General features: G+C 37.7%; 2 protein-coding genes across 2 annotated transcripts; both read left to right on the forward strand.

Moving 5' to 3' along the window:
- The first annotated feature begins 10,907 nt into the window (after positions 1-10,907).
- Positions 10,908-11,870, forward strand: LOC102187850 (melanoma-associated antigen B16-like). The gene has a single exon (XM_005700951.1). The coding sequence runs from the start codon at positions 10,908-10,910 to the stop codon at positions 11,868-11,870; it is 963 nt and encodes a 320-aa protein (XP_005701008.1).
- A 92,883-nt stretch (positions 11,871-104,753) lies between these two features.
- Positions 104,754-237,178, forward strand: LOC108634685 (cilia- and flagella-associated protein 47-like). The gene is made up of 26 exons (XM_018044760.1): positions 104,754-104,945; positions 110,413-110,564; positions 114,345-114,460; positions 120,648-120,786; positions 122,953-123,181; positions 123,624-123,784; positions 125,969-126,090; positions 128,299-128,534; positions 142,135-142,324; positions 143,033-143,246; positions 148,473-148,625; positions 149,164-149,350; positions 149,451-149,547; positions 153,780-153,996; positions 154,289-154,530; positions 159,309-159,439; positions 163,677-163,799; positions 165,111-165,242; positions 168,937-169,014; positions 173,183-173,327; positions 179,013-179,107; positions 206,393-206,534; positions 218,567-218,661; positions 222,925-223,084; positions 228,915-229,110; positions 236,965-237,178. Exons 1-26 carry the CDS (start codon positions 104,754-104,756, stop codon positions 237,176-237,178), a joined length of 4,158 nt encoding a protein of 1,385 aa, XP_017900249.1.
- Positions 237,179-243,066: the final 5,888 nt, after the last annotated feature.

The following is a 243,066-nucleotide window of genomic DNA, read 5'->3' on the forward strand; positions in this document are numbered from 1 at the left end:
ATTGAGCACATTCTGTATGAGATGGAGCTCTGATGGAGAATGACACTGAGAGTCCCTGTGCATGCGGTGTTTAGAATGAGTAAGTGCAGGACTCCACTAAGTTTTGACAGACGTGGCCCCCCCCATAGTCACAGTGCTCAGGGAGTCGTTAAAGGATTCAAGGTTGGAGTGTCAAAGGCTAGGAGCTTCTGGCCACATCATTCTTCAATCTATTTGATGAGTCACACCTTTTGACGGTAGTGGCAAGATCTGACCATTATTCCTGTCTCCCCTCCAGGGCAGTTGGCAGGTGGTCTGTCTCTACCATGCCCCAATCGTCGTAGTCCCTTTTCGAAATAGTGGTCACTGAATCCAGTCCTAAGTTATCCCTTGGCTTTTCTTGCTATCTTTCTCAGCTGGCGGTTCATCGGGGTTACCTATCACAAAGTCAAAGTCTCTGCCAGGTGGTTGTACCAGATTCCCATGCTGAAACAATTGACATTGGAGGGCGAGAACAGCAAGTAAGGCTGGGCTTTATCTCCAGGCCTTTTTATCCTCTAACTTTTTATCCTTTATATCTCAGTTATTGAATACCCAGTAGGCAACCTCAACCAGGCTAAGTGAAGTTTCCAAGAAATAAAATGTCATATGATATCACTTATATGTAGAATCTAAAGAAATTATACAAGTGAACTTATTTACAAAACAGAAGTAGACACACAGACATAAAAAACAAACTTCATTGGTGGCTCAAATGGTAAAGAGTTCACCTGCAATGCAGGAGACCTGGGTTCTATCCCTGGGCCAGAAGATCCCCTGGAGAAGGGAATGGCAACCCACTCTAGTATTCTTGTCTAGAGAATTCCATGGACACAGGAGCCTGGTGGGCTACAGTTCATGGGGTTGTATAGAGTTGGACACGACTGAGTGACTAACACTTTCACTTTTGTGGTTGCCAAAGGGGATGGGGAAAGGGGATAATTGGAAATATGTGTTTAACAGATAAACACTGCTATATATAAAGGTCAGGTGGTCTGGTATTCCCATCTCTCAGAATTTTCTACAGTTTATTGTGGTCCACACAGGCAAAGGCTTTGGCATAGTCAGTAAAGCAGAGATAGATGTTTTTCTGGAACTCTCGTGCTTTTTCCATGATCCAGCGGATGTTGGCAATTTCATCTCTGGTTGCTCTGCCTTTTCTAAAACCAGCTTGAACATCTGGAAGCTCACGGTTCACATATTGCTAAAGCCTGGCTTGGAGAATTTTGAGCATTATTTCACTAGCGTGTGCTGCTGCTGCTGCTGCTGCTGCTAAGTCGCTTCAGTCATGCCGATTCTGTGCGACCCCATAGACGGCAGCCCACTAGGCTCCTCTGTCTCTGGGATTCTCCAGTGAGATGAGTGCAATTGTGCGGTAGTTTGGAATGATTTGTTGGCATGTAAATACCACAAGATTTGACCCAAATAAGATTTCATATTCAGGAAATATGGAACTAGTATCAAACTGTTAGTGGATTCCTCAAAAGACCAAAATAGGAGGCATCCAAATGTCATAGACTATGATGTATTAATAACTGAGGGTTCCACTTAAATCTGTAATGGACTGTGCTTGAGATAGTCCTCCTTGGTCAGAGTATCCCAGAGGAGTTTGGACAGGGGGTGCCTCCAGGCTAGAGCAGCTTAGCCACCTTAGTTCCTGACCAGCTTGGCCCTTAGGGAGTTGCACAGCTGTTGAAAGCAAATGTCTTCTCTTTCCTTTCAGCTAAAAAGGAAGAGTTTTCAAAATTCCCACCAGTTGGGATCTAAAAGCATGAGAGATTCCCATGGGGTACTCACCAGGTCATTGGAGTAGCTGGTATTCTGTGCTAATACCCAACAGGACAGCCTAGAGAACCTCAGTCAGTAAAGAATCACTCAAGGTTCACCTCACAAGCAGAGGGGGAGAGGAGAAGTCAGGTATAGGGTGTTTCCCACTCTTGCGAGCAGCTCACAGGGCTCTCTAGCCCAGTTCAGAGAAACTAGCACTGACTGGAAGAAGTCAAGTCCCTGGTTGCATATCTACCTTGGGACTATTCACATTTGGGCATCCCTGGTGCCTTTTCCTAAACTCAGATTAAGCATCCTCATTCCCTTTAGTCAAATATTTTTTATTACATGGGCCTTTTCCCAGTTTCACCCCTTGGCTCATGAGAGTGGCCACTTGCCTTTACCAAACTGAGTGTGACTATACAGAGTGCTACTTTTGACCCCTGGGGGTTGGCAAGGAGGACAAAAAGCCTAAGTGTGGTCCCTACTGCCTTCTACTGGGCTCAAGAGGACAGAGTTACTGGCAGACAGCAGGCAAGACTGCTGTAGCTTCTTGTCAACCGGTCTCCACCATCCCTGGGTGTCCAGTACCTCAGGAAGGCCAGCCAGGCAGATATGTATGAGTTTTAGTTTCTGACCCCCATTGATGCCATGGTATGACTTCTTCAAATGGGTCACAGTCCACATTAACCTGGGACTACACTATGTGCACCTCACACCTGGGTATGGAGTTGCTGGGCACAGTTGCTCTGAATTCAACCAAAGGTTGCTGACATCCTACCCCATCAGAGGGTAGGCAAAGATTAGAATCAGTCATCCTCATGTGAACCTCCCAAAGCCTCCATCATCCTCCCACTGGAGCCAAGGTGAGCCCAGAGCCTAGTGAATAGGTGCAGGCAAAAAGGCCATGGTCCATCACATCTTGGTTGCCAAAATTTGTTAGCAACGCTTTTGAGTCAGGCCTCAGTAAGGGTCCTCCTGCCCAGTGTTACTCATTCCAATAGAAGGAATCTGCATCTGGTTGAGAAGCAAAGGAAAGCCTTATATTGTGATCAAAGAATGGAGAGGTGTGAGCTCTTGCTCCAGGGTGCATGCTCTCCTGAAAGATCATCAGCAGGGCTGCTTTATAGGGTTCTTGTCAGCAGGATAAATTCAGGCTGATTATTTTTAAGACACAAAAAACTCACAAAATATTTCTTTTTATCTCCCTCCTTACTGCCTAAAGAATTTAGATAAAGGGCCTGTTTCTGGAATAGAGCTATTGCTGGAAGTATCTGCAAAGACCATGGGCTAGATGTAAAGGGAGAAACTCAACAGGGCCTAGAGATCAGAGTTGACTCTGTGTTGCATTGTCTCTGCATGGTCCATCAAACATTTACTTATCAAATATATGTTTTCCATCTCCATGTGACTTGCATTCCTTTACTGTGAAGTTCCAAACCACTGCCCTGAAAATTCTCAAGAAGCTAAAGATGGCACTTAATGTGAGAGTTTCAATCATTTTAGGAAGTGATTCTATTTTCCTGTGTCTATCCCATGTATACATATTATTGAATGTTGATTTTCTTTTATTAATCTGTCTCATGTCTATTTAATTCTTAGACCAGACTGAAAAACTTTTAAGAGTAGAGGAATTTTTTTTTCTCCTTAACATAAGGCAATAGTTCAAGGGAGAACAGTCACCTATAAATGTCTCAAGCCATGATGTTTTGTGGATTCAGTAAGTTCCTTGTTCTTCAGTGAGAATGAAGTTTGAATTTAGCTTTGGGATGGACAAATCATATGTGTTTAAGTGTTCAACAGAGAACAGATCCCTCAGATATTGTCTCACAGTTGTGAGACTAAAGCCTGAGGTGCAAAATGGGACCTGGCATTTACTTTTGAATCCTAAATAAACTAGAGAGGACCTGTTAGCTGACAGAAATAAAGTAGATGTTTTGGACCCTTGTCTTGTTGCATTTGATTGCAGTTTGCAAAGTTATTGTTTTGCATACTCAGTTGTAAACACATGTTATCTTTCATAATAAAGGAAAGGTGACTCCAAAAGAGAAACAAGAACCCCTAGAGTGGCCTTTGAAAAATTATATGAAGACTGTCAGAGAGGGAGAAACTTTCTTCTACCTTTCTAGGTTCTCTGGCTGGTCTTAAGAATGAAACTGGTGCAAGACAGATTAAAAAGAGGAACGTTTATTAACAATGAAACTGGTGCAAGACAGATTAAAAAGAGGAACGTTTATTAACATGTTCCAAAATAGACACAAGAGAATTAAGTAGCTCCCCAATATGGCTGAAACACATACCTTAAATTCCATCTTTAACCAAAGACAAAATCGGATGTTAGAGGTAACAGTTAGTCTCTAAAAAGGAAGAAGGCAATTCATATGGATATGCAATAGCAAATATTTGTTAAGCAAATATTTGCTGGTCCATGAAGAGGCATTTAGACACAGAGTTGACTCTGATCTCTAGGGTCTGCTGGGTTTAACCCATCACATCTAGCCCATAGTCTTTACAGATACTCTAGTGATAGCTGTATTCTGGGAGCAAGTCCTTTAGCTGAATTTTAGGCAGCTAAAGGGGAGACAAAAAGGAACACTTCCTGACTCTTCTGCCTCTTAAAAATAATCTACCTAGATTAATTCTCATGCCCAAAAGAAACATTTTAGGGTGGCAAATTTTGCTCCCCTACAATGCCTTAAAATCTAATCAAGTAATTCATATTTGTCAAATAGGATTTCACAATATTATGGGACAGGAAATGTTTTACACTTGCCATTTTTCCTATTTTTGAACAGAAATGCTTATAGCTATTGTCTTATGCCTTTCCCAGTATTGTATATTGGGTGTCTTAGGGCCACATAATTTGTTCCTTTTATTTCAGGGGTCCACAAAGAGAGAAGTATTTGCCTCATTTGGTATACGTAACTATGTACTTTCTAAGAGTCTTATCGGCACATGAGTCTTATTTTGATAATAAGATTTAGATTTTAAATTACTGTTATAGTAGATTCAGATTTGGGGGGATCTTGGGAAAGGGTGAATGTATTTGACATGAGGAAGAGATTTGGGTGTTTGAGTTCAGAGTATAAGTTGTGGTAGACAGAGTGTAAAGGAGTCACAACAATCCTAATTTTTTGGTGTTCATACCTCTGTATATTACTTCTCTCGAGTGTGGGCAAGGCCTGTGACTTGCTTCTAACTGATAGAATATGGCATTAATAGATACATCATGCCCATGATTACATTTGATGTCCAAGAAGCTGGAATGTTATTCATTTGATTACAGACAGCCTGACTCCATTTTGCTGAAAGACTTGCTTACACTCTCCTGCTGGCGCTGAAGAAGAAATATGCTATGTCAAAAATAAAGCTGTGAAAAGGGTCACATGACCTGGAAATGCAGGTTACCTTTCAGTTCAGTTCAGTTCAGTTCATTCGCTCAGTTGTGTCTGACTCTTTGCAACCCCATGAATCGCAGCAGGCCAGGCCTCCCTGTCCATCACCAACTCCCGGAGTTCACTCAGACTCAACGTCCATCGAGTCCGTGATGCCATCCAGCCATCTCATCCTCAGTCATCCCCTTCTCCTCCTGCCCCCAATCCCTCCCAGCATCAGAGTCTTTTCCAATGAGTCAACTCTTCGCATGAGGTGGCCAAAGTACTGGAGTTTCAGCTTTAACATCATTCCTTTCAAAGAAATCCCAGGGCTGATCTCCTTCAGAATGGACTGGTTGGATATCCTTGCAGTCCAAGGGACTCTCAAGAGTCTTCTCCAACCCCACAGTTCAAAAGCATCAATTCTTCAGTGCTCAGCCTTCTTCACAGTCCAACTCTCACATCCATGCATGACCACTGGAAAAACCATAGCCTTGACTAGACGGACCTTTGTTGGCAAAGTAATGTCTCTGCTTTTGAATATGCTCTCTAGGTTGGTCATAACTTTCCTTCCAAGGAGTAAGCATCTTTTAATTTCATGGCTGCAGTCACCAACTGCAGTGATTTTGGAATAGAAACCATTAAAACTGATTTATAGAATTAGAAAAAAAATAAGCTCTTAGTTGTACAGGTAAAAAGAAGTGAACTGTGACACCAAACTGAATGAGTTTGGCAGTTGATTTTTCTCCAGTCAAGCCTTCCTATTAGAACACAGCTCTGTTTAACATCATAATTTCAACCAGGAAACAACCTGAAGCAGAAAGGGCAGTTGAGCTATGCTTCGATTACTGATACTATGAGATAATAAATTTGCATTGTTTTTTTACTGTTATGTTTGCAGTAATTTGTCACATAACAAAACTAAAGCATGATAAATAGTTTACAGTATATTCCCAGAAATAAACTCTTCATTTTTCTCTTTTTTCATATGTTTCTAATCTAAAGTGGTTACCTTATGACAAGCAGTAATAGGTTCATATAACTTTTAAAACAAAATTTCTGTATTTATTTGGCTTGGTTGGGTCTTAGTTGCTGCATGCAGGCTCTTTTTTTATTATGGCAAGCCAGCTCTAGAGTGCATACTCAGTAGTTGCAGAGTGCTGTCTTAGTTGTCCCGCAGGATGGGAAATCTTCCCAGACCAGGATCAAACCTGTGTCCCTTGCACTGGAAGTTAGATTCTTACCCACTGGACCACCAGGGAAGTCCCAGGTTCATATAACTTTTGAGTAAGTAGTTGCTGTTCCTTGACTGTAAAGGATGAGTGCAGCTGGAATGAAGTATGTGAAGCAGACAAGGATGGTTGCATGACTTGCTCTGGGCTAGTAAATATCCGTGACTGACATGGTGACCAACATTGTACTGATTCTCTTCAAGTTCTTCCTCAGTTTAGGGCTGTGTGGACCTATTTCTTGGTCGTCTTCCTGCAGTTATTATTGTTCAGTCCCTCAGTCTGGTCTGATTCTTTGCGACCCCATGGACTGTATCACAACAGGCATCCTTGTCCTTCACTATCTCCTGGAGTTTGCTCAAACTCATGTCCTTTGAGTCAATGATGCTGTCAAACCATCTCATCCTCTGTCACCCACTTCTCCCCTGCCTTCAGTCTTTCCCAGCATCAAGGTCTTTTCCAGTGAGTCAGCTCTTTGATATCAGGGGATCAAAGTAGTAGAGCTTCAGCTTCAGCATCAGTCCTTCCAATGAATATTTGGATTGATTTCTTTTAGGATTGACTGGTTTGATCTCCTTGCAGCCCAAAGGACTCTCAAGAGCCTTCTCCAGCACCACAGTTCGAAAGCATTGATTCTTCAGTGCTCAGCATTTTTTATGGCCCAACTCTCACATCCATACATGACTACTGGAAAAACCCATATATTTGACAATATGGGCCTTTGTCAGCAGAGTGATATATGTGTTTTTAATATGCTGTCTAGGATTGCCATAGCTTTTCTTCCAAGGAGCAAGCATCTTTTAATTTCGTGGGTGCTGTCACCTGCAGTCACAGTGCCTTTGGAGCCCAAGAAAATAAAGTCTGTCACTGTTTCCATTGTTTCTCCATCTGTTTGCCATGAAGTGATGGGACTGGATGCCATGATCTCAGTTTTCTGAATGTTAAGTTTTAAGCCAGCTTTTCCACTCTCTTTCATTTTCAGCAAGAGGTCCTTTAGTTTCTCTTTGCTTTCTGCCATGAGGGTGGTATTATATGAGGTTGTTGATATTTCTCCTGGCTTGATTGCAGCTTGTACTTCATCCAGCCTGGAATTTTGCATGATATACTCTGCATAGAAGTTAAATAAGCAGGGTGACAGTATACAGCCTTGACATACTCCTTTTCCAATTTTGAACCAGTCTGTTGTTCCATGTGCAGTTTTAATTGTTGCTTCTTGACCTGCATATAGGTTTCTCAGGAGGCAGATATGGTGGTCTGATATTCCAGTCTTTTTAGAAATGCTCTACAGTTTGTTGTGATCCACACAGTCAAAGGCTTTAGCATAGTCAATGAAGCAGAAGTAGGTATTTTTTTCTGGACTTTCTTGCCTTTTCTATATCTGCTGGATGTTGGCAATTTGATCCTTGTTGGTTCCTCTGCCTTTTCTAAATCTAGCTTATATATCTACAAGTTCTCGATTCACATACTGCTGAAGCCTATCTTGAAGGATTTTGAGCATTATCTTGTTAGCAAGTGAAATGAGTGTGATTATGCAGTAGTCTGAGCATTCTTTGGCATTGCCCTTCTTTGGGATTGGAATGAAAACTGACCTTTTCCATTCCTGTGGCCACTGCTGGCTTTTCCAAATTGGGCAGCATATTTAGTGTAGCACTTTAACTGCATCATCTTTAATATTTGAAATAGCTTCACTGGAATTCCATCGCCTCCACTAGCTTTGTTTGCAGTACTTTTTCCAAAGGCCCACTTGACTTCACACTGCAAGATGTCTTCTTCCTGCAGAGTATGGTGATAATTTATCTTCTGAAGAGGTCCTTTTTCTTGATTCACTAAATCTGCCTGCCCACTGTTCCCATCACATTTAGACACCCTGGCATGGCACTGCATCTAAGTCATGTAAGTCATATATATTACTTTGCCAACAAAGGTCCATCTAGTCAAGGCTATGGTTTTTCCAGTGGTCATGTATGGATGTGAGAGCTGGACTATGAAGAAAGCTGAGCACTGAAGAATTGATGCTTTTGAACTGTGGGGTTGGAGCAGACTCTTGAGAGTCCCTTGGACTGCAAGGAGATTCAACCAGTCCATTCTGAAGGAGATCAGCCCTGGGATTTCTTTGGAAGGAATGATGCTAAAGCTGAACCTCCAGTACTTTGGCCACCTCATGAGAAGAGTTGACTCATTGGAAAAGATCCTGATGCTGGGAGGGATTGGGGGCAGGAGGAGAAGGGGACGACCGAGGATGAGATGGCTGGATGGCATCACTGACTCAGTGGACATGAGTTTGGGTAAACTCCAGGAGTTGGTGATGGACAGGGAGGCCTGGTGTGCAGTGATTCATGGGGTCGCAGAGAGTCAGACACGACTGAATGACTGAACTGAACTGATACCATATAATCAGGGTTTCCCTGGTGGCTCAGACGGTAAAGCATCTGCCTACAATGCGGGAGACTTGGGTTAGATCCCTGGGTGGGGAAGATCCCCTGGAGAAGGAAATGGCAATCCATTGCAGTATTCTTGCCTGGAGAATCCCATGCACAGAAGAGCCTGGTGGGCCACAGTCTATGAGGTTGCAAAGAGTCAGACACGAGTGAATGAGTAACACAGACACACACACTACCATATAATCAGAGAAAACCTAATCAGCATGTTATGTAAACTTTTTTTAATTACAAGAAAAACTGAAATTACTCCACATATAGCAAACAGGTGCTCTTTGATACAAAAACAAGATATATAAGGAAACCCCCCTGAAAGAGTGTTTGACCCAAGTCCACTCCATTGTTCCAGAGTGCACTAGAAAACATAAGCAGAGCAATAGCAAAATAAGAAGTAAGAAAAATTCAAACAGAAAGAAAATATTTATCATCTGCATATGATTTCTGATATGCAATGTCCAATAACCTCAAAAAATCAGGCACTTTCCAAATCATTCATTTCAGTCCCTTCGTAAGAAAGTAAACTTTGTAGAACAGAATGTGTATGGGAGGCTATGGCAGCCTGGTGAAGAGAAGGAAGACTGTGATTTGTCTCTGACAGCCCAACACCTGACCTGGTCCCTGACTGCCTCATGCTCCAACTTCCCCGTTTCCCATTGATGTTGGAACATGACTCATTCCAAGCAGTGCAGGACTGTGGCAAGCGAACTCATCAAGATTTTGCTGGCATTTCCCAGGAGGCCTTAAGTCATGAAAAACAAGCCAAAAAAGAGAACCACATGAATGGGAACACAGAAGAATGACAGAGAATGAAGCGGGATCACAGGCAAACAGGCTAGTGGCTGGTTTTCATACTAAAAGCTCCAGGCAAGGCTGGCTGGCTGGCTGAGACACGCCCTCAGTTACTCTAAAGGGTTCTTGGGTAGGACGACCTTGGTATGAGGGTGACGTCAGCTCAACAGAGGGAGGCATCCGGGGCTTGGCAGAACCCAATGTGAGGACTACATACAAGACTCGCAGCCACCTCCAATCAGAAACTGAGCGCTGGGCGTGTGCCCGCCCCTTGCTGGTTGCCCTGGGTTACTTCAGGGAAGGGGTCACTGGAAGCCACGCCCCCTGACTTCCGCCTCCAGAGAGCGAGGCTGTGAGCGTTTTGATGTGAGGAGCGGACTCCAGTCCGCAGCCGGAGGAGCCACAGGTGCCGTCTGGTATCAGGTAAGCCTCTAAGTGAGGATTTAGGGGACCCCCTGTCCCAGAAAGGAGGGCACCCACCTGTTGAGAGATCCATCCCAACCACAGTAAGCATAGGCAAGTTCAGGCTGAGTTACCACACACTTCCTGTTTAGCAGTCTGATTGAGGTGGCCGCTTGTATGTGTGGGGCTCGGGGTCCAAAAGCAAAGGCTTCTGAGTGAATGTTGAGGAGATCCACCCCTCACAGAATAGCAGTGACTAACTGAACCTCAGCCGGGCGATCAGCCCTGTGAGACCCCTGACAGGGGCGGCCAGAAGTGCTGCTGATTTGCTTGGCCATTGTAGTCTGAGGGAGTGGAAGCCTTAGTCTGGGGCAGGCAGTGTAATATCGCCACAGGAAGGCATCTCAGGCCACACAAGAATTCTGATGAGGACCCCAAGTGAGTTCTTAGGGATCCCTCTGACCCCAAGACAGAGGGTGTGCACAGCGTCTACTCCTCTTGTCAGCTCTCCGTGTCCTGTCGTGAAGTTCCCCTCGCTTCCATTTTGGAGTCTCACGGAGATGAAGCCTTGATTGGAGGCCTCAAGCAGTAAATAAAGTGGGCATATAACCAACCAGAATTCAGTTTGAGAAACAGATGTGAGGATTGTTGGGCTAATCAACCCAAGGCCAGGGGGCTTCCTAGAGCCCTTGCCCTGTTGTCAGCCCTGAGAGGCTCAGGGAACTAGGCAGGCAGCCCCTCTTCCCTCTCCCAGCCCGTGTCTCGGGAAGTAAAAAGCCACCATAGTTAAGTTTAGCATCTGAGGCCACTCATATACGCCCTGTTTATCTTAGGTGGTGAATCTCATTGTCCATCCTCCTGTCTACCTACTGCCATCCACAAGAGTCGTCATGGCTTGGCATCAGATGCGTGGTCAACACTGTAACACCTTCAATAAGTCCCTCGGTTGGGAGGTTGCACAGGTCTCCAGGGCACTGAAGGAGACCAATATACCCTCCCAATTTCTAATGCCTGGTGATTTCCCCAGTACTCCTGAGAGTTGTCAGAATTTTTACTCCTCTGTTGCCACCACCGCCACCTTATTGATCAAATCAGATGAGTTTTTCACTAGGCAAAATGTAGATTATAGTCTAAGCACCTCACAGGCTATGTCATACCCTGTGAGTATGCCCAGACATCCTCTAAATGAAGAAGTGGCTTTGTTGGTGAATTTCTTGCTGCTCAAGTATCAAATGAAACAGCCAGTAACAAAAGCTGATATGATGAAGGTTTTCATCTACAAGTGTGAAGTCCATTTCCCTGAGATCCTCCAGAGAGCCTCTGAGTGCATAGAAGTGCTCTTTGGCCTTGATCTGAAGGAAGTGGATCCCTTCAACCACTGCTATGTCCTTTTCATTAAATTGGGCCTCACCTATGATGGCATGATGCACGGTGAAGCAGGCGTGCCCAAGACCGGCATCCTGATACTTATCCTGGGTGTGATCTTCATGAAGGGCAACTGTGCCACCGAAGAAGAAGTCTTGGAGGTTCTGAATGTGACCAGGATATGTTCTGGAAGGAAGTACTTCTTCTTTGGGGAGCTCAAGCAGCTCATCAAAGATTTCGTGAGGGAAGGATACCTAGAGTTCCAGAAGGTGATCAACGCTGATCATTGGCAATCTGAGTTCCTGTGGGGCCCCAGAGCTTATGCTGAAACCACGAAGATGAAGATCCTGGAGTTTCTGGCCAAGGTTAATGGGACTGACCCAAGTTCTTTCCCATCTCAGTATGAGGAGGCTTTGCAAGATGAAAAAGAGAAAGCTCAGGCCAGAATTTCAGCCAATTGTCTCTGCCGCTACAGATTCTTGTATTGAGACTGGCAGCTTCTTCCTCAACTAGGGGAGTCAGGGATAGTTTCTTCATGCATTGTTCAAAGAGGCAGTTAGTGTTCATAGAATTTAGGTCTGAGGTGGGACTGAAAAGAAGATAGTATGCATGCCTATGTGTCACCATTTTGTATATGTAACTCAAGAATTTTTTCTGTGTATTATTCAAATATTGTTTCTTTTAATATATATTTAGCTGTCTTTAAAATCGTCAAGTTTGTGAATAATGTTGGTTACAGACTTAATCTTACAATGAGATTTAATAGTAAGAATTTTATAAAACATTGTAAAACCATCTGTCATCTGGAACAATATAACATGGCATTACTATAGGCATTTACTGGAAATGTGAAGGAAATCAGTATTAAAATAGTTGAGTTCAAGAAACAGAACATGTAAAAGAATTTCAGTCCATGGCCCTCATATCTTTTATTAAATGAAAAATGCTTGAATTTGCTAACATGCTTATGAAATTATAAGAAATAAAGTTCAATCAATTAGATCCCATTCTCACTGTTTGTTTTTATTTCTTAACTTTTATTGAACGTTTGCTCTTTGGAAATCACCATGTTAATACTGGAGATAGTAGGATAAATAAGATCTAAAACTTGCTCTTATAATTTTTACTTCTAAGATTGACAGTCCAATAATAATAATGGTGGAATGTCTCATAATATCTAACAGGCGAGCAAAAGGAGTTAGCAGGAGTTTGAAGTATTCCATGTGAGGCTGTCAAGTGTAAATGCTCTGGGACAAGGAAATTTAGGGTTTGGGGAAGATGGAATTCATTCTATGAGAGTTCATTTTAAGTTAAAATTGGATATGTAGGAAGATGGACTGATAGAGTTGTAATCAGTGATCAGACCTCCAGATGGTGTGTCTCAGGGTTGAGACTCAAAAGGCAGGAGTGGAAAACTGTTCCTTGCAGTTACTGTGGGGTCATGGTAGAAAGAGAAATCTTTACTGGGGTAGGAATGGAAGTTTTTTCTAATCTTGTCCCTGTGCCAGTTAACATAATTCACAAAGTAAGTCTTATACATATTGTCTTAAAGGGATTTTTAAGAGATAGCAATGAAGCTTTCTCTAGGTGAGAAACCACTGGGTTGGCAAATGTTGCCCTGGACTGGGAGAGCCAGAGACTACTCCGTTTAAGGGATATTTAAATAGATTATTTTCAGTGTAAGTTTGCATAGTCTGAAAAATGCTTATGTTTTGATAAATGTGAAATTAATGAAGATAAGGGTGATTTGAATGGGGGGGGGAAAAAACTAAGGGGATCCACCCTCTGTCTCTTGATTCATTTCTGTTCTCACTGCTTCCTAATGCCTCTTGGGATAAAAAGGGCCTGGAATCCAAAGTACTAAAAGCACATGTAAAGAAGAAAGGTGAAAATGATAATGAAATGCAATTTGGAGATTGTCTAAGGGCATCATTTACCTAGAATATTGCTAGCACTAACCCTGGGGTTCCTTGAGAGCTGACTTTGCCCAGGGGATAGCATTTCCATCTTTTGTGTGTAGGGTTCAGAATATATCACCCCAGAATATGCCACTTTGGAATATGAATTATTTTGAATTAAAGGTACTTGAGAAACTGTGCAAGAGGGACACTGTGACCCTCCTTTGTCCCTCTGAAAGTAGGAGATAGGTCTCCACTGTGAGAGGTACTCTCCCTGTACCAGGAAGGTAGAAGGCATTTTTATAAGAAGAAAAAAGGAATTGAGAGCCAAGGAGATGATGTAAAGAAATCTTGTTACTCCTTCACCATTTATTGCCTCTAGCCCAAACCCTTCTGCCTTGTCAATTCTTTACAAATTTATTGTTTGTGTAAAATTTAACCAAAGTTTCCTGATTTGATCACTCCTTTGAGTCTCAAGTCTTTGTGGGGCCCCTGTAACTACATATACATGTAATTAAATTTGTTTTCTCCCTATTAATCTGTCTTTTTAGTACAAAGGATTCTCAGCCAAGAACCTAGAAGGGTAGACGGAAGATTATTTTTATTCCCCTACATGTGCATTATAGCACCCTTCCCCTGGGTCTACTGTAGTGTGCCCTCATGTCCAAATTGGAGCCTTAACCTGCTTACCAGCTCTTCTCTGTATCCTCCTCTGTAGCCTGCACCTTCTCCCAGTACAACAGCCCAGAATCACCTGCCCTTCCTTTGACTTAAGAGTATTCCAATTCCCTGGCAGTCCCATTCCTCACCATGGAATCCCTGTTAGCAGTATACTATTCCATGTGTAAGGTCATTTTGACAGTGAAATTTAGACCTGATCATCACCACTGGGCATCTTCATCACATTCTCAAAATGGTTTCCAGATAATCTGGTGAGTAAAGACTGATTTGTGGGCTTCCCTGGTGGCTCAATGTCAAAAAATCTGCCTGCCAATGCAGGAGACACAAGCTTGTATTCCTGGGTCAGGAAGATCCCCTGGAGAGCGAAATGGCAACCCACTCCAGTATTCTTGCCTGGGGAATCCCATGGACAGAGGAGCCTGGTGGGCTACATTTCATGGGGTCGCAAAGGTTCAGACAAGACCTAGTGATTAAACAAACGACAAAGTCTAATTTGGCAAAGAATCCACTAGTTTTGGTACTATATCTCTAAGAGATGAGATTTTGGTACTTTCAGTAGAATTTTAATGGTATCTCTTATTTGAGAATAGGGGGAAAACCCCATTTCTTTGATGAGAGTTAATTTTAAGTTAAATGTGGATGTAAGACAAAATGGGGCTAAGGGAGTAAGAGGGTTATAAGGCTATTGGACATATAAATTGATATATGAGCTTACCTTGGTGGTTAAAAACCAAAACCTTTCCTATAAGTGATAAATGGGGAAAGACTCAGAAATAAGTAAGCAAACATCTACAGTATCTAAATTTCTGTAAACTCTGGACTCCTCCTGGGAGGTAGAATATGGTTCCTTAGTATTACATTTGGATGATAGATAAATACATATATTATGTATTTCTATTATATAGAAGATGAATAGATAATATAGATAGTGGGAGAGAGTCTTGGTTTTCAATATGTATAACTGCACCTGTGCAGTTGTCCAGGTATTTTCAGTCACATAGCAAATTGTAGAGAATCACAAGTTAAAGTTTGGTCAGTGCATCAGTAGGAAGGAGAAAATTCTCAGTATACTATGATCATGGTGAAAGAAAGTGAAAGTGAAGTCGCTCAGTCGTGTCCGACTCTTTGCAACCCCATGGACTGTATCCTACCAGGCTCTTCTGTCCATGGGATTTTCCAGGCAATAGTACTGGAGTGGATTGCCATTTCCTTCTCCAGGGGATCTTCCCAACCCAGGGATTGAACCCTGGTCTCCCGCGTTGTAGACAGATGCTTTACTGTCTGAGCCACCAGGGAAGGATCATAGTGGTTATTGAAAAAAACAGTGCAGAACAATACTTTTGAGTGAAGTATAGGAAGCCCTTCCTGCAGAGATTTACAAAGTCTTTTTGAAACGTGTATGTGACCCTTTATTGGAAAGCACCTGTTACATAGAAAGATCACATATAATTGGAGAACTGCAATGGACATTTGGCTTCCTCAGAAACTTCATCAGCAAATGAAGAGGATCGTTGACATAAATTCTAGTAGTTGCTCTCTACTGCTGCTGCTGCTGCTAAGTTGCTTCAGTCGTGTCTGACTCTGTGTGACCCCATAGACAGCAGCCCACCAGACTCCCCCGTCCCTGGGATTCTCCAGGCAAGAGTACTGGAGTGGGGTGCCATTGCCTTCTCCACTACTACTGCTACTGGGCACCTACTGTGTAACAGCATATGAAATAGGCTACAAGTGCTCATCCATAACTTGACTTCTTTCCTGGCTTCATGGGAAGACTACATTGCCCAGTTTGCTTGTTCTTAGAAAGGATCACGTGACTAGCCCCTCTAGTTCTCAAAACATTTGAGAACCAGTATACCACTAAAATGATTCCTCGTCCATCCACTAGTAAACATGGGGACCTTATGTTAAGATGTGGAAATACGAGATGGAGGCAGCCTAAATCTCTGGGTTACCTGATAGCGAAAATTCCTTACCAAATCAATCAGGTTTTATATGCATAAGAAATAAACTCATTATATTAAGATATTCAGATTTCAGCAGTTGCCTATTTCATCAGCTAGCAGAAATTTTATCTGATCGTGCACAACTACTATTTCTGTTGTTAGACTTAAATATTTTAATAATAAAACTAATCATGTATTCTTGGTGCAAAAATTCTAGATATAGGCAAATAAATCATAATCTCTATCTTTATAATATTCCTTCATAATGCAGCCACATTCTTAGAGGTAGCTACAATTAATAATCTAATATATTATTTCAAAGCTAATTCTAAGCTTTCTCATATATAAATGTATTATAAAAATATTTTGCTATTTTAAAACATAATGGATAGTGATACACATAATATTCTGCTATATATCTTTCCCACTTAACATGAATACAGGATTTCTTCATGACAACACATATAGATTGTCTTAACTTTTATAACTGTCCCCATAGCATGTATTGAGGAGGCCATGGCAACCCACTTCGGTATTCTTGTGTGGAGAATTCCATGGACAGAGGATCCTGGTGGGTTACAATCCATAGGGTTGCACAGAGTCAGACAAGACTGAGTGACTAAACACAAGCACCATAGCATGTACTGGCATATTTTACCATCTCCCCGGACAGACATATTATTTGTTTCCCATTTGTTACTGTGACTTATAGAACTGGAAGATTTAGAACATGACTTCTTGAGCTAAAGTCTACTGTTCTGATAGCAAGGTAGAAATTGGGTTACAGTGGATAGTGTGTGGAGATTGTAAATTTTTATAAATATTGCAGAAATTTCTTCCTCCAAATAATCTAGCAACAGATTAATGTATGTGATTACCATAAACACTATACTTAAATTACTTTATAAGTCAAAAGTGCTTAATTTGAAAAGCAAAGATTTGATCAAAATAACCAGTTGACAGGGGATAGGGACAGACAGGACATTTACACTTAGTGAAGGATGATTCAGGGAAAGAGCAATGAAAGAGACAACATATAGATCCAAGTCCAGAGAGCCCAGAGCAGGCCGATAGTCAAAGTTCTGAATACAGGTGTAGACTGGAGAAAGAACCAGGAGAGGAAGTTGTGAATCTGGGTGGAGAGTCCAAGAGAACTCACATGAATAGACTGGGAAAAAATCTCTGAATCACCACTAGTGGCTGGAAATTATATGACTGAATGGGGAGTTCTACTGATGAAAGTATCAGAATTATCTACCATCCTGTGAAATTCCCCCACCTTCTGTTGTGTCAAACATAGCTGTCTTTCCTGCATCATCTAACAGGGTTACAGGTGGATTCTGGGAAAGCTACCTGTCTTGACTACTTTGGTGATCCACTGCACCTTTGCCAGTGTATCAAGCTGACATCTGTCTTGATTCCTGCTGGCAATAGGTATTTTGTTTTCTGTGTACAGTGAACCCTCTCCACTGAGGTTGGGGCTACATAAATGTTAATGAATGATGACGGACAGTTGAGTTAGGCCAGAAGTACCAGTGAGCAGTGGAAGGCACCATGCAACTGCAAGGAGGAGGAAATTTGGAGGGAGACATCCTAGTACTTGTTTCCTCAGTTTCGCTTCAGATAAAGCACAGGTGTGGACATGTCTCCTGAAATAATCCAGATGGTGTCCCTAACACAGACTGCTTCTTATTTTTCTGAGTTTGTGGCACACCAGAGAGTGGGTATCTTCTGACTATAGTCAGTGGTCATATTACCAACAGGTACTGCCTAGGGGACAGGGTTAACCTGAGGTTCAGAGATTTGCAGATTGGATTCAGAGCCTGTGTGTTGGGGATTATGAGTGAAATGACACAGAACAAGACACACGAGACAGACCATACACACACACACACACACTCCGGCCAGAGGAACAGAACTGGGCAGAAAAGTAATTGCCGTTTATTATAAAAGCCCCCTAGGCAGAATTCCAGACTGCATGAATAAGCCTTTTCAGCACAGCACAGGTGCATACATGTTATCGTATAGCAAAGGGGAGTGAAATCCCTGTCTACTGCAGAGTCTGCCCAAAGCCCTCATCTCCTTCTTATCTCAAGAAGGGAATGCTCCCTCGTTTGCAAGGGACCATTAAACTCAAGGCTGTGTCCAGACTCTGGCTGAACGCCTCGTTTGCAAGGACGCTCAGCCTGAGCAGAGAGACCTGTTTGCAGGCACATCTCTGCTACCCTATTAACCCTTCATCTCCCCCTTTTTTATTTGCTTTTATAAATTGTAGCATGGTCTGGGTCTTCTCTGCTTCGTGCTTTAGTTGTTTCCCTTTCCGCCATCGCCGGAAGACTAGAAAAGCAACACAACATAAAAGTAATATAAACACAGTGTTCCCAAAAGTAGTCCCAATTAGTGAGGATACATGCCCTAATGGATTTAAGTTATTCATTCCCTCTTGAAGACTTTTCAGCAAATCAGACCCCGTAATGTCAGGTAAAGTCCTGCTAAAAGTAGACAAAATTTGTCGTTCCAGATCCATAATCTCCATAGTGAGATTTTGATGCCCAGTCAAGGATCATTTTACTTTATCCCATCCTTCACTCATGTTAAATGGTACAGGTGTTATACAAAACTGAGAAGAATTCCAATCATATTTCAACACACTTCATGTAGATAAAACAGCCAATTGATCCCCAAGCCAGGAAATGGTGTGTTGAAGATTGAGCACGTCGGTAGCAAGTTGGGCATCCAAATCTTGCTGTTGTTGCCATAACAAATGAGAGTCTTTATGCCAGTCCCGAATAAAATCAGCTGTTTGAATTCCTTGGTGTAACGCAAGACCTGCCACTGCTGCTGACCGCAGTTACTGACACGACTGCTAGAATCAAAGCAATGACCATACCAAGCATACGTCAAGATTGGTGTAGCAAAGTCTGTACAGCGGTTACTAGATGAGAAACAGCAAAAGAATCTGACCACGGGCAAGTCAGATTTATAGGTAACCATACTTCTGTCCGAGCCTTAACAATTACTAGCGAGAAATTGGAGTTATAGGCTCGTCTTTCAAATTCTTCCCACCAAGACTGATTTACACATTGAGTTAGATTACAGTAGTCACGTGACACAGACCCCACAGTATCATTCCAGGTCCAATTCCCATATAACAATGCAAAAGGATATTTTACACATGCCATTGCAGAATAAGATTTATTAACATGTAAATTAACATGGAATGGACCCGAAGAGTCACCACTGTCCAAAGTATAGTTTCCTGACCAGATAGTGAGATTATCAGAAACTGCCCATAGTTTCCAAATATCTCCTTGAATGTGCGGATATCCTTGCAATTGTAATTGAGGAGGGACAAGTGCAAATCGCTGCCATTTAACTGTTTCATTACTATTGCCCATCAAAGTGCTATTTGCATGATGCCACCTAAGAGATTTATTTGACCATTTTTCTAAGAATTGCCCATGATCTGGACTCCAATCTACAATGATGGCCCCAGAATAATTCATGACTTTAAAGGGTCGATGACCTTGGCAAAGTTCCCACTCCAGAGATTCTAGAGAAGGAACAAAAAAGTTAACAGGACATAGTGACATGTGTTTTCCATTATGAATGTCTATCAGTTCTGTGGAGGTGCTAAATCCCCTGATGGAAACAAGCACAGTAAAAGTAGCAAAATGGTAATTATTATATTTTACCCCCATGTATTATAAGAATGATGAGGATGTTCCTTGGTGGACAGACAAAAGGGGTGTCCCCCTATACATGAAGGAATACCTTCCACTGCAACGGTCAAATTACTAATATTATATTGTTGTTTATGATGAGATAGTTGTTCTATTCCCCCGCAAGCTGGCGGGGGAAAAAAGGCAGTCTCATTAGTGCATACCTGCACTTCTGGTTCCCCCCAGGAAACTGCTCTTACTAATGGGGGATTCGGTACATATGCCCAATATGTATGATTACTTGCCAATACACCGATTACCTGACATGTCACCACCGCCATCATGGCAGTCAAAAGATTGGTAGGATTCAGAGGTTGCCCCACCTTCATTAACGTTTTCTCTGCTTCCTGGGTTAACCTCTTCATTTGACCCCATGTAGGAGGTGTTGCTTCCCTTGTACAGGAAGTAAGGCTTCTCTGTATAGTAAGCTCTTTGAATTTTTGAACAAAGGGATCAGCCATTGTTGATTTTGATCAATCTTGCTGGGGTCCAAAACCTGTAATTATCAACAGAAATGAAAGCATACCCTCGTCCCAAATATATTAATGATGCTGGGATCCAACCTTTCTCTTTATACCAAATAGGCATATTCAAGATCTTCTTATCCTCTTCTTTCCCTTGAAAATGCAACTCTGCTGCTGATAGATTTCCCTTGCTCCAAACATTCAAAAAATTTAGGGTAAGTAAGGTTTTATTCAGAGTGTCTTTAGGTTTCATAAATCTCTCTTGTTCCCCCTTTTTTATTTTTTCAAGATAATCACGCAAGGTACGATTAGCTCTTTCAATGATAGCTTGCCCTTGACTATTATAAGGAATACCAAAAGTATGAGTTATATGGTATTGAGATAAAAAGTGAGCTAATTTTGCGGATTGGTAAGCCGGTGCATTATCAGTTTTCAATTCAATTGGTAATCCCATAACTGCAAAACAAGATAACAAATGAGTAATAACAGCGTCAGCCTTTTCAGAATGTAATGCAGTGGCCCATTGAAAATGTGTGCAAGTATCTATAGTATGATGCACACATTTTTGTTGTCTGAAGGAAGAAATGTAAATTGCATCCATTTGCCATATCTGATTTGCTTGTAGTCCTCTTACGTTGACACATGGTGGGGTAAATGGCATAGCAAACGGTGCACATATGGAACAAGAATGAACAATATTTTGAGCTTGTTTTCGAGTAGTAGCATGAGGTTTTTGTAACCCTTTGGAGTTGGTATGTTGTAAGAGATGTTCTTGCCTTGCTGCTTCTATAGGATAAAGTAAGGCATCAATTGTAGCATTTCCAAATGATAAGGGTCCAGGAAGGGCAGAATGTGCACCGATGTGAGTAAAGAAAATTAACTCTGAACGCTGCAGGAGCAATTGTTGTACTTGGTAAAACAATTTATCAATAACTGTTTTAAGAGTCAATGGAAGGGAGACATGGGGAAGCTGTAGGCAAGAGAGAACAGCCTATCGAGAATCTGAAACAATGTTAACAGGAAGTTGGGGAAAATCTTGCAAAACTAAATAGATAGCCCACAATTCAGCAGGCTGTACAGAAGGAAATGAGTGGGGGAGAACCTTGGAATTTTCTGGGGTCCAATATCCAGCAGTATTTTTATTTGCATCTGTAAAAATAATGGGTCCCTTAACTGGAACATCTGAAATTGGGGAATGAGATATCATAGTGTTAGTCCGGAGAAAATCAATTTAGATGATGGATAATGATTAGAAAACGAACCAGGATATGAGGCAAGAGAAATTTGCCAGTTTTCATTAAATTGAAAACATCGAGATATTTGAGTAGTTGTTAACTGAATAACAATCTGGTGTGGTTCATATCCTGATAATTGTAAAATACGATGGCGACCCTTCTGTATAAGGAAGGCTAATTTATCCATATATATAGTCAATTTTTTTGAAAAACTGTTAGTTAAGAAAACCCATTCTATTAATCCTTTTTCTTGAGCAATTACACCAGATGGGGAATAGAGGGTATGAAATATTATGAAAGAAATAGGTTGAGATGCATGTAAGTAAGTCAAAAAGCCATCAGTTAGTTGTTGCTCATCAAATTGAAGTTCCTGTAAAGCCAATGGGGTTAAGGTCCAGGGGCTATCCAGAGCTGTATCTCCTTCTAAAGTAGAAAACAAATGTCGTAATTGATAAGTAGGAATCCCAAGTACCAGGCGTAGCCAATTAATATCTCCCAATAACTTTTGAAAATCATTTAAGGTTTTGAGATGGTCTCTTCTAATTTGCAACTTTTGGGGCCTAATTCTATGTTGTTCCAATATTGTCCCTAAATATGAAATAGGAAAGTCCTTTTGAATTTTTTCTGGGGCTATTTGCAAATTGTATAGTCTTAAAGCCTCCTGTACTTTTAAAAAGAATTCATCACGTTTAGCAATACTAGGAGCTGCCAATAGGAGATCATCCATATAATGATATAGAATATAATTGGGGTATTCTTGACGGAGGGATTGTAAAGAGCGAGCTACAAATTCTTGGCATAAGGTAGGACTATTTATCATTCCTTGTGGTAAGACTGTCCATTGATAACGCTTAAGAGGCTGAGCATGATTAAGAACAGGAACTGTAAAAGCAAATTTATCTCTGTCTTGCAATTGTAGGGGAATGGTAAAAAAAAAACCAGTCTTTAAGATCTAACACTATTAAGGACCAATTCTGAGGAATAAGAGCTGGAGAGGGGAGTCCCAATTGCAAGGCTCCCATAGATTCAATACATTTATTAACTTCTCATAAATCAGTTAACATTCTCCATTTTCCAGATTTCTTTTTTTTATAACAAAAACAGAAGAATTCCAGGGAGAGGTAGAGGGCTCTATATGACCAAGTTGGAGTTGTTCTTGTATTAATTGTTCTAATGCTTCAAACTTCATTTGTGGTAATGGCCACTGCTCAACCCATTTTGGAGTATTAGTTAACCATTTTAATGGGAGTGCTCAAGGAATTTGAGCAGTGGCTACTAGTTTTCCGATGGAATGGTTACAGAAGCCCCCAAAGGAGAGAGAAGGTCTCTTCCCCGTATATTAATAGGTATATTTACAATATAAAAGGTAACAAACACTGATCTTCCATTATGGAATTGACATTGTAAGGAATGGGTACTCTTCCAGACATCTGCAGTGGAGCCCAATCACATCAGCATTAAAGGGCTTTTTCCTTTTTCCCAATCTTGGGGCCATTGTTGAGAAGAAATGACTGAAACATCCGCCCCTGTGTCTACTAGTCCCTCAAAGTTGTTTCCCTGTATAATCAAGGAGAGAACAGGGTGGGAATCTTTGATAAGCATTTCCCAAAATATATGTCGCCCAGTACTTCCAAATCCTCCTGTTTGTTCATTAGGAAGAGCCAAAAAGGGGTGATAAGGTAGGAGAAGTATTTGAGCAATACGTTCCCCAGCTAACAATGAAAGTGTGGTAGAAGTAGAGACCATAATTAAAATTTCCCCAATATAGTCAGAGTCTATTACCCCAGGAATTATGGTTAAACCTCTCAAAGCTGCACTGCTATGGCCTAATATCAAGCCAAAAGTGCCTTTAGGCAGTGGTCCAAATACATTTGTTTTTAATTTACAAATACCTCCCCCTGGTGACAAAAGAACATTATCAACTAGTGGCAAATCAGCAGCAGCACTCCCTGAAGTAGCAGACTGCAAGTCCGAAATCATCATCTGAGGTCCTTTTAACGAAGCATCGACTTGTAACGGTTGTTGGGAGGGAATAGGGTTGGGGCAGATGGGATGGGAGGAGGGCAAGGAGGAGAAGTCCCCGGTATTGTTCCTGGGCCCCAAGGACTTAGGCCCGCAGGATAGTTTCCCGGTATCGGGTTGCCCATTTTGTCTGTTTTAGATCTGCATTCATTAGTCCAATGAAACCCCTTCCCGCACCGACGGCAAAGTCCAGGAGGAGTCTTATTCTTCCCAGCAAGAGATCTGTCTTTAGGAATTGCACCTTGATCAGCTTTTAATTTCCGACACTCTCTTTTCATATGACCAGGTTTTCCACAATGAAAGCAGTTACCTCCCTTCGGTGGTCTCATAACTTTGGCCAAGGCTGTAGCAAAGACATTAGCCTGATGCTCAGTCCCTCCTATTCCTGAGCAGGCTCTGATATATTCAGCTATAGATGCACCCTGTCCCTTTAAAGGTCCCAATATACACTTGCATTCAGGATTTGCATTTTCAAATGCTAAAGTTTGTAATAATATCTCTGAAATCTCATCCCTCCCTACAGCCCGTTCCACAGCTACCCTCAATCTTGCTAGAAAATCAGTATAAGGCTCATTGGGGCCTTGCATTGTTTTAACAAAGGAGGGCTGGGCGTGGCCAGTAGGCACCACATGGAGCCATGCTTGTAAAAAGACCTGGCAGAATTGTTGTAAGTCCTGATCAGAGTATTGAGCCTATTCTCTTAAAGCCTGATATTGGCCCTCTCCCATTAGCTTGTCCTCGAGAGGACCAGGGGGATTCTTTCCCTCATTAATCCGAGCCTGCTTTCTAGCTTCTTCTTCCCACCAGCTACGAAGTTGCAACCATTGAGAGCCCTCCAAGACAGTTTGGGCAATAGATTCCCAATCTAACGGAATGATTAATTTGCCTTTTCCCAGTGATTCCAGCATAACCAAAACAAAGGGAGATTGATTACCGTACTGCGCTACTTCAGCTTTAAGATCTTTAAAAAATTTATATTCCAAAGGAGCATATTGAACATTTATCACATTGCCATCCTGCTGTCTCTGGATGGGAAACAATTGTGGAGGATCGATAAACCCACCAGGGGGAGCAGGCAAGTTATCATCATGAAGCATAGACAAAGGAAAGGAGAACTGACAATGTTCCCTGCCCACATCGGGCCGATTAACCGCAGTGGGGAAAAGAGAAGCACAAGGAGGAGCAGAGGGTGGAGATTTTTTCTCCTCCTTACAGGATTTCCACCACTCCTGGAATAGATGGGTCATTTCTTTAATCTCTTTGCCCTCCTATGACAAAACCGAAGAAGCCTCCGAATCTGATTCTGAACTATCAGATGTTTCACCATTTACAGGAAGAGGCTCATTTGTATCCTTGCCTTCAGGCGATGCAGAAGCCCCACCAATGTCTGATACATCCTCATAAATTATTTCTCCCCTCCTTGAAGCATTAGATTTCGTTTCATTATCAGTAGAGAGCAAGGTCAAAGCCTGTGTTATAGCACTACACAAAGTCCATAACTTCAAAGGGATCACATTACCCTTCTGATGTTGCTTTCTCAATTCCTTTTGAATTATTTTCCATTCCTTCAAGTTTAACTGTAACTTAGTGTGATATTGAAACCAATGACACTATTGCTCCACCAAGCAAAAGAGCTCACTCAACCGACGAGTCGAGGCTTTAACGCCTATGGAGTGAAGAAGTCCTTGGACTAACTCCATGTATTGTGCCTGTAATGATGATGAGGAATTCCCCATGATTTTTTTAAAAGCTCCCCTCTGCTAGGGTGAGGAATTCCCCATAATTTTCCCAAAAGTTCCCCTGCTATGGATTTAAAATCCCCCCGGGGTTATTCACCCTTTCGGTTTCACTCGAGCCCCACGTTGGGTGCCAGATGTTGGAGATTACAAGTGAAATGACACAGAACAAGACACACGAGACAGACCACACACACACACACTCCGGCCGGAGGAACAGAACTGGGCAAAAAACTAATTGCCGTTTATTATAAAAGCCCCCTAGGCAGAATTCCAGACTGCATGAATAAGCCTTTTCAGCACAGCACAGGTGCATACATGTTATCGTATAGCAAAGGGGAGTGAAATCCCTGTCTACTGCAGAGTCTGCCCAAAGCCCTCATCTCCTTCTTATCTCAAGAAGGGAATGCTCCCTCATTTGCAAGGGACCATTAAATTCAAGGCTGTGTCCAGACTCTTTGGCAGAACGCCTCGTTTGCAAGGACGCTCAGCTTGAGCAGAGAGACCTGTTTGCAGGCACATCTCTGCTACCCTATTAACCCTTCACCTGTGGAAATTGTACTCTTCTATTTTGAACTGACTGTGGGTGATGGGAATGTGAAGAGTCTCATACAAGAAGCATCATACATACTGTTGTAAGCATTCCCAACTCCAAGACAGCATTTGAACCTACAGCCATAATAGACTGTTCAAATAACTATAAATATCATTTATAATGGGAAAATTTTTTTAGTTAGTTTATTTCTAGTGTTCATTTTAGATAGCAGATAATATTTATCTGCAACATGATTTAAGTTGCTAATTTCCATTTTTAGGAAGAAAATTTTAAAAATCATAGTAGACTCAGAGTGAACTATTATTAGTTGATAGCCTTGGAAAAACCATAACCAGCCCTGAGAACTTAAGGAAGTCACCCAGTCTAATTATGTCTAATGGCACAATGGCATGAAGACATTAAATCCATCTGTTCCATCAAATTTAATATTTCATGCAGTGATAGAGGTGGATGAAAAAAAGGAAAACTTTTCATGAGAAGGAGAAAAAAATTTGGAGCCTCAATTTCTCTTTGACAATGAAAGACATTTTTAACAACTGGGCTTCTATGTAAATTTTGATTTAAAGAGAAAAAATTATAATTGTTCAGTGTTTCGAAAAACAGTATCAGAAAAACACTGTACAACACAATCACTATTTTTTTAGGGGGCAGCATTTTGTATTTCCATTAGTGGCAAATACTTACTGAAATATTTTCTCATTTATAATAACTATTTTTTGATGTGTTTCTATATTCTAGAGGGTTGAATGAGTTGGTAAGAATGACATGCTGTGACTTAGGCACTATCATTTCATGGTGTTGGTTCACAGGGGCAAACTTTGCCAAATATATCAGTTGGCAATTTCCAATTAAGTTATTTTTAATAGAATTTGAAATAAATTGATGTTTTATATCACATTTATTTTTATTTATTTTTTAAAAAATTTATTGTAGTTGGTTTACAATGTTGTATTACTGTCTTCTGTATATCAAAGTGATTCAGTTTTATATTTATATATAAGATATATTTTTTCCAATATGGGTTGTCACAATATAGTTCCTTGTTCTATACAGTAGAACCTTGTGGTTTATGCATCCTATGTATAATAGTTGGCCTCTGCTAATCCCAAACTCCCAGTCCTTTCTTCCCTTACCCCTCCACCCCCACTCCTTGGCATCAGCAGTCTGTTCTCTATATCCGTGAGTCTGTTTTGTAGATATGTTGATTTGTATCACATTTTAGTTCCATGTATAAGTGAAATCCGGAGAAGGCAATGGCACCCCACTCCAGTACTCTTGCCTGGAAAATCCCATGGACGGAGGAGCCTGTTGGGCTGCAGTTCATGGGGTCGCTAAGAGCCGGACACTGACTGAGAGACTTCACTTTCACTTTTCACTTTCATGCATTGGAGAAGGAAATGGCAACCCACTCCAGTGTTCTTGCCTGGAGAATCCCAGGGATGGGGGAGCCTAGTGGGCTGCCATCTATGGGGTTGCACAGAGTCAGACATGACTGAAGCAACTTAGCAGCAGCAGCAGCAGATTTTTTGATGATAGCCATTCTGACTGGTATGAGATAAAACCTCATTGTAGTTTTGATCTGCATATCTCTATCTGTATTCTTTGGACAAATGTCTATCTATTAAATTTATTTAAAAAATTTAATTTTTCCTTCAGAGAAACTCACCCTATATTTATGAAAAATAAAAGCCATATCTAATTTTATCTATAGTCTTAAAGTCTAAACATTATTTCTAGTAAAAAGGTAAATGGGAAAAGAAAGCATGTTTCCATTTAAATATGCTTTAATTTTATTTTAATATCACAGTTGATGTTTAAACATTAGCATTAATATTACTTTTTAAATGATAAAAATTAAATATTAAGAAATACAAATGTATAGATAGCAATAGAGAAGTTATAATATATAACTTAACTGTAATAATACTTAACAGTCTTCTCTAGTCACCCATAAACTTGAACAGAATACTTTTAACTCTTCTGAAGAATTATCTTGAAGTCAAAGCTCTCTGCAATATAATTGCAGGTTTAGGCCAGTTACCCTAAGGATGTGAAGTCTTTAAATGGGATTGAATTTAAAGAATTATCCTAGGAAATGCTGCTGAAAAAAATTTCTAGTAAAGTTTACATGTTTTATTCTAATTAAAATGAAAAAACTCAGGATAAGAAACACATCTTAATATTTGCTAGCAAAAAATCAAATGTTTGCTTTCTTCTCTTAAACAGATGTTTCCATATGTTTCAAAACTCATTAAAGTTTCTTTCACTCTTCTAAACTTTTCACCTAGAAGTAGCAACATATAAGTACTTGTAGTGAACTTGGGCTTATGAAAAAATCTAAAACCCTACTTAAAAATCTAAAACCCTTCCCCTTGGAGAAATATGTGGGCAAACTTTTATATATGGAGACAAAAGCATGAACATCAGGATTGGATTTGGGTTACAGATATCAATATCTTAGTTTCAAAGATGAAAAATATAAACTAAAAGGATATACAAATGAATTAAAATATATTTCAAGAGTTAAACATAATATAGTGATCCCTGTATTACTTTTAAAATGTCACTAATTGACCGTGACTGAAATATAGACATAGCAAACAGTATATTGAGATGAATCACAAGATCTAAGCTTAAGTGTTACAGAGTAAATTAGAAGAGTTAAAACATGAATTAGAGTATTCTAAAATAACACTGACCTCAGAGTCTCCAAGACCTCATAAATGCCAGTCAGATATCAGAGTGACTCAGACACCATCCCTTGCTTTAAAGAAATCTGTAATTTAAAAAAAAAAGAGCAATGGCAAGTAGACAGACTATTGTATTGCCGAGTAAAAAATGACAAGGTATTCAAGCAGAAGCCCAGAGGAGGAAGTGGCATTTGAGATGGACAATGGAGAATACTAAAATTTTGAATATATTGTGTTTGGGGCAAGGCAGAAGATACATTCTTTCAGAATGGAAAGGTGGTATAAGGTGAGAGGTAAGCACAGTGTTTGTTCAGGAAAGAAGTACCAATTGGGTCATGCATAGGAATAGAGGAGACAAGAAGTGGGTGATGAGACTAAGGGATGCAATGGTCCACAAGCGAAGCCCAAGAATACTGAAGTGGGTAGCCTATCCCTTCTCCAGCGGATCTTCCCGACCCAGAAATTGAACCGAGGTCTCCTGCATTGCAGATGGATTCTTTACCAGCTGAGCTATCAGGGAAGCCCTGTAAATAGTGCTGCAATGAACATTAAGGTACATGTGTCTTTTCAAATTATGGTTTTCTCCAGATATATGCCTAACTAGAAATCAGATTGCTAGATCATATGGTAGCTCTATTTTTAGTTTTTTAAGTAACCTCCATACTGTTCTCCATAGCAGCTGTACCAATTTATATTCCTACCAATAGTGTAAGAGGGTTCCCTTTTCTCCATACTCTCTCCAGCACTTACTGTTTGTAGACATTTTGATGATGGCCATTCTGACCAGTGTGATATGATACATCACTATAGTTTTGATTTGCATGTTGGAGAAGATTCTTGAGAGTCCCTTGGACTTCAAGGAGGTCCAACCAGTCCATGCTAAAGGAGATCAGCCCTGGGTGTTCTTTGGAAGGACTGATGCTAAAGCTGAAACTCCAATACTTTGGCCACCTCATGCGAAGAGTTGACTCATTGGAAAAGACCCTGATGCTGGGAGGGATTGGGGGCAGGAGGAGAAGTGGATGACAGAGGATGAGATGGCTGGATGGCATCACTGACTCGATGGACCTGAGTTTGGGTAAACTCCAGGAGATGGTGATGGACAGGGAGGCCTGGTGTGCTGCTATTCATGGGGTCACAAAGAGTCAGACACGACTGAGCGACTGAACTGAATTGAATAATTAGTGATGTTGAACATGTTTTTATATGCTTTTTGGCCATCTGTATACTTCTTGAGAGAAATGTCTATTTAGATCTTCTCATTTTTTGATTGGGTTGTTTTCTTTCTTGATATGGAGCTGCATGAACTATTTCTATATTTTGGAGATTAATCCCTTGTTGGTCATTTCATTTGCAAATATGTCCTCCCATTCTGTGGGCTGTCTTTTCATGTTGTTTATGGTTTCCTTTGCTGTATAAAAACTTTTATGTTTAATTAGGTTCAATTTTAATTTTTTTTAATTTTCATCACTCTAGAAGGTGGATCCAAAAAGATATTGCTGTAATTTATGTCAAAGAATGTTCTGCCTCTTTTCCTCTAATAATTTTATAATTTCCAGCCTTACATTTAGGTCTTTAATCCATTTTGAGTTTATTTTTTGAGAATGTTATAATTTCATTCTTTTTACACATACCTATCCAGTTTTTCCAGCACTGCTGATTGAAGAGATTCTCTTGTCTCCATTGTCAAAGGCTTTAGCATTGTCAGCAAAGCAGAAGTAGATGTTTTTCCAGAATTTTCTTGCTTTTTCTATGATCCAACTGATGTTGGCAATATGATCTCTGGTTCCTTTGCCTTTTCTAAATCCAGCTTGTGCATCTGGAAGTTCTCGGTTCATGTACTATTGAAGCCTAGCTTGAAGGATTTTGAGCATTACCTTGCTAGCATGTGCAATGAGTGCAGTTGTGAAGTAGTTTGAACATTCTTTGGCATTGCTTTTCTTTGGTATTGGAATGAAAACTGACTTCTCCAGTCCTGTGGCCATTGCTGAGTTTTTCAAATTTGGCCACCTATTGAGAGCAACACTTTAGCAGCATTGTCTTTTAGGATTTGAAATAGCTCAGCTGGAGTTCCATCACTTCCACTAGCTTTGTTCGTACTAATGCTCCCTAAGGCCCACTTGACTTCACACCCCAGGATTTCTGGCTCTTAAGTGAGTGATCACACCATCATGGTTATCCGGGTCATTAAGATCTCTTTTGTATAGTTCCTCTGTGTATGCTTGCCACCTCTTCTTATTATCTTCTGCTTCTATTAGGTCCATACTGTTTCTGTCCTTTATTTTGCCCATGTTTGCATGAAGTGTTCCCTTGGTATCTCTAATTTCCTTGAAGAGATCTCTATTCTTTCCCATTCTGTTGTTTCCCTCTATTTTTTGCATTGATCACTGAGGAAGGCTTTCTTATCTCTCCCTGCTATTCTTTAGAACTCTGAATTCAAATGGGTATATCTTTTCCTTTTCTCCTTTGCCTTCCACTTCTCTTCTCATCTCAGGTATTTGTAAGGCCTCCTCAGACAACCATTTTGCCTTTTTGGATTTCTTTTTCTTGGGGATGATCTTGATCACTGCCTCCTATACAATGTCACAAACCTCCATCTGTAATTCTTCAGGCACTCTGTCTATCAGATCTAATCCCTTGAATCTATTTGTCACTTCCACTGTGTAATCATAAGGAGGTATACCTGGATTGCCTAGTAGTTTTGCAAACATTGGTTTAGCAAATATTTATTTTTCCATCTCCATGTGAATTTCCTGCTACCTTTTTGAAGGGACCCCTACTTCTCCTTCCATCAGATAGCACATAAAACCGCAATTGCCTAACTTGTGTCGCATTTTTCTGATGCGGTCCCTATATATATGTGATTCAATTTTTATTTTTTCCTGTTAATCTGTCTGATGTCAATTTAATTCTTAGAGTAGCCAAAATAGCTAATGGACTTCCCTGGTGGCTCAGATGGTAAAGAATCTGCCTGCAATTCGGGAGACCCAAGTTTGATCCCTGGGTCAGGAAAATCCCCTGGAGAAGGGCATGACAACCCACTCTAGTATCCTTGCTGGGAGAATTCTATAGACAGAGGAGCCTGGCAGGCCACAGTCCATGTTTGCAAAGAGTCGGACATGACTGAGCAACTAACACAAACAACCAAAATAACCTAGAAAAGGTAGAGGGACATTTGTTCCTCCCCTAATGAACTGAACTGAACTAATACTTTTTCAGGCAGTTCTCTAGGGAGGGATCCAAACAGTATCACACTAGCTTCCTTCTACATTTCCCATATCTAATGAATACTCAGGCATCCTGGCCTTATCATCAGTGAAATGTTGTTGGCTCTCCAAGTAACCCTTTTTCTCTCTGTTTATTATATCCTTTCAGACCCTGATAGCTCAGTTGGTAAAGAATCTACCTGCAATGCAGGAGACCCTCGTTTGACTCCTGGGTCGGGAAGATCCACTGGAGAAGGGATAGACTACCCACTCCAGTATTCTTGGGCTTCCCTTGTGGCTCAGCTGGTAAAGAATCCACCTGCAATGTGGGAGACCTGGGTTCAGTCCCTGGGTTGGGAAGATCCCCTGGAGAAGGGCATGGCAACCCACTCTAGTATTCTGGCTTGGAGAATTCCATGGACTCTATAGTCCATGAGATCACAAAAAGTCAGAGATGACTGAATGACTTTCACTTTCAGACCTTCTAGCTGTTGTTTCTAATATCGGGATTTATGACCCCCAGATTCTGGGGAATGTCATATGTAAAGTTCCCTAAATAGTTTATTAAAGCCCCTTCTCTCACTTGGCTTCATGAGAGATGGGCACAGACAACAGCACACAAATAACTCTCTAAAGGAAACAGTCTCCTCCCCTCTTCAGCTACTACCTTTGTATACCTTTGAATTATATGGTACGGTTGTTTAGTTCTTGACTTTTGAGCCCTTAAACAAAGGGTCAGAGAGCATCCCATTTCAATGCCTGGCTATGTTATCATTATTTTACTATTCCTATCCCCCACACTGTCCATGGATAAAGAGTTAAGATACAAGTATAATTATTGGCAAAGTTTAATGTGGCTCATTTAATCTTAATAAATAATGCTCATAATGGTTTTTAATAGTAACAGAAGCTCTCATCTATTTCATTTTTTTCCAGACAGTTCAAGGTTCACAGAAAAATTAAGAGGAAGATACAGAGATTTCCCATAAATATCTTGCCATCTCATTTATTTAAAACATTTTAGTATTTATTGATGCAGTTCCTTGTTATTATTTACACATCCCAATGATTCAGACAGATATAGTCATAGTTAAGATAGAGTCTTTGATTCACTCTATTTGGTGATTATAGGCAGTGTGAATATTAGATAATGAAGTCTGATAGTTGGTCTACTTTTACATCCTCCATTTTCCAAGACCCATGATTATTGCCTTGTTAATCAAGGCTTATTGAACCATGCTACTAGTCCACTGGAGGTATTTGGCCCTTTTGTTCTCACATTCATTTTGTCTCCTTGGCACATCTCTGAATTTAGTGCTGAGCTTTCTACTAATCACACCATCCAGCTATTGACTAATGGTCACACTACTGAAATAAAAGTATAAATATAATGTAACAATGTCAGATTAACCTCTTTCTATTGTCTATGTGCCTTCAAATCTTGCAACATCAATGATAAATATTGAATGCTGAAATTTAAAGAAATAATTTATAATGTCTGGAAGAATTACAAACTTCTTTGTAAGTAATGATTACTTTTTGGTTCAATGAAATTGAAATTAGACACATTGAAAGAGGACGATGCATACAGATTTAAGACTTCAGCACCACCTTAATTTTAAGAATATATAAAATAACTGAAAGACTAGTGTCACAAACATTGATTGAATATTCTTTGCTTGAGCAAACTGTTTAAAAATGAAAACATATTTCATTCAGAAAGTGTGGGGGCATCTTCAGATGGTACATACAATTAAACATTGTTTTTTGCTGTTCAGTAGCTAAGTCATGTCTGAGTCTTTGTGACCCTGTGGACTGCTGCACACTTCCCTGTCCTTCACTACCTCCCAGAGTTTGCTCAAACTCTTGTCCATCGAGTCAATGATGCCATCCAACCATCTCATACTCTGTCACCTGCTTCTCCTTCTGCCCTCAATCTTTCCCAGCATCAGGGTCTTTCCAATGAGTTATTACCAAATATACCTAACTTTGCTCCTCTAAAGAAAATAGCAAAGCAGCAGTATTGTTCATTCATAAGAACTACAGCTATTAGGTTGGTGCAAATGTAATTTTGGTTTCAGACTGTGAATTTTAAATCATTATAACTAGGCTCAAACACATCTTTATTAATCAAAATAGGAACCATTGCAACTAACACATTTTTGTCAATGAGAATTAAGTTTGTTTATGTCTATAGTGTAAAACTCTGGGCTTTAGGATTCAATGAACTCTTGGAAAAGAATTTTCTGCCCCCTCCTAGTTGTGGAAGTGTTTTCCCTGCAGAAAGTTGTCAGATGCTTGAAGAAGTAGTAGTCAGTTGGCGAGAGGTCAAGTGAATATAGTGGATGAGACAAAACTTCATAGCCCAATTCATTCAACTTTTGAAGCATTGGTTGTATGACATGTGGTCACGTGATGTTGTGGAGAAAAATTGGGCCCTTTCTGTTACCACTGCTGGCTGCGGGTGTTGCAGTTTTTGGTGCATCCCATCGATTTGCTGAGCCTACTTCTCAGATGTAATGGTTTTGCTGAAATTCAGAAATCTGTAGAGGATCTGTAGAGGATGGGCAATGGACCACCAAACAGTGACCATGATTGCTTTTTGGTGCAATTTTGGCTTTGGGAAGTTCTTTGGAGCTTCTTCTTGGTCCAGCCACTGAGTTGGTCAATGTTGGTTGTCGTATAAAACCCACTTTTTGTTGCACATCACAATCTGATCAAGAAACAGTTCATTGTTGCATAGAATAAGAGAAGATGACTCTTCAAAATGACAATTTTTCTTTTGATTTTCGGTCGGCTCATGAGGCACCCGCTTATTGAGCTTTTTTACCTATTCAATTTGTTTCAAGTGTCGGATGACGGTAGACACTGAGTTCTTCGGCAACTTCTCATGTAGTTGTAAGGGATCCACTTCAATGATCCTCTCAGTTGGTCATTGTCAACTTCCGATGGCCAGCCACTCTGCTTCTCATCTTCAAGGGTCTCATCTCCTTTGCAAAACTTCTTGAACCACCACTGCACTGTACGTTCATTATCAGTTGTTGCTGTTGTGAGTTGTCTCTGCTTCTTTACAACCCATTTTGAAGTGGAGTAAGAAAATCAATTGAATTTGCTTTTTGTCTAACATCATTTCCCTAATCCAAAATAAATATAAACTAAACAGCAAGTAATGTCATTAGCAGAAAAAACAAAGTGAGAAATGTACATTAAAGTGACGTATAATATAACCACATTTATTTATGAATGTACTCCAATATCAAATGGCTAATTTCAACTATGCAAAACTACAGTTACTTTTCACTAACCTAATATTATTTCATTAAAAATATTGAAGTAGCATAAGGTCAGAAGAGGGAATGGCACCGTACTCCAGTACTCTTGCCTGGAAAATTCCATGGACAGAGGAGCCTGTTGGGCTGCAGTCCATGGGGTCGCGAAGAGTCAGACATGACTGAGCGACTTCACTTTCACTTTTCACTTTCATACATTGGAGAAGGAAGTGGCAACCCACTCCAGTGTTCTTGCCTGGAGAATCCCAGGGGCAGAGCCTGGTAGGCTGCCATTTACGGGGTCGCACAGAGTCGAACATGACTGAAGTGACTTAGCAGCAGCAGCAGCAACAGCATAAGGTAAATAGTAATACTTTCTTTTGGAACAGTAGTTCTTTGAAAAAACAGTTCAAAATGCCCCAAATGCCAGATTTTGCTAAGACTGTAGTCAAATGAATGTACTTAGTCTTGTTAGAAATTCCACTTAATGTTACAAAATGGTCCATTGTTGCTTTCAGAACCACTAAAAGATTATGTTCATCTCCAAGGCAAACCATTCAATATCACAGTTATCCAAGTCTATGCCCCAAACAGTAACGCTGGAGAAACTGAAGTTGAACGGTTTTATGAAGACCTACAAGACCTTTTAGAACTAACATCCCAAAAAGATGTCCTTTTCATTATAGGGGACTGGAATGCAAAAGTAGGAAGTCAAGAAACACCCAGAATAACAGGCAAATTTGGCCTTGGAATGCGGAATGAAGCAGGGCAAAGACTAATAGAGTTTTGCCAAGAAAATGCACTGATCATAGCAAACACCCTCTTCCAACAACACAAGAGAAGACTCTACACATGGACATCACCAGATGGTCAACACCGAAATCAGATTGATTATATTCTTTGCAGCCAAAGATGGAGAAGCTCTATACAGTCAGCAAAAACAAGACTGGGAGCTGACTGTGGCTCAGACCATGAACTCCTTATTACCAAATTCAGACTCAAATTGAAGAAAATAGGGAAAACCGCTAGACCATTTAGGTATGACCTAAATCAAATCCCTTATGATTATACAGTGGAAGTGAGAAATAGATTTAAGGGACTAGATCTGATAGATAGAGTGCCTGATGAACTATGGAATGAGGTTCGTGCCATTGTACAGGAGAAAGGGATCAAGACCATCCCCATGGAAAAGAAGTGCAAAAAAGCAAAATGCCTGTTTGGGGAGGCCTTACAAATAGCTGTGAAAAGAAGAGAAACAAAAAGCAAAGGAGAAAAGGAAAGATATAAGCATCTGAATGCAGAGTTCCAAAGAATAGCAAGAAGAGATAAGAAAGCCTTCTTCAGTGATCAATGCAAAGAAATAGAGGAAGAGAACAGAATGGGAAAGACTAGAGATCTCTTCAAGAAAATTAGAGATACCAAGGGAACATTTTAAGCAAAGATGGGCTCGATAAAGGACAGAAATGGTATGGACCTAACAGAAGCAGAAGATATTAAGAAGAGGTGGCAAGAATACATGGAAGAACTGTACAAAAAATTCTTCACTACCCAGATAATCATGATGATGTAATCACTAATCTAGAGCCAGACATCTTGGGATGTGAAGTCAAGTGGGCCTTAGAAAGCATCAGTATGAACAAAGCTAGTGGAGGTGATGGAATTCCAGTTGGGCTGTTTCAAATCCTGAAAGATGATGGTGTGAAAGTGCTGCATTCAATATGCCAGCAAATTTGGGAAACTCAGCAGTGGCCACAGGACAGGAAAAGGTCAGTTTTCATTCTAATTCCAAAGAAAGGCAATGCAAAAGAATGCTCAAACTACCGCACAATTGCACTCATCGCACATGCTAGTAAAGTAATGCTCAAAATTCTCCAAGCCAGGCTTCAGCAATATGTGAACCATGAACTCCCTGATGTTCAAGCTGGTTTTAGAAAAGGCAGAGCAACCAGAGATCAAATTGCCAACATCCGCTGGATCATGGAAAAAGCAAGAGAGTTCCAGAAAAACATCGATTTCTGCTTTATTGACTATGCCAAAGCCTTTGACTGTGTGGATCACAATCAACTGTGGAAAATTCTGAGAGAGATGGGAATACCAGACCACTTGACCTGCCTCTTGAGAAATCTGTATGCAGGTCAGGAAGCAACAGTTAGCACTGGACATGGAACAACAGACTGATTCCAAATAGGAAAAGGAGTACGTCAAGGCTGTATATTGTCACCCTGCTTATTTAACTTCTGTGCAGAGTACATCATAGGGAACGCTGGACTGGAAGAAACACAAGCTGGAATCAAGATTGCCAGAAGAAATGTCAATAACCTCAGATATGCGGATGACACCACCCTTATGGCAGAAAGTGAAGAGGAACTAAAGAGCCTCTTGATGAAAGTGAAAGAGGAGAGTGAAAAAGTTGGCTTAAAGCTCAACATTCAGAAAATGAAGATCATGGCATCTGGTCCCATCACTTCATGGCAAATAGATGGGGAAACAGTGGAAACAGTGGCAGACTTTATTTTTTGGGTCTCCAAAATCACTGCAGATGGTGACTGCAGCCATGAAATTAAAAAACGCTTACTCCTTGGAAGAAAAGTTGTGACCAACCTAGACTGTATATTCAAAAGCAGAGACATCACTTTGCCGACTAAGGTCCATCTAGTCAAGGCTATGGTTTTTCCTGTGGTCATGTATGGATGTGAGAGTTGGACTATGAAGAAGGCTGAGTGCCGAAGAATTGATGCTTTTGAACTGTGGTGTTGGAGAAGACTCTTGAGAGTCCCTTGGACTGCAAGGAGATCCAACCAGTCCATTCTGAAGGAGATCAACCCTGGGATTTCTTTGGAAGGAATGATGCTAAAGCTGAAGCTCCAGTACTGGCCACCTCATGTGAAGAGTTGACTCATTGGAAAAGAATCTGATGCTGGGAGGGATTGAGGGCAGGAGGAGAATGGGACGACCGAGGATAAGATGGCTGGATGGCATCACTGACTCGATGGACATGAGTCTGAGTGAACTCCGGGAGTTGGTGATGGACAGGGAGGCCTGGCATGCTGCGATTCATGGGGTTGCAAAGAGTCAGACATGACTGAGTGACTGAACTGTACTGAACTGAACAAGGTTACAGGGTGACAAAATTTCCATTAGCAATCCAGTGTAGTAACTGAAGCAAAGGGTCCCAAGAGGACATTATCATAGCCATGATCTATTGAAGAAGACTCTGTTATTAAGATATGATAAAATGTTAATCAGTGAAAAATGTTAATTATAGTTTTAAAAAGCTTTATGCATATACACAAAAATGAGCTATTGGAAACAGAAGGATTAGGATGTAAGCAAGGACTGGCAAGCATTCCAAAGGCCCCTTATTCACATGAGAAGGGGTCTCTTTATTAAAAAGAACATATATATTTTTTTCTTTTGCCACAGTTAAATCACCACGTTATGAATTTTCAAACACAGACTAGATCTCTCGTGTTTTTTCTTATTGTTATTTTTAATGTGGCTTCCAACAACCATCTTTGTTAGGAACGGAAATTTCTCCAAACAATAATTGACTATCTGGTACCTTGTGTTTTGGGGCAAGTCCACAGAAGGCTCAGGCCTAAGACATTTTGGTTGATTTTCAGTTCTGCTGCCAGCTCGAACTTTGGTTTTATCAGTCACCAGCTCATTCATCTTCTATGACTTTTCACTGCTGGTATTTTGAGAATTGGTTTTCTTTATTTACAAGTAAATGGTCTGCTTAAACTAACTGTAGGTCTATGAGTTATTCTTTTGACATAGGAACACAACGGTAAGTTTGTTAAAAAGGAGATTGTTGTTGCTGTCTAGTCACTCAGTCATGTCTGACTCAGATTCCATGGACTGTAGCCCGCCAGGCTCCTCTGTCTACGGAATTTTCCAAGCAAGAGTACTGAAGTGGGTAGCCTTTCAGGAGGCTCTTCCCAACCAAAGGATTGAACCCAGGTCTCCCACATTGCAGAGTCTTTACTGTCTGAGCTATCAGGGAGCCACCAGGGAAGTCCCCAAAAGGAAGTTATCAGATGATAAACTCTGAATTTCTAATTTAGGCCATCTTGGGTAAAGCCTCAGTATTACATCTTAATAAGCATTCTCAAATAATTCTATGCCTGAAATCCGTGGTGTATATTTTAAGTTAAATTGTTAAATTACTTCAGGTTCTGGTCCTGCGCTAATCCCCACATCAGTACCTCCTAAGTTCTAGAGGCATAGTTCAATAACAGAAACCATTTCCTTTACATGAAGATATATCATAGGTTTCATTTTTTAACCTGGACTCCACTGAATATACTGACAAATTTATTTAAAAAGTTCCTCTATTTGTGTGCTCTAAATCTCCTTCAGTAATTTTACTCTAAAATGAGCAAGAGGTACAGCTGGTGTTGTCCACAGACCTGATTTGGGACTTTTCACTTTATGACATAGGAACTATATTTGGTTTTTGGCCATGGAGAAACATTCAGAAAGAACCAATTTTAATATCATTCCATAACATTTTAAAATAGCCAGTGAACAAAAATTCTGAACCATCTAATATTTTATTTTGTAGTGCAGTCCATGGTATCTACACTGTCCTCTATCCAACACACCTGGGCTCTTTAATTAGTACATAGTTAAATGTATTTTAATGGCATATATATTGAAACTGTTATTATAAAATATAACTGCAATAATTCTGTTTGTAAACAAATATTCCCTAATATATACTACATGGCCTATGTCAAAATAAAGTGACAATGGAGAAGAGAAAAGAGAGAAGAAAGAGAGAGGTTGACTGAGATTTGTTCTGATTCTAGAGAAGAAGTCAGAGAGTTATTTGATCTTGGTCTCCAGATGGGAAACTGCAGATTTATATCTTATTACTTGTACTTATTTTTCTGCAGAATCTGTGATGAATGAATCTTTGTGTGGGCAGTCACATTTTAAGTGCATAAGAATGCTATCAATGGCTTCAGTAAAGATAATAATTATATTAATTTTATATCTGTTAGCCCTTTTATATATTAATCCACATTTTAACCATAAACTTTTTTTTATAGCTAAACTTGTTTGTAACTTTATTCTCTATTTCCTGCCATTTGTAGATATTCTTGACAATGATAAGCCATAATTTAACCATGACAATGCTACCTTCCAAATTTGCCTGTCTGTATATAACATGTCAAATTTTACCCCAGTACCCCCTCATCAAAGATACTATGCTGTTGCCATACTTCACCAAGTAAGATTGACTTATTTAATGTTTATTATCCTCATAGTATTTTTTTGAAAGGAGAGACACCCAGAAGATATATTATTCTTTGACATTTTTGATCATTTAACTGAGCTAAAATTCACCTCACCTACAGTTCACTATTTTAACTATTTTAAAGTATACAGTCCAGTGGCTTTGGGTACATTCAAAATATTGTATAACCATCATCACCATCCAATTCAAGAATATTTTCATCAGCCTGAAAAGATAACCAGCTCAGACAGTAAAGAATCTGCCTGCAATGCAGGAGACCTGGGTTCGATCCCTGGGTCAGGAAGACTCCTGCAGAAGGAAATGGCAACCTGCTCCAGTATTCTTGCCTGGAGAATTCCATGGACAGAGGAACCTGGAGGGCTGCAGTCCATGGGATCACAAAGAGTTGGACATGACTGAGTGATTCACACTTTCACTTTCATACTCAATAAATGGTCACTCACTATTCTTCCCCTCCCCTCAGCTACTTGTGACCAGTAATCTGTATTCTACATCTGTGAATTTGCCCCTTAGAGAAATTTCATATAAACAGAAACATAAATTATGTGTCATTTGATGTTCTGGATTCTTTTACTTAGCACACTATTTGCAAAGTTTAATCATGCTATAACATGTATCCGTACTTCTTTCCTTGTTACGATTGAATAATATTCCACTGTGGGAATATACCACATTTGTTTATTCATTTACCAGTTGAGTTGTTTTTACTTTTTGACTGTTATACATAATGCTGCTATGAACATTTTTATTTGAGCTTCTGTTCTCAATTCTCTTGGGTATATACCTAGGAGTGGACTTTCTGAGTCATATGGAAATTCTCCAGTTAACTTTTTTGAGGAAATCCCAAAATTTGCCAAGCACTTAACCATTTTACATTCCCATCAGCAGTGTATTAGTTTTGCAGTTTATCTGCATCTTCACCAACACCCATTATTTTCCTTCTGTGTTTTTAATTATTGTAGCCAGTCAAATGGGTGTGGAGTGGGATCTCATTGTGCTTTCTCCTCAATGACAAGTACTATTGAGCATTTTTTGTATTTTGGGGGGCAATTTGTTCATCTTCTTTGGAGAAATATCTCAAGTCCTTTGTTCATGTTTAATTAGCATTTTTGTCTTTTAAAATCAAAAATATTTTATTGGAGTATGGTTGATTTACGATGTTAGTTTCTGCTAATGTAACATTCACATTGTACAGCAACGTGAATCAGTTATACATATACATATACCCACTCTTTTTTTAGATTGTTTTCCCATATAGGTCATTACAGAGTATTGAGAAGAGTTTTATGTGCTATACAGTAGGTCCTTATTAGTTATCTATTTTATATATAGTACTGTGTACATGTCAATCCCAGTCTCCCAATTTATCCCTCTCCTTGTCTTAAATGGCAACCCACTCCAGTACTCTTGCCTGGAAAATCCCATTGACAGAGGAGCCTGTTAGGCTACAGTCCATGGGGTCGCAAAGAGTCAGACACGACTGAGTGACTTCACTCACTCACTCACTTGTCTTATCCCCTGGTAACCATAAGATTGTTTTCTACATCTGTAACTCTGTCTTTTTAAAAAATAAATAAAATTTAATTGATATTTTTGTCATTTTAAAATTTGAGGTATAACTAATATACAAAAAACTGCACATATTTAATGTATACAATTTTATGAGTTTGGATATATGCATACACTTGTGAAACCACCACCACAATCAAGGTAATAGACATACATATCACCTCCAAAAGTTTCCTTGTGTCTCTTTGAATTTTTTTATCATAAGAATATTTAACATGAAATCTACCCTTTTAACAAAATGTTAAGTGCACAATGCAGTACTGTTGACTATAGCACTATGCCATAGAGAGGATTTCTAGAACAAATTTAACTGAAATTTTATACAAATTGAAAAACAGCTCCCCATTTCCCTCTTAACAATTTTAGATACCTCATAGAAGTGGAACCAAGCAATATAGCAATATTTGTCTTTCTGTGACTGGATTTTGTTGAATTCGGAGTGTTTTTCTTTAATATATCCTGGATGCTAGATCATTATCAAATATATGATTTGCAAATATTTCCTCCCATCCCATGGGTTGTTTTTTCACTCTCTTGATAGTATCCCTTAATGCACAAAAATGTGTTATTTCGATTAAATCAGTAGATCCATCTTTATGTAGTTTTCTTTAAGCAGCTTGTGTTTTTTTGTTTGTTTGTTCGTTTGTTTGTTTTTAGTTCTACCAGTTTATTGCTACCAACTCTTTTCCCTTCACCCTCATGCACGCATGCTCAGTCATGTAACCCCATGGACTGCAGCCCCTCAGGCTCCTCTGCCCATGGACTTTTCCCGGCAAGAATGCTGAAATGGGTTGCCATTTCCTTCTCCAAGTAGCTTGAGCTTTTAGTGTCATATCTAAGAATCCATTGTCAAATCCATTGGCTTAAATGTTAACTTTTTTTTTCTAAGAATTTTATACTTTTAGATATTACCTTAGATTTTTATCTCTTTTGAGTTAATTTTTTATATGTGTAATGAATGAAGTATATTCACATACTTTTCCATGTGAATATCAGTTATCTATCTCAACAACATTGGTTAAAAAGACTATTCTTTCCCCATTGAATTGTCTTGTCACTCTTGTGGAAGAACAACCAGCCATAGATGTATGCTTTATTTGTGGACTCCTAATTCTGTTCCATTGATCTACATGTTTACTCTATGCCAATAATACATAGTTTTGAAATGAGAAATATGTGTCACCTAATGTCATCTTCTTTTCAAGATTATTTTAGCTATTTGGGGTCCCTGATAATTCCACATAAATTTTAAGATCAGCTTGTCCATTTCTGATAAAGAGGCAGTTGGATTTTTGGCACAGATTACATAGAATCTACAGATCAGTTTTGGAGCATTTACCATTTTAACAATATTAATTGATGAATATGAGATGTCTTTCTGTTCATTTAGTTCTTTCATTTTTTTCAACGCTGCTTGGTTGTACCAGTACAACCAAAGTGTAGAATCTGTACACCAAGACTGGGTGTACCAGTCTTGCACATTCATTGTAAATTTATTCTCAAGTATTTTGTGATTTTTCTTATAAATAGAATAATTTTCTTCTGTTTCCTTTCAGATTGTTAATTATTATAGAAATAAAATTTATTTTTGTATGTTGATCTTACATACTGCAACTATGTTGAATTCATCTATCATCTTTGACAGTTTTTTGGTAAACTCTTTAGGATTCCTCTATATGATATTATGGGCTTCCCTGGTGACTCAGACAGTAAAGAATCTGCCTGCAATGAAGGAGACCTGGGTTCGATCCCTGGCTTGCTTGGGAATATCTTCTGGAGAAGGGAAGGACTACCCATTCCAATATTCTTGCCTGAAGAATTCCATGAACGGAGGAGCCTAGTGGGCTACATCAAGTCATTTGTGTATAGAAATAGTTTCACTTACTACTTTCCAGTTTGCTAATGACTTCCTTTTGATTGCCTCATTTACCTGCCTGAAATTTCCAGTCCAGTGTTGAATAGAAATAACCAGATGAGCATCCTTATTTTCATTGTGATATGGGAGGGTGGGGGGAATGGAACTTTCCATCTTTCTCCATTTAATATATTGTTAGCTGTGGATTCTTCAGAGATGCCTTTTACCGATTGAGGACATTGCATCCTATTCCTGTTTTATTGGATTATCAATAAAGGGTGTTGGACTTTGTCAAATGTTTCTTCTGCAGCAATTAAATGACTTTTTTCTCTTTCATTTTTATTAATAAGGTATATTAAATTGATTTTCTTATTAAATCCACCCTTCTATTCCAGGGATAAATTTTACTTGATCATGGTGTATAATCCTTTCAATATGCTGTTAGATTCAGTTTACTAGTATTATGTTGAGGATTTTTGTATCATATACTTAGGGGACTTTGGTTTGTAGTTGTTCGCTTCTAATAATATCTTTGTCTGATTTTTGTACCAGAGTAGTGCTGATCTCATAAAATGAGTTAAAAGTAATCATTCCACTATTTTGGGGGAGAATTTGAGAAGCATTAATGTTAGTTCATCTATTTTGTCCTGGGATTTTCCTTGTTGGAAATTATTTGAATGCTGATATAATCTCTTTACTTGTTATAGGTTTACTTATGTTCAGTTAATTTATATCTGTTTTGTGAATGGGCAACTGATGGGGTTCAGGGCAGTCTGCCCTAGAATATGCTACTTTGGTATGTAGATTATTTCGAGCTGAAGACTATCAGGGCCCAATAGACTTAAGAAAACCTTTTTAACCTTTCCGTTGACTGCCTAAAAAAAATTCAGAAAAGGAGCTAATACCAGGAAAAAATCTATAAACAGAGGTAACTTTTTACTTTACAAAGACTTATCTGCATCTGTTCTTCTGATCTTTCTGTAAATTGCATTCCTCCCCTTTGAAGTTCCAGATCATTACCCACCTCTCCTTAGCTCAGGATGGTATATACGCCTCAAGTGCCTGTCAGAGAGTTTTATATTTTGGGGGCTCCTTTACACACAAAATTTATTTTCTTTCTCTCCTTTTAATCTGTCTTATGTTGATTTAATTATTAGGCCAGCCAAAAATCCTAGAAGGAAAGAAGGGGAAAGTTTTCCTCCCCTACCCAAAGAAAAAATATGATGATTTAAATCTTTGAATTGTCAATAAAAACCTCTACTTTTACTTAGATTATTTAATAGTTGACTTGACTTTATCTTGAATAGTCTTATTCTGACCAGAAGGAAATGACTAATAGCCAGTTTGTGACCTTTCTTTTAGATTTGGGAATGCCTGAGGGCTTGACCTTTAGTTGGCATCTCTTTATACCATTAACTCCAGGAACTTAGAGGAGTATGCCAGATCTAAGTTATTGAGAACTCAGTTGAGGATTGTGTACTGGGCCAACCACCCATACCTCATTGTCAAGATTGTTTATTGAGTAATGGATAATTATTTTTCACTCCAAGGCTGATGCTTGACTATAAAGAATAAAAACTGAAAGGATCACAGACTTGAAGGCATTCCTGAGTTGAAATGCCCCATGCCCCATCTCTTGTGATCATTTGTTACTTGAGAGTAGAGTGAATAAGACACTGGAAGCTATGCCTTGAGTCAAGCACACTCCACTTTTCAGTTGTGCATTTTGTGTGATTTCCAAATAGTATTACCATAGGTCACTTAATAGAGCTTCCCAGTTGGTGCTAGTGGTAAAGAACCTGCTTGCCAAAGCAGCAGACCTTAGAGATGTGGGTTCGATCCCCAGGTTGGGAAGATCCCCTAGAGGAGGGTGTGGCAACCCACTCCAGTATTCTAGCCTGGAGATTCCCATGGGCAGAGGAGCCTGGCAGGGTACAGTCCGTGGTTTTGCAAAGAATCAGACACAACTGAAGCGACTTAGCACAGCATAGGACAGGTCACTTAATATGTATTCATCAACCACAAAGATTGTTGGATTTTGGTAAAACAAGATTCAATATAATTTTAGATAGTAGGAAAAAGCATTATTACAAAAGTAGTATTAACAATAATAATGGTTTCATATCAGTGAGAGGAGTAATATTGTTAGAGTCTCCAAAAAAATAAAATGCACCTCAGTGGTGGATGCCTTGAGCTTGTAGATCATTCTACATAGTCTATTTTTGCTAAGTATGGAAAAACATTGTCTCACAATTATGGGTTAATAAGAATGGTGGTTCTGGAAGATAGTTCTAGATAGTCAAATGAAACCTGAAGTGAGGCATTCTATAGAAGTATCTCATGGAAATCTACTATCCAGATTCCATTAGATGCTGAGCTGTGATGATAAGCTCAATAACAGAAGGTAAAATAGATCAGGATAGATAAAATAGAGTGGTAAAGATAAGAATAATTTTCAGTGTTATTCAACGTTTATTCAGATTCTGTTACCAGAACTTTATTAATCTGTACAAAACCTTTGTATAAAATTTTTAAATGTGGCCCAGTCCTCTCAGAAAGGACATAGTCCTGTATTTACAGTTGAAGCTTGAATAACACAAGTTTGAACTGATGGTTCCATTTATATGTGGATATTTTTCAATAAATACATACTGTGGTACTACAGGATTCACTGTTGGTTGAATCTGCAGATGTGGAACCAGGGATATATAAAGGGCAAATGGTAAAGTAATGTGCAGATTTTCCATTGTGCAGAGGGACAGTGTTGCTCAAGGGTCTGTTATGCATAGTTTGACCTAATGGTATTTTTGTGGATGCTTTTGAACTGTGGTGTTGGAGAAGACCCTTGAGAGTCCCTTGGACTTCAAGGAGATCAAACCAGTCAATCCTAAAGGAGATCAGTCCTGAATATTCATTGGAAGGACTGCTGCTGAAGCGCCAATACTTTGGCCACCTGATGCGAAGAACTGACTCATTGGAAAAGACCCTGATGCTGGGAAAGATTGCAGCTGGGAGGAGAAGGGGATGACAGAGGATGAGATGGTTGGATGGCATCACCAAATTGATGGACATGAGTTTGAGTAGGCTCTGGGAATTGGTGATGGACAGGAAAGCCTGGCATGCTGCAATCCATGGGGTCACAAAGAATCAGACACAACTGAGTGACTGAACTGAGCTGAACTGATCTTTGTGGAAAGATTCATCTGTTCTAAGTCAGGCACATTTTTAAATATGTTTATTGACTTAGCAAGTAGTATGTAGGCTAGATATCAACATTTATAACCTCAGTTGTGACTGAATGACGTACTGATCAATAAGTTATGCCCATTAAGTATTTAGAGTTTATAACCTATGTTTTCACAGAGCAGATGAAAATATGTAACTCTATTCACAACTTCACTATTTCATTAACACTGAATACAGAGAATAAAACTGGTTGCCAACTTTTCCCTGTGAATAAGGTTTCAATTGCAGCCTTCCTTATTCACATAAACACCCTTTTCCTTCCTATGCTCATGGCTCATGCTCTAGCGTACTTATCCCAAAGTCTCTTTTCTGTATTGTGAGTTCATTTTTAACTTAATGACAAAAATTCCTCTTCCTATATCATGGACTTTCAATGAGAAATAAAATGTCGTCAAATAATTCTCTCACATATGTGTACCACACACATACAAACAGGTGTCAATATATTTCCACTGGTTTCATCCAGTGAAAATATGACTGGTAGCATATGTGAGTAGTTGTTCTCCTACATTGTATGTTAATAATATTGTGAGACATCTTACAAAGACATTTAAGAAAATGCTTTAACCAATTTCATCTTCTCCAGAATCATATTTTGGAATTGATATTGCAATATGAGGTCCATATGTTATCATCTTTATTTTATTTTTCCTGCATTTTTATAAACCTCATTATGGCCCTGTAGTTTTTGTCTCATCTCCCTATATTCAGCAACAGAACACTTCAGTTGAATTCTATAAGGCATAATTTAATACAGGTTCTGAGGAAATTCCATTGATTTACCAGAGGAATCCCTTTCGTTTGTTTGAAAGTATCTAACTTTATGATGGAACTGTGCCACTGTTTGACAAAACTGTAACAGACAATACTTGGAAACAGTCAGTCAACAATCTACTTAAACCTGCCTTTCAGATATTTATTGCTATATTCCCTGTCATATTTTTCTTTTCTAACTCCTGTAAAATCACTGTATGTACAGATGCTTTTCTTTAATCATGTGCAGATGTTCCTTTCTATTCATGTTGAAGGTCTATTTACATTTATAGTCTGAATTAGAGTGTTTCTATTATCCTTTTTTCATCTCTCTTTTGCTTCAGTGAACAATTTTTCAGTTATCAGTGTGTGTGTGTTGTTGTTGATGTTGTTTTTTGGTGAATTTTAGAATATAATGTAAGACAATAGCTGCAATTGAACAAGCAAATTTAATAAGCAAAACCAGCCAAATAACACAAAGTCAAATTGGGTGAGACAAGCTATATCCTGTTATCTAAACTATTAGTCAAGGAGAACTGCAAAGGCAGTCCTAAAGGGCATGCATGACCACTAGGAAAGAGACAATTAGAAGCTAAAATGATTTGTGTGAAAATCACAGTATTGCATAGCTTCTTCTTAAAATTATGCAAAAACTTGGATATATTTAAGGTTTACAGCTTGATCCATGAAATTGTCAGTGCAGTCTATGCCATAAACATATCCAACATCTCTAAGAGTTTTCTCCCATCCTCTTTATTTGTAATTATTTTTGTGTGTGATAAGAAAATGTAAGTTCTAACCTCTAGCAAAATTTTAAGTATGCAGTACAATATAGTTAACTACAGGCACTATTTTGTACACAGAATAAGTTTGGTAGAATTTATTCCTCTTGTGTAGCAAATTTTGTACTCTTTGACTGATACCTCCCCATTTCCCCTTTCTCCCAGGCTCTAGCAACCACCATACTCTCTGCTTCTATGAGTTTGACTCTTTTAGATTCCTCCTATAAGTTCCTCATGTTGTATTTATTTGTCCTTCTGTATCTGGCTTATTTTGTTTAGTATAATGTTTTTAAGATTCATCCATGTTGCCACAAATGTCAGGATATCCTTTTTAATGACTGAATAGTATTCTTGTGTGTGTGTAGCACATCCTCTATCCATTTGTCTGCTGATGGACACTAGGTTGTTTCTGTGTCTTGGCTATTGTAAATAGTGCTACAAAGAACATGGGGTGCGGATATCTTTTCAAAATAGTGATTTCATTTCCCTTGGATAACTACCTGTAAGTGAGATTGTTTGATCATATGGTAGTTCAATTTTTAGTTTATTGAGAAACCAACATACTGTTTTTCATAATGACTGTACTACTTCACATTCCCACCAACAGTGCCTAAGAGTTCCTTTTTCTCCACATTTTTACCAACACTTAATGTCTCTTATCTTTTTGATGATACTCATTTTAACAGGTGTGAGGTGATGTCTTATGATTCTAATTGAGTATTTTATATGATTCACTTTTTTCCCTCCTTTCTTAATGTATCAGCTAAACTTTTTTTCTTTAACTTTTTTACTGTTTGCCTTGAATTAACAATCAGTTCAGTTCAGTTCAGTCACTCAGTTGTGTCTGACTCTTTGCGACCCCATGAATCGCAGCACGCCAGGGCTCCTTGTCCATCACCATCTCCCGGAGTTCACCCAGACTCACATCCATCAAGTCAGTGATGCCATCCAGTCATCTCATCCTCTGTCGTCCCCTTCTCCTCTTGCCCTCAATCTTTCCCAGCATCAGGGTCTTTTCCATTGAGTCAGCTCTTTGCATCAGGTGGAGTTTCAGCTTCAACATCAGTCCTTCCAATGAACACCCAGGACTGATCTCCTTTAGGACGGATGGGTTGGATCTCCTTGCAGTCCAAGGGACTCTCAAGAGTCTTCTCCAACAACACAGTTTAAAAGCATCAATTCTTCGGTGCTCAGCTTTCTTCATTGTCCAACTTTCACATCCATACATGACCACTGGAAAAACCATAGCCTTGACTAGATGGACTTTTGTTGACAAAGTAATGTCTCTGCTTTTCAATATGCTATCTAGGTTGGTCATAATTTTCCTTCCAAGGAGTAAGTGTCTTTTAATTTCATGGCTGCAGTCACCATCTGCAGTGATTTTGCAGCCCAGAAAATAAAGTCAGCCACTGTTTCCCCATCTATTTGCTATGAAGTGATGGGACCAGATGCCATGATCTTAGTTTTCTGAATGTTGAGCTTTAAGTTAGCTTTTTCACTCTCCTCTTTCACTTTCATCAAGTGGCTTTTTAGTTCCTCTTCACTTTCTGCCATAAGGGTGGTGTCATCTGCATATCTGAGGTTATTGATATTTCTCCTGGCAATCTTGATTCCAGCTTGTGCTTCTTCCAGCCCAGCATTTCTCATGATGTACACTGCATATAAGTTAAATAAGCAGGGTGACAATATACAGCCTTGATGTACTCCTTTCCCTATTTGGAACCAGTCTTTTGTCCCATGTCCAGTTCTAATTGTTGCTTCCTGACCTGCATACAGCTGAGCTAAATATAGTGTCAAAAAGGAGATAATATCCCACGAAATGACTGGTCCCTATTCATTGATACTACTATGCATCTATTTTGACCATATGATAGATTTAAGATTGGTATTTTACTTATATAGAAATGTATAGCTTCTAAAATTTATAGGTTTAAATGGACTTTACTTGCTCTAGTTCAACTTTCTTTTTTACAAATGAGAAAACTGAAACTCAGTTTTTCATTGCTTGCCTAAGTCACAAGATGTTCAGAATAAATGAAAAGTACATGAGTATTAAACAATTTATATTTGCAAATTTTTGCTTTTCTTAACAACTCCTTGATAATTTATAGTTCATCACAGAATAAATATGGAGTAGAATAATACAAATTAAAGAAATATTTAATATATGTAAAAGATGATTCCAAATGATACACTATATTTTATTATATGACACAAAATAAGGTTTTTTGAATATAGTAAAATATTCTGAGTTGTTACTACTTGAATGTGAGAAATAAACCCCATTATACTTATTTTATTTTTTCTAAGAAGAAATTCTAATTCAATTGTCTGTTAAAAAGAATGTGTCTCTTTTCAAAGATCTAACAGAAATGTCCAGTAAACAGGTTAATTTTAACAAACCATTTATTTTTTCTCATCATCAAAATAGTATATACAAACATCTCCTTCAAAATGTTCTTGTATATTCAACTACTAAATATCTTGAAACTTCCTAGCATTCCTAATTAGCCCAAATAAGACTTTGGCTGCAGACATGATAGAGGAAAAAGCAGCTTCAGTTTCAAAATAACTTTGTGCATGAGTGCTAAGTCACTTCAGTCATGTCCGATTCTTTACGATCCTATGGACTGTAGCCCTCCAGGCTCCTTGGTCCATGGGATTCTTCAGGCAAGAATACTGGAGTGGGTTGCCATTTCCTTCTCCAGGGGATCTTCCCGACCCAGGGATCAAACCTGGGTCTCTTATGTGTCCTGCATTGGCAGCGGGTTCTTTACCACTGCTGCTGCTGCTGCTGCTGCTGCTAAGTCGCTTCAGTCGTGTCTGACTCTGTGCGACCCTGTAGATGGCAGCCCACCAGGCTCCCCTGTCCTTGGGATTCTCCAGGCAAGAACACTGGAGTGGGTTGCCATTTCCTTCTCCAATGCATGAAAGTGAAAAGTGAAAGGGAAGTTGCTCAGTCTTGTCTGACTCTTCATGACCCCATGGACTGCAGCCTACTAGCCTCCTCCTTCCATGGGAGTTTCCAGGCAAGAGTACTGGAGAGGGGTGCCATTGCCTTCTCCATCTTTACCACTAGCACCTCCTTTATATCCAAATAAAATAATTGAGACAGAATATTTCTCAGTTAACATTTTCTAGCCAAAATATGATTTAATCACAATGTACATGCATACACAGACACACACATATGTCCATCTCTTCATAAGACAAGCAATCGCCTAGCTAGCTAAATCATAGTCACTATAAACATAAGCTTCTCAATCTCTCTAGGATTCAGTTTCTTAGTCTGTAAAATGGGATCAATAAGGTTATCTAATTTAAAGTTGTTGGGATGGCTAAGTGAATCAATGAATGTAAGGTGTATAGCAGAGCACCTCATGCCAGGAAAACACTAAATATATTAATATATTAGTGATTATTATTACATGTATTTCTAAAGTTCTTCTAAAATATTTAAGACTCATGATGTCCATCTTCAGAAGTATTTCTCCAAACAGATGCATTATTTGGAGAATTTTTCCCCATTAATCAAAGGAAAACAAAGATTTTATTTATATAAGAATGTTATTTATTGTATAGTAATACCTCATTGGTTTTTGTGGAGGAATTTTATAAAAAAATAAAACAATAAAAACAATAATAATAACAGTTATAACAGCAATAATAATAAAATTATAGTAATAACACTTTCCAACATTTTACAGTCTATGATTCCTCACAAAAGCCTTCAAATATATAAAACAAACATTACAAATATCCTGTTACCCTTACTACCAATGCACACATTTTGTTTTAATAACAGATGAGAAATTTGAGGCTCTAAGAGATAAAAATGAAATCACATGGCAAATTGATAAGGTTAGCACATAAAATAGAATTTCCCTCCAGATTCTGTAACAGTGCTCTTTCACTGTTATCTGAAATCTTCCTTCTAATATATTAGAATACAACATTAGGATTAGTCAGAAAATCCTTTTAATTTTGACAATGTTTATAAAATTATATGTATAGATATATAGATATAGATAAAGGTCCCAACCTGCTAGCAGGATTATGAATAAATTACTTCAAAATCAATTTCTTATCACTCATAACACACTATTCCACATAAAACCCACTCCCTTATGAAACAGCATTGCTAATATGTGTCTTCCTAGTAGTCCATAATTCAGACTATCCATTCTATAGTATTGATTGAATACTTTTTATATGCTGAACACTGTGCTAAGTACTATGGATGCAAGGATGAAAGGGGGAGATATGGTTTCTGTTCTCATTATTTAGAATGGATATGGATAATAGGATGGTTAAGTCACAGGGTGGTCAAGGGCCATGACAGAATAACTACAGAGCTGTTTCCCTGGTATTGCAGAGCTACAGCAGGGAAACATAAAATCCCTACATGCAAAGGCATGAATCTTCTGTATATGTATAGATTGTGGTAGGGGAAAATACCTCAGTTATAAGAAAGACCATCAGCAAAAATATAGATGCTAGAAGAACTCAGTGGAGTATAATGTGGCCTCAGCACAGAGGGAAAGAGAACCAGAAACGAGAATGAAGCCATTGGCTGCGGCCATGACACTGGGGCCTTGTAAACTTCATCCTCTTAGCAGTGGGGTTCTGCAGACAGAGTTTAAGCCTGGTAATGACAAGACTGGATTTCATTTTAGAAATGCCACTGTGTCCAGAGTGTGAAGGATGGTGTGGGAAACGTGGGGAACATTGTAGATGGAAAAAAAAAAAAAAAACCAGTTTGGAGACTTAGCAGTAATCCTGGAAAGATATCATGGCTGCCTGAATATGGGGAGTTGCAATGGAGAGGGAGAGAAATGAATGCATTTGACAGAGATTTAGGAGACAAAAGGGATGGGAGTTGTGGACTAGAAGTACAGTGTGAGCGAGAAGACACTGTTTAGGATGGCACTCAGGCTTCTGGACTGAATACCAGGATGGATAGTACATAGAAACACAGAGTTGGAGTGTTTGAAAGAAGATGATTTTGGAATGGGGAGTTCAGTTTGCACCATGTTCTTGAAATGCCTATGGGAATCCAAGGAAAGATATCCAGAGGCAGTTGATTATAGATTCCTGAATCTCTGGACTGGGATCTAGGTTGGAGATATAGCCCAGAAATTATAGCTGAAATCATGGCAGGGAGAAGAGAAAAGGAGCTAGGAGACAATACACATTGACACAAAGAATTTAACAGGACAGGTAGAGGATGTGCATCCCGTGAGGGATGCTCAGAAAGACTAGTCAGAGGAATGAGAGGAGACCCAAGGCAGTAAGATATGTGGAAGCCTGGAGAGCTTTTGAAGCAAGAATAGTCACAGTATCAAATGCTGCTTAGAAGTCCAATTACTAAAGCATATACTCTAACTGCCTCTTTCCTCTGCTACTTTCCTCTTTTTTCCTAGGAAATAGAGTGGTTTGTTTGATTGATAAATTTGGAAAGAGTAAATTGGGCATCTATGGCCTGAATTGGCCCCCTTTCCTGTCTGGGAATGAGTCTGTCTACTGAAAGAATTTAAAGGCACTTCTCTCCTTCCTGCTACCATATCTGGACACTCTCCCAAAAAAAGCCTAGACAGAGGCAGAAGTTGAAGGTTAAGAGTAAGCAAGGATTATTGAAATGAGGCCTTTGGGTAAAGTGATTCATTCTATTAGGGGAAGGATTGGCCTAAGGCAACAGACAGTTCAGCTCCCTGGTTTGTGACAGGAGCCAAAGGACAGATGTTGGGCTTGTATTAGTATTTGGTAGTTAGAAATTCAGAGTATTCCTACCTTGGTCTTTAAAGTGAAAGTGAAGTCACTCAGTCGTGTCTGACTCTTTGCTACCCCATGGACTGTAGCCTACCAGGCTCCTCTGTCCATGGGATTTTCCAGGCGAGAACACTGGAGTGAGTTGCCATTTCCTTCAGTGGTCTTTATTTGTTCTAAAATTTAGAGAAAAAGGCATCCTGAGATTGAGGCAGAAGGGTGAAATAAATTTCATAAGAGTGGTAAGCATTTGAAGAAACAAGTCTAGACAATCAGAGAAAACTGGAAAGAATACAGAGACCTTCTAATCCACACTGAACATAAAGGCCTAGACAATCTACATTCTCAGCAGCTGGGAGACAGTCTGGATTTTCAAAGATCCGTGGGTGGAGTTTTGCCAGAAAATTGTGAATACAAACTGAATCAAGGAGATTCAGGTCCATCAAGAGAAATAGTAAAGTGATAGTGGCATCTAACTTGACATGAATAGGGTTAGAAACAAGGGACTCATAGGTAAGAGAGCTGGAAAAATAGGAATTGCTCAATGAGAGTGAGAGAACAAGAGTTGGAGTTACAGGTATGAAGTATCAATGTATGATGTCAGAAGTAGAGCAGTTCTAGGGGGAGATGTGGTCTATGATATAGCCATGGAGTTGGTGGTGAAGTAGAACATATATAAAAGACATTGACAGTTAAAAAAATGAGGAAATGTGTTTAGAGTCCTGAAAGTTGCAGTCATCGAGAACACAGCAGAAATCAGCATAAAGACACAGAGAACAAATGTGCAGTTAATCCTTCGATGAATGGAGTGAAGAGACTGAGTTGAATCCATGAATGAAATTTGTAGAGGCCAGTAGAGTCAGATGGCTTAAGAGAAAATGTAATAGGAGACTTTAGATAACAGTAGAGGTGTGATAGTCTGAAAGTGGCAATGGGGTTTAAAGGGGAAGCTATAACTTCATGATATAAGGTATCTGAAGTTTGGGAGAAAAAATGCTCACCTCATGAGGAGATGGCATGTGTCTGAGGAGCTAGGGAAGGGAGGTGAAAGGGGCTTTCTGTAAAAATTTGAGGAATGAGATGGTTTGCACACACATGTGTATTTCTAAGTTGAATAGCTGTGTGTGCCCATAGGTACTGTATAGATAGGTAAGTGTGTACAGATAGGCAGAGATAATCCAAAATACTAAAGTATTAACCATGGGTATCTTAGAAAGGTAGTGTTATGGTCACTTTACCTCTATAATTTTCTGTAACTTCCAAATTGTTTACAGAGTATATACTACTTTTATACCCAGAAAGAAATGCCAATTTTTTATTTTTCTAGTTTATATATTTTTTGAGTTTCTATAGTGATATCATGCGGAAAAGGCAATGGCACCCCACTCCAGTACTCTTGCCTGGAAAATCCCATGGGCGGAGGAGCCTGGTAGGCTGCAGTCCATGGAGTCACGAAGAGTCGGACACGACTGAGCGACTTCACTTTCACTTTTCACTTTCATACATTGGAGAAGGAAATTTCAGCCCACTCCAGTGTTCTTGCCTGGAGAAGCCCAGAGACGGGGGAGCCTGGTGGGCTGCCATCTCTGGGGTCGCACAGAGTCGGACACGACTGAAGTGACTTAGCAGTAGCAGCAGTGATATCATGAACAAGACTGGTTACTTTACCTTCATTCTAAGTAAATCAGAAGTATTTGATTCAGCTGTGGTTTATAAGAGTGAAAGTGAAAGTTGCTCAGTCACATCCGACTCTGTGACCCCATGAACTATACAGTCCATGGAATTCTCCAGGCCAGAATGCTGGAGTGTGTAGCCTTTCCCTTCTCCAGGGGATCTTCCCAACCCAGGGATCAAACCCAGGTTTCCCACATTGGAGGCAGATTCTTTACCAGCTGAGCCACAGGGGAAGATTTTGGTTTACAAGAGGGTATATATGATAAAGGGCTTCCCTGGTGACTGGAGAATTCCATGGACTGTACAGTCAGTCCATGGGGTCACAAGAAGTAGGACATGAGTGAGAGACTTTCACTTTCACTTTGGGGCTTCCCAGGTGGCACTAGTGGTAAAGAACCCGCCTGCCAATGTAGGAGATTTAGGAGACCTAAATCTGGAGTGGGTAGCCTTTCCCTTCTTCAGGGGATCTTCCCAATCCAGGGATCAAACCCAGGTTTCCTGCATTGTAAGCACATTTTTTACCAGCTGAGCCACCAGAGGTTCGATACCCAATAATCTGGTAAGTAAGAAAAGACTACAATTTCTTCAAAACATTTGAGAAATTGGAAAAATCTCTGTTAGGGCCTACTTTTACTATTTCAAACTAATTACCTACGATTAATACCTATCAGTATATATTTTCTTTCCAAGGAACTATATCTATGAAAAAACTTTGTAATCTAGTGTTAACAAAAGTTTAAAATGTTTCCAGGAATGAATTGTGGCAAAAATAATTTAAAAATTTATCATTTCTTAAACATACTTAAGTTTGAGCCAAATCTTATACATGTGTATATGTATACTCTAAATTTATAATGTTTTGGGCTGAATATATATAAACAAATATGATTGCAAAAAATATACAAGGGCAAAACATAAATATTCACTTCAAACAGTAAATAGCATTGCTTTAGCTCCCAAAGAGTAGAACTTCTGTATATGGTAGATTGCTCTGATAATGCAATCAACCTTATAATACCCAATAAAGCTGAGTTGAAAAGTTATTTGTAAACCATAGGAACCATTAGCTGTTCTGCTGTTTATATCTTTAATGGTTATTTCCAAAGAATTCTGAGCAGAGGCAACAGCCTTTAAACATATTATGTGAATCAACATCCATACCCTGCTGATAACCAAAAGCTAAAACTTCCACTCTTATGGCATATATCCACATAAACACAGCAAGCTCATTTTCATTAAGCTATTTTTTAGAAATATGTAATGCACTTATTTCAGAAGACAGCCTTGAACTAGCTAAAACATAGACTAGATACTTTTTATAGGTTATTTTCATCTTATCTCTTAGAAAATTTCAGAATGTTTTCAATGAGCACAAAAGAAGGGATAGTTAAGTTTTGAAATACCTGGAATCGATTGTCATTTCCTACTCCAGGGATCTTCCTAGCCCAGGGATTGAACCTGCGTCCCTTACATCTCTTGCATTGGCAGGCAAATTCTTTACCATAGTGCCACCTGAGAGGCTCTGTAACCATCAGTAAGGACCCCAAAAGTATAACATTTAATCCCTAATTGTCACTAATTGAGTTTAGTATAAGCAGAGAGAGTCTGGGGTGTAAGAGGTTTAGAGATCAAATTAGAGATCAATTTCTGTGTAAGGAATGGAGAGGAAGGAGATTGGGGCAGATGAAGTAATATAGCTACACAGACCTCATAAGGCCTTGACCAATATGACAGGGAGCTTTGGATTGCCATGCAGAATATTTGGCACTGATCTGAACTGTCTGAGCTTCTAAACTCTGACTCAGTCAAGCAGAGGATGCAGGCTTGTGTGGTGGGGTGTAACCTAGGGCCAGGTGGCTGAGACACCCACTCTTGACAAATGGAGGCAGTCACCTGAAGACATCCCACATGGGCAGCATGTCCTACCTTGAAGGAGCACTAGAAGGTTTAGCTCCATGTCTTCCATACTAATAAACCAATTTTTATCTTGATTTCCAAGTCAGAAAAATCTAACAGGTGAGATGATCATCTACTGTATTATTTTTCCTCTACATAAGTCAACCCCAGTGATTAGGTCACATATCACTCAGCTGTGCTGTGCTTAGTCACTCAGTCATGTCCAACTCTTTGTGACCCCATGGACTGTAGTCTGCCAGGCTCCTCTGTGCCAGGCTCCTCTGTCAATGGGGATTCTCCAGGCAAGAATACAGGAGTGGGTTGCCATGCCCTCCTCCAAGAGATCTTCCCAACCCAGGGATCAAACCCATGTCTCCTTCATTGCAGGCAGATTCTTTACCGTCTAAGTTACAAGGGAAGCCCAAGAATACTGGAGTGAGTAGCCTCTCCCTTCTCCAGAGGAACTTCATGACCATCTGAGCTACCCAGGGAGCCCTATCACTCAGCTACAACAGTATTACTTGAATGCTTAGTGATTGAGATGGTGTAGCATGGTATTTTAAACGCAGAGTTTAAGAGGAGGGAGGAAAAAAAAAAGGAAATAGAGAATACTTTTATTCTGAAAGTGAGGGCATGAATAAGTCCTCTGAGTTTCTTCAAATTGACATTCATCTTTGAGTAAAATCCAAGAATTTAAATAATGAAATGTATGTAGTCTGATGGAATTCTGAAACACTTATTGAAGCATTTTTGTATTGATTTCTCTTCGATTGGAATGCTGAAAATGTTCACACTATAGGTAAATGTCAAACTAAATTAAAATATTGCTATTAAATAAAATTAAAGATATTAAAATAAGATAGTTCAATATCCTTAATAAAAGTAATTAAATGAAAAATACATTTAGTTTTATATTAAATACTTAAAATAGAGCCAAATATTTCTTTCAGTTATATCATATTCTATTTTTATTTTTAATCTGAGAGAATTAGAAAATTTTCTATTTTCTATAATACAACCCTTAAAAAAAACAAAACTGAAGTGTTGTTGATTTACAATATTGTGTTACTTTCCTGTACTTCAAAATGATTCAGTTAGGTTGGTGCAAAAGTAATTGTGGTTTCAGACCATGAATTTTAAATCATTATAATTAGGCTTAGACACATCTTTGTTAATCAAAATAGAAACCATTACAATGAGCACATTTTTGCCAATGAGAAGTTAATTCCTGTAGTGTAAAATATCTGTGCTTTGGGATTCCATGAATTCTTGGAAAGCATTTTCTGCCTCCTGCTGGTTGTAGAAGTGTTTTCCCTGCAAAAAGTTGTTGAGATGCTTGAAGAAGTGGAAATTGGTTGGCGAGAGGTCAGGTGAATTTGGCAGATGAGGCAAAACTTCACAGCCCACTTTGCTCAACATTTGAAGCACTGGTTATGTGATGTACGCTCTAGGGAAAGCATAGGGCCCTTTCTGTTGACTAATACTGGCTGCAAATGTTGCAGTTTTTAGTGGATCTCATCGATTTGCTGAGCATACTTCTCAGATGTGATGGTTTTACTGGGCTTCAGAAAGCTGTAGTGGATCACATGGGCAGCAGACAACCAAGCAGTGATCTGTTTTGGTGCAAATTTGGCTTTGTAAAGTGCTTTGGAGTTTCTTCTTGGTCCAGCCACTGAGCTGGTCATCACTAGTTGTCATATATAATACACTTTTTGTCACACATCACAATCCAATTGAGAAATGGTTCACTGTTGCATAGAATAAGAAAAGATGACTCTTCAAAATGCCAATTTTTTTTTAAATTTCCAGTCAGCTCATGAGGCACCCACTTATCAAGTTTTTTCACCTTTCCAATTTGCTTCAAATGCCAAACAACCATAGGATAGTTGACATTGAATTCTTGGGCAACTTCTTGTGTAGTTGTAAGAAGATCAGCTTCAGTGATTGCTCTCCATTGGTTGTTGTCACCTTCTGATGGCCAGCCACTATACTCATCTTCAAGGCTCTCATCTCCTTTGCAAAACTTGAACCACCACTGCACTATACGTTCATTAGCAGTTCCTGGGCCAAATGTGTTGTTGATATTGTGAGTGGTCTCTGCTGTTTTACAACCCATTTTGAAGTCAAACAAGAAAATTGCTCAAATTTGCTTTTTGTCTAACAGCTTTTCCATGGTCTAAAATACATGTAAAAAAAAAGTCATTAGCAAAAGATGTAAAGTAAGAGATGTACTTTATTTTTTTTAATTATTGTTTTAATTTTTTTTAATTTTAAAATCTTTAATTCTTACATGCGTTCCCAAACATGAACCCCCCTCCCACCTCCCTCCCCATAACATCTCTCTGGGTCATCCCCATGCACCAGCCCCAAGCATGCTGTATCCTGCATCAGACATAGACTGGCGATTCGATTCTACATGATAGTATACATGTTAGAATGCCATTCTCCCAAATCATCCCACCCTCTCCCTCTCCCTCTGAGTCCAAAAGTCCGTTATACACATCGGTGTCTTTTTTGCTGTCTTGCATACAGGGTCGTCATTGCCATCTTTCTAAATTCCATATATATGTGTTAGTATACTGTATTGGTGTTTTTCTTTCTGGCTTACTTCACTCTGTATAATCGGCTCCAGTTTCATCCATCTCATCAGAACTGATTCAAATGAATTCTTTTTAACAGCTGAGTAATACTCCATTGTGTATATGTACCACAGCTTTCTTATCCATTCGTCTGCTGATGGACATCTAGGTTGTTTCCATGTCCTGGATATTATAAACAGTGCTGCGATGAACATTGGGGTACAAGTGTCTCTTTCAATTCTGGTTTCCTCAGTGTGTATGCCCAGCAGTGGGATTGCTGGGTCATAAGGTAGCTCTATTTGCAATTTTTTAAGGAATCTCCACACTGTTCTTGTAAAAGAATGAAACTAGATCACTTTCTAACACCGCACACAAAAATAAACTCAAAATGGATTAAAGATCTAAATGTAAGACCAGAAACTATAAAACTCCTAGAGGAGAACATAGGCAAAACACTCTCAGACATAAATCACAGCAGGATCCTCTCTGATCCACCTCCCAGAATTCTGGAAATAAAAGCAAAAATAAACAAATGGGATCTAATTAAAATTAAAAGATTCTGCAAAACAAAGGAAAAATATAAGCAAGGTGAAAAGACAGCCTTCTGAATGGGAGAAAATAATAGCAAATGAAGCAACTGACAAACAACTAATCTCAAAAATATACAAGCAACTTATGCAGCTCAATTCCAGAAAAATAAATGACCCAATCAAAAAATGGGCCAGAGATGTACTTTAAAATGATGTATAACATAGCCACATTTATTTAAGAATGTATTCCAATATCAAATGGTGAATTTAAACAATGTAAAAACCACAGTTACTTTTGCACCAACCTAAAATATATTTTTTCAGTTTCTTTTCCATTACAGATTATTGCAAAATATTGAATATAGTTACCTGTGCTATATAGCAGGTCCTTGGTGGTTATCTATTTTATATATAGCAATGTGAGTCTGTTCCTGTTTTGTAAATAAATTCATTTGTCTTATTTTTTAGATTCCACATATAAGTGATATCATATATTTGTCTTATTTCACTCAGTATGATAATCTTTAGGTCTATCCATGTTGCTGCAAATGACATTATTTCATTTTCTTTATGACCAAGTGATGTTTTATTGTGTGTGTGTACACACATATATTTCATGTCTTCTTTATCTCTTTATCTGTTGACAGACACTTAGGTTGCTTCCATGTCTTGACTATTGAAAGTAGTGCTGCTGTGAAAATTGAAGTGCATATATATTTTTTAATTAGGGTTTTTGTGTTTTCCAGATATATGTCCAGGGGTGGGAGTGCTGGGTCATACTTCTTTTCCATAGTTTCTGCTCCAGTTTACATTTCCATCAATTCCTTTCTTTACACATCCTTTCCAGCATTTATTATTTGCAGACTTTTTGATGACGGCCATTCTGATGGGTGTGAAATGATACCTCTTTATAGTTTTTATTTGCATTTCTCTAATAATTAATGTTGAGCATATTTCTTGTGCCTATTGACCGTCTGTATGTCTTTTCTGGAGAAATGTCTGTTGAGGTCTTCTGTCCATTTCTTGATTGGGTTGTTTTGTTTTTTGGTATTGAGTTGTATGAGTTGTTTGTATATTTTAGAAATTAACCCCTTCTTGGTAGCATTATTTGCAAATATTTTCTCCCAGTCTGTAAGCTGTCTTTTTGTTTTGTTTATAGTTTCCTTTGCCTTGCAAAAGCTTATCTGTTTGATTAAATCACATTTGTTTATTTTTGCTTTTATTTCTTTTGCATTGCAGAACTCACCTAAGAAAATATTGCTGTGATTTATGTTTAAGAATGTTTTGCCTATGTTTTCTAGAAGTCTTATGCTGTCCTGTCTTATATTTAAGTCTTCAAACTGTTTTATTTTTTTTAATAAGCATAAAACTTTAGGAGGGATAATTTTTCCTTTACACTTCTAGGTTCTTGGCTGAGCATGCCCCCACCCCAAGACATATTAACAAGAGAAAGACAAACAGAATTTTAATAACATGTCTACCTCCTATATGCATGGGAGATATCCAGACAAGTTGAGTAACTCCCTGAACAGCCCAATTCACCACCTTAAATACCATTTCCAGCTAAAGACAAAGGAAAATGGAAGGAGATAGGGAGACCAGTTATGGGAGGTTACAAAGCAATGCACAGTAAACTAGGGTAAGGTTGTTGAGCAGATCTAAGTTGGTACTTTTTCCACTGGTAAGACTTTCTAGAGATAAACTTACCCTCTTCCTGGTGTAGAACGGGAGTCACTCTTACAAAAGACAATTTGCCTTGTAAATGTAAATGTCCCTTACAAAAGGGTAGCTCCTACTTGGTTTTCAGAGCTCCTCCTTTATCTGCTGTTTCTCAAAACAATCAGCTCAAGATAATCCTATGCCAAAGAGACATATTTGGGGTGGGATAGTCTACCATCCTTCAGATTTTAAAAGACCAATAATGGAAGCATGATGGGTTCAAAGAGCATATGTAAGATATAATAGTGTTCCAAATATTACATCATAAGTAAGCCCAACTATGAAGAATAACAAGTTATTTTACGACTCTTTCATATAGAAAAAATAGTGTGAAAGGGCTTTTAATATCCTTATTCTGATATAGGCTATAAACTGTTAAGGGACTAAGGAAGATTCTTTAAATAAAAGATACGTATCAGTATCAGTTCAGTTCAGTCACTCAGTTGTGTCCAACTCTTTGCAACCCCATGAGTCACAGCACACCAGGCCTCCCTGTCCATCACCAACTCCCGGAATTCACTCAGACTCACGTCCATCGAGTCAGTGATGCCACCCAGCCATCTCATCCTCTGTCATCCCCTTCTCCCCCTGCCCCCAATCCCTCCCAGCATCAGGGTCTTTTCCAATGAGTCAACTCTTCGCATGAGGTGGCCAAAGTACTGGAGTTTCAGCTTTAGCATCATTCCCTCCAAAGAAATCCCAGGGCTGATCTCCCTTCCTCAAAAAGAGAAAGAAAGAAAGAAAAAAAAAAACACGTAGTGCTTTTCTCAGCTATTTCCTGCTGTCTTACCAGAGCAAAAGAGCAGGAGGAAATAGCTGGGAAAAGCATTGAGGAGAGTCTTTTTAGGAGCCTGGAGGGCTATAGTCCATGAGGTTGTAAGAGTTAGACACCACTGAGTTACTAAACAGTAACAACAAAAAAGTAGCTAGTTGTCAATGTTCTCAGTGTCTGAGGCTTATTACAGGAGACATTTTGTTTCTTTATGTAGCAGGGTTTCTTAGCTTGAGAATTTTCCAAGCTATATACACCCTAGGTGTTTGGCTTCTGAAACATTGGAGCTATTTAAAAGAGAAATAAGAAGCTCTGCAAACAAGCTTTCCAAGGGGAGTGAAAGTCTATCCACACAAATGTGATTCAAGAACAGTATCTCAGCAATGGAAGAGGTTGGCGTTTTGGAAAAAACTCGAGATGGGTCATGTGGGGGCTCATAACAAGTCTCCCCAAAATGTGCTACTTTTGCATGGGGGCTATTTTGAGCTAAGGGCTTCCCTGGTGGCTAAGACGGTAAAGAATCTGCCTCCAATGAAGGAGACCCAGGTTAGATCCCTGGGTCAGGAAGATCCCCTGGAGAAAGGAATGGCAACCCACTCCAGTATTCTTGTCTGGAGAATCCCATGGACAGAGGAGCCTGGCAGGCTACAGTCCCTGGGGTCGCAAAGAGACAGACATGACTGAGTGACTAATGTAGACACATTTTGAGCTAAAGGCAATTGAGACCTTGTGGGTTCATGAGAAACTACTACCCCTCCCTTAACTACCTAGAGTTTAAATTGTGAATATCTTCCAGAAAAGAGTTTTTACCTGAGATTAATTTCATCTAAGTGACCTCATCTATATGGCCAGATAGATGTCTAATTACCAAACATCTGGTCTGCTTATCACCCTGTAAATGACCCTCCTGTCCTTGGAAGCCCCACCCAGGCCCCTATCCCTTTTCTTAGCTCAGAGTGGTGTATACCTTGTTTTAGCTTTCTGTCTCTGAACTTCTTGTGTATGTATTCCCATACTGCAAGATTAAATTTGACTTTCCCTTGTTACTTGTTGTCATGTCAACTTGATTCTTTGACCAGCCAGAAGAACATAGAAGGGGAGAGGAAAGTTTTTTTCCTTCCTGACAGTCATAGCATTCTAGTCCCTGTGGGAATCCAATGAAGGGGCAAGAAAGAAGTAATGAAAAATAAAACCTACCATGGTTAAACTCTTAAAAGCCCTGCTTGGTGGCCAGTATAATAGTTTAGTCAAAGTGGAGATGAAATATATCAGATCCCTTTTAAGGTAGTATTAATAGCAAAATTTGCATCTATTAATACAATGAAAAGAAAATGGAACATTTCTGTTGAAAGGGACATCAAGGCTTTGATCATGGCATGAGACAGGAGGTTCACATCACAGCCAGATTAGGAGAGGAGATAATGCCAGAACAGAAGTGTAATCAGTCATCAATGCATGCCAGAGGGAAATGGCATATGCTATGTGATAGCTTGAAGAACAAGGATAAGACTCCATCCACCATGTGTAACTGGAAGGAATTTTGAATCAGTTAGAGATCCACAGTTCTCAGTCACAAGGGAAAAGGAGAAAACACTTTGCTGTGCTATTTATGACATTATTTTTACCCCCAGGCTCTTATGATCTGGGAGTGAAAAGACAAAGTTCTATTCATAATATTGTTGAAATCATGGTTTGAACACAGGCGGGATGTCATGTAAAAGGATTGGGAATGGATACGATTTAGAGAAACTAGAAAACTGAATTTTAATTTTCAGAAGCAAAATGGTGCTACTGAATGTTGTTAGGTAGAGAATTGTTCTAGTATAAGAGCTTTGGTTCTATTTCCCAAAACAAACATTTGAAAGAATTATGCTTCATCTAAAGTGTACAGATACACAGAAATATTTCTGGTTTCTATGCTTTTTAGAAGAAAATGAATGCTGCAATTTGTAACATGAAAGATAAGGATCCATTGTTCCAAACTCCTAAAGTGAGTAATAGTTATATGTTAAATAAGAAAGAAAGAATGTTCAGGATGTTCATCTATGGCAACAGAACAGAGTTTGGTGAGAAAAGGCAACATACGGGTTACTCTATCCTGAATCTAGTATATATCCTTGCCTTGCCATCACCATGGTAACCAAGATAGTTCATTATAACAGCTTCTCCCAGTGTCTCTGCTATCCTATCCTTTGTCCTATTTCTCTAGGACTTCAGCTACCAGACTACTTTTCTGGAAACATACCATAAATCTTTCAGTCTCTTGCTCAAGAACTTGAAACGGTTCCTTAGTGCTTACTAACCAATTTTGGCAAATAAATGACTCAATAATTCCTAATTAATTGTATTCCTCATTTCCTAGCCCCTTCCTTATCTTTATTTCCACCAAATCCATTGCAAAGTTGCTTCCACCTATTCCACTTTTAGGACTGTTTAAAAACTTGCCCAAACTTTTCCCTCCACCTTCCAAATCTTATCCATACCTCCTGTTTTCATCAAGCCATCTCTGATAAGCTGTGCTCTTGACAATGTAGGGAAGTAAAGTTTGCTATCTCCAAATACAGATTATTTTGAGCTGAAAAGAAATCAAGGCCCAAAAGTTGCAGAAAGAACCTTTGACCATCCCCCTACTTGCCTAAAAGAATTTATATAATGGGCCTGTTTCCAGAAAAGAGCTATCTTCAGAGTATCTGCAAAGAACGTGAGTAAGGTGTGGTGGGGAAAGTCAACAGAGCCTAGAGATCAGGGTCCAGTCTGTGTCCCGTGGTCTCTTCATGGCCCAGCAGAGATTTGTTTACCAAATATTTGCTTTTCCACCTCCATGTGAATTGCCTTTCTCCTCTTTGAATCCCCAAACTACTACTCTCCAACAGCCTCTTAGTTAAAGATGATATTAAAGGTAAGGATTTCAGCCGTTTTGTAGAGTTATTCAGTTTTCCTGGGTCTCTCCTACGAAAAGCAGATATACATGTTATTCAAGTTGTTTACTTTTCTTCCTTTAATCTGTCTTTTATTGCAAGGTGCTCTCAGCCAAAAATCTAGAAGGGTAGAGGGAAAATTATTTTCTCCTCTGGTACAAGATACACGTAGGAAATAATCATTTTTCTGGGCTTTAGTCCTCACAGGTCTGGCACTTGACTTTAGCTTCTTCTGTCTTAGTGGTGTTGTGTCTCCAAGGTATAGCTTCCTCATAATTAAAATGAGCATAAGAGCTATTCTCATCTGAGTACATAATGTGACACTGTATGCCTGACAAGGAGTGGTCAATAAATGTGCTATTAGTAGCCTATAAATACACAATTGAAAGCATAGTTTTTAAAAGCCTGTTCCAGTAGTTCCTGTCATTGTTAAGGACTCATGGTCAGATAGTGGTGGCCCTAGGATTCAAACCCTGTCAGACCATCACTAAACCTGTACTCTAATACATAGGACCAAAAAATTATCTTGCCAGTATTTTATTTTATTTTTTTGTAGTTTTTAAAATTGAATTTTGCCTTGTTAATTTCAGTCCATTATTCCAATCTATCAAGATTTGAATCTTGATTCTCTCATTCATCTATTACGTTAGGTAACCTGCCAAGTTCTCCAGCACCTGCAATTTGAGGTTTAAATTGCAGTTTTTTTCTTAGCTTTATTGAGATATAATTGACAATTAAAATTGTATATATTTAGCATATACAACATGATATCTTTTTGTGTGCTCTTTATTTTTTATTTTTTTTACTTTACTATGCTGTATTGGTTTTGCCATACATTGACATGAATCCGCCACAGGTGTACATGAGTTCCCAATCCTGAACCCCCCTCCCACCACCCTCCCAATATCATCTCTCTGGGTCATCCCAGTGCACCAGCCCCAAGCATCCTGTATCCTGTATCGAACATAGACTGGCGATTCATTTCTTACATGATAGTATACATGTTTCAATGCCATTCTCCCAAATCATCCCACCCTCTCCCTCTCCCACAGAGTCCAAAAGTCTTTTCTATACATCTGTGTCTTTTTGCTGTCTCGCATACAGGGTTATCATTACCATATTTCTATATTCCATATATATGTGTTAGTATACTGTACTGGTGTTTTTCTTTCTGGCTTACTTCACTCTGTATAGTCAGCTCCAGTTTCATCCACCTCATTAGAACTGATTCAAATGTATTCTTTTTAATGGCTGAGTAATACTCCATTGTGTATATGTACCACAGCTTTCTTATCCATTCACCTGCTGATGGACATCTAGGTTGCTTCCATGTCCTGACTATTATAAACAGTGCTGCGATGAACATTTGGGTACATGTGTCTCTTCCAATTCTGGCTGGTCAACCACTTGTAAAAGAATGAAACTAGAACACTTTCTAACACCATACACAAAAATAAACTCAAAATGGATTAAAGATCTAAACGTAAGACCAGAAACTATAAAACTCGTAGAGGAGAACATAGGCAAAACACTCTCCGACATAAATCACAGCAGGTTCCTCTATGATCCACCTCCCAGATTACTGGAAATAAAAGCAAAAATAAACAAATGGGATCTAATTAAAATTAAAAGCTTCTGCACAACAAAGGAAACTATAAGCAAGGTGAAAAGACAGCCTTCAGAATGGGAGAAAATAATAGCAAATGAAGCAACTGACAAACAACTAATCTCAAAAATATACCAACATGATATTTTAAAATACATGTTTTGTATTGTGAAGTACTACCACAATCAAGCTATTTGACACATCCATCACCTCACATAGTTACCATTTTTGTCTGTGTGTGAATTTAGTAAGAACACTTAAGATAAATTCTCTTAGCAAATGTCAAGTATGCAATAGGTATACAAGTATACAGTTCAAGTATACAGTTAGGTATAGTCATCATAGAACCCCAGAACTCATTCATCTTATCACTGAAAGTTTGTGCCTTTGACCAACATCTCTCCATTTTCCCCACTCCACCAGCAGCCACCATTCTCGTCTCTGGTTCTATGAGTTTAACTTCTTTAGATTCTGCATAGAATACTGAACTGAACTGGCTTATTTCAGTTACCATAATGTCTTCCAGGTTCATTCATGTTGTCACAATGGCAGGATTTCTTTTTATGGCTGAATAATATTCCATCATATATCACATTTTCTTTATTCAGTCACTCATCAATAGACACTTAGCTTGACTTGCATTTACTCTGCTTAGCAACAGAATTAAATTATGAACATTAATAAAACTCCAATAAAATTCTCTTTCTCTCTCTCCAAACACAGAGACCCCATACTTAGGCACCTATACACATGCGCACAACAAACTAATCACTGAACAATATATGGTATAAGTGACTAAATCTTGGATAATTTATCATTCACAATAATCACAAATTAATTTTATTCTATATTCATGTCTGACAAAATTCTGTTTTAGAATCTAATGGACTGAGTTGCTAATAAGTTCCAAAATTATTCAGATATACAGCTACCACAACATCTCATTTCCTAAGACTAAGTACATGTACTTTATACTTGACTTTTCAGACTTAATGTTTCTTCATTGCATTTCCATATATATCCTTAGGTTATTTGTAATATCTCTGTGATTTAGGCATTTGTTTAAGTATCTTAAGATACATGGTAGTGTTTACTTTTGAACATACAGTGATGTTCAAATGACAATTGCTATGGCCTGAATACATGAACAAGCAATACACTTTCATTTTTTTAATTTTTATTTGGAAATAATTATAGACACATAAGAAGTTGCAAGAGTACTACAGAGGCCTATGTACCCTTCCTCCCTCCAGCTTCCCACAATGATACTATCTTACATAATTATAAAACAGTATCAAAATCACAAAATTGACATTTGTACAATGCAATTAATGACATTACAGGTTTGTTCAGATTTCACTAAGTTTTCCATGAGTAGATTTGTGGTGTGTATATGCATGTGTGTATGTATATTTTCAGTTCTATGCATTTTTTCAAATGTGTAGATTCATGTAACTACTATTATATTCATGGTACAGAAAAACCCATCATGACAAAGAAATTCCCTTTTACCACCCCATTATAGTCATATTCTTGCCTACATCACTATCCTCTGGCAACCACTAATCAAGTCTTCATCTGTAAAATTCTATCATTTGAAGAATGTTATATAACTGTAATCACAAGCAGTATTTAACTTTTTCTCTATACCTGTCAGCTTTCCTGGGCTGTGAACTTCTCCAGTATGCTGTCTGGGGCATACAGGAGGCAAAATGAAAATGAAAACCCAGGAGCTCACTTCTGTACTGTTCTTCAAGTCCCAAGGACTCTAACAAATTTGCCTCAGTTTCCCCAACATTTTGGAAGGTCTTTCTGTGTTTGTTTTATGTATTATGCATAGTGGTTTTGGCTATAGGAAGAACAGAGAGAAGTAAGTCCAGCATTTGAAGTCCAAGCATGCTTTTAAAAACAAAATTATATGCTGTTTGATTATAGCTCACACACACACAGAATGCATGAAAGGAGAGCTGTTAACAGTGGTTGTATCAGAGTACTAAGATTATTCCTCTCTTTTACCAATATTTTACCATGGCACTTATATTACTTCAAAGAAGACAGAATTAAGTTCCTTTTTTTAAAACCACTTTATTTAAGTATAACTGATGTATAGAAAACTGCACGTATTTTAGTGTATGTAGTTTGACGAGTCTGGAATGTTTATAATATGTTTCAAAACTGTGCTTTATGATTGATACTGTTTAGTTAGATTCAGTTTTGCTTACTGTCCTTACTACCTGTGTCAACTTCCCTATTTAGCAGCTCATAGCTGATTTTTCTTTTGAGAATGTAGTTATATTTAAAGAAGTAAAATATTCCATCTTTTCTGGAATGTATCAGTCAAGGTCAGATCAGAGAGGCAGGACCAATAGTAATTAATGTTAAGAGATTTATTGCAAGGAATTTGCTTACACAGTTGTGGAAGTTGGCTTGGCAAGTTTGAGATCTAAAGGACTGATGTTAGAAAAGGAAGACTGAAACTCTGGAGCCTGAACTGAAGCTGTTGATGCAGGCAGAATCTATTCTTCAAGGAAGCACCAGCTCTGCGTTCAGATGATTAAATGAGTGTCATCCCAATTATCTTTGATAATCTACCTTATTTACAAATCACCTGATTATGGACTTAAATCATGTCTACAAACTACCTTTATAACAATACCTAGATTAATGTTTAGATAAATGGGGACATTAGCCTAGCCAACTTGATGCATCCAAAAGACAACACACTAAATAATCTAATATAAAATTTGCTAATAAATATTTTATTTCAAATATTTCAAAGCCAAGTGTCAAAACTATCAGAGAATAGATCAAGTTGAAAATGTTAGTTTAAAATGAAGAATGTTATTTAATCATTATGAGTGTACAAGATGGAGCAGAAATTGAATTCTGGGATAGCATGTTCTGGTTTTGAGATTTAAAAAAAAAACAAAACTGGAAAATGATACTGTGAAAAGTGCCTGCAAAATTTTCTTTGTAATCAGTAATATTATCTTAGCTATCTTTTTATCAAAATTAGTTAATGCAGTATATTATGTAATTTTTGAAATTTATTATTTTTTAAAATTACTTTTAAAACAACTAAATGAAACATGAATACATTTAGGAAATTTTTAAAATAATAACATGGTCTTCAGTTAAAAATATAAGATGCAAAATTTTATGCATATGTTATAAACTCAATGCTAATAATAATAATGTTGACTATTACTAAAACTCAGCAATATATTTAAAAATTGTATGTTATTTATGCACAATGTATCTAATCCCCATAACAACCCTATTAGGTATTATCATCTCCGTATTGGAGATGAGAAAATTGAAATTCCAGGAGCTTCACTAGATTTCTGGGATTAAATCTAAACCTTTTCATGTTATATGTTCTGGTGCTGACTATCAATTTATTATTCCAAACGCACCATGTTTGGAAAATGATTGTGGGCTCTTCAGATATTTTTCCTTTGCTGATACAGAATCTTTGTCAACAGAGGGCGCTAGAGATACATTGCCAAGGAACGTTTTACTTCTGGGTTCTAGTGTGCTGAATCCTCTGGCTCCTACAACTGACATGGTGTTCTCCATCATCAGGCTCCTATAGCACAAACACTTTCTCCAGCACCCAGCTCTTGCAGTAGGAGGTGGGCAGCGGCAGCAGCCACCAGTAACTTCCCCAGCACCCTCCTTAAAGCAGTTTTGTACCAAGTGTTTCTCATGAGACACTTAACTCTGAACTACTTTTCTCCTCAAGAGGGAAGATTTCCAATAAGTTTCTGCTAGTGTCCTACCACAGCAAATTCTCTGCCATTCAGTGACCCATGCCTGCACCCTCTGATTCCCAGCCCTACAAGGAGTGGCAACTTCCTGGTGTGCTGTATCTTAGTCTTAGCATTGTGGCTGCTCCTTGTACCTACTATTTCAATATTTTTTAGTTATCTTTCCTTCTTGCCAATGTATCAACATGCCAATCCCACTATAGTAAATGATTCTTCATATTAATCTTTCCCTGTTCAAATTAGTCTCTTGTTTCCTTCTCTGGGTTGAATCTAGATTGATACGCATTTGGTGCTTGGTAGGATTTCCCTTGTGGCTCAGATGGTAAAGAGTCTGCTTGCAATGTGGGAGACCCAGGTTTGATCCCTGGGTCAGGAAGATCCCTGAAGAAGGAAATGACAACACAGTCCAGTATTCTTGCCTGAGTGCCAAAGAATTGATCCTTTTGAACTGTGGTGTTGGAGAAGACTCTTGAGGGTCCCTTGCACTGCAAGGAGGTATAACCAGTCCATCCTAAAGGAGATCAGCCCTGAATATTCATTGGAAGGACTGATGGTGAAGCTGAAACTCCGATACTTTGGCCACCTGATGTGAAGAACTGACTCATTTGAAAAGACCCTGATGCTGGGAAAGATTTAAGGTGAGAGGAGAAGGGGATGACAGAGGATGAGATGGTTGGATGGCATCACCAACTTGATGGACATGAGTTTGAGTAAGCTCCAGGAGTTGGTGATGGACAGGGAAGCCTGGTGTGCTACAGTCCATGGGGTTGCAAAGAGTCAGACACGACTGAGCGACTGAACTGACTGATTCTTGCCTGGAGAATTCCACGCACAGAGGAGCATGGAGGGCTACAGTCCATAGGGATACAAAGGGTCGGACATGACTGAGTGACTAACACACACAGTGATCCCAGGAGACAGATCCTCAAAGATAGTTTAGTTTGATCATGCCTTTGGCCTTGGGTACAATGCTGAGCTCCTTGCCAGTGGGAAACAGGATAATAGTAAAACAGCAAGTGCTGACTTCACAGTTTGTCCAGCTTTCACTTGTGTTTGATTGTGATGAAATGCCAAATGAAATTTGTGCTTTCAGGGCCCAGGTGGCTGCTGTATTTGATTATAATGGCAGTAATGACAACTGAAGGGGCAATGATATGAGATAGATTCTTTTGAGTTCACTTGAGGGCTCACAAAGAGAAAATGATCAGAGTTTCCTTGTTAGTCTTAGAGGAGCTTTAACTTCTGTGATCACAGGGCTGATACTGCTGAAAATCAAGTGCACAATTTCACTGTGTGGTTTGCTGAATCACACTGACCATTAAAGTCAGAGGCTTACAAAGTTTCTCATGTGAAAGTTTGGGCACTGATTGACAAAAACTGAGATTCTGAAACTTGGAGTGAGAACAGTTGGCTGGATCTACTTGAAACTGACCCAGCCTTGGACTTTTTCTAAAGCATTCATCACAAAACCTTGGAAGAAAAGCTATGAAAAACCTAGACAGCATATTAAAAAGCAGAGACATTACTTTGCCAACAAAGGTCCATCTAGTCAAGGCTATGGTTTTTCCAGTAGTCTTGTATGGATGTGAGAGTTAGACCATATAGAAAGCTGAGCACTGAAGAATTGATGCTTTTGAACTGTGGTGTTGGAGAAGACTCTTGAGAGGTCCTTGAACTGCAAGGAGATCAAACCAGTCCATCCTAAAGGAGATCAGTCCTGAATATTCATTGGAAGGACTGATGCTGAAGTTCCATTATTTTGGCCACCTGATGAGAAGAATAGACTCATTGGAAAAGACCCTGAAGATGGGCAAGATTGAAGGCAGGAGGTGAAGGGGACGACAGAAGATGAGATGGTTGGATGGCATCACTGACTCGATGGACATGAGTTTGAGCAAGCTCTGGGAGTTGGTTATGGATAGGGAAACCTGGCATGCTATATTTCATGGGGTCACAACTGAACTGATGGGCAAGAGCCAACAGGCCAGGCTTGGGGGTGTGTATGATAAAAGGGACCACAGGCTCAGACTTTACCTGTAGTGCTCCTGAACATTTTCAGAGATGGAAGGTATCATCTTACAGGGTCAATTCCAGAAATTTGTCCCTGGACTGGAAAACTCTGAGAGCATCTCTCATGAAGAGAAAAGAGATCTGTCCTCTATAGGACATTTGGAGGAAGGGCCCTGAGGTGAGCAGAGAAACAGAGTTAATAAGGAAAAAGGGGTCTTGAGGAAGCCCAGATAGGAGGGTATTTAAAAACCACAGAAGAGATCAGTGGTATCAAATACCACAGTATATTCATTAGCAAAGCAGACTGAAAATGATCCCGTGGATTTGCCCTTGGTGACTTTTGCAAGAGTAGTTTGAGAAGAGTAGAGTAGAGGGTAGAATGAAAGATGAGGAGATAGGGATCCAGACTGCAGTGAATTAACCCGCTGTGATAAATTACTCCCTTTGAGTTTGCCACATGTTTCTTAAACTGGCATCAGTTCAGTTCAGTCGCTCAGTCGTGTCTGACTCTTTGCGACCCCATGAATCGCAGCACTCCAGGCCTCCCTGTCCATCACCATCTCCCGGAGTTCACTCAGACTCACATCCATCGAGTCCATGATGCCATCCAGCCATCTCATCCTCGGTCGTCCCCTTCTCCTCCTGCCCCCAATCCCTCCCAGCATCAGAGTCTTTTCCAATGAGTCAGCTCTTCGCATCAGGTGGCAAAAGTACTGGAGTTTCAGCTTTAGCATCATTCCTTCCAAAGAAATCCCAGGGTTGACCTCCTTCAGAATGGACTGGTTGGATCTCCTTGCAGTCCAAGGGACTCTCAAGAGTCTTCTCCAACACCACATTTCAAAAGCATCAATTCTTCAGCGCTCAGCTTTCTTCACAGTCCAACTCTCACATTGATACATGACCACAGGAAAAACCATAGCCTTGACTAGATGGACCTTAGTCGGCAAAGTAATGTCTCTGCTTTTGAATATACTATCTAGGTTGGTCATCACTTTTCTTCCAAGGAGTAAGCGTCTTTTAATTTCATGGCTACAGTTACCATCTGCAGTGATTTTGGGGCTCCCCCCCCAAAAAAAAAGGCTGCCACAGTTTCCACTGTTTCCCCATCTATTTCCCATGAAGTGATGGGACCAGATGCCATGATCTTCGTTTTCTGAATGTTGAGCTTTAAGCCAACTTTTTCGCTCTCCTCTTTCACTTTCATCAAGAGGCTTTTGAGTTCTTTTTCACTTTCTGCTATAAGGGTAGTATCATCTGCATATCTGAGGTTATTGATATTTCTCCCGGCAATCTTGATTCCAGCTAATGTTTCTTCCAGTCCAGCGTTTCTCATGATGTACTCTGCATATAAGTTAAATAATCAGGGTGACAATATACAGCCTTGACGTACTCCTTTTCCAAACTGGCATAGTAATTCTGAAACACTATTAAGTATTCCCTTCCAGGAGGGAACAAGGTCAGGATGCCTAACATTAACACAAAAATTTGACATAATTCTAAATATTCTAACCATAAAGAAGAAGAGGGGAAAAAAGAGGAAGAAGAAACAGAAGAGGCAGAATGAGAAGAAGAAACATAAGTTTCCATTATATGAGATCAGTAAACTGTTTACTTAGAAAATCTTGAAGAATAACTGAAAATATGCTAGAACTAATCACTGAAATTCAGTAAGAGAACCAGATGCAAGATGAAATAGAAATAAATCAAGCTGTCTTTGGACTAGGAACAACTAATTAAGAAGAATAATGGAAAATTATTTTCATAACACTTATGGATATAATGTGCATGCTTAATCGCTCAGTTGTGTCCAGCTTTTTGCGACCCTTTGGACTCTAGCCTGCCAGTCTCCTCTGTCCATGGGATTTTTCAGGCAAGAATACTGGCGTGGGTTGCCATTTTCTCCTCCAGGGGAATCTTTCCAACACAGGAATTGAACCTGTGTCTCCTATGTCTCCTGCATTGTGGGTGGATTCTTTACCCTCTGAGCCATAAAGATAAATTTAATGGATGAACATGCTTTCTTGAATGGAAAACTCACTATTTTAAATGTATGTTTTCCCAAACTTACACATACATAAGGTCATCCCAATTCAGTACCTTAAAGAGCCTTTTTTTTCTTGAAATAAAAAAAAATTCTATTGTTTATGTTTCATCCAGACAAGTAAATGGGTGAGAACAGTCAATAAATCTGTACAATGGATTTCTTTGAGGTAAGAATTTTTGTACCAAGGAGAAAGAAAAGTCTATAATTGCTGTAATTCAAGACAAAAAAAAAAAAAAATGCCAGAATTTAAATGGACTGATAGATCAAAAGCATATAATTAATTCATATTCTATAAACAGATCTAAGTATATAAAATAATTTAGTATATCATAAAGGAGTCATTTTAAATCACTGTAAACACTGAATGTCATTTAATAAATAGTGCTGGGATATCAGAAAAAAATAAAGGAACAAATATTACTAGATATCCACCCTCACAGCCTCTGTAAGAATAGATTTTAGTATTTCTCACCATTATAAATGTGTATGCATATGAGTTTCCTCTAAGGAATTAATCATAAGAAAAACATATGGATAAGTATGAAAACAAATGTCAATAAAAAGCAATAGATTGTAGTAATAGTATAACACTAAATAGATGGAAACAGCTTAAATGTCCAAAGAAAGAATTGGTAAAATATATTAGGGTATATCTATAAAATTGAGTACTATAGAGCCATCAAAGCAATTAGTTAGTTATGTATATGTAATCCAAAGATAACCTCTATATAGGTAAAGAAAAAAATTAAAACAGTATTAGAATATATACATATTTTTATAAAAATGTGTAGATTTTTATACATATATACAAACATACAAGTGTATGTTTGGAAAAAATTCAGAATGCTGAGAGTGATTACACTTAGGTATGATATATAGTACCTGTGATATTTGTGTGATTTCTCCCTTATAATTTTTGACATAGATTCCCTGGTAGCTCAGAGGGTAAAGCATCTGCCTGCAATGTGGGAGACCCAGGTTCGATCCCTGGGTCGGGAAGAACCCCTGGAGAAGGAAATGGCAACCCATTCCAGTACTCTTGCCTAGAAAATTCCATGGATGGAGGATCCTGGTGGGCTACAGTTCATGGGGTCACAAAGAGTCGGACACAACTGAGCAACTTCACTTGTTCACTTTCATTTATATGAGGTAACAAATTTATTTTATAAATGACAGTAATATTTATATAGAAACCATTTTTGTCCATTAACAGAAGCTGGATTTCAGATTATCTGTAATTAAAATAATTAGTTAGATACTGCTGCATAACAAATTATACCAAAACAGACAATTCTATCGATCATAGTTACTATGAATCAGAGATTTGGGAGCAGCCTAGAACATCAGTTATGGGTTTGGGTCCCCTATGTGGTCTCTATCAGGACTCAGATTGCAGAGCTTCAATCATGTGAAGGCTTGACCTGAACTGAAAGACCAGATTCCAAGGTGACTCATTCACATGGCTGGGAAGAAGGTGCTGGCTCCTGGAAAAAGACTTTAGTTTCTCTTCTCATGGGCTTTTCCACAGGGCTGCTTGTGTGTCCTCAGTATATACTTGCCAGCTTTTCCCACAATGAGTGATACAAGAGCACAAGGAAGAAGATGCAATAACATGTATGATCTAGCTTGGAAATTACAGCATTGTATCCATAGTATCCCCTAGATCACAGGTTTGCCCTAGTCAGTATTGGAAGGGATTACATAAAGGTATGAATATTAGGAAATGAGGATCATTGGGGGCCATCTTGGAAGCTAACATAATTATATTAATAAAAATAAAATACATTTCTAAAAATCATGAGATATAGAATATTTATGTTTTACTAGCATAGCAAACTGATGGACCTTGTGTATCAACTGAAATATTAAAAGTGATAATTATAGAGAAATTTTTGAAAAATTAGTATTAGGTAAATAAACATACTTACAAATAAATACATAGGCTATTAACTACTATTTCAAGTGATCTGTTGGCAAAGATTAGGTAATATGAAGAAATTCAAATGATTATAGCAGAGGATAGGATTGTTGTTGTTCAGTCACCCATTTGTGTCCAACTCTTTGCGACCCCATGGACTGCAGCACTCCAGGCCTCTCTGTCCCTCACCATCTCCCCAAGTTTGCCCAAGTTCATGTCCATTACATCAGTGATGCCATCCAGCCATCTTCTGATGCCCTCTTCTCCTTCTGCCCTCAATCTTTCCCAGCATCAGGGACTTTTCCATTGAGTCAGTTGTTTGCATCTGGTGACCAAAATGCTGGAGCTTCAGCCTCATCATCAGTCCTTCCAATGAGTATTTAAGGTTGCTCTCCTTCGAGATTGACTGGTTTGATCTCCTTGCAATACAAGGGACTCTCAGGAGTATTCTCCAGCACCACAGTTCAAAGACATCAAGTTTTTGGTGCTTTGCCTTCCTAATGGTCCAGCTTTCACAACTGTACGTGACCACTGGGAAGACCATAGCTTTGACTATACAGAGCTTTGTCGCAAGAGTAATGTCTCTGCTTTTCGACATACTGTCTAGGTTTGTCATAGCTTTCCTGCCAAGAAGCAAATGTCTTCTGATTTCATGGCTGCTATCACCATCCACAGTGATTTTAGAGCCCAAGAAGAGGAACTCTGTCACTATTTCCACCTTTTCCCCTTCTATTTGCCATGAAGTAAAGGGGCTGGATACCATGATCTTAGTTTTTTTAATATTTAGTTTTAAGCCAGCTTTTTCATTTTCCTCCTTCACCCTCATCAAGAGGCTCTTTAGTTCCTCTTCACTTTATGCCATAAGAGTGGCATCATCTGCATATCTGAGGTTGTTGATGTTTCTCCCTCCTATCTTGATTCCAGCTTGTAACTCATCCAGCCCAGAATTTCTCACAATGTGCTCAGCATATAAGTTAAATAAACAAGGTGACAACAGACAGCCCCATCATATTCCTTTCTCAATCCTGAACCAATCAGTTATTCCATACAGGGTTCTACTTGTTACTTCTCCCACATACAGCTTTTTCAGGAGAGAGGTAAGATGGTCTGGGATTCCCATCTCTTTAAGAGCTTTCCACATTTTATTATGATCTACACAGTCAAAGACTTTAGCATAGTCAGTGAAACAGAGGTAGATATTTTTTCTGGAATTCCCTTGTTTTCTCTATAATCCAATGAATGATGGCTATTTGATCTGTGGTTTCTCTACCTGAGGGTAGAATTATGGGTAGATGAAAATTTTTCTATTTTTTTAATGGTGTACTATGTTTTTTAGTAAGACATATTTAAAACAAAGAAAATTAGTATTACATAAGAGTTTAAGTCATTGAAAATTAATTCTGTTACTCTATAGTTGAAGTAATAAATTAGTAATTTAAAAAATACATTAAAATATTTTAAAATGCAATATCCTAGAAATCAATGACATATATAGTTTACAAAAAAATCTTACAAACATCAAAGAGCAAACATAACCGAATGAATGATACATATTTAAAAAAAACAATATTGAATATGCTTCTACAAAATTTAAGGATTCATTTCTAACAGACTAATAGCTATTTAAAATATGAGTTGGTCTCAATCCCAAAATTCTAGCTGGAAATTTCTTCCCTCACTCAAGGCTCCTTAGAGGAGAATTAATAGTTGAGGAATTAGGCAGTCAGAAGAACAAAGAACTATTAGTCTGCCTTGACTCTGGGGGAAGCAAGAAGGTGATTATTCTTTCTCTTTCTGTTTTTCTGTGTGAGGACTAGAGAGGAATTTCATTCCCAAATCTCAGCTTTGGAAAGTTATTATCATTTACTAGACCAAGTGTTCTAGTGACTGACTTAATTTTCTTATGCATGTGCTAATTTTATTTAAACCTAACACAGATTATGTTAAAATTAAGTTTTAAAATAACACAGATTATGTTAAAATTAAGTTTTAAAAAATCAACTCTATAACTCTTCCTTCATGGTTTCTTGGGCAAAGTCTAAAAGTAGGAGGAGGAAAATGAGAAAGAATGACACATATTTCAAAAGTGGGAAAAAGAAGAAGAATACAGCTGACACACCTAAGCCTTAAAGTTCATAACAAGCTTTTATGGTTTCAGGGATACATATACCTAGTGTTGTGCTATACTCATAAATCCCATGCTAACAGCCTGAAAAGTTTTTTTTTTTTCCCTAATAAAATGAAGAGCTAAGTAATATAAAGGAAATACTTTCAGCTCCAGTCGAATGTATTGCCTACTGGGCAAAACACTTGAGTTTTCATTTTTGTTTTTATTTAACATGAACTGGTCAATTCCTTCTCTTGTCATATAATTTTTTGGAAATAGTTTGTTCTCCTAACAGCTATAGAAACAAAATATCAGAACACTTATTACTAGTTACACAGCTCTTAAAATATGACTGTTGCAATGGAGGAACTACATTTTTATTTCACTCAGTTGTAATTAATTTAAGCATTCATTTACATCATCACATATGACTAGTGGCTACCATATAAGGAAACACAACTCTATATACTGGCCCAGAAGACATGTGAATGGCCCATAAGGAAAGGAGGGGCTTGAGTGACTTAAACAAGCCAGTCCAGGCAAGATACCAAATACAATTGCAGTTGTCCACTGCTCGTTTTGATTGTACCCAAACCTGATGCAGCGTAGGAAAGGAAGGGTTACAACAAGAAATAAATCAAGTCCTTTATTGCTGATTTCACATTTTTCTGCTATTCAGGTCAATGGAGGGAGCACCTACTGGCTATTTGCATTTCCACAAGAAAACAACAGACAACTTACAGCTATCTATAAATATAGTGAAGGACATCTGAAATGACTAGAAACCAGGTAATCAATCTGCCTCACTGGCACAAATTTAGTGAGCAAATTCTCACAAGGTGTGCTGTCTCTGCAGGATTTTATATGTTCTTCTCACTGTCTGGCTGAATTACACTCCTATACAAGAAGTAAATCTCCCTTTAAATGCACAACAAAAATCAAATGATTTAGAATTTTGAGTAAAAGTGTGACACTTGCCATACAAAGTATTGTGAACAAACACATTGAGTTTATTTTGTTTTTAGATTTCATATATACTATATCCAGATAGCCCAATGGTAACATTTAGATGTGGGTTAGGGAATTCCATAAAACTTACTTATCTGCATTTATTTAAAATTCTGTTTTATTTAAATTTTCCTTAAAATTTAAATTTTGTATTAAGATAATTGTAGAGTCACATGCAATTGTGAGAAATAATACAGAGGTGTCTCCTGTAATATTGTCCTGGTTTTCATCAGTGGTAACATTTTGTAAAACTATAACCAGGATTTTGACATTGATATAATGCATTGATATTATTCAGATTGCCAGTTTTATCCATATTCATGTGCGTGTGTATTCAGTTCTATATAATTCTATTACCTGTTTAGGTTCACGTATCTACCACTACAGTCAAGATATTGAACTTTTCCAACATCACAAGGATCCCTCCTCTTGCTTTTTTAGAACCACCTTCAGCTCTCTTCTGCTTTATCTCATATCTAACCACTGATATGCCCTCCATTTCTAAAATGTTATCACTTTGTTGTTGTTCAGTCGCTAAGTCATGTCCACCTCTTTGTGACCCCACGGACACAGGCACCCCAAGCACGCCAGGCTTCCCTGTCCATCACTAGCTCCTGGAGCTTACTCAAACTCATGTCCATCGTGTTGGTTATGCTATCCAACCATCTCATCCTCTGTCTCCCTCTTCTCCTTTTGTCTTCAATCTTTCCCAGCCGTAGGGTCTTTTCCAGGGAGTGGGCTCTTTGCATCAGGTGACCAAAGTATTGTAGCTTCCAATGAGTATTCAGGGTTGATCTCCTTTAGGATTGACTGGTTTGATCTTGCTGTTCAAGGGACTCTCAAGACTCCTCCAGCAACACGATTCGAAAGCATCAATTCTTTGGCACTCAGACTTCCTTATGGTCCAGCTCTCACATCTGTACATGACTACTGGAAAGACCATAGTTTTGCCTATATGGACCTTTGTCAGCAAAGTGATGTCTTTGCTTTTTAGTTTGCTGTCTAGGTTTGCCATAGCTTTCCTTCCAAGAAACAATCGTCTTCTAATTTCATGGCTGCAGTCACCATCTGTCACTGCTTCCTCTTTTTCCCCTTCTATTTGCCATGAAGTGATGGGACTGGATGCCATGATCTTAGTTTTTTGACTATTGAGTTTCGAGCCTGCTTTTTCACTCTCCTCTTTCACCCTTATCAAGAGGTTCTTTATCTTTAGTTCTTCGCTTTCTGCCATTAGAGTAGTATCATCTGTGTATCTGAGGTTGTTGATATTTCTCCTGGCAATCTTGATTACTGCCTGTGACTCGTCACTTTAAAACATATTATAAAAAGGAATCATATGCTATGTAACCATTTGGGATGGACTTATTTCACTCACTGCAGGCTTCTGAAGATTTTTCCCAAGTTTGTTGGTATATCAATAGGTTTCCCCCCCCACCCCCCGCCACTGCTGAGTAGCATCCCAGTATATGGATATATCAGAGTTTATTTGTCTGTTGAAGGCATATAGACTGGTTTTAGTTTTTAATTATTATGAATAATGCTAGTATGAATACTCAGTTATTGTGTGAGCATAGTTTGCATTTCTCTAGGATGAATGCCTTGGAGAAGGCAATGGCACCCCACTCCAGTACTCTTGCCTGGAAAATCCCATGGATGGAGGAGCCTGGTGCTGCAGTCCCTGGGGTTGCTGCGAGTTGGACACGACTGAGCAGCTTTGCTTTCACTTTCACTATCATCATCGGAGAAGGAAAAGGCAACCTACTCCAGTACTCTTGTCTGGAGAATCCCACGGTTGGGGGAGCTTGGTGGGCTGCCGTCTATGGGGTCGCACAGAGTCGGACACGACTGAAGTGACTTAGCAGCAGTAGCAGCAGCAGGATGAATGCCTATGAATACAATTGGTTGGTCATATTCAGACATGACTGAAGTGACTTAGCATGCCTGCATGCATGGTAGTTACATGTTGAGTTAGTAAGAAAATGCCAAACTGCTCTCCAGAGTAGCTGTGCTATTTTGCATTCCCACCAGAAATCTATAATTCAGATGATTCATTTGAATGATTCATTTTTTTCAAATGATGCAATGATTACTTTGCTCTACATTTTCACCAGCATTTTTGTGTTGCTGTTATTTTTATTTTAGAAGATAATCTCTTATCAACCAGCCCACCAGCATATACATATACCTTCTTTCTGATACAGTTATATTATAATTTTATTTGGATCAGTATTCTGCTTTTATTATTATTATATCTCAATAAATAGCAATCACATTTAAGCCAAGTAACATTTTGATTTTCATGCAGAGCTTTACATTTTTGCAAGTAATTGAACTTTTAATGTTTTTATTTTGCTTCTATTTGTTCTTCACTAATAATGTATCCCCCCACACTTCCTTCAGTTGTTTAAATAATTTCTCAACACATTCAAATTCGTCAAACACTCCATTTATTCAGTCTTCTTGGAGACATCTGTTGCCTTCTGGCCTTCAATCTTCATTGGTTGCTTACTAGGTCTGTTGCATAGCTATCATCTCCCTGAGGTGTTCCATAACCACTCTCTTAAATTGGAAGCTCTGTTTCCTGAACACTGTTTTTTATTTTTTCCCTTGGCCTCATTTGAGTACAACATTTATTAGTTTCCTGGGGAAATGGCCTGTGAGGTAAAGTTTTAAGGCCTCAATTATCAGAAAATACTATCAGTTTACCCATGCATTTAATCAGTAGTTTAATTTCAGATATAATACCCCTTATATCTTGAAGCAGCATTTTCTAGTAGCCAGTATTCTGCTGAAGAAGACCAAAGCCATTTTGATTTCTTGTTCTTTGCATGGGTATCCTTCATCCACCCCTTTGGAAACTGTTGGAATGTTCTCCTTACTCCTTTTCTTTGAAAATTCCACATTTTTACCTAGTCATAGATGTGTTTGGATCCAAGGTAGTGAGAAATAATGAGACCTTTCAGTTGATTTTCAATATGATTATATCCTTAAATTCCAGAAAACTGTGTTGAATATGCTTTTGATTATGGACTTTTTTTTAAATTTTGCTTTTCCTCTTTTTGGAATACCTATTATGTGGCTATTGGACATATTAAAAGTGAAAGTGAAAGTCACTCAGTCGTGTCCGACTCTTTGTGACCCGATGACCTATACGGTCCATGGAATTCTCCAGGCCAGAATACTGGAGTGGGTAGCCTATCCCTTCTCCAGGGGATCTTCCTGACCCAGGAATCAAACCAGGGTCTCCTGCATTGCAGGTGGATTCTTTACCAACTGAGCTATCAAGGATGTCTTCTAATCTTTTATGTGTGTTTTTTTTTCTCCTTTTTCCATCCCTTAGGCTTCTAAAAGTATGTTCTAGATAAAGATTAAATAATTAAAGATTAGCAAACTCTAAAGTTTTATGGGAACCCAGACACATCCATGGGATTCCCTCGTAGTTCAGTCGGTAAAGAATTTGCCTGCAATGTAGGTAGACCTGGGTTCAGTTCCTGGGTCGGGAAGATCCCCTGGAGAAGGAAATAGCAACCCACTCCAGTATTCTTGCCTGGGAAATCCCATGGACAGAGGAGCCTGGTGGGCTACAGTCCATAGGGTCTCAAAGAGTTGGATACAACTTAGTGACTAAACCACCAGCCAAATCCATTCTGTTATAACTGCATAGTTGAGTTGCAACAGAGACAATATACCTCACAGGCTTAAAATATGTAATATCTGATCATTTAATGCAAAGTTTATTGACATCTTTTATAAGAGATTAATTTTTTCAATTTTGTCTTCCAAATTTTCTATTGAATTTCTCATATATATGTTCATATTTTCAACTTCCATTAATTCTATTTATAACATCCTGTCCTTAATCCATGGCTATAATGTTTTCTGTTATCTTTCTAAAGATATTAATATTCTTTTCTCTGTTCTTAAGATTTTATCATCCAGTATGGCCTCTCTTTCCTTTAAGTTGTTTATGCCTTATGTCTTTGGTGTTTGTAATGTCAGCATTTTAAAAATTATGATAGGAGAGTCTTGACCACTTGCTCATATTTAAGAGTGAGACGTTAAAGTGCAATTTCTGTACACATAGATGAATTTTGTAAATTGTTGGCTTTCCAGAACCACAAGCTAGTAAGATCATTTTCTTAGGGAAATGCTGTATGCAAAGGTAATGCACAATGGCAGTATTTTCCTTTGGAGTAGTCGGATTCGTTCCATCTTTTATAAGCTTGCGGATGCTATATCCAAATGAAGTAAGAGGGCTGAGAGATTATAACTGTCTTTTTAGTACAGTACTCTGCCCTCAGCAGTGTCTGGTGTCTCTCAGTTGGAAAGTCTCTGTTTTATACTCCTCTGGAAATAAATATGCAATCTTATGCCTGAATAGGGGTCAGGGTCAATAGATCTAAGACTTGTAAATCCCTAGATTTAGACAAGTTCATAGATAATATTTTGTTGGCCTGTTTTATTTTACCAAATTTTTTGTTAAATAATTTTTCTACAATGTTAACGTTTTTCAAAGTATGTTATCCAGGTTTTAAAATTATAGTTTGTTAAATCAGAGTGATGCTACTACCATTACCCTTTTAAACCAGGACACATTCAATTCTAAGTATCAGAAAATTCAATGCAAGCAAAATTAAACAAATGACGTTATTGACTAAAGTAACTTAAAGTCCAGCTAGAACATAGACCTAATTTTTATTTGATTCAGTAGATCATAGATTGCAATAAATATGTGTAACTTATTTCAGTCCCAACTTTATGATGCCAAATGCATCTTTAAAATGCCTTTCTTCTTAGTGGCAAAATAGCTAGAGCAGTCATCACATCCATCCACCACACCATCCAAAAGGGACGAGCGGTGACCCCTTCTGGTAATCCTTTCAAAAATAGCACAGACATTTTATTTTAAGAGGCCTTCAGCAAACCACTGACTGAAACAATGACTCAAATAGAGCGCTGAACCAATCTTGTCAACTAGGAGAGTATCACAGATTAATTGTCTTTCCTTGGGATACCTGAATCAGTCACTTTGGCAAGGAAGCGGGATAATCCTGACCAACTTTCACCCATCATTGCTTGCTCCTAGAGCTTTGGATATGTTCAATCCCTTCCAAACCATGTGATTTTTACACCATGGCACAGTGGGGTAGAAGGAAATGTGGATTTGGGAGAAATGACAGTATTCACTTCCCTCCCCATCTTTCTCCAAATCAACAATTATAGATGAACATTTTAATACCTCTTAGTCAATAATTGATAGGCTAAGTAGTTAGAAAGTTGGTAGGAATAAAGAAGCCCTGAGGAATACTATCAGCCAATTTGTACTAATTGACATTTATAGAACTCTCTACCCAACAATGGCAAACTGCTCATTTTTTTTCATGTGCACATGATATGTTTACCAAGATAGGTCATAGCAAGAGTTATAAACCAAGTTTTATTAAATTTAAAGGATTCTCTTCATATAAAGTATGTTCTCTGATCACAATGAAATTAAATTAGAAATCAAAAACAAAAGCATGAAAAATCTCAAAATATTTGAAAACTAATATACATAATCCATGTATCAAAAAAGAAATTAGAAAGTATTTTGATCTTTATGGAAATTTAAAAAAATACATTATACTTGTGTGATGCAGTTAAAGCCATGTTTAGTGAGAAAATTATATAAAATATTAAATTCCTATATTAGAAAATGTTTCAAAGCATTGTCTTTCAGTTTCCTTTTTAAGAAACTAGATAAACAAAAGCTAATAATCATAAAGAAAGCAGAAGAAAGGAAATAATGTCAGAACAGAAATCAATGATATTTAAAACAAACAAACAAAAAAATCAGTGGAACTAAAAGCTGGTTATTTGAGATGCTCAATAAAAATAATAAATTTGTATTCAGGCTGATCACAAAAATAGAAAAGACACAAATTTCCAGTGTCAAGAATGAGAGAGGTGGCACCACTATAATCTTTTCAGATATTAAATTGATAAGGAGTTATGATAAATAACTTTATGTTAATAAACCCAATAACTTATATAAGTATGTATGTTGCTGAAAGACAGAAACTACCAAAGTTCACATAAGAAAAACATCACCTTAATAACCCTATATCTAGTAAATTAATGGAATTTATAAAGTTTTCCACAATGAAAACCACAGGCTAACTTTACTTTCCTGGTGAATTCTCAGACATTTAAAGAAGAAATAAAACCAATATCAATAATACCAATTATGCAAAATCTCTTTCTACAAATTGAAGAGGAGGGAATACTTCTCAATTCATTGTACATGGTCAGCATTAATCTGATACCAAAAATTAGAGAAAGGCACCATAAGAAAGAAATTTATAGGCCAGTATCTCTTATGAACTTACTTATTCATTCTTCAGCTTTCAGGAAAACATTAATTATCTCTTCAGGGCAGCCTTTGTGATTTCTTTGACTAGTTAAATCTCAATTTATATTCTTGTAGCAAAATATATCTCTTCTTCATTAGACTTATATCAAATATATTTATTTTATGATAACATGTAATTAGAATCTTTCTCCCACACTAGACTATAAAATTTTGTTAGGATGAGAATGTTCCTAGCCTGCTTTTGAACATTTTTTTTTCACAACTCTTTAGCAGAATATCAGGCACAGAGAAAGTGTTCAGTAACATTAAATATTCATTTTTTTTAAGTAATGAATGACACGTTGTTAATGAGATACTGTCACACTCTGTTATGCATAGTGGTGATCTTGGGCTGTGTGTAGAATGGGATGAAGGTAGTGAATTAACTAGGGACATAGCTGGTTGGTTACCGTTTTATTAGTTGGGTAATTAAATTCAGTATATTAAGTGCCTGGGATCTCTTTGGTGATATTGATTGGATACGTTTTCTGATACAAGTAACAGAAATCCATACAAACAGGGACTTAAACAAGTGTGAGTTTTCTCACATAGCATGAACTCTGGAGGTAGTTCTTCTGCTATTTCTATTCATGCAGTTTCTTTCTGTTCTCCATACTTAGTGTATTCATCTTTTTTTTTAATACTTGTTGATTCATGGCTGAAAGATAACTATTCCATCTTCAATCACTGTACCTCATCTTAAAGCAGTAGGATAAGGAAGGGTGGCACCACTCAAATTTGGCCCTATCATAAGCAAAACTTTCTCAGAGGCCTCTATTCTTCTTCCAGAATTTTTCTTAAATGGTATTAACAGAAAGTGGTCTCATTAATGAAGCCTAAATACAAGGTAGACTGGAAAATGGATGATCTAAAGAATATGCTTGTCATAGTTGCATAGTCTATGACCAGTCATCATTTATTTATTAGGGAACTTTATCCAAGCACCTCTTCATCTAATTTTTTTCTTTCTTTCAGCAAAAATTTAGCAATGAATAAGTTTTTTATCAATTAATAACTATTGGGTAAGCAAATAACAATGTTAGCTACTTTTGCTCAGGTACTGAGTGGGGTTAAATTCCAAAAGGTTTCATGACTTTCACATGGTTGGGTCATGGTAAGGGCAGACAAATATTTTATTCAAAAGTGGTAAGAAAAGGGAAGATGAATTCTTAACTGGATTTGTGTGTATAAAATAAATGGCTTAGGTTACTGATGTTAAAAAATCATTTAGTAAGTATACGGTATATGCATACCTTTACTATAATATATTATCTTAGCCAATATCAAGTAAGCCTATTGTACATCATAAACACTGGTCAAAAATTGCTTGTATTACATTTTATGACCTCTATCTGACACAATAAGACATGACATATGTAACATGTAATTCAAGACAGAAAAATGTAGAAAAAGGTCAATGAGATTTGAGCACTATTTCTCACCATAGTTTGGTGGGCCTGAGCTAAAATATCTGACCTTAAAATATCTTAGGAACAAAGGCTATTACAATCATATTGTGTGTGAGTGCACTCAGTCATGTCCAACTCTTTGCGACCTCATGGACCCTAGCCTACCAGGCTCCTCTGTCCATAGGATTCTCCAGGCAAGAATACTGGAATGGGTTGCCATTCCCTACTCTAGGGAATTTTCCCAACCCAGGGATCGAACCCACATTTCCTATATCTCCTGCACTGCAGGTAGATTCTTTACCTGCTGAGCCATTGTGTTAAGTGATTGAATAGTATAATATATATTTTAATGCATAAGAGTATGTATTAAGACCATATGTTGATATATGTATTAATAATATACTTTCCTGGTGGCTCAGACGGTAAAAGCATCTGCCTGCAACACGGGAGACCCGGGTTTGATCCCCAGGTCAGGAAGATCCCCTGGAGAAGGAAATGGCAACCCACTCCAGTACTCTTGCCTAGAAAATTCAATGGATGGAGGAGCCTGGTGAGCTACAGTCCATGGGGTTGCAAAGAGTCGGACACAACTGAGCAACTTCACTTTCTTTCCTGGTGGCTCAGCTGGTAAAGAATCTACCTGTAATGTGGGAGACCTGAGTTCAATCCCTGGGTTGGAAAAGTCCCCTAGAGAAGGGAAGGGCTACCCCCTCCAGTATTCTGGCCTTGAGAATTCCGCAGACTGTATAATACATGGGGTCAAAGAGTCGGACACAACTGAGTGACTTACACTTCACTTCACTTAAGAACATATAATACATGCATATTATAGTGTATCTCTTTATAATGTATAAGAATATATTGATCTCTCCAACTGGTTTTATTCATAGGCTAAGTGGCTAGCTACCTACATAGCATGATTTATGAGATTTTAATAGAATGCTCCTTTTCTACTCTGGCATAGTGGTTATCCTATAGCAAGCAGCATAATGTAATGATTATGGAGAACAAACTCTAGAGCCATACTATCCAGCTACAAATCCTGGCTTTGCTACTTACTAGCATTGTGACCTGGAACAATGTGTTTAACCATTTCGTGCCTCAGTTTCTTCTACTGTAATGTAGGGAAAATAACAGTACTTCCATGGGGTTTTATGGGAGAATAAAATAATTATTTTTCATAAAGCCCTTAAATAAATGTCTGATACCCAGTACCAAATAAGTATTTCTTGAATAAAATTTAAAATATCATTAAATAAATGATGGCAATTATTAAGGTATACTGTCAATTATTTGGACCTCTTGGTTGAGTGCTTATTCAATTACCTACAAATTGGGGTCAAATTCCAATTGAAAGAGCTGGCTTTCATAGGGTGCTAGCTTTAGAAAGAGATATTATTTCTTTCCCATTTATGTAGACTGCATCTGGAATATATTTATAAGTGACTTCTCAAGAACACTAATTTCCTGAACTGATTGCATCCATCTGCAGTATCTCATTAAATAAGAATTAAAAGAATGTAGTGAACTGTTGTCTATGCCCTCCCAGTACAATGGACATTTAAGTGGAATAACTCTTTCAGTCCACTGAAATCAAACTTACTAAAATGTTGTGGATAATCATCCTGCTTATTCCTTAGAGTGAATTTAGGGTCTGAGAAGACCCAACTCTGTAGACCTTTAAGTTTATGTCTATGGCTGAAAAATTCCATAATGAGACAGAGGAGGTGAAGGGAGGGAGATCTGGGAATCTCAAGAGAATCATAAGCCAAAGACATATGACATGACATACATACTGTTTTTAAAGAATAATGGAACCAATGAAATCAATGAAAATTTATACCTAAATTATTTTAGTGCATGTGCATGCATACAGACACACACACACACGAAGGGCCCCTGGAGTCTGACCTGTTCTTTTTTCCCCCTCACATGTTGTTCTTGTACTTTATTAATTTTATTCCCAAGGAATTCTGAGCATAAGAATGGAGCCACTTTTATGAAAAAAAGACGATATTGGTGTATACTGATTCCATCAGGCTTTCACATAGGGTGCTGGCTCAGTTTTCACACATGGAATTCTCTAGTCAGCCTTACCCATATGGGAGTAGAAGTCTATCTGTTCTTTGGCCCTACAGAAAGGTGTAAACTTCCCTCTTTGCTGTCAGAACTTACCTCTTCCTCTGTATTAGGATTATAAATGTTTAAGGACATCGCACTCTTCCATGGGATACGGCTTGGCCCATTTATGAGTTGACCAGTTTAGTCACACCGATCAAAAACTCATTTCCCAAAATCTGGCTTATTCAGTTTTAAATGAAACCATGTGTGGAATATCAGCAGTTCAGAACATAATGTCCTATGGCAAATGCAGTGAAACAACTTGTCAGAAGATTTCCTTCATCATAAGAGAGAGAACATAAGGTCTGACAATATCAAATTGCTATTAATGTATCTAAACTCTCCCTTTCAATTTCTGTACTCATCATGGACCAGAAACAAAATGTTCATTGACTGAGGCCCTTCCATGGACCATGCTTTAAAATGCACTACTCAAATATCTTTAATCAGACACTTAGCTAAGAGCACACACACACACACACACACTTCCCAAGAATGAGCACAGTATTTTAGGTAAAGGACTGATTATAGGTGAAAAATTCCATTTTAGGAAGAGGCAGATCCATCTAATTCCCATCACTAAGTACATAAATTAACATCTCATCTTGAAAAAGGACTATTTCACTGGTTCAGAAATTCCCTGAAAAGAGGCTCTCTAATCTGTTTTCATGTTGTGGCACACATAGAAAATACTATCTATAAGTTACTTGAAGATGTGATACATATATATTTCTGTTGAACACTGGAGATTGAGTGAGAACTAGATTTTAAAGTTTCTGAACTCAGAGACTTTTTCCAGCAACTTTTTTCTTTCTTATCAGAAATTTTTAAATTATTCTACTTAACATGTATCATAGCATCCCTTCATATTACATCAAGAAAGTCTTGGTATCCTAATTTTCTTTTTTATTGTATTAATATAAAAGAAATGTCTGTCATGTGTGAAAATTGCATGCAAATTTGGTTGCAAGAGAGATTATTGAAGGTTAAGCTTGAAAACAAAGAAGAATAAGGAGGAGAAGGGAGAGTGGGATGGTTGGGGACATGGGGAAGAAGACACAAAGTAGGAAAATTTAGAAAAGCTCCTTCATGGAGGAGGGCAGAGGAGAGTTTCAGCTCTGTGCTTATAAGGTTCAGAAAGATAGTTTATCCAACATTTATCCATATGTTGGAATTGGATACACTATAAGTTATATTTCTTCCAACTATTTAACAGGAACAAAACTTCCTTATCTCATCCCCATCATCCCATGCCTGTCCCAAAGTTGTAATTGCTGGAATTCCTGGTATACTTTAGTCTCAAAAGTGTCCTTTTAAAGACTCACTCTTTATTATGAAAAATCAGCTGTTTATAAATTTATGACAGCTTATGGTGATCGGTGTCAGATTTGTGATCTCTGAAGAAGAGACTTTAGCTTCAGGACCAAAGATGAGGCTTGATCACTCAGAGCTTTTGTGTAGCAGAGTTTTATAAAACTCTGTATAAAAATAAAGTATAAAAAGGGACAGAGAAGGCTTATGTCAGACATCAGAAGGGGGCAGAGAGTGCCCCACTGGTTAGTCTTATGAAGGCCTTATATACTTTTTCAGCTGGTTACTAACAAGAGAAAGGTCTTACCACACTCACACCCACAACATAACAAGATAACAAGATTAGTTATAAGATTAGTTCTAACAATGGCAACCCACTGCAGTACTCTTGCCTGGAAAATCCCATGGACAAAGGAGCCTGGTAGGCTGCAGTCCATGCGGTCGCTAGGAGTTGGGCACAACTGAGCGACTTCACTTTCACTTTTCACTTTCATGCATTGGAGAAGGAAATGGCAACCCACTCCAGTGTTCTTGCCTGGAGAATCCCAGGGACGGGGGACCCTGGTGGGCTGCCATCTATGGAGTCGCACAGAGTTGGAAATGACTGAAGTGACTTAGCAGCAGCAGATTAGTTCTAACTAGATGAGAAGATTAGTTCTTCCGGTTAAGAAGGAAAAACATGTCCTGGAGCAAGATATATTGTTATATAATCATTAGTACAGAGCTTACTAATTAATGTCCACTGGAGAAGGGAATGGCAAACCACTTCAGTATTCTTGCATTGAGAACCCCATGAACAGTATGAAAAGGCAAAATCATAGAATACTGAAAGAGGAATTCCCCAGGTCAGTAGGTACCCAATATGCTACTGGAGATCAGTGGAGAAATAACTCCAGAAAGAATGAAGGGATGGAGCCAAAGCAAAAACAATACCCAGTTCTGGATGTGACTGGTGATAGAAGCAAGGTCCGATGCTGTAAAGAGCAATATTGCATAGGAACCTGGAATGTCAAGTCCATGAATCAAGGCAAATTGGAAGTGGTCAAACAAGAGATGGCAAGGGTGAACGTCGACATTCTAGGAATCAGCAAACTAAAATGGACTGGAATGGATGAATTTAACTCAGATGACCATTATATCTACTACTGCGGGCAGGAATCCCTCAGAAGAAATGGAGTAGCCATCACGGTCAACAAAAGAGCCAGAAATGCAGTACTTGGATGCAATCTCAAAAACGACAGAATGATCTCTGTTTGTTTCCAAGGCAAACCATTCAATATCACAGTAATCCAGTCTATTCCCCAACCAGTAACACTGAAGAAGCTGAATTTGAATGGTTCTATGAAGACATATAAGACCTTTTAGAACTAACACCCAAAGAAGATGTCCTTTTCATTATAGGGGACTGGAATGCAAAAGTAGGAAGTCAAGAAACACCTGGAGTAACAGGCGAATTTGGCCTTGGAATGCGGAATGAAGCAGGGCAAAGACTAATAGAGTTTTGCCAAGAAAACGCACTGGTCATAGCAAACACCCTCTTCCAACAACACAAGAGAAGACTCTACACATGGACATCACCAGATGGTCAACACCAAAATCAGATTGATTATATTCTATGCAGCCAAAGATGGAGAAGCTCTATACAGTCAACAAAAGCAAGACCAGGAGCTGACTGTGGCTCAGATTATGAACTCCTTATTGCCAAATTCAGACTTAAATTGAAGAAAGTAGGGAAAATGACTAGACCATTCAGGTATGACCTAAATCAAATCCCTTATGATTATACAGTGGAAGAGAGAATAGATTTAAGGGACTAGATCTGATAGATAAAGTGCCTGATGAACTATGGACTGAGGTTCGTGACATTGTACAGGAGACATGGATTAAGACCATCCCCATGGAAAAGAAATGCAAAAAAGCAAAATGGCTGTCTGGGGAGGCCTTACAAATAGCTGTGAAAAGAAGAGAAGTGAAAAGCAAAGGAGAAAAGGAAAGATATAAGTATCTGAATGCAGAGTTCCAAAGAATAGCAAGGAGAGATAAGAACGCCTTCTTCAGCGATCAATGAAAAGTATAGAGGAAGAGAACAGAATGGGAAAGGCTAGAGATCTCTTCAAGAAAATTAGAGATACCAAGGGAACATTTCATGCAAAGATGGGCTCGATAAAGGACAGAAATGGTATGGACCTAACAGAAGCAGAAGATATTAAGAAGAGGTGGCAAGAATACACAGAAGAACTGTACAAAAAAGAGTTTCACAACCCAGATAATCACGATGGTGTGATCGATCACTCACCTAGAGCCAGACATGCTGGAATATGAAGTCAAGTGGGCCTTAGGAAGCATCATTCCGAACAAAGCTAGTGGAGGTGATGGAATTCCAGTTGAGCTATTTCAAATCCTGAAAGATGATGCTGTGAAAGTGCTGCACTCAATATGCCAGCAAATTTGGGAAACTCAGCAGTGGCCACAGGACTGGAAAAGGTCCGTTTTCATTCCAATCCCAAAGAAAGGCAATGCCAAAGAATGCTCAAACTACTGTACAATTGCACTCATCTCACACACTAGTAAAGTAATGCTCAAAATTCTGCAAGCCAGGCTTCAGCAATATGTGAACCATGAACTTCCAGATGTTCAAGCTGGTTTTAGAAAAGGCAGAGGAACCAGAGATCAAATTGCCAACATCCGCTGGATCATGGAAAAAGCAAGAGAGTTCCAGAAAAACATCTATTTCTGCTTTATTGACTATGCCAAAGCCTTTGACTGTGTGGATCACAATAAGCTGTGAAAATTTCTGAAAGAGATGGGAATACCAGACCACCTAACCTGCCTCTTGAGAAACCTATATGCAGGTCAGGAAGCAATAGTTAGTACTGGACATGGAACTACAGACTGGTTCCAAATAGGAAAAGGAGTACGTCAAGGCTGTATATTGTCACCCTGCTTATTTAACTTCTACGCAGAGTACATCATGAGAAACGCTGGGCTGGAAGAAGCACAAGCTGGAATCAAGATTGCTGGGAGAAATATCAATAACCTCAGATATGCAGATGACACCACCCTTATGGCAGAAAGCGAAGAAGAACTAAAGAGCCTCTTGATGAAAGTGAAAGAGGAGAGTGAAAAAGTTGGCTTAAAGCTCAACATTCAGAAAACGAAGATCATGGCATCTGGTCCCATCACTTCATGGGAAATAGATGGGGAAACAATTTTGGGGGCTCCAAAATCACTGCAGATGGTGATTGCAGCCATGAAATTAAAAGACACTTACTCCTTGGAAGAAAAGTTATGACCAACCAAGATAGCATATTGAAAAGCAGAGACATTACTTTGCCAAAAAGGTCCATCTAGGCAAGGCTATGGTTTTTCCAGTGGTCATGAATGGATGTGAGAGTTGGACTGTGAAGAAACCTGAGCACCAAAGAATGAATGCTTTTGAACTGTGGTGTTAGAGAAGACTCTTGAGAGTCCCTTGGACTGCAAGCAGATCCAGCCAGTCCATTCTAAAGGAGATCAGTCCTGGGTGTTCATTGGAAGGAATGATGCTGAGGCTGATGCTCCAATACTTTGGCCACTCTTGCGAAGAGTTGACTCATTGGAAAAGACCCTGATGCTGGGAGCGATTGGGGGCAGGAGGAGAAGGGGACAACAGAGGATGTGATGGCTGGATTGCATCACCGAGTTGATGCACATGAGTTTGGGTCAACTCCAGGTGTTGGTGATGGTCAAGGAGGCCTGGCGTGCTGCGATTCATGGGGTTGCAAAGAGTTGGACACGACTGAGCGACTGAACTGAACTGACAGAGCTTAAAGAAAAACATACCATTCAGCAAGATGAGTTGTTTTGTCCTGTAGTTATTAGCTCTGAGCCTAAAGAAAATTTTTCTTAAAGATTGTTGTCTTACCATTTCAGACTTTAAGACAAAATGTCTTAACTAAGATGGAGTGTAGAAAAACAAAAAGGTTCCTCCCTTTCTCCTCCTCAAGAGCCCCAGACTCCTTTTCAACTTACCTAAGAATATGCTCTCTGATTTATAGATAAGGAAAGCATACTGAAAATGAATATATCAAATTATATATACATTGACACATATTTCTTGTTGAACCAGTAATTGAAATGATTTTTTTCATTACCTGTTTTACAGGTTTTTCCTCCCCTTTGGTTACAGAATGGATTTTTAAATTGTCTCATTCATTTTACCAGTCTCACAAGCCCTTTGGTAACAGATTTTTAAATTGTATTTGAAATAAGTAATACCAAAGGGGTTTTGGGGTTCACTGGGGTCAAACAGGAAATAAAGTATATATAAAGATATAAATGAGTTGAGGAATGAAGGTATCTTAAATCATTTGATGAACAATACCTTTCATAATCACCACTTGGAGACTTTTTTTACATTGATTTCACTCATCAACTAGTCACATTTATCAAGTCCTGATTGGATGGTGGTTGCATTTTATAGTTCAATAAACATCAGTTTCTTATTGCCCAATAAAATTTGATTCAAAGCCTATACTATGAGACTAGCCCTGTCAAAAGCCCTGGTGTTATGTGGTTCACCAATCAAATACTGAACTCAAATAAAAGGACAGAAAGAAATGGCAATTTTTACTTCAGCAAAAGCATAAACTTAAAGGAAGAAATGTGGAAAATGGAATTGAATATGTCGGACAAAGGGAAAGGGCAAAAATGCAGGGTATGTTGAAACTGTGAAAAAGAGTGAAAGATAATTAAAATAATTATTATTAATAAAAAATTTCAAGCAGTTTCCTAGATGTATTAAACAATAATAGAGAAATGCAATTATGAATACAAATGGAAGAGAAAAAATAGGTAAGTCAGTGTATCAAACTGATAATGTCTTTGACAGAAATATTGAATCCCAACAAGAAATTCCCAGGGAAAAAATAAGGGAAAGTGCTATCGAGAGAATTTATGTCCAATTGCTAAGTGCAGCTAATGCAGCACTAAATAAAACTTTTGAGGGACTGTATTTTGTAATTATTATTGGTAATTATTCATTAAATGATGTAGAGGTTTTCTGGATCAATATATCACTTTTATACCAGGGTACATTTCAGCATCAGGACTGATGCTGAAGCTGAAGATCCAATACTTTGGATGCCTGATATGAACAGCTGACTCATTGGAAAAGACCCTGATGCTGGGAAAGATAGAGGGCAAAAGGAGAAGAGGGTAGCAGAGTGAGATGGTTGGATAGCATCACAGATTCAATGGACATGAACTTGGGTGAACTCTGGGAGATGGTGAGGGACAGGGAGGCATGGTGTGCTACAGTCCATGGGGTTGCAATGAGTCAGATACAACTTAGCAACTGAACAACAACAACAACAGTGAACAGTGTTGTATATCTTTCAGTGTGTGTATTTGTCATTATATCTTCTTTAACGAAGGGAGCACACTACTTGTTGTTCAGTTGTCAGGCTTCCCTGTCCTTCACTATCTTCTGGAGTTTGCTCAAATTCATGTCCATTGAGTCAGTGGACCATCTCATCCTCTCATCCTCTGCTATCTGTTTTCTCCTCCTGCCTTCAATCTTTCCCAGCATCAGAGTCTTTTCCAATGAATCAGCTCTTTGCATCAGGTGGCCAAAGTATTGGAGCTTCAGCATTAGTCCTTCCAATGAATATTCAGGGTTGATTATATAAGGTTTGACTGCTTTGGTCTCCTTGCAGTCCAAGGGACTCTCAAGAGCCTTCTCCAGCACCACAGTTTTAAAGCATCGATTCTTCAGCTCTCAGCCTTCTTTATGGTCCAACTCACATCTGTACATGACTACTGGAAAAAACATACCGATCTTCGATTTCACAGACGTTTGTCAGGAAAGTGATGTCTCTGCTTTTTAATACACTGTCCAGGTTTATGCAGAATACATCATGCAAAATGCCAGGCTGGGAGAAATATCAACAACCTCAGATATTTAGCTTTCTTTCCAAGGAGCAAGCATCTTTTAATTTCAGGCTGCAGTCACCATCTGCAGTGATTTTGGAACCTAAGGAAATACTGTCACTGTCTCCACATTTTCCCCATCTATTTGCCATGAAGTTATGGGACCAGATGCCGTGATCTTAATTTTTTAATGTTGAGTTTTACGCCAGCCTTTTCACTTTCCTCTTTCACCCTCATTAAGAGGCTCTTTAGTTCCTCTTCACTTTCTGTCATTAGAGTGGTATCATCTGCATATCTGAGGTTGTTGATATTTCTCCCAGCTGTATTGATTCCAGCTTGTGATTCATCCAGCCTGGCATTTTGCATGATGTATTCTGCATATAAGTTAAATAAGCAGGGTGACAATATATAGCCTTGTCATATTCTTTTCCCAATTTGGAACCAGTCCATTGTTTCATGTCTAGTTGTAACTATTGCTTCTTGACCTGCATACAGGTTTCTCAGGAGACAGGTAAGGTGGTCTTGCATTCCCATCTCTTTAAGAATTTCCCACAGTAAATGGAAAATTTAAGCAAATGGAAAATGTATATAAATGAATACTGAGGCACAATTAGCAATCTCTGCAATGACATCTGGGTATAGTAAGACACACTTGCTTTTAGTGACAGAGAAACTTGTATCCTTTGACCTGGGTTGGTTAGTTGCTTTCTGTCATTCACTATATACTTTGTGAAAATGGTAATTTTTCTGTTTGTTTCTGCCAAGTAATTAATGCTATTCTACTCTGTTCAGACATTAGTCTGGTCAATCTATTCTTACTAGCATGGCTTTTGATTATCTTGAAGAACTTTTTATATGTAACTTTAGTGAATCTCATTGTATACTATCGACTTTTAAATCATTTTATAAACATGATGGTTACCACACTTGAGGGCAGACACACTGAAACCATACTCACAGAAAACTAGTCAATCTAATCACACTAGGACCACAGCCTTGTCTAACTCAATAAAACCAAGCCATGCCCGCAGGGCAACCCAAGACGGGTCATGGCATGGAGAGGTCTGACAGAATGTGGTCCACTGGAGAAGGGAATGGCAAGCCACTTCAGTATTCTTGCCTTGAGAACCCCATGAACAGTATGAAAAGGCAAAATGATAGGATACCAAAAGAGGAACTCCCCAGGTCATTAGGTGCCCAATATGCTACTGGAGATCAGTGGAGAAATAACTCCAGAAAGAATGAAGGGATGGAGCCAAAGCAAAAACAATACCCAGTTCTGGATGTGACTGGTGACAGAAGCAAGGTCTGATGCTGTAAAGAGCAATATTGCATAGGAACCTGGAATGTCAAGTCCATGAATCAAGGCAAATTGGAAGTGGTCAAACAAGAGATGGCAAGGGTGAACGTCGACATTCTAGGAATCTGTGAACTAAAATGGACTGGAATGGACGAATTTAACTCAGATGACCATTATATCTACTACTGCGGGCAGGAATCCCTCAGAAGAAATGGAGTAGCCATCACGGTCAACAAAAGAGCCAGAAATGCAGTACTTGGATGCAATCTCAAAAACGACAGAATGATCTCTGTTCGTTTCCAAGGCAAACCACTCAGTATCACAGTTATCCAAGACTATGCCCCAACCAGTAACGCTGAAGAAACTGAAGTTGAACGGTTTTATGAAGACCTACAGGACCTTTTAGAACTAACACCCCAAAAAGATGTCCTTTTCATTATAGGGGACTGGAATGCAAAAGTAGGAAGTCAAGAAACACCTGGAGTAACAGGCGAATTTGGCCTTGGAATGCGGAATGAAGCAGGGCAAAGACTAATAGAGTTTCACCAAGAAAATGCACTGGTAATAGCAAACACCCTCTTCCAACAACACAAGAGAAGACTCTACACATGGACATCACCAGATGGTCAACACTGAAATCAGATTGATTATATTCTATGCAGCCAAAGATGGAAAAGCTCTATACAGTCAACAAAAGCAAGACCAGGAGCTGACTGTGGCTCAGATAATGAGATCCTTATTGCCAAATTCAGACTTAAATTGAAGAAAGTAGGGAAAACAACTAGACCATTCAGGTATGACCTAAATTATATCCCTTATGACTCCACAGTGGAAGTGAGAAATAGATTTAAGGGACTAGATCTGATAGATAGAGTGCCTGATGAACTATGGAATGAGGTTCGTGACATTGTACAGGAGACATGGATTAAGACCATCCCCATGGAAAAGAAATGCAAAAAAAGCAAAATGGCTGTCTGGGGAGGCCTTACAAATAGCTGTGAAAAGAAGAGAGGCAAAAAGCAAAGGAGAAAAGGAAAGATATAAGCATCTAAATGCAGAGTTCCAAAGAATAGCAAGAAGAGATAAGAAAACCTTCTTCAGAGATCCATGCAAAGAAATAGAGGAAAACAACAGAATGGGAAAGACTAGAGATCTCTTCAAGAAAATTAGAGATACCAAGGGAACATTTCATGCAAAGATGGGCTCAATAAAGGACAGAAATGGTGTGGACCTAAGAGAAGCAGAAGATATTAAGAAGAGGTGGCAGAATACACAGAAGAACTGTACAAAAAATTCTTCACGACGCAGATAATCATGATGGTGTGATCACTAATCTAGAGCCAGACATCTTGGGATGTGAAGTCAAGTGGGCCTTAGGAAGCATCACTACGAACAAAGCTAGTGGAGGTGATGGAATTCCAGTTGAGCTGTTTCAAATCCTGAAAGATGATGCTGGGAAAGTGTTGCACTCAATATGCCAGCATATTTGGAAAACTCAGCAGTGGCCACAGGACTGGAAAAGGTCAGTTTTCATTCCAATTCCAAAGAAAGGCAATGCCAAAGAATGCTCAAACTACTGTACAATTGCACTCATCTCACACGCTAGTAAAGTAATGCTCAAAATTCTCCAAGCCAGGCTTCAGCAATATGTGAACCATGAACTCCCAGATGTTCAAGCTGGTGTTAGAAAAGGCAGAGGAACCAGAGATCAAATTGCCAACATCCGCTGGATCATGGAAAAAGCAAGAGAGTTCCAGAAAAACATCTATCTCTGCTTTATTGACTATGCTAAAGCCTTTGACTGTGTGGATCACAATAAACTGTGGAAAAGTCTGAGAGAGATGGGATACCAGACCACCTAACCTGCCTCTTGAGAAACCTATATGCAGGTCAGGAAGCAACAGTTCAAACTGGACATGGAATAACAGACTGGTTCCAAATAGGAAAAGGAGTACGTCAAGGCTGTATATTGTCACCCTGCTTATTGAACTTCTATGCAAAGTACATCATGAGAAACGCTGGACTGGAAGAAACACTAGCTGGAATCAAGATTGCCAGGAGAAATATCAATAACCTCAGATATGCAGATGACACCACCCTTATGGCAGAAAGTGAAGAGGAACTAAAAAGCCTCTTGATGAAAGTGAAAGAGGAGAGTGAAAAAGTTGGCTTAAAGCTCAACATTCAGAAAATGAAGATCATGGCATCTGGTCCCATCACTTCATGGCAAATAGATGGGGAAACAGTGGAAACAGTGTCAGACTTTATTTTTTGGGGCTCCAAAATCACTGCAGATGGTGACTGCAGTCATGAAATTAAAAGATGCTTACTCCTTGGAAGAAAAGTTACGACCAACCTAGATAGCATATTCAAGAGCAGAGACATTCTAAGGTCCATCTAGTCAAGGCTATGGTTTTTCCTGTGGTCATGTATGGATGTGAGAGTTGGACTGTGAAGAAGGCTGAGCGCTGAAGAATTGATGCTTTTGAACTGTGGTGTTGGAGAAGACTCTTGAGAGTCCCTTGGACTGCAAGGAGATCCAACCAGTCCATTCTGAAGGAGATCAACCCTTGGGTTTCTTTGGAAGAAATGATGCTAAAGCTGAAACTCCAGTACTTCGGCCACCTCATGCAAAGAGTTGACTCATTGGAAAAGACTCTGATGCTGGGAGGGATTGGGGGCAGGAGGAGAAGGGGACGACCGAGGATGAGATGGCTGGATGGCATAATGGACTCGATGGACATGAGTCTGAGTGAACTCCGGGTGATGGTGATGGGCAGGGATGTCTGGCGTGCTGCGATTCATGGGGTCGCAAACAGTCGGACACGACTGAGCGACTGAACTGAATACTCTTGTACTTAGAGAGTTCTGTTTGCCCTCTCTCAATAAATCCTGTTTCTTAGTATTCTGACCACTGTAATATATTTTCCTAGATTTCATTCAGACTCTTTTCAAAAAATGATATGGAACTTTTGAAGATTTTAAATTACCAAAATAATATCCAGTGTTTTCCCTTTTTCCCTTTGTCATCAACTTTTTTCAGTCCCTTAAAAATGTATAGACAGAAACATACAAAAATGTTACTAGAGATCATTTCACTTACTTCCTCTTGTTATCCCTTTCTTGGTGTTCAGAGATTCTACCCACCATTAGGGGCTTCCCTGGTGGCTCAATGGTAAAGAATCCATCTGCAATGCAGGAGACCCTAGTTTGATCACTGGGTCAGGAAAATCCCCTGGAGGAAGGCATGACAACCCACTTCAGTATTCTTGCCTGGAGAATCCCATGGACAGAGGAGTCTGGAGGGCTACAGTCCACGGGGTCACAAAGAGATGGACACGACTGAGAAACTAACACACACACTCACCATTAGAGTTTCCACTAGTTAAGTATGAAGTAGGACTTCTGATATCTGTTTCACATGGCAAAATTTATAGTTAATTGATAGGAGTTACATTTTTTTCTCTTAAACTAATTCAGAGTAGAAGAATGGCAAGTCTTCAGTGGACATTCAGCATGTCCACTTAATCTTCAAGTCCTCATTTTAGTTAGTTCATCCTTAGTATAATGAGGAATAAAATTAACCTTATTTATAATATATAAAGTATTCCAGTCAGAGTGCCTACTTTGATTTTTATATAAAAGTCCTGCCAACCATGCTGCCTTGGAAATCTGGCAAAGATGAACACACACATTTCATCCATGATATACAATGAAAATTATTCTCCATGAAGCCTCCATATTAGAAAATTATACACACACACACAGAAAAGGTACTGTTTATATTTTTATCACTGTTATGTAAAAATCTCTTGTTATGTTATTTGTCCAGCCTTAAAGTAACTATATAATCATGAATAGTTTAAAATTTTGACTAAAAACAGCCTACAATTCACCCAACTATGCCTTCATATGTCCATTATTTGATAATAGAATTTGGAGAAGATACTTTGGAGTTAAACACATGATGCAAGTATTTAGAGTACTTTATCTAAAGTTTACATTTAGGGTAGGTTAAAAAAAAGGTAAAAAATCAAGAAGGCTTAATTATAGTTACTAAGGGCAACAGATTGAGCTCTATGCTTGGGGAAGTTGGAGAGAGCTATGTGACATTGTTGATGAGAGTTTGAACAGAACAGGGAAACTTTGTTCTGCATTTGATTTACATCACTGTATCTTCAGGATCTATACAGAAGTCTAGACTTGAGACAGTCTGCTTGAGAATGGGCAGTAGGCAATTTTGAGACCTCTTTGGAATTTCCAGTTTTGGCAGAAGTTGATGAGAGGGCTTTGTATGGACTGTGGTCTTGATTCAGTCAAGTTCCTTGGGCCACTGTTGTCCTCTCTGTGCTGTAAAGGTGTCCTGCATAGGGGCTACAAGATACACACTGGATTTGTACTGTGATATCATAGTAGTGATTAGCACAAAAATCCAGGTGTGACTCACATCTCCTACTTGTAAAGTCATAATATAGAGAAATCTGAAAAATTATGCAGGTGCTTTTATTCAGTTCATAAGAATCTGTAAATCACAATGTCCACCACCACTACTTCCACTATTTTCAACTACTGACAATTCCAAGAAATTTTAAAAATTGTCTTTATAGTTTATAGTGAAGTAATAACTTACTGATCATCTTAGAACTGTGAGAATCTTGTAAAACAATTGTGGGAAAGTTTTCTACAAAGATATTTAGGTCTTGAAGGATGAGTAACTGTTTGACCAGGAGATGGAAAGGCTAGTCCATTCAGAGTGAAGGTTATGTGCCATGGCAGTGAGGAAATGAAAGCACCTAATTATAAATAAATTTTTATGTGAGTGGGAAATTCTATATGGTTTTTAAAACAAGAGGTGGAGGGGGGAGCCATTTCTGCACTGCTTGGCTGCAAATTAATAAAGGTCTGTGGAAGAAACTGTTGTGAAGTTATCAGAGGCAATTAAGGCAGGGAAATAGCATTCACCTAATGTTTTGAAACCAAGGACTACCATAGCAGATGAAAGATGAGGAGAGATTATGGATTGGGCAGTGTGAATTTAGACCTGTTGGAAAGGTGCTCATCTAAATAGCCATGGAGATGTTTGATCTGAATCTTCTGAGCAGCACCTTCTTTCACAAATGAAGAAATCTAACCCTAGACGACTTAAAATTTTTATAGCCTCTCTTCAGTGTGTGGTCCTTGAACCTGCACCATTGGAATCACCTGGGACTGTGTTAGGCCCTGCCCCAGATCTACTGAAAACAGATTATGAACTTTAACAAAAACCCAGAGGATTCCTAGTAGATTTTTAGAAACACTAGCCTAAAGGCAACTGAGCCGGAGTCAGGGGGATCTGGCTGTGTTTCCATTGCATTCCTCCTCCGTTACTGTTACATCTTGTTTCTTACTTGGGTACATACTTTCACTGCTCTTTAAGCTTAATCTTAAAAGAGAGGTCTAGGAAAATGCCCACCCCGCCAGTGGCCTCTTAAAATCCTGCCAGGCTGGGATTTGGGTGACCAAGGCACGTTTTACAGTTACTCTGATGACACCTGGGATACTGGGTACTTTCACCAGAAGCTTGCAGCCTCTGTGAGGTTGCCAATTCGGCAGCTTGGGTGGCGCCAAAACCGGCCGGGCTGGAGGAGATCGCGTGGCGTCGGGCGGTTGCCTAGCGACGGCGTCCACGCTAGTCCGTGTTCAAGTCCGCGACGGTTTGCCGGCTACATAGAGCACGGCCATGGAGACCGAGAGGAGCTCCCTTGTGGCCCGGGACTTGGAGACCGCAAAGGACATGCAGCTGCGGGTGACCCCGTCGGAAATGAAATTTCTGGACGCGCTGGCAGGGAGGGTTTACCGCCTCCCACTTACCGTACACAATCTCGGCCGAAGCATCCAGAAAATCCGTTTTCAGGAGCCTGTCAAGCCACAGGTAACACACCCAGGGGTGTTCAGAGCAGGGCCTCAGGAGGACCTGGGGAGGGTGCGGGCAGAATTGAGCTTCCTGTGAAGCGGTGATTTGCTGGGCTGGCCTTTTTGTTTGTTTCTTTTTCTTTCCCCCCGCCCCCCTTTTTGCTTGGGGCTGGGAGTCAGGGGAGAAAAGTTGATCTGGAATCTCGCAGTTCATTTGGAGTTTGGGGAAAAAAGGGAAGAGGATTTTATGTGTCTCTCCTCTTTAACAGCCAAGAATCTATGCTTCATGATGTTGTAGAATTATGACAACTTATTCTCTATTAACTCCCCTTTGGGTCATAAAGTGTCTGATTACTCCAGCTACTGTAGGATAGCGGGAAGGTTTATTAATTCATACTGTAACAAACATTTGTTTAGCACCTGCTACAAAAGAGAAAGTAGGTGTGAGGCATGTAAAATGGAGACAGTTCTGCCCTCAAAAAACTTAGAAATTAATGAGGGAGGGGACTTCCCTGGTGGTCCAGTAGTTAAGACTCCATGCTTCTACTACAGGGGTCACAAGTTTGATCCCTGGTGAGATGGCAGCGACCAAAAACAAAACAAAACAAAAACTAATGAGGGAGTTAGTACAAGTTGAATAATCAGCAAAATTAATATTCTAAGAGGCTATCCCTATCTTTTCACCTTTCTTTTGATTTAAAAGTTGACAGAACTTCATCTCTGTCACTGTTATTTTAGACTGTGTGGATAAATGGATATTAATTTATTATGATCACATGTTCTCAGGGAGACTTGATATAGGACAGGTGAAAATAATTTTTGATATGTAAGTGATGCATAACTGCATTTTCTCCTGAAATAGTCCTAATAATGGTACTGAATGCAGCTGGACTTCTATATGCAGATGTGGAAAGGTTCACTTAAAATTACATATGTTTCTAACTATTGTGGGTTGCTATTAGAAAATGAATACATAGTCCTGTCTTCAGTGTTTTTTTGACTCGTGTGGCCTATGGTTCAGTCAAGCCAGTCTTTTGCTCTACTTTTTACACTTAAAAAACTGATGTACTATTTACCTACCCTAAAGTGCACAGAAACTGAAAGTAAAGCTTGATGAATTTTTATATGCATTTATTTCCATGTAGCTACCACTTAGATCAAATCATAGAATATTTCCAACACTACAGAAGTTTCTCTGTAGTACCTGGAGTAATCACCCTATGGAGGTAGGTGACCACTATACTGACTTGTAATGAACCAGATTAATAGTCAGTTCTTGAGTTTCATGTAAATGGTATCATTCTTTATGGATTTTTGTATTTACATGTTTTGACAGTAGTAATGTGTTTATTTTGTAATAAAATCATACAGAGCCTAATGCTTTAAATCAGGAAGTACCTGATTGATACAAACACTGTAAGATTAGAGAAATCATTTATTATTTCACTAATTCACTACATATTTATTAAACATTTGAATGTTCATCTGAATATATTTTCTTTTAAAAGTCAAGTTGGCAGTAAATCCCAGATGTGGGCAAACACTATTTTATGGATGTCTAGGAGACGCTTGTATGAGCGGTTTTTGTGCAGTCAGAAGAAAAATAATATATTTCATTTTAGTGTGATTTTTATTTAGAACACGGGTCTTGACATTAGCAAGAGAATGGCCAGACAGGTTTACTAGTTAGAGGCCAAAGCCATGATCTCGATATCAGTGTGAACTTATATTTGTTGCTACATCATGATGTGTATTCCTGGTCCTTCCTAGGTGTAAAGGGAATTAAGGAAGCGATAGATTAGTAAAAAATATATTCGCTGTCTTGGAGGAAACAAAAAACAGGGTGCTATGTAAAGAGCATTGCTGTCATCACTATTGTAGTTACTTAGGAAACAATTCGCTTAACACACATCAGTGCTTGTTTTCCACCTTATTTTCCAAAGTCCCGCATTACCTATTGTTTGCCATATGCAGTGGTGTATGCCACCTACTGTGGGCTGCTGTTAGAAAACTAAGACCCAGTCCTATCTTCAGTGTTCTGCTGACTCGTGTGGCCTCTGGTTCTGTCAGGCCAGTCTTTCTTGTCATTGTCCTCTTACCCATGTTGGCTCAGACTTCCTTTTCTTTTGACCCGTGTTTTTATTCTACCCTTGTGTAAGAATCACCGCCTTCCAAATCCTGTCCATCTCCAAGCGTCAAAAGTGAGTTTTCATTTTTCTCAAACAAATCTTCTCTTATCTCCAAAATCTTTCTCCCCGCTGCTGCTGCTGCCGCTAAGTTGCATCAGTCATGTCTGACTGCTGTGTGACCCCCATAGACGGCAGCCCACCAGGCTCTTCCATCCCTGGGATTCTCCAAGCAAGAATACTGGAGTGGGTTGCCATTTCCTTCTCCAATGCATGCATGCATGCATGCTAAGTCGCTTCAGTCGTGTCTCTTTCTCCCCTACTGGATACTAATTGCATATACAGACATTCATTAGAGTTTGGACTTGTGTCTGGTAAGTGTTACTTTCACCTCATTGGTCACATCATAAGTGCCTAAGAGTAGGGTTGGTGCCTTTGACACCTTTGCAGACCACCCAGAGTGTTCAGAAACTTGTAGTTTGAGTATATGCTGCTGAACCACTCCTTGTCCTTTTTTAAAGGAAGATGATCAAACCTGCTCTGTGGACTTTCAGCACCCAAAGACCTATATTTATCCCTTTTTCTTTCTTTCTTTCTTTTTTTTTTTTTAGTAATTGATGAGGGTTGAAATTTGGGCTGTGGTAGTTATGAGGTCTCAGAGTCATTGTTTGCTGGAAGGATGACACTTTCAGACCAATTGTATCAACACATCTTTCCAGTACTCTATTACCCTCATTGCTGGAAAGCACTGCTTGTACTCAGTCTGGCATTAAAAGCCCTGAATAGTTAATTTCAACTTGACCTCCATTGTTACTCACTGAAGCTCTTTGCCCAGCTAGGCTAGCTTATTAGCTGCCTGCTGAAAGATTATTTTGCTTATTCTTTTCTCTGCATGTGCCTGAGATATTCCTGCCTCCATAGGGAGCATCTTTCTTGCTTCTTCTCTACCCTAAACATCCATCCTCTAAACCTGCATTGAATGTACTCATTCCTAGCCCACAGTTATCATGTTTTCTCTTGGATTTTCATGATATTTAGGTCTGCATCACTCATATGACACCTGATTAGTCCCTGGCTTAAACATTATGTAATTTTCAAGGGATATATAATACAAGAGATTATATATTCAGTAGTTTCTAGTTGTGGGGAAAGAGCTTAAGTTTTAGAGTCAGATAGATGTATGTTTTAAGTCCTCACTGACACTCTTGAACCTACAGGCCCTAGTTTCTCATCTCTACACTGGGAGCCTTCATATCAGCCTTACAGGGCTGTAGAAGTATATTAAGTGAGCTGATAGTTGTCGAATGCTTTACCTACCAGAAGTACTTAATACATAGAAGTTCTTCTCTTTCCCTCTTCAGTTCTTCCTGGAGTCTAGCAAATGTTTTTCAAGAATAAAAGTTCTTTTTCCTCGGTCTATTCCTTTTTATATTTCCTCCACGTTCTGAAGTCCAAGTTCTCATGCAGAAAGTATATAAAATGCTATATGTATTTATGAATGTTTGTGTGCTTATACATGTATGTTATATATGTATTTGGATTGAATAATATTTTTATTAGATTAGTATTCCCTTTTCCTGTATTTTAGTACCTCATACTTCTAAAGGTGTATGTTGAGTGACTCAGACGGTAAAGAATCTGCCTGCAATGTGGGAGAACTGGGTTTGATCCCTGGGTTACAAAGGTACCCTGGAGGAGGGCATGGCAAACCACTCCAGTATTCTTGCCTGGAGTGCCGGGAGCCAGTGTGAGGAATCCCGTCCGTGACAAGGTCATGAGGAAGGAAGCTGACATACGCAAGGCGTGCTCAGACTTCAGGGGCCCCTCTGGAAATTCCTAAGCATGTACCCCAACAAAAATCGGCCAGTTTTTGTGCTCTGCTTTTCCACTCTTCTGACATTCTCTGGAAAAAGTCAATTCAGGGTTTTAGTCTTCTGCATTTGAAAGAGTGTTTCAATCCAAAAACCTCTCTGATGGCTTTCTAGCCTGCCTGCAGGACTCGTACAGCTGTGCATGTGATTGTTTGAGGCCTCCTGGCTGCAGGAGGCACAGGAAGCTTAAAACGTCCTAGGAATGTAGGGGCTTCCGAGGAGTCAAAATCTTTAGAATAGGACTGATTGAAAGTTTCATTTGTTGAGTCAATGTTTGCTGCCAAATTTTCATATCCTTTATTTTTAGATATAGTTGGTATATAGAGAAACAAGTAGTAGACCTGGTATTAGCAACATTAGATCTTTGAGTGGAGTACCTTCTTTGTTATAACCCACTGCGCCTTTGTTCTATAGAGATGTAACTTTAGCACTTTAAGGAAATGCAGATTAAAGAAAAACAGTTAGGGGAAACGAGATTAACATTCATTAAGAAAGAGAGCCAAAAAAGTGTTAACAAGGCTCCTGGCCAGAAGATAATGTAAATCACCTGAGACCTTTTGCATACAAAAAATATACAGAAAGAGTGGGCTGCGAATGCTACATAATTTTGTGTTACCCATTGATCTCCATGTTTTATCAAAAGTATAAATGGCCTTCTGAACGATAAAGGGTGGGACCAGTTTCTCGAACTAGTCTCTCGGCCTGGTTTCTTGGGAATCTGGCTCCCCCGTGTCTCTCTCTCTCTCTTCTTCTCTCCCTTTCCCTCCCTCTGCTCTTTACTTTAATTTCAGGCTGAACTTCCATCTGGGGCACGGAGGCTCGCCAGGTCTACTTACTTGCCCTGGCTGTTAAGACCCACGCGAAAGGGAGCTTAAGGCGAGGCACCCTTAGATATACAAGCGGGCACCGGTGGCCCAACGTAGATGGTGCAAATTCCTTGTCTGGAATTTTATTGGTCTTCCGCGTAAACCAAGCTATTCAGCCCTCTTCCTCCACTTAATTCTCCTACTACACTATTTCTTCCTAATCCAATCTAATATTAATCAATAAATAAGTTTTTCTCACACCAACGCCGTCCACCCTTCGAATTCCCTGGATCCACCAGGGCTGGACCCCGGCACTGGATAATCCCCATGAACAGAGGAGCCTGGCAGGCTACAGTGCATGGGGTCTCAAAGAGTCGGACATGACTGAGTGACTCAGCACAACTCTCTTCCCCCACCCCTTTTTTTTTTCTGTTTTTTAGTACCTCATACTTCTAAAGGAGCCCTTGAACATTTACATATTTCTCAACTGACTGCATTTTCAGTTTCAGTTCATTTACCATTAAAAGTATATCTGAAGCATGTAGAATCATTAGAGCAGGACTATTGCCTGTATCTTAATATATCTCTTGAAATAATGTACACTCCTTACTACAGTTGCTCATATTATTTTCTTATTATGAGTTAAGATGTGTAATTATTATTATTTTTTTCTTCCACTGAAGTTCAAACTGATTTTGACCAATCTGGATAAATCACTTGCTTCTGGCCTTCAGACAACAGCTATGGTGGAATATCATCCTGATAAGAATGAAGACGTGTGTGACCAACTTCTTATTTCGATAGGAAATAAAACAATAGAGATCCCTCTAATTGGGTATGTATTCATAATTGAGGCTAACATTTTGAGTATCTTTCAGATGAAAATAAGAGTCATAGTAATATTTTCTATTTTCTCTAATAGGGCTTTTTGTATCTATAGTATCTTTAAAAAAAAAAAGATAAACTGAACTTCAAGAACAATTTCTTTTAGCAAATTGTAGTGTTCAAAACAAATGAGAGACTAGTTTTCTGTTTTTTATTAAAATCACTTAGAAATATTCAACAATTGCTTGTATTCTTTTATTTCCCTTGAATTCACATCCTATTTTATTTCTGTCATATTTTCTGTACCTTTTGATGGCAAGATTTATTTTTAAAATGCTATTTTTACTGTCTCTACAATCATACTTTTCATTCTCACTCCCATAAAATCCATCTGACTATCTTCCCCAGCTTTCCAGTAAAGTAGCTCTTGCATATTGCCAGTCTGTTGGTGCCTCCTTTGGCTTTTACTTGATTTCTCAGCAGCATTGACACAGTTAATCATTACTGCTTCTGTGGGCCACTTTATTCTCTTGACTTACTTGCTACCATACTTAATTGATTATTCCTTCTATTTTACTTTTTTTAAAAAATTGAAATGCAATACCATTGTATAAGTTGACAGTGTACATGTTGATATGATACATTTGTACATTGTAACATATTACCATCATAGGATTGGCTGACATTTGTATCACATTTACTTGGTCATCATTTCTTTCCTGTGGTGGCAACAATTAAGATCTTGTCTGTTAGCAACATTGAAGTTTATAATGTATTATTGTTGCCTGTGATCACTATGTTTTATGTTAGCTCTCTGGAACATATTTATCTACTAGTTCCCAAATTGTACTCTTAAACAAAATCTCCCTAATTCTCCTACTTTCCAGTCTCTGGTAACCAACATTCTACTTTCTATTCTTATGTTGTATGTATTCCTAAATGGATTATTGTTACCCCATAGTCACATTTTAATTTTAAATTATTGCTGTATTTGCTTCACAGAATTTTAAATAATGCAGATGTTTGGCCAGTCTAGGTTCAATGCAGGATACAGGATGCTTGGGGCTGGTGTGCTGGGATGACCCAGAAGGATGGCATGGGGAGGGAGGTGGGAGAGGGGTTCAGGATTGAGAACACGTGTACACCCGTGGTGGATTCATGTTGATGTATGGCAAAACAAATACAATACTGTAAAGTAAAAATAAAATAATAAAATAATAAAATAAAATAAAATCTGAAAAAAAAGAAAGTCAAAATGGTGCTCTTCTGAGATTGGCTAAAGAATATGGATTACTATAATGAATATAATATAGAATTAAATAACTGATTTGGAGATTAACTTTAATACAAATAATTTATTTGACCAAGACATTGTGCTTTTCATTTTACACTGAAAAAAGTTCTGTTTATTATAAAATTACCTGTTAAAGCTATTGTAGAATTTTTAGGTATTTTTAATATATATACATGGACAATCCTTCTTTTTACAGCAAAATATGATTCTATAAGTATTTTTTTGTTTCTATTTGTCCACCACTAGCATAATCAATATTGAAATATTAATATTAGTATTAGATATAAGCCTTTTAATAGTTTTCCTTGTGTGTTTTTTTTCATGAACTAAATTTAAATGTGCAGTTATTTGGGTTCTCCATGTTGAGAAATTCTGCTTTAGCACAGCATCCCATTTTGCATAGGAATCAAACAGTTGACACATTTTAGGCAAGGAATAAGCTATTCCTTTGTACCATTGGAAGGTATTTATTTAGCTTTGAGAGCATTTCCAAGTTTGGGGATAACTGGTACTTGTTATTAGTGTGTTGGTCATTCATTCCCTTCTCCAGAATTTCCTTCAATTGTGACCCTTAGATAGGATTCAACTGGTAACTCATTTTGTAGAGAGCATTTGGAGTCAAGAGGCACTTCTCCTGATAGGTGGCTTGATTCTTTTCGTTCTCAGAGGTCAAATGTCTTGACATGTTGTGGTACATATGGGCCAGAGAATTTTTTTTATACAAGAGGAAGACTAACCAGTAGGAAAGCCAGAGAAACTATTAAATATTACCATATCACCACACCCTTACTCCTTAAACCATATATATGTGTATGCATGTATGTACATTTATATGTATGTGTGAAAGATTTTCAAGAAATTATTAAGATTCTTTTCCACACCTAGCTAGAGAAAAAGCTTGAAAAAGTGTTCAGCTTTTCATTTTATATTGCTTGCATTATTATTCTTCTTTTAGATCTTATAAACTCTTTATGAACACAATTAATATATACATATAAGTATATTATAAAGAGATGTACAAGGTCATTGATCTTTTTCTGTCACGAAATTACAGTCTCTTTATGAGAAGAACATGGGTGTTTCTTAGAATATGCAGCATAAACAGGACAGTCCTAGCTGATTTCTGGAATGTCTGTACCTATCCAATAATACAAAAACACATATAAACACAGATCCCAGAAAGAAGGCCCAGACCATCAATGAGTAACACAGTATTTGTGAATGTTTTCTTCATGTATTTTTATTTGTGAATTTTGGTATGTCTGTATGTATATATGATTATATGCATGCATGTATATATTTATATTTTGGAGGTTGTATCCTAAGTGGAGTGAATTAATTCATGTGTCTGGCATATAACCTAAAGATTCAGTAAAGATCTGTCATTTCTACATTTATTATTGATGTTGTTATCATCATTGTTAGGTTTCTAAGGTAATGTACATGAAATCTAACAAAATGGATTCAACGTTAAGTTCCTCAGTGTTATATCTAGATAATTCCTTGGATAAATAATTTAGGCTTTTTAAGTCTCTTGTTTTGCATCTGTAACATAGGAGCCATAGTATTTACCTATCTTTCAGAAAATTTGTTAATATCAAACAGGATAATATTCTTAATGATGCCTTATAAACTAAATTAGTATCCAGATTAAAAACATATATGTCCATATATATCCTTATGAAACATGTATATAGGATTAGAATGGATTTTTTAAATGCTAATGAAAACATGTGCTACAGATATACACATGGAAAATCAATTGTATCCTTTTGTTCTTAGACCTTTTCTTAGTCTCCAAGTGATATTTTATAGTATCCCACCTTCTTTTATTTCATCAGATATGGCATATATCCAAATGACTGACTTTGTTAAGATAACTGGTACCCTTTTGAAGCAGGGGGCAAAAGAATGTATGGTGTATGTATGCCCCCTCCCCTTCTGAGGTGGGTGGGCAAAATAATGTATGGTTTAGGTGGAGATTTCAAGACAGAGTTCCAAGTATGTTTTGAGCTGCAAAAAAAAAAAAAAAATAGCGATACATGGGTAACCTTTCAAGGTGAGTACTTGGGAGGGTATGCCATGTATTTATGCACAAAATCTGATTTTTAAATTTAAATGTCTCTCATTATCTTTTTTTGTGTCTTCATTTCACAATTTTGTTTACTGACAAATGTCCCACCAGCAGACCTGTAAGGAAACTAAAATCTCTTTTAAGGAGTTAAGATAAAAGGTGCATGGGGATGACCCAGAGAGACGTAATGGGGAGGGAGGTGGGAGGGGGGTTCATGTTTGGGAACACATGTAAGAATTAAAGATTTTAAAATTAAAAAAATAAAAAACTAAAAAAAAAAGTGAAAGAGGAAAGTGAGATAATTGGCTTAAAACTCAACATTCAAAACACTAAAAAAAAAAAAAAAAAAGGTCCCTGTGGATTTAACCATGAGGTTATAGTTGTTAAAATTCATCATATGGTCCTCTTTTCTCCTCTTCTAGGTTGATTCCATCATGTCAATTGGCAATTGAGCCAGAAGTTAATTTTGGGACATTGGTTGCCAGTAGTAAAGTGTATTGTAAAGAGATTAGTATCATTAACCATGGCAGTGTGCCAGGTAAGTGCTTTCTATTCTATAAATTAACTTACACATTTGGAAGAAAATTGGTAATGTTTGAAATATATTGTTGTTCTCTCACTCAGTAATGTCCGACTCTTTGTGACCCCAGGGACTGCAGCACGCCAGGCTTCCCTGTCCACTATCTCCTGGAGCTTGCTCAACTCATGTCCATTGAGTTGGTGATGCCATCCAACCATCTCATGCTCTGTCGTCCCCTTCTCCCCCTGCCTTTAATCTTTATTGTGCAATTAATGTATTCTCTGATTTACCCTGCCCCTCAAAAATTAGGTCTGTCATTTGGAAAAGCTCAAAACTGAAGGTCCTTAAGTAGGATTACTATTTTAGAAACTGATAGGTAATATCAGGAAAAATGAATCTACATCCTTATGATTCTTATTAATATAACTTGACTCAGATGACTGATGACCTCCTTGAGGACAGACAGAATGGTGTCATAGAAGTGACACAGTCCTTAGAGCTTTCCAGAAATAGAATCGGGGCCCAGTGCCTTCCAAGCTGTGTGATCTGGAATGAGTATCTTTAAGAACATTGAACTTCAGATTCCTCATTTATAAACTGACTAATAAAATATATTGTGGTTAATTATGTATGTACCGAAGGCTGTAATATGGTACTTGACTTATCACAAGTACTCAGGAAAGATTTGTTTTTTCTCTATCATATTCAACTTTGAATTCACATACTGATCCCTAGCAGGCTCTTACTAATATTTTATTGAAAGAAAAAGTGCTTCTCTCTTCTCCATGAGGTTATTTCTAGAGATTCTTACTGTTTGCATAACGCTAACAGTTTGCATAAAGGCATGGGGTGTGTGTGTGTGTGTGCGCATGCACACATGTACTTGTGTCTGCATGACCACACACTCGTCATTGATATATAGTAGGCATACAATCACTTATCCTTTCGTTCTCTTGATTGAATCACTTATCCTTTCATTCTCTTGATTCATTCTCTCAGCATCTGGGATAACACTAACATTTTTCTCAAGCTGAGATGAGGACAAGCTCTAGACAGGCAGGACATTTCTCTCTTGAGATTGCTTGTTGGGTACATGAAACAGGTCTTATATCTAAACCTGTCTTATACTAAGTGAGGGCATTCTCTGGGGCTGCTTGAATGAACAGTGGAAATTATTACGACAAAGGAAGTCTGATACTTCACTGATTTCTTCCTGGGATATAAACAAATAAAACTGATAATTGTTACTCATTGAATGTTAGTTATTTCACTTTCCATACTTTTTTAAATTATTGAATTTCTGAATTCTGTGAGATTGTGAAATATTAGGCTCATTTGTGCCTGACTCCCAGTGTTAAGGATAACTCTCTTATGGTGAGTTACTCTGGTCTAAATAGTCCTTTAGATCTGATTATGGAGCAGTGATATGTAATTGATAGAATTTTATTTGTATTATTTTACTTTGCAAAATTTTTCATAACTGTTGTCCATTACAAATTCTTTAACGCTTTGATCATATCCTCTCTTTATTTTAAATTGATTCTAAATTCTAGATTTTATTCTAAAATCTTACCAAATTGTACATTTTTATTACATATAAAAACTCTCTATAAGTAAAAAATATATGTTTGAATTTTAATTGACTAATATTACTTATTTAATAAAAGTACACATATGGACCTGAGTCCATACATTTTAGGAAGAATAATTCACATTAAGTTTTACTATGTGTGCATGATATTGTCGTTAATACTATTCTGGGTAAATTATAATTGAGTATTATGAAGTATTAATTGCCATTACCTTACAAACTGAAACAAATTGTTATCAGTGAAACACATTTTCTTTCTGCTGCCTTTGTCCCTCATTTTTGGAGATGAATATTTTTTTCTACCCTTACCAAAATTGATAGTATGTTTTATATTCACAGTAGCAAGTGCCCATAAAGTGTCATAAAGTCCTCATTACCCATAAGCACAGTATATAAATATTCATGAGAATTATGTATTTTCATGAAGAAAAACACTTAAGCAGAAAATAGATTCAGCAACCAAAGATGATTTTAATAAAATTTTCCAAAAGGATTTTATGTGACAAATATTTTATAGTTTTAGAGTCAAAGAATAAGTGTTTACAAATATTCAGTGAAAGTGTTAGTTGCTCAGTCTGTCCTGCTCTTTGTGACCCCTTTGACTGTAGCCAGCCAAGCTCCTCTGTCCATGGAATTCTTCAGGTAAGAATACTGGAGTGGGTTGTCATTCCCTTCTCCAGAGGATCTTCCTGTCCCAGGGATTGAACCTGGGAGTCCCGCATTGCAGGCAGATTCTTTACCATTCAAACCACTGGCGAAGCCCTTATATATACTTAAGAGAACATCAAAAAGCCACACTCGGTAAGTTCATGATTTATATAGCTGTGTTTTCTCTCTGTGGTACTCTCACTGAGATAGATACTAGAGTTTATCTATGTAACAACTTCATGATGTCTTATATTAATAATCTATTGCTGCTGCTGCTGCTAAGTTGCTTCAGTCTTGTCTGACTCTGTGCAACCCCATAGACGGCAGCCCACCAGGCTCCCCCGTCCCTGGGATTCTCCAGGCAAGAACACTGGAGTGGGTTGCCATTGCCTTCTCCAATGCATGAAAGTGAAAACTGAAAGGGAAGTTGCTCAGTCGTCCGACTCTTAATGACTCCATGGACTACAGCCCACCAGGCTTCTCCGTCCATGGGATTTTCCAGGCAGGAGTACTGGAGTGGGGTGCCATTGCTTTCTCTTTAATAATATATTATGGAGTAACTATCCATGGATTTAGCTACATGTTGTCAAATACATTTTGTTGTATTGCCCCTTGTAAGAATGTTTGCATAACTTACCAAGTAGTGCTTATCTTTTCACTTTGAAAAAACATGGTTTAGTCTTTAAGATGTTTCTAATATTAGTGTTTTTGCTCTGGTAAACTCAATTTCCTCGTTTATGTTTTTATTGTTTCTTAGTTTTTAATCATTGAGGATTGATAAAAAATCTTAGCATTTTTTGAATTGCAAACATTTCCTTCTTCTTCTCTTGAATCTTTGGGTACTTTTTCTACTACCATGTTATTATGTGGAATAGTCTTAAAAGTCCATAGAGTGATCTTTATACCGTTCCTGGATTTCAACGGCTACCTTAGGACTCCTTTAGGTTTATTTTACCCCGAATATATGACCTTTCTCTTGCTCTTAATGCCCACTGCCTCTCTTCCCCTGATCATCAGCATCCTCTCTCTACATCACTGTCTAGAAAAGCCTAGCATCATCTCTAAAGCAGGAAATTTGCCAAACTGGATCAGACCCAGAAGTGGTCCTAAGAATCCTCTCTTACCCAGAGAAGCACGCACTGCTTATTCTCAGTGTATTTTTTGTCTGTTTTCTTGGAAATCAATGCCATGAAATCTCAACATACTTTTCATGTGTGACACAGCATTGGGCATATACTAGGCATTCAGTGAGCATTCATTTAATTGATTTGACCCTGAGTGAGGTCTTCCAGAGTCCAAATCTTGGTTACAGTATTAACTGGCTGGGAGGTCCTGGTCAAATAATTTATACTTCCCGAATATTCATTACCTCACTTATACATTAGGGATAAACATAATACCTTCCTTGTATAATTGTGATGATGATTAATAAAATGCTTAACACACTCTCTGATGTATACTAAATGTTCAATAAATACAGTTGATGTTAGAATTATTCTTTTTCTCTATCTTCTTTAATTCTCTTGTGGACCGCTGCTCCTTTTCTCAGTACGTTAGAAGTGAGTGTTCCTTAGCATTTGTCATGAACCTTCACGTTTTCTCAGCCACTCTGCTCTCCCTGGGCAATCGCTTCCATTCCTGTTACTTAACTGACATCTATACAAGACTTTGTGTTTATTTCAGGTTTTTCAGACTTAACACGTCGAAAACTAAACTACTCAAATTCTCCCCCAAAGTTCTCCTTTTCTATTTTTCATTGAATGTCACCACCATATAGATGGCCAAGTCAAACATTTGGCAAAATCCTTGACACCTTCCTCCTTTTCACCCTCTACCCCCTTACTGGGTCAATTATTAAATCATGTCTATCCACATCCTTATGTCAGTAATCTTATTTTTCTTTGTCCCATTGTCACTTTTTTTTTCTTACAACAAGTCATCATCTTTTTTTGCCTTATAGTTATATCAACCTAAATTACCTCTCTGGAGTCTCTTCTTATCTGCTTGTAGTTCATTCTCCACACACTGACCAATTTCATATCTTTAAAAAAATGAAAATTTGGTGACAAAAATTCTATCTGTAACATCTTTCCTTCAATGACACCCTTCTCCTAGGATGATGTCCTTGCTCCTGCTGTTAACATTAAAAAATAAAACAGTCAAATATTTCATTATTACTGATGGCATTAAAGTTACATAAGACACAGTAATGTTTGTGTACTCACTATTTTAATATATTTAAAATATTCAACAATGTTCTTTGGTAAGGGCTGTTCCTGGATAAGCTTTTGGACCGTTGACTTTAGACTCAGCCTTAACTGAACTCATATAGTTTTATTTTCTTGGAGAACTGAGTCAATGATACTTGTTTATTTGTAGTGGATTTAATTTTACAGATTTTTGCTTTATGACAGAAAAAATAAATATTTATGTCCTTACCATGTCTCTAAAAATGATTGGATTAACACATTTTGTTACTGTGAGTTTGTTTACCTTTTTTCATCAGGTCATTTCTGGACTTAAAGTTTTATTATCTTTTTACATTTTCAATATTTTTATTATGTTAATATTTTCATTCTCCTAAGTTAAATGAATAATTTTGGAAAATGTCATCAAATGTGATTTAAAACTGGTAAGTTAGGAATCTTCAAAGTTGTTTATGTGGGCAGCATGCTTATTTGTGTTAATATTGTATAGTGATATCAAAGACACTCATGACTGGCTGCTTCCCATCTGCTGGACATTTTGACCACTGCTTGGTGCTAGGCACTGTGTGGGGTGCCAGGACTACAGAGATGAAAAGGAGATAGTATCTGATATAGACTGCATGCTCTAATATAGGCACCAGACATTGCCATAAACTATGGACCATTTCTGCTTTTAGAATAAAAAATATTTATGCCCTTCTTCTCATATGCTTTTTTATTCTAGAAATTCATTCCTTTCACCCTTTTCCTCTATGAACTACATTAACTACATAATGACAGAAAAAATAATGAGTAGTAGTGGTGGCTATAAGTATAAGCCCTGTGGTCAGAAACATCCAGGTGAAAATCCCAGCTCTATTAGTTATTAGCTGTAGTAGTCAACTATTGACGTGGAAGGAGCCATACCATAATTCTGTAGCTTAAAAAAGCAATATTCTTGCCTGGAGAACTCCATGGACAGAAGACCCTGGCAGTCTACACGCCATGGGGTTGCAAACAGTTGGACTAATGCTTTTATGCAGATTAGCAGGAACTTGACTAAACTGGGTGACTCTGCTTCAGGTTGAGGCAGCCAGGCTGATCTGTTACTCATTGCAGGTCTGTGAGTCAGTTGGGTGGCTCTCTGTGCTCCACATTTGCTCTTTATGGGCATAGGCCAAAGGGACAGCAGTTTCTCAAAAGAAACACTTTCAGTGGTAGGAGAGTAGGAGAACATTTGGGGTTGGAGCTGACATGTCACTTCTAGCTCCATGCTATTGGCCAAAGTGAATCACATGATCAGGCCCAGTCAAGGGGTAGGAAAACATACTTAATCCATGGGAGTGTAACAGTAAGCATGCAGAGAAGATTGAAGAATTGGAGTTGATCATCTAATCTATCATAATAATTGTGTATTTTTGGACAAGTAACTTGACCTATCTAAGTATCTATTTCCTTATTTATAAAATGGAGGTAATGCTTGAGCCTGTATCATAGATTTCATTTTGAGGACTAAGTAGAATAATATATGCATAGCTCTTAGCATGAGTGTCTGAGCAAAGTAAGCAGACAGTATATTTTAGCTGTTGGTGAGGGTTGAGTCTTAACACTAGGCTCAAATTTATTGGATGACCCTAGAGACTGGACTTACAATCAAAGGTGTGATTCTTGGTCCACAGTAGACCACATACTCTGTAATGTGTGTCTGTCCCCTACTAAGTGAATGAATGTTAACATTAAAAGGATGCAAATGTAAACCATCTGCTCTCATTCTCCTTAGGTATCTTTAAAATAGAATACCAGGGCCAACTACCCATTGTCATTTTTCCAGCCAGTGGTGTTGTGCAGCCCAAGTCATCAGTGGTTATTAAAGTGGATTTCTGTGCAGACCAGCCCATGGTTGTAAATGAATTGGCAAAGTGAGTGTATACTATGGTTCTCAATTCTAGTAGTGCTTGATAGTTTCCTGTTTCTCTTTTCATATATGCCTGTTGTCTTTGAATGTATGTTAGCTTCTTTGTTCTTTGAGTCAGCATTCATTCATTGAGTATCTGCTGTTTGCCAAGTACTGGAGACTGAAAAAATGTGAAGAACTGGAGAATGGCATATGGGTACACCTAGTAGGAGCTCAGTTTGAATTTTGTGGGCGTGAGGGAATGGATGAAGAAAGAGCTCCACTAAGGAGATAGTAGTTGAACGAAACACCTGTTGTTGAGTAGAAATTGGCCAGCAAAGAGCAGTGGTGTGATTTGGGCTGAGTGTGTGTGTGTGTTTGTGTGTGTGTGTGTAGGAGAGGTGGATGTTGGTGATGGGAGTAGATTAGAGGAATGATTTCAGGCAGAGCAAGTAGAAGATGACTTCCTAGAGGTTAATAGACAGTGTTACACATCTTGAGATCTGAGGCAAAGAGATGGAGGTGAGGAGTGATGAAACCAGAAAAACAGAATGGTGCAGGGTCCAGTTAAGGACCTTATAGGAAAGCTTTTTTTTTTTTGCTATACTTCTCAGTTCATTAGCAGGATATGCAGTCAGTATAATGAGTCACCACTAGTATTAAAACAATGAAATAGAAAACATCGGAATGCATCTCACATACTAAGTTCAAATGTAATTTTGTAAAATTTGTTTCATGTGTTTGTGTGTCTGTGTGTGTGTGTGTATTTTGCATTGCAGTGTAAAATGCATTTCTCACTGAAGGCTACAGTTCAAAAAAAAATGTTTGAGAAATAGTTGTGAGCCCTGATACAAACTTAGGTTTTATTGTAAAGGCCGTGGAATCTCAGGAAAGTTTTAGGATGGGGTGCCTTAATTAGTTTTCATTTTAGAAAGCTCACATTAATAGCAGTGTACAAAATCAAGGAGCACAGATGTGGAGTGGATAGTCTGACTAGCAACTATAATAGTAAGGCAGAAGAGAAATAATGAAGGCCTCAGCTAAGGTACAGATTGGGAATATGGAGAGAAGTGTGCAGAATGGAGGTATGTTACGGAGGTAGATTTGACTATATTTAGTAACTGGTTATAGAAAGATAAAGTAAGAGGAAGTTCAGGTCTGTGGTAGAAGATCTTGATTCCAGTTGTAATGTTGGAATTGATTTGCTTTGCAGAATCCTTTGGAGCCTATTAGATTTATTTATATTGAGTCCCATAAAAAAGTTTGGTTTAGGTATATTGCTTTGAGAGTTGTCAGTTCATAAGTTGTAGATGAAGCATGAAGTGTTAAAAATAACTTTGAGAAAGAGAGTAGAGTATAAAAGAATAGGAGAGAAACAGCATTATTCATGGAATTTACAAAATACCCAAGTCTTAGGAGAATAAAAAGGTAGAGTGTAAATAAGTTGAAGGAAAACCATGAAGTATGGTGTCAAGAAAGCTAAGTGAGGGGAGATGTGTAAAGAGATGATATTAACCATGCCCAATGTGACAGAGATAGAGTGTAAGTTAAGGACTTTGGTGATGGTTGTGGTTTGGTCATTGATTTGTGCTATCTGATGGGGCAAGATTCAAAAGGATTGCATTTATGTCAGAGAGGGATAAATGTAAGGTAAAGGAAGTTTCAACAGTAAATTCAGATTAGTCTGAAAAATGAAGTTTTATGAGGGGAGATATTCATTTCAGCAAATAAGTGGAGTTTTGCCAAGATACTTTGCTTCATAGAGAATTGGGTTATTAGGATAAAGATGAAGTTGGTGAGTGGCCTTGTGGAAATGGGATGATTAGAAAAGAATCTCAGAATTCTAGGACTAGAGGTGGCCATATAAATCTTCCTATCTAACTCTAGTATTTACAGAATAATTGGAGAAATGGAAATATCCATAAATTTTTTTTAGGTCAATTCACGCAGTTATTTTCCATCTTTGTTGTTTCCTGGAGACAATAAATTAGGTTGCACATATGCCATTCTACTCTGCAGGTTCAGACAGAAGGAGATGACAGTCTCTGTCACACATATGAAAGGAACTTCTCTTAGGTCTTCGAATTTTAATTATAATGTGATTTTATAAAATTTCTGTTTATATAAACATTTAGGAGAAAGTGTATAGAATTCTAGTTAAAATATATACGTATTATTCATTATCTTGTAGAGTGAGTTTGCAAGATCGTCCAGACATATTCTTGAATATCAGAGCTCATGTGGTTGAGCAGATTATTGAATTGTTAAACATAAATAATGATAAAAAGTTGGAATGCATAAGCTTTGGTTCTGTTTTCTTTGGAACGTCAAAGATTGAACGTGCACTTCTGTACAATAATAGCCCAGAACCTGTAAACTGGGTAGCCATAATGCAAGATGATTCCATTGGAGAAGAATTGGTAAGTAAATAATGGGATGGAGGAAGATCAGGTATTATGTTTTGAAACAGAATGTTTTGAACTTGCTAATAACCAACAAGCTGTTTAATTACTCTAAAAATGTTTTAACGTGAAGATATGATTTCATTTCACGTGTTTCCAAGGGTGACCTCAAAAAGTTTAGTAAATCAAGCTGACCTTGAAGTAATCTATATCTGAAATAAACTGATGGGTATTAATATATCTTAGTGGCTAATTGTGGGGGTGTATGTTCTCATCAATTTTTCAATAGTTCTTTAAGTTTTATGAGGTGCCTTGATCAAATTTATGTATGTTAATTTAGAGACATATATTTTCTCTGTATCTAGCCTCTGGAATTTCAATAATTATTTTATGACCACATTTTAAAATACTTTTTGTATATTTGCCTTAATACTCTTTTATTTCTGATTTTATATTACAGGGTACAAATATTAAACAAAGAACAGATGTTGCTTTAAATAATCTCACCTACTTAAGGAAAATAAAGAGCATAGATATTACCACAATTATCTCCTGTGTTCCTAATGAAGGGAGGTTACTACCTTATCAAAAGAGTTTAATTACATTTTGTTTCAGCCCAAAGTAAGCAAAAATTAATTTCATTATGGTGTTATTGATTAATGGAAAGTATATTAATGGTACATTCATCAGATTTATTTTAATAGTAAAACTTGGCAGAAGGCACAAATTGGATTTTTCTTATTATGGTTCTAAATATTTCTAACACAGTTAACATTATTTCCAATATTTAAAAATGTTTGTAAAGACTTTCAGTTCAGTTCAGTTCAGTCTCTCAGTTGTGTCTGACTCTTTGCAACCCCATGAATTGCAGCACGCCAGGCCTCCCTGTCCATCACCAACTCCCGGAGTTCACCCAGATTCACGTCCATCGAGTCAGTGATGCCATCCAGCCATCTCATCCTCTGTCGTCCCCTTCTCCTCCTGCCCCCAATCCCTCCCAGCATCAGGGTCTTTTTCAATGAGTCAACTCTTCGCATGAGGTGGCCAAAGTAAACACTTTATTTTAAATTAAAAATCTCTCCAGACCTTGTGGAAATGAGATGGTGAAAGTTTGGGGTTGCTTTGAATTGTGGCCACAGACCAGTCTGTTCGACCAAGACCTTATTGTCCTTCCAGAAATAGTCACGCAGTGGCTAGGAGCATGGAATTTGTTGTAGATGCCTTCAAAGAGGACGCAGTGCTCCTGCCAGGGCCAAATACTTAGACTGAATATCAGAAATATTAAGCCTTTAGTACTGCTGGGATCAACCACGCTTGGTTGCAGAAATTCATACAAAATTTAGGACTTTTGCCAATGTGTAGTTTTCCCTGTGCTTGGTTTGGTTATTTAGTTTGAAAATATAATTGGCAATACTGTTTTAAATATACAGTAGCAATTTCAGGTACACTTGAGAGGTTGTAATGTATGATAATAACTGATCCAGTTGTCAGTATGTTGACCTTTGTAAGAAGGCAATGTTTAATGTATTTCTCTCTGTGGCAGCTGGGTCACTTGGTGATACCAATTGTCTGATGAAGACTGAGTTGTGGTTTAATTTAAGGAGGGTAATAAATCAAGTAATTGTTCTATTTGTACAATCTATAATTGCCTTATTAATCATCCCTTCATGCAGGAAATTTCTTTGGTGAGTCTGTGAGATTCTGTTTAATACACGATCTTTGAAATTCTAAATGTTCTTTTCACGGCAATATGTTCATTTTATTTGAGAGTCTAGCATAAACTCAGAAATAAATATGATTTGTAGTCTTAAAGGTATTCTCGATATGCTGCTTGAATTCCTATGTAATATTTCACATCAACCTTTTGTGTATATATTTGTGTATCCAGTGCTAAAAAGCTGAGCTCTAGGTAAGGCAATGGAGAAGGCAATGGCACCCCACTCCAGTACTCTTGCCTGGAAAATGCCATGGATGGAGGAGCCTGGTAGGCTGCAGTCCATGGGGTCACGAAGAGTTCAACATGACTGAGCGACTTCACTTTCACTTTTCACTTTCATGCATTGGAGAAGGAAATGGCATCCCACTCCAGTGGTCTTGCCTGGAGAATCCCAGGGACGGGGGAGCCTGATGGGCTGCCATCTATGGGGTTGCACAGAGTCGGACATGACTGAAGTGACTTAGCAGCAGCAGAAGCAGCAGGTAAGGCAAGTAAAGTTTGTCAGGGCATAAGCCTGTGATATAACCCATCTGTGTCTTTGGTCCTATTTCCTTTCTTCTCATCTTTCCTTTGCTTTTCTCCTCTGCCAATATTTGGCTGTTACCAATTCCTATTCTCCAAATTGCCTTTTCTCCTCTAACAAGAATGTGGTTAGAAATATATGCTTAGTTCATGGGAGGACACAGATATGTACCAGAGATTTGCAGTTACACCTGGGGGTAGGAGGAACCACTATAGAGACTTGAACAGAGACCTTAGTTAGCAATGAAGTTTGCCTGGAAAGAAAATCCTTTACACAGAAAGTGACATTGGAGGCAAGAGTTTGACAACTTAGTATATTTGAATCCCACTTATCTTGCAAATATCATTATGAACTCAATCTTTTTTGACTTCACATATATGAGTGTGGCCTTCTTTTGCAAGTTTTAGTATCTTGTGTGGTAATTTTGGGAAATGGATCACAGTTATCTTTTTATTGCTGAATTCCATCTGTGTAGATTTAGGTATTGGGTTGATATTCCCTTTTGAGAGATTAATAAAATGTGTCATCTTTGCTTTAGACATAATTGATTGTAATTTTTTCACAGGCTAATCATTGATGGTCAAAAGAATGATCCTTCACATAGGCAAGACTATGCTGTTTATTTGAGATTTGAGTCTGTAGGAAGTAAAGATGGGTTTTTGAGAGATGATAATCAAATCATCAAAAGTAAGTGTGAAATGAACATTATCATCAAATATATAGCTGTTTAAATTCTTTGAAAGTTTAGACAGCAATATATGTAGAGGCAATTTAATGAAATGTATGATTATTGATTAGAATGAAAATGCAAACATTTGAGAGACCTTAACATGTCTTCTGTGGAACATTGATAAAAGTCATCCTCAGAATCATTTATATAATAATTTTCCAATTTAAAAGTTAAATGACTTAGTTATTTTAAGAGGACAGTAGATAAACATGGTGATGTAGAGTTAAATAAAATAAAAACAAAGCAACCTTGTTTCTTTTCTTCGTAAGCCTAGATTTTCTCTTAGAGATTAATATGGGAATAAATGATCTATTTCATCTTTACCAGACCTTTAGCTCTCTTAGAATCTACATAAAGTAACAGTCAAAGAATAAGACCTAAAGTTCTAGTATCAAAAGATAGGATGCAGTATCTTGTTATAGAATATGCATAAGTGCATGTGCTTCGTAGGTCACATATAAAAATGCAGTGGACTCTGTACATTTCAGGTAATGTTGGATGAATTGCAGTGAGGAAAATGGAGCTGAAGTTCAGTTTAGCAAGAAAGATCAAAGAGAAAATAAAAATATAGGCAGATGAGAGATGAAATCCAGAAAGATGACCATGGCAAGATAAGAGTCTAGAAGACTTGCATGTTGGTATGAGTGCTGTCATTGAGCAGAGTTGAACAGTGTTCCTAGGACAGAAATTGATTGCTCTGTTACTATTTATGCCATAGTTGGTGATACTGAGCTCTGTCTGCTGATCATAGACAGAACATTTATTCTAGACTTTCAAGTTAATCTAGTTTTTAATGGCTAGAGATAGAGATGCTAGGTTTGCCTTAGAATCTTGGATTGGCTAGTAAGAGCATGAGTGAAGAAATATAAACCCTATTTTGGGGATTCTAGTTGTAATACTTTCTCTGCAAAACTATTCTTTCACTCAATCAGAGCCCTCATTTCATAGTGACTACCTTCTTTTCTAGTACTGTATCTCCAAAACTTCATATTTACATTGTTGCTCAGCTTATATTCCATTGTTCATAATTTTAATCACTTTCTCCCAAGTGTATGTAAACCTCTTGGCTCAACTCCCACTGTGGCTGAGTGGAAAACCTCTAATCTGATTCAATTCAACTCTCAGCCTACTCCAGGGCTGCACCTCAGAAGCTAATTGGGCCAGTGAAAAGCACAAAACCATTAATCCCAACTGAGTCCTGGTATTTGCCATTACTACTACATTCCTCCACTCCTTCACTTTCTCCTGATCTGAGATTAGTATTCACCCAGCTTCTCTTCTTCCCTGAAAACCCCAGTCCTTCCTTCTTCATCTTCACTCTAAGCTGACAAATACAATAAGTGACCTAATAAGACATTTCCACTTGGATTTCTACCAGATGTCTCAAAATTAACATGTCCAAAAAGAACTATTGGTTCCCCATAGCCTGTCCCTCCTGAAGTCTTTCCTGCTTCAAGAAATGACTTCATTTCTTCCATCACTTCATTCCATTTCATTCCATCACTTCAGTTGCTTATGTCAAAAACCTTAGCATCATCATTTATTGTGCTCAACCTCCAATTCTACTGCAATCAGTCCGCAAATTTTGTTATCTCTACTGTCAAAAGTATATCTTATGTCGGATCTTTTCTTACCATTCTTCTACTACTCTTCTGCAGCCATACTTCATTCCTGAGGGTCCCCCTGCCTTTTTTTTTTGAGCATGCCAAGTCATTCCTATGTTAGAGTCTTTGTATTTGCTGTTTTCTATATTTAGAATACACTTAAAAATTTTTTTTTCCCTATGATTTTCTTCCAGGGTCCTTTATATCTTTGCTCATGTCTCCCTATCAATTGTTTTTGGAGTTCCCCATATAAATGAGCAGCTCCAAGACATTGTACTCTGTCTCACCTTACTTTACCTATTTATTTTATTGTCAGTGTCACTTCACTAGAATGTAAAATCCATGAGAGCAAGGACATCACCTGTTTTATTCACTACTGTACTCCCAAGGTTAAGAAAAATACCAACACTGAGAAGGCATTCAGTAACTTTGTTGAATGAAAGATTGAATTAGATACCCATATCTCATCAAGTCTTTCAGATGACACTGTTTGGACTGAGCAAATATATTCTGGGTTCCCAAAACACTTTTAATATTAACAAACTATTATTGCTTTTACAGGTGACTCATTTCACAAAGTGGAATTAGCCCTGACAGGCTCAGGACTTCCAGTCTTACTACAGTTTGATCCTGGAAGGATTCTTAATTTTGCACCTTGTTTCATGGGTGGACATTCAGAGATTCATTGTGTTATGCAAAATCGATCCAAATCCCTTCCTCTGATGTACCACTTTAAAAAAATTGCACATTTTAAAATTGATCCTCAAAAGGGCAAGATTGATGAAGGATGTATGCAGGTAAGATTATCATTCTATGTTTCATATGCTTTAAATAGTTTAAGGTTGACTAAAAAGCCAGGCAGATTATTAAACCTACATTTGTTGTACCAGTGTTTAGAAATTTAATCTCTTTTGGGGCCTAGTTATGAATACTTTTGTATCAGTGAAAGTGAAAGTGAAGTCACTCAGTCGTGTCCAACTCTTTGTGACCCCATGGACTGTAGCCTATCAGGCTCCTCCATCCGTGGGATTTTCCAGGCAAGTGCAGGAGTGGATTGCCATTTCCTTCTCCAGGGGATCTTCCCAACCCAGGGATCGAACCCAGGTCTCCCGCATTGCAGGCAGACGCTTTACCGTCTGAGCCACCAGAGAAGCCTGTATCGGTTTGTATCGGTACCTGTACAATATTCGTAATTATTTCTTATGTGCCTTTCATGTGCCAAAAAAAAAAAAAAAAAAAAACAACGCTGTAGAGAAAGCAAAGAAGCGCAAAACATAGTTACTACTTCTATGGATTTTTTTTTTTTCCTGAGAGAGTATTTATTTATGTGCCCAGGATGTTGACCCCTAAACTTAAATATCCAGCACGGAGCTTTGACCCTCTCTCACGAGGGTGGATCCAGGGATGGTCCTGGAACCCGTGTCTAGGGCAGTGGAACCCAGGGACCAGAGGCGGGAAGCCTCTGAGCCAGCAGCTGCTGATAGCAGCAAATGGTGAAACGGCGATGGGAACCAGGCCCTCTTCCCCATCCCAAGAGCTGAGGATGGTTGGCCAAGCTTGGGTGCACACATGTGGGGGAAGTGGAAGTCTAGTGCCATGTGCAGAGGCTGCAGCCTGGTTTCCGGCCCCAGTGCCAAGAGAGAGGTGGTGGCAGCAGTTTTGCCACCAAGAGGCCCAGGTCTATGCACTCCTGTGAGGCGAGGTGGTAGGGGGAAAGCAGGCACTAGTCTGAGGACTTGCTGAGGGATGCATCCTCCCAGGTCAGCTCTTAAGAGGCTGGTGTGGAAAGTGCCCTGCAACTGCCAGTCATGGGCACGTGCATCGGGGGCACAGTGAGGGGTGGGGGGTCGAGGCTGGTGTCAGGAGGCTCGCAGTCATCAGCTGAGTGCAGGGAGAAGGCTTGGCACTGGTGCTGGTAGTTCAGGATTGAGTCGTACAGCACCTCCCGGTGGCACGGCAGGGACGCATCCGGCCACCGATGCCAGGTCGCCACCTGCGGCCCATCCAGGTGGGCGGTGTATCGGGGCTGCTCCCTGACGTCGGCGGCTTGGGTCCAGCTGGCTGCGGCTGCGTGGGCAGTAGATGCGCCCCAGCTCTGGCCACGAGCCCCGGGCGATGAGCGGACCCACAGGGTCGCACGGTAGCAGCGGGAGCCCGGCGCGGACCCAGCCCGCACTGCTCAGTGCCTGGCTTGGAACAGCCCGGGGGATTGAACCTGGGATGCCGCCTTCTTCCCTCCAACGCTCTGCTGGGTAAGAAATTTTTTAATGCATTACGGAAGCTTAAGACATACACACAAACAGGTAGGGTTCAAGAAGAATGCCAAATGTCTTCAAACAGATCTGTAACAAGGTGATACAGAACCTCCAGCCAGATAGAAAGGTCTGCCAAGATGGCAACATATTAACCAGACCATGAAGGTTGAGTTGAATTTTAAAATTGAAAACAAAATGCTTAATTGGCGGAGGCCTTGTAGAGGTATCGGTGCAGAGCACAGAAGTTGAACGCCAAGACGTACCTGTGAGCGCTAAGGACAGCATGTGAATGTCGGGTTTGCTTTTTCTCACTACTCAGACAGTTCTTTTCCCAGATCCTCTGCCACTTGTTTTTTTGTTTGTTTTGTTTTAAGTAAACTGTTATTGGAATGTAGCTGCTCTTATTTGTTGCCTATTGTCTATAGCTTCTTTCATGCTACAAGGGCAAATTAAATGGTTGTGAGTTGTATGGTTCATAAAGCCTAAATAGTTACTGTCTGGTAATTAACAGAAAAAGTTTGCTAAGTCTTGTTCTAAACACCATTAGACAGGAGTGGTTTGTTTCACCTCGGGTTCTTACCTTATCATCTTTCCTCCGATGCATAGTGGTATGGTTCATAAAGTTATTGATGGAAGCTTTCTCCCAGTGGCAATCAAGAGCTATTGTATACATGTTTAAATGCATGCAGTTCATATGTGTAACTCTTCCTGCTTCATTAGAATGACACTCCCTCCCCCCATTTTCAATAGAGCTAATTAGTCTTCAGAGAATAACACATGCTAACCACCTTATGCAAAACATTTTCTTTCCTTTTTTTTTAAACATTTTCTTTTTAATGGCTTCTTAGACTAAGCACAGCACAGCACATAGACTTCCTTTAGTCTGTCTCTTGACCTTACCAGCATAATTCATTTTCTCCAGTAACCTGCATATCTTTCAAAACATAGCTGATTTTCTCGGATCAGAGAAATTGACAAGGATCACAGGAATCTGGTCAATTTCTCTTAGCAGCCAGCTCCAAGTGTTAAAGAGTTTGAAGCTGAAAGACCAATTATCACTTTCCTACAGAAGTGCTTTACACGAGGAAGAGAGAATGGAGATGGAAGTTGAGAAAGACTGTAGTGAGAGGAACAAAATGAGTAAAAGATTTAAAAATAGCAGTGTTTTAGAAAAGATAGAAAATAATAGCCCAAAGAAAATAAAGGCTCTGGTGAATATATAATGTGGAAGGATATATCCTACATCCTTTTGATACTTTACTTTTGCTAGTTGAAATAAGATGTTTCAGAGCTTATCATGGCATCCAAATTCAATTTTGATTAGCATTACCTTACAAATGGGCCAAGTACCCAGGAAACAAGAGAAATATTACAGCATGAAATATATAGAGGGAAATGGTAGTAATTGGCTATATTTAAATTTGTGTGTATGTGTGTGTGTGTAAGTCGCTTCAGTAGTGTCTGACTCTCTGCAACCTCAAGGACTGCAGGACGCCAGGCTTCTCTGTCCATCACCAACACCTGGAGTTTTCTCAAACTCATGTCCATCAAGTCGGTGATGCCATCCAACCATCTCATCCTCTGCCATCCGCTTCTCCTCCTGCCCTCAATCTTTCACAGCATCAGGGTCTTTTCAAATGAGTTAGCTCTTTGCATCAGGTGGCCAAAGTATTGGAGTTTCAGCTTCAACATCATCCCTTCTAATGAATATTCAGGATTGATTTCCTTTAGGAGTGACTGGTTGGATCCCCTTGCAGTACAAGGGACTCTCAAGAGTCTTCTCCAATACCACAGTTCAAAAACATCAATTTTTCCACACTCAGTATGCTTTATAGTCCAGCTCTCACATCTATACATGACTACTGGAAAAACCATAGCCTTGACTAGACGGACCTTAGTTGGCAAAGTAATGTCTTTGCTTTTGAATATGCTGTGTAGTTTGGTCATCACTTTACTTCCAAGGAGTAAATGTCTTTTAATTTCATGGCTACAGTTACCATCTGCAGTGATTTTGGAGCCCCCCCCCCTTAAAATGGCTGCCACTGTTTCCGCTGTTTCCCCATCGATTTGCCATGAAGTGATGGGACCGGATGCCATGATCTTAGTTTTCTGAATGTTGAGCTGTAAGCCAACTTTTTTACTCTCCTCTTTGACTTTCATCAAGAGGATCTTTAGTTCTTCACTTTCTGCCATAAGGGTGGTGTCATCTGCATATCTGAGGTTATGTTGATATCTCTCCCAGCAATCTTGATTCCAGCTTGTGCTTCATCTAGCCAAGCATTTCTCATGATGTACTCTGCATATAAGTTAAATAAGGAGGGTGACAATATATAGCCTTGACATACTCCTTTTCCTATTTGGACCAGTCTGTTGTTCCATGTCCAGTTCTAAACTGTTGCTTCCTGACCTGCATACATATTTCTCAAGAGGCAGGTCAGGTGGTCTGGTATTCCCATCTCTTGAAGAATTTCCCACAGTTTGTGGTGATCCACACAGTCCAGGGCTTTGGCATAGTCAATAAAGCAGAAATAGGTGATTTTCTGGAACTCTCTTGCTTTTTTGATGATCCAACAGATGTTGGCAATTTGATCTCTGGTTCCTCTGCCATTTCTAAAACCAGCTTAAACATCTGGAAATTCACAGTTCACATATTGCTGAAGCCTGGCTTGGAGAATTTTGAGCATTACTTTACTAACGTGTGAGATGAGTGCAGTTGTACAGTAGTTTGAGCATTCTTTGGCATTTCCTTTCTTTGGAATTGGAATGAAAACTGACCTTTTTCAGTCCTGTGGCCATTGCTACATTTTCCAAATTTGCTGGCATATTGAGTGCAGCACTTTCATAGCATCATCTTTCAGGATTTGAAATAGCTCAACTGGAATTCCATCATCTCCACTAGCTTTGTTCATAGTGATACTTCCTAAGGCCCACTTGTCTTCTCATTCCAGGATATCTGGCTCTAGGTGAATGATTACGCCACTGTGCTTATCTGGCTTATGAAGATCTTTTTTGGATAGTTACTCTGTATTCTTGCCACCTCTTCTTAATATCTTCTGGTTCTTTTAGGTCCATACCATTTGTGTCTGTTATTGAGACCATCTTTGCATGAAATGTTTCCTTGGTATCTCTAATTTTCTTGAAGAGATCTCTAGTCTTTCCCATTCTATTGTTTTCCTCTATTTCTTTGCATTGATCACTGAGGAAGGCTTTCTTATCTCTCCTTGCTATTCTTTGGAACTCTGCATTCAAATGGGTATATCTTGTCTTTTCTCCTTTGCTTTTGGCTTCTCATCTTTTCACAGCTATTTGTAAGGCCTCCTCAGACAGCCATTTTTCTTTTTTGCATTTCTTTTTCTTGGGATGGTCTTGATCCATGTCTCCTGATTTCTGACTTCTACTGTATAATCATAAGGGATTTGAATTAGGTCATACCTGAATGGTCTAGTGGTTTTCCCTAGTTTCTTCAATTTAAGTCTGAATTTGGTAATAAGGAGTTCATGATCTAAGCCACAGTCTGCTCCTGGTCTTCTCTTTGCTGACTGTATAGAGCTTCTCCACCTTTGGCTGCAAAGAATATAATCGGTCTGATTTTGGTGTTGACCATCTGGTGATGTCCATGTGTAGAGTCTTCTCTTGTGTTGTTGGAAGAGAGTGTTTGCTATGACCAGTGCATTCTCTTGGCAAAACTCTATTAGCCTTTGCCCTGCTTCATTCTGTACTCCAAGGCCAAATTTGCCTGTTACTCCAGATGTTTCTTGACTTCCTACTTTTGCATTCCAGTCCCCTACAATGAAAAGGACATCTTTTTGGGGTGTTAGTTCTAGAAGGTCTTGTTGGTCTTCGTAGAACCATTCAACTTCAGCTTTTTCAGCATTAGTGGTTGGGGTATAGACTTGGATTACCTTGACATTGAATGGTTTGCCTTGGAGACCAACAGAGATCATTATGTCATTTTTGGGATTGCATCCAAGTGCTGAGTTCAGACTCTTGTTTACTATGATGGCTACTCCATTTCTTCTAAGGGATTCTTGCACATAGTAGTAGATATAATGGTCATCTGAGTTAAATTCACCCATTCCAGTCCATTTTAGTTCACTGATTCCTAAAATGTTGACGTTCACTGTTGCCATCTCCTGTTTGACCACTTTCAATTTGCTTTGATTCATGGACCTGACATTCCAGGTTCCTATGCAATATTGCTCTTTACAGCTTCGGACCTTGCTTCCATCACCAGTCACATCCACAACTGGTGTTGTTTGCTTTGGCTTGGTTTCTTCATTCTTTCTCAGAGAAGGCAATGGCACCCCACTCTAGTACTCTTGCCTGGAAAATCCCATGGACAGTGGAGCCTGGTGGGCTGTTGTCTATGGGGTCGCACAGAGTCGGACACAACTGAAGCGATTTAACAGCAGCAGCAGCTTTATTCTTTCTGGAGTTATTTCTCCACTGATATCCAGTAGCATATTGGGTACCTAGCAACCTGGGGAGTTCATCTATCAGTGTCCTATCTTTTTGCATTTTCATACTGCTCATGGAGTTCTCAAGGGAAGAATACTGAAGTGGTTTGCCATTCTCTTCTTCAGTGGACCACATTTTTTCAGAACTTTCTACCATGATTCGTCCATCTTGGGTGGCCCTACATGGCATGGCTCATAGTTTCATTGAGTTAGACAAGGCTGTGGTCCATGTGATTATATTGGTTAGTTTTCTGTGATTGTGGTTTTCAGTCTATCTGCGCTCTGATGGAGAAGGATAAGAGGCTTATGGAAGCTTCCTAATGGGAGAGACTGACTGAGGTGGAAACTGAGTCTTGTTCTGATGGGCGGGGCCATGCTCAGTAAATTTTTAATCCAATTTTCTGTTGATGGGTGGAACTGTGTTTCCTCCCTGCTATTTACCTGGGGGAAGACCTGGGTTCGATCCCTGGGTCTGCCCGCAATGTGGGAGACCTGGGTTCGATCCCTGGGTTGGGAAGATCCTCTGGAGAAGGAAATGGCAACTCACTCCAGTGTTCTTGCCTGGAGAATCCCATGGACGGAGAAGCCTGGTGGGCTACAGTCCACGGGGTCACAAAAGGTCGGATATGACTGAGCGACTTCAGTTTCAGTTTCAGTTTCAAACTATGGTGGGAGGTAATGAAGATAACGGTGACCTCCTTCAAAAGGTCCCCTGCACGCACTGCTACACTCAGTGCCCCCATCCCTGCAGCAGGCCACTGCCAACCCATGCCTGCACTAGAGACTCCTGGACACTCACAGGCAAGTCTAGGTCAGTCTCTTTTGGGGTCACTGGTCCTTTCCCTGGGTCCTGCTGCACATAAGGTTCTCTTTGTGCCCTCCCAGTTTATTTCCCAGTCCTGTGTAAGTTCTGGTAGCTCTATGGTGGGGTTAATGGCAGCCTCCTTGAAGAAGGCTTATGCCATACCCAAGTCCGCTGCACCCAGAGCTCCTGCCCCTGTGGCAGTCTACTGCTGACCCGTACTTCTACAGGAGATGCTCAGACACAGTTCTGTCTCAGTCTCTGTGGGGTCCCTGGGTCCTGGTGCACACAAGGTTTGTTTTGAGCCCTCTGAGTGTCTCTGGCAGGAATGGGGTTTGATTCCAAATGCAAATTCACCCCTCCTTCCATCTTGCTGGGGCTTCTCCTTTGCCCTTGTGCGTGGGGTATCTCCTCACAGCTGTTCCAGCAAAGCACAGCCACCTGGGAAGGCTTTTAATTTATGGTAGGAATAAAATTAGTTACAGTTGATTAGGGATGGGCTGTCCCTAGGGGTTATGTTGAGAAAATATATAGGATGGCCAACAATTTAAGTGGACGCCATATGAATATGTTAATTCAGTTTGAGTGTAGAGGGCATATCTGAGTGTTTAGAGAAGATACATGGGTGAGAGTTGATAAATATGTGGGTGAAAAGATAATGAATCACTGTTGAGAAAGGAACATTTAAAGAGGGTATAGTAAAGGGTCTTTCCTTTCATATTATGTGAATTTTTTTCTGTTCACATAGGTTTTTAATTTCTGTAATGCAAGACAGACCTGAAGTATATTTGCCACTTAAATTTTGGTCAGCATATAATCTTCTGGGCATAAAAATGAATATATACTTGTGAACATCTCTGAAACCAATTTAGAAATTTCACATTGAGTGGGACTCCTGGGAACTCACTATGCTATATAAAATTTTCAAACTCAAAAAATCCCATAGCTGATAGTTCATTTCCTAACATAATTTTTGGGGCTTCCCTGGTAGCTCAGAGGTTAAAGCGTCTGCCTGCAATGTGGGAGACCTGGGTTTGATCCCTGGGTCAGCCCTCTACATTTCTAGATTTCTTGAGCAGTTATAAGTTTCAAATTAATGAAAAATGAATGTAAGAAATGTAGGGGACACTGGAGAACTATGACTTCCACAGACTGGTCAACTAGCCTCTAAGTATTTGGAAGTGTGGTAAAATCATTATTTTCCTTTAATACCAACTTTATTGAAGCATCATTCACATACCATAAAATTTACACACTTAAAGTATACAATTCAGTGGTAATTAGTGTATTCACAGAATTGCATGACTATTAGCACTGTGTAATTTCACAATGTTCGCATCACCCCAAAGAGAAACACAGTGTCCTTTAGTGGTCACTCCCCCTGCTCCCCATTCCTCAGCCCCTGGTAACCACTAATCTCATCTATCCCTATAAATTTTTCCTGTTCTTGACATGTCATATAAATATAGTCATATAGTATGTAGGCTTGTTTCTGGTTTCTTTGATTTAGCATAATATCTTCAAGATTCATCAATGTTGAAGTATCAGTACCCCATTGCTTTTTATGGCCAAATCATATCCCATGGTATGGCTATACTACCATTTGTTTATCCATTCATCAGTTGATGGCCATTTGAATTGTTTCTACCTTTTGGCTGGGGTGAAGAATGCTGATATAAACATTCATATGGAAGTTTTTATATGGATAAGTTGTCTTATGTATGTAGTTTTTACTATAGAAACAAAGTGTAATAAAACAAAGGGGGAACTTTAAAACTTTGAATACAGATCAAGGTGCTCTGAGGGATGTAGTGATAAATATACAGTTTATAATTGCCCCATACATTCCTAGTTTTATGCTCAATGTTATTTGTCCTCAGCTTTATTGAGGTATAATTGACAAATAGGAATACGATGCACATGGGTTGGGAAGCTCCGCTGGAAGAGGGCATGGCAACCTGCTCCGGTATTCTTGCCTACAGAAACCCCGTGGACGCAGAAGCCTGGTGGGCTGCAGTCCATAGAGTCGCAGAGACAACTGGAGTGACTTAGCATGCATACATGCAAGGTGCACAATTGTTCTGATAAATGTGTACATTATGAAATGATCAGCACAGTTAATCTAATTAACATATTCATCACCTCAAATTTTAAATCTTGTTTTATGGTGAGAACATATAAGATTTACCCTCTTTGTAAACTGCAGGTATAGTATTGTTCCCTTTAGTCATCAATATAGTAGTCAACAATATAGTATTGTTCACTATAGTCATCATGCTGTACATTAGATCTCCAGAATTTACCCATCTTGAGCAACTGAAACTTTGTACTCTTTTGACCAACATCTCCCTATTTCCACCACTGCCCACCCCCGACTCCCCACTGCCGCCGGCCCCAGGCAGCCACCCTTCTACTCTGTCCTCTCAAGAGTTTGACTATTTTAAACTCACATACATTTCACATGTAAAATTCATGTAATATTTGTCTTTCTGTGTCTGGCTTGTTTCATTCAGAATAATGTCCTTCGAGTTCATCCATGTTGTCAGCAATGGCAGTATTTCCTTCTTTTTTAAGGCCGAATGACATTCCACTGTGTGTGTACTACATCTTCTTTATTCATTCATTGATGAACATTGAGGTTGTTTTTGATTCTTGGCTATTGCAAATAATGCTGCAATGAACATGGGAAAGCAGATATTTCTTGGAGATACGGATATCATTTCCTTTGGATATATGCTTAGAAGGGGGATTCCTGGATCATATGGTAGTTCTATTTCTAATCTTTTTGAGATGTCCTCATACTATTTTTCCTAATTGCTGTCTAATTGCTCTATCAGTTTACATCCCCACCAACAGCAAACTCCAAAATGGTTCCTTTTTCTTCATAACCTCAGCAACCTTTGTTATCTGATTTTTTTTATAAATGACCATTTCAACAGGTGGGATGTAATAGTTCTTTGAGGTTTTGATTTGCATTTCCCTGATGATTAGTGATGTTGAGCACCTTCTCATATACCTTTTGCCACTCATATGTCTTCTTTGGAGAAATGTGTATTCAAGTGTTCTGCCCGTTTTTTTTTTTTTCATTATAAAGTGTTCCATATTTTATTCATTTAATCTCTTTTGATATTTGTGTGGCTTTCAGCATTTTGATATAACCAGAGCTCTAAACATACATCTTTTCACATTTTTGCTAGTAATATATTAAATTCTTTTCTAGGTCCCATTTTTTCCTTTTTCTTTTTTTTAAATTTATTTTTTAATATAAATTTATTTATTTTAATTGTAGGATAATTACTTTACAATGGTGTATTGGTTTTGCCATACATCAACATGAATCTGCCGCAGGTGTACATGTGTTCCCCATCCTGAACTCCCCTCCCACCTCCCTCCCTGTACCATCCCTCTGGGTCATCCCAGTGCACCAGCCCCAAGCATCCTATATCATTCTGCCCGTTTTTTAACTGGGTTATTAGTTTGCTTTTGATTTGTAAGTGTTCCTTATATATTCTCCATATTAACCCTTTATCACATATATGGTTCACAAGTATTTTTTTTCCCATTCTGTAGGATGTTTCTTCACTATGTGGACTGCTTCTTTTGCTGTGGAAAAGCTTTTTAGTTTGATGTAGCCTTGTCTATTTTTCAGTTTTGTTGCCTGTGCTTTGGAAGTCTTATCCAAAAAATTGTTCTCAAGACCAAATATCTGATGTTTCATGGCAAAGAAGTTGTGCATAGTTGGACATGGTGATTGATCCTTTGTGTGTGTTGCTGCTGCTGCTGCTAAGTCACTTCAGTCGTGTCTGACTCTGTGCAGCCCCATAGACGGCAGCCCACCAGGCTCCCCTGTCCCTGGGATTCTCCAGGCAAGAACACTGGAGTGGGTTGCCATTTCCTTCTCCAATGCATGAAAGTGAAAAGTGAAAGGGAAGTGGCTCAGTTGTGTCCGACTCTTTGCGACCCCATGGACTGTAGCCCACCAGGCTCCTCCGTCCATAGGATTTTCCAGGCAAGAGTACTGGAGTGGGGTGCCATCACCTTCTCCTTGTGTGTGTTACTGAATTCAATTTGATAGTATTTGGTAGAGTTTTGCACATACATTCATAAAGGACATTGGTCTGTAGTTTTCTTGAATGCCTTTTTACATTAGAGTGAAACTGGTATCATGGAAGGAGTTAGAAAATGTTATCTTTAATTTTTGGAATACTTTGTGAAGAATTGGTTCTCATTCTTTAAATGTCCAGTAAAAGTCGCCATCAAATCCATCTGATTCTGGACTTCTCTTTGTCAGAAATTTTCAGATTTCTGTTTCAACCTCTAGTTATCTTATGGCTATTCAGATTTTCTGTTTCTTCTAGAACCATGTTCAGAAGTTTGTGTCTTAGGATTTGTCCATGTCATCTAGGTTATCTAATTGGTTGGCACATGATTATTTATTGTTTTATTATTCTGTCATACTCCTTTTTATTGATGTAGAGTGGTAGTGATATTCTTTCTTTTATTCCTGATTTTAAGAAATTGAGTTTTTGCTGTTGTTGATTTTGGCTTGATGAGTCTAGCTCAAGTTTTTTTCAATATCATTAATCATTACAAAGACATAGTTTCAGGTTTGTTGATTTTCTCCATTGCTTTCTGTTCTCTGTTTCATGGTTATTCCTTTCCTTTTGTTTGCTTTGTTTACTTCCTTTTGCTCTTCTTTTTTTCTATTTCCAAAGATGGAGGTTAGGTTATTGATGAAAGGCCTTTATCTTTTTTTAATATTGATGCTTACTGCTATAAATTTACTTCTAATCATTTCTTTTGCTGCATCCCATAAGTTTTGGTATGTTGAGTTTTAGTTTTTCTTTATTTCAAAGTTTTCTCTAATATCTCTTAAAATTTCTTCTTTGACCTATTGGTTACTTAGAAGTGTATTATTTAATTTCCACGTATTTGTGAGTTTCTTGCATTCTCTTATCTTTATTTGTTCTTTTAAACAATTTCTGTATTGATATGCTCTAGTTTGTGAGATGTTCTCATACTGCCTTTAAGTTTTTAGACATGTTTTTCTTCAGTTTTTTGAACATATTTATAATAGTTGACTTACTGTCTTTGTTTCATAACTCTAACAGTTGTGTTTCCTCAGGGACAGTTGCTATTTATTCAGTTCAGTTCAGTCGATCAGTCATGCCCAACTCTTTGCAACCCCATGAATTGCAGCACACCAGGCCTCACTGTCCATCACCAACTCCTGGAGTTCACTCAGACTCACGTCCATCGAGTCAGTGATGCCATCCAGCCATCTCATCCTCGGTCATCCCCTTCTCCTCCTGCCCCCAATCCCTCCCAGCACCAAGGTCTTTTCCAATGATTCAACACTTCACATGAGGTGGCCAAAGTACTGGAGTTTCAGCTTTAGCATCATTCCTTCCAAAGAACACCCAGGACTGATCTCCTTTAGAATGGACTGGTTGGATCTCCTTGCAGTCCAAGGGACTCTCAAGAGTCTTCTCCAGCACCACAGTTCAAAAGCATCAATTCATCGGCGCTCAGCTTTCTTCACAGTCCAACTCTCACATCCATACATGACCAATGGAAAAACCATAGCCTTGACTAGACGGACCTTTGTTGGCAAAGTAATGTCTCTGCTTTTGAATATGCTATCTAGGTTTAGGTTGGTACAAAAGTAACTGTGGTTTCAGACCATGAATTTTAAATCATTTTAACTAGGCTGAAATACATCTTTATAAATCAAAATAGAAACCACTGTGATCAACACATTTTGCCAACGAGAAATAAGTTTGTTTATTCCTGTAGCATAAAAATCCATGCTATGAAATTTGACGAACTCTTGGAAAGCATTTTCTGCCTCCTGCTGGTTGTGGAAGTGTTTTCCCTGCAAAAAGTTTTCAAGATGCTTGAAGAAGTGGTAAGTTGGTTGGCAAGAGATAAAGTGAATGTGGCAAATGAGGCTAAACTTTGTAGCCTGATTCATTCAGCTTTTGAAGTGTTCATTGTGTAATATTTAAGGTAATTTTCAAATAGCTGAGAAGTTAATTTTGACAATTTTCCCAGTGTTCTCTTTCTGTTTGTGAAGGAGTAACTTTTTGGAGGCCTTTATTCTGCCATTCTGGAAGTATTTCAGTGCCATTAATCTTAATTTTTTTTTCTTAGATCGTTTTCTAATAATGTGCATCTTAAAGATTTGTCAGAGCTGTATATGATGTTTCTAAAGACTTTCATTTCACCATCAATAAACTAGCTTGCCTTAAAATTTTGTAAGCAACATTTTTTATTTGCTTTTTATTTTATCCCAACAGTTTTCTGTTTTCTTAATCCATTTCAGCTGCTGTAAGAGTATACCATAGACTGCACAGTTTATAAGCAACTGAAATTTATTTCTAATCGTTCTGGAGGCTGGAAATCCCAGATCAGAGTGCTCACATGGTCAGATGTGGGCCCTCTTCCTGGGCACAGACTTCTTCTGATATCCTCACATGGTGGAAGGCTTAAGGAGCTCTGTGGACCCTCTTTTATAAGGACACTAATCCCACTCAGGCTTTAATTGCCTAATTCTATCTTGTAGAGCATTAGAATTTAACATAAGAGTTTCAGAACTTCCCTGGTGGTTCAGTGGTTACGACTCCTTACTTCCACTTCAGGGACATGAGTTCAGTCCCTGGTTGTGGAACTAAGATCATGTATGTTGTGTGACATGGCAAAAAAAAAAAAAGAAAAAAAAAAGAACAACAACCCAAAACATGAGTTTTAGGGGTTCGCAAGTATTACCCAGGGATCAAACCCAAGTCTCCTGCGTTGCAGGCAGGTTCTTTACCTGCTGAGTCACAAGGGAAGCCCCAAATATTCAGCCGATAGCAATTGATCGCTTTTCTTCTGTTTTCAGAATGTGACATGTTCATTCATTCCACATCAAGTTGGAGTCTTTAAAGTGAAGCAATTTATAGAGATTATTGGCTCAGTGGCAGATGAAAATTTGCAGTCTTCATCACTGAAGCCTTTCCATTATATATATTTATATTTTAATAGTGTCTGCAAGCCTTCTACCAAGAAAGTTGTGATGAAAGTTAATCCTGGTATGCTATCAGGGGTGCTTATCAATTATTAGTTTATTTTTGGTTACTCTAGGATTATCTTAACACATTAATGTTTAGCTGTGTATATAAAATGTGATCTAATCTAATGCTTCTAAACTTTTGCATGCATCTGGGCCTGTAAAAATATGTCACTGTCTTACATCCCATCATTGATTATTAAGCATATCTTTGTTGGAGCCCAAATATTTGAATTTCCAGCATGTTTCCAATAGATGCTGATGCTGCCATTTTGAAGATCTCACTTTGACTAGCACTGGTTTGGTGGTATATAAAATTTATTGAAAATTTTAATATTTTATTCTTCTACTTTTTGAGTCTATAATATAAACCATTTTGACTATTCCATAGATTTTCTGATTGCTACTGTTTCAACTAATTCTCAGTTATCTCTTATACATTGAACCATATGAAATTGCTAATATTCAATTCTCTTTATAAAAATTTCAGTTTCATGTGGGACAACCTAATCCTTCAAGTTATCAGGTTTTAGGTTTTTGCATGCATTTTAATCACTTATGCATACATTATTTTACTAAATTATTTTATGTAGATCCATTTATTAATTATTTTCATTTTCTGAATTTGCTTAGGGATTTAGGATTAAGTTGGAAGCAGCACTCTAATGTAATTGTTAATTCATGGAAGTTCAAAAAAAATGTTTAAATTTAATATTCAATTCTCTAACAGGTATATCCCCTTTGGTCAGTAATCCTACGGGACAGTTTGTGGTGAAAGACTTGGTGCAGTACAAGGACCATGCACCTGTTGCGATGCTTCAGTCAACCATGACACACATTCACAATCATAAGATAAATAAAGAGTTAATAAAGGGTGCACTGATAGCCTTTCCCAATGACCGAGCTGCAAGTATCCGGTCTGGAGAAGACCATGAAAATTTCAGGTAATGTGCTATATTAAAAACCTGAAATTTTGTAAGACACAATAACCAGCATGATATGCAGAGATCTTATCAGATCCTGCTGTAATAAATTAGTGATGGTAATAATAATAGTAGCAAAATTTTGTTTTCAATTTTTTTAATTGGAGGAGTTGTTGTGGAATGCTACTCTTATTTCCTTCATCTAACCTTTCATCTCTAATGTGAATGGTTTACCCAATGATTCTTAAAATAGGCTGTTGACAAGCAGAGAAAAATAATAGAAATAATCACGTTTGGAAATGTATATAGCCCTCAGAATAGTCATGTTCATTAAATATGGCTGAGACCTTGAATTTATCTAAGATGAAAAATTTTAAGCTGTGATAAATCAGTCGTTCTCATCTTCATTGTCATTATCGTCTTCATCCTTAGCATCATCTTTGCTCAGTCTCCTCAAAGTCACATTTCCAACAACTTTTCCCAAAATGAACTAAAATCTCCCCGGTTATAAGAATTATAAATCAATGCTTAGTGAGAATAAACTCAGTCATCCTGACATCTTTATTTTAGCCATTAGCTCAGGAATGGTTTTTATATATTTGAGGATGAACTAGATTTCTTTTTTACATGTTTGTATGTTACTAAACAACTGTCTAAACTTGATCATGTCCCATAACATTCTTTACTTGTCTCTTTACCTTTGGTGAATCTTTAAGCTCACTTACTTTTACAATTATTTTCTTAAAATACAATTTGATATTTTATGCCATGATTGTTTTATTATCCACAATTGGAAAATTCTAAGTTTTTATTAATATATAGTCTATTTATGATTTTATTTTACAAATTCCATTCATATCAGTCTTTTTCTCTCTTTTTGTAGTTGACAAGTGCTATAAAACACACAAGCATGAAGATTATGCAGACTCCACTTTAAATAATTATACAGTATAAGGAAAGGAAAACACTGCAAAGATAGCTGTGGAAATAATTTTTAAATGTATTATATTCAATTATTTCCAATGTTTATATAAATATATCTATATACAGATATAGTGTGTTAATTTAACATTAATATTTTATTGGTAAGGCAGTATTAATCAGATGACCTAAACTGCCAGGATTTTTTTTTTTTTTGAGGAAGGCTAACCTAAGTATTTTATATTTATCCCATGGCCATAATTATATTTTTTCTCTCAATTTACTCTTTTCCATACTAACAGAAATACAAAATTTAGTTATTTTCTGGCTAGCAATTAGTAGTGAAAATTCAAGTAATGACATTTTACAGTGTATTAACTTGGTAATTATAATTGCTATTTTATTTTTTAATTCATTTTACCTTCTCAACTTTTGAGAAGAAAATAAGGTAAGAATTTTGTCTAGTTTTATTTAATGCAGTATATATCTTGTGTTTAGAATAGTGTGTTATAATAGGCGCTCAGTAAATATTTATTTAATGAATGAGGGAAAATGTCTTATTTACATTGTAATTTTTTTTGCCTGTACTTTGCACGCTTTAAAAAATCACCTACTCAAAGATTCAGGGTATTTCTTAAAGTTTATTCTTTAAGGATCTCGTAAGCATTTAGATATGTTAGTCACCAGCATTTGTCACTTCAGGCACCTACTCTACTACTTACTTCTAAGTCCTACCTTTTCTTCTTGCTACAGACAGAGGGACTTCAGATATAGGAATTATTTCTAGATTCGAAAGGTAAAGAATCTACCTGCAATACAGGAGACCTGGGTTCAATCCCTGGGTTAGGAAGACCCCCTGGAGTAGGGCATGGCAACCCACTCCAGTATTCTTGCCTAGAGAATTCCATGGACAGAGGAGCCTGGTAGGCTACAGTCCACGGGGTCACACAGAGTCGGACACGACTGAGCAACTTCACGTCATACTTCACTTCAGTCTCTTCATGATGTAAAGAATTTTGTTAAGAATCTAGGAAATGTTGTTGATGATTATCAACTATATTAAGTGAAAGAGCTTCCCATTACCCAACATAATAAAGAACAATATAGTCTGTGGGGTCGCAAAGAGTTGGACATGACTGAGCAATTAGCACATGCAAAGGTAGTTCAAGATCCCAGAGCCTGAAGAGAGATTTAAATATATCAACAACTATCCTTGGAGAAATATCAACAACCTCAGATATGAAGATGGTACCACTCTAATGGCAGAAAACAAAGAGGAACTAAAGAGCCTCTTGATGAGGGTGAAGCAGGAGAGTCAAAAAGCTGGCTTGAAACTCAACATTCAAAACACAAAGATCATGACATCCAGTTCCATCACTTCATGGCAAATAGATGGGGAAAATGTGGAAATATAGACAGATTTTATTTTCTTGGGCTCCAGCATCACTAAAGATGATGACTGCAGCCATGAAATTAAAAGATATTTGCTCCTTGGAAGGAAAGCTATGACAAACCTAGACAGTGTATTAAAAATCAGAGATATCATTTTGCCAACAAAGGTCCACATAGTCAAATCTATGGTTTTTCCAGTATTCATGTATGAATGTGAGAGCTGGATCATAAAGAAAGCTGAGCATCAAAGAATTGATGCTTTGGAATTGTAGTGTTGGAGAAGACTCTTGAGAGTCCCTTGGACTGCAAGGAGATCAAACCAGTCAATCCTAAAAGAAATCAACACTGAGTATTCTTTGGGAGGACTGATGCTGAAGCTGAAGCTCCAATATACTTTAGCCACCTAATTCGAAGAGCCAACTCATTTGAAAAAACCCTGATGCTGGGAAAAATTGAGGGCAGGAGGAGAAGGGGGCAGCAGAGAATGAGATGGCTGGATGTCATCACCAGTTCAGTGAGCATGAATTTAACCAAACTCCAGGACACAGTGAGCTTCCCTGGTGGCTCAGCTGGTAAATAATCCACCTGCAAAGTGGGAGACCTGGATTTGATCCCTGGGTTGGGAAGACCTACTGGATAAGGGATAGGCTACAACTCCAGTATTATTGGGCTTCCCTGGTGACTCAGACAGTAAAGAATGTGCCCACAATTCAGGAGACCTGGGTTCGATCGTGGGTGGGAAAGATCCCCTGGAGAAGGGAACAGCTACCCACTCTAGTATTCTGGCTTGGAGAATTCCATGGACTGTATAGTCCGGGTCACAGAGTCGGACACCACTGAGCAACTTTCACTTTCCAGGAGATAGTGAAGGGAGGGAAGCTTGGCATGTTGGAAAGAGTCAGACAGGACTTAGTGACTGAACAGCAACAGTCCTTGAGTAGCAAAGCATTTGTTTCTCCTTATTGCTTCACTCTCTTAAAGAGTTTAACTCAGTTAAAAAAGTCTTACTGTGACCAATGAGGAATTATTGAAAACAGGAAGAAATATTAGATTAAATTTCATTTGACTGTGTAAGACTACTAGGTTTATACTTATGATTTAATTATTGAGAGTGATAATCTCAATAATTAATAATATTGGCTGAAGACTGAGATAGCCTAAGGCTGAAGGATATGAATAATTGTACTTCTTGTTTTTATGGAAAATATGTGGTAGGCCAAAGTAAAAGCGTGAACACAGTTGAGTGAATATGAGATATTGAGTAGTTTGTAGTTTTTTGGTTTTTTTCTTTGTATAGGTTTGTTGCTGATGGTTACTTTATAAACTCTGAGATATTAAGAAAGCAGCATAATTTTAAAAAAGGATTTCTTATTCTTTCTATATACTTTTTTTCTGGTTTTGAATACAGTGATCTAAAAGTAATTAACTATTAGGAAACACTAATAAGATTCAGATCTAATTCCATCTGTAACCTCAGTTCAGTTCAGTTCGGTCACTCAGTTGTGTCCGACTCTTTGTGACCCCATGAATCGCAGCATGCCAGGGCTCCCTGTCCATCACCAACTGCTGGAGCCTACCCAAACCCAGGTCCATCGAATCAGTGATGCCATCCAGCCATCTCATCCTCTGTCGTCTTCTTCTCCTCCTGACCCCAATCCCTCCCAGCATTAGGGTCTTTTCCAGTGAGTCAACTCTTCGCATGAGGTGGCCAAAGTATTGGAGTTTCAGCTTCAACATCAGTCCCTCCAATGAACAAGACTGATCTCCTTTAGAATGAACTGGTTGGATCTCCTTGCAGTCCAAGGGACTCTCAAGAGTCTTCTCCAACCCCACAGTTCAGAAGCATCAATTCCTCGGCGCTCAGCTTTCTTCACAGTCCAACTCTCACATCCATACATGACCACCGGAAAAACCATAGCCTTGACTAGATGGACCTTTGTTGGCAAAGTAATATCTCTGCTTTTAAATATGTTGTCTAGGTTGGTCATAACTTTCCTTCCAAGGAGTAAGCATCTTTTTATTTCATGGCTGCAGTCACCATCTGCCGTTATTTTGGAGCCCCCCAAAATAAAGTCTGACACTGTTTCCACTGTTTCCCCATCTATTTGCCATGAAGTGATGGAACCAGATGCCATGATCTTAGTTTTCTGAATGTTGAGCTTTAAGCCAACTTTTTTACTTTCCTCCTTCACTTTCATCAAGAGGCTTTTTAGCTCCTCTTCACTTTCTGCCATAAGGGTGGTGTCGTCTGCATATCTGAGGTTACTGATATTTCTCCTGGCAATCTTGATTCCAGCTTGTGCTTCTTCCAGCCCAGCATTTCTCATGATGTACTCTGCATATAAGTTAAATAAGCAGGGTGACAATATACAGCCTTGACATATTCCTTTTCCTATTTGGAACCAGTCTGTTGTTCCATGTCCAGTTCTAACTATCGCTTCCTGACCTGCATACAGGTTTCTCAAGAGACAGGTCAAATGGTCTGGTATTCCCATGTCTTTTAGAATTTTCCACAGTTTGTGGTGATCCACACAGTCAAAAGCTTTGGCATAGTCAATAAAGCAGAAATAGATGTGTTTCTAGAACTTGCTTGCTTTTTCAATGATCCAGTAGATGTCATAACCTGGAGCTGCCCAAATTATTACCTCCTTGACTAATACCCCAAGAATAGGTGGTATTACATCCCAATGACCTTAGAGATTTTCTGTCATTGGTTTATGAAGAAAATTAGACATAATTTTAATCCTAAATGTAATAATGTCTCCATATATAATAGGATATGAGGACAATATCAGGACAGGACAAATTTAGAATTTGTCCTGTTCACCAGTCTGTGCCCAATTCCTGGTATAGGAGGCACTAAAAAAAATACTGATTGAATAACTGCACATATATCAATATACATAAGTATTAACATGACTTTTCATATTGTAGGACGATTTTCACAAAGATTCCAAGATATAACTATGTGGATCCTGATTTTGCATATACTAAATTTGAAAAACTAGTAAAGAAATCTCATGAAAACTATTATGCAGGATACATTAAATTTTTAAGAAATGTGCGCCTGCAGAAAGAAGCACACAGGTAAAGTTCACTTTTTCAAACAATATGAAACAAACAGATCATGGTACCAGTAAAGCCAGAATTTTTTTCTTTACGTTCTATTTTGTGATTTAAAGGATGTTTTCATGTATGAAAACAACAAAACATTGAACTACTTAAACTGCATTTATTTCCTTTTTTACTTTTGATTTGGGAATGTCTTAGATGGACTTCCCTAGAAGCATATTATGAGACAGGAATTCCAGCACATGTGATTTTTGGAGGATCAACAACAATTGTCGTTGTTCCTGCCTTGAGTCAAAGTAACTTTTGTGCTCCATATCAGTCATTGCCTGTGAACTGTCATTGGGTATGGTAGGGTGGGTGTAACTTTCTTGGGGTGGTATTTGAGAATTGGGTCCCCTTAACAGAGGGCAGTTTTATGTGGAAAGTGCTTTTGCCTGCTTCAGTGTATCTCAGTGGGTCAGTAATAGCATCTAATATGGGGAATATTTGAATTTACTGATGTATGTATTTTCTAAAAGACAGCCTCAATTAGTTGTTATTATGATTTCTCTAGGAAGCACACATACTCATATAATGACATAGACATAGGATTACATCCTGCATCTGGTCTAAAATCACCCACTGTCTCAGAAGTGGAAAGGGAAGAGGAGTTACCTTCAACACAGTGTTGGATCAAACACAACCAATTGCTAAGAACCAGAAATATAGCATTCAAGGAGACAAAGTCTCTGAGAAGAAAGGCATGTGCAATATTTCACATTTGATTATACCATGATAATTCTTAAAATATTTTTTGCTAGTATTGAACAGTTAATTTTGGAATAATGTGATTTCTCACAGGTTCTTAAAGGACTTAAATCAGACCCATCCACACCCCATGAAAAACATGATTGCAGCTTAACTTTGACACCCAAGCAAACTTATCAAGTAATTGTTGGTAAGAATCTATAAAAACTTACTAAGTCTTTTAAAAAGTAGATTTATTTAAGTATAATTCATATTTCATAAAATTCACCAGGTCAAAGCATGCAAATCAGTGAATTTCAGTGAATTTACAGGTTTATTCAGCCATCATCACAATTCAGTTTTTACAATGATGCCATCACCCTCATCACTGTTATGCTGTTGCCTCCAGTTCCCACCCCTAGCCCCAGGCAACCATTAATTAGCTTTCTGTCACTATAGATTTGCCTATTCTGAACATTTCATGTAAAAGAAATCACATAATATGTGGTCTCTCTTGCATTACTTCTTTTACTTGGCATAATGTTCGTAAGGTCCATCCCTGTGGTGTTAGGTATAAATATTTTGTTTGTTGTTATGCTTAAATAGTATCTCATTTTATTAGGAATGGGCTTCCCTGGTGGCTCAGCTGGTAAAGAATCGGCCTGCAATGCAGGAGACCCCAGTTTGATTCCTGGGTCAGGAAGATACACTGAAGAAGGGAGAGGCTACCCTCTCCAGTATTCTTGGGCTTCCCTGGTGGCTCAGCTGGTAAAGAATTGGCCTGCAATGCAGAAGACCTGGGTTTGATCCCTGGGTTGGGAATATTTCCTGGAGGAGGGCATGACAACCCACTCCAGTATTCTTGCCTGGACAATCCCCATGGACAGAGGAGCCTACAGTCCAAAGAGATGGATACGACTGAGCAACTAAGCACACACACATTTTGTTTGCCCCTTTACAGTTGATGGACACTGAGCTGTTTCCAGTTTGAGGCTGTTGTGAATAATGCTGCTATAAATAGTCGCATATAATTCTTTGAGTGAACATATGTTTTTATTTCTTGTGGTTAGATTCCTATGAGTAGAATTGCTGAGTGGTATGGTAACTGGTTCCAAATTGGGCAAGCAGTACGTCAAGGCTGTACATTGTCACCCTGCTTATTTAACTTATATGCAGAGTATATCATGAGAAGTGCTGGGCTGGATGAAGCACAAGCTGGAATCCAGATTGCTGGGAGAAATATCAATAATATCTGATATGCAGGTGATACCACCCTTATGGCAGAAAGTGAAGAACAACTAAAGAGCCTCTTGAGGAAAGTGAAAGAGGAGAGTGAAAAAGTTGGCTTAAAGCTCAACATTCCAAAAAGTAAGATCATGACATCCAGGCTCATTACTTCATGGCAAAGAGATGGGGAAATAGTGAGAGACTTTACTTTGGGGGGCTCCAAAGTCACTGCAGATGGTGACTGCAGCCATGAAATTAAAAGATGCTTGCTACTTGGAAGAAAAGCTATGATCAACCTAGACCACATATTAAAAAGCAGAGACAATACTTTGCTAACTAAGGTCCATCTAGTCAAAGTTATGGTTTTTCCAGTAGTCATGTATGGAATGTGAGAGTTGGACTATAAAGAAAGCTGAGTGCCGAAGAATTGATGCTTTTGAACTGTAGTGTTGGAGAAGATTCTTGAGAGTCCCTTGGAGTGCAAGGAGATCAAAGAATTGATGCTTTTGAACTGTGGTGTTGGAGAAGATTCTTGAGAGTCCCTTGGACTGCAAGGAGATCAAACCAGTCACTCCTAAAGGAAATCAGTCCTGAATATTCATTGGAAGGACTGATGCTAAAGCTGAAACTCCAATACTTTAGTCACCTCATGCAAAGAATGGACTCATTGGAAAAGACCCTGATGCTGGGAAAGATTGAAGGCAGGAGGAGAAGGGGACGACAGAGGATGAGATGGTTGGATGGCATCACCAACTTGATGGACATGAGTTTGAGTAAACTCCAGCAGTTGGTGATGGACAGGGAAGTCTAGAGTGCTGCGGTCCATGGGATCACAAAAAGTCGGACACGACTGAGAGACTGAACTGAACTGATGGTAACTTTGTGTGTAACTTTTAATGAAATTGCCAAAAATTTTCTGTAGTAACTGCACTAGGTTGCAATCAGTCCAACAGTTGTTCAATCACTAAGTTGTGTCATACTCTTTGCGACCTCCTGGACTGCAACATACTAGACTCTTCTATTGTCCACTATCTTACAGTTTGCTCAGATTCATGTCCATTGAGTTGATGATGCTATCTAACCATCTCATCCTCAGCTGTTCCCTTCTCCTCCTGCTTCAGTCTTTACCAGCATCAGGGTCTTTTCCAATGAGTCAGTTCTTCTTATCAGGTAGCCAAAGTATTGGAGCTTCAGTAACCATCTTTCTAATGAATGTGGAGGATTGATTTCCTTTAGGATTGACTGGTTTGATCTCCTTGCAATGAAAGGGACTCTCAAGAGTGTTCTCCAACACCACAGTTCAAAAGCACCAATTCTTCACCTCTCAGCCTTCTATATGGTCCAACTCTCACATCCGTACATGACTATTGGATGCACCATAGCTTTGACTACATGGACCTGTGTCAGCAAAGTGAAATCTCTGATTTTTAATACACTGTCTAGGTTTGTCATAACTTTTCTTTCAAGGAGCAAGTGTCTTAATTTCATGGATGCAGTGTTTTGGAGCCCAAGAAAATAAATTCTGTCACTGTTTCCATTGTTTCCCCATCTATTTACCATGAAGTAATGGGACTGGATGTCATCCATGATCTTAGTTTTTTGAATGTTCAGTTTCAAGCCAGCTTTCTCACTCTCTTCTTTCATCCTCATCAAGAGGCTCTTCATTTTCTGCCATTAGAGTGGTATCATCGGCATACCAGAGGTTTTTGATATGTACATGAGGATTGCGGTTTCTCCAGGTTTTCACCAACAATTGTTATTTTCTGTCTTTTTTATTACAGCCATGCTAGTGGGTGCAAAATGTTCTCTCATTGTGCTTTTGAATTGCATTTTCTTTTTGACTAAGTGTTGAATATATATTGATGTATTTACTTAGAGATACAACTATTTAAATTGTATATCTTATTTGGAGAAATGTCTTTCCCCAATTTTTAATTTGAATGTTTGCCTCCTCAGTATAGAGTTTAAGAATTGTTTATGTATTTTGAATACACATCTTTTTTCAGATATGATTTCCAAATATTTTCCCTAAATCTGTGGCTTTTTTTCTCATTTTCTTCAGTCAGTTCAGTTCAGTCGCTCAGTCGTGTCCGACTCTTAGCGACCCCATGGACTGCAGCCCACCAGGCTCCTCGTCCATGGGATTTTTCAGGCAAGAGTACTGGAGTGGGGTGCCAGTGCCTTCTCCAACATTTATTATTAGGGAAACACAAAATAAAACCAAAATGAGATACTGCTATATAAATCTATTAGAATGGCTAAAAAACTTACCAGTTCAATTGTTGTTGAAAATTTGGGGAAACTGAGACTCTTGTATACTGCTAGTGGGATTGTGAAATTAAATTGGGTTGGCCAAAAAGTTCTTTTGGGTTTTTCCATAAGATATTATAGAAAAGTCAGAACAAACTTTTTGGCCAACTCAATACAACCATTTTGAAGAAGTTTGGCAGTTTCTTATACATTTAAACACACATCTACCATAGTATCCATTCATTATACTCCTAATTATCTAAAGGAAATGAAGGTATATTTTAAATAAAATACATTCACCTGCTACTCAGTAATATAAAGGAATAGACTATTGACACAGGAAACATCTTCAATGGATCTCCAGAAAACTTGTTGAATCAAAGAAATCAGAGGAAAAAACACACTTTCTGTATTCCACTCATATTAAAGTCTGGAAAATGCAACCTGATCTATAGTGACATAAAGCAAATGAGTGGTTGTCTGGAAAGGGGGAATACAGAGGATGGTGGTAGGGAGAAACTATGAAAGGGTACAAGAATACTTTTTAGAGTTATATAAAAACTTTGGGCATTTAAAGAGAAAAACAAATAAAATTTAAATAATGAGTCATGAAAAAGTTGCCAGTTACTGTAAATTCTGGATAAGTGAACATAGATGCATTCATGAGAGGGGAGAGGGTGTTGGAATATCCAAATTTGTGTACTGAAATGAGTTATAATTAGTGCTAGTAATTTTGTCATGTAATTTTCCACATCAGAATCTATTTGAATTTTGGCCAATAACCTCTAAATATCAAGTTATGAATGTCTTTATAAAATACTGTTAATAATTTCTGATATTATAGTAAGTATTTTAAGTGCTATTTTTAATGAATTAATTGATCAAAATATTGTGTGAATACTTGCAAAAATAAGTCAATGAATACATTTGTCAGCAATTAAACTTAGTAACTTTTTGTTTTTTCAGGGCCCTCTGTCCTTAACTTTGGTGATGTTTGTGTGAACTCAACAAATACTCATCTACTACATGTTATTAATATGCTACCAATTCACATTCTGATCCAATTAAATGTCAATTTGGAAGAACTTCAGAAAACCAGCCAATTTTCATATGTGATTCCACCTACAACTAGTACTTATATTTCAATGATATTTGAATCTCCCACCATTGGAAAATTTTGGAAGTAGGATTTATTTTCAAATTTCTATTTGCTAGAATCAAAAATGTCCGTTTGTGTATTTGCCCCAATTATTTTTGTATATGTCATATTTGGTTCTAAAAGGTAGAAGCTATATGTGCAGCAATTTGTGGATTCATATTTCAGTGTAATTACCTTTCATAATTATTTTGATTTATTTTTGACTAAGAATTGTGGATATCAATCCATAATATATGCATTTTTACATGTACCTGAAGTCTGTCATTCAGTTAAGAGCTGTTATCCATTCAGTTTGGATGCTTTTGCTGTGTTACAGGTCTTTCACCTTCACAGTGAACAATATGCCTGGTGGACACATCCTAGTGATGGCAGTTGTCCTGCCAGTAAGACTTCAGCTATCTTCTAATGAGCTGATACTGAGACCACAAGGCTTCTTGGTGAAAACATGTTTTAGGGGAACGGTTAGGATGTATAATCATCAGAATTACTTTGTCAAATTTGAATGGCAATCGATAAATACAGGAAAGGAGATGGCATTTTCCATTCGTCCAGCTAAAGGTAACAGTTTATTCTGTTTGTTTGATTTAGACATTCATTTATTCGTGTGTTCAGGCCTTAGTCATATCTTAAGTGTATACTGTATAAAGGTGCTAAGAATGTATAAGTATATCACATATGATCTTGTGACAATGGGACATTCCTGCCCTCTTGGCTCCCCTGTGTCCTTTCCTCCCCCTCCCTCTCCCTCCCTCTTCATATCTAATTTAGGAATAGTCTTCATTTGAGATCTAAGTAGACTATACTTCAGATAACAAAGGAGTCCTGGCATGTAGAATTCTTGTCTTAGGTGATTTTCCTGGGAAAATCATTTCCAAATCATGACTTTTGTATAACTCTACTCGCACAGTGCTAAAGAATTTGCCTACAATACAGGAGATGCAGGAGATGTGGATTTGATCCCTGGGTTGGGAAGATCCCGTGGAGGAGGAAATGGCATCCTACTCCAGTATTCTTGCCTGAAAAATCCCATGGACAGAGGAGGCTAGCAGGCTACAGTCTGTAGGGTTGCAAAGATTCAGACATGACTGAGCATGCACCAGTGCTGTTAATGGGGAGTGTTATAAACAAGCTTGAGTATTAATTTAAGGGGCTTCATTGGTGGCTCAGATGGTAAAGAATCTGCCAGTAATGCAGGAGACCCAGGCTCAATCCCTGGATTGGGAAGATCCCCTGGAGAAAGAAATGGCAACCTACTCCAGTATTCTTGCCTGTAGAATTCCATGGACAGAGAAGCCTGGCAGGCTACAGTCCATGGGATCACAAAGAGTTGGACACTGAGCAACTGAACACTTTTAATACTTCACTTAATTTTAGTGCAGATATATGCACAGATGGTAACAAATTTAACAAGTGAAGGAGGACTGTTCTTTTATTATGACTGGAGATCATTGATATAACCGTATTTAATCTTTTTGTTAATCTGGATAGATTTAGCACAATCCCAGATTATAATTTATTAAGGATTTGAGATATACTTCCTCTGAATATTCAGCAGATTCATTTGACCAAGCTCTTTTTGTTGTTGTTGTTACTAATGCTGGAAATATTGGGTCCTGCCCCAATCTAGAGAAAAGCTGAGTAAATGATCAGAGAAGAAAAAGAAATTATTTCTGTAGCTTTCAGAGATTCTAGATAAACCTTCTTCAGTTTTTTTCAACAGGTGTCAGATGTAGTTATATTATCTGCATTCCAGATGTAGGTTCTGATCAAGCATGTGATACGGCACTAAAAGTATCTGAAAAGCACTGCGCATCGGCACTTTTCCTTGTATTTCTCCATCCTAGCCAGGGTTGAGTGGTTGGGCTTCCCCCTTATGGCTTCCATGAAAATGCTGTGATAAAGATTCATTAGTCAAAAGTGGAATTACAGTGCAGTGGTAAAAGAATCTGCTTGTCAATGTACTGGATGCAAGAGACACTATTATAGAATTAACAAGTTTTTAACTTAGAGGCTTCCCTGGTGGCTCAGGGGTAAAAATTCCACCCGCCAATGCAAGAGATGCAAGTTTGATCACTGAGTCAGGAAGATTCCGTAAAGGAGGAAATGGCAACCCATTCCAGTATTCTTGCCTGGGCCTGGTGGGCTGTAGTCTATGGGGTCACAGAGAATCAGACACGACTGAGCACACACATACGCAAACTTCTCATGGTTTTTAGTACTATGTTTTGCAGAAAAATTTAATATTTGCTTTTCTTTGGGTTGCTCATAACATGTCTTACTTTTTTTTTTAATCAAAGCAAAAACAGACATTTAATTCCAAATACAGTATGAGTAGGCCACGACTGAGCATGCAATGAACAAAAATAACAGACAGTGTTTCTGTGAATGATATGATTAGCCTTTAAGTACTTTTAGTATTTTTAGAATACAAATGCTACAATACTGAAATGTATTTCATATATTATTGAGGAAAGTCTGCATGATTTCAGAGAAGGCGATGGCACCCCACTCCAGTACTATTGCCTGGAAAATCCTAATGACGGAGGAGCCTGGTAGGCTGCAGTCCATGGGGTCTCTAAGAGTTGGATACCACTGAGCGACTTCACTTTTCACTTTTCACTTTCATGCATTGGAGAAGGAAACGGCAACCCACTCCAGTATTCTTGCCTGGAGAATCCCAGGGACGGGGGAGCCTGGTGGGCTGCTGTCTATGGGGTCGCACAGAGTCAGACATGACTGAAGTGACTTAGCATAGCATGCATGATTTATACACATAGATTTCTCATATCATTTTCTGTTTGATGCTCAGAATTTTCATAAAATAATTACTCAATTTTATTTTTGCCTCTTTGTATAGATCATTTTATTGAGTCATATTTTTCTTATGTCCCTTTTGATATATTGTGTTGGGGAAGAAGACATTTTCTTCTACCCTTCAGTCGTGTCTGACTCTTGGCGACCCCATGGCCTCCCTGACCATCACCAACTCCTGGAGTCTACACACACTTATCTCCATTGAGTCGGTGGTGACATCCAACCATCTCATCCTCTGTCATCCTCTTCTTCTCATGCCTTCAAACTTTCACAGCATCAGGGTCTTTTCCAATGAGTCACCTCTTTGCATCAGGTGGCCAAAGTATTGGAGCTTGGGCTTCAACGTCAGTCCTTCCAGTGAACACTCAGGACTGATCTCCTTTAGGATGGACTGGTTGATCTCCTTGCAGTCCAAGGGACTCTCAAGGATCTTCTCCAACACCACAGTTCAAAAGCATCAATTCTTCAGTGCTCAGCTTTCTTTATAGTCCAACTCTCATATCCATACATGACTACTGGAAAAACCATAGCCTCGACGAGATGGACCTTTGTTGGTAATGTCTTTGCTTTTTAATATGCTATCTAGGTTGGTCATAGCTTTCCTTCTAAGGAGTAAGCATCTTTTAATTTCATGGCTGTGATCACCATCTGCAGTGATTTTGGAGCCCAGAAAAATAAAGTCTGACACTGTTTCCACTGTTTCCCCATCTATTTGCCATGAAGTGATGGGACCAGATGCCACGATCTTAGTTTTCCGAATGTTGAGCTTTAAGCCAGCTTTTTCACTCTCCTCTTTCACTTTCATCAAGAGGCTCTTTAGTTCTTCTTTGCTTTCTGCCATAAGGGTGGTGTCATCTGCATATCTGAGTTTATTGATATTTCTCCTGGCAATCTTGATTCCAGCTTGTGTTTCTTCCAGCCCAGCGTTTCTCATGATGTACTCTGCATAGAAGTTCAATAAGCAGGGTGACAATATACAGCCTTGATGTACTCCTTTCCCAACTTGGAACCAGTCTGTTGTTCCATGTCCAGTTCTGACTGTTGCTTCCTGACCTGCATACAGATTTCTCAAGAGGCAGGTCAGGTGGTCTGGTATTCCCATCTCTTTCAGAATTTTCCACAGTTTATTGTGATCCACACAAAGGCTTTGGCATAGTCAATAAAGCAGAAATAGATGTTTTTCTGGAACTCTCTTGCTTTTTCCATGATCCAGCAGATGTTGGCAAGTTGATCTCTGGTTCCTCTGCCTTTTCTCAAACCAGCGTGGACATCGGGAAGTTCACAGTTCATGTACTGTTAAAGCCTGGCTTGGAGAATTTTAAGCATTACTAGCATGTGAGATGAGTGCAATTAAGAATTAAATTGACAGATTAACAGGAGAAAAGCAAAAGCTTAATAACATATATTGATGAGAGAGACCCAGGAAAACCCAGTTACTTGACAGAGTGGCCAAAATCCTCACCTTAAATATCATCTTCAACTAAAGGCAAAAGTGGATGTTTGAGATAGTGGCTTGGGGCTTCAAAGGAGAGAAAACAAATTCACATGGAGATGGGATAGCAAATGTTTGGGAAACAAATATTTGCTGGGTTATGCAAAGACCAGAATTGAGGAAACTACCATCATATGTGAGTCAACCTGACTCAAGGCAAAGTTTGCTGTGATTGTCACTCATCTCTCTGTTCAGTGTCCTGTGCCTTTGAATCTCAGGTGATCCTACCTTTCTGAAGGAATAGCTTCTAACTCATTCTTTCCATCAAGTATTATATTCTTAGTTCAAAGGAGATGATAATTTGAACAGGTAAAGCAACTCACAGCAAATGTGCCTGATCCCTCCTGGGTTCTAAATCTATTTGAATTACAGAAATGTGTTGGTAAAAACTACATCAGCAGTTGCATCTCTAGGTATATGAACACTGAAACAAATGAACAAAAGAAGCCTCTTGTTAATGATAATTCCTTCCTCGAAAAAACTGGATGAATGGTGTATTTCAGAGTGTTGAGAAATGTGGAAGATGTGGAAATGTGAACAGGGATCACAAATAATTTTCTACCATTTAGATATAAAGTAATTTCTAATCCTAGAGTGTCACTTCATTGATAAATTTTATTTTTTCTAAATATTAGCATATTTTTATCAAATATTGCAATATGTCTATTAGAGTATAAGGTGTTCCCTGTATTTTGTTTAACTCAAAAAGTTTTAAAATGTCATTATATTTATATGACAAAAAGACTCTGATGCTGGGAGGGATTGGGGGCAGGAGGAGAAGGGGATGACAGAGGATGAGATGGCTGGATGGCATCACTGACTCGATGGACGTGAGTCTCAGTGAACTCTGGGAGTTGGTGATGGACAGGGAGGCCTGGCGTGCTGCAATTCATGGGTTCGCAAAGAGTCGGACATGACTGAGCGACTGAACTGAACTGATATTTATATGCCAGTTCTTATTTTAGATATTAAAAAATAAATATAATAAAAATGTAGTATAACCTTCTTATTCTCTCTAAATTCTCTGTAGGCACTGTTGAACCATACTCCTCATTGGAATGTGAAGTAACATGGCAGCCAGCTTTTGATTCTCCAGAAAGGGGAGAATTTATTCTTCATGTCAGTGAAGGAAACACGCTGAAACTGAAATGTCTTGCACATGTAATGACTTCCTTTGAATATGATTTTTATTTTGCAGGTTCTAAATTGGTTGGTATGCATATGTGTATATGAAAGTGAAAGTGTTAGTCACTCAGTCGTATCTGACTGTGTGTGTCTCCATGGACTGTAGCCCACCAGGCTCCACTGTCCGTGGAATTCTCCAGGCAAGAATAATGGAGTAGGTTGCCATGTCCTTCTCCAGGGATCGAACCCAGGTCTCCTACATTGCAGGCAGATTCTTTACTGTTTGAGCTACCCAGGAAGCCAAACAACTATGTATATATAGTTGGGTATATATACTATGTTAGTAAAATCTGATTTTGTTTGAAATACTTAGTTAACTAAATTGTCTTAGTATCTTCTTGGAGCCACTTCTCTGCCATAAATGAAGACTTTGCTAAAAAAAAAAAAGTGTCTTATCTAGAATTAACTCAGAAATCCATGGCTGTATACCAGTAATACTAGATTATTATTAGAGACTTGATATGTATTAGAGAGTCTGTAAATATACCATAACACCACGGGAGCTGCTTAAAATTAAATTGTTTCATTAATAAATGCCAAAAATAGAGAAAATTATTTTTTTGCCCTATTGTATTGCATTTTTGCTATTCTCAGTTCAGTTCAGTTGCTTAGTCATGTCCGACTGTTTGTGACCCTGTCCATCCCTGTCCATCACCAACTCCCGGAACTTGCTCAAACTCATGTCCATCAAGTCAGTGATGCCATCAAACCATCTCATCCTCTGTCGTTCACTTCTCCTCCTGCCTTCATTCTTTCCCAGTATCAGGGTCTTTTCAAATGAGTCACTCCTTCACATCAGGTGGCCAAAGTGTTGGAGCTTCAGCTTCAGTATCAGTCCTTCCAATGAATATTCAGGACTGATTTCCTTTAGGATTGACTGGTTTGATCTCCTTGCAATCCAAGGGACTCTCAAGAGTCTTCTCCAACACCACAGTTCAAAAGCACCAATTCTTTGGCCCTCAGCTTTCTTTATAGTCCAACTCTCACATCCATACATGACTTCTGGAAAAACCATAGCTTTGACTATACAGACGTTTGTCAGCAAAGTAATGTCTCTGCTTTTTAATATGCTGTCTAGGTTTGTCATTGCTTTTCTTCCAAGGAACAAGTGTCTTTTAATTTCATGGCTGCAGTCACCATCTGCAGTGATTTTGGAGCCCAGAAAAATAAAGTCTGTCATTGTTTCCATTGTTTCCCCATCTGTTTGCCATGAAGTGATGGGACCGATGCCATGATCTTAGTTTTCTGAATGTTGAGTTTTAACTCAGCTTTTTCACTCTCCTCTTTCACTTTCATTGAGAGGCTCTTTAGTTCCTCTTCACTTTCTACCATAAGGGTGATGTCATCTGAGGTTATTGATATTTCTCCCGGCAGTCTTGATTCCAGTTTGTGCTTCATCCAGCCCAGCATTTCGTGTGATGTACTCTGCATATAAGTTAAATAAGCAGGGTGACAATATGCAGCCTTGACATATCCTTTCCCAATTTGGAACCATTCTGTTGTTCCATTTCCGGTTCTAACTGTTGCTTCTTGACCTGCATATAGATTTCTCAGGAGGCAGGTCAGGTGGTCTGGTATTCCTGTCTCTCTAATAATTTTTCACAGTTTATTGTGATCCATACAGTCAAAGGCTTTGGCATAGTCAGTAAAGCAGAAGTAGATGTTTTTCTGGAATTCTTTTGCTTTTTCTATTATCAAGTGGATGTTGACAATTTGATCTCTGGTTCCTCTGCCTTTTCTAAATCCAGCTTGAGCATCTGGATGTTCTTGGTTCATGTACTGTTGAAGCCTGCCTTGGAGAATTTTGAGCATTAGTTTTCTAGTGTGATATGAGGGCAATGTGCGGTAGTGTAAACATTCTTTGGCATTGCCTTTCTTTGCCATTGGAATGAAAACTGACCTTTTCTAGTCCTGTGGCCACTACTGAGTTTTCCAAATTTGCTGGCATATTGAGTGCAGCACTTAAGCAGCAGCATCTTTTAGAATTTGAAATAGCTTAGCTGGAATTCCATCACCTCTACTAGCTTTGTTTGTAGTGATGCTTCCTAAGGCCCAGTTCACTTCATGTTCCAGCATGTCTGGCTCAAGGTGAGTGATCACACCATCGTGGTTACTTGGGTCACAGCAATGTGAATCAGTTAGAACTATACATATATCTACTCTTTTTTTGTTTGTTTTAGATTCTTTTCCCAGATAGATCATTACAGAGTTTTGTGTAGAGTTCCTGATGCCAGGTGACGCTAGTGGTAAAGAACCTGCCTGCCAATGCAGGGTGTATAAGGGACGTGAGTTCCATCCCTGAGTTGGAAAGATCCCCTGGAGGAGAGCATGGCAACCCACTCCCGTATTCTTGCCTGGAGAAAACCATTGTCAGAGGAGCCTGGCAAGCTATAATCCATAGCTTTGCGAAGAGTCAGACGTGACTGAAGCGACTTAGCATGCACATACCCATTTTGGTCATTGCAGAGTACTGAGTAGAGTTCCCTGTGCTATACAGTAGGCCCTTATTAGTTATCTATATTATATACACTAATGTGTATATGGGGCTTCCCTGGTGGCTCAGATGGTGAAGAATCTGCCTATAATGTAGGAGACTCAGGTTTGATTGCTGGGTTGGGAAGATCCCCTGGAGAAAGGAATGGCTACCCCCTCAAGTATTCTTGCCTGTGAAATTCCATGGATGGACGAGCCTGGTGGGCTACAGTCCATGGGGTTGCAAAGAGTTGGACATGACTGAGTGGCACAGACACTCACATATGATGTTTGTATGTCAATCTCAATCTCATAATTTATCCCTCTCCTTTCCCCATACCACCGGTAGCCATAAGGTATCATTTATTAATTATTGTGTCTCAGATACGATGCACAATGATATTTATGTATTATCTAATTTAATCCTTGTAACAACTCTATAAGGTATATATTAATTACTCAGTTGCTGGGTATAGAAATGGAGCATTAGAATGGTTAACTATCTAGTACAAGTTCACATGTGCAGTAAATGCCCTACTTGAATTTATATCCAAAGTGATCTGCCTACACAGCGTTTGCCTTTACCCTCTCGTAAAATTTGATTTCCACTTTCCCTACACTGGGTTGATTAAGAATTAAACTCTGAGATATCAGAATACTGAATTTATTTTTGGCAAATTTTTGAAGCTCTTGAAGTTAAGTGAACTGTGAAGTGTTACTCTAAGAAAATAAAGATGGAGGAATACAAAATGATTAAATAAAATGTTCATTTAAGGTTTGTCATTAACTGTAAAGGACTTACTTGACCATTTGATCTTTTGTTAGCTTTTTTAAAAGGTTACTGTTCCAGTTATCCAAATCATGTTCTTTAAGAATATATTAAAATCTTCTTATACAATAAAAAATAATATGTATTACTTACATTAGCATCTAGAGGAATTGGGTTTCCCTGGTGGCTCAGATAGTAAAGAATCTTCCTGCAATGCAGGAGACCAGAGGTCGATCCCTGGGTTGGGAAGATCCCCTGCAGAAGGAAATGGCAACCCACTCCCGAATTCTTGCATGAAAAATCCCAAGGACAGAGGAACCTGGGGGTCACAAAAGAGTCAGACATGACTGAGTAACACTTTGAATTTTCACTTTCTGGAGGAATTAGAAATTTTGAGTTTTAGTTTGTGTTGGTTATTGTTTGTTTTCCTTTAAAATGGGAGAGGTGGATAGTATCAGCATTTCCAAAAAAGCATTTTAAATTCCAGTAGTTCTGTGAAGTGGTTTGTGTAGGACTGCATGAGGGACTCCTGTGCTTAAATAATTCTGTACATCACAGTGAACTACTTCCCCACTCTCAGATAAGCAAAGTATGCATTATCAGTATGTTAAGCTCTTTGAGAAGACTTCTAGTAGAAACTTGCCTGGATAGTATTTTGACACACATATTATTTCCCACCTTGTACATAGTGGGGTATGTGATCTCTAATATCCCCTACAGTGACCATTCTACACGATTCTCAGTCATGGATTTACCTCCTTCTTAGAGTTTTCTTGCTCTCCCTGCCTTCTTCAGTTTAGGATTACGTTATAAATATTCAATTCTTTTCTCTTCAACACACCATAAAATCTGATAACACTTCACATTTTAGAAATTTCTGTGAAGCTGAAAAAAGCTTGAGTTATCTGATGGATTAAAAAAAACATGTTTACAATTATTTCAATTTCATGTTCTCTTTCTTCTTATTATTAGCTTGGACACTCCAAGGTAACATTTTTAGAGCCACGGATACTCTTTAGCAATATTCCTCAAGGGCTAACAACTTGGAGGAAAGCCATTCTTCACAATGTAGGACAAAACCATGCTTATTTCAAGGTAATGTAGAATCTTGGAATCTTACTTGAATCAGATCATACTATAACTTGAAATATTTGTTTGCTATGAGTTCTGTGCCATTAATACTTTAGCCTTTATACATCAGCTAATGTTAATATTTTGATTTTTCATACGAGATTTATCTGAATACATTTCATCTATTGTAATACTTTGTCCTTTTAATTTCCCATAAAATTTGCCTCTTTCTGTCTCTCTCTTAGTCTCTCCTTTTTTTCTGCTCTTACCCCTCTTTTTCTTTCTTTCTGTTATTTTGTTTTACTGAAAAAAAAAGATGATGTAGAAAAAAATTGAAAAGAAACGTACTTTTTTTTTTATATTCAGTATATGCTTTTCCTTTTTTCCCTCATTTTCACTCTGTCATTAAGACTGTTATGGTAGCAAGTGGGACCTCGATAAAGACCATTCTAAAGATACTCTGTTTATAGTTATTACTCCTGATTTAATTTGTGTGGTGCGTGATATTTAAATTGGGCTTCCCTGGTGGCTCAGATAGTTAAGAATCTGACTGCAATGCAGGAGACCCAGGTTCGATCCCTGGGCGGTGGTTGTTGTTGTTGTTTAAACCAACATTAAAATCTCCTAATAGTGACAGTAGAGGTTAGTATTTGAGAGCTTTCTTTCAAGCTTTATATTTACATGTCTTCTACCCAAACAAGCAAAGGAGAATACCCTTTTCTACTCTGTTGTTCAGAATTAGTTCTTAGATCTTAGGAGGTGTTCCATCATCCTAAAAATATCTTAACCAATTTCCCTTCAAATTATTCTGACTTAAGGAATGATAGATAAACCTAAATTGGCTTCTGACAAACCATACCTTAACTCTTTTGTTAAGTTATTTTTTGAATGTTGAAATGATATCTTAGACACTAGGCTATAAGTAAATAATAAAGAAGAGGAGGTTACTTCATCATCTTGCCTTCCCACTAACTTTGCTTTCAGTTTTTTAGGATCAGGGTAAAGGCAAGCTATCAAAATAGTATCTAGAATTTTGGCATCTCTCCAATAGATATATCTCATTCTTTTATAAGTTTTTCAAAGTCTCAAAATGACTTCATTATCCTATTTGAATTGGAAGATGTCACTGCTGAAAGTTCTGTTTGTGGGTTAGGGGTGCAAATCCTTGTTGAAATTCAAAATGTTTGTCTGCTGTTTGAAAATCTATTCAGATCATCTCATGCCCTGTACCTATAGGTCATCTCTCTATGTAGTGGTGTAGAAGCAAACTATGAAAATTTTGGAATGATAACTTTAAAGGATAATGTCACATTTCTATGAATTTTTTGATTATAGGTTTGTGACCAGAGTCTTTTGTCTATGATTAATATTGTTCCATCACAAGGAATCATTCCACTGGGGGGACTAACTGTTCTCAATATCTCCTGTACTCCTACCGTTAAAGAAAAATTTGACACAAGAGCAAAGGTATGTTTATGCATATGTGTTCTCACTTCTTATATATGTCTCTATGGATTTGTTTGGTTATGATATTTGTAATAGGTATAATGCTATAAAGTGTTGTGTACTTGTTGATTCTTAGAAAGCTTGTTTTAATGGTTTCTTCTAATGGGGATGGGTTTTAATATTATGATACTAAAGAGTAGTTTGGGGCTTCCCTGGTGGTTCAGACGGTAAAGCATCTGCCCGCAATGTGGGAGACCCGGGTTCGATTCCTGGGTCAGGAAGATCCCCTGGAGAAGGAAATGACAGCCCACTCCAGCACTCTTGCCTGGAAAATCCCATGGACGGAGGAGCCTGATAGGCTACAGTCCATGGAGTTGTGAAGAGTCGGACACGACTAAGCAACTTCACTTTCACTTTTCACTTTCCTGCACTGGAGAAGAAAATGGCAACCCACTCCAGTGTTCTTGCCTGGAGAATCCCAGGGACGGGGGAGCCTGGTGGGCTGCTGTCTATGGGGTCACACAGAGTCGGACACTACTGACATGACTTAGCAGCAGCAGTAGCAGCAGCAGCAGCTTAATATAATAAATATCAATTTGCTTGGCCCTGAAATAAATAACCTAATAATTATATCCTACCTTTATAAAGAATTATGTACTGAAAGATGTTTATAAATTACATATTATAATATATGGGCTGATATTTGGACAGAATTTTTTATATGCTATTCTGGAAAAAGTAAAAAATATAGCCACTAAAATATAGGTTTTACTGAGAGATTAATTGGCACTGTATTTCAAAGAACTATACTGCTTTTACAAAGTTTATCTTTTAACATTATAATATAATGAGATTCATTTATTCATCTATTCCCTGGGTATTTATTGGGCATACATTATGTGTTAGGCTCTTCTGTACATGCTAGGAATGTAAAATTGAACAAGATAGCTAGAGTCCTTGTTCTCTGAAAGTGTACAATCTGATGGGGGATGCAAACAACTCAAAATTAAAAGATGTATGGTAAGTATAATGGTGGAGAAATGCAGTAGGCTAAGGGAGTACACAGGAGAGGTTTGCAGCCCAGGCTTAACATGGTCAGGGGCAGTTTCCAAGGGGAAGATGCATCTAAAAGACACCAAAGTTAAAAATCATCCAGAGGAAAGGGGTAGTAGTGGGGTGAAGGAGGAGGAGAAGAAAAAGTACGTAAGGGACCATGGTCAGATATAGGAGGAGAGAGCGAGCTATGAGGCAGATATGAAAAAACTTAGTTTAACATGGCTTTATAGATTGAATGAATAGTGGAGAAAAATATAAATATTTATAGACCTGTATAAATTTTAGGTCATACAGGTCCTTATCAACAATTTAGGAACTCAAAATTTTGTCTTAAGGACTAGGAGTCTTTAAGCGTGGAGAGTTTCACAATCAGATTTGCATTTTTCAGACATCACTTGGGTTATAGAGTAGCATTCAACTGGGACCAGTGCAATTATTAGTCTGGTAATGATGTCCAGGCAGGAGAAGATTGTGTTCTTTGTTAGGAGACAGGGTTCTAGACAAATTATGTCAAATTTAAGAGATGAACATTTAGGGTTTGATGATTGGAAGGGGTCACATATAAGTAAAATAGTAAGTCAAGAGTTAGACAGATGAACTACATTCAATGAGAAAGAGATTAGAGGATAAGTAGCAGATTTTAGAGGGAAATCATGAGTTTGAAGCACCTTTTGCATCCCTATGTAGAGGTGTCTAATATGTCTAATAAAGAGGCCATTGCTTATGCATATTGGTCTGAAGGCTAAGGATTAATTTTAGAGATGATAGAGATTATTTCTGTTACCCATATAAAGACCAAGAATGAGTGTAAGTGGGCTGAATATGTTGATGAGAAGTTGAAATGATAAACTTTGTAAGAAGTTAAATAAAAAAGGAAATAGAGACAGGTAAATTGGGGCTGAAATGGAAAGAAATTACATATCACAGACTTAGATGTCCCTATGACATGTGACATCCTAGAATTCATGTCTCTGAAAATGGGCAAGAAAGCAGGGATGATAGAGGGTTGTGAGAAATAGAGGCACAGAAGAGTATATGATTTCTGGGGCCATGAATTTGTGAGGAGTGATATCGGTTAGGGTGCAGATGAAGTCTTGGGAGACAGAAAGGTCAAGCGAGCAATGAGTGAGGGTAGTAAATGTGTTATGGTAGCCTGGAATTTTTCATGACCCACGAATGTAGAGGTAAGTAAAAGGGAGCCATGGGGGGTTGAGACTTATATGCATCATTCATCAGTGAAGCACATACTGATTTGTAATTACTTCTGAAGCATTGACTTATGCTTCTTATGATTTTAGTCAAGTATTTTGTTCATGTACTATATATTCTATAAATAAAATATAGAAATCATGAAGTATGAATTAAGCAGTTCCTTTAATAAGACTGTCTAGATGGCATACTGAAACAATGGTATTTTATGGTTTGTCTATAAACAATGTCACTGATTCTGTCAAAAGAGTGAAATACATCCATAACTTTTTTTTAATTTAATTTTTATTCTTACTTTATTTTACTTTAAAATACTGTATTGGTTTTGCCATACATTGACACGAATCCATCACGGGTGTACATGAGTTCCCAAACATGAACCCCCCTCCCACCTCCCACCCCATATCATCTCTCTGGGTCATCCCCGTGCACCAGCCCCAAGCATCCTGTATCCTGCATTGAACATAGACTGGCGATTTGTTTCTTACATGATAGTATACATGTTTCAATGCCATTCTCCCAAATCATCCTACCCTCTCCCTCTCCCTCAGAGTCCAAAAGTCCACTCTACACATCATGTGTCTCTTTTGCTGTCTCACATACAGGGTCATCATTACCATCTTTCTAAATTCCATAACTCTTTCTTAATTATAGTATACATTTAGATTTAAATCTTGAAGTTGACTGCTACCAATCTCATGTAGGTAGGGCTTTCAAGGAATGATATTTTCATGCTTCTGAGATTTTGATTAGACAATTATGTGTTCATATAATCTTCAGGCTTTGTTTTTTAGGAGTTATTCACCTAAATTCTTATTTCACTATCTTAATTTTCTTAAAAGAGATTGTTCAGGCAGTTCTTGGTCCACGGTTAGCCACTGCTACTTTCAACTTTTGTGACCTCAAGCCTCAGTTTTCCTCACTTGGAAATTAGGGTATTAAGAAAATACTGAAGATTAAAAAAAAGATAATGTATTTAGCAATGTGCTTGGACTGTATACTCAGCAATTTTTATCTGCTCTCATTAGAATTATTGTTGTTTCGGATGGTAGTATCTTTCTATGGAAAGAAACATGTTGTACTTAGTTTCTTACTTGTTTTAATTTTGAATATCCTGTTGAAATTAGGTCAATACAAAAAGCTTACATGGAGTTTGAGGCAGTAATGTCAAGGCAAATGGGTAGAACTCTTCAATCAAATTCACAAGCTGTCAGTTAGTCCCATTTGTGGTGGAAGTTTTTAAGAGTTGAAAATTCACTTCTCTTAATTTCAATTCTACATCACAAGGAATAGGATGACAACTGCCAGAATAAATCTTGTGACATTTATAGTATGTTATGATTATTTAAATCCTAAAATTTTATATAAATGTCAGGTAATATTGTACCTGAGAAGTATATGAGTATATTTTAGTGTGGTTTCTGCAGAATTTTATGTTTCTCCTAAATAGGTTGCTATTCGCTGTGCAAATGACATAGACCTTAGGATTGGTGGATCTGTTGAAGTTGCTGATGTTGAAATCCATCCGGTAAGTATGTTACCTATTTGTAGAATCAGTTTATGAGTGCAGTGATTTTTATTGATGTGTCCCTAGTAAGCCCGTGTAGGTTAAAAAAATTTTATTATATAGTAATGTAATATAGAAATTAATATATGTAATATAAATGTAAGTAATGAAGCAGAGTATTGAGCAGATTAAATGAAGGTTTAAGAATTCACCACTGAATTTAAATATCAGAACGGTACCAAAATCATTAAATTATCTGTAGACTTCATCCTGATCCTACCCCTCTTAAGAGATAACTACTTTCCTGAATTTTTTCATTATTATCTCTTTATTTTTTCTAATTGGGTTGCCACATATGTATGAATTCCTTAACTGTTTATTTTTTAGTTTAGTTTGTTGATTTCTCAGCTTTATAACAAAGATATATTATCTTTGGTGCATTACTTTTAATTGAATGCTATGTTTTTAAACTTCATCTTGATTATGTGTAGCTGTATGTTATTCATTATCCCTGCTGCTTAATAATCCATTATGTAGACATACTGTAATTTGTAGACTCATTTCATTGTCCATTCAGTTAGTGTATCTGTTTTTTTTTTTTTAATTACAAATACTATAGCTATGAACTTCCCTCATAGCTCAGTCGGTAAAGAATGTGTCTGCAATGCAGGAGACCCAGGTTCGATTCCTGCGTTGGGAAACCCCCCTGGAGAAGGAAATGCTAACCCACTCCAGTATTCTTGCCTGGAAAATTCCATGGGGCAAGGAGCCTGGCAGGCTACGATCCATGGGGTCACAAGAGTTAGACAAAACTTAGTGACTAAATCACCACCACCGCCATAGCTATGAACATTCATGTACATATCTTTAAGGTACTTATTTAAGAGTTTCTCTAGAGGTAGAGTTGCTGAGATTATATATATTTGACTTCACAAGATAATTTCCATGTTTTTTCTCACGTTTCCATTGCTCCATGTTCCATTGCTCCATAATTTCTTTGTAAAACTTAATGTTTGCCAGTCTATTGAGTGTAAAATGGTACCTCACTGTGGTCTTGATTTGCATTTTTAAAAATTTATTTATTTAAAAATTTTTGGTTGCTCTGGGTCCTTGTTTCTTTGTGCAGGCTTTCTCTAGTTGCTGCAAATGGGGGGCCGCTCTAGTTACGGTGCTTGGGATTCTTGTTACAGTGGCTTTTCTTGTGAAGCATGGGCTCTAGGGCATTCAGGCTTCAGTATTTAAAGCTCATGGACTCCACAGTTGTGACTCGGAGACTCAGTAGTTGTGACACATGGGCTTAGTTGCTCTGTGACATGTGGAATCTTCCCAAACCAGGGATCAGATCAAACCCGTGTCTCCTGCATTGACAGGTAGATTCTTATTCACTGTGCCACTAGAAAGTCCTGTATTTTCTGAACTATAATCAAATTAATTTTTTGAACTATTGTTCTGTACCCTGATAAAATTTTGTTCTACAATTGGTAGAGTGCACGTGCATACTATTTTTCTTTCAGGCCAGGCCTTCAGATCTGTTCTTATCTATCCAAAGAAACTTTCCCTGATCCTTTAAAAAACCCATATGTCCCTCCTTTGTGATATTTATGTTACAAACATCTTAAATTCTGGGAACATGTCCATTGTAACCATAGTCATATTATTTTCCGCTTATTTGCCCTTTTGTTTTTCTCTCCCCCATGACTGGTACCATTCAGGTTCTGAACTGCTGGTTGTCTCAGGTAGGGCCTTACCACCAGTCTGGACTTTAATAGCATCACCACAATTTTAGGCTTTAAGTTACAATTTTCTAACCTTTCTTTTATTCAGCATTGAAGGCATGGTAAGTCCAGACAGACTGACAGATACTAAGCTAGCTTGGCTATGATAATTTTAGGTGATTTCTGGAGTATCCATATTGCTTTTTTCCCATTGCTATGGTGTCCTCCTTTGTACAACATTAGACAAATATGGAGACTTTTAGTACTGTATTTCTTTGTGGCAGGCTTTGCATATTATATTACAACTGAGTAATTCATAGGACTTTACATTAATGTATATTTATCAATATTCCCTAATTATTTTGGATTTTTAAACATTGCTGCCTAGTTACCATTTTAAAACAGTATTCTAGTGTTTCCAGACATTTTAAGCAATATATCTAATAATTATGAGAAGGAAATGGCAACCCACTCCAGTATTCTTGCCTGGAGGATCCCATAGACGGAAGAGCCTGGCAGGCTATAGTCCACGGGGTCGCAAAGAGTCAGACACGACTGAGCAACTGGAGAGAGAGAGAAAGAATGTGTGTCTTAATAACAATTAGGGAATTTTATCCAAATGAGCCTATGGGAAAGACCAGAGTGGGATAAGAGGAATGATTTGTTGCATATATGAGGCATCAAACTTTTACTACCTGTTTTGGATTTTACAAGTTTCACTTGTAGAACTGAGTTGATATTTTGTGTGCTAAGTTGTTTCAGTCGTGTCCGACTCTTTGTGACCCTATGAACTGTAACCTGCCAGACTCCTCTGTCCATGGGATTTCCCAGGCAAAAACACTGGAGTGGGTTGCCGTGCCCTCCTCCAGAGGATCTTCCTGACCCAGGGATCGAAACTGTGTCTCTTGCATCTCCCGCACTGGCAGACAGATTCTTTACCACTAGCGCCAACAACTGAAGCAAATAGTGGACAGTTGACTTTAATGCCATGTTTTTCTCGACATCAGGATACTGTTGTCTCTTTCTCTTTTAATGCTGTATATGATTCTTTTACTAAGGAACTATAGGGTACCTATAGTTACTCCACCAGAAGAGGAATCCTACAGAGTTTTTTGGTATAGGCACATCCCTGTCATGTAAGTTAAAGTTAAGATACATTCAGTTAACATTCCTTATATATTTAAGCTAGATGTCAGATAGATACAAGGCAAAAATAAATGAGACGTAAGATTCACTAGGAGACACAGATAAATATACAAATCAATGGATTTGTGATGTCATAATGTAAGTAAACATAAGGAACAGAAGTAGTCTTGAGTAGACTGTAATTAACTGGCTTATCCAGCTGGTGTTTGAAGGATGCATAGTATTTTATCAGGCAATTGCAAGTTAGAGAAGGGTCTTCCTGACAGAAGAGATATGTCGATAAAGACACAGAGGGTAGCAGTGTCAGTAGGTTGGAAATGACAGGTATACAGCTTGCTGAAATACAAAGTGGTAGGGGCGAGAGTAGAGCTAGGTGAGGCTGGAACATGAGGCGGGGGAAGGTCATGGTGAACTTTATGAGCCCTCCTAATGAACTTGACATTGTCCTGTAGATGGAAGAGAATCATCACATTTTAAGACAAGAAGTCATGTGGTCAGATTTTCAATTAGTTTACTTGTGACTTAGTTGTGGAACGGAGAATTGGAGAAAGTCAAAATCTAGAAATGAAATGAAAAGTGACCAGTTGCTAACTTTATACAATTGCAATAAAGATAAGAGGTGAAGGAGGCAGAATTAATGGGACTTGATAACTGATTACATGCAGGAGAGAGGAAGAAGAAAAATATAATGAATTTGTATAGCGTTCTCATTTAGTTGATAAATCACGTCAGATTCTATTGCGACCCCATAGACTCTTGCCTGGAGAATCCCAGGGACGGGGGAGCCTGATGGGCTGCCGTCTATGGGGTCGCACAGAGTCGCACACAACTGAAGTGACTTAGCAGCAGACTGTAGTCTGCCAGGCTCCTCTGTCCTTGGAATTTCCCAGGCTAGAATACTGGAATGGGTTGCCATTTCCTGCTCCAGGGGATCTTCCCAATCCAGGAATCAAACCTGTGTCTCCTGCATTGGGAGGTAGTTTCTTTACCACTGAGCCTCCTGGGAAGCCCAGTTTGTAGAGTGTGCCACCATTAATAATGTCCTTGAAAAACATAAGAGTGTAATTTTTTATTGAGGTATAATTGACATATAACATTATGTTAGTTTCAGGTGTACAATATGATTCAATATTTGTATATATTGTGAAGTGTTCACCATGGTAAGTCTAGTTATCATCTGTCACCAAGCATAATCTTTTTTTTTTTTTTTCTAATGACAAGGGCTTTTAAGATCTCCTGTCTTACAGTATAATTTTTAGTTTACATTGTCTTTATTAACTGTTACTCTGCCTTCTATTTATTATTTCTTTTTTTTGTTTGTTTTTTAGAATACATTTAACTTCACTGGCACCTATGTTGGTTCTACTCAGATTATGCCATTTTTACTAAAAAACAAAGGTATAACACGTGCCAGAGTAGAGTTTAATCTGGAAGATGCTGATAGTTTTTCACTGGATTTTAAAGGCAAATCAGGTACATATTTTATACCCCGATGATATTATTATAAAAGTAAAATAAGTTTAAGTTGCTCAAAGAAATGTTGAGTACTGTGAAGGGCAGTTGTTCTTAATATTTTTAATGACTCAGTGCATGTTTTTCTTATATCCTATAGCAAATCTTGGTTCTATTTTTATAAATACACCTGTATTAATATCAGAAGACTGGTAATACATGGCAATTAACTATGCTTACTAATAGATATAATAGGCTAAGTATGCTATATATAAGTATATACTATAAATGAAAATAAAATTATTAATTGCTAGTTTTAACTGCTTAAGAATTTTAGCTAAATATTTTAGAGAGCTCTCTCTGTTTAACTATATATTAAGTATCTTTATGTTAAATTGTTTGAAAAAATATACTTTTATAAATATATTTCAATTGTTTACCTCAGGTGTTGTCAAACTAAGATCTATGGGCTAAATCTGGCCTGGCCCCTCTTTTTATAAATAAAGTTTTATTAGAACACAGGCATACTCATTTGTTTGTATATTGTTTATAGATACTTTTATAATGGCAGAGTTGAATAGTTGTGACAGAAACCATATGGCTTGCAAAACCGAAAATATTTACTGTCAAAACCCTTACAGAAAACTGTTTGTCAACCATTGCTTTAGTCATTTTTTATTCAGCACATATTTGTTGAATACCAATTATAGGTCAGATACTAGCTTATGAGTCTATAAAGACAATAAGACATCTTAGTTATTCTCCAAAAGTGAACAGTAAGTTTATCAGTCAAGGTCTTAGTAATAAATAAATGACTCACTTCAAGCATTTAACTGAAGATTATTTAATGAAGGAATTATGTATGGACCTAGGAGCCAGGTTTAAAGGAACTGACAAGAATAGAAGCTGCTTCTACCTCTACCTAAAGGAGGAAGATGAGGCAAGATATCAGAGCCCTATGAGTGGTGAAACTAAAAGAGAGGCCATCTGATATAAGCTATAATTATTTTTAAAAAAGTAAAAAAATCCTTGCCAGAATTGTAGGTGAGGCAGGGAAAATGTGAGGGCATAAATACCTCCTATCCTCTGATACCTTGCTGGCATCTCTCTGTGGTTGAACCAAATCAGAGGCAGAAGAGCAAGGAGCCTCAAGAAATCAGTCTGTAGAGGTTAGGACAGAGGAGAGCAGAGAAAGATGGCTATTGGATCTAAGTGACAAATGGATACCACCTATATAACACTAGGAGAAAGAGAAATGAAATATTGGGTTATTACCATATAGTATGGTAGATGCTTCAAGACAAGTCAGTACATGGTGCTAAGTAACATATGTTAAGGGGAACTAGCTGAGAATCAGCACTAGGAAAAATTTCTTGGAGAAATTGATGCCTCATCTGGATTTCGAATGCAGAGAAGGGGATAGAAAAGATGAGTGCTGAAGAACTGATGCTTTTGATCTGTGGTGTTTGAGAAGACTCTTGAGAGTCCCTTGGACTGCAAGGAGATCCAATCAGTCCATCCTAAAGGAGATCAGTTCTGGGTGTTCATTGGAAGGACTGATGCTGAAGCTGAAACTCCAATACTTTGGCTACCTGATGCGAAGAGCTAACTCACTGAAAAAGACCCTGATGGTGGGAGGGATTGAGGGCAGGAGAAAAAGAGGGCAACAGAGGATGAGATGGCTGGATGGCATCACTGACTTGATGGATATGAGTTTGGGGAAACTCCAGGAGTTGGTGATGGACAGGGAGGCCTGGCGTGCTGTGATTCATGGGGTCGCAAAGAGTCAGATACAACTGGGTGACTGAACTGAACTGAAAGGTGTAGAAATGAGTCAATATGGCAAGTAGTTAGGGATATCTAGAGTATAGGAGTACAGGACTAGAGGGGCAAGTGAGACCCAGGTAACTAACGTTCTTTTCTGGACATTTATTCTAGGGGTTGTTGTTGTTTAGTCCCGAAGTTTTTTCCAACTCTTTTGTGACCCATGGACTATAGCTGGCCAGGCTCCTCTGTCCATGGGATTTCCCAGGCAAGAATACTGGAATGGGTTGCTCTTTACTTCTTCAGGGGATCTTCCTGACCCAGGGATCAAACCCACATATCCTGCATTGGCAGGCAGATTCTTTACCACTGAGCCACCAGGGAATCCATTCTAAAGGTTAGGCAGTTTGGTTAAAGGATTGATACCTAGGCAATGGTGTGAGTTGGCTTGCCCTTCACTAATTTTCCTTTGACTTAAGTTGAAAATAGCCTGGGGAAAAATGTGGGTATGGAAAAGGCAAGACCAGAGACAGGGAGATCAGTTAGGTGTGGTGGCCATACAGGTAAGAAATGATGAGAGCCTGAGCTCAGACTTTGATGTTGGGAAGGAAAGGAAGAGATTTCCAAAGGTACTTAGAAATGCTCCAATGTGATTATCAAGTGGACATGTGTATTAGGGAAGAGGAAGAAATTTTGGAGCATTCCCAGTTTTTGACTGTAAGAGACAGATGTCTGGATGAACAATTCATAGTTGATATAATGCAGGAGCATTAAAAAGCAAGAGACATTACTTTGCCAACAAAGGCAAGGTAATGTCCATATAGTCAAGGCTTGTCCATATAGTCAAGGCTATGGTTTTTCTATTAGTCATGCATGGATGTGAGAGTTGGACCATAAAGAAAGCTGAGCACCAAAGAATTGATGCTTTCAAACTATGGTGTTGGAGAAGACTCTTGAGAGTCCCTTGGACTGCAGGGAGATCAAACCAGCCAGTCCTAAAGGAAATCAGTCCTGAATATTCATGGGAAGGACTGATGCTGAAGCTGAAGCTCCAATAGTTTGGCCACCTGATGCGAAGAACTGACTCATTGGAAAAGACCCTGATGCTGGAAAAGATTGAGGACAGGGAGGAGAAGGGGACGGCAGAGGATTAGATGGTTGTATGTTGTCACTGATTCAATGGACATGAGTTTGAGCAAGCTCTGGGATTTAGTGATGGACAGGGAAGCCTGGCGTGCTGCAGTCCATGGGGTCGCAGAGTCAGACACGACCAAGCGACTGAACTGAATAATGTGGGAAAAGGAATAGGTCTAGGTGAGCATGCTGTTTTTGCAGGGACTGTGGAATAGCCCAGGAATGATAACAGTAGACACTAGGAAATCCATGTGAATTTTATATTCAGTTTTGAAAAATGTGGATGTTGAAACTTTAATTGCCTTAACATTTTTGCTCTGATTGCCTCATATGGTTTCATGCACCTTGTTAATGGTTCACAGACTCTTCCTGTTTATTCTGTAGAGCTACTCAGCAAGGTGCATTTCTTTCCACAGTTCTGCCTTAGCCCTAGCTCAAACTTCCCTTTTAGGCCACTGCATCTTCTTTTAAAGTGCTTTCCCAGCCTCCAAGCCTTTTTCCCTCACACCTATACCAGAGAGTGATCTCCTTCGAATAAAGATCGTATCCCATCTAAAAAGCTTTGTTGGTTTTCTATTTCCAGTAGCATTGGGTCTCACAGCAGACTGCTGACACAGTCTTAGGATGTATATAAGTTGATCTTGATAATTATTAATAATTTGCAATAAAGTTTATACTTAAAATGTCCAGAAAATACATTTTACTAATATGAGTATATTAACACATAAACGTCCTTCTGTGACAAAAATTGCAGCTTGTATTTAAAAGAGCCTTGTACCTGTTTGTCTTCTTTACTCTACTGTGAGCTCATGAGCTCAATGACTACAGTTCCAAATTTTGCTTTCTGCTAGAGTTGTCTCATGTAACTCTCTATACAGTGTAGACACTCAAGAAGTATTTATTGGTGCTATGTTGGATTATTGTATTTCACAGTCTATATGTTTATATATATGACAGATATATTGAAGAATATCTGTTTTATTATATTTTATATATTTGAGATATATAGTCATTCTAGGTGGGTATTCTTTGCTGTATAATATGTATTTTTTCCCACATCACAAATATGTTTGTGTTAATTAACACTTAATGGATTTTTTTGGTTCATTTGTCTAATGGTTTTTATATCATACATCAAGTTGAGTGAGATTTTACCTGAATGGAGAAGGGTGGAATGAATTATTTATTTCCAGACAGGAATAATTGAAATTATCGTTCCTTGGATTAATCTGAAAACTTCAGGGAGAAAAAGGGATTTTAGAATTGTTTAGATGAAGATAGATGTTCCATTGTAGCTAACATTCAATCTTTAAGAACTTATTTTAGAGGTTTATTTAAATGGTTATAATTTTTTACCCTGAAGTTTGTGTTGCTTTTTGACAATTGTCTGTATTTTCACCCAATGCCTTTGTTTTTCAAGTTATGCCATTACATTGAAATGTTTCCTTGTACAAAATTGTGTTTATCTTCTTTGTGAATTCTGTAAGGCATCAGAGGAGGTCCAGCTCTTCCCCTGTCCATCTTTGCTGGAGAGGGAGTCTCAATTCTCTCAGATCTAAGATTCAGTCAGTTATTTGACCTTGACCTTTATACCTTTTTATACTCATCTGAATAAGACCATGATAACCTTCTTAAGCTTTGGAAATTTTTAAAGTAGGTTTACCATCTCTTTTTGCTGATTGAATATATGTCTGACTCTTTGTGACTCCATGGACTGAAGCATGCCAGGCTTCCCTGGCCATCACCCCTTCCCGGAGTTTGCCCAAGTTTATGTCCGTTGAGTCAGTGATGCCATCCAACCATCTCATCCTCTGTCATCCCCTTCTCCTCATGCCTTCAATCTTTCTCAGCATCAGGGTCTTTTCCAATGAGTCAGCTGTTCTCATCAGATGGCTAAAGTATTGGAGCTTCAGCTTCAGCATCAGTCCTTCCAATGAGTATTCAGGGTTGATTTCCTTTAAGATTGACTGGTTTGATCTCGTTGCACTCCAAGGGACTCTCAAGAGTCTTCTTCAGCATCACAGTTTGGAATCATCAATTCTTTGGCACTCAGTTTTCTTTATGGTTCAGCTCTCACATCTGTACATGACTACTGGAAAGACCATAGCCTTGACTATATGGACCTTTGTTGGCAAAGTGATGTCTTTGCTTTTTAATACACTGTCTAGGTTTGCCATAGCTTTCCTGCCAAGAAGCAATCATCTTCTAATTTCATGGCTGCAATCACCATCTGCAGTGATTTTAGAGCCTAAGAAGAGGAAATCTGTCACTGCTTCTACCTTTTCCCCTTCTATTTTCTGTAAAGTGATGGAACCAAATGCTATGATCTTAGTTTTTTTTTTAATATTGAGTTTTAAGTCATTGTTTTCACTCTCCTCTTTCACCCTTATCAAAAGAGTCTTTTATTCCTCTTTGTTTTCTGCCATTAAAGTGGTATCATCTGCGTATCTGAGGTTGTTGATTTTTCTCCCAGAAATCTTGATTCCAGCTTATAACTCATCCAGCCTGGCATTTTGCATGATGTATTCTGCTTATATGTGATCTGTTAAATAAACAGAATGGCAATAAACAGCCTTGTACTCCTTTCTCAATTTTGAACCAGTCAATTGGTCCATATGTGGTTCTAACTATTGAGATAGCTTAACGAAGCAGCCTTATGCAGCCCTACACAGATGATTCAGCAACTACTTTTTAATTGTTATGAATGTTTTGCTGAGGTTTCTCAAAGTTTCATCTCCACATTTAGCAGTAATACTATAGATACTTATCTGACATTTTTTAAAAGTGTCTTTTTTTCTGGTCTTATAGGGGAATTCACAGACCCTGCATTTCCTGACATATTTTTCTTGGAGTTAGAGAAACAGACATCTATGGAGTGTGGCATTGCATTTTCTCCCAAAGAAGTAAGTTCAGCATTCTATTACTCATATTACTGGAGAGCAGTGGAGTTAAAATAATCTTAACTAAGAGGCTATCGAAGGTGGCTCAGCTCTTTTTGTAGTGGATCATTTTCTACTTATGAGCATGCCTGCGTATATCCTTTTATTCAGTAAAATGGTTGCTAGTGGGGTCTGACTTCATGCTTGCAGTGTATCTCAGGAAGTACAGAGGACATACACAAGGATTCTATATGGGTTTTTGGTCTCAATTATGCTTTCTGGAAAATTTAAGATATGACATGTTGTGAAGGAGAGCAAAGTTGAGGCTAACCCCCAAATCACTGATATCCGAGCAAGCATGTGCTTTGTGCTTATCTTTTTGAGTAGCGTGTGCTTGAGGCTGTTGGAACCATCACCTGAAATCACCAAAGACATGCAGACATGCAGTGAAGATTTAAGAGGGGTTGCTATGACGCTGGTTATTGGATAGCATTCCTTGATGTTTGGTGATTTAAAAACGTCAACAAAAATAATAGAGGAAGAAAATCAAAGCAAAAAAAAAAAAAACACAAACCTTTCCTAGAATGTGCCCATGAGGAAAGGATACCACTGGAAACATTTCAGGGACAATCTGTGATATGCTTTTTCTTTGAAGGCAATAGAAGTGCCAAAGAGAGAACTTCTTGCTACCATTATATGGAAAGGCATGTTGCTGTATCCTTCCAAACAAGAATCAAACTGCTTATATGGTAATTAGAGTACAAGACTCTTATGTCAAAACATTTTTTTATGTTCCAGCATAGGGGGCATGATGCCTTGTACCCAGTTGGTGTAGATAGAATAAGTGAAAAGAAATAATAACACAATAAGAAGATGTAGTGAATGCTAACAAAGTATATCTTTAATGATACATTTCTAAGTAATGTTACTAAACTACAGAGTTTACTGAGATTAAAATCTTATTTTTAAGCAATAATAGCTGTTATTTAGCTTTCAGAAGGAAAAAGTTAAGAAAATTTAACAATACAGTAAGATTTGAGAAAATGCTAAAGATTAATTTTGCCCTCTTAGTTGCAGTACATTAATTGGGATATATGCTGTGGGTGCACATAGGGGTCACATGGAATTATACTGTCTACAGAGTTCACTATGATCTGTCCTATTTTTTTTATCAATATATTTTCTTATTAAAGGATAATTGCTTTATAGAATTTTGTTGTTTTCTGTCAAAGCTCAACATGTATCAGCCATAGGTATATATGTGTATATATATATGTATATATATATATGTTTATATATATATGTGTGTGTATATATATATATGTGTATATATATATAGGTGTATATATATATCTCCCCTCCCTTTTGAACCTCCCTCCCATCTCCTGCCCCATCCCACACCACTAGATTGATACAGAGCCCCTGTTTGAGTTTCTTGAGCCATACAGCAAATTCCCATTGGCTATCTATTTTACATACGGTAATGTAAGTTTCCATGTTACTCTTTCCACACATTTTACCCCCTCCTCCCCTCGCCCCATGTCCATAAGTCTATTCTCTATGTCTGTTTCTCCATCACTGCCCTGTAAATAAATTCTTCAGTACCATTTTTCTAGATTCTGTATATATGTGTTAGAACACAATATTTATCTTTCTCCTTCTGACTCACTTCACTCTGTATAATAGGTTCTAGGTTCATTCACCTCATCAGAACCGACTCAAATGCATTCCTTTTTATGGCTGAGTAGTATTCCATGGTGCATATGTACCACAGCTTCTTTCTCCATTCATTTGTCAATGGACATCTATGTTGCTTCCATGTTCTAGCTATTGTAAATAGTGCTGCAGTGAGCAATGGGATACATGTGTCTCTTTCAATTTTGGTTTCCTCAGGGTATATTTCTAGGAGTGGGATTGCTGGGTCATATGGTGGTTTTATTTCTAGTTTTTTAAGGAATCTCCATACCGTCTTCCATAGTGGCTGCATCAATTTACCTTCCCACCAACAGTGCAAGAGCATTCCCTTTCCTCCACATCCTCTCCAGTATTTATTGTTTGTAGACTTTTCGGTGATGACCATTCTAACTGGGGTGAGGTGATATCTCATTATAGTTTTGATTTATATTTCTCTCATAATGAGCAGTATTGAGCATCTTTTCATATGTTTGTTAGCCAGCTGTATGTCTTCTTTGGAGAAATGTCTATTTAGGTCTTTTTCCCACTTTTTGATTGGGTTGTTTATTTTTTGGCATTGAGTTGTATGAGCTGCTTGTATATTTTAGAAATTAATCCTTTATCAGTTGTTTCATTTGCTGTTATTTTCTCCCATTCTGAGGGTTGTCTTTTTACCTTGCTTATGGTTTCTTTTGCTGTGCAAAAGCTTTTAAGTTTAATCAGGTCCCACTTGTTTACTTTTGTTTTTATTTCGATTACTCTAGGAGGTGGGTCATAGAGGATCTTGCTTTAATTTATGTCATTGAGAATTCTGCCTGTTTTCCTCTAAGAGTTTTATAGTTTCTGGTCTTACATTTAGGTCTTTAATCCATTTTGAGTTTATCTTTGTGTATGGTGTTAGGAAGTGTTTTAATTTCATTCTTTTACATGTAGCTGTCCAGTTTTCCCATCACCATTTATTGAAGAGACTGTCTTTGCCTCATTGTATATTCTTGCCTCCTTTGTCAAAAATAAGGTATCCATAGGAGCATGGGTTTATCTCTGGGCTTTCTATCTTGTTCCATTGGTCTATATTTCTATTTTTGTGCCAGTACCATACTGTCTTGATGACTTTAGCTTTGTAGTATACGCTGATATCAGGAAGGTTGATTCCTCCGGCTCCATTCTTCTTTCTCAAGACTGCTTTGGCTATTTGGGATCTTTTGTGTTTCCATATGAATTGTGAAACATTTTGTTCTAGTTCTGTGAAAAATGCCATTGGTAATTTGATAGGGGTCACACTGAATCTGTAGATTGCAGTTGGTAGTATAGTCATTTTCATAATATTGATTCTTCCTACCCAGGAACATGGAATATCTCTCCATCTGTATATGTCATCTTTGATTTCTTTCATCAGTGTCTTATAATTTTCTGTGTACAGTTCTTTTGTCTTCTTCAGTTCAGTTCAGTTCAGTCACTCACTCATGTCCGACTCTTTGCGACCCCATGAATCGCAGCACGCCAGGCCTCCCTGTCCATCACCAACTCCTGGAGTTCACTCAGACTCACGTCCATCGAGTCAGTGATGCCATCCAGCCATCTCATCCTCTGTCGTCCCCTTCTCCTCCTGCCCCCAATCCCTCCCAGCATCAGAGTCTTTTCCAAGGAGTCAACTCTTCGCATGTGGTGGCCAAAGTACTGGAGTTTCAGCTTTAGCATCATTCCTTGCAAAGAAATTCCAGGGCTGATCTGCTTCAGAATGAGAGTCCCTTCCAAGGGACTCTCAAGAGTCTTCTCCAACACCACAGTTCAAAAGCATCAATTCTTCGGCACTCAGCCTTCTTCACGGTCCAACTCTCGCATCCATACATGACCACTGGAAAAACCATAGCCTTGACTAGATGGACCTTAGTCGGCAAGGTAATGTCTCTGCTTTTGTATATGCTATCTAGGTTGGTCATAACTTTTCTTCCCAGGAGTAAGCGTCTTTTAATTTCATGGCTGCAGTCACCATCTGCAGTGATTTTGGAGCCCAGAAAAATAAAGTCTGACACTGTTTCCACTGTTTCCCCATCTATTTCCCATGAAGTGATCGGACCGGATGCCATGATCTTCATTTCCTGAATGTTGAGCTTTAAGCCAACTTTTTCTCTCTCCTCTTTCACTTTCATCAAGAGGCTTTTTAGTTCCTCTTCACTTTCTGCCATAAGGGTGGTGTCATCTGCATATCTGAGGTTATTGATATTTCTCCTGGCGATCTTGATTCCAGCTTGTGCTTCTTCCAGCCCAGCGTTTCTCATGATGTACTTTGCATAGAAGTTCAATAAGCATGGTGACAATATACAGCCTTGACACACTCCTTTTCCTATTTGGAACCAGTCTGTTGTTCCATGTTGAGTTCTAACTGTTGCTTCCTGATCTACATATAGATTTCTCAAGAGGCAAGTCTGGTGGTCTGGTATTCCCATCTCTCTCAGAATTTCCCATAGTTTATTGTGATCCACACAGTCAAAGGCTTTGGCATAGTCAATTAAGCAGAAATAGATGTTTTTCTGGAACTCTCTTGCTTTTTCCATGATCCAGCGGCTGTTGGCAATTTGATCCCTGGTTCCTCTACCTTTTTTGAAACCAGCTTGAACATCAGGAATTTCACGGTTCACATATTGCAGAAGCCTGGCTTAGAGAATTTTGAGCATTACTTTACTAGTGTGTGAGATGAGTGCAATTGTGCGGTAGTTTGAGCATTCTTTGGCATTGCCTTTCTTTGGGATTGGAATGAATACTGACCTTTTCCAGTCCTGTGGCCACTGCTGAGTTTTCCAAATTTGCTGGCATATTGAGTGCATCACTTTCCCAGCATCATCTTTCAGGATTTGAAACAGCTCAACTGGAATTCCATCACTTCGACTAGCTTTGTTCGTAGTGATGCTTTCTAAGGCCCACTTGACTTCACACTCCAAGATGTCTGGCTCTAGATGAGTGATCACACCATCATGATTATCTGGGTCATGAAGAATTTTTTGTACAGTTCTTCCATGTATTCTTGCCACCTCTTCTTAATATCTCCTGCTCCTGTTAGGTCCATACTATTTCTGTCCTTTATCGAGCCCATCTTTGCATGAAATGTTCGCTTGGTATCTCTAATTTTCTTGAAGAGATCTCTAGTGTTTCCCATTCTGTTGTTTTCCTGTTTCTTTGCATTGATCTCTGAAGAAGGCTTTCTTATCTCTTCTTGCTGTTCTTTGGAACTCTGCATTCAGATGCTTATATCTTTCCTTTTCTCCTTTGCTTTTTGCCTCTCTTCTTTTCACAGCTATTTGTAAGACCTCCCCAGACAGCCGTTTTGCTTTTCTGCATTTCTTTTCCATGGGGATGGTCTTGATCCCTGTCTCCTGTACAGTGTCACAAACCTCATTCCATAGTTCATCAGGCACTTTATCTATCAGATCTAGGCCCTTAAATCTATTTCTCACTTCCACTGTATAATTATAAGGGATTTGATTTAGCTCATACCTGAATGGTCTAGCAGTTTTCCCTACTTTCTTCAATTTCAGTCTGAATTTGGCAATAAGGAGTTCATGATCTGAGCAACAGTCAGCTCCCAGTCTTGATTTTGTTGACTGTATAGAGCTTCTCCATCTTTGGCTGCAAAGAATATAATCAATCTGATTTCGGTGTTGACCATCTGGTGATGTCCATGTGTAGTCTTCTCTTGTGTGGTTGGAAGAGGGTGTTTGCTATGACCAGTGCATTTTCTTGGCAAAACTCTATTAGTCTCTGCCCTGCTTCATTCTGTATTCCAAGGCCAAATTTGCCTGTTCCTCCAGGTGTTTCTTGACTTCCTACTTTTGCATTCCAGTCCCCTACAATGTAAAGGACAATTTTGGGGGGTCTTAGTTCTACAAGGTCTTATAGGTCTTCATAGAACCGTTCAACTTCAGCTTCTTCAGTGTTACTGGTTGGGGCATAGACTTGGATTACGGTGATATTGAATGGTTTGCCTTGGAAACGAACAGAGATCATTCTGTTGGTTTTGAGATTGCATCCAAGTACTGCATTTCAGATTCTTTTACTGGCCATGATGGCTACTCCATTTCTTCTGAGGGATTCCTGCCCGCAGTAGTAGATATAATGGTCATCTGAGTTTAATTCACCCATTCCAGTACATTTTAGTTCACTGATTCCTAGAATGTCGATGTTCACTCTTGCCATCTCTTGTTTGACCACTTCCAATTTGCCTTGATTCATGGACCTGACATTCCAGGTTCCTATGCAGTATTGCTCTTTGTAGCGTCGGACTTTCTTTCTATCACCAGTCACATCCATTTGTCTCCTTAGGTAAGTTTATTTCTAGATATTTATTTATTTTTGTTGTAGTGATAAATGGGATTGATTCCTTAATTTCTCTTTCTGATTTTTCATTTTGAGTATATAGAAACGTGAATGATTTCTGTGTATTGATTTTGTATCCTGCAACTTTGCTAGATTCACTGATTAGCTCAAGTAATTTTCTGATACTATCTTTAGGGTTTTCTAAGTACAGTATCATGTCATCTGCAAACAGTGAGAGCTTTGCTTCTTCTTTTCTGATCTTGATTCTTTTTATTATCTTTCTTTTCTGATTGCTATAGCTAGGACTTCCAGAACTATGTTGAATAGCTGTGGTGAAAGTGGACACCCTTGTCTTCTTTCTGATTTTAGGGAGAATGCTTTTAGTTTTTCACCATTGAGAATAATCTTTGCTGTAGGCTTATATATATGGCCTTTACTATGTTGAGATAGGTTCCTTCTATGCCCAATCTTTGAAGAGTTTTAATTGTAAATGGGTGCCGAATTTTGTCAAAGGCTTTTTCTGCATTTATTGAGATCATCATATGGTTTTTATCTTTCAGTTTGTCAATATGGTACATAACATTGATTGATTTGCATATATTGAAGAATCCTTGCATCCTTGGAATAAACCCAACTTTATCATGGTGTATGAGCTTTTTGATGTGTTCCTGAATTCCAGTTGCTAAAATTTTGTTGAGGATTTTTGCATCTATGTTCATCAGTGATATTGGCCTGTAGTTTTCTTTTCTTGTGTTTGTCTGGTTTTGGTATCAGGGTGATGATGGCTGCATAGAATGAATTTGGAAGTGTTCCTTCCTCTGCAATTTTTTTGAAGAGTTCTAGAAGGATAGGTATTACCTCTTCTCTAAATATTTAATAAAATTATCCTGAGAAGCCATGTGGTCCTGAGCATTTGTTTTCTGGGAGATTTTTGATCACAGCTTCAATTTCAGTGCTTGTAATTGGGTTGTTCATAATTTTTATTTCTTCCTGGTTCAGTCTTGGAAGATTGAACTTTTTTAAGAATCTGTCCATTTCTTCCAGGTTATCCATTTTATTGCCATATAGTTGTTCATTACAGTCTCTTATATATGCTTTGTATTTCTGCATTGTTGTTGTAACTTCTCCTTTTCCATTTCTAATTTTGTTGATTTAATTCTTCTCTTTTTTTTTTCTTGATGAGTCTGGCTAAAGGTTTGTCAATTAATCTTCTCAAAGAACTAGCTTTTAGTTTTATTAATCTTTACTATTGTTTCTTTCATTTCTTTTTTATTTATTTCTGCTCAGATCATTATGATTTCTTTCCTTCTATTAATTCTGGGGTGTATTTGTTCTTTTTCCAGTTGCTTTAGGTATAAAGTTAGGTTGTCTATTCAATGTTTTCCTTGTTTCTTGAGGTAGGATTGTATTGCTATAAAATTCCCTCTTAGAACTGCTTTTGCTGCAACCCATAGGTTTTGAGTTGTCATGTTTTCATTATCATTTGTTTCTAGAATCTTTTGATTTCCCTTTTGATTTCTTCAGTAACCTGTTGGTTATTTTGAAATGTATTGTTTAATCTCCATGTGTTTGTGTTTTTTTCTTGTAATTAATATCTAGTCTCATAGCATTTGGTCAGAGAAGATTCTTGATATGATTTCAATTTTCTTAAGTTTACTGAGGTTTATTTTGTGATCCAAGAAGTGGTCTATCCTGAAGAATGTTTCGTATGCACTTGAGAAGGTGTATTCTTCTGCATTTGGATGGAAGGTCCTGAAGATTTCAAGGAGATCCATCTCATCTAATGTATCATTTAAGACTTGTGTTTCCTTATTAATTTTCTGTTTTGTTGATCTGTCCATTGGTGTGAGTGGGGTGTTAAAGTCTCCTGCTATTATTGTGTTACTGTCAATTTCTCCTTTTATGTCTGTTAGTGTTTGTCTTATGTATTGCTGCTGCTGCTGCTAAGTCACTTCAGTCGTGTCCAACTCTGTGTGACCCCATAGATGGCAGCCCACCAGGCTCCCCCATCCCTGGGATTCTCTTGCCATTTCCTTCTCCAATGCATGAAAGTAAAAAGTGAAAGTGAAGTCACTCAGTCGTGTCCGACCCTCAGCGACCGCATGGACTGCAGCCTACCAGGCTCCTCCATCCATGGGATTTTCTAGGCAGGAGTACTAGAGTGGGGTGCCATTGCCTTCTCCCCTTAAGTATTGAGGTGCTCTTATGTTTGCTGCATAGATATTTACAATTGTTATGTCTTCCTCTTGGATTGATCCCTTGACCATTATGTAGAGTCCTTCTTTATCTCTTGTAATCTTCTTTATTTTAAGGTCTATTTTGTCTGATGAAGATTGCTCCTCCAGCTTTCTTTTGCTTCCCATTTATATGGAATCTATTTTTCCATCCTCTCGCTTTCAGCCTATATGTGTCTTTAGGTTTGAAGTGGGTTTCTTGTAGACAGCATGTATATGGGTCTTAATTTTGTATCCATTCAGCCAGTCTGTGTCTTTTGGTTGGAGCATTTAATCTGATTACATTTAAAGTAATTATTGATATATATGTTCCTATTGCCATTTTCTTAATTGTTTTTGGTTAATTGTGTAGATCTTTCCCTTCTCTTCTATTTCTTGACCATCAGTTCAGTTCAGTTCAGTTGCTCAGTCGTTTGACTTTGCGACACCACAGACTGCAGCACGCCAGGCTTCCCTGACCATCACCAACTCCTGGAGTTTATTCAAACTCATGTCCATGGAGTCAGCGATGCCATTTAATCATCTCATCCTCTGTTGTCCCCTTCTCCTCCTCCCCTCAGTCTTTCTCAGCATCAGGGTCTTGTCAAATGAGTCAGCTCTTTGCATCAGCTGGCCAAAGTATTGGAATTTCAGCTTGAACATCAGTCCTTCCAATGAACACTCAGGACTGATCTCCTTTAGGATGGACTGGTTTGTTCTTCTTGCAGTCCAAAGGACTCTCAAGAGTCTTCTCCAACACCACAGTTCAAAAGCATGAATTCTTCGGCACTCAGCTTTCTTTATAGTCCAACTCTTACATCCATACATGACTACGGAAAACCATAGCTTTGACTAGACGAACCTTTGTTGGCAAAGTAATGTCCCTGCTTTTTAATATGCTGTCTAGGTTGGTCATAACTTTTCTTCCAAGGAGCAAGCATCTTTTAATTTCATGGCTGCAGTCACCATCTTCAATGACTTTGTATCCCAAAAATATAGTCTGTCATAAAACCCTTTAACATTTGTTGTAAAGCTGATTTGGTGGAACTGAATTCTTTTAACTTTTGCTTGACTGAAAAGCTTTTTATTTATCCATCAATTTTGAATGAGAACCTTGCAGGGTATAGTAATCTTGGTTGTAGATTTTCCCTTTTTAGTTCTTTAAATATATCCTACCTTTCCCTTCTGGCCTGCAGTTTCTGCTGAAAGATCAGCTGTTAAATGTGTTGGGTTTCCCTTGTATGTTACTTGTTGCTTTTTCCTTGCTGCTTTTGATATTCTTTCTTTGTGTTTAGTCTTTGTTAGTTTGATTAGTATGTGTCTTGGCATGTTTCTCCTTGGTTTTAACCTGTATGGGACTATTTGCGCCTCTTGGACTTGATTGACTATTTTCTTTTCCATGTTGGGGAAATTTTCAACTATAATCTCTTCAAAAATTTTGTCATACCCTTTATTTTTCTCTTCTTCTTCTGGGACCCCTATAATTTGAATGTTGGTGCATTTGATATTGTCCCAGAGGTCTTTGTGATTATCCTCAGTGGTTTTTATTCTTTTTACTTTATTCCACCCTTCAGAAGTTATTTCCACCATTTTATCTTCCAGCTCACTGATTCACTCTTGTGTTTCAGATATTCTGCGATTGATTCCTTCTAGAGTATTTTTAATTTCAATAATTGTGTTGTTTGTCTCTGTTTGTTTATTCTTTAATTCTTCTAGGTCTTTGTTAATTGATTCTTACATTTTCTCCATTTTGTTTTCAAGGTTTTTTTTATCATTTTTACTATAATTATTCTGAATTATTTTTCCTGTAGTTTGCCTATTTCCTCTTCAGTTGTTTGGACTTATGTATTTCTAGTTTGTTCCTTCAAATATGTAGTATTTCTCTGCCTTTCCTTTATTTTTTTTTTAACTTATTGTGTTTGAAATCTCCTTTTCCCAGGCTTCAGGGTTGAATTCCTTCTTCCTTTTGGTTTCTTCCCTCCTAAGGTTAGTCCAGGGGTTTGTGTATGCTTCCTATAGGGTGAGATTTGTGCTGAGTTTTTGTTTGTTTTTCCTCTGATGAGCAAGGCTGAGTGAGCTGGTTATCCTGTCTGCTGATTTTTGTTTTGTTTGTTGTTTAGATGAGGTGTCCTGCACAGGGTGCCTCCGGTGGTTGGGTGATGCCAAGTGTTGTATTCAAGTGGTTTCCTTTTGTGAGTTCTCACTATTTGATACTCCCTAGGTTTAGTTCTCTGGTAGTCATAGAGTCAGTGCTCCCACTCCAAAGGATCACGGCTGGATCTCTTGTATTGTGAATATGTATGTTTCTGACTCCAAGTCACTAGACTGGCAGGAAAGCCACCTGATTTGACAGCAGAACTCACCCCAGGCAGGAAGCATCAGGTACCTGATCCTGAAGAAGAGTATCCTGATGATGGTGAAAGGTTGTTGCTGAACGATGAAAGACGCCAGGATTCTTGGCCTCTGGAGGAAAATAATTCAATCCAGGGCCAGAGACAAGGCTTGATCACTTAAGAGCTTTTGTGTAATAAAATTTTATTAAAGTATAAAAGAGCTAGAGAAAGCTTCTGACATAGACATCAGAAGGGGGCAGAAAGAGTGCCCTCTCAGTAGTGTTAACAATGGAGTTATATACTTTTAATTAGTTGTTACAGTGAATCAAAAGAATGTCTGAAGGTTGTAAAAACCTTACTAGACCCACTCCCATAATTTACATTTTAAGCTGACAGAATTAGCCAGAAGGTTTTTTCCAGAAACTGTCCTCAAGCAAGATACATTATTGTTACATAATCCTAAGGAATGTAGAGGGAAAAAAGTTTGTCCTTTCCTCCTCCTTGAGAATTCCAGATCCTCTCCTTGGGGACCCCCAGACTTCTTATCAACCTGCCTAGGAATTGACTTTCTCAATGGGATTTAAGGTGCTAATGCAGGGGAAAAAAGCAGCAGCAGCTCACATGGAGTAGGTACTCAGATACGGTCATCACTTGCTTCCTTCCTCCTTCTAGTTCCAAGTATGTGTTTTATTCTAGAACATGATGCCACATCACTGCTCTGTGTTCCCAGCTTCCATTCTAGCTTCTCAAGGTGTCACTGACATTCTTAAGAGGAAGAATTAATTAGCCTGTCCCTTCTTCATGTTTCATCACAAGGTTGGTTCTGGGTAGCCATGAGATAAGTAGCTCTCCATTCCTTCCTGCCAAAATCTTAGAAGTTTCTGTAGAGGACTTAACTGAATTCAGTCAAATATACTGTCCAGATGGTCCTGAAAACACCTACTCTCCCAAGACTAGGTGTGAGGCAGCTTCCAGCTCTGGAAAAGCCAGAGGAATTCCTATCACAAAGACAGAGGACAGTCAGACCCTCGGTTATTCTGTGGAGCTCCAGTGTCAGCTAGCAGTCCTATTCTAGTTTTGACTAGTATAGGCTACTTTTCTGATATTAAAGAAGATGAAAAATTTTAATTTTATATACATTGTTGTACTATACAACATTATGATGTATACCATACTATGTTTTATTTCCACAGGGTCAGTATATAATATTCATCTATTTAATACATCCATGGACCAATGACATTTAGATAGATACTGTTTAGCAAGGTTAACCAGAAGAAAGAGAACATCTTTGCTTTTTTTGAAAATCATTTTAGGAATAATTTCCTTTGGCCTAAATTAGGCTGTCAGATAATATCAGAATGCTAATGTTATTTAGATTTTCCTTTTATCTTTTCAGCAGGGATTTTGAAGTGAATGGAATATTGTCAAAGTGTTACAATTATTTGTTGAATAACACAATCTGTGACTTTCTTATTTTAGACAGAAGCATAATTAACAAGTTATTTGAAGAGATTCAGAGGATGTTTATCTTCTTAATTTTTGCAGTATTTTAATATCTTTCAAAGTCTGCTCAACTCTCACATTTCCTAACCGTTTGCAGATTTTCTCAGCATCAACTTGTATTTCAATCTTGCATATCAATAATGTTCTCCTGATTATTTAAGTCTTTTGTCAAAATTAAATGGGAATTTTAGAAGGCAGAAAGAAAACATAAACAGTAAATAAATCTTGATAAATAACAATAACTGCTGCTTGCATTTTAGAGTATCTTTGTTTCTTCTATCTCTGTAATTATAATGAAATAATACTTAATGAACATTTTTAACCTGTACTGTTTTTAGTGAATGTATTAATTTAAATGTTATGCATTGCTTTTTATATTAGCAAATATTCTAAATGCAATTTAATTTTAAGGATGATATTTTATGGCTATACTATGTTAGCATTATTAAACTAAGATTTTTTTGCAAACTAATTATTATACTTAAGATTTTTCCATTGTTTGACTTTATAAATGAGTCTGTAAGAAATGTCCTTGTAGATAACTGTTTTCATATTATATGCTTTCATTATATTTTCCTAGAAGTAAAAAAATTGGATCAAACTTCTTATGTACATATTTTAGACTGTTGATATATGTTCTCAAATTGCTCTTCAAAAACATTATACCAATAGTATTAACCACTAGTAACAGTAAATGTTGCTTACTTTCTTCTTTCAGTGTGCAACTGGGATACATCAATTATATGTATAATTGGTATACAGTATATATATACAGTATATATGTAGTGTAGTATATACATCATTAGTGTATATAGTATTCTGTCAGCCCCATAGATGAAAGGCGAATTTTTTAATTGCATTTAATATTCTTTGATTCTTCTTGCATAAGACACCATACAATAGTAATGATTTATTTGCTAACAATTTGACCTGCTTGCTACTATTAACAATGGTAACATTATATTGATTGATTTTTGTATGTTATGGAGTATAATCCTTTTTATATATTTCTGAGTAGCTTCCTAGTATTATCTTGACGAATTTTGCATCCCTATTCATAAGGAATATTGGTCTATAGTTTTCTTTCCTTCAGCTATCTTTGTCTGGTTTTAGTCTCAGGGTAATAGTGACTTCTTAGAATGAGTTGAGAAGAGTTTTCTTCTGTTCTATTTTTGAAACAGTTATGAAGGATTGTTCAGCTCAGTTCAGTCACTCAGTCATGTCCGACTCTTTTGGACCCCATGAACTGCAGCATGCCAGGCCTCCCTGTCCATCACCAACTGCTGGGGTCTACCCAAACCCATGCACATTGAGTCGGTGATGCCATCCAACCATCTCATCCTCTGTTGTCCCCTTCTCCTCCTGCCCTCAATCTTTTCCAGCATCAGGGTCTTTTCCAATGAGTCAGCTCTTTGCATCAGGTGGCCAAAGGATTGGAGTTTCAGCTTCAACATCAGTCCTTCCAATGAACCCAAGACTGATCTCCTTTAGGATGGACAGGTTGGATCTCCTTGCAGTCCAAGGGACTCTCAAGAGTCTTCTCCAAGACCGCAGTTCAAAAGTATCAGTTCTTTGGTGCTTAGGTTTCTTTATAGTCCAACTCTCACATCCATACATGACTACGGGAAAAACCATAGCCTTGACTAGACTAGACGGACCTTTGTTGACAAAGCAATGCCTCTGCTTTTTAATATGCTATCTAGGTTGGTCTTAACTTTCCGTCCAAGGAGTAAGTGTCTTTTAATTTCATGGCTGCAATCAACATCTGCAGTCATTTTGGAGCCCCCAAAAATAAAGTCAGCCACTGTTTCCACTGTTTCTTGCCCTGAAGTGATGGGACCAGATGCCATGATCTTAGTTTCCTGAATGTTGAGCCAACTTTTTCACTATCCTCTTTCACTTTCATCAAGAGGCTCTTTAGTTTTTCACTTTCTGCCATAAGGGTGGTGTCATCTGCATATCTGAGGTTATTGATATTTCTCCCAGCAATCTTGGTTCTACCTTGTGCTTCTTCCAGCCCAGCATTTCTCATGATGTACTCTGCATATAAGTTAAATAAGCAGGGTGACAATATACAGCCTTGATGTACTCCTTTTCCTATTTGGAACCCCAGTCTGTTATTCCATGTCCAGTTCTAACTGTTGCTTCCTGACCTGCATACAGGTTTCTCAAGAGGCAGGTCAGGTGGTCTGGTATTCCCATCTCCTTCAGAATTTTCCACATTTTACTGTGATCCACACAGTCAAAGGCTGAAGGATTGTATTCTTCTTTAGTGAGATGTTTCATCATTGAAGTCATCTGATATTGGGCTTTATCTGTCATCAGTTCATTTCTGTCCAGTAGCTCAGTCGTATCTGATTCTTTGCAAGGCCATGGACTGCAGCGTGTCAGGCTTCCCTGTCCATCACCATCTCCTGGAGTTTACTCAAACTCATGTCCATTGAGTTGGTGATGCCATCCAACCATCTTATCCTCTGTTGTCCCCTTCTCCTCCTGCCTTCAATTTTTCCTAGCATCAGGGTCTTTTCCAATGAGTCAGTTTTTCACATCAGGTGGCCAGAATATTGGAGCCTCAGCTTCAGCATCAGTCCTTCCAGTGAATGTTCAGGACTGATTTCCTTTAGGATGGACAGGTTGGATCTCCTTGCAGTCCAGGGGATTCTCGAGTCTTCTCCAATACCACAGTTCAAAAGCATCAATTCTTTGGCTCTCAGCTTTCTTTATGGTCCAACTCTCACATCCATGCATGACTACTGGAAAAACCATGTTTTGTCATATGTTTACTAAATAATTCAATCTATTAGCTATATTAAGGTTTTATATTTTTAATTATAATAGTCATTTAATTGATAATTATATAGTAGCTAGAGTTTATAAAGTACCCTCCTATCTGATATCAATTTCCATTTGAATCTAATAAGACAAGCATTGAGACCTTAGATTTTTTTCCTTTTTCCGGTTGTAGAAGCTGATGCACAGTGAGGCTAAGGGACTTGTCAAGATTAGGTGTTGGTGAGGTATAGAGCTTAGATGTAAATGTTATATTCTCAGCCTCCTGGCCTGTCATGATACCATGTTAGGAATCCAAATATGATGAAGAATACTATATATTTCTATAGCCTATAGAGTAAAAAATTTCTTATACTTTTTTGAGGCTTATTACTTTCCTCCTAGTCATTAGCATTCAGAATCTTCAATTTCATAAAGTTGCCATCATCAAAATGTCAGTGACCACTTTTATATAATCTTTTTTCAGTTCCATTTTGCATATTCATAGGGAGAAATTTTCAGCCATAATTTGTTTCTTTGGCTTCGCTCGTGGCTCAGACAATAAAATGTCTGCCTGCAATGCAGGAGACATGGGTTTGATCCCTGGGTCGGGAAGATCCCCTGGAGAAGGAAATGGCAACTCACTCTAGTACTGTTTCCTGGAAAATTTCCGTGGACTGAGGAGTCTGGTTGGCTACAGTCCATGGGGTCTCAAAGAGTCAGACATGGCTGAGGGGCTTCACTTTGTTTCTTCTGGTTTGGTTGGCTGATAATTATCTGATGCTTAAGCCTTTAATTGAATATACAAGAGTATTTGTAGAAATTAATAAAACCTATAATGCAGTGGAAAGAAAGAAAAGTAATGATAGAAATTGTCAGGATTTTGTAGAATATTGGGAAATACTATTGTGAATTTAAAAGATACAAATCTGAACAAGACAACTCAGAAAACCAAATCTATGTCATTGAACATGTCATGATTTTATTAGTCAATACAGTGTATTTGCCATCCCAGGCCATAAATATGAATAGCATTTCTGTGTCAGATCAAATAATAGATAATCTTTTGTTTTTAACTTTTGCATATATTTCTATTAGTAAAAATTTATAGCATCCACAACAAAAAGAGAGTTCTTCTTTCTCATTTTTCAATTCTTTCTTTGTCGGTATTGCCTCTTAGATTTTAGATAGGTTTTACATGATTTTCCTCTGTCTAATGCCCCGCTTAGGATGGAGTCCATTGAATGTTGGCTTAATTTGCTGTCATCCTTTAGTATTTATATTTTCTCTTTTGAGAACGTTCTGTTCTGCTGAAAGTACTCTGACTTCCCTTGATAAACTAAGGCCAGTAGTTCTTCCCTACTTTCCCCTGCCCCCAGCTTCATCTTTATTTTAATAGTTTTCTCTTTTCTTCTTCTAGGTGAGTTTCCATGTTTATTTATTGAGATGTAATTAACATACAACGTGCATTAGTTTTCAGGGTATGACATGGTATTTTGATATATGTATATATTATGGAATGATTACCACAATAAGTTTAGCTAACATCCATCACCACAAGTAGTTATAATTTTTTTCCTTGTGATGAGAACTTTAAAAAAATTAATTTATTTATTTTAATTGGAGACTAATTACTTTACAATATTGTAGTGGGTTTTGCCATACATTTACATGAATCTGCCATGGGTGTACATGTGTCCCTCATCCTGAACCCCCCTCATACCTCCCACCCATCCCATCCCTCAGGTTCATCCCAGTGCACCGGCCCTGAGCACCCTGTCTCATGCATAGAACCTAGACTGGCGATCTATTTCACATATGGTAATATACATGTTTCAATGCTATTTTCTCAAATCATCCCACCCTAGTCTTCTCCCACAGAGTCCAAAAGTCTGTTCTTTACATATGTGTCTCTTTTGCTGTCTCACCTATAGGATCATCATTACCATCTTTCTAAATTCCATATATATGCATTAATATACTGTATTGGTGTTTTTCTTTCTGACTTACTTCACTCTGTATAATAGGCTCCAGTTTCATCCACCTCATTAGAACTGATTCAAATGTATTCTTTTTAATAGCTGAGTAATATTCCATTGTGTATATATGAACCACAGCTTTCTTACCCATTCATCTGCTAATGGACATCTAGGTTGCTTCCACGTCCTGGCTATTATAAACAGTGCTGCGATGAACATTGGGGTACACATGTCTCTTTCAATTCTGGTTTCCTCAGTGTGTATGCCCAGCAGTGGGATTGCTGGGTCATAAGGCAGTTCTTTTTCCAGTTTTTTAAGGAATCTCCACACTGTTCTCCATAGTGGCTGTACTAGTTTGCATTCCCACCAACGGTGTAAGGAGGGTTCCCTTTTCTCCTCACCCTCTCCAGCATTTATTGTTTGTAGACTTTTTGATAGCAGCCATTCTGACTGGCGTGAAATGGTACCTCGTTGTGGTTTTGATTTGCATTTCTCTGATAATGAGTGATGTTGAGCATCTTTTCATGCGTTTGTTAGCCATCTGTATGTCTTCTTTGGAGAAATATCTGTGTAGTTCTTTGGCCCAGTTTTTGATTGGGTCATTTATTTTTCTGGAATTGAGCTGCAAGAGTTGCTAGTACATTTTTGAGATTAATTCTTTGTCAGTTGCTTTGTTTGCTATTATTTTCTCCCATTCTGAAGGCTGTCTTTTCACCTTGCTTATGGTTTCCTTTGTTGTTCAAAAGCTTTTAAGTTTAATTAGGTCCCATTTGTTTATTTTTGCTTTTATTTCCATTACTCTGGGAGATGGGTCATAGAGGATCCTGCTGTGATTTATGTCAGAGAGTTTTTTGCCTATGTTTTCCTCTAGGAGTTGTATAGTTTCTGGTCTTACATTTAGATCTTTAGTGATAAGAACTTATAAGATGTTCTCTCTTAGCTACTTTCAAGTATACAATACAGTATCATTAACTATAGTCATGTGCTATATGTTATATCCCCAGGACTCATTTATCTTGTAACTGAAAGTTTGTACCTTTTGACCATCTTCACCCACTTCAGGGATGAAGGTGATCAAATTTTCTATTTATTCCTGAGGAATTTTGCCTAAGTCACCTAATTTGGCAGCATGCAATTATTCATGGTGTTCTCTTGGTATTTTTATTTCAGTAAGGCAAGTAGTAATTTCCCCTATTTCATTTCTGATTTTAATAAATTGTCTCACCTTTTGTCTTAGCCTATGTAAAGGTTTGTCCATTTTGTCTATATTTTTAAGATTCAGCTTTTCAGGTTGATTTTCTATACTTTTTTATTGTTTTATTTTCACTTTAGCTTTTATTATTCACTTCCTTCTGATTTGAGTTTAGTTTACTTTTCTTTTTTCTTGTTTTTTTTTTAAATTTTTATTGTAGTGTAGTTGATTTACAATGTTGTTACTTGTACAGCAAAGTGAATCTGTTGTACATATACATATATCCTCTCTTTTTCAGATTCTTTTCCCATATAGGCTATTACAGAGTATTGAGTAGAGTTCCCTGTGCTTGCTAGTGATCTGTTATGTATTTTATGTATAGTAGTGTGTATGTGTTAATTCCAATCCTCCAATTAATACCTTACCCTCTGGTAACCACAAGATTATTTTCTATGTTTGTAACTCTATTTCTTTTTTTGTACATAAGTTTATCTGTTGCCTTTTTTTAGATTCCACATATAAGCAATATCATATGATATTTGTTTTTTTCTGACTTGCTTTACACAGTATAAGAGTCTTATTCTTGTTTTTCAAGGTAGAAGGTCAGGGTATTGATTTGAGATTTTAAATTTTTATATAGGTTTTACAGCCTTTAGATTTCCCTCTAAGCACTGCTTTCAGTTCAGTTCAGTCGCTCAGTCGTGTCCAACTCTTTGTAACCCCATGAATCGCAGCAAGCCAGGCCTCCCTGTCCAGCACCATCTCCCGGAGTTCACTCAGACTCACGTCCATCGAGTCAGTGATGCCATCCAGCCATCTCATCCTCTTCTCCTCCTGCCCCCAATCCCTCCCAGCATCAGAGTCTTTTCCAATGAGTCAACTCTTCGTATGTGGTGGCCAAAGTCCTGGAGTTTCAGCTTTAGCATCATTCCTTGCAAAGAAATCCCAGGGCTGATCTCCTTCAGAATGGAGGGGATGGATCTCCTTGCAGTCCAAGGGACTCTCAAGAGTCTTCTCCAACACCACAGTTCAAAAGCATCAATTCTTCGGCACTCAGCCTTCTTCACGGTCCAACTCTCGCATCCATACATGACCACAGGAAAAACCATAGCCTTGACTAGACAGACCAGGCAAGGTAATGTCTCTGCTTTTGAATATGCTATCTAGGTTGGTCATAACTTTCCTTCCAAGGAGTAACCATCTTTAATTTTATGGCTGCAGTCACCATGTGCAGTGATTTTGGAGCCCCCCCAAAATAAAGTCTGACACTGTTTCCACTGTTTCCCCATCTATTTCCCATGAAGTGATGGGACCAGATGCCATGATCTTCATTTTCTGAATGTTGAGCTTTAAGCCAACTTTTTCACTCTCCTCTCACTTTCATCAAGAGGCTTTTTAGTTCCTCTTCACTTTCTGCCATAAGGGTGGTGTCATCTGCATATCTGAGGTTATTGATATTTCTCCCGGCAATCTTGATTCCAGCTTGTGTTTCTTCCAGCCCAGCGTTTCTCATGATGTACTCTGCATAGAAGTTCAATAAGCAGGGTGACGACATACAGCTTTGACTCACTCCTTTTCCTATTTGGAACCAGTCTGTTGTTCCATGTCCAGTTCTAACTATTGCTTCCTGACCTGCATATAGATTTCTTAAGAGGCAGGTCAGGTGGTCTGGTATTCCCATCTCTTTCAGAATTTTCCACAGTTTATTGTGATCCACACAGTCAAAGGCTTTGGCATAGTCAATAAAGCAGAAATAGATGTTTTTCTGGAACTCTCTTGCATTTTCCATGATCCAGCGGATGTTGGCAAGTTGATCTCTGGTTCCTCTGCCTTTTCTAAAACCAGCTTGAACATCAGGGAGTTCACGGTTCACATATTGCTGAAGCCTGGCTTGGAGAATTTTGAGCATTACTTTACTAGCATGTGAGATGAGTGCAATTGTGCGGTAGTTTGAGCATGCTTTTGCATTGCCTTTCTTTGGGATTGGAATGAAAACTGACCTTTTCCAGTCCTGTGGCCACTGCTGAGTTTTCCAAATTTGCTGTCATATTGAGTGCAGCACTTTCACAGCATCATCTTTCAGGATTTGAAACAGCTTAACTGGAATTCCATCACCTCAACTAGCTTTGTTCGTATTCCTTTACCTGTACCTTAAAAGGTTTGGTATTTTGTGTTTTCCATTCATCCGAGTTTGCATTTTCTCATATAATTTCTTCTTGGACCTGTGGTTATTTTGGATGCTATTAAATTTCTACATATTTGTGCATTTGCCAAACTTCATTGTGTTATTTATTTTTAATATAATTCCATGTGATTAGAGAATATCGTTTGTATTATTTAATTAGATGTAAATTTACTGAAGCTTTATTTATTGTCTCATGACACTCTATGTAGGTTATTTAGCTATGTTGAGGTAAATCCAAAAGAAATAACTCTAAGAGTTGAAAATGAATACATCTGTGTGTGTGTGTGTATGTGTCTGTGTTGTGAGTATACAATGGTGGAGAGAAGGGACTGCTGATTTTCAAAATAAGCTTCGTATGATTATTTTTGTTTTATTTTTGCAAGTATTTACCCTTATAATTTCAATAAAAACAAAAATTCAAAATTAAAAGAAAATAACCCTTTTGTGACAAGTTATTATTTTAAAGCATTCAATTATATCATTCTCTTACCCATTGCTTGTATCTGTATCTTTCATGTGTACCAATGTATGCAGACATACAGACACACACACACACACACACACACACACACACACACTGTTCAGTAAAGAAAAGAAATGTAAGTTTGACAGTAATTTATAGGTTTTTAAGTATACTGAGATCGAGTTACATCTTTCTTAATAAGTCAGTGTTGTGATTTTATATTTTTATACAGTGAGTGTATGTACTATGCTTTTAATGACATCCTTCATCCACAAAAGCATGTAGCTTAATGGTTACTAAAGATTAGAAAAAATACATAATCCTATTTAAATCTGTTACATGACTTTTTGGGAAGATGCATATGCTTGTCAAGTGGCTCATTGGTAAAGAATCTGCTTGCCAATGCAGGAGACGTGGGTTTGATCCTTGGGTCAACAAGATCCCCTAGAGAAGGAAATGGCAGCCCACTCCAGTGTTCTTGCCTGGGAAATCCCATGAACAGAGGAGCCTGCTGGGCTACCATCCATGGGAGTCACAAAAGAGTCAGGCATGACTTAGTGACTAAACAGCAACAATAAAATATTCAATTTGTCATTTTTTTAGTCCAATTTACTATTTAACACTTTCAACAATTAAAAACTCAGAAATCCATTTCTTAATGTTTGGACCATGACTCTTCACGGATTCCTAAATTCAGTATGAAATTAAATTATACATATTTATAGTTTTCTGTAGTGCCACACATTGCTTACCATTTTTAATTGTTCTGTGTTTACTAGGTAGTTTAAAGGAGATTTACCTAGTGTATCACAGTGTAATTCAGTCCAATAAGAAAAACATAAAAAATGCTGCAGAGACAGCACACCCTGTGAGATTTTGCCCTCTAAATTTGTGCCAGTGAGGCAGATTGATTGTGTGGTTTCCCAGCATTTCAGATGTCCTTCACTATATTTATAGCTACTTGTAAGTTATCTGTCTTCATGTGTGTGTGTGTGTAGATATAAATAGCCAGTGGTGCTTTCTTGGTTGACGTATGCAGCAGGAAAATGTGAAATCAGCAGTAAAGGACTTGATTTATTTCTAGTTGTAACCCTTCCTTTCCTACATTGCACCAGGTTTGGATACAGCCTAAACTGCTGATGGACAATTTCTATTTTATTTGGCATCCTTGACTGGACTTGTTTGTTTACACTAAGTCACTCAAGCCCTTCTTTTCCTTATGGGCCACTTATATGTCTTCTCGGCCAGTGTACAGAGTTGTGCTTCCTTACATGGTAGTCACTAGTCATATATATTTACATGAAAGCTGAAGTTAATTAAGATTAATTATTTTCTCAGTTAACATAGCCACATTTCAAGTTCTCAGTATCCATATGTGACTGCTGGATAGTACAGAACATTTCCATCATCACAGAAAGTTGTATTTGACTGTGCTAGTATAGATCTTTCCTTCCTTTTTATCTTTCCTGTTCCTGCTCTATATTTTCTTGCTTTATATTTTCCCTAAAGCTCTTGAAAATGAGCGAACATTGTTCACTATTTCCACCAAATTTTTTTTTTAATCCACCATCCTTTTTCTGCCTTTCAAGGATATGCAACCTTCGGGTAAACATTTCATAGTAGTTATTCTGGATTTACAGCCATTTTTACAGGAAGGTAAGAAAAATCCTTCAAGTATTAAAAGAGAAGACTTTTGAATGACACTTGCCCCTTTTCTATTCATAAACATTTTTTCTACCAGTATTGAATAGGGACTGAAATCTTTTCTATATCAGAATATCATTCTTCTCTTGGAGGTATGTGTCTGTTTGAATGACAGCTTCTAGGAAAGTATATAGAATGGCACACATCACAAAACTTTCAGTTTTCCCTCATTAGTTTTAGTGTTAAAAAGTGTTGTAGACTCATAGTTCTGTTCATGTGATAAAACTTACATGAGTGAAAAAATCATGGGCCTCTCAATTTTGTAATTACAGGGCTACTTGGGTAAAAACACATTTTGGGGGGTAAATTCTTTGTAAAGATTTGAGTTAAGAGAGGGCAAGACCAGTATGACTTCCCACCTACACACAGTTGACAAAGACGGTGGGGATTGGTTCTTAGCTCTGTAAATTCATCACACAGTATTTTAGAAAACATGTTACAGGAAGGGAGAAAGGCCTCATGCTTAAAATAAAAGAGAAAGTTAAAGGATAAGGTCAGTACATTGAATTATCTTGATAATCACTAACATCATCATCATCAGTGATAGTATCAAACATCTTGAATGAAGCCTACTGTCATGTTCTGTGTTAAACCTCTCCCATCAATGCAGTCTTCCACTCCTACCATCCCTGATTTGGGGACACAACACAGATCCAATGACAGTTAAGACTCAATATCCAGCAACTGTTGGGATTTAATCCATCATGATCACTCTTTACCTTGATCATCCCCCCAAATGGAGCCCTCTGTGTATACCCTGCCATTCCTGCTAGCTCTGTGCTCCCTCCTACCTGTTTTTTCTCTCTTCCCCTCTGCCCTCTAGGATATCTGTATTTACATAAGCCCTTGATGTTTTGGGGAATTCCTTTCCCTTCACTATTTCTTCATGCTATGACCATGGCTATCTCTAGGGCTTTACTTCTTATATAGCCTTTTCTGTGGATCAGGGTGTGGCTCTAGAAGTGATGTTTTCTGGAAGCCTTGTTCCCTGGGTTGATTTTTCTAGATGGTCTTTGTTACAGATGGCTGCCTCTTTGAATTTTGCATTATGTGAGTTTACCACTCTCTGGACATTGCTGCCAGCTAGGTGCATTGTACATTCTGCTCCCTACTCTTCTCATTTTCTGAGTGATTTCAGTGTCCATATGGAGGTCCATCCAGAACCCTGTCTCTCAGTTCCTTGTCGTCATGTTTCTATTGATTTTCTTTATTCCCCTCAGCTCTTCTATTGGGAACCCATGTCCATCAGTCATAATCAGATGAGGATGATGGTTTAGGAAACATACTTATTACTTGGCTTTAAAATGAGTTCATATTATGTTAATAAAAAAAAAGGAATAAGATAGTACCTAGTGTTAGTTGCTCAGTTGTGTCTGACTCTTTGCTACCCCATGGACTGTAGCCCACCAGACTCCTCTGTCCATGGAATTCTCCAGGCAAGAATAGTGGAGTGAGTTATTATTTCCTTCTCCATGATAGTACCTAAAAGTAATATAAATACTATTAAAATATGTGTAAGCAAAATATTGGTTTCTGTTAATACAATAAGCAAAAAATGAAGAAAAAAAAAAAAACAACCAGAAGAGGTAAAATATAAATGAGACAAAATATAACTGGTTGTTGATAACTAATAATGAGAAATTCCAAGAGAAATAAGATCAAACGAAGTTTTAAGAGCTGAAATATGGTAGGGTAGTATTTATACATGATCTCTATCTTTATTCAGTTTAACCCTTGACATCTGTGTGCTGGTATCACTACAGATGAGTTGCTTGCCCAAAATAAATGAAACATCCATGAGAATAATATACTTTACAGTATTTTTATGCTTTTATAATTCTGTTATAAGAACAGATTATTTACAAAAGATTGTGTGATGTGAGATGGTCAGTGTCTTAGTCTGTTCAGACTGCTGTAACACAGTACCACAGACTGGGTGATTTATAAGTGACAAAAACTTATTTCTTACAGTTCGGGAGGCTGGATATATAAGATTATATGGCACCAGCCTATTAGGGTGAGGGCTCCCTTATGAGTCGCAAACTTCTTGATGTGCCCTTACAAGATGGAAGAGGCTAGGAATCTCTCTGGAGTGTCTTTTATAAGGCACCAATTACAGTTACACAACTAATCCCCAGTCATGAGGCCTCATGGCTTAAGCACATCCCAAAGCCCCACCTCCTCATTTTATCATTTTTGGGCTTAGGATTTCAACATATGAATTTGGGGGAAACATTTTCAGACCATAGCAGCCAGCTAGTGTTAAATAGAAACAAAATGAAAGCAGTTCTTATATTAAAAACTTATTTTTTTACTTCTCTAGGTTCTTGAGATTATCACATGATGAGTATCTGGGGAATTCCTGAAAACCACTGATTGATTTGTCCTTCATATATTTTTAAAAATAATAATTTGTTGAGTGGCAATTTCTGTAACATAAAGTCAACCATTTGGAATTAATGCAGTGCCTTCACAATATGGTATAACCATGCCCTTTATCTCATTTCAAAGCATTTCCATCACTCCAAAGTAAAACCCTTTACCCATTAAGTGGTTTCTCCCCATCTGTCTTCCCACCAGCCACTCACAGCCACCAATTTGCATCCAGTCTCTATGGATTTATCTCTTCTGGATATTTCATGGAAAATCATCTTTCCAAAATTTTTTCTTGTGTTTATTTGTAGTCACTCTCTCCTTTACTTTCAGGTTAGGGCAGACACTGATCTCATTTTATTTGTGTAATTTTGTCTTTCCACTCGTATGAATGAAATTGTAAAGTATGTTGCCTTATCATTCTGGCTTCTCTCACTTAGAATAATACATTTGAAATCCATTCATATTTTTCTGTTTAACAGTAGTTCATTCCGGTTTATTGTTGAAATGTATTTTATTATATGTGTTTACCAAAATTTGTGACCTATTCAGTATTTGGAAGGGATTTGACTTGGTTTCAGGCTTTCACAATTATGAATAAGGCTACTAAAACATTTCCATGCAGTCTTTTGTATGAAAAAAATTTTTCTTTTTTTGGTAAACATCTAGGGTTGGGCATCTCTGAGTCTTATGTTAAGTATGTTTTTAATTTTCTAAGAATCTGGAAAATGTTCCCCAAATGACGAGAAAAATTTACATTCCTATCAGCAATTCATTAATGTATTAGGTGCTTGCATCTTTATCAGCACTTGGTAGTTATCATTTTTATTTAAGCATTTTGATAGGTGTGAAGTGTTAATCTTCTGTGATTTTAAATTGCATTTTTCTCATGTCTGATTATGTTAAACATCTTTTTATATGGTAACATGTCATATGTACATTTTCTTTCCTGAACTCTCTTTTCAAATCTTTTACATAGTTTTCCATTGGGTACTTGTTTTTTCTCTTAATCTTTGTGCATTATTTATATATTTAGGATGCAAATTGATTTTTTTCAGAAATAATGTTTTTTGACTAGTAATTTTAACATTATCATTAACAGAACAAATGTTTAAAATTTGATAAAGTACACTTTAATTATTTTTTATAGATGATTATTTTGATGTTGCACTTAAGAAACATTTTTCTCCTACATTTTCTTCTGCAAAGTTTATAGTTTTAGGCTCTATATTTAGGTCTTTGGTCCATTTTGAATTAATAGTAATTATTTCTAATGTCATTTATTTTTTTATTTTTAAGAATTCTATTTGGACTCATGAAAAATAAGCCGTCTTATGTTGAAAAAAAATGTGCTTTCAATGTCACAAGACAACTTTTTTTGAAACTCTCTTTTTTAAAAAACTGCTATTTTGCATAATATCTCATTAGATCTCCTGAACTTATTCATCTGGCATAACTGAAACTTTGTACCCTTTGACCAACATCTCCCCATATCTTCCTTCCCGCAACCCTTGGCAACCACCATGTACTCTCTGCTTCTGAGTTTGACTGTTTTAGATTCCACGTGTAAGTGAGATCATATATTATTTGTGTTTCTGTGTATGGTTTGTTTCATTTAGTATAATGTCCTTCAGCCCCATCCATGTTGTTGCAGATGGCAAATGCAAAAGCCTGCTGCTTTTAAAGATGAGAAATATTCCATTGTATGTGTGTATCACCTTTATTTTTTATCCATTTATTTATCCATTCATCCTTTCATGAATATGTGGGCTATTTCCACATCATGACTATTGTGAATAATGTTGCAGTGATGATAGGAGTGCAGGTAATACTCTGAGATCCTGATTCCAGTTCCTTTGGGTAAAACTCAAAAGTGATATTGCTGGATAATATGTTAGTTCTGATAACAGTATTGTACTTTATACTTGAAATTTGCTTAGAGGGTGGATCCTAAGTGTTCTTTCTCTCTCTCTCATACATACATAGAAACACACACACATACACACACAGTAACTACGTGAGGTGAGGTGAAGTGAAGTCTCTCAGTCATGTCCGACTCTTTGCGACCCCATGGACTGTAGCCTACCAGGCTCCTCTGTCCATGGGATTTTCCAGGCAAGTGTGCTGGAGTGGATTGCCATTTCCTTCTCCAGGGGATCTTCCCAACCCAGGAATCGAACCCGGGTCTCCTGCAGTGCAGGCAGACGCTTTACTGTCTGAGCCATGATGGATATATTAATAGCCTGATTGTGTTATTTCATTATGTATATCAAATTATCAAGTTGGAAACTTTAAATATGTACAATAAAATATAGTATAAAATGAAGTGGGTGAAGGGAATAAAGAGATACACACCTCCAATTATAAATAAACCACAGGAATGTAATATTCTGCATAAGGAAAATAGTCAATGACATTGTAATAACTTTGTATGGGGACAGCTGATTACTAGACATACCATGGTGATCATCTCATAATATATACAAATATCAAATCACTATGTAATACACCTGAAACAACGTAATAATGTACCCTGTTTTTAAATTCTAAAATATCACAATTTTTATACCAAAAATAGCCAGTTATAATGTATTTTTTGTCTAACAGGTGGCAGCGTACAACTTTAGCATTCAAGTTCGAGTTAATTTCTTTGCAGCTTCAGAACTTGACTCTCAATGTTGTTTGTCAGACTCTCATGTGATTCCAAATAGACCACCAGTTATTCGATCATGTCATATTCAAGCTACTGGTATGTAATATGAAACATTCAACTGATGTGCATATCAACTATTTATTCTTATATAGCTAGAAGTTTAAAAAATTATAGCATGATATTCATTTTTTAAAAATAGAAATGCTAGAAAGTAAATTTAGTATATGGTTCTTGTGTATGTTTGTGAGTCTGTGAGACTGAATTTTGATAAATAGCATGGATATACTGTCCCATGATTTACCTTTGCTTAAAAAATAGGATGTAATTAAAAACAGAGGTCAGGTTAGTACTTTGGTTTTTTGTGTGTGGGCAATTTAAATGATTATTTCAAAATAGAAATTGTTAAAATAAAATACATTTGTTATAAAATAAAATGATGAAAATTTTATTTAATGTTTTCACCCCAAAGGGATGATTTACTAAAGAACTAAGTACAAGTAAAGAAGGATAATTATTTTAAAATTTTGAATTATTTATTGAATATTTATTAATTCATTTTCTTCAAGTATTCAAGTACAAAACTGATGCCCTCTGCAGACTATACTTTTGACTGGCTTAGGCTTGCATTGTATTATGTGCTTAAGTATTTTTCTTGAAAATTTAAGTCTAGTTTATATTATACTGTATTTTGTTTTTATTGTTCTGACGTTAGTTGTCTTTAATAATAAAATAGTGATCAGTTAATATTTGTACTTGGCACCGAGTTAGAGAAGCCTCATTAAAGTAGCATATACACTATAGGGATTTATTTCACTCCCATTTAAAATACAGAATTGGTAATTCCACAACTGGTAGAGAAATTCCATGAAATTAAAAATGTATTCCTTGTTTTAAGATATCTTTTTAGATTAGGAAAATTACTTTAATGAAAAAGAAAACATAATTCACTTATTTTATAATTAAAAATTAATGTATCATCATTAAGGAAAATTGGAAAATGTAGAAACACAGAAAACATCATCTGGAATGTGACTATTTATAATATACCATTATTAATAATTTGGTATCTCACTCTTCTTTTGTTCCATATTTAGCTTTTATTAGTTTATTTATAGCATAGTGGAGATCTTACTGCCTATGTTAAGTTAAAATCTGATCACCCAATAGAAACTGCCATTGGCCTAAGTTCTTGCGGGTTTTTTCACTCTGGAAGTTAATGCTCTTGAGTTTTATAATGTTTTCCTAAATTGCTTCCTCAAAACACACTTTGCCATTATTTTCCATATTTCTTTTTCTGACTCCTATTGGTTAGATTTTGTACCTCTTTGATTATATTGTATATTTTAATTATTTTATATATTCTCCCTTAGTGTCCTTTTCCTCATTTTTTATTTTATTTCCCAGAATTTTTTTCTGAACTAATATTTTATCTCTTAAAAAATTATCTTGGTGATTGTAAACTAACAAGATTTTCAAACATTTTTTCTTATTGTTTCTTTACTTATGGATTTTTTTTAAATGAAAGCAACACTTTTTGTCTGTAATTATATTATAAATATTTGAGCTTTTCTTCAGTTGAGTACATTGTCTCAATTTTTGCTGAGATATTTTTCCTTTATATCTGTCTCCCTCATGTTGAGGAGTTCCTTACATGTCAATTGAGTCTTGCCTGTTCTCTTGTTTCTTTGTGAGTCTCACAGTGTTGGCTTTAGCACCAATTATTATATATTTTCATGACAAACTGGATGCCAGTGAATGTTTTAATTTAGGGGGGGAACCAAAATATTAGTATGTGAGACCTTAATCTTGAGGAACAGTTTCTCCAGAAAATGTTTCTCTAATAATCTGTATTGGTAGAATGTATAAGGAAAATTTGTTGTTCAGTCACTCAATCATGTCCAACATTTTACAACCCCATGGACTGCAGCATGCCAGGCTTCCCTGTCCTTCACCACCTCCTGGAGCTTGCTCAAACTCATGTTCGTTAAGTCAGTGATGCCATCCAACCATCTCGTTCCTCTATAGTCCCCTTCTCTTTCTGCCTTCAATCTTTCCCAGCTTCAGGGCCTTTTCTAATGAGTTAGCTCTTTGCATGAGGTGGCCAAAGTATTGAAGTTTCCGCTTCAGCATCAGTCCTTCCAATGATTATTCAGGACTGATTTCCTTTAGGATGGACTGGCTTGATGTGCTTGCATTCCAAGGGACTCTCAAGAGCCTTCTCCCATACCACAGTTCAAAAGCATCAATTCTTTATCTAATTGATAAAATAAAGATAAAATTCTTTTATGTCAATTTATCTACTTGATAAGTAAAATAGAGATGACTAAATGGTGCCATAATATGGCAAAAGAGTGATTTGTTTTAAAAGATACAACCTGTCTATTATTTTCACTGTTAATCCCCAATTGCCAATTTGAAAATAGGCAGAATATCTTAGCCATTTCTTGTATATGGGCCATAACATTGTCTTTTCCTAAGATTTCTCATGACAAGAGTTAGGGGTAACACAGTGATGGAAATTATCTGTGCCTTTCTCTTATTCTACATATCCTAACTTCCTGGCGAGGTATCTATTAATTCCACTGGTAAAGTAAAATTGCTTGTAAGATATATGAGTTTTTGCATCAGAAATTGGTTTCTTTCCAGTGAATTATATTGCCATAAACATGTAAGATTCTTTAGTTTTCATTAAGGATTATAAACATCCTCAAGGTAAGTTTCAAAAAGTATAGATTTTTCAGCTCTGGTTTATGGTTCAGCATAGAAGAAGCTTAGAAGTCACCACTCCATCCTTACAGCAAGTTAAAAAGCTAAGCAAACTGAAAAATCAATAGATCTTCTTAGATCTATAAGAAAAGTGAGGTCACAGGGCAAACTCATGCCTCTGGAAATGGAGAGAGTCATGGGCAAATACAGAGAATCACAACTAATTGAATGGAACAGAAACTCCAAAGTAGAACTTCCTTTGGGAATCAATGCCTGGATAAGGAAGCCTGTACTGTAACTGAGGAATTGCTGGAAGTTCAGCATGGACAAGTCTGAGAGCAACAGTCTCTATGGGGCCCCAGTCATACTCCATGGGGCCTCTTTCATACTGTTGTGAATTTTACCTCTAGGAGCTTGACTTGATTCTCTTAAGTGATTATGAGAGAAAAATACCCTTATGTTTCTGGCAAGAGTGAGGAAAAGGAATTTTTAAATATGCGAAAGCATTCTGTTCTACTTAACAAGGTCTGCCCTCTGGAGAAACTCATTGACCAGATCTTGCTGGGGTTTTATCAGAAACTCCCTGATCTCAGGGAAGGGAAATATCCAACTCCAGTCTCCTCTAACCTTCTCTGTGTAAGAAAAGAAATATTAATACTCAACTCAGCCCACTCTAACCATTTAGTCCTAAATTGGTAGTGGTGGTGTGCAGATTGAGAAAGACATGTAAAGTTCATATTCTAGAGACATGGACTCACCAAAAGACTGAGATCTGATCATAAGATTATAGAATGTTTCTGCCCCCCCACAACTTACCACTATATTACTAAAGGTCTGTTTACAGCAGTTCCTCTTACCCAGTTCATCATATCTAAGAATCAAGGAAAAATGTATAAGACATACTAAAAAGTGAAAAACACAGTTTTCAGAGACAGAACAAGAGTTGAAAACCAGATGCAGTTATGGCATAGATGTTGGAATTATCATATTGAGAATGTAGAATAACTGATTAATATGCTTATAACTCTAATGGGTCAAGTAGACACCATGCAGGAACAGATGGGCAATATAAGCAAAGAGATTAAAATTCTAAGAAAGATCCAAAAGGAATGGTGTGGAGCAAAAACAGTGGAACAAAAATGAAGAATCTCATGAGTAGGATTATTAGTGGACTGGATGTGGCTGGGGAAAGAATCTCTGAGCTTGAGGATATCTCAATAGATATCTCCAAAGGAAAGCAAATATTAAAAAAAAAAAAGACTGAAAAAAGAACAGACTGAGTACTGTGGGACAACTACAAAATATTAATATGTGCATACTTGAAATACCAGAGGGAGAAGAAAAAGTAACAAGAAATATTTGAAACATAATGACTGAGAATTTCCTCCAAATTAATGTCAGACACCAAGCCATAATTCAGGAAGCTCAGAGAATACCACACAGGATGAGTGGCAAAAAAACAACACTTGGGAATATTATTTTCAAACTGCAAAAAAGTGAAAGATTGAAAAAATCCTCAGGATGTATGCACCCCAGTGTTCATTGCAGCACTGTTTACAATACCCAGGACATGGAAGCAACCTAAATATTCATCAACAGGGGAATGGATATAAAAAATGTGCTATGTATATATACACAATGGAATATTATTCAGCCATAAAAGGAGCAAAAGAATGCCATTTGTAGTGACATGGATGGACCTAGAGATGTTCATAGGAGTGATGTGAGTCAGAAAGAGAAATACATATTGTATAATTTAATTTATATGTAGAATCTAGAAAAATGGTACACATGAACTTACTTGCAAAGCAGAAGTGAATAGAGTCACAGATGTAGAAAACAAACTTATAATTACTAAGGTGGGAAAAGGGGCTAAGATGATTTGGGAGACTATAATTGGCATATGTAGACTAAACTAGACTAAAATGAGAACCTGCTGTGTAGCACAGGGAACTCTACTCAGTTCTCTATTGTAGCCTAGATGGGAAGGGAATCTAAAAAAAGAGTGTATATATGTATATATCTCATTCACTTTGCTGAATAACAGAAGCTAACACAATACTGTAAAGTAACTATACTCCATAGAAATTAATTTTATAAAAGTCTAAAGTAATTCAGAGGAAAAGACACCATAATATACAAAGGAGAAAAGATAAAAGTAACATATGACTTCTCCTGAGAAACTATGCAAACAAAAAGAGAATGGAGGGAAATATATAAAGTGTTGAGAGACAGAAAAATACCAACCTAGAATTCTGTACCTTGTGAAATTATCATTCAGAAGTAAAGGAGAATTAAAGTCTTTTACAAAAAAAATAAAACTTGAGGGGATCTGTTGCCAAAAGACCAGTCTTGAAAGAAATATTTTAATTAATAAATTTATTTTAGTTAGAGGCTAATTACTTTACAATATTGTGGTATTTTCCGTACATTGACGTGAATCAACCACAGGTGTTAAAATGTTCTTTAGTGAGAAGAAAAATGATATAGGTGAAAAACTTGGATCTATAAAGAAAAGAGCACTGGAAACAAAATAAAGGTAAAATAAGAGTTTTTATTTTTCATATTCTTAATCTAACATTTAAGTTTATTCAGTATAATAATAGCAGCAGTGTAATATTTCTATATATGCTTATGTATACTTATACGTAAGTGAAATTAATGACAATAATGACATAAGCAGTGGTAGAGAGGGATTAGAATTATTTTGTTATTAAAAGGTCCTTGCAGATAAAGACAAATGCTCTGATATCACTTGCATATGGAATATAAAAATAAATAAATATATATATTTAAAAAAAATAGAAACAGATCACATATATATAGAACAAACTAGTGATTACCAGTGGGGAGGGGTGAGGTAGAGGTATACGGGTGTCTCATGTATGTAAGTCTGGTTCACATTCAAAACTCAATTAACCAGTTTTCTTTTCAGTAAAAAAGGACAATTGATAGCTTCCTTATGTACTTGGCGAAGTGGAAAGCACCATTGAAAGCACTAGTGAAGTAGAAGGTATATTTTAAATTAGCAAGCTGTAACTTAAACCAAGGAAATTATAAATATTATACATATAGCCCCCAAATATCAGTTTTCTCTATTAAGAATATTCCCTAGGAATTTATTCTAAGAAAGGAAACAAAGGAATATATAAAGATATTCATCAGAGCATTACCAATGATGGTGAAATACTGGGAGTAGCCTAAATGTCCAGCAATAGGGGATTGGCTAATCAGGTTATTCTTTGACTATGTTAAGGAATGTTATACCTCTATGAAAATTCATGGTATCTTGTTAAGTAAGAAAAAGTGCAGATTACAAAACCTATGGTTGTATGGCCGTACTTTTGGGTTATGTCAAAATATATATAATAAAAATTATATGTAGACAAAACATGAACAGTAATGGTTACTGAATGGATATAGTATAGGTAATTTTGAGGGGTGATTTTTTATGTTCTTACAGTTTTCTTTATAAAGAACATACAACTAAATTATTAGAAAAAAAAACTCACTGTAATCCATGATATTAGTGGATTTCCCCAGTTGCTCAGTGGTAAAGAACAGTTCTATGAAGTCAAATCCCTTATGACTATACAGTGGAAATGAGAAATAGATTTAAGGGACTAGATCTGATAGACAGAGTGCCTGATTAACTATGGATGGAGGTTCGTGACATTGTACTGGAGACAGGAATCAAGACCATCCCCAAGAAAAAGAAATGCAAAAAAGCAAAATGGCTATCTGAGGAGGCCTTACAAATAGCTGAGAAAAGATGGGAAGCAAAAAGCAAAGGAGAAAAGGAAAGACATACCCATTTGAATGCAGAGTTCCAAAGAATAGCAAGGAGAGATAAGAAAGCCTTCCTCAGCGATCAATGCAAAGAAATAGAGGAAAACAACGGAATAGGAAAGACTAGAGATCTCTTCAAGAAAATTAGAGATACCAAGGGAACATTTCATGCGAAGATGGGCTGAATACAGGACAGAAGTGGTAGGGACATAACAGAAGCAGAAGATATTAAGAGGTAGCAAGAATACACAGAAGAACTGTATAGAAAAGATCTTCACAACCCAGATAATCACGATGGTGTGATCACTCAGTTAGAGCCAGACATCCTGGAATGTGAAGTCAAATGGGTCTTAGGAAGCATCACTATACACAAAGCCAGTGGAACTGACGGAATTCCAGTTGAGCTATTTCAAATCCTGAAGGATGATGCTGTGAAAGTACTGCACTCAATATGTCAGCAAATTTGGAAAACTCAGCAGTGGCCACAGGACTGGAAAAGGTCAGTTTTCATTCCAATCCCAAAGAAAGGCAGTGCCAAAGAATGCTCAAACTACCGCACAATTGCACTCATCTCACATGCTAGTAAAGTAATGCTTAAAATTCTGCAAGCCAGGCTTCAGCAGTACATGAACCGTGAACTTCCAGATGTTCAAGCTGGTTTTAGAAAAGTCAGAGGAACCAAAGATGAAATTGCCAACATCCTCTGGATCATGGAAAAAGGAAGAGAGTTCCAGAAAAACATCTATTTCTGCTTTATTGACTATGCCAAAGCCATTAACTGTGTGGATTACAATAAGCTGTGGAAAATTCTGAAAGAGATGGGGATACCAGACCAGCTGACCTGCCTCTTGAGAAACCTATGTGCATGTCAGGAAACAACAGTTAGAACTGGACATGAAACAAGAAACTGGTTTAAATAGGAAAAGGAGAACATCAAGGCTGCATATTGTCACCCTGCTGATTTAACTTATATGCAGAGTACATCGTGAGAAACGCTGGGCTGGAAGAAGCACAAACTGGAATCAAGGTTGCCAGAGAAATATCAATAACCTCAGATATGCAGATGACACCACTCTTAATGCAGAAAGTGAAGAAGAACTAAAGAGCCTCTTGATGAAAGTGAAAGAGGAGAGTGAAAAAGTTGGCTTAAAGCTCAACATACAGAAAACAAAGGTATGGCATCTGGTCCCATCACTTCATGGGAAATAGATGGGGAAACAATGGAGACAGTGGCTGACTTTATTTTTCTGGGCTCCAAAATCACTGCGGATGGTGACTGCAGCAAATTAATTAAAAGACGCTTACTCCTTGGAAGGAAAGTTATGACCAACCTAGACAGCATACTGAAAAGGAGAGACATTATTTGTTAGCAAAGGTCTGTTTAGTCAAGGCTATGATTTTTCCAGTGGTCATGTATGGATGTGGGAGTTGGACTATAAAGAAAGCTGAGCGCTGAAGAATTGATGCTTTTGAACTATGGTGTTGGAGAAGACTCTTGAGAGTCCCTTGGACTGCAAGGAGATCCAACCAGTCCATCCTAAGGGAAATCAGTCCTGAATATTCATTGGAAGGACTGATGCTGAAGCTGAAACTCCAATACTTTGGCCACCTGATGTGAAAAACTGACTGATTTGAAAAGACTCTGATGGTGGGAAAGATTGAGGGCAGGAGGAGAAGGGGATTACAGAGGATGAGATGATTGGATGGCATCACCTACTCAATGGACATGGGTTTGGGTGAACTCTGAGGTTTGGTGATGGACAGGGAGGCCTGGCGTGCTGCGGCTCATTGGGTCGCAAAGAGTCGGACACGACTGAGCGACTTAAGTGAACAGCTTTCTTTATAAAAAAAAACATACAACTAAGTTATTAGAAAAGAACTCAATGTAATCCATGACATTAATGGGTTTCCCCAGTTGCTCAGTGGTAAAGAATCCACCTGCAATGCTGGAGACACAGGAGACGCAGCTTTGACCCCTGCCTCAGGAATATCCCCTAGAGGAGAGCATGGTAATCCACTTCAGTATTTTTGCCTGGATAATTCCATGGACAGAGGAACGTGGTGGGCTACAGTCCATAGAGTCACAAAGAATCTAATATAACTGAAGTGACTTAAGCATGCGTGCATGTATCACATTAATAACCTAAATATAAAAATACCATATGTTCATATCAATAGATGTAGAAAAAAAGCATTTTACAAAATCTATTACCCATTAAAAAAAAAAAACAACAGTAAATGAGTGATGGAAGGGAAGTTTCTCTAGTTGATAAAAAATATCTGCATAAAAACCTCACAAATAAAATTCTTTTTTTTAATATTGAAGTATAGTTGATTAACAATGGTGTCTTAGTTGCATATGTACAGCAAAATGATTCAGTTATACATAGACATGTATCTATTCTTTTTCAAATTCTTTTTCCAATTAGGTCGTTACAGAATATTGGGCAGAGTTACCTATACAGTAGGTCCTTGTTGGTTATCCATTTTAAATGTAGCTTGAAGCTTTCTTGTTAAGGTCAGAAACCAGGCTAGGCTATCCCCTCTCACCCCTCTTTCTCAACATTGTATAAGAAGACCTAGGTAATGTAGTAAAACAGAAAAAGGAGTTGAAATATATACAGATTGGGAAGGAAGAACTAAAACTGCCTTTTACCTCACAGATGACATGATTGTCTGTCAAAAATCTGAGTCAATTAAAAAAAAAAACCTCACGGAACTAGTAATCTATTATAGTAAGGTTTCAGGATACAGGTTACTAAACAAAAGTCAGTTGTTTTCCCGCCAGAGTCCTCTCTTCATTTGATTTTTCAGGCAAGAATACTCGAGTGGGTTGTCATTTCCTCCAAGGGATCTTCCTGACCCAGGGATCAAACTGACGTCTCTTGGGTCTCCTGCATGGCAGGCGGATTCTTTACCACTGAGCCACCTGGGAATACAAGTAGTGAAAAATGAAATTTAAAGTTAAATACAAAATACCATTTATATTAGCACCCAACAAAAATGAAGTACTTAGGTATAAATTGAACAGTATAGTTACAGATCTATATGAGAACTGCAAAACTCTGGTGAAAGATATCAAAGAAGAATTAAATGGAGCAATGATTCTGTGTTAATGCATGGGAAGACTCAATATTGTCATGCTGGCTGTCCTTCCCAACTTGATCTAGAGATTCAATGCATTCCCAGTCAAAATCTCAGCAAGTTATTTTGTGGATATTGACAGACATATTGATTCAAAGTTTATATGAAAAGAGAAAAGACCCACAATGACCAGTGTGGTATTGAAGGAACAGAACAAAGAAGACAGACACTGCCTGACTTCAAGACTTACTACAATGGTGCAATAATCCAGAGAGTTTATTGACAAAGCTAGACAAATAGATCAATGGAATAGGAAAGAGAGCCCAGAAAGAGCCCCACATAAATATAGTAAGCTCATCTTTGACAAAGGAACAGAGGCAATACAACTCAGAATAGTGTTTTTTAAAAGAATGTAACTGAAAAACTAGACATCCACAAGTTTAAAAAAATGAATCTAGATACAGATTTTATATACTTCACAAAAATTAACTCAAAATGATTACAGACCTAAATGTAAAAGGCAAAAGTATAAAACTCATAGAAGATAACATATGAAAACATCCCTAAAATTACCTTGGGTTTGGCAGTGACCTTTTAGTTACAAGAAAAAAGATATGATCTGTGAAAGAAAGAATTAATAAGCTAGACTTCATAATAATAAAAATTTCTGCTCTGCAAAATATGCTATCAAGATACCAAAATGAAAAGCCACTGACTGGAAGAAAATATTTGCAAAAGACATATCTAATAAAGAACTATTATCCAAAATAAAGAACTCTTTAAATTCAACAGTAAGAAAAACAAACCATTTGAAACCGGGGCCAATGATGTGAGCACACAGCTTACCAATGGCAATACACCAAAGGTAGATAAGCATGTGAAAAAATACTCCATGTCATATGTTATCAAGGAAATTAAAATTAAAACAACAGTAAGATAGCACTATGCATCTATTAGAATGGCCAAAATCCAGAGCATTGACAATGCTAAATGCTGATGAGGATGTGGACAATAGGAACTGGTGTGAATCCAGTTGCTAGTGAGATTGCATTGCTGATGGAATTGAAAGATGATACTACTACTTTGGAAAACAGTCGGTCATTTGGCAGTTTTTTCCCCAATGCTAAACATACTCTTACCATACAATGCGGCAGATTGCTGTCCTTTGTATTTACCCAAATGAGTTGAAACCTCATATTTACACAAAAATGTGCGTATAAGTTTTTATGGCAACTTTATCATTTCCAAAACTTGGAAGCAACCAAGGTGTTCTTTAGTAGCTGAATGGGTAAACTGCGGTATTGAGTTGGCCAAAAAGTTGTTATAATTTTTGCAGACAGTGGAATATTATTTAGCGCTAAAAAGAAATGAGCTATTAGGTCATGAAAAGACATGGATGAACCTTAAATGTATAGCAGTGAGTGAAATAAACTAATCTCACAAGACTATATGCTGTATCATTCCAACTATATGACATTTTGGAAAATGCAATACCATGGAGGCAATAAAAAGATCAGTGGCTTCCAAGGTTTATGAGTAGAAAGAGACAAATAGGTAGACCACAGAGGATTTGGGGGGCAGTGAATCTCCTCTGTATGAAACAGTATTGCTGGATGTCATTATACATTTGTTCAAACCTATAGAATGTACAACACTATGAATGACCCCTAATGTAAACAGTGAACATTAGGTTGTAATAATGTGTCTGTGGTAGAGGATGTTGATAATGGAAGAGGCTGTGTGTGTGGCAGTGGGGAGGGGAATATAAGAGATATCTCTGTATTTTCTGCACAATTCTGTGAGCTAAAATTACTCTAACAATCTTTTTAAAAATAAAGATTTTCCAGCAGATAATAATTCCTTCTCTAATGTATTTTTATAGATAATTGTGTTCCTGATCTTCCATAGAATAACCATTTTCTTCCTAGAGCTTTTTGTTTCATGTATGCTTCATGATATACCATATATATATTTTCCCTTTATTACAATAATTTTTATTTCTATATTTCTTTTCACTTCTCTACTTCTGCATTGGTCAAACTTTACTATGGAGATCATTTTAATTTTGTCTACATTTTTCCTGAGATCAATATTTAGTATATTTTATGTTCTTTTATTGTCTCAAGGGTACATTTTATATTTACTTATAATTAACTACCATTACAAAATTGGAACTTAGAGATATGATAATCCAAGTTATTCCTGAAATAGTTTTAAAAATAATTTTGTTCCCTGGCTGGAAATATAGCAATAGGTAGAAAATTTAAGGTAAAGTAAGAATTATCTGTGAGCTTATGTCATTAATATTTTAACAGTATGTTTCCTGGTGACTCAGATGGTAAAGAATATGCTTGCCAATGCAGGAGGTGTGGGTTTGATCCCTGAGTCGGAAAGATCCCTTGGAGAAGGAAATGGCTACCTACCCCATTATTCTTCCTGGAGAATTCCATGGACAGAGGATCCTGGCAGGATCCAGTCCTTGAGGTCACAAAGAGTCAGACAGACTGAGCAACTAACACTTTCACTTTACTTTTTCTTTCCTTTTGCAGTGTTGCAAGCACCACTGACATTATCCAGCACTCATTTTATCTTTGAAATCCCATTACATAGTCTGGATCCTAATAACAGGGTCACAAAAACTCAGGTATGTATAAAGAATTGATGCAGTTGACAATTTTTTTTTCTGATTGTGGTTTTTACCTTATTAAGATGATTATTCTGAAGCCTGTGTTGTAAGAATATGTGTGTGTGTATATATATATGTAGAGAGAGAGAGAGCATATTTCTCATAAGTAATAATCAAAGTATATAAACACATATAAAGTCATTTAGATATTTATATTTTAATATAAAACTAAAATATAAAATAAATTGAATGGTTATCTGTTTTATACAAATAGAAGCTATGGTTAAAATTCACATGAAATATGTTTCATACAGGTGAGGAAATTAACTGAGAGGCAATAATATAAATTGAAAAAGTCCAGATATATGATATAGTCACTTCTATAATAATCTGCTCTGTTTTTCTTATTAGATATTTCTGCCTTTCTTCTAATTATGAATCCATCTGAAAAGATAAAGACATACAAAAGAAAGAAGCTCAGGCATACATTGTAGAAATTTGTATTTGTAGTGCTCCTTTTTTGTCTTCTATATCACTTTTCCTGCATTTGTGAATAGAATCCTTTATATTGTAAAAGACATTTTGCCGATGTATAATGTAATTAAGATTAATGATCCTGAGCAAGCGGGATTATCTGAGATTATGCAGGTGGCCCCAGTTTTATCACATGAGAAGTTATAAACAGAGAACTTTTCTTGACTGTGGTCAGAAGTTGTGATGACAGAAGTGAGGTCAGAGAGATGTGATGTTGCCGGTGCAAGGAGGCCACCAGCCAAAGAATATATCAGAACTGAAAATGTCAGGAAGACAGATTCTTCTCTAGAGCCTCTGGAAAGTATCATAGTTCCCCTATGATTTTAGTCTTGTGGTTTTATTCTTCTTGATTTTAGTCCAGTGATATTTGCATTGACCTTCTAATCAATAAGACTCTAATGTGACACGTTTGTGTTGTTTTAAACCACTGTGTGGTAATTTGTTGTGGAAGCAATAAAAAACCTAAAGTAAGCTGTATTAGCATCACACAGAATTAGCTATAACTATTTTAGAGAAAATTGAAATAAGAATTGGTTAAAATTGGTTGCTTCTGGGAAACAGGACTGTTGATGAGGAAGAGTTGAGTGGGCCAACTTTTTGATAAGTATATTTTCACTATTTGTATGAACTATGTACATGTATCATTATGATGAATTGATAAAGAAAAATAACACAATACTAAATATACTTGGAGAAGGAAATGGCAACCTACTCCAGTGTTCTTGCCTGGTATGTCCCATGGACAGAGGAGCCTGGGGGCCTGCAGTCCATGGGGTCATGAGAGTCGGACATGACTTAGCGACTAAACCACCACATGTACTAAATTAATTAACCATTGTTTCTCCCTTGATGAGTGCTATCCTATTATTAGGATAGGATATAGAAAGAAGTGGATTGTATTTTGGAGCTACCATTTCCTCAAATTCAGAATGAGAAAAATGAGGCATTCACATAACTAGTATGATACCATGCCCACCTTCTGTGTTAAGAAAAAAAAACAGATGTTTTCTTTACAAGGTGCAAAGGAACTTCCTTACAGAGTACACAAATATTACGACTAAATAGATGTCTCAGTACATACAGACATCTCGAAATAAAATTGACTCTTTTAAAATCCTGATTATTTTAAACCAATCATGCCTTGAAAGAAACAAAGTATGCTATTTTATTGTGGTGATGATTACATAGATCATTCTATACTCTTCAAATTTTGAAGAATAGGGTTTTTAAAAACCTGGTTGAAGGTTTTATTTTCATAACGATTAGCACTGGAAAGATGAGTCTGCATACAAGTCATGTACATAGCTCCCAGATTCACAGGAACTTCACAAAGACAGTGCAGAGAGATTTGGCATACACTTTACACAACTTTCCCTAGTGTTAACACCTTATACAACCATAAAACATTTTTTTAACACTAACAAATTAGCATTAGTAAAATATTATTAGCTAAACAACAGACTGTATTCAGATTTCACCAGTTATTCACTAAGGGTCTTTTACTGCCCAGGGTCCAATCCAGCATACCATATGGCATTTAGTCTCTTCTATTACATGATAGGTTCTCAAACTTGCTAATATTTTATGACCTTGTTAATTTTAAAGAATACTGTCTGGTGGTTTTTTTCAGAATGTTCTTTAATTTTGGTTTGTCTTATATTTTTCACCTGACTGGTCTCCATTCGTATTTTCTATGGACTTTGGGGAAGAATGCCCCATAGGTGAAATGTTCATTTTGTCACATCATGTGAAAGGAGTACATGTTATCAATAAACACACCGTGTTTCTCTACTGTAAAACTGGAGAGGCTATTTTTCCCCTTTGCACTCCCTATACTGTGGAAGTGAGTCATCAATTTCAGCCCAAACTCAAGGGGTAGAGGTCAAGCTCCACCTTCTGGAGGGGACATTTATGTATATTATTTGGAATTTTTCTGTAAGAAAGGTTATTCCCTTCTTCCCTCCCTTAATTTATTTATTTGTCAGTATGAACCCACATATATTTCTTTCCTACTGTCAGTTTTAATCCGATGTTCATTTTTGCGTATGCTGCTAACATTGTTCCAACTTTGGCTATTAGAACGTCTTTTAGATTGACCCTTTGACCTTCTCTTGTCCTTATGATTTTTAAACATTTCTCTTACTTTCTATGACTACAAAATGGTCCAGGGTCACTTTTATTTTAGTTGTTCTAGCTCTTGAGTCAACATTTTCTCCAAGAAACCTCAGTATCTTTTATGGGAGGATGGTATTTAGAAAACAAGGTCTGTATACAAGGTGTGCTAGCTGTTTCTGTGGTGTCACATGTTCTAGGTTCTTTTGGCAGATAGTGCCAGGAAATATTTGTATGTGTAAAAATCCATGAATACAAATATATTGGTAATTTTTCTATCTATCTACCTGTCTATCATCTATTTATATCTACTATTTCCTGTCTACCTGTCTATCTAAACATGAGTTTTAACTGATAGCTCTTACTCTAATCCTGTACCACAAGGTTCATTCCATCTTTCTCTCTTGTTCATTTTTAACTCTTCTCTGACAATGAGAAGTCTGACTCTCTTATTTATAATGTATTTACTAATTTTTTAACCCTGGTGTACTTAGTAGAAGTTTCAGGATTTTTAACCTGTACTCTGTTAGAATTATTAACATATTTTCCAACTAGAGTACAGTGTTTATAAAGAGTATCCTTTTGTCTTTAGCTTTTTATAGTTTCCAGTCAAAACACGGTTTTCCAGAATTACATAGGCCATTCTTTACCCAGTACCTTCAGTGAGGTTACTTCATTCTTTTGTGATATAATTTGTCACAGTCTTCAATCCATCCTGGGATCCCCGACATCTTGGTTGATTCCTTTTAATTTTCATATCTTTAAGTCCACTCCTTGCAGTATATAATTGTTTGGGTTTTTGGAAATTGTATAGAAGGGTTTACCACTTCAATGCCATATAGAAGAGTTTTATTACACTGAAAAAATCTCTCTATAACCCCTTGGCAATTAACTACTTCTCCTTCCACCAACATTTGGCAGCAATTGATTTTATTTTCCATCCACAAAATTTTGCATTTCCAGACTGACAGGTAATTTAATTATATAATATGTAGAGATTTGGACTCAACATCTTTCACTTAAAATTAAGTAAATATGTCATATTCACTTATGTTTTTACTTGAATTAATATTTTACTTGTTTTATCACTGAATTTTATCCTATTATATGGCTGTACTACAGTTTGTTTATGCATTCATTTGTTGATAAAAACCACATTTGTTTTGACTTCCAGTGGTTGGTGATTATGAACAAAGCTATTGTAAACATTCACATACAGATTTTTGTATAAACATAAATTTTCAATTTACTTAGGAAAATAATTAAGACTAGATTTACTGGGTCATTTGGTAAATGTATGTTTAGCATTATAAGAAGCTGTCAAACTGTCTTCCAACATGAGTGTACCGATTTGCACTCTACCATCATGAATGAAGGTTCTTGTTACTCTGCATCCTTTCTAGCTAGCATAGCTCCTTTGAGTACTTTCATAGTTGTTAACAGGCTATGAACATATTCATGTACCTCTTTATTTGCCTAACATTCACTTTTAAAACGTTTTATCTGTGATTACCACTTTTAATTGCTTACTTTGTGCACAGGACCATCAAGTTGCTATGGCAATACAAACTAAATTTTAGATTGCGTATTGTAATCTTTATAAATTCCTTCTTTTATTTTTTTATGTGTGAACAGAATCTGGTCTTACATAATACTTCAAGAAAAGATGTGGAGTGGAATTTGGATATTAGAAATACTGGCAAACTTTTCAAAGATGGTATATTCAAATTTAGCACACTCAGTGGAACTCTGCAACCAAATGAAGAATGCAATGTTGCTGTAAATTTCTGTCCAAGTAGGTACTTTTTTCCTGTATTTGTTGTTATTTCTATATCAGTTTATCATTCACATATTTTATTTTACTATGTATATGAAACTTTATATTATTATATGTACTTAAAAGAGTTTTAAGAAATTTCTTACTAAAATTTTGTAGTAACTATCATTATAAATGACTCCCTTTGATCCTTTCCTCCTGGTGTTCATGCTGTTATATACTCCCCTCCTACATCAAATAAGGTTAATATATGACTTGTGGGATATTATGGATGTGATGGTGTCTGACCTCTAAGGGTTTATCAGAAAAGGCATTGCAACCTCTGACTTACATGGATTGCTTGCTTTGGGGAAAGCTGGCCAGAATGTTTGTTTATCTATATTTCTACTTTCCTGGTTTTTTTAATTGCAAAAATATAACTGTACCTTTTCTTTCATTAAATATCTATTTGAAAAACTTTGGAAGCTTTACACATTTTAATTTTCTAATGAACTACAGATTATTTTTTCTAGTTTCTAGAAAAAGGCATATAATTGAATTTTTCCCTTCAAGAATAATATGCTTTCCCAGCAATCATGGTGTTTTTTTATATGCATCACTATATAAAGAACAAAAATATCGCCCCCTCCCCGAATTATCTTGGTACTTTGTTGAAAATCAACTAACCATAAACATGATTCTTTATCTCTCTTAGTCTTAGAGAATGGCTTGTGAAGTATTTTATTCCCTTCATTTCTATTTTTGTGAAGATTGATATTAATTATTCATGAAGTGTTTGGTAAATTCCACCAATGAAGTTGTTAGGGCTTTGGCTGTTCCATGTGGGAAATGTTTTGATTTCTACTTTGATCCCTTTAAGTATATTCATATTTTATATTTCTTCTTTCATCAATTGAAGTAGTTTGTATCTTTCTAGAAATTTATCCATTTCTTCTAGGTTATCTGTTTGTATATAGTTGTACATTGTGTTCTCTTATAATTCATTTATTACATTTCTATAAAGTGAGCATTTTCCCTTTCTTATTCATGATTTTTGAATCTTTTCTTTCTTTTTTCTTGGTCATTCTTGCTAATGATTTTTAAAATTTGTTATTTTCAAAGACCAAATTTTGATTGCCTATTTTTTTTCCTTTGCTTAAATTCAATTAATTTCTGTTCTAATATTTACTATATTCTCTATTCTGCTTTGTTTGGCTGTAATTTTTTTTCTTATCTCTTAGGGTGCAAGGTGTTAGGTATTGATTTGAAACATCTTTTTATATATAGACATTTATAGCTATAAATTTCACTCTGAGCACTGATTTAGGTATATCACATAAATTTTGGCATGTTTTGTTTTCCTTTAAATCTCAAAGTATTTTTTTAAAATTTACCTTACCATTTCTTAACAATTAGTTTTTTGTGGAGTGTGGTATTTAATTTTCATGTATTTGAGAATTTCCCATATTTCACTTTACTATTGTTGTATTTTTATTACATTGTTGTTGCAGAACATACTTTATATGGTTTTAGTCTTTTTTTAATGGAGTTAAGTTGCTCAGTCATGTCTGAGTCTTTGTGACTCCATGGACTATACAGTCCATGGAATTCTCCAGGGCAGAATACTGGAGTGGGTAGCCGTTCCCTTCTCCACAGGATCTTCCTGACCCAGGAATCAAACAGGGGTCTCCTGCATTGCAGGTGGATTCTTTACCAGATCACCTTATACCCTAAAATATGATCTACCCAAGAGAATGTTCCACATACACTTGAGAAGTTAATGTATTTTGCTTTTCTTAGGGGAAATGTTCCATAGATGTGTGTTAGGTCTACTTCATTTATGATGTTGTTTAAGTTTTTTTATTTCTTTAGTGATCTACCTACTTGACTTTCCCACAATTGAGAGTGGTGTGTTGAAGTTTTATAGGGTTGTTATTTAATTATTTATTTCTCCTTGCAATTCTATCAGATTTTTCTCAAGTACTTTGTGGCTCTGTTAAGTATGTATATGTTTATAATTGTTTTGTATTCTTGATGGGCTTCCCTGATAGCTCAGTTGATAAATAATCCACCTGCAATGCAGGAGACCCCGGTTCAATTCCTAGATTGGGAAGATCCGCTGGAGAAGGGATAGGCTACCCACTCCAGTATTCTTGGGCTTCCCTTGTGGCTCAGCTGGTAAAGAATCTGCCTGCAATGTGGGAGACCTGGGTTCGATCCCTGAGTTGGGAAGATCCCCTGGAGAAGGGAAAGGCTACCCACTCCAGTATTCTGGCCTGGAGAATTCCATGAACTGTATAGCCCATGGGGTCACAAAGAGTTGGACACAACTGAGCAACTTTCACTTCACTACTTCACATTTCTTCTTGATAGCTTATCCTGTTATTAGTACATATAGCACCCTTATTTATCTATAGTAGCAATGGCACCCCACTTCAGTACTCTTGCCTGGAAAATCCCATGGACGGAGGAGCCTGGTAGGCTGTGGTCTGTGGGGTCGCTAAGAGTCGGACACGACTGAGCGACTTCACTTTCTTTTTTCACTTTCATGCATTGGAGAAGGCAATGGCAACCCACTCCAGCGCTCTTGCCTGGAGAATCCCAGGGATGGCAGAGGCTGGTGGGCTGCCGTCTATGGGTTTGCACCGAGTCGGACACGACTGAAGCGACTTAGCAGTAGCAGCAGCAATTCTTTTCTTAATATTTATTTTCTGTTGTTGTTACAGTCACTGCAGTTCTCTTTTTAGTTACTACTTGCATGTATATTATTTCTCTGTCCTTTTACTTTCAACTGAATTGTTTTTTGAATCTAAAACTGTCTCCTGTAGATGACATGGATTTGGATTGTTTTTATTTTTATAATTTATTTATTTATTGGCTATGCTGGGTCTTTGTTGCTCTGTGAGCTTTCTGTAGTTTAGAGTGAGAGATACTCTCTAGTTGCAGTTACATGGGCTTCTCATTGAGGTGGCTTCAGTAGCTGAGGTGTGAGGGCTCAGTAGCTGTGGTTCCTGGGCTCTAGAGCATAAGCTAAATAGTTGTCAGGGAAGCCCTGGATTTTTTTTTTTTAATCTAAATTTTACTTATCTCAGCCTTTTCATTGCTGTATTGAATTACTTTACTTTTACTAATTAATTACTAATGAAGCAAAGGAAAGATTTACTTCTTTTTGTTATTTGTTTTCTATATGTCTTTTAGTTTAACATTTAACTTCTCTTGTTTCTTTCATAAATTTTGAGGTATTTTCATGGTGATTTTCCTGAAAAATACAACTAACACCTTAGTGTTTAAAATTTAATTGAGATTAATACCAAGTTTTTGTTGATAGTATGCAAAAACTTTGCTCCAGTATAGCATCCCCGCTTAAAGCTCAATATTCAGAAAACGAAGATCATGGCATCTGGTCCCATCACTTCATGGGAAATAGATGGGGAAACAGTGGAAACAGTGGCTGACTTTATTTTTCTGGGCTCCAAAATCACTGCAGATGGTGATTGCAGTCATAAAACTAAAAGACACTTACTCCTTGGAAGGAAAGTTATGACCAACCTGGACAGCATATTAAAAAGCAGAGACATTACTTTGCCAAACAAAGGACCGTCTAGTCAAGGCTATGGTTTTTCCTGTGGTCATGTGTGGATGTGAGAGTTGGACGGTGAAGAAAGCTGAGAGCAGAAGAATTGATGCTTTTGAACTGTGTTGGAGAAGACTCTTGAGAGTCCCTTGGACTGCAAGGAGATCCAACCAGTCCATCCTAAAGGAGATCAGTCCTGGGTGTTCATTGGAGGGACTGATGCTGCAACTGAAACTACAATACTTTGGCCACCTGATGTGGAGAGCTGACTCATTTGAAAAGACACTGATGCTGAGAAAGATTGAGGGCAGGAGGAGAAGGGGACGATAGAGGATGAGATGGTTAGATGGCATCACCAATTCAATGGACATGGGTTTGGGTGGACTCCGGGAGTTGGTGTTGGACAGGGAGGCCTGGCATGCTGCAGTTCATGGGGTCACAAAGAGTCGGACACAACTGAGCGACTGAACTGAACAGAAAGATGCCTTGTGCACAGATAACCTAGGAAATTAAGTCTAACCAATACTAGTCTTATTACCTAACCCAACCCACTCCCCCACGCCCCCACACCCCATCTGACCCCATGAGATCAGGTTGAGTCTGTATTCTAAAACGACACCTTCTCACAGCTTCTTGCCCTTCCCTATTCTGCTTCCCTCCTTTACCCACAGGTTCCTCTGAGAGCACTCCCTCAGTAAATCACTTGCACCTGGATCTCTCGGACCCTACCATGTTTTACACTACTGGCAGTCTAATACCTGTTATTAGCTATGTTAACAGTAGAAAAGGCAGTATAAGAACCTGTTACCACTTTTAAGGTCCTGAGCATTCGTTAAGCTGTATGTTTGCTCTCAGTAATATTCTGTAAGACAGTGTTGCAGTAAATCTACATCCAGCATACCTTTCATCCTGGCCTGGTATATTCAGTGTAGATTTATAGGTGAGAGAGAAGACATCAGATACTGTGATTTGTAGACTTTAAAAATCTTTTTTATTTTTTATTCCCTCAATTTAGAACTCTGAAAATATGATAGAAAACATCAAATATTCCCTGCAATCTAAAGTTTACTTTGTAAAACTTATTAGATCTCATTGTCTATTTCTGTGAATTTCTTCTTAGTTTCTAATGTGTCTGGTACTAAAAGAAATAGCATAAAAACTAGTCCAGCCAAAGCTACCATCTGTATTTCTATTCAGAGATTTTCTTTTATGTCCCTAATGAACATTTATATCCAAATGAAGTGGTCTGGATCTTTTAGATGGAAATAAGAAAAATTTCCATTTGACTTTTTTTTCAGTATGAGACTGAGCCCATGCAGTCAAACCTGTTGGTTCCCTCCATAAAATACAATCCTAACTCTTAAAAAATTAAGCATGCCTATAACAGTTTTAAATAAATTACCTCTTAGATGAGAGAGAAGGTATACCTGGGCTTAAAAACATACATTATTGAAGCCACAGTGGTCTTAGGAGCCTCATTCTCCATTACCTCAGAAACCTTTAAATTTTCTGAAACCCAGAAATAATCTCAAAGCAGGCCATTCAAAATTCAGAATTCAGTAAGTTTCTTAATTCTAAAATACAACATTGAGTTCATACTCACAAGATCATATTTTTCTGCCTTTGAGATTTATGCTTGGAGATTTGAGTCTTAAAAGACATTGGCACCTTGCAGTGATGGCACCTGTTGTCTGAGACCAGCCTGCTGCCTCTGTGCTGAGCCCTTTTCTCCAGCACAAACTGCCTTTCCTCCTGTGAGTTGCCATGTGGTAATTTCCTATCTTTTCCTACGAAGTGAGATTAACCAGTTAACCCTAACAGCCTTTCATAAACCTAAAAATCTGAGAGAAAGCATGTTCATTTCCTCTCAGTATATCCTTTTCTCAGTAGTCCCCTAAGATCCTTATGGCAGTTATCTGACCTCATCTTCATACTGCCTGTACTAAAGAGATGGGTAGCTCCTGTTAAGGCACAGAAAGCAATTAAAAAATAGAAGACCTATTGTACTGTGTCCCCAAGGTATATGTATTTTCCCATAATAATGAAAACCTGTTTTAAGGGAACATGCTCTATTTCTACACAGAGTGCTCTTTAAAAGAGTTTTATTTCCATGACACCTCATTACATGTCTTAAGTTCCTTAGCAGGATAATTTCAGTTTCCAGGTAATCTATTCTGCTCCACTAAACCGTAACTTTATAGTACATCTTAATATTTAGTAAGGTTTAAATTATATAAATTTTTTGCTGTGTGTGCACTAATCTAAAATACTTTTAAAATGTTTTTCTTTCATTAGAACAGCCTAGAGAATACACAGCTGATATCCCTATTCATTTAAACGATAATCCAGTTTGCTATCGAATGTTACATCTGGTTGGAGAGATAAAATCACCCAAGTTATTATTTGTTCCTCCTTTCGTATTTTTCACTCCTGTTCCTTTGGATGTACCAGCTGTGATGGATGTCAACATTTTACCTCAGAACTATTTCAGGTAAACACCTAATGTGAATTCACCACATCTTCTTCAAGTACTTTTTTGTTTCTGTATGTGTTATACGAGTCATGAGCAATGTCTGACTGTTTCTATAGATGGAGTGAACTTTTAAAATAGTTACTGTACACTTAAATTAAAAATACCCCCAAGAGCTCGTTTAGTTATCTCAGTTTTTAAATTTTCTTATACAAATTTTTGATATGTCTAATTTTGTGATTTAAGAAGCAAGCTTAAAACTTCAGTGTATTACTTTTCTTTTACTCTGTGATCAGTTACCACAGATCTAGTGCCTTTTATTTATTTATTTTTTTTAAAATGGTGACTCTCTTTATTTATTTATTTATTTTTAAAACTTTTATTTTTACTTTATTTTACTTTACAATTCTGTATTGGTTTGCCATACATTGACATGAATCCGCCACGGGTGTACATGAGTTCCCAATCCTGACCCCCCCCTCCCACCTCCCACCCCATATCATCTCTCTGGATCATCCCCGTGCACCAGCCCCAAGCATCCTGTATCCTGTATCGAACATAGACTGGCGATTCGTTTCTTACATGATAGTATACATGTTTCAGTGCCATTCTCCCACATCATCCCACCCTCTCCCTCTCCCTCTCCCTCAGAGTCCAAAAGTCCGTTTTAAAACATGAATTTGTTCTCAAGTTTCATCAGTGGTCAGTAGTCCAGGTTGGTTTAGTGTTCACTGCTTAAGATCTCAGTAGGCAGCAATCAGGCTTGGACTACAGCAGCACACCATCTGTGGCTCAGTCCTCCTCCAAGTTGGCAGAATTAATCCTTGTAGTTGTAGGACTCAGACGTCATTTTTTGGCTGGCTGCTTGGGCAACTCTCAGCTCTTATGGGCCACCCTAAAGTCCTAGACATGTGGTTCCCTTCTTACAATGTGGTATTTAACTCATTGAAAGCCAGAAGTATACATACCATCTCTTTGACTTTTCTCTCTCACCTGATTAAATTTGATTCACCCATGATTGTCTCCCTTTTGCTTACTCAAATTCCATTAGCTAGGGATCTTCATTACATATGGAAGGTCCCTTTGCTATTGCCATATAGCATAACTTAATCATCAAAGTAATGTCTCATCATATTTATAGGTTCTGCCACCCAAGGAATGGGAATTATGCAGTTTATACACCAAGGAACAGGACTCTTGGTGGCCATCACAGAATTCTACCTATCATAGTGCACATGCTATAGAGAAATGTCATCTGTTTGTATTTTTTAAAAATTGATAAACAGCTCAAGCCCCAGTACTCTATTGGACTAGATACATTATGAGTCCTCACATTACAAAATAGATAGAGCGTGTGTGTGTGTGTGTGTGTGTGTGTGTGTGTGTGTGGTGTATAAAACTGTTGGAGTACTGAGAAGTGTGGGAGGTTTCTAAAGGACTGAGAGCAAACGAAAACAATACATACTTATAAGCTGAAACCAGAGTAGGAGTGGTGAACTGGATTAACATACCAAATGTAGGCTTGTTTTTAAATCTTAAGACAATTTCAAGATAGGAAAACTTAATCTCAGATTCCTGGATTAATCCAGGGACACTGGAAGAGGCTAAAATGATTCCGTGTCAGTAAGTCCTTCTATCTTTCAGTAGAAACAAGCAAATCTTCTCTAGATCAGTGGTTCTTAAACTTATATATTATATATATATATATCAGAATTTTCTGATGGATTTTTCAGAAGCAGAGGTTATTACATATTATATCTAGAATTTATGATTCAGTAAGCCTGGAATGGGATATAGTAATTTGAATTTCTAATAAGTTTCCAAATGATATTGATACTCCTGTTCACAAAGTGAACAGGAATTTCTACTCAAAACGAAGCCATCCTCAATTTTGGCCTATATTTCAGTTTTCACAGATTGCTAACAACCAGACGGGGCAGTGTCAAGCATTACAAAACTCACCATAACTTAGAGTCAGCACAAAGAGTCTTAAGATTTAGACTCTTAAGTAATTCAGATGTTGGATTTATCAGATATAAAGTATAAATAATTTGTTAAAATAAAAGATGGCATTATAAAAATTAGTAATTAACATGGGATTGTATAATATAGATTGGAAAATGAACCAAATATAACTTTTAGAAATTTTAAAATAAAGCATGTAAGGTTAAATTTTAAGGGCATCCATTAAACCTAAACATAAAAACAAACAAAACTTCAGTTAACTTTACAAGAGAAGCACACTTTTTAAATGAAGGGGAAACTGAAACAAAAATGATGGCAAAAACTCAAAATAGTTGAGTGATGCAATGGAATGTAAATAAATCGACCAGTTAAAAGACAGAGACTCTTAGAGTGAATAAGAAAAAATTCCAACTTCCTATTTTTAAAAGTATTTATGGACAAATGTAAGGACAAAAAGATTAAAATATAATGGGGTTTCTAAACTTCAGAACTCTTGATATTTTGAGGATAATAATTCCTTTTTTTTATTAAAGTCTCTCCTATACTTTGTAGGATATTAAGCAGCCTCCCCCCAAACCCAGTGGTTGTGAAAGAAAAAAAATACTAATAAAAGTCTCTACACATTGCTACATTTCTCCTTGGGAGCAAAATCATTCCTAGTTAAGAACCACCAAGTTAAAATATTGATTAACATTACATTAGAATAGTGATTATGATCATTTCCATAGATGCAGGAAAAAAAAAAGCATTTGACAAAATTCAAAAATAATTTATTATAAAACTCTTAAACAGTAATAAAAGAGAAGTTATTTAAATTGGCAAAGTTTTCTGTCATAAACCTAGAGGAGACATTATTATGGATACTGAAATATAAATTACCTTTAAATAAAATAGAAGAGGCAAGGATGCCTATTATCACTGTCTCTCAAACATGTTTTACTAGAGAACCTAGTCCATGCCGGAAGTTAAGAGAAATAAAATATGTGAGGATAGGAAAATAAGTTTCAGAACCAGCATTATCTGTTGATTAGGAGATTTTCCATATAGGAAATGAAAAGAATGTATATGTAGATATTTAAAGCTATGAAGATCATTCATCAAGATAAACAAATGTAAGTCCAGTATTTAAAGTTCAATAGTATTTCAGCACACAACATTTAGAACATCCAACTGTAAAACTATTATCCTTAAAAACATTAACAATTGAAGGTAATCGGAAGAATTGTATGTGACTATATGGAGAAAATTTTAAATCTTAAATCGAAGAACTCATAAATAAATGAAGATTTATACCATATTCATGAATTGTGATATTCAGGATTGTAAAAAGCACAGTTTTCCACAAATCAACTTAGATTTTTCATGCAACTGCAATAAAAATTCAAATAAAAATTTTCATCAAGATTAACAAGTAAAATTCTAAATCTTATATGGAAAAATCAAGGGTCAAGAATAGCCACACCACCCCTGAAGAAGAAGAAGGTGAGAAAGGCTTGCCTCCCCAAATACCAAGAATGAATCAATGTCACAGTGATGCAGAGATAGATTAAATGAGCAAAGGAATCCAGTAGACTTGAAAATGGCCCACACATGGACAGATACTGAGTATATGACAAAGGCAGTATAGATCTTTGGAGTAAAAGAGTACTATTCAATAAATGGTGCTGAGATAATTAACTGTATGAAATAGTTCAAACTGGATTCCTGTCTACTTAATACATGAAAATTTATTACATATCGATTAAAAGGCAAAATGTAAAAAATGAAACAATTTTAATGTCTGTGGGTAGAGAAAGATTTCTTAAACATGACTTAAAATTATGCTAACAGTAAAATAAATGATAAGAATTAACCAGAAAAATATCAAATAACAGAAATGTTGACAAAAAGTTTCAATAGATATTTCACAGATAAAATATAAAACATGAAAAAATATACAGTAATTAACCTCTTTGTAAACTTGAAAGTAAGAATTAGTGACTACAGCAAGATATCATTTTGCTTGTCCTAGGTAGGCAATCGTTAGGAAGTCAGGCTACCAGTTAGAGTATCAGTGAGTAAGAACACAATAGATAATACTATGTAAGGTGTAATATCTGCATATTTCACAGCCCAAAATTTCCACTTCACAGTATATAAAAGAAAAATGCATCAAGGAAATGCAAATCAAAACCAAAATGAGGTATCACCTCATACTTATCAGAATGGCTGTTGTCAAAAAGGCAACGAATAATAAGTGTTGCCGAGGATATGGAGAAAAGGGAACTCTAGTTTACTGTTGGTGGGAGTGGGCATTGCTACAGCCACTGTGGCACACAGCATGATGGGTCCTCAAAAAATTAAAAATAGAATTATCATATGACACAGTAATTCCACATCTGGGTATATATCCAAAGAAAATAAAAATGCTAATTCGAAAAGATATATGCACCCCGGTGTTCATAGCAACATTATTTATAATAGCCAAGGTATGGGAGCAACCTGAGTGCCCATTGATAGACTAATGGATAAAGAAAATGTGTGTATATTCTACATATTCAATAGAATATTATTTGGCCATAAAAAAGAATTGAATTTCACCACTCACAGCAAACATGGATGGGCCTGGAAGGTATTATGCTTAGTGAAGTAAGTCAGACAAAGACAGATACTGTATCTTTCCACTTATATGTAGAATCTAAAAAATAAAACAAGTATAACAAAAGAGAAACAGATTTATAGATACAGAGGAAAAAATAGTGATGGGGAAGGGTCAAGATAAGGGAAGTAGATTAAAAGCTACCAACCACTATGTATAAAATAAACAATCTACAAAGATATATTTTACAACACAGGGACTATAATATTTTATAATAACATAAGTATTGAATCAGTATGCTATACATCTGAAAATAATATAACATTGCAAATCAACTATACTTAAAATAAAAACCCTTTCACATGTGTACTACAAGGTATGTTTGAAATTATTCATAGTTGTATTATTCAGAATAGTGAAATCTGGGAACTACACAAATGTCCAGTGACATGTGAGGGTATAATTAATTTGTGATATATATGCACATGAATAAACACTCTATATCTGTGATGTGGAGGAATTTTAATAAGACAACTGTATTAGGAATCTTAGAAAACAAAATACTGAGATTAATTAAAAGAAAGTCAAAGAAGGCTGCATATATTGATATCCTATATATAAAATCACAAAAAAGGACAATGAAACAAATTTATATTTAAAAATATATGCCTCTCTATAGATACAAAGAAATAGATGTAAAGAGTTGTCAATTGGCATGTTAAAAATATATAAATTGTGGGGATTTGTGTACCATTATTTTCGTAAACTACCAAATCTTAGACCCACTTCAGAGCTTCTCTGGTTCAATACATTTTTTTGCAGTTAATCATTCTGAGATCCAGAGAAAACAAGTTCCGAGTGTGACAGAAATCAATGAAAATCATCAAAGTTGAAAAGCGCAGAATGGCCATTGGCTTCTAACATTTGGCTTACAAGATAGGATGAGCGCTTACTTGTGCCTCAGGGAATTGCTCTAAATGCCATTTTGTGAGAGAGTGTAGTTCTTCAACATTAACTTGGCAACTCTGGGATTCACAATTTTTTTTAAGATCCAATCTTATAAGTAGATATTAAACTCTGTTGCTTGAATAGGAAATAGAAATGACTTGAATTATATTGTGCTATAAATTACTTTTTTGTCAACAAACATTGTCTCATATATGAATTAATCTTTACTCTTTCAGCTTTTGAATTAATGTATAATGGTATCAATTTTAAAAGTACTTCAAGTTAAAATCAGAGTCTTAACATGATATAATGAAATGAACATGTAAAAGCGACTGTAGCCTTTTATTATATATGCAATAAAACTAATAGTTTTTAATGACTTATCCAAAGACATTTACTTAATTAGCAACAGAATTGGACTCAAACTTGATTTATAAACTGCTTTTTCATGTTTTATCCAGTGAACCATATCAGTTCAAACTAGTTCAAGTTGAGAGCTTTACTTTTTCTAGTTAATTAGCTGAATAATCATTCTAATTAAAATACTAGGGAAATAGGATTCACATTTGATAGCATGTCTTATTTGCTATAGGAACCTGCATATATAATATAGCAAAGTAATACAGTGAAATATTTATTGACAGCTAAAAGTTATCAAGTACGAATTAAAATTAGAAGTGAATAACAGGGCTTCCCTGGTGGCCCATTGGTTAAGAATTCACCTTGCAATATACAGATGATGATTACAGCCATGAAATTAAAAGACGCTTACTCCTTGGAAGTAAAATTATGACCAGCCTAGATAGCATATTAAAAAGCAGAGACATTACTTTGTCAACAAAGGTCTATCTAGTCAAGGCTATGGTTTTTCCAGTGGTCATGTATGGATGTGAGAGTTGGACTATGAAGAAAGCTGAGCACCAAAGAATTGATGCTTTTGAACTGTGGTGTTGGAGAAGATCCTTGAGAGTCCCTTGGACTGCAAGGAGATCCAACCAGTCCATCCTAAGGGAAATCAGTCCTGAATATTCATTGGAAGGACTGATGCTGAAGCTGAAACTCCAATGCTTCGGCCACCTGATGTGAAGAGCCAACTCATTTGAAAAGACCCTGATGCCAGGAAGGAATGAAGGCAGGAGGAGGAGATGTCAGAAGATAAGATGGTTGGATGGCATCACCGGACTCAATGGACATGGGTTTGGGTGGACTCTGGGAGTTGGTGATGGACAGGGAAGCCTGGCATGCTGCAGTTCATGGGGTTGCAAAGAGTTGGACACGACTGAGTGACTGAACTGAACTGAACTGAATAGGGCTTCCGTGGTGGTCCAGTGGTAAAGAATTCACCTTGCAATATACAGGATACTGGTTTGATCCCTGGTGCTGGAAGATCCCACATGCTGCAGAGCAGTTAAGCCCATGTGCCACAAACTACTGAGCCAGTGCACTAGAACCCACAGGCTGCAGTTGTTGAAGCCTGTTTACCCAGAGCACATGCTCTGCAACAAGAGAAACCACCACAATGAGAAGCTCACACACCTCAACTAGAGAGTGGCTTCCACTCTTCACACCTAGAGAAAGCCCACACAGCAACCAAGACCAAGCATAGCTAAAAATAAATAAATAAATAAACCTTAAAAAAATAAGTGGGTACTATATACTATGGTATTAAAAATCACAAACACTTTAAAACTTGTATATAATGAAATATAGTCTATAGTATACTATGTAGTATATTAGTATATATAGTATAGTACATATTAATATAGTATAATTAGTATATGTACTATATACTATATGAAATGAAATGTATAGTATATACTAAATGAAATGTATATACTAAATAAAATGTATAGTGTTAATATATAATGAAATATGTGAACATTAAGTATTAATAGAATATTTTAATAGTAATGATTGAAAAATATTCATGTCATATATGTATAGTGCTTAATTGTATGCAGATTAAAAATAGGTATGTGTATATGTATTTGTTAATAATACTTAGTCTACATCCAATAAAGCTTTAGCTTTTAAAGGGATGATTTTTAATAAATTTTTGTTAAGACATATTTAAAACAATACTCTTTTTATCATGGCTGTGACTAAAAACACATTGTACTTGATCAGGCATTTAAACCTTGTTTTTTAATCCTGAGAGGACAAAATGAATTTTTCATCATCTCATGCAGATTAGCATATTATCAATTTTACTTATATTGTGACCAGAAAATGAGAGATGATATAAAAATATATTTAGGAATTGGGCATGTTATTATAAATGTTTGTTTTAATTTTTCTAATGATTCAAAAAACAGAGGAAAGCACATTTAAACCCAATTACCTGCACATACTTTGAGCTAATTATTTTTTTTAATTTTAAACAGGGATTCAACTTTAAGTGTCCACTTATCCCCAGTAAAGCTTCTTAATGGTAATGAGATTCAACCACTTTCTGTGAATTTTCCAAAAGGCGGAGTCATTGTGGGCTCTTCCATTGGAATTAATGCTGCACTCACCTGCTGTCTCAGCTTCAAGTCATCTAAACCTGTGTCATTTTTCACCAATGTTCTTTTCTGCGATAGCAAAGATAACTGGTAAGATATTTAAATGTAGATTCCTTTGTATCTGACAGTGAAGAATAATAGATTTATACTCTACAATATTATAAAATGTTAAAAAAGAAAGACATCTAAAATAATGACTTTGGACATAACATTTTTTTTTAAGTTCCAAATGCAGTGTTTCTTTCATGAGAAACAGCATGATAGTGGCTGCCAGCATATACTTTGGGGTTCGGCTGCCTGGATTTGAGTCCTGGCTCTGTTAATTTTGGTGAAGTTAGGTAATCTTCTCAGCCTCTCGGTTCTCTCATCTGTAAAATGGGGGTCATAGCAGAACCTGTCTGTTCTCTAATAATGAGAAACTCGTTGAGTTAATTATTATTGTGTTATTGTACAGGAACTGGCACAAAGGAAATGCTAGGTTAGTATTTAATGAAAATGAGAAACATCAGCATAACAAGTTTCCAGACAATATGATTTTGTTACATGTTCCTTTGACAGGTTCAAGGAAATTAAAATACACCCTGGTTAAGCCATGTTTCTAGATTTCTTAAGATGTAGGACCAGAAATTTCGCTTTTACATTATACCTTGAATGACATGTGTTAAAAAAAAAAAAGTTCATGATGTAGAGTGAATTGTATACTAAAAATGAGTATGTACTCCATGTGATAATTTATTAACTTTTAGTGACATCATTATATAGTATATTCATAGTCAAAGGATTGATTCATGCATTAAGAATTAGAAGGGTGAGATACAGATGTACTGAAATGTTGCATCCAAGGAAAAATGTGGCCAGATCCAGAACCAGGCTCATGGAGTTCTGAGCTCCAGCTTCTATATCCCTTTCTCACATATGTTGATGGATAAAATTACCTAAAATATACCTCTCAGACTATTTTTCTCTTTTAATGTTAGCAGTCCATCTTTTCTTGACATTTAAAAAACAACAACAGCCTCTTTTAATGGCATTGCTTTAGACTTCTATCAAGAACTGAACTGTATGCCTCCATCCTGGGATACTTCTGTCTTTTCGTATGTTACTGACCTTGTTCATAGAAGTTTAACTTTACTTTGCTCTAGTCCACAAATTTGCACTTTGCAAAAAGTGTTAAGTAAGATGTACCTTTGAACTCACTAATAAAAATCATGAATAACTTCTCCATGAATGCCTTAAAGATATTGAAGGCTCAGACCACATTCACAGGGTGAGGAAGGAAAGAGTTTCAGTAAATGCTGTGTGAACTAGATAGCTTCTTGGACGGTGGTACAATTGCCTCTAAGAGAGGTATGAATAGGTTTTGCTGTTACAGTGTGTTGATTTCTAGTCCACAAACAAGATGTTAGGAGACCTGAAAACAGCCGCTAGAAAGAGGAGAGTCATATATTTGAAGATGATGATTTTCTTGTCTTTTTGGTGTTGTATGTTTCCTTTCAGCCTTGAGACTCATTTACTCTCCACTAGATTTCCCCACCCTTCTTGCCTCACCTTAAACCCCATTTCAACCTTCAGCGGGTTTGAGATAAGGTAGAGCTTTTGAAACTAATTTAGAAACTTCGGAAATCATAACTGGGCTATAAAAGCGTTTTCCATATACAAAGAAACATTCCCTGGAACCTTATACTGGCAAATCCTTTTATTAATGACTTGTTAACTCCTTATCTGGTTTCCCGTAGTCCATATGATCAGCTCTTCATTCTTTTCTTAACTCTTTAAAGCTGTCTTTGCCTTTCTCTCACTATGTATTTTTGATTCTATTCAGATAAATTATGTCTTCCATTAAGAACTTCCTCAAGAGCCTCCCTTTCACCTCAGACTGTTTGGAATAAATTTGATTTTTTTTTATTCTTTTATTGCTTTTCATCATTCAGTTCAGTTCAGTTCAGTCACTCAGTAGTGTCCAATTCTTTGCGATCTCATGGACTGCAGCAAGCCAGGCCTCCCTGTCCATCACCAACTCTCAGAGTTTACCCAAACTCATGTCCATTGAGCTGGTGGTGGCATCCAACCTTCTTATCCTCTATTGTCCCCTTCTCCTCCTGCCTTCAATCTTTCCCAGCATTAGGGTCTTTTCCAATGAGTCAGTTCTTCACATCAGGTGGCCAAAGTATTGAAGTTTCAGCTTTAATATCAATCCTTCCAATGAATATTCAGGACTGATCTCCTTTAGGATGGACTGGTTGGATCTCTTTGCAGTCCAGGGGACTCTCAAGAGTCTTCTCCAACCCCACAGTTCAAAAGCATCAATTCTTCGGTGCTCAGCTTTCTTTATAGTCCAACTCTCACATCCATACATGACCCCTGGAAAAACCATAGCCTTGACTAGATAGACCTTTGTTGGCAAAGTAATGTCTCTGATTATTAATATGCTATCTAGGCTGGTCATAATTTTCCTTCCAAGGAGTAAGCGTCTTATAATTTCATGGCTGCAATCACCATCTGCAGTGATTTTGGAGCCCCCCAAGATAAAGTCTGCCACTGTTTCCACTGTTTCCGCATCTATTTGCATAAAGTAATGGGACCAGATGCCACGATATTAGTTTTCTGAATGTTGAGCTTTAAGCCAACTTTTTCACTCTCCTCTTTCACTTTCATCAGGAGGCTTAGTTCTTCTTCAGTTTCTGCAGTAAGGGTGGTGTCATCTTCATATCTGAGTTTATTGATATTTCTCCCGGCAATCTTGATTCCAGCTTGTGCTTCTTCCAGCCCAGCGTTTCTCATGATGTACTCTGCATAGAAGTTCAATAAGCAGGGTGACAATATACAGCCTTGACGTACTCCTTTTCCTATTTGGAACCAGTCTGTTGTTCCATGTCCAGTTCTAGTTGTTGCTTCCTGACCTGCATAAATATTTCTCAAAAGGAAGGTGGTCTGGTATTCCCATCTCTCTCAGAATTTTCCACAGTTTATTGTGTTCCATGCATTCAAAGGCTTTGGCATAGTCAATGAAGCAGAAATAGATGTTTTTCCTGGAACTTTCTTGCTTTTTTGATGGTCCAGTAGATGTTGGCAATTTGATCTCTGGTTCCTCTGACTTTTCTAAAACCAGCTTGAACATCTGGAAGTTCATGGTTCCTGTATTGCTGAAGCCTGGCTTGCAGAATTTTGAGCATTACTTTACTAGTGTGTGAGATGAGTGCAATTGTGTGGTAGTTTGAGCATTCTTTGGCATTGCCTTTCTTTGGGATTGGAATGAAAACTGACCTTTTCCAGTCCTGTGGCCACTACTGAGTTATCCAAATTTGGTGGCATATTGAGTGCAGCACTTTCACAGCGTCATCTTTCAAGATTTGAAAGAGCTCAACTGGAATTCCATCACCTCCACTAGCTTTGTTCATAGTGATGCTTCCTAAGGCCCACTTGACTTTGCATTCCAGGATGTCTGGCTCTAGGTGAGTGATCACACCATTGGTGATTATCTGGGTCATGAAGATCTTTTTTGTACAGTTTCGTGTATTCTTGCCACCTCTTCTTAATATCTTTTGACTCTGTTAGGTCCCTACCATTTCTGTCCTTTATTGAGCCCATCTTTCAGCAGCCATCATTTAACACAGGTCAGATCCCAGGTCATAGGCTAGATGTCATGGAATTCACACAACAGCCCTGAGATGTGGATGTTTTTAGATCTTCATCTCTTTTTGCCTATAGAGTGATATAACTTGCTAAAGCTCAGTCATATGTGAGGTGGAAGAGCCAGGAATTTGAAGCAGATTTCTGTTACCAGTGATCATGTACTCAGTCACCTTGTTTTAACACCACTTAGACTGTATAGAATCGTATAGAAGTTTTTATGGTAGGTATTCTTTTTTGAGAGTAGCACTGTTGTTTGTCATATATAAACTTTACAAAGAATAAGAATTTGAAACTTTGCATTTTCCTCTTATTCTATTCCTTTGCATCATTCTCTCACTCTCTCATAAACACACACACACACAAATGCAGGCACATGGACACACCTGTCTTATAAATACCTATATATAATTATGTTTTTAAGTAAATAGCATTTTAGTTTCTATTTTGCCCTTAAATACCAAGAAATTTAGTTTATAATTAAAAGTGCATTTTGAGTTACAGGTCTTAAAAAGTCTATATGCTCCTAAATTAGGGAATTGATAAAGAAATATCCATTGAATAGAATATGTTAATGATATTCCATGTTTGATGGTTAGTAATGATAGTAATTCAAGTCTGCTTAATGAAATTTAGGATATCATTCATTTATTTCTATTGATGTGTTTAATTTATTGATGAGGCAAAAGTCCATAAATTGTCTCCATAGTTATAGCATGAGTAAAGTGAAAGTTTATAGTTTCACTTAAGAGGCCTGTTTTACAACTACCATCAGTAAACCAACTCTACAGAAGATATTTACATAAAAATAAATTTATTATATATGGGTACTGATAAGATTTCATTAACTATTTTAGATACTTTAAATTAATAGTGTTTGCAAAAGACTTCAAATCAGTATGTGAAATTGAAACCCAGTATCAAAACAACAGCTAAAGTATGTTCTTTTGAAACTGTACATTTCACATCAATAAAATTTCAAAATGAAAGCACATTCCTTGTAAAAATTGAAATATTTTCTTTTCCTACAAAAAAAGCATGTGCTTATTATTGAACAAATATATGTGTTATTTAGAAGTTTATGTTGGATTTTTCTGTCCATTTTTAGTTACTTTAGTTACTTATATGTTATAAAGAATGGTTTTTGAGGCAGTCAAGGAACCCAGTAGTAAAATACAGTTCCTTTCTTGCCGCTATTTGAATTAATGTCTATTTTAGGTTAATATCTTTCCCATGTGCTCTTCAATGTTTTTTACTTCCTGACTTTCCTTATTTTTACTTTTGACATATGAAGTAACAATGTAGGGGTGTGTGTGCATATGTTTGTGAGAGAGAATGAAGAAATATATATAATTCTATTAATTATGTAAGTAAAATGGCTTCTTGAGTATTTAGATTATGTTTTCTGTTGTTTTTTTTTCTTTCTGAACTAAACAATTTAGTTTCTGTATTGCCTTTGTACACTGAGGAATTTAGTTTATAATTATGTTAAGTACATTTTGAGCTAAAAGTCTTAAATAAGCTATACTCTCTAGAATTAGGAGATTAATCAGCACATATCCCCTGAATTAAAAAACAGAAATTTCCTTATGTAGATAAGAGTTGTGGAAAGCATTCTGAGAAATAATCTGCCTTGAATGGGGGGTGTTTGTTGTGTTGTAAGGTCAGTGAACTTCTAAAATGTCTGCAGGTGGCCCCTAAGTCTCTTTAAGATGAATTCATCAATATAAATAACTAAGGGGGAGATACACTTTTAGAAATCATAATAAGTGTATAATAACACCTTCTTTGGATAAGTGATAACATTTAATTTGGAACTGGAAAATAAAAAAGTCCAGGTGTTCAGTTTGCAAAACCCAGTGTCAAGGGTGGTCTTGAACAATCAAAGTGAAATTCAGTCACCCAGATATCTTTAACAGTATTAGCAATTAGCAGTTCTGACATTGTGAGTAAAGATTGAGTCATTCACTCCTTTATTTAAATATTTATTGAATGTGTACTATGTACCAGATACCTACCAGCCATTTAAGCAATAGGGGTTTATGTCAGAAATCACAGCATGATCCCTGCCTTGTGGAGCTTAGCATCTGGCAGGGGGAAGAGAGGCAGTAAACAGTAAATCCTACTAAAAGGGTAAGTCTGTGATAAGGGTAAGTGTGTGATAATTGATGGAGCCATAGGAAAAAGAATAAGTGCAGGGTAAGTTCACAGGGAAGGCCAGAGAGGGAATGAGTAAGTCTCATTGTGATAAATAAGATGATAAGGAGAGCTTCCCTAAGAGGATAGGATCTAAGGAGAGATTTGAAGGACTGAGTGGGATAGAAAGATACCTGGGAATATTCTTTCAGATCA

The sequence above is a fragment of the Capra hircus genome, unplaced genomic scaffold (assembly GCF_001704415.2).
Source record: "Capra hircus breed San Clemente unplaced genomic scaffold, ASM170441v1, whole genome shotgun sequence".
NCBI lineage: Eukaryota > Metazoa > Chordata > Mammalia > Artiodactyla > Bovidae > Capra > Capra hircus.

Excerpts from the sequence above, each read along its gene's own strand:
- LOC102187850 (XM_005700951.1), top strand. The coding sequence starts at position 10,908 with ATGGCTTGGCATCAGATGCGTGGTCAACACTGTAACACCTTCAATAAG.
- LOC108634685 (XM_018044760.1), top strand. The coding sequence starts at position 104,754 with ATGGAGACCGAGAGGAGCTCCCTTGTGGCCCGGGACTTGGAGACCGCA. Across the intron at positions 126,091-128,298 it reads TGATAATCAAATCATCAAAA|GTGACTCATTTCACAAAGTG; the intron begins GTAAGTGTGAAA and ends TTGCTTTTACAG. Across the intron at positions 169,015-173,182 it reads CTGATGTTGAAATCCATCCG|AATACATTTAACTTCACTGG; the intron begins GTAAGTATGTTA and ends TTTGTTTTTTAG.